General features: G+C 44.9%; 1 protein-coding gene and 1 long non-coding RNA gene across 2 annotated transcripts; one reads left to right on the forward strand and one right to left on the reverse strand.

The window, feature by feature from the left end:
• Positions 1–17,328: 17,328 nt before the first annotated feature.
• Positions 17,329–204,542, reverse strand: LOC121003986 (killer cell lectin-like receptor subfamily G member 1). The gene is made up of 9 exons (XM_040435986.1): positions 204,532–204,542; positions 204,363–204,453; positions 188,352–188,485; positions 162,790–162,858; positions 160,713–160,814; positions 153,925–154,038; positions 18,376–18,524; positions 18,145–18,257; positions 17,329–18,015 (listed from the first exon to the last, which is right to left on the reverse strand). The coding sequence occupies exons 3-9, from the start codon at positions 188,428–188,430 to the stop codon at positions 17,895–17,897; spliced, it is 747 nt and encodes a 248-aa protein (XP_040291920.1). The 5' UTR covers positions 188,431–188,485; positions 204,363–204,453; positions 204,532–204,542; the 3' UTR covers positions 17,329–17,894.
• LOC121003995 lies at positions 176,344–179,093 on the forward strand. The gene is made up of 3 exons (XR_005779638.1): positions 176,344–176,408; positions 176,538–176,547; positions 178,981–179,093. It is a non-coding gene; the product is annotated as an uncharacterized LOC121003995 (long non-coding RNA).
• Positions 204,543–288,358: the final 83,816 nt, after the last annotated feature.

The following is a 288,358-nucleotide window of genomic DNA, read 5'->3' on the forward strand; positions in this document are numbered from 1 at the left end:
TACTTCCATTCCTCCTTAATTCTGGGGTGAAATTACTACAAATCTAGGGTGTTTACGTTCTTTTATACATAAGTAAATCCGTTAATCCTTAATTGTGTAACCGGGGTGAAATTGCAGCCTATTACTACAAATTTTGGGGTGTTTACGTTCTTTGATATATAAGTACATCCATTCATCCTTTTTTCGAAGGTGAAATTGTGGCCTGACACTATTGCTCTTTTACTCTTACAGTTACAGTAAAGTATGTCAGACAGACAATTGACAGGCCCTTCTAATGGAACAGGCAGTGGCCAAAATGTTTCTGGGGCTGGCAGAAGAAGCAGCAGAAGAAGGGGGGGGAAGGGGGGTGGTAGCAGCAGTCACAGTGACAGACCACAGCTGCCAGTGTCATCCAGCGGTCGTGTTTTGACCAGCTGTTCTTTAATGGTTGACTTGGTCTCTAACATCATTTCAAGTGAGATCACACACATCCAGCCATAATTCGATGGGTTCCTCTAACACCACGCTTAGTTGGCATGGCCCAGGAACAAGCTCTGTGCCCCCACCTGCCTCTGTCATTTTCTGTTCCCTCAGCTCAAGAAGTAGTATATGCCGTTAGCTCTGCTCTGCTTTTCAACAAGGATGGGCTTATTGAGGACAGTAAGCAGCTACTGCCCAGCCAAGATGTGGAGGAGACATTCGCCGCTTCCTCTGGTAGGCAGGCGAGTAGCGATGATAAGAGTTGCATGGGAGCAGGTGTTGCAAGCAGTCAGGCACGTGGCCTGGTGAGGGTGATATCAGTGACGTGAAGACAGTAGTGGATGATGTAGCTGATCGCATGTGGGAGCTGGGTGAAGAGGGGGCTTCATCATCATCAGAAGAGGATGGTAGCTTGCACATGAGGCAACAGCTGAGCCAGCAGGGTGGTAGCGTGGCCATGAGTCAGCAGGATGGCAGCAGTGTGAGGTCTGGAGCCAAATGGCCCGGGGTAGACCGTCTGCTATGCAGGAGCCTACCTGTCTGGAAAGAACTATCGGTATACAGGTCCACGGAGGCAGCAGGCAGTCAGAAAGGAGTGGTGGGGGGAAAATAGTATACTCGAGATGTGGACTACATTCTTTGAAACAGCTAAGAAAGCTCCCACATACTTTAGTTCTTAGACAACACCATCATCCTACCGAAGAGAACATGCCTCCTTGCTACGTCATATATGCTTTTCTACTGTTAGTTAAAACTCCATTACAAGATGGAGCTTACAGCTAGATATTTACATAGTTCACATACCACAGTTAGTAAAACAATGCACAATGGGCAGATGCCAAGTGTTATCTCTTTTCAAATTTTTATATTTCAGCCAATGTAATAATGTCACATGCCTCAGGGGGAATGCCTCTCTGATGTCAGTCAGGGTTCTATATGTCTGTTCGCCATTAAATGTTATGTCTGTGTGGACCGGGAATCTGACCTTGTGTATTGCCAACTCGAAAACTAACTAGTAGAGGAAAGTTTCAAACAGTCCGATACTTTTTGAAAGTAAAAGGGGTTATCTAACACTCTTTTGTACCCTGTGAAAAAGAAAAGCGAGAAGGGCAAACCAACACGATACCAGATGGTACGTGACCTACGTGTTGTCAATGAAGCCACTGTTTTTAACACCCCATTTTGCCCAATCCCCACACCTTGTTGGCTCAGGTTCCCACTACCCCTACCCACTCTGCTGTGATTGATTTGACAAATGTTTTCTTTTCAGTACCACTTGTAACGGGGTTCCAAAGGTGCACTCGGTCCCCCATTACCCGCAGACCTGTTGCTTAGCTTTGGGAATGTGGATCTGTGTTTGACCTCATTCCCAGGGTGGCTTTACTGCTGGGTGGCTCCCTGCTCCTAAGTCTGCCTTGAGCGCCAAGCTGATCACTCGGTGCTCAACTGGTTGGTCTGTCGGTCATGTGACGCTGGCCACGTCACATGACCCTCACTCCCCACTATAAATACAGGCAGCCTGCTAGTCACAGGTTGCCTGTTAATTTCTAGGTTCCTGTCTATTTGTTGGACTACTGAATACTTACCTGATTCCGTTCCCTGACGATCCTTTGCCTGCTCCTCCTGTACTGCGCATCCGTCCTGGTATTGTGATCTCGGCTCCCACCTGACTACTCTCTTAGGACTCCTCTGGTACTTCTCTGCTCTCCTGGTATTTGACCCCGGCTTCTCCTGACCATTCTTTGCTTAACCCTTTTGTACTGCGTAGCTCTCTTGGTTCTGACCCGGTCCGTTCATGTTCCGTATTTTGTCTTGTCTGTCTTCCCTGCACGTATCCTAAGTTAGGGACTGTCGTCCAGTTGTCCCCTGTCATCAGGACTCATGAGGCAAGTAGGCAGGGCCAGGGGTGAGGGTGGAGCGCAGTGGTCACTATCCCTCCCCCTGTGTGTGGACGTGACCGTTACAGATTAACAGGCCCTATAACCACTGTATCATGAATCCTCTTACTACCCTGACTGACCATGTCTCTAACTTGACACAGATGGTGCAGGAGCTAGGAGAGAAACTCCGTTCTTTTGAGTTAGGGCAAGGTTCTTCCACTCCTCTGCCCTCCAGTCCACATTTTGAACCCCAGATCAAGCTCCCAGAACCCTTTTCTGGAGACCGGAAGAGCTTTCTCTCCTTTAAGGAGAGTTGCAAACTCTACTTCCGTTTGCGCCCCGTGTCCTCCGGTCCCAAGAGCCAACGCGTGGGGATTATCATTTCTCTACTACAGGGTGATCCCCAGGACTGGGCATTTTTGTTACCTCCTGGGGCCAGTTGTCTAACTTCGGTGGAGGTTTTTTTTCAGGCCCTGGGTACCCTCTATGACGAACCAGACAGGGCCCTGGTAGCCGAGGCGGCTCTTAGGGCACTGGTTCAGGGCCATCTCCCTGCGGAGGAGTATTGCACCCAATTCAGACGGTGGTGTGTCCCCTCCAGATGGAATGAACCAGCCCTGAAGAGTCAGTTTAGGTCTGGTCTATCTGATAATTTAAAAGATCTATTAGTCAATTATCAAATTCCTGAGACCTTAGAGGAGATGATGACCCTAGTTGTCCGACTTGACAGACGAGTTAGAGAGAGACGACAAGAACGACAGTTCTGTTCTCAGATGGTGGTCCAGCCAGAGGCCTTGTCCAGGGACAACACTGAGGTCTCCACCGAGAAACCCATGCAGGTTGGCATGACCCGGGGTAATCTCCATCGCAGACGCGGAGAGTGCTTCTACTGTGGAGATCCTGGCCATTGGATCAACAAGTGTCCTAAGAGGGTCCTCTCTGACAAGTCTCCTAAGGCAAGACAACCTAAAGACCAGGTACACCCTGATTTTTCTAAATGTAAGCTTTTGGTACCCATAACAATTTCTCTGGGGGTTAATAAGTGGCCGGGTAAGGCCTTTATTGATTCCGGTTCAGCGGCCAGCTTTATTGACTTTGAGTTTGCTAGTAAATTGGGTATTCCAATGTTTGCTTTACCTACACCTATCCATGTCATGGCTATTGATGCTACTCCCCTGATTGGTGGTACGGTGAGGTCATGTACCTCTGAAATTTCTCTGACCGTGGGTGTGTGCCACTCTGAGAGATGTTCTCTTCTAGTCCTGGAAAACCTACCGGTTGAGGTGGTACTAGGGTTGCCTTGGCTCCGTTTACATAACCCCACAATTGATTGGTCCAAAGGAGAGTTGGTGAAATGGGGACCTAAGTGTGACTCATGCTTGTCCGTGGTCCAGGCTGGGGTTTCAGTAAGGTCTAATACATTACCCTCTGTTATTAAAGAATATTCTGATGTGTTCTCGTCCCCCACTCCAGAGGTTCTACCCCTCCATAAACCTTATGATTGCGCCATAGAGCTAATAGAGGGTGCCGAATTTCCTAAAGGGCGAATTTATAATCTTTCAGGGCCCGAACGCAAGGCTATGGAAGATTATATTAAGGAGAGCCTTGCTAAAGACCTTCAGTCTCTCCTATGGGAGCAGGGTTTTTCTTTGTTAAAAAGAAGGATGGTGGTCTTAGGCCTTGTATTGATTACCGGAGATTAAATAAAATCACTGTCCAAAATAGATACTCTCTCCCATTGATTCCGGATTTATTTAACCAGGTTTTGGGGGCAACCTGGTTTTCCAAGATTGACCTGAAAGGGGCATACAATCTAATCCGAATCAAGGAGGGAGATGAATGGAAGACAGCGTTCAATACTCCGATAGGACACTTTGAATATCAGGTGATGCCTTTTGGACTCAGCAATGCCCCAGCTGTGTTCCAAAACTTAATGAACAATATTCTTAGGAAGTTCTTAGGGAAATGTATTATTGTCTATCTTGACGACATTTTGATATTCTCTCCTGATTTCGAATCTCATGTGTCTCATGTCAAACAAGTATTAGAGGTGTTGAGGGAGAACCAGCTATCCGCTAAGCAAGAGAACTGTCTTTGGTGTACAGGAGATACTGTTTCTAGGGCACGTTTTGACTCCCCACGCCTTTAAGATGGATCCTGGTAAGGTTTTAGCAATTAAGGAATGGGTAAGGCCTTCATCCTTAAAGGCGTTACAACGTTTTTTGGGTTTCGCTAATTACTACCGTAAATTTATCATGAATTTTTCTGTAATTGCTAAGCCATTGACCGACCTTACTAAGAAAGGGGCGGATTTGGAGAATTGGTCTACCAAGGCCATTTCCTCATTTGAAACATTAAAAAAGGCATTTAGTAGCGCTCCCATTCTGATCCAGCCTGATCAGGAGAGACCCTTTATTGTGGAGGTGGATGCGTCCGAGGACGGCGCAGGAGCAGTCCTTTCACAAGGTCCTGCTAGCTTCACTAACCTGAGACCGTGTGCCTTCTTCTCTAGGAAATTCTCTCCCACGGAGAGAAACTACGACATAGGGAATAGGGAGCTGTTGGCTATTAAATGGGCATTTGAGGAGTGGAGGCATTTTTTGGAGGGGGCAAGGCATCGAGTAACTGTTGTCACTGATCATAAAAACCTAATGTTTCTCGAGTCTGCTAAGAGGTTGAATCCCCGACAAGCCCGATGGGCTCTGTTTTTTACCCGTTTTGATTTCTCCATTACGTTCAGGCAGGGAAGTAAAAATGTGAAGGCAGACTCATTATCTCGGAGCTTCCATGCTTTTCAACCCACTGAGATGCTACCTGAATCCATCCTACCAGCAAACATCTTCTTAGCGGCTCTAACCCAGGATTTCTCGGCTCGCATTAAGGCTGAACAACATCTGGCACCGGCATCCACCCCAACAGATAAGTTATTTGTCCCCGTACAATTTAGTCTCCAGCTGTTGGGTGAGTGTCACGATTCTGCCTTTTGTGGACATCCAGGTGTTGAGGGCACTAAGGATCTGGTTTCTAGATCCTATTGGTGGCCCACTCTGACCAGGGATGTCAAGTCCTACGTGTCAGCCTGTGAGGTTTGTGCCAGGTCTAAGACACCTAGGACTCGCCCTGCTGGTAACCTACGACCCCTACCCATTCCCAGTAGACCCTGGTCCCATATCTCGATGGACTTTATAACTGACCTACCGCTGGCGGAGGGTAAGACTGTGGTTTGGGTAGTGGTCGATAGGTTTAGCAAGATGGTTCATTTCATTCCCCTGTCTAAACTTCCGAATGCTAAAACCCTGGCGTCTATTTTTGTGAGAGAGATTGTTCGTTTACATGGCATCCCGGAAAATATTGTTTCTGACAGGGGTGTGCAGTTTGTGTCCAAATTCTGGAGGGCCTTCTGTCAAAGATGTAAAATTTCGTTGTCTTTTTCTTCCGCCTACCACCCTGAGAGTAATGGGCAGACTGAACGCCTTAATCAGTCTGTGGAACAATTCCTGAGGTTGTATGTTGCTGATGACCAGCAATTATGGGTCAAATTCCTTCCGTTGGCTGAATTTGCTTTGAATAACCGTGTCAATTCTTCTGCTGGGGTCTCCCCTTTCTTTTGTAACCATGGTTTTCATCCCCGTTTTCATTCTGGGTCATCCGTCTCCTCCTCTAACCCTGAAGCTGATAAACTCTCTGTCTTCCCTGCACGTATCCTAAGTTAGGGACTGTCGTCCAGTTGTCCCCTGTCATCAGGACTTGTGAGGCAAGTAGGCAGGGCCAAAGGTGAGGGTGGAGCGCAGTGGTCACTATCCCTCCCCCTGTGTGTGTGTGGACGTGACCGTTACACCACTACATTCAGACAGTTGGTAGTTGTTTCCCTTCATACATGAGGGTAAACAGGATACCTGGGTGGTACTGTCGCAGGGGGCCCAGAACTCGTCCAGTATGTATACTGTAGCCATGTCGCTCCTGTCCTTTTTTAACTGATCATGGCTGCAAGGTGTCAAAAATAAAACTTCAGTTTTTCTGCATTACTGTTACCTTCCTGGGGTGAAACATCTCACCTGTTTGCCCAGAAACATGAATGCACTGAGGACATCATTTTTAGGCTCTCTTTCTTATTGCAGACTGTGGATATGCAAATTTGATGCAGTTTTCTTTATAATTGTTTGTCTTCTAGTCCCTTTCACCTTACAGATGAGGTGGTAGATTCCTTTTATGCCTAAGGATGACAAGTTGGTGCTCCCCTGCACTGGGCCTATCAGATTATTATATTTAGATTGTATTGTACAGAAGTGAGTGGCCATGCCTCAGCTGTCCTCACCCAACTGCATGGCCAGTGACCACGCCCTGTGCCATATTATTCAGCCAGACTTGACCCCATGGCCAGAGGTGCCCCTTTCTGCATCAGAGCTGTAGTAGTTGTACTAGCTATGCTTGATAAAGGCTCTAAGATAGTCCTGAACCACAAAGTGACAGTGATATTATGTCTATCCTTCTGAAAGTACAACCCAAGAACCTTTTTATTACCCGCAGAGTTAGATGAGATAACTTACGAAGTATGTGGTTTAACTCTGCTAAATCCTTATGTGTCGGAAGAAGGCCACAGTCCGGGTAGGACTGAACCTCGGTATATCTCTGTTTGCTGATTTGAATGGTCATATTCATCCTGACTAAGGATAAGTGAATTGGTTCTCACATACTTTTATAGGGCTGAGAAAAGACATCTGCCCATCCAGATCATCTCAGGAATTCAGTCCAAATTTCTCAAAAAGGCAAGAGTGAGACAACAACTAGTACACAAATGTGTGTTTCTCAATGATATATATGTGTTTTAATACACCACAAAGTTACTAAATTAACAGTTAATAACTGATCCCGACCATATGTTTATTGTGTAAATTTTTTAACCTACTACTGACACATAGCATCATGTCATGAACTTTTATTCTAGATTGTATTACCTTTCTTGGCTTATCACAATTGACACTGTTACAGACGATCATGATGTATCACAAACTTATTTCCTGAAGCTTAGAGATCAAGTGTTTTATGTATTATCATGGATTAATCGTGTTGATTATTTGTCCCAATTACTAATATAGTATATGGGACCATTCTAGATAATATTATCTTTATAGAATTGTTTCTCTATCACAGAATTCCAGCTATCGTTAACAAAGACTATTCATATGACGCCTGAAATGTTCAAAGATGTAATATTTTGGATCCAGCCACCCTGTTGCCATTGGAGCAAGGGAGGAGGGAAGAGTTAGGGCACTTGGAAAAGCAGCCAACATTTACGTTGATTCCAGGTACAGCCCATGACTATGGGCCCATTTGGAAAGCCAAAGACTTCCTGACCTCTTCAGGTAAACTCATCAAAATGGGGAAGCAGTGAGGTCTCTTATAGAAGCCCTCATGTCGCCAACTTCAGTGGCGGTGATAAAAACAAAGGTCACTGTAAAACAGACTCAGAGGAGGCAAAGGAAAAAGCCAAGGCAGATCAGACGGCAAAAATGGCTAAATGGCTGCCAAATTGCCTAGGCAGATCCCTGCCTTAAGTGGCCACAGCTCAGGTCCCTGAAATAACTCTTCCTGTCTCACTGGAAGTTCTTAAGACCTTACAGAACCAGGTGGGGAAGGAGGAAAGGGACTGGTGGATGGAAAAGGGGGGACTACAAATTAGGAAGACCTAACATAGTTCTAAGGGAAACTCTGCCTTCCCAGGTCCCTCTAATCCACAATGGCACAGGCAACCCATGGAGTGACGCACCAGTCAGAAACTGCTGTGTGTGATTTAGCACATAGCTCATGGTACGCCCCAGGGTTTAGCACTGTAGCAGTTAGATATACTCAAGGATGTATGATTTTTGCCCAGAACAATGTGAGACAAGGTGGTTAAGGTACTCCAGAAACACATGTCTTGCCCTTTGTATCTGTTTCAACGCTTGCAGACTACCTTCAACTACCCAAGGTGGGCATGTGTGTGTGGTGTGTGATGACTTGCTTTCAGGATGGCCAGAAGCATACCCGGTAGAAGATAATGGCTGAAGTTGTATGCAGGTATGGGGTACCTGAGACCATTGAAAGTGACACAGGTGTTCTCTTCACAGGTGAAGTGATGCCGAAGATAATGAAGGTTTTGGGTGTAGAACCGGCCTTACATGCTTCGTACCATCCACAAAGCAGCGGTAGAGTAGGGAAAAAAGGAACTGAACAGGACACTAAAGGTAAAGATTAAAAAAGCCATGACAGAGATTGGTAAGCCATGAACAGTGTGCCTGCTGGTAGCCGTCTTTTCAGTAAGGTATACCCCTAACCGGCCTTAGTCCCTATAAGGTCATTTGTGGGTCAAGCCCTAGGACAGGATTTTATTTCCCACAGTGGCTCCAGATGCAACATGGTTGTCTGACAGATTATGTGATCAGTTTGCACAAGCATTTGACTAAAATACATTCTCGAGTTTTTGCTTCACTTCCAGATCTTGATAAAGTACCAGGAACCCACCCACTTGTGTCTGGAGATTGGGTGCTGGTAAAAAGACACGTTAGAAAAGTCCTTAAAACCCTGTTTTGATGGTCCATTCCGAGTATTGTTGACCACAAGCACATCATTGAAGCTTGAAGGAAAGCCTAATTCGAGTAATTTCAAGAAAGTGTTGAGTCAGGAGACTTGAAAGGATGTTTCTTGTTCCCCCTTGTGAGACTGCTGATCCTGACTAAAAGAATATGGATTCTTATTGAGATAGTAAAAATAGGTTTCTGGACTGGGGAAGAGTTGTGCAAAAGGCAGAACAAAGTTGTTACAGTCCAATACTTCTAGTCCAGTGACCCATTATAGTATAGCCCAAAGACTCCCAGTATTAATAGTTCTTATGTTCACACTAATCAATGACCAGGTCATGAATGCCCTAAAAGGGCTTACTTCCTATTCCTGAATTGTATCTTTAATTCTGCTATTTGCATTCATTGTTTGTTTTGTCATCCCCACTCCACCTGGAGATCATCAACCATAAGGACTAATAAAGAAAGACCGTCACTCACTGTAATCTTCAAAGGATGATGTGTTTATTGGTCACATATAATACTCTGTGACGCGTTTTGGCTCAGCCGAAACGCGTCACAGAGTATTATATGTGACCAATAAAGACATCATCCTTTGAAGATTACAGTGAGTGCCAGTCTTTCTTTATTATTCGTGTGAGATTGTTATCTTGGACACGTGCACCACGCCATTTTATGCCGGCTGATCATTTCTTCACAACCATAAGGACTGACATCTGACTTCCCCATGCTAAGTCCAATGTCATGGGAGGCTATGCACTAGGCTAGGTTGTCATGGAAGCTGGCGAAGAGGATTCGGAGCATTGGGACAGATGTGCTAGGCTTTCATTAGGGAAAGAATGAGGTCCAAGGGGAACTGATAGAGTTGTGGACTACATTCTTTGAATCAGACAACACCTTATCTTCTCCCCAGCACAAAGGTTCCATCCTACCGAAGAGAACATGCCTCCTTGCTACCTCATATATGCTTTTCTGCTGTTAGTGAAGACTCCATTACAAGATGGCGCTTACAGCTAGATATTTACATAGTTCACATACCACAGTTAGTAAAACAATGTACAATGGGCAGATACCAAGTGTTATCTCTTTTCATATTTCAGCCAATGTAACAATGCCATGAGTCTCAGGGGGAATGCCTCTCTGATGTATATATAAACTGCTGTACTTCCTGTAATAAACAAGAATTTGCTTTGACCCCAGTGTGTGTGTCATAGTTATTTTCTTTCGTGCACGTAAAACCCTTGGGTTGCTATTAATTTTGAGCAGTAGAGCAAACGTCGGCCCCGATTGAGGGCATCTTTAACACTTGCTTGTGTGGGAATTTTTCATGAAGTCGCCGGAGGACGTTAGTGTGACTGTTTGTAGAATCTGTGGGCAGAAGGTGAAAAGTGGCCAGGGTGTCAATGTTGGCAACGCGACCCTGTGTCAACAGATGCAGCGTCACCATAAAGTGGCCTGGGAAAACCATGGCGCTAATGTAGTGGTGCAGCCTGACACAGCAACTTCTGCATCACCCAGTGGCCCGTATCCCTTTTCCTGCATTCAATGCTTCACCACCTCAGCAGAACGGAGCTGTGTTTCCTTCCCATCATCTATTGGTTCTGATGATCCGGCTTCTCCTCCTCCTACTCCTCATCACGCGTTTCGCCAGCAATCAATCACCGAGGTGATTGCAAGAAGAGAACAGTATGCATGCACTCATCCAATGGCGCAGAAGCTGAACGTGCTCCTGGCCAAGTTGCTGGTACTACAGTCCTCCCCTTTTCATGTGGTGGGCTCTGCACCTTTTAGAGAAGTGATGGCTTGTGCCCACCCAAAGTGGAGAGTTCAAAGCTGTCATTACTAGTGATGAACGAACTCGGACTGTTCGGGTTCGTACTGAACATTACTGTGTCCGGGTACCTGAACCTGGACATTGGCACAAAAGTCTGTGTTCATGTATGTTGTTTGTAGTTAAAATAAAGCTTGTTGAAGGCTGCAGCACAGCCAATCAACAAGCATTTAAGCTGTGGGCACTTGGAAGCCATCACAGTCATGCCTAGTATTGGCATGGCTGTGATTGGCAGGCACACCATGTGACCCTGCATGCATAAATGACGGATCACGTGGTGCGCCGCCATTCTGCTCTGACTAGTGTAGGGACAGTGTTAGTTTTTTTAAATTGTTTAATAAGTCTGTGGGTGACCTGTAGGCATTTATGTGGGTGCAACGCCTTTGCACCAGTGACACAGAAATACCATACTTAATCGTGCTTTTCAGTCTGTGGGTGACCTGTAGTCATTTTTAGTCATTCAGTGCAACACTACTTCAATTGCCCCTGTGACACAGAAATACAATAGTTAAGCCATCTGTTAATTCTGTCGGTGACACATATAAAATTTTTTTTGGGGTAAAACCCTCCTATTGCCCCTGTGACATGGAAATCCAATTGTTAATCAGTCTGTTAATTGTGTCGGTGACACATACAGTAGCAATTTTTTGGGGTGGACAACACTTCATTTGCACCCGTGACACAGAAATACAATTGTTTGTCTGTCAGCCAATTTGGTGGGTAACCGTAAAAAAAATGAGGAGAGCATCAAATAAGAGACATGGCTGTGGACATGGTGCTGCTGGTGTTAGTGGTGTTATCGCTGCTGCTGCAGGGAGAGGACCGTTTTAGATCTGTGCCAGCTACGCATCCAACTGAAACACCTTCCTCTGGTGCACACAGGCGACAGGATGTTCTGAGTCATATTGTAGGCCTGAATACTGCTTTAAGAATAGTGAGGCCTTAACAAGTAGATTGGATGGCTGACAGTGCCTCCACATTGTCTTTCACCCAGTGCACTGCTGAAAGCACAGAGTTGGCACCACTAGCCCACAGGCATCCGTCTTCCACCTGAACCCCTTGCACATCAACCAAGCAGTCTGAGCCCCAAGTCATGCAGCAGTCACTTATGCTTTTGGATGACTCTGCTGGCGGGGTTTCTGTGGGCCATCAACCTAGCCCTGCTTCAGAAGTGGAAGAGATTGAGTGCACTGATGCCCAACCACTTCTGTTTGAGGATGAGGATGTCATGATGATGATGAAACACCGGTGTCAACTGCTTTCTGCAGTGTGCAGACCGGCAAGAAGAGCAGAGCTGAGCAGTGGGTGGAAGATGATGTAGAGGATGACAAGGTCCTAGACCTCACATGGCATCCAGGTCATCCGAGTGACATGTGCAGTTCGGAGGAAGAGGTGGGTGGGTCACACAGCGCCAAACACACAGCAAAAGAGGGAGCAGGGTGCAAAAGCAGAGCGGCCGGCCCCCAGCCAGTATGCCTGCTACTGCCCACCGTACCGAGTGACAGAGCATACCAAACCCAGCTCAAAGGAGTTCCCTGGCGTGGTAGTTCTTCAGGCAATGTGCCATTTTCCAATGTTTTGGGGTCTCCACAAACCAAAAAAAGGAAGAAGAAAAAAATGTTGCCTACATCCTCTGCCTCTTTCAATTTCACCGCCACGTCCGCCGCCTCCTCCACTCGGACCTCCGCCTCCTGGCTCAAGATGTCTTAGATTGGCAGAGTAGAGAGGTATAACGTCTGCACCCAGCCATTGTTATACTCCAGCGCACTTTGTGTGTTGTCTTAGCTATTTCCCAATTTCCCAATGTTTTGGGGCCTACACTAACAAAAAATAAAATAAAATAATAAAAATGAAAAAAAAAGAAAAGCTACCTCCTCCACCTCTTGCCACGTTCGCCTCCTCTTCCACTCGGACCTCCTGGCTCAAGGTTGTTATTTTTTATTTTTATGTATCTTATGTCATTTTAAGTTATTTCCCTATCCACATTTGTTTGCAGGGCAATTGTACTGGTCTTACCCCATTTTGTATCCTTTTGCAGTCCTCTAGCCCTTTCTATGACTATTTTACAGCCATTTTTCAGCCCCAAAGTTTGGGTCCTCATTGACTTCAATGGGGTTCGGTGTTCGGCCGATCTTGTTGAACCCAAACATCCACCGGTCTGCTCATCACTAGTCATTACTTCTCCAAAAATGCTGTACCAGCCCTGCACACGCATGTTGAACAGAAGGTGGGCCAGTCCTTGAGCCTGTCAGTGGTCTGCTAAAGACAATATATGTCCTTTACGGCCCACTGGGGAAATTTGGTTCCTGTCCAGCTACACCAGCAACTTGGCCAGGTGATGGCACTGCCCCCTCCGCGTTCTCAAGCAGTCAGTCCTGCGTCACTGTCCTCCTCTGCTTCCTCAACCTCCACTGCAGGCACAATTTGGAGTGCTCCTCCAGCATGCCACCTATGCAGAGCAGATGACTACTGGCTCTCCACCATGTTAGACCATCGCTACCGCTCCAAAATGGGGGCCATTTTTCCCCCCACCTTCTGAGAGGGAGGATAAACTCAACTACTATTAAGACATCCTATGTAGTCAGTTGGCCACTGCCTATGTGCGCCATCGCCCATCCTTACGCAGGTCTAACCGGGGGGCCCTCTGCACCAGCTCCATGAGCAGAAACTGAGCAGCAAAGTCTGGAGTCTCTAATGAGCACTTTTCTTTCCCCCTGCCTACTGAAGAAACCACCCACCAGCAGCAGGACAAGGAACATAACCTAAACCAACAGGTGGTGCCATATTTGGACTGCACCCTGCCATCCCACATCCAAGATCCCCTAGAAACTTATTATAATTGGGGGGAATTCGCCTTTCCACCTAAAATGTTGAGAGACTAAGTTTTGTAAAGAGGAATCAGGCGTGGATCAGCCAGGATTTCCACACGTCAGTGCCTGATGCATCAGACTAAATCATTCTTTGTGAAAAAAAGACCCATTTCTTCTGACCACCTGCTTCAGCCACTATTCTGATGCTACTATGCCACACACCTGCTGCCATCTTTTCCTACTGCCACCCACCATCTTGTGCTGTTCCTGCCATTGCTGTTGTCCCCCACGTCCCCACTCTGTGACTGGGCCACTATGTTGACTCCTCATGCGGTTGCCACCTCACCACTCTGTGACTGGGTCATTGTCTTGACTCCTCATGCAGTTGCCACCCTCCCCACTAGTGTCCCTGTTTGGCCTTGTTGACATCACCATTTATGTTACCATTCTTCTGATCTGTCTGAAACACGGAAAAATTAAAAACACAACGGATCCTATCTTTGGACTATTCATAAGGCCTCTATCACATGGTCTCTATTTTGCATCAGGATATGCTCATCATATGGGCAGCCAAAAGCAAGACTGGGTACAAAACACAGAAGACATGCAAATATTCCAATCAAGTGTAATCTCTGTTTTGGATCCACTCCTGTTTTGTTTTGTTTTTTGGCCTTAGCAATACTGATAGATTACTGACCAAATGCTGACCGTGTGAAGGCGGATGCTCAAAATACAGGATCCGTTTTTTTGGGTTGTTCTTGTGATTGATCAGAAGAAGGGAAAAATAAACAATGACTTACTGCTGGCCCCGTAACTGACCAAGTAAGTGAAGTGTGAAGTGATTCTAAGAGTGACGCCTGTCATAAACTCACAGTACTGTTTCACTACCACAGCGGACCAGCTATGCATGTTTCTGCAATGCACAGTGTTGTACACCGATGTGGATGGAGGGAGTTGCCAGACAAGGATAAGGAGGGTTGTAGCCTGTACACACTAAGGTCTGTCTGTCCTCTTGTTTGTTTCCCAGGATGGCTACCCTGGCTCACTCCATGGTTCAAAACTCCAAGGGAGCGATGTGTGCCATAGTCTGGCAGAACCGGCTTGCCCAAGGGTTCCAGAATGCGATGACTCAGTTTGTGTAGTTATGCCTTAAATGTGCAAGGCGTAACCCAGGCAGGCCTACCCGAGTTCCAAGGAGATGTACCCAGAAAGTAGATGACCTGTTTCAGATATTGCAGTTGGACTGCATTCAGCTAACTATGCTGGTTACTTATTAATATGTCTAGGTCTGTGTAGATTTGTTTTTAGGATGGCCCAAAGCCTAACCTGTGACCAAGGCAAACAACAAGATGAAGCCCAAGAACCTAATGAGTGAAGTGGTCTGCAGATATGGATTGCCAGAGGCCATAAAAATTAATAGGGACACCAATTTTACTCGTGAATTTATGAAGGAGACCACAGCAACCCTAGGGATAGACTAAGCCTTCCACATGCCCTACACTCCCAAAGTAATGGCAGGTTAGAATGCATAAATGGCACTCTGAAATTGAAAATTCAAAGGTGTGTGGAGGAAAATCAGCTGCAATGGGTGGAGTGTTTACCTATTGTTTTGTGTTCTGTCAGGAGGGAGACAAAACATGTCCCCATATGAGATACTCTTTGGGAGTATTTCCAAGACAGGGTTGTACTTTCCCCAGCAGCTGCAAGCCACTCATGGCTCATTGTCTCAGTATGTCCAAGAACTGCATAAGCATCTGAATGAAACTCATAACCATGTTCTTTCTTCTATCCCAGATCCTAAATGTATTCAGGGAACTCATGATTTAAAAGCTGGAGACTGGGTGGCGGTAAAGAGACCCGTCAGGAAGTCCTTAGAGCCGAGATATAGAGAGTCGGCCCAAGTGCAGCTCACTACAGCCACCTCTGTAAAGCTCCAAGGCAAAGACACTTGGATCCATGCCAGTCATTCCAAAAGTATCCTGAACCTTGAAGACCAGCTGTCACAGCCACTATCTCTGGCTGTGACCTTCCGTCCTTGCTCGTTCGGCGCTCCTCGCTGAAGTTTCGTTACTGTGTGTTATTTGTGGTTCTGTATGGGTTAACTCCCCTGTGTGCCTATTTGGAGTTAATCCTCTGTCTGCTCCATGGGTGTGGCCTCTCTGCTGCACCCATGGAACCTGTATATAAGGCTGAGGTTTCCTCAGTTCTGGGTCAGCTCTCCTGGTGTGTGTTGTCTTGTCCTGTCCTGCTCCTGGTTTGTACTCTCTCTCCCATGCTGCTGACCCATGGGATCCGTGTCTGTCTGTCTGTGCTCTGTGGGTTTCCCTACTTGTTCATTGACGTCCTCTTTCCCGTCCTCTTTCCTGTCTTTCTGTTATCTGTTCTGCCAGTTATGTTTTAGTTACTTTGTGTGTATTCATATGTCTGTGTTATTCAAGCCCTTGCTGCACCTTTCTTTGCAGCAGAGTGGTATGCGCCAGAGTGGACCCTGGCAACTTCCTGTGGCAAAGCCTAACCCTACCTTCTGGGGCCCTAGTGAATACCAGGAGTTGCTTAGTCATGCCCCTCTGGAGTATTACTAGACAGTGGCGCAGTGGGAGTTTTCTCCCACTGTGCTGACGGTACATAGAGCTCATGTTTTGTCTGTGCTGCCTTCCCTGGTTTTTGTTTGTGCAATAAACTCTTGTGTGTCTGTACCTGATTTCCGTTTGTTTATTGCTTGACGACGCGGTGGTCTCTCCTGGGACCTCCAACTCGTGACACCAGTAGGATGCACCCATTAAAAGTGTACCTGCTGGGACTGATCATGCTGCCACCATGGACTCTATCTCTAAATAATGTGTTATGTAATGTCTGGGAAAATAAGGTTGTCAACCATCATCCAGTCCTAGTAAATGTATAAATTTGGGGGGGCTGGATTTCAGGAATACTACAGGTTGTATTTTAGGTCTTACTTTGTAGCTTGTTGATATAGACATATTTGTAAAATGTTAGTGTTGACTTAGGCCTCTTGCACACAACCGTATGGCTTTTTCAGTATTTTGCAGTATAACAGCTGGCCCCTGATATAACAGTACTATCCTTGTCCGTTAAATAATAGGACATGTTCTATCTTTGAACGGAACGGAAAAACTGAAACGGAAGGCATACGGAAAACCTTCAATTTTTTTTGAGGATCCATTGAAATGAATGGTTCCGTATACGGAACGCAAAAAAACGGAACATAAACGAAAAAAAAAAAACGTTTGTATGCAAGAGGTCTTACTCCTAAACTATGCAAAAGCCTCAGTATGTAGTACAATACAATCCAGGTACGCAGAACGAGAGGCTGATGAATGGTACTACTACTCATTCCAGGTATGATGCTGTTTACATACAGAACACAGCTCAATGAATGGGTGAAGAGATGGAATAGTCCCCCTACTACCACTAGGGTAGTGAGGTACAGTAGTTGGCTGTTGATGTATGTAAATGAGAAAAAGGGGGAAAATGATAAAGATGAGTTCTGCATTTGCCATACATCTTACAAATCTTCCTTTGTCTCTCTAATTGTACGGTCATTTAGAGTCCATAAGCTGTGGGATGGTTCAAACTGGACAAGCCCAGTTCATACTGATCTAGTACTGGGGGGCCAGGAGAACTTCTGTATGGACATCTAAGTACAATGGGGGAGATTTATCAAACTGGTGTAAAGTAGAACTGGTTCAGTTGCCCATGGCAACCAATCAGATTCCACCTTTCATTTTCCAAAGGAGCTGTGAAAAATGAAAGGTGGAATCTGATTGGTTGCTATGGGCAACTGAACCAGCTCTACTTTACACCAGTTTGATAAATCTCCCCCAATGTTTCCTGTACCCTATGTAATATGCGTCATGTTTAGTCTTCACAGTAAATGTGAAGTTTTGCTTTAAACTGATTTGATTAATGTAATCCTGCCTAATTATGTCTGCTGATAATACAATTCTCTGTAGGGCACTGTTCCCCAGAGAAAAATACTTGGAAACATTGTATCTGTGTCTTTCTTGTTCTCTGACACATCGTAAGGAATCAATTTGAATCACACTGACAGACATGGAGGCCCTTTTGAAGTCTCTCCCAAATTCCAGAGAAGAGGGTTTCCGAAACAGTGCTGACAAAAAGGACACTTTTCCTTGTAACTGTATCAAAACACTGCCACAACAGAAGATACTGCCCAGGGAGTCCCTCAGACATATGGCCCAGGAGAGACCTTAGTAACATGAAAATATCACAACCCGAGGTCATTACAAGTAGTGGGATCATTGTACAGATCTAATTACATATCTAGATTTTTATTCAGTTTCATGTACATTTACTGTAACTTATGGGAACAACAAGGTCAGATCCGCACGGCTTTCTTTAGACAGATCCATCTGTATGTAGATCTGCAGTTCTCCTGAAGATAACCAGATCTAGTCATTGATACACAGCGTCCTGATGATTGTGTCTTTATCTGGATCCTGAGCAACAAGAGAATAAAACAAGGAGAAATGATGAGAAATCAGTAATTATAAGAGAAGTCCAGACCCCGGTGATTATCTATATTCCCAGTAATGACCAGTGTGTGCTAGTGTCAGGAGGTCACTTACAAGCTGCTGTTATAATGTTCTCCATCCACCCATCTCCAGCCGTCTCCATCACGGTGAAGTCCTATCCAGTATGTGTTCTCTATCCGCTGTCTGAGATCTCTCTGTATAAACCCCTGTAATAAATGAGGAACAATCCTGACATGACAGATAGAACTAGATGTGATGACACAGCGGACTGCGGCCGGTCTTCTCCTCCTATAATCTCCTTATACATGGACATAGACGCCATACCTGCTGGTCCTGGTTCTTTATGACCAGTAGATCAGCTCCCATCTTCTCACACTGATCCCGGCTCTGGTCCCATGTTCTCTCTGTTACATCTGAGTAGTAATAACAGTCGTCTCCATGTAGAATCCAACCATTAGGACACATAAGACAACCTGGAAGAGTTTGAAGCTTCTTTATAGATCCAGTAATAGTAGGAGCGCCATTACATTCATAAGACATGTGTAAGGAATAATGCGCAGCGCTGAGGTTTTACTCCAAGGTGTTAAGTATTCACCAAGCAGTAGATGTACAGACTGACTAAGGAATCATTGCAAGGCCTCATGCACACAACCGTGTTTTCGGACTGCGTCCAGTGGCGTAGCTATAGGCTGGGCCGGCGTTGGGGGGTGGACCATCATCTAAGGGGCCCCCTGCTTCGATGCTGCTGTTCAGCTGAACTTCCATAGAAGGGAGTAGGCGGATAGCTGAAAAGTCGCACTTTAAAATGCAGTGTAAGGCCCCCTCCCTGAACATATAAGACAAATCATTACCACAGTGCGGCTCTGCAAACTGACAGCTCCGGGCACCAGCAGCACTCTTCTACTGGAGCTGTAGGACCTGCCATGATGTCAAGAACAGGAGGCAGAGCTCAGCAGAGGAGAGGTGATGAAGGACCTGTGATGACCTCACTGTCATATGATCTGAAGAGGAGGCGTTAGCTCAGCAGTGCAGTAAAGTAATGAAGAAGACAAGAGATGACAGCATGGGAAGAAGTAAAGAAAGATAGCTTCAATATAAGAGCCAGGAAAATGCTGGGAGTTGTAGTCCTCTCCTCTATTACCTCCTGTTGGTATGTAATATCAGAGTACATTACAAGAGGAGGTATAAGAGGAGAGGACTACAACTCTCAGCATGCCCAGGTCATTATTATGTAATAGAGTACACTGCAACAGCCTGGACATGCTGAGAGTTGTAGTCCCGTTCTCTTATACTTCCTCTTGTAATGTGCTCTGATATTACATAATAATGGCCTAGAAATGCTGGGAGTTATGGTCCTCTCCTGTTATACCTCTTGCTGTAATGTCCTCTAAATTAAGGCCGGGACGATGGATAGGCGAGGGTAGTCATCTGCCTAGGGCGCAACCTTGCTACCGATAAAGGTGGGAGCACTCACAGCCACATGTGCGGTCATTCAACTTCACAAGCCTTGGCCCGCTAGGCCTGAAGTATGTAAGGCATTATAACAGAGCAAGAAGCCGCACAGACATTAATGCAACTTCTTGTGCTAGGTCTCGAGTGATCAGGTCATCATGTGAGACGTGGTGCAGGAGTGGTGATGTCATTGGGACCGCATGCATCGGGACGCAGCATCACAAGCCACAGATAATACTGTGGCCTGCATCACAGACAGCAGTGGGGGGAACGGGAGTGAGGCAGGTTTTCTTATTTTTGTTCATACTAAACGTCCGCACTACTGGTGGGGGCACCAGGAAAGGGGGGGGGGAGGAAGATCATTATATATACACCTGGCACTACCAGGGGGGGGGTGGAGGAGCATTATATACTGGCACTGTGGGGGAACATATATATATATATATATACATACACTGGCACTATGGGGGGGGACCATTATATATTGAAACTATAGGGAGCACTACAGGGAAGCTATAACTAAAGGGGGGCATTAGAGCTATTGGGAGCATTATGGTTATATTATTACTAGGAGGGACACTGTTGGGGCGTTATTATTATTTGACACAATATGGAGGGCATTGCTACTAATGGGGGCAATCTTGGGGAGTATTATCACTATTGGGAGCACTATTACTAATGAGGGCAGTCTGGGTGTATAGTATAGTGTTTGTGGGTATGGGGGGAGCACAACGGGCACAGTATTAGGAGTAGCTTCAGGATGACAGTGCCCTGTATAAATTTGGGGGCTGAGTTGCAAAATCTGTAACAGTTCCCCGTCTGTCATGTGCCATATAGTAATGTTGGTGTCTTCTTATGTGGCAGGGGGGGGGCTGCACACCCCTGACCAAAGACATCTGCCTGTGATGGTCTGCACCAAATGGAGAAGAAAAGGAAAGTGAAGAACTGAAGTCTGTGGAGGTGTCACCTGTGAGTCACTGGAAATGTATTTTAATTTCTATTAGGGTACAGTCACACAGTCAGGTTCCTGATGCAGTTTTGGTAGCAAAAAATAGGAGTGCATTAAAAAAAGGCCATATTTGTCCTTTATACTTTCTCTCCTTTTATGATCCACTCCTTCCAGAACTACATCCAGAAACCTGACTGTGTGGCCTAGACTGTGTGGCCTACATCCAGAAACCTGACTGTGAGTCCCAGCCCTGATATTACATAATAACTCCAAAATAGTATCAATTTATTATACAGGTATATTAAAATGTAGAAAAAAAAGGCAAGATGGAAAGCAGTATACAGAGAAGCGATGGGCAAAATATACACAGCTGGGCTCTCATGTATCTCCACAAGGCAAATCAGCACTTAGTGGATATCAGGTAAAACACTGTGACTCACGGGCACCCAAAAATTGTGTCGTGAATACCACCCCATTGGGGACTGATTACCACAACACACAATAGAATATCCCTGGATGTCCGTGCAGTACACAGCAATGTCCTAGGCATTCATAGACAAGATATAACTGGCATACTTAGTACAATATATCTGCAGTCTGGTCTATGGCACAGTGCATATATATAAATAGCCAAGAAAATAACATAGGCCTGATATGGATTAGATATATGATGAACCATGCACTGGTATTTATCTATACCTAACACAGGACGTACCTGAAGACATAATAATAGCCCAGAAGTATAAGTGACCCTAAGCGCAGGACCTCGACGCGCGTTTCGCCTTAGCGGCTTCGTCGGGAGGTATCAGAATGTGGAATGGCAGGGTATAAATAGTCGAGATAAAGGGTGGGAGGGTTTACCTGGATTGCGAGCACCTGCGGTCCAACACAGCGGGCGCCGAAGCACCATGATCCACGGAGCCATCTCTCAGCGCGTCCCCGCCAATGCACCGCGCATGCGCGGCGCATAATGACGTCACGGAGCACGTTGAGATGACGCCGTGCAGCGCATGCGTGGAACCGCGACCCAGTGTAACGCAGGTGACCCGCAAACACCAGCCAATGGATCCTATTGAGAAAAAGGTAACTGGTACAATTTGAGGAAAGTACAGGATCACCATATATAACTGTAATCCACATCAGGCCCATGGTAGCCCTATATTCGTAGGTGCTAATATTTACATATTAAAGTGTAGCGGCACCGTTCCTCCATATACACTACAATTAATGAAGAGCCCAATAATTAATACACCAATATAAGTTATACCATCAATACATGATTACAATACAATATTAATATGACATGATTGAATAACAATGAAAATAAATATATAAAAAGCCTGCACATAAAAAAACAATAAACAAGAATCCATAACAATTCATAGACATAGTGATAACCACAATAAATTATATAAGTTTTACTTCGTAACCCATATTACTCCATAATATGCTAGATCGCATTATCCCAAGTAGACTCAAAGTGCATACAATATATAAGATACTATTGCTGGCATGAAGCTCAGTCTATAGTAATAACTAGTGTGTATCATCACAATAATAAAGTGTCTGTGTCAAAGATTACTGGACGCACGTCCAATAATAAGGAGTGTATATGGCATCAAAGAATGGGACGAGAGTCTCAGAAACAATCCCATCAAGGACAATAGAAAAGGTGGCGGCCATAAAAGGACCCCACCAATTGTCCACTGGTGGGATTGGTTGTGATACTCCCGGCCCATCATTCATAAAAGCCAATTGACCAACACCCATCCAAACCATAACATGTTGGTTTATACTACATAGGCTCTCCCCAAAAATACCAGACGCACCTCTGATTATAAGAAGTGCATGTGATATCAACACGTGGGACGAGAGTGTCAGAAATAGTCCAATCGAGGACAAAGCTGAAGGTGGCGACCCGAGAAGGGACCCCACCAATTGTCCACTGATTGGATCAGTTGCGGCACTCCCGGCCCCTCATTAATAAAAGCCAATTGACCAACCCCCATCAAAATGATAGCATGTTGGTCTATACAGAGTCAATCCCCAGGTGATTCGATATTACAACATAACTAGATTACAAGTCCCCAACAAAAATATGGGAATTGGACCCAATCAGTACACATAATGCTCAATATAATACATTCTCCAGTATGTATGTTTATGTCCACTACGAGTCGTCTCTACTTCGTTTAAGGCTTTTCTTCCCCTGGTCACTTGTTGGATCCATTGCCACCACATCCCAAATAGAAAATACGATAATAATCTCAAAAGAAGAGAAAAAACAATATTATAATAAAGAATAAGGAGATATTAAACATAAAAAACGATACCCTACAGTTTAAAATTCGTGCTACTCTTATAGAAAGGAGGAGAAGCTATTAGATTCGTTGAGACCATACGGGGCTACTGTGTCAAGGACAACTATCCATCTGGTTTCTCTACGGAGCAGGGCTTGTTTGACATTCCCGCCTCTAGACCCCAGGCTGATTTTATCTATGCCCCTCACTTTCAGGCCCCGTGGGTCAGATCCATGAAGCCTACGGAAATGCCGTGGAACTGTTTGCAATGTGTCCCAGTCTTTCTCAGGTACCTCGGAGGCTGCATGAATTTTGCTGATATGTTCCAGCACCCGGACCTTAAGGGACCTGGTAGTCATCCCAATGTAGATGCATGGACATGTAATTAGGTATACCACTGCCTCTGTGTTGCATGTAATATTGTGCACGATCTTAAAATTATTTTTCCCGGAGGAGTCACAGAAGGCAGTGGAACGAACCATATACTTACATGCCACACACGATCCGCATGAGAATGATCCCCATCTAGGACCCTTACTACCAAATATGCCTCCAGCTGTTCTCGGTACATAATGACTGTTGGTCAGGAGGTCACGCAGGTTGCGCGATCTCCTCCATGTAATCTGGGGGTACGGGGTCAAACATGTTGCCAGGTCCCCATCCGTTTGGAGGACCGGCCAGTGCTTGCGCAAAACATTTTGAATGAAACGCCACTTGTTGTTAAATGGGGTAATAAACCTCACCCCTGAGTCCCTACTGTCTTTTGATCTAACTTTACTTACCAGTAGGGAATCTCTTGTGGTATTTTTGGCTCTCTCATAACCCTGCTGAATCATGTTTGATTGGTACCCCCTCTCCAGGAAACGTTGTGTCAACAGGGACGCCTGATGTTCAAAGTGCTTCACATAAGAGAAGATCCTACGTGTTCTTAAGAATTGTCCCATTGGTATTGCCTGTATGGTTTTCGGGTGATGTGAGGAGGAGGCGTGGAGAAGGGAATTGACAGCCGTACTTTTCCTGAAAAGATTGGTGGATAAATATCTATCAGGACCCTTCGTAATCATGATGTCAGGTGGACTAGGAATTCCTCCAGGGCAGGTACAGAGTCCTGCCACAGGAAGAATACATCGTCTATATACCTAGACCATAGGAGTGCGGCATCGTATCCCGGAGTGTTATGGACAATCTCTCTTTCCCACAACCCCAGGAACAAATTAGCATATGAGGGTGCACACGATGCCCCCATTGCTGTTTCCTGGAGCTGTAGGAAGAGGCGGTCCTTAAAAAGAAAATAATTATGCGTTAACATAAATTCTAGTAACGCCAAGATCAATTCTATCGTGTTGTTGTCATAATCAGTCATGGATAGAAAGGATCTAGATGCCCGCACTCCCTGGTCATGGCATATAGACGTGTATAATGACTCTACGTCACAAGTGACGAGAACTGCATCCCTGTCCACATGAATACCATTGAGACGTCTCAACATGTCCGTGGTATCTTTCACAAAATACGGGAGAATCTCCGCGCTTTTCTTAAGAAAGAAATCGATAAATCTCCCCACATTGGCACACAAACCCCAAATCCCTGAAACAATAGGGCATCCTGGGGGATTTGTTTGGTTTTTGTGGACCTTTGGGAGCAATTATAATGTTGGTTTGATAGGGAATTCAACCTTCAATCCTTCCATCATTTTTGGGCTGATGATACCCTGCTCACATGCATCCGTCAGGATATCATCCAGCTCTCTCTTATAGAGGGCAGTAGGGTCCTTGTCGATTCTCCTATAGCACTGTCTGTTGTTCAACTGACGGAAGGCCTCTTTTTCATACATCTGCACCGGCCAGATCACGACATTACCCCCCTTATCAGCTGGTTTAATTACTACTTCCTTGAGCTTCTGCAGTTCACGTAGTGCCTGTCTTTGTAACTTGTTCAGATTGTCCCCCCTAATATATGGGGATCCATCATTTAGATCTCGTTTGACCAATTTGACAAAGACATCCACTGCAGGGCACAAGGATTTTGGGGGGAACCTACGTGAGCGCCGGTGCAGATGTATGGGGAGTCTACTGTTCTTGGGTTCAAACTGTTCCTCCAAAAGGGACTCCAGATCCCTTAAAGCTTGCCTCTCCAAAGGTGACATTGGAACGGCCGTCTCATGACCCCGGCTGAAATAACCAAACAAATCCCCCAGGATGCCCTATTGTTTCAGGAATTGGGGGTTTGTGTGCCAATGTGGGGAGATTTATCGATTTCTTTCTTAAGAAAAGCGTGGAGATTCTCCCGTCTTTTGTGAAAGATACCACGGACATGTTGAGAAGTCTCAATGGTATTCATGTGGACAGGAATGAAGTTCTCGTCACTTGTGACGTAGAGTCATTATACACGTCTATATGTCATGACCAGGGAGTGCGGGCATCTAGATCCTTTCTATCCATGACTGATTATGACAACAACACGATAGAATTGATCTTGGCGTTACTAGAATTTATGTTAACGCATAATTATTTTCTTTTTAAGGACCGCCTCTTCCTACAGCTCCAGGGAACAGCAATGGGGGCATCGTGTGCACCCTCATATGCTAATTTGTTCCTGGGGTTGTGGGAAAGAGAGATTGTCCATAACACTCCGGGATACGATGCCGCACTCCTATGGTCTAGGTATATAGACGATGTATTCTTCCTGTGGCAGGACTCTGTACCTGCCCTGGAGGAATTCCTAGTCCACCTGAATACCAATGACCGCAATATTAAGCTGACTTGGAAGTATAGCCAGACCAAGGTTGAGTTCCTGGACATCATGATTACGAAGGGTCCTGATAGATATTTATCCACCAATCTTTTCAGGAAAAGTACGGCTGTCAATTCCCTTCTCCACGCCTCCTCCTCACATCACCCGAAAACCATACAGGCAATACCAATGGGACAATTCTTAAGAACACGTAGGATCTGCTCTAATGTGAAGCACTTTGAACATCAGGCGTCCCTGTTGACACAACGTTTCCTGGAGAGGGGGTACCAATCAAACATGATTCAGCAGGGTTATGAGAGAGCCAAAAATACCATGAGAGATTCCCTAGTACTGGTAAGTAAAGTTAGATCAAAAGACAGTAGGGACTCGGGTGAGGTTTATTACCCCATTTAACAACAAGTGGCGTTTCATTCAAAATGTTTTGCGCAAGCACTGGCCGGTCCTCCAAACGGATGGGGACCTGGCAACATGTTTGACCCCGTACCCCCAGATTACATGGAGGAGATCGCGCAACCTGCGTGACCTCCTGACCAACAGTCATTATGTACCGAGAACAGCTGGAGGCATATTTGGTAGTAAGGGTCCTAGATGGGGATCATTCTCATGCGGATCGCGTGTGGCATGTAAGTATATGGTTCGTTCCACTGCCTTCTGTGACTCCTCCGGGAAAAATAATTTTAAGATCGTGCACAATATTACATGCAACACAGAGGCAGTGGTATACCTAATTACATGTCCATGCAATCTAATCTACATTAGGATGACTACCAGGGCCCTTAAGGTCCGGGTGCTGGAACATATCAACAAAATTCATGCAGCCTCCGAGGTACCTGAGAAAGACTGGGACACATTGCAAGCAGTTCCACGGCATTTCCGTAGGTTTCATGGATCTGACCCACGGGGCCTGAAAGTGAGGGGCATAGATAAAATCAGCCTGGGGTCTAGAGGCGGGAATGTCAAACAAGCCCTGCTCCGTAGAGAAACCAGATGGATAGTTGTCCTTGACACAGTAGCCCCGTATGGTCTCAACGAATCTAATAGCTTCTCCTCCTTTCTATAAGAGTAGCGCGAATTTTAAACTGTAGGGTATAGTTTTTTATGGTTAGTATCTCCTTATTCTTTATTATAATATTGTTTTTTCTCTTCTCTTGAGATTATTATCGTATTTTCTATTTGGGATGTGGTGGCAATGGATCCAACAAGTGACCAGGGGAAGAAAAGCCTTAAACGAAGTAGAGACGACTCGTAGTGGACATAAACATACATACTGGAGAATGTATTATATTGAGCATTATGTGTACTGATTGGGTCCAATTCCCGTATTTTTGTTGTGGACTTGTAATCTAGTTATGTTGTAATATCGAATCACCTGGGGATTGTCTCTGTATAGACCAACATGCTATCATTTTGATGGGGGTTGGTCAATTGGCTTTTATTAATGAGGGGCTGGGAGTGCCGCAACTGATTCAATCAGTGGACAATTGGTGGGGTCCCTTCTCGGGTCGCCACCTTCAGCTTTGTCCTCGATTGGACTATTTCTGACACTCTCGTCCCACGTGTTGATATCACATGCACTTCTTATGATCAGAGGTGCGTCTGGTATTTTTGGGGAGAGCCTATGTAGTATAAACCAACATGTTATGGTTTGGATGGGTGTTGGTCAATTGGCTTTTATGAATGATGGGCCGGGAGTATCACAACTAGAGTTGTTGCGATACCAAATTTTTGATTCGGTTTCGATACCATGAAAAAGTATTGCGATACTCGATACCATTCGATACCACGCGAAAAAAATAAACAAAAAAAGCCACGTGCATTCCTCATTTTTAAAAATGGCGAATCGCGCAGTTTTTATTTTATTTTTTCTGTTCCGGCATTCACCACCTAGATTTTTTTTTTTATATTTTAATAGTTTGGACTTTTCTGACGTGGCGATGTAATATGTTTATTTATATATTTTATATGTGAAATTGGGAAAAGGGGGGTGATTTATACTTCATATTTTAGTGTTTTGTTTTTTTTTCACTTTTTATTTAATAACTATTTCCCCCCTTAGGGGCTAGAACCTGGGATCTTTCATCCCTTTTCCTATTCACCCTGATAGATCTCTATCAGGGTGAATAGGACTCCACACTGTCCCTGCTGCTCTGTGCTTTGTGCACACAGCATCAGGGATGTTACCATGGCAACCAGGGCTTCTGTAGCGTCCTGGCTGCCATGGTAACCGATCGGAGCCCCAGGCTTACACAGCTGGGGCTCCGATCAGAAGCTGCCACTGCACCACCAATGAGGGGGAGTGGAGAGGTCCCTGTGGCCACTGCCACCAATGATTTTAATACTGGAGGGTTGAGAGGGGCCGGCGCACTGTGCCACCAATGATTTTAATGGGATGGGGGGATTGAGGGGGGGGGGCACACTGCACCACCAATGATTTTACCCCTTTATACAGGAGGCGGGTACTAGCAGATCAGCGGCAGTTAACTGCCGCTGATCGCAGCTCCCTGTCAGGGGCAGGGTGCCGGCAATGCGATTCTGCTGCCGGCACCCGCCTCCTGTATGTGTTAAAGACTGACTACTGTATATGAGTCCAGACTTTCACTATTAGGCCACACAGAGCGGCGCCCAGCGATGTCTCAGCACTCACCATTTAGTCCTGGGCGCCGCTCCGTTCGCCCGCAGTGCCCCATTACTGTCTCCTCTCCTGCTCCACATGCTGCTGATTACTATCGGAGCGATGGGAGGAGACATCAGCTTCACTAGTGGGCGTTCCTTCTCCCTGGCTGTAGCGCTGTCCAATCGCAGCGCAGGGAAAAGGAACGCCCACTAGTGAAGCTGATGTCTCCTCCCATCGCTCCGATAGTAATCCTATCATTGGTGGCGCAGTGCGCCCGCCCCTCTCTTCTCATTGCCGCCCCTCCTCCACCCCCCTCTCTTCTCATTGCCGCCCCTCTCTTCTCATTGGTGGCAGCGGCAGCAGCAGCAGCACAGGGGGAGGGAGGACAGCTTCCTTCTCCCCGTGCTGCTGAGAGAGAACATGAGCGCGCCGATAGCAGCGCGCTCATGTTCAGAGATACTAGACTGCGCAGAAGCGCAGCCCAGTATCGAAAAAACGGAAATCCCGGTATCGTATCGATACCGGGACAAAAGTATCGATTGGGTATCGAAATTTCGATACCCGCAACAACCCTAATCACAACCAATCCCACCAGTGGACAATTGGTGGGATCCTTTTATGGCCGCCACCTTTTCTATTGTCCTTGATGGGATTGGTTGTTTCTGAGACTCTCGTCCCATTCTTTGATGCCATATACACTCCTTATTATTGGACGTGCGTCCAGTAATCTTTGACACAGACACTTTATTATTGTGATGATACACACTAGTTATTACTATAGACTGAGCTTCATGCCAGCAATAGTATCTTATATATTGTATGCACTTTGAGTCTACTTGGGATAATGCGATCTAGCATATTATGGAGTAATATGGGTTACGAAGTAAAACTTATATAAATTATTGTGGTTATCACTATGTCTATGAATTGTTATGGATTCTTGTTTATTGTTTTTTTTATGTGCAGGTTTTTTATATATTTATTATCATTGTTATTCAATCATGTCATATTAATATTGTATTGTAATCATGTATTGATGGTATAACTTATATTGGTGTATTAATTATTGGGCTCTTCATTAATTGTAGTGTATATGGAGGAACGGTGCCGCTACACTTTAATATGTAAATAAATATTAGCACCTACGAATATAGGGCTACCATGGGCCTGATGTGGATTACGGTTATATATGGTGATCCTGTACTTTCCTCAAATTGTACCAGTTACCCTTTTCTCAATAGGATCCATTGGCTGGTGTTTGCGGGTCACCTGCGTTCCACTGGGTCGCGGTTCCACGCATGCGCTGCACGGCGTCATCTCAAAGTGCTCCGTGACGTCATTATGCGCCGCGCATGTGCGTTGCATTGGCGGGGACGCGCTGAGAGATGGCTCCATGGATCATGGTGCTTCGGCGCCCGCTGTGTTGGACCGCAGGTGCTCGCAATCCAGGTAAACCCTCCCACCCTTTATCTTGACTATTTATACCCTGCCATTCCACATTCTGATACCTCCTGACGAAGCCGCTGAGGTGAAACACGCGTCGAGGTCCTGCGCTTAGGGTCACTTATCCTTCTGGGCTATTATCATGTCTTCAGGTACGTCCTGTGTTAGGTATAGATAAATACCAGTGCATGGTTCATCATATATCTAATCCATATCAGGCCTATGTTATTCTCTTGGCTATTTATATATACACTACGTGCAGAATTATTAGGCAAATGAGTATTTTGACCACATCATCCTCTTTATGCATGTTGTCTTACTCCAAGCTGTATAGGCTCGAAAGCCTACTACCAATTAAGCATATTAGGTGATGTGCATCTCTGTAATGAGAAGGGGTGTGGTCTAATGACATCAACACCCTATATCAGGTGTGCATAATTATTAGGCAACTTCCTTTCCTTTGGCAAAATGGGTCAAAAGAAGGACTTGACAGGCTCAGAAAAGTCAAAAATAGTGAGATATCTTGCAGAGGGATGCAGCACTCTTAAAATTGCAAAGCCTCTGAAGCGTGATCATCGAACAATCAAGCGTTTCATTCAAAATAGTCAACAGGGTCGCAAGAAGCGTGTGGAAAAACCAAGGCGCAAAATAACTGCCCATGAACTGAGAAAAGTCAAGCGTGCAGCTGCCAAGATGCCACTTGCCACCAGTTTGGCCATATTTCAGAGCTGCAACATCACTGGAGTGCCCAAAAGCACAAGGTGTGCAATACTCAGAGACATGGCCAAGGTAAGAAAGGCTGAAAGATGACCACCACTGAACAAGACACACAAGCTGAAACGTCAAGACTGGGCCAAGAAATATCTCAAGACTGATTTTTCTAAGGTTTTATGGACTGATGAAATGAGAGTGAGTCTTGATGGGCCAGATGGATGGGCCCGTGGCTGGATTGATAAAGGGCAGAGAGCTCCAGTCTGACTAAGACGCCAGCAAGGTGGAGGTGGAGTACTGGTTTGGGCTGGTATCATCAAAGATGAGCTTGTGGGGCCTTTTCGGGTTGAGGATGGAGTCAAGCTCAACTCCCAGTCCTACTGCCAGTTTCTGGAAGACACCTTCTTCAAGCAGTGGTACAGGAAGAAGTCTGCATCCTTCAAGAAAAACATGATTTTCATGCAGGACAATGCTCCATCACACGCGTCCAAGTACTCCACAGCGTGGCTGGCAAGAAAGGGTATAAAAGAAGAAAATCTAATGACATGGCCTCCTTGTTCACCTGATCTGAACCCCATTGAGAACCTGTGGTCCATCATCAAATGTGAGATTTACAAGGAGGGAAAACAGTACACCTCTCTGAACAGTGTCTGGGAGGCTGTGGTTGCTGCTGCACGCAATGTTGATGGTGAACAGATCAAAACACTGACAGAATCCATGGATGGCAGGCTTTTGAGTGTCCTTGCAAAGAAAGGTGGCTATATTGGTCACTGATTTGTTTTTGTTTTGTTTTTGAATGTCAGAAATGTATATTTGTGAATGTTGAGATGTTATATTAGTTTCACTGGTAAAAATAAATAATTGAAATGGGTATATATTTGTTTTTTGTTAAGTTGCCTAATAATTATGCACAGTAATAGTCACCTGCACACACAGATATCCCCCTAAAATAGCTAAAACTAAAAACTACTTCCAAAAATATTCAGCTTTGATATTAATGAGTTTTTTGGGTTCATTGAGAACATGGTTGTTGTTCAATAATAAAATTAATCCTCAAAAATACAACTTGCCTAATAATTCTGCACTCCCTGTATGTACTGTGCCATAGACCAGACTGCAGATATATTGTACTAAGTATGCCAGTTATATCTTGTCTATGAATGCCCAGGACATTGCTGTGTACTGCACGTACATCCAGGGATATTCTATTGTGTGTTGCGGTAATCAGTCCCCAATGGGGTGGTATTCACCATTAGCGACACAATTTTTGGGTGCCCGTGAGTCACAGTGTTTTACCTGATATCCACTAAGTGCTGATTTGCCTTGTGGAGATACATGAGAGCCCAGCTGTGTATATTTTGCCCTTCGCTTCTCTGTATACTGCTTTCCATCTTGCCTTTTTTTCTACATTTTAATATATAATAAATTGATACTATTTTGGATATATGATCTCCACTTGCTTTTTTGCTATGATATTGGATGTTTTTCCAGGTGGAATGTTGTGCTGTCAAGTATAGACAGAGAGGTTTTGTAGGTTTACAAGTATTACATAATAACTGCCTGGACATGCTGGGAGTTGTAGTTCCCTCCTTTTTATCTCCTCCTATAATGTCCTCTAATATCATGTAATAACAACCTGGATATCCTGGGACTTGTAGTTCCCTCCTCTTATATATCCTCCTCCTGTAATGTCCTCTAATATCACAAAAGACCAACCTGGACATACGGGGAATTGTAGTTCCATGTTTGGGGAGGGATGGTCTCAGTTTGATCCATGTCAATACAGTAAAATCATTTCTTTGCCCTATATCTGTACCCAGTAAGCTCGGTAATTTGCAATATGGCTGCCATTATGGCTACTACAGCTGCTATTTTCAGGTACATTTTTATCAGACCTGCCAAAGGGACCCCAGCAGTTAGCGAGGGGCCCCAACACTGTGTCCATATGAATCCATGTGCTTGTATGATCCAACCACCTAGTTCTATGGCAGTGCTGGGATTCTATAAAGGGGTATTCCGGTTACATTATGTTATTGCAGCGTCCCACTACGTGTGCGTGGGCACTGCATAAAAGTACTTTTTACCCTAAAAACTGTATTATGCTATATTATATGACTTTGTACTAATTTATCTGCAAAATCCCTGTTACCAGGCAGATTAGGTGTAATTTATACATCCCACCACTAGATGGGGATAACACTTAGGTTATATATATATCTAGGTCAGGCCTAGTGAGAGGAGTTGAGTTGAGAATGGATTAGAGATTAGAGCAGATCTGAGGAGATCAGATTAGATTAGTGGGAGAGAATGTAGAATGAAGAGTCCACAACACAGATTAGTGAGTGGAGCCAACTTCGCTATGAGGTAGTACCAAGGTGTGAGGAGCAGAAGAGCGTTTTCCTTCTGTGGCCAGACTATACACTTGCATGCCTGACCAGTAGGAGAGAGTTTGCCTCCCTGGAATAGAAACAAGCTTCCTAAGGATTCATCGGTGATAAAAGCCATTATTTAGGGCCACAGACACCTTTGCACATGGTGGAGGACTTATAGCTTCTGGCAGCCACACCATAACTCTGGGAAACAGATGAGTTACTTGTCCCAATGTTCAGCTTGTAGGGAAAGGACAAGGTATGGGACTGAGCACCTCAACAGGAATAAGGTACTAATAATAAAAGGATAAAGTCTCTATTGAAAATACTTGTCCTCTCTAGCGCTGCAAATCCAAAAGACAATGTGGGAGAAGTCCGCTATGTAGGTAAATGTAGGAGAGGATTGCGCTGCAGGAAAGAAATCTTTTTGTAGATGAAAGTTCCTTTTTAAAAGTCTTCAACCAATGGGATCACAAACCAACCTTACAGACCTTCACTGGTATGGAAATCTGTGATATAAAGAAAAACACACTATGGTGTAGCGAGTTCAGACATTTAACGCACCATGTGAATAGAATATACTCACAAGATTCCAGATAGGTAAGTGCACGTAGAGATCTTAAAGACGTTATAGATATAGGCAGCGTCCATATAATAATGCAGAGCAACATCAGCCACCCAGGTCCGGGCATGTTCCCACATACCCTACCAGGGATCAACTCAGTTTGAATAACTGTAGGAGTCCTATAAAAAATTCAAAAAATAAAAAGGTTAGTGGAGGAAATACCGCCAAACCAGACCAAGCCATTCCTCCGGAATTGGTTGGGAGGAGCACTAATGTACGGCAGAATACCTTTGAACAAATGGGGATGGAGGATGGTAAGGATAAGTCATTAGTTATAGCAGATTCATATGAGAGAGACCTGAGTCAAAATTTTCCCCATCAAAGTATGCGGGGGATACAGAGGGACCCCCCCCAGGAGAGAATAATCAAAGAGACAACCAGAACGCCCCAAAAAAGAAGCTACATCGAGGATTTAGAGGTGGGGGACGGAAATCCCATCCCAGGAGGGAAGAAAAGCAAGGGGAGCCAATAGGAATTTTCAACTTAAGCAGACATCCGTTATCCAAAGAAGAGAAATTGGTCCTACAGAAGGGATTAAAATTTGCACCCAGTAATGGCATCAATAAGTTCAGTTTATTCCTTGATATACATAGATACATTAGAAAATTGAATATAGCCAAGTACCATTTGAACTTACAACCATCCCTGCCGGCAAATATTGCGACTACTACAGGGGTCGTACATACCGATCTACGCAGTAGATCAAAATTTTGCCCAAAAAATAAAAATAATGAGTGCATTGATGCGTTTAAACGTAGCCTCCTAAACGAATTAGAGAAGATAGATTATAAACCTAAAACACAAAATCTCTCTAGGGGGGAAAAAGAGGCATTAAAACAGTTGGAAAGGAATGATATGATAGTGATTAAACCGGCTGACAAGGGGGGAGGAGTTGTCATAATGGATGTTGACCAATATACTAGGGAAATGGATAGACTGCTTTCTGATGGAGACACCTATTTAGTTTTGAAGAATAACCCACTTGTTCTGTTCAAGGGACAACTGGAGGTTATCTTAAAGAAGGGTTTGGAGAAGGAAGTGTTAAACAAGAAAGAATTTGAATATCTTTTTCTCAAATGCCCTGTTACTCCTGTCATTTATTTTTTGCCAAAAATACATAAGGATCCCATTAATCCACCGGGGAGACCTATTGTTTCAGGGATTAATTCCCTGAACAGTAGGGTGTCCGAGTATATCGATTTCTTTTTGCAAAAATACGTGACAGTGGCTCCCTCTTACCTCAAAAATTCCACGGATGTTATTGATCTTATGGATGACATTGGTGAGGTACATGGACCAGTGTGGTTGGCCACAGTTGATGTTTCATCTCTCTACACCTGCATCCCTCAGACTCTGGGTATCAGAGGGGTTCAGGAAGCATTGGATCAAGATCCAGATATGGGGTCAGATCAAAAAAGTTTTATTTTGGAGTGTGTAGTTTTTTGTCTCACTCACAATTATTTTCTTTACAAAGATAATTTTTATCTGCAGCATTCTGGCGTGGCGATGGGGGCGAAATTCGCCCCAAGCCTCGCCAACCTTTTTATGACTATGTGGGAGAGGGAGAATATTGACCAGATCCTCAAAAAAGATTCAGAAGGGGGGCACCTATTAGTGTGGCGAAGGTATATAGACGACTGCCTTCTCATCTGGTCAGGTGAGAGGGAGGGTCTAGATGCCTTCATAGCGGGCATTAACGTCAATAATTTTAATTTAAAATTCACCAGCAGTATTAGTGCTACTGCTGTAGATTTCCTTGATTTGACCATCTTTGCGGAAGATGGCAGATTTAAGACCAAGACGTTTTTCAAAAGTGTGGATGTGAACACGTATATTGAGCTAAAAAGTTGTCATCATCCGTCATGGCTCAAAAACATTCCCAAAAGCCAATTCCAGCGTATCTCAAAAAACTGTAGTAAAGTAGAGGACTACAGAGAACAGGGACAGATGGTCAAAAATAGATTTCTGGAAAAAGGATACGAAAAAGAATTTTTAGATAACTGTAAGGATGAGATAGAACAAAAACGCACCAATATTAAACCACAGATAACTAATGATAAAAAAGAATTTATTAAGGATTTTAGATATACATTTTTGACCCAATACAATAGCAAAATGGGCTGTATTAAAAATATGATTCAAAAAAATTGGCACATTCTTCAGAATGACCCTGTTCTGAAAAAAGACCTGCCAGCAAGGCCTCCTGTAGTTTTTAAAAGAGCAGACAATCTCACCAACAAATTGGTTCGTAGTGCCAGTCTTGCCACTAGTAAAAAACCTATTAGTATTAATAAAGGCAGGTTTACATGGTGCAGCTTTTGCTTACCATGCAAAAACCGCAACTTAAAAGACCGAGCAAGATCTGTAGACACCATTATAACCAAAAAAACAAAAGACACTACCCTGAAAATCAGAGGCCGTTTTTCCTGTAATAATGTTGGTGTAATCTATTTGTTGGAATGTCCTTGTGGGCTCCAATATGTCGGTAGGACCACACGGAGTCTCAAAACTCGGGTGCAGGAGCACATCCGTAACATCAAAAAGGGTCTCGAGACCCACAGTGTCTCATTACATTTTAAGATCTACCACAATAAAAATCCCAAAGGTCTGCGGTTTTTTGGATTAGAATTAGTACATACCCCCACTCGAGGAGGGGATTTTATAGCCTTAATAAATAAAAAAGAGGTGGAATGGATGTTCCTTTTGGGCACCATTCAACCGCAAGGGTTAAATATTGAGTGCGACGTTAATGCTTGCTTATTTTAATGTTTATTTTTTGCCAGTTTATTAGGTTGTGTCTCCTTGCCGCATTTTATTTGTTCAATTTTAGTCTGTCTGTGTGTGTCTGTTCCATGCCCTGTTTTTTATTTTTTTATTTTTTGGAGGGCTATGACGTGGGATGGGGGAGGTTTTTCCTGCTAATTTAAACCCAGCGGTATCTCATTACCTATCAATGCCCCAGACGAAGCATCACGCGAAACCCGGGTCGGGCTTTACATAGATATTTTAATACGGTTTTTAGCTGTAACTTTTTGTTTTTATCAAATATATTAAATACATTTTCATCTGACCCTTTGGTGTGCATTACATCTGCGATTCCTCCACTGAGATCTTCTTTGAAAGCTGTGGTTCGATGCCATCCAGGTATAGAGGTATTCAATCTGCTGATTGATTTTTGGGATCTCCTATACTGACGCCCCTGGACCTCCGCCTGTTCGATCTGCCCAGCTGTCTGTGAAGATTTTGTCAGGATCCTTTCATGCACTTTTCCAGTGAAGTTCTAGCCCTATAGGAAACGTCTTTAAGATCTCTACGTGCACTTACCTATCTGGAATCTTGTGAGTATATTCTATTCACATGGTGCGTTAAATGTCTGAACTCGCTACACCATAGTGTGTTTTTCTTTATATCACAGATTTCCATACCAGTGAAGGTCTGTAAGGTTGGTTTGTGATCCCATTGGTTGAAGACTTTTAAAAAGGAACTTTCATCTACAAAAAGATTTCTTTCCTGCAGCGCAATCCTCTCCTACATTTACCTACATAGCGGACTTCTCCCACATTGTCTTTTGGATTTGCAGCGCTAGAGAGGACAAGTATTTTCAATAGAGACTTTATCCTTTTATTATTGATTTGTTGTTGTGGGCTGTCTCTATTTTTATACTTTTATTATGGATATTTTTGACTATCGTGCGAATTTGGTTTGTGATATTGATACAGTTTTTCCTAGTGAGGGTGTCATTAATGAAAAATTCGCTTTAGAGAGTCTCTTTTTGGATCTTGAGAGGGATTTTTCCAGGGAAATTAGAACAATGTGGGATGTGGTATCTTTGGAAAAATACCTCTCACAAAAAATGATCCCGGAAGGATTAAGATGGCAATTACCTTTAAACTCTGAGGCTAAGGAAGAAAAAGAGGAGTGGGAGCTCCTAATGAATGAATGTAGCTTTAGAGCCATAACGTTCATTATATGTAAAAGGAAACAAAAACTAAAAAAGATTAATGCAAACATTGAGAGATTACAAGCTCTTTTGACACCACATAGGGAGACTACCGAATATATAAGATTTTCTAAACAATGTCAAACAAATATTATGAAAGTGGAAGCAGAAGTAAAAACAAAAAAGTGTAAAAAGTTCCTTAAAGTCTGTGAGGACTACCAGAAAAATAGAGTGTATAAATGGAAGTCGCCAACTAATGTGGAACATAAAGGATTTAATGATAGGGGTATGGATATATCTGTAACACAGGCAGTGAATAGAGAACAGATAATTACAAGTAATTTACAGCACCCACTACAATCGTATGAGAATAGGGACCCCTACAGTAATAGAAGATTTTATGAACAATATCAGGATCAAGGTTACAATTCTAATGGACGTAGAGATAATCAATATCATGCCCCCTATGGAGGTAGGGATTATCATATACCCTATTACCATCAGGGTAATTATAATAATTACAATCACAAAAGATATAGGCAGCGTCCATATAATAATGCAGAGCAACATCAGCCACCCAGGTCCGGGCATGTTCCCACATACCCTACCAGGGATCAACTCAGTTTGAATAACTGTAGGAGTCCTATAAAAAATTCAAAAAATAAAAAGGTTAGTGGAGGAAATACCGCCAAACCAGACCAAGCCATTCCTCCGGAATTGGTTGGGAGGAGCACTAATGTACGGCAGAATACCTTTGAACAAATGGGGATGGAGGATGGTAAGGATAAGTCATTAGTTATAGCAGATTCATATGAGAGAGACCTGAGTCAAAATTTTCCCCATCAAAGTATGCGGGGGATACAGAGGGACCCCCCCCAGGAGAGAATAATCAAAGAGACAACCAGAACGCCCCAAAAAAGAAGCTACATCGAGGATTTAGAGGTGGGGGACGGAAATCCCATCCCAGGAGGGAAGAAAAGCAAGGGGAGCCAATAGGAATTTTCAACTTAAGCAGACATCCGTTATCCAAAGAAGAGAAATTGGTCCTACAGAAGGGATTAAAATTTGCACCCAGTAATGGCATCAATAAGTTCAGTTTATTCCTTGATATACATAGATACATTAGAAAATTGAATATAGCCAAGTACCATTTGAACTTACAACCATCCCTGCCGGCAAATATTGCGACTACTACAGGGGTCGTACATACCGATCTACGCAGTAGATCAAAATTTTGCCCAAAAAATAAAAATAATGAGTGCATTGATGCGTTTAAACGTAGCCTCCTAAACGAATTAGAGAAGATAGATTATAAACCTAAAACACAAAATCTCTCTAGGGGGGAAAAAGAGGCATTAAAACAGTTGGAAAGGAATGATATGATAGTGATTAAACCGGCTGACAAGGGGGGAGGAGTTGTCATAATGGATGTTGACCAATATACTAGGGAAATGGATAGACTGCTTTCTGATGGAGACACCTATTTAGTTTTGAAGAATAACCCACTTGTTCTGTTCAAGGGACAACTGGAGGTTATCTTAAAGAAGGGTTTGGAGAAGGAAGTGTTAAACAAGAAAGAATTTGAATATCTTTTTCTCAAATGCCCTGTTACTCCTGTCATTTATTTTTTGCCAAAAATACATAAGGATCCCATTAATCCACCGGGGAGACCTATTGTTTCAGGGATTAATTCCCTGAACAGTAGGGTGTCCGAGTATATCGATTTCTTTTTGCAAAAATACGTGACAGTGGCTCCCTCTTACCTCAAAAATTCCACGGATGTTATTGATCTTATGGATGACATTGGTGAGGTACATGGACCAGTGTGGTTGGCCACAGTTGATGTTTCATCTCTCTACACCTGCATCCCTCAGACTCTGGGTATCAGAGGGGTTCAGGAAGCATTGGATCAAGATCCAGATATGGGGTCAGATCAAAAAAGTTTTATTTTGGAGTGTGTACAGTAGGTGTTTGTGACATTGTGTTTTCAGCACGACAGCGTCGCGCTGATACTCGGCGACGTGGTGCCGAGATCTCGCACTCACTGGGATAGCGACAGCACATCCCAGCAAGCGCGTCATAGAAGAGGCGGGAGATCCGACTTGGATTCCCGCCAATTCTACACGTGTGCGGCGTTTGTTATGAATCCTGAGGGGGAAGTCCCCGCCGGATTTTAAATAAAAATCCGGCCTGGGTCCCGCCCTCAGGAGCATACCGGGCCCTTAGGTCTGTTATGGGTTGTAAGGAGAGCCCCCCCTACGCCGAAAAAAACGGCGTAGGGGGTCCCCCTACAATCCATACCAGACCCGTATCCAAAGCACGCTACCCGGCCAGCCAGGAAGGGAGTGGGGACGAGCGAGCGCCCCCCCCCCCCCTCCTGAGCCGTACCAGGCTGCATGCCCTCAACATGGGGGGTTGGGTGCTCTGGGGCAGGGGGCGCACTGCGGCCCCCCCACCTCAGAGCACCCTGTCCCCATGTTGATGAGGACAGGGCCCCTTCCCGACAACCCTGGCCGTTGGTTGTCGGGGTATGCGGGCGGGAGGCTTAACGGAATCTGGGAGCCCCCTTTAATAAGGGGGGCCCCCAGATACCGGCCCCCCACCCTAAGTGAATGAGTATGGGGTACATCGTACCCCTACCCATTCACCTGCAAGAAAAGTGGTAAAAACACAAATAAACCACACAGTGTATTAAAATATTTTATTTTTCTGCTCCGGAGGCCGCCCCCTGTCTTCTTTATTAGCTCTTTTACCAGGGGGGGCTCTTCTTCTTCCGATATCCCGACGGGTCTTCTCCGCTATCCGGGGGGGTCTTCTCAACTCTCCGGGGTTCTCCTTCTGTCTTCTCCTTCTGTCTTGTTGTCTCCTTCTGTCTTCTGTCTCCGGGGGGGGCTCTTCTTCTTCCGATATCCCGACGGGTCTTCTCCGCTATCCGGGGGGGTCTTCTCAACTCTTCGGGGTTCTCCTTCTGTCTTCTCCTTCTGTTCTTCTTCTGTCTTCTCCTTCCTTCTTGTTGTCTCGGCGCACCCCGGTTCTTCGTCTCGCGAGACTCGGCGCACCCCGATTCTTCTCTCTGTTGTTGACTCGGCGCACCCCGGTTCTTCGTCTCGCGAGACTCGGCGCACCCCGATTCTTCTCTCTGTTGTTGACTCGGCGCACCCCGGTTCTTCGTCTCGCGAGACGAAGAATCGGGGTGCGCCGAGTCTCGCGAGACGAAGAACCGGGGTGCGCCGAGTCAACAACAGAGAGAAGAATCGGGGTGCGCCGAGTCTCGCGAGACGAAGAACCGGGGTGCTCCGAGACAACAAGAAGGAAGGAGAAGACAGAAGAAGAACAGAAGGAGAAGACAGAAGGAGAACCCCGAAGAGTTGAGAAGACCCCCCCGGATAGCGGAGAAGACCCGTCGGGATATCGGAAGAAGAAGAGCCCCCCCCGGAGACAGAAGACAGAAGGAGACAACAAGACAGAAGGAGAAGACAGAAGGAGAACCCCGGAGAGTTGAGAAGACCCCCCCGGATAGCGGAGAAGACCCGTCGGGATATCGGAAGAAGAAGAGCCCCCCCCGGAGACAGAAGACAGAAGGAGACAACAAGACAGAAGGAGAAGACAGAAGGAGAACCCCGGAGAGTTGAGAAGACCCCCCCCGGATAGCGGAGAAGACCCGTCGGGATATCGGAAGAAGAAGAGCCCCCCCTGGTAAAAGAGCTAATAAAGAAGACAGGGGGCGGCCTCCGGAGCAGAAAAATAAAATATTTTAATACACTGTGTGGTTTATTTGTGTTTTTACCACTTTTCTTGCAGGTGAATGGGTAGGGGTACGATGTACCCCATACTCATTCACTTAGGGTGGGGGGCCGGTATCTGGGGGCCCCCCTTATTAAAGGGGGCTCCCAGATTCCGTTAAGCCTCCCGCCCGCATACCCCGACAACCAACGGCCAGGGTTGTCGGGAAGGGGCCCTGTCCTCATCAACATGGGGACAGGGTGCTCTGAGGTGGGGGGGCCGCAGTGCGCCCCCTGCCCCAGAGCACCCAACCCCCCATGTTGAGGGCATGCAGCCTGGTACGGCTCAGGAGGGGGGGGGGCGCTCGCTCGTCCCCACTCCCTTCCTGGCTGGCCGGGTAGCGTGCTTTGGATACGGGTCTGGTATGGATTGTAGGGGGACCCCCTACGCCGTTTTTTTCGGCGTAGGGGGGGCTCTCCTTACAACCCATAACAGACCTAAGGGCCCGGTATGCTCCTGAGGGCGGGACCCAGGCCGGATTTTTATTTAAAATCCGGCGGGGACTTCCCCCTCAGGATTCATAACAAACGCCGCACACGTGTAGAATTGGCGGGAATCCAAGTCGGATCTCCTGCCTCTTCTATGACGCGCTTGCTCTCCATCGCGGCAAGCCAGCTCGGCGCTGGCTCCCGCGATGGGGCTCGTATGTGCTCAATCTCGCCGAGAAATACGGCGAGATTGACACAAAATCGGGTTCACCTACTGTAGTTTTTTGTCTCACTCACAATTATTTTCTTTACAAAGATAATTTTTATCTGCAGCATTCTGGCGTGGCGATGGGGGCGAAATTCGCCCCAAGCCTCGCCAACCTTTTTATGACTATGTGGGAGAGGGAGAATATTGACCAGATCCTCAAAAAAGATTCAGAAGGGGGGCACCTATTAGTGTGGCGAAGGTATATAGACGACTGCCTTCTCATCTGGTCAGGTGAGAGGGAGGGTCTAGATGCCTTCATAGCGGGCATTAACGTCAATAATTTTAATTTAAAATTCACCAGCAGTATTAGTGCTACTGCTGTAGATTTCCTTGATTTGACCATCTTTGCGGAAGATGGCAGATTTAAGACCAAGACGTTTTTCAAAAGTGTGGATGTGAACACGTATATTGAGCTAAAAAGTTGTCATCATCCGTCATGGCTCAAAAACATTCCCAAAAGCCAATTCCAGCGTATCTCAAAAAACTGTAGTAAAGTAGAGGACTACAGAGAACAGGGACAGATGGTCAAAAATAGATTTCTGGAAAAAGGATACGAAAAAGAATTTTTAGATAACTGTAAGGATGAGATAGAACAAAAACGCACCAATATTAAACCACAGATAACTAATGATAAAAAAGAATTTATTAAGGATTTTAGATATACATTTTTGACCCAATACAATAGCAAAATGGGCTGTATTAAAAATATGATTCAAAAAAATTGGCACATTCTTCAGAATGACCCTGTTCTGAAAAAAGACCTGCCAGCAAGGCCTCCTGTAGTTTTTAAAAGAGCAGACAATCTCACCAACAAATTGGTTCGTAGTGCCAGTCTTGCCACTAGTAAAAAACCTATTAGTATTAATAAAGGCAGGTTTACATGGTGCGGCTTTTGCTTACCATGCAAAAACCGCAACTTAAAAGACCGAGCAAGATCTGTAGACACCATTATAACCAAAAAAACAAAAGACACTACCCTGAAAATCAGAGGCCGTTTTTCCTGTAATAATGTTGGTGTAATCTATTTGTTGGAATGTCCTTGTGGGCTCCAATATGTCGGTAGGACCACACGGAGTCTCAAAACTCGGGTGCAGGAGCACATCCGTAACATCAAAAAGGGTCTCGAGACCCACAGTGTCTCATTACATTTTAAGATCTACCACAATAAAAATCCCAAAGGTCTGCGGTTTTTTGGATTAGAATTAGTACATACCCCCACTCGAGGAGGGGATTTTATAGCCTTAATAAATAAAAAAGAGGTGGAATGGATGTTCCTTTTGGGCACCATTCAACCGCAAGGGTTAAATATTGAGTGCGACGTTAATGCTTGCTTATTTTAATGTTTATTTTTTGCCAGTTTATTAGGTTGTGTCTCCTTGCCGCATTTTATTTGTTCAATTTTAGTCTGTCTGTGTGTGTCTGTTCCATGCCCTGTTTTTTATTTTTTTATTTTTTGGAGGGCTATGACGTGGGATGGGGGAGGTTTTTCCTGCTAATTTAAACCCAGCGGTATCTCATTACCTATCAATGCCCCAGACGAAGCATCACGCGAAACCCGGGTCGGGCTTTACATAGATATTTTAATACGGTTTTTAGCTGTAACTTTTTGTTTTTATCAAATATATTAAATACATTTTCATCTGACCCTTTGGTGTGCATTACATCTGCGATTCCTCCACTGAGATCTTCTTTGAAAGCTGTGGTTCGATGCCATCCAGGTATAGAGGTATTCAATCTGCTGATTGATTTTTGGGATCTCCTATACTGACGCCCCTGGACCTCCGCCTGTTCGATCTGCCCAGCTGTCTGTGAAGATTTTGTCAGGATCCTTTCATGCACTTTTCCAGTGAAGTTCTAGCCCTATAGGAAACGTCTTTAAGATCTCTACGTGCACTTACCTATCTGGAATCTTGTGAGTATATTCTATTCACATGGTGCGTTAAATGTCTGAACTCGCTACACCATAGTGTGTTTTTCTTTATATCACAGATTTCCATACCAGTGAAGGTCTGTAAGGTTGGTTTGTGATCCCATTGGTTGAAGACTTTTAAAAAGGAACTTTCATCTACAAAAAGATTTCTTTCCTGCAGCGCAATCCTCTCCTACATTTACCAGGAATAAGGTACTCCCTAACCACAGCTCAAATCAAGCCTAAGAAAGCCTGGAAACAGTGGATCTGCAGAATTAACTCTAATACCAACAAGAGACTGTATTTTGTACTGCTGCAACCAAAGTCATCAACAGTAAAAGTTGTGAGTTGCACCTTACCAATGTCTACCTCATTATTACCACTATTGGTTGTACCACCATTAACGGTACTGGCGTCACAACAAAAACCATCAAGGGACTCAGCCGCAACAAGCACCCTAAGTTCCCCTAACATCAAGGGCACCTCAACCACCATCTTGGCTGATGCTTCCCTACCACAGAGCGTGCCCCGGAGGATTTCGTGCTGTCCACCTCAACACTGTGCTGCCAGCCCAGGGAGGCTTTCTGCTAACCGTGAGTAAACTGATGAACTGTGTGTTATTATTTGGCCCCTCATCGGTCCACCGTGCACGTGAGGTGCACGGTGGACCGATGAGGGGCCAAATAATAACACACAGTTCATCAGTTTACTCACGGTTAGCAGAAAGCCTCCCTGGGCTGGCAGCACAGTGTTGAGGTGGACAGCACGAAATCCTCCGGGGCACGCTCGGTGTGCGCTACTGGCTGGCTGCATTATCCCCTATCAGGCTCGGACTGGCCCACCGGGGAGCCGGGAAAATCCTTGGCGGGCATCCGAACCAGAAAGCAGTGGCATAGCGAAAGCAGGCCACAGGGAGATGAGCGCTTCCATTGTGGAAGCGCTCATCTCCATAGTCATCTCTGTATCGCCTTCCTCCCGACAGCGATACAGATGGATGCTGCGGCGGGGCAGGGGAGGGATAGGCACTAGGCCTGCAGCCTATCAGAAGCCGGCTCAGGCGGTGCGATGACGTCATCATGCCGCATGAGCCATACAGCGCAGGACACAGGCTGGAAGAGGCCTGCATCGCATCGCTGCCAGCCTGTTAGACGTAAGTATATGTGTTTATTTTTTTTCATATGGCACAATACAGTAGAGGAGCTCTGTGGGGGCACTTTTTACTGGCACATGATTGGGAGAGCATCTATGGGGGGGGGGCACTTCTTACTGGCACATGATTGGGAGGGCATCTATGGGGGGGCACTTCATACTGGCACATGATTGGGGGGCACTTTTTACTGGCACTGTGGCACATGATTGGGGGCGCATCTATGGGGGCACTTCTTACTGGCACATTATTGGGGGCACTTCTTACTGGCACATTATTGGGGGGCATCTATGGGGGGCACTTACTGGCACATGATTGGGGGGCATCTATGGGGGGAACTTCTTACTGGCACATTATTGGGTGGCATCTAAGGGGGCACTTCTTACTGGCACAATATTGGGGGGCACTGTGGGGCATCCATGGGGGAACTTCTTACTGGCACATTATGGGGGGCACTATGGGGGCACTTTTTACTGGCACATTATTGGGTGGCAGTATGGGGGCATCTATGAGGACACTTCTTACTGGCACATTATTGGGGGGCACTATGGGGGCATCTGAGTCTACAAAGAAGGGGTATTTTTCTATGGGGGGCACTATGGGGGAATGGAGAGAGGAACACTATGGGGGCTTCTACTGAGGCCACAAAGAAGGGATATTTTATATGGGGGGCTCTGCATTTTATACTGGGACACATTATGGTGGGTACTATGGGGAAGGGGGGAGAGGAGTACTATAGGGTCATCTACAGGGGGCACTAAGAAGAAGTATTTTATACTTGCAAATTATGGGGGACACTGAGGGCATCTACTGGGGCACTATATATGGGGCATTTTATACTGGTACATTATGGGGGCACTAGGAGGAAGGCAGGAGAGGAGCACTATGGGGGCATTTACTGGGGACACTATATAGGGGTACTTTATACTGGCACATTATTATTATTTCTGGGGCACAGTGGGGACATGTTGGGGGAACTGTAGGAGCACTATTCCTACCATGTGTACTCTAGCAGAGAATTATTCCTATTGGTGGGACTTTTAAGAGCACTATTACTGTGGGGGGCACCCTGTCACAGTATCAGCTTACCACAATTTTTTGGGGGGGACGTTATGTTTACACTATTAGTGTCAGGGGCACTATTTGCTGGGCACAGTTATTTTAGGGCACTGTGTGCCAATAATTATTGAAGGGGCATTATCTGTGTGGCACTAGTATTATCAGGGGGTTTATCTCTTTCTGCAGTATAGTATTGGGGAGCACAGTATTGGGGATGGTAGGATGATTTGTCCAGAAGATGGGAGGATGATGGAAAAGTAGTAAACTAAGATTTTCTTTTGTCAAACTGCAGAGACGAGAAATGGCTGAAAAATGGTGGTCTGGTCTGAAAGGAGAAGATGAGGAAAGAGAACGTCTACATCAAAGGAGACATCACTGGATGTAAGAGGTATGCGGCGCTGTATTACCCTGTATGTTCTGTAGTGATGGGAGGGTGGATATAGAATTTGGCCCACCCTGCCACATCCGGCCCCAGACTTCAGGTCACACTGTGCATGTTCTGAAATCTGGGGGCTCACACCCATCTACTACATTATCTGTACTCAGAGAGTTATCACTGTGTTATCTGTGGTGTTACATAGGACTGCAGGTGATATCTACTACATTATCTGTAAAAAGGGGCGTGGCCACAGGTTGGGGGGCACAATACTTGGCTTGCCCTGGGTGCTGGCAACCCACACTACGCCACTGCATTTATGGTAGCTGTTCAGTGGGCCCCCAGAATCAATTCCACTGGTGGACCCAAGGCACCCCAGTCCGACACTGTCCCCTATCCATATCTCAGGATCACTCCATTTATATCTATGGGAATTCCAGAGATAGCTGAGTGCTAAACTCCCAGAGAAATGAATGGAGCGACCACGTGCATACCCTTCTGACCACTCTGATCATTTTAGTTGACGCCAAGGATAAACGACGGCATCTTTGACTGCAGGGGTTTCCTGGGAGCCTGTCCTATGGAATACATGGTGAGCTTAATAACCCACCCTCCCCCTCCTTGTATTCCTCCCTCAGCTCTGATTGGCCTCAGATAGGTGGTTAAGGCCAGTGGTATTAAAAAGGGCAGTAGCCTTTTGCCCTGCCTCTTTCTCCGGTACCTTCTCCTCCACTCCGGTGGAGTTCCCAGCTGTAGCTTTCCTAAAGGTTTGTGTACATACTACTTCATCCGGATGGCCGCTTAACGGTTCCAAGGAGGGCTCCCACCCTGTCCAACTCCCTATCACCGTCCCTTTTCTCCTCAAGTTCAGAAGTTAGAAATAAGGGAAGTACCTGGCTAAAGTACATTGGCTTCACCAAATGTGGTGGTAGCCCATGTAAGACATGTAGTTATGTTGTCCCCAAAAATAATTTTGATAACTTTGACCACTCCCTTACCTTCAATATAAAAAGTTACATTAACTGCAATACTAGGGGCATGGTTTACGTTATTGTATGTACTGAATGTGATCTTATGTATGTGGGAAGCACCATACGAAAATTAAAAAACAGAGTTCTTGAACATCTTTACTATATTGCAATTCCTGCCGTGGTAAACATTTCGAATGCGGCCAGACACTTTGTTCAGATTCATGCCCGCTGAACCAGATCATTTTGTGCCTATGGGGTGGAAAAAGTCAGTGCACCCCTACGTGGAGGAGATTACCGTCAAAAACTTCTCCTCCGCGAAGCATATTGGATTTTTAGATTAATCCCAAAGGATTCCTGCGGGCCTGAACCTGAAAAAAGAGCTAATGTACATATACCAATGATTGTTATTTCTGCCAGTTGTCCAGTGCTAAAATATCTAGAATATCTATCCTATATGTTAATGTACAGTAGTTAAAGGGGTTATCCAAGTTATATTTATTGATGACCTATCCTCAGGATAGGTCATCAATATCAGATCGGCGGGGGTCCGACACCCGGCACCCCCTCCGATCAGCTGTTTGAAGAGAAGGCATGTGCGGTGTCAGCGCTGCCTCCTCTTCACTGTTTACCTTCTAGCCGTTGCATCTGCAGTGGTGAGCAGGTGTAATTACACCCAAGCCTTCCTATTGAAATGAATGGGACGGCTTGGGTGTAATTACACCTGCTCACCACTGCAGATGCAACGGCTAGAAGGTAAACAGTGAGGAGGAGGCAGCGCTGACACCGCACATGCCTTCTCTTCAAACAGCTGATCGGAGGGGGTGCCGGGTGTCGGACCCCCGCCGATCTGATATTGATGACCTATCCTGAGGATAGGTCATCAATAAATATAACTTGGATAACCCCTTTAAATACATCGTGAAGAAAAAGCCATAAGTGGGTTGTTACTAGTATCTATGATTTTAAATTTATGTAACATGTGCCCGTTCACACTGTGCGGTTTCCTTTCCTGGCTATGCACTGCGGTGCGTATGTCAAGCCCTGCTAGTATCACCTAGAGACATAAGGTTGGTAAGAGTTAATAGGGCGTGGGAGGATATCACAGTGTGAAGGACACATGAAATTTAATATGAAAATGGGTAACAGGTGTTATCATGATGGAGTGACAAATGAAACATGTCTTTCCCTTGCCTCCTCAGGGAGGAGGGGTAAGTTTAACATTTAAATCATGCTCCCACCGTGATACAATGTTACGAATAAGGACGTATTGTATGAAACGCGTAAACAAACACTGCATATGAAGTGACTGTATCTGCTGTTGATAATTGCTGAATAAAGGAGAAGTTTTTAAAGAGGACGAAAATTGCGTTTGGAGCCGCTTTTCTGCTATTTTCCACTTTACCATACCTGGGGACTCACCCACAGGCTTCCGAACACGGGCATAAAGGCCAGACCAAAGGTGAGCTGGAGAAAGTGTGATTTTGAAGTGTGACCAACTCTCACCCAACAAAAGAAGGTGTCCTTGTGGTTTTTTATAAGCTAGCTGCGAGAAGCAAGGTTGGGGTCAAAGGTTTACATTTCTCTGAAGTCCAGAGGCTACCCTTTTCTTGTGATCAGTAGAACCCCCACTCATCTAATAGTTATCCCCCATACTGTGAATAGGGGATAACATAATGTAACCACAATACCCCTTTAAGGCAGTCTACAGTATCCCACATAATCTGATTCTGAATGGTGCGTTATCTGCTTACAGCAGTGGTGTTTATTATCTCTGTACTGACATCATTGTGTTTATTATCCCTGCACTGTGACATCACTGTGTTTATTATCTCTGTTCTGTGACATCACTGTGTTTATTATCCCTGTACTGTGACATCACTGTGTTTATTATCCCTATACTGTGACATCACTGTGTTTATTATCCCTGCACTGTGACATCATTGTGTTTATTATCCCTGTACTGTGACATCACTGTGTTTATTATCCCTGCACTGTGACATCACTGTGTTTATTATCTCTGTACTGTGACATCACTGTGTTTATTATCTCTGTACTGTGACATCACTGTGTTTATTATCTCTGCACTGTGACATCACTGTGTTTATTATCTCTGTACTGTGACATCACTGTGTTTATTATCTCTGTACTGTGACATCACTGTGTGTATTGTCTCTGTACTGTGACATCACTGTGTTTATTATCCCTGCACTGTGACATCATTGTGTTTATTATCCCTGTACTGTGACATCACTGTGTTTATTATCTCTGTACTGTGACATCACTGTGTTTATTATCTCTGTACTGTGACATCACTGTGTTTATTATCTCTGTACTGTGACATCACTGTGTTTATTATCCCTGCACTGTGACATCACTGTGTTTATTATCTCTGTTCTGTGACATCGCTGTATGTATTATCCCTGTACTATGACATCACTGTGTTTATTATCCCTTTACTGTGACATCACTGTTCTTATTATCTCTGTGCTGTGACATCACTGTGTGTATTATCTCTGTACCGTGACATCACTGTGTATTATCCCTGTACTGTGACATCACTGTGTTTATTCTCTGTGCTGTGACATCGTTGTGTTTATTAGAGATGGCCTTGTGGTTCGCCCAGCGGTCATTTCACGGTGAATTTTGCTAGTTCGCGATTCGCCGAACATGCGAACATATGGCGATGTTCGCATGCGCCATATTCTTTTGCATTACTCTGAACTTTGACCCATGACACATCCATCAGGTGGAACAGGACAGCCAATTGAGACGTTTCAGCACATGGACACACCCCCTACCCTATCAAAAGAACCTGATCTGGCAGCCATTTTACATTCTGTCTTTTGCCAGTGTAGGGAGAGGTTGGTTTGTGGAGCAGGGACAGGCTGTTAGGGACACCAAACGCTAGCTAAAAGGGCCAAAAAAGTCCTTTTGAGGACTGGTATAGGTGTACCATCAATAGGTGTGATATACTGAGGGGTGTGATATACCTATAATATACTTTCTAACATAGAAAGTATATTATAGTGCATTTGTATTGTGCAGCAGTTGTGTGCAGATCTGCTGCGATACCGCAGGTATATAAAGGGACAAGCGTTATTGGAACAACTATTTGCAATGGGTGTGATATACCTGTTGCCCCCAAAAAAAAAAATGATTGAGGGGTGCAATATACCTGCTTCCACAAAATACTGATTATGGCTACTTTCACACTAGCGTTCGGGGCTCCGCTTGTGAGTTCCGTTTGAAGGGTCTCACAAGCGGCCCCGAACGGATCCGTCCAGCCCTAATGCATTCTGAGTGGATGCGGATCCGCTCAGAATGCATCAGTTTGGCACCGTTTGTCCTCCGCTCCGCTCAGCAGGCGGACCCCTGAACGCTTGCAGCGTTCGGGTGTCCGCCTGGCCGTGCGGAGGCAAACGGATCCGTCCAGACTTACAATGTAAGTCAATGGGGACGGATCCGTTTGAAGTTGACACAATATGGCTCAATTTTCAAACGGATCCGTCCCCTATTGACTTTCAATGTAAAGTCAAAAGGGATCCGTTTGCATTATCATGAACAAAAAAAATTTTTTTTTTTTTTTTTTTGTTCATGGTAATGCAAACGGATCCGTTCTGAACGGATCTAAGCGTTTGCATTATAGGTGCGGATCCGTCTGTGCAGATACCAGACGGATCCGCACCTAACGCAGGTGTGAAAGTAGCCTAAGGGGTTTGATATACCTGTTTCCACAAAATACTGATTGAGGGGTGCGATATACCTGCTTCCACCAAATAATGATTAAGGGGTTCTATATACCTGTCAAGACAGAAATCACTCCAATCGAGTGCTCTTGTCAAACCATGCATACGGACAAACTGGCCATCCACTAGGTTAACCCCTGCCCCACTGTCAATAAATACTTCCATTTCCACAGTTTTGGCAGGCAGGAGAAATCGGGTACTACCGGTAAAAGACAAAAGTACATTCTCAACTTCCCCATCCACACTACCAAGAGTGAGAAGAGGACTAGACACATTAGGATATTTTTTTTTCTTTTCACCTTGATGTTCAACATAAAGACATACGTTCACAAAATGTCCTCCTTTACCACAGAAAAAGCAAAGTCTTTTCGTAAGCCTAAAGTTTTTATCACCTGGTCCAGGTGTGACCTGAGCCAATCGCATTGGCTCATCACCAAACACGAACTTGAGTGTCTCTGTCCTGTTCTCACAACATGTACCCCCGGGGTCTGTATGCATTTCAACAGGCAGATATCACCATTCTACTAGTTAATAAGATGAGACTTGTTTCTGTAGTCTGTGGTTTTTATTAACCGGCAGTAGATAAGGTGAACTATAGGAAAATGAACATACAAGAACTGAGTATACAGCACAATGTACACAAAACCAATACAAAAACATAAATAAATCCCTTACCGACGATGCTTTAGCAAGAGACACACAATGTGCAGCTGCTCCTTCCATGAGGTGAGGAGAAAAGCACTGTGAGCAGGAAGTCAGGTGACCTAATGAATATGCATAACTCAAAAAGGCAGAAGATGCACTTACAGCTAAAGGTCACTAGATGGTGCTGAAGGCACACACATGAGCACACACATTAACAAACTATGCAGAGAAGACAGTACAGTCTCTTTACCCAGAGTGTCAGAAGAGACCGCTTCCCCGTATGATAATACGCCCCTGGCGAGAGGAACTTTAAATATCTCTCTCAGGCGTCTATCAATACGAACCGCCAGAGACATGGCCGCCTTCAATGACTCTGGATTTGCGTGAGATGCCAAGGTGTCCTTCAGGTGTTCAGGCAGTCCTTGACAAAACTGACTACAGAGAGCTGGGTCATTCCACTCCGTATCAGTTGCCCACTTCCTAAATTCAGAGCAATAGGACTCAGCAGAACACTCTCCCTGCCGCAAGCCAGGCAACTTAGATTCGGCCATGGAAACCCGATCTGGGTCATCGTAGATAAGTCCTAGAGCACTGAAAAATTCATCTACCAACCGGAGGGATTGTGAACCAGTCGACAAAGAGAAAGCCTACGACTGATCGTCACCTTTCAACAATGAAATAATAATCCACACTCTCTGACTTTCATCCCCAGAGGAATTCGGACAAAGTCTGAAATATAATTTGCATGATTCCCTGAACCGAACAAAGTTGTCACTTCCTCTGGAAAACCTATCCGGGAGAGCAACCTTCGGTTCAGGGCAGGCCTGGTTCTCACTATCACACTGCCAAAAACCACCGCCTGTCGTCTCTGAAACTGTGCAACGGCTGTGAGAAGGTCAGCCACCTCCAAAGAGAGCCCCTGCATACGATCAACCAGTGCAGAAACAGTATCCAAAGTTGCACTGACAAAACAAAGGATAACTTTTTTTGGGGCGGTTGATAATGTCACGGGTAATGGGGAGGGGAAAACACCAAATACACACAACAACGTAAGTGTGACGAGGGTACCCCAAGTAGAGTCCCCTTTTTAAAGGGAGTCTGTCACCACTTTTGAGCATATTAGACTGATCAAATAGCGTTATATGTGCCACCGAGAACTTAAAATCTGTACCTTTGTTGTATCTAATAGAGTTTTCTTTCAGCCAAAAAATAACTTTTAAGATTCGGTAAATGCGCCCTCTCAAGTGCCCAGGGCGGTGTCTCAATCGTCCGAGCCCCAGGCAGCACCTCCTCAACGGCTCATAACCCCGCCCTCCGTGTGCCTCTGCCCACCCGTTTACTCTCCTCCTCTCTCCTTTTCCACTGCGGCTGCGCGGTCAAATTCGTAGCGGGCGCAGTGGAAAAGGAGAGAGGAGGAGAGTAAACGGGCGGGCAGAGGCACACGGAGGGTGGGGTTATGAGCCGTTGAGGAGGTGTTGCCTGGGGCTCGGACGATTGAGACGCCGCCCTGGGCACTTGGGAGGGCGCATTTACAGAATCTTAAAAGTTCATTTTTGGCTGAAAGAAAACTCCATTAGATACAACAAAGGTACCGTTGTTAAGTTCTCGGTAGCACATATAAAGCTATTTGATCAGTCTAATATGCTCAAATGTGGTGACAGACTCTCTTTAAATACACACACACTCACAGGCCTAGAGGCCCCCTTTATTCTGCTTTAAAAGAGAAATATTCCCTTGCTTGGAGCTGTGTCGTAGTAATTTAAAATGACACTTCCCCGTCATAAAGATAAGGATGGGAGCTTCAAAAGCACCCCTGCCGAGGCTCATCGTAAAATACTGGATCCTGGGATAACATTAGCCAGACATTTTGACTACAATCACAGCAGGGAACCAGAGAGAGCTGGGAAAGCAACCTATTGAACCGTTGAGGGACTCAAAGGTAGTCATTTTTCATATCTCCGGATTCAACCTCCGAGGACCAGTGCGATCACGGAGATATCAAACAGTATGTTCTTGTGCCCTTGGAAGTCTGAAAAGCCAGCTTTAAAGGGATTCTGTCACCTGCTTTTAGCATTTTAAGCTGGCACCATCGCTATGTTGACTAAAGTACCTTATTTCCAGGACTCTTCTTGTTACTTATTTTCGTTTGGTAGTTTTTTTATAAAAGCGATTTTAATGTTATGCTAATTAGGGTCCAAGGTGCCCAGGGGGGCGTTTTTTTCAGTCTCCGGTGCCCAGTGACGCCCCCCTGCAGTGCCCAGTGACGCCTCCTGATCATCAAAACACCTCCCACAGCCCGGCAAACGGTTCCGCCCCCTCCCCACGTCATAATCTACCTTATAGATATGCCCCGTCCTCCTTCCTGTCTGCGGCCAGAAAACTCGCGCAGGCGCAGTACCACTTGCGGCCTGCGCGATCATCAACCTCCTGAGGGCATGTCACGACTGTGACTGATCCAGACAGGTCTGGGAGGAGAAGGTCGCAGCGACTTGCTACTCGCGATAGCTTGTGAGTTTGCTCCGTGGTTCAGGGTATGTCATCTGGGTTTTGCCTTGTGAACCTTTTTGTCCTGACTGGGAGTTTGTAGGCATCCTTCTCAGGTGAGTCCTGTCTGCCACTCCCAGCTACTATATTAGTTTCACTTTCACTTGCAGTCATTGCCAGATATAGTCCTTACTTCCAGTTCTATTCTGACCTTTGAAGGAGATCGTTTGATGGTGTTGCTGTGGAGCTCTTGTCCGGCGTGGACTGTCGTGATTGGGATCGCCTTCTCTGCTCGTGACTGGATAAGTCTATCTCTGTTATAGTTTGTTTGTTGCTGTCTTCCCCTGCTGTTCTCCTAGACATGAGTGATGGTGACTAGTGCTCCCATCGGCCTTTCCCCACTCTAGGCTTTAGGGTGACTGAGGGTTTAGGCATCCTGCTCGCCGCACGGGTTCACACCCCGTCTAGGGTATCAGGGAAGACAGGTGCCAGCTTAGGGTTAGTCAGGGGTGGCCATTCTATTTCCCATCCGTAGATAAGGGTCCCCCTTCCCCTCCGTCTGGTGCGACACGACTGCTGCTGGGGTAGCGGTCGTGACAGGGAAACAGCGCTCAGGTCACATCACTGGGCTCGGCGCATGCCCAGTGAGACTTTTGAGGCTGTTGCCCTCAGGAGGTTGATGATCGCGCAGGCGCAGGCCGCAAGCGGTACTGCGCCTGCGCGAGTTTTCTGGCCGCAGACAGGAAGGAGGACGGGGCATATCTATAAGGTAGATTATGACGTGGGGAGGTGGCGGAACCGTTTGCCGGGCTGTGGGAGGTGTTTTGATGATCAGGAGGCGTCACTGGGCACTGCAGGGGGGCGTCACTGGGCACCGGAGAGTGAAAAAAACGCCCCTCTGGGCACCTTGGACCCTAATTAGCATAACATAAAAATCGCTTTTATAACAAAACTACCAAACGAAAATAAGTAACAAGAAGAGTCCTGGAAATAAGGTACTTTAGTCAACATAGCGATGGTGCCAGCTTAAAATGCTAAAAGCAGGTGACAGAATCTCTTTAAGCAGTCCTGAAGAACCAGAAGCCCCACCACAGTCAAGTTTGGTCTTGTTAGACTTGTAAAATCATAAGGGTCATTAATACCTAAATGTCATAGCTGTATTTAGTGGCTCCACAGAACTGTGGGCTCAGACAGAATAAGGACATTCTGAGCTGACCATAGCTGGGTCATAAACCTTGCTGACACCTTCGCGATCCTGCCCACACGTTCGTACCATTGGTGGGCAGAATTGCTGGCACCTCCTGTTTTAGAACTGTTATAAGATGCTGTCAGGGCATTGTATGGCAACCCTGCCTTGCCTTAACACCGGGATTTGTATCGCATTCTGAATGTCAGTGCTCAGGGTCCACTGATATTATACCAATCGGATTGCACAACGGCTTCAAGGACTGAAACAGAGGAACCTAAGTATACCTTTCATCCATTATCCCTTTTATTTTAACTGTCGTGAATTACTATCACCTTGAATTATTATCTAGAATAGCCCCTTTTTCTGTAAATGTATATATGCACTGTTTTCCGTTTAACTTTTATTAAAAGATTGAAAAATCTTATTTGCTAAGTCTTCCGTGTTCTAAGCAAAGGAATTAATAAATCTTGTCTGTGAAGAGAGTAACGTTACCATTTTGTGTGAGAAAGGTCATTTTGATTGTTGCTTGACTGAACGATTGCGATCGGTCAGCAAGCGGTACCTGGTTCATTCCCTGCTCTGCATGAGGGTGAGTGACCGGTAGTCGGTTTGTGTGCCGTTAAAACACGTGGTGGCAGTATACCGAATTGTATCTTTAAAGGGTTAACCGGAAGTTAACCACCCCTTGTCACGTGCAGTATCCGTCGGCGTACAGGTACGTTCGTGACAGTAAGTACAACAATCTAGGCCTCTAAAGCTAAGGAAGAGAGATGGTGACCTCCTAGCAATCCCTAGGCCTCTCCCTAACTCCTGCCAGTATGAGTAGATCCTGAATGTGGAAATGCTCATACGCCGGATACCTAAACCTCTGCTAAAGCTGACGAGCCCTAGAATAGGGAGCTGGAGACGAGACTGCTGGTTCCTCCCCAGATGAAGGAACCCGCGTCTCTCTGAGGCCTAGAAATAACACATAGCAAGGAAAAACAAACAGAGAAGTAAACAAGTACTTAGCTGGGAGGAGTATGGAGAAGCAGGAGATCCAACACAACCAAGCTCAAGGAACTCCAAACAGAAAGTATTAACCGCATGGTTAGGAGTGTGAGGCGGACCTAAATAGAGCCTCATCACTGATAACGAGCGGCACCTGAGGTGAGGTGAGATCCTGCCAAACAACATGCTGAGAAGAACACAGAGAGACCTGTCAGATAGCCTCACATGCAGCAAGTCTATCCTCCTCACCCACTGGAGGGACCGTAACATCCATTTATGCAAGCAGTGGGGGTCGTGAAATGCACTCTTACAGTGTTGGATCTTAACCCAAACTGGAAACCTTCCTGTAAAAAATGTAAGACTTCAGACCGATCAGGGTTCTGCAAAGTTTCATCCACCACATCTTACAAGCCACAGCATGACACAGCTGTAATCAAGCTCCCACATAATATTTCCTGTCTGGCTGGAGCCACACTCCTGCATACTCTCCTCCCCCCCATTTTGGGCTTATCCCCCTCTGGGTGCAACCATTTCAAGGTGAGCTAGCACAGCTTTTAATAATGAAGGTAAATGAAGGTACGCCATCAAACAAAGATCTTGCAAATCCTCCTGATCACAGAGACAGAGTCCACATCCGGGTGAGTTGAGGCAGGAGATAAGAATGAGTTGTAGATAAGCGAGGTCTTATAGATATATGAGCAGAAAGGACCAGAGAGTGAAAGCTTCTGACCGCTAAGAAGTAAACCATTCCACAATCTCTGCACCATGTCTGCACTGGAGGCCTTCAGCTGGGAGGCAATGGTGCAGACATGTCCTACATTGTCCACAGTTGGTGCACATACTAATATTTATGGCTTTATGGGATTCTTTGCAGAGTTCTATAATCGTAACATAATAATTCTCTCACACATACATAAAAGCTACATATGAGCCATTCCAAGACCCAGGATGCTTAGAGCAGCTGTGATTCCGTTGCTGCAGTAATATCTCACACTGTGCGGAGCCACAGATGTAGCTGAGCTAAAAACGACTCTGATAACACGTGGCACAGAGTTATTTCATACCATTTTGACAAACTATTGAAATACATTGAAAGAGTTAGTTAACCTCTTCTGCCATTTTTTACTTAACATGTTACCCATCAAGTTTAGCTCAGTGGCACCTATATACTTCTACTCCAAAATGTCTCCTGAGATGGAGACACTGCTGCAAACCTGAAGGCAATAACAGTGCTTGTAACAGCCAAACCAGCACTTCTCACATTGACACACCCTGAAACATACACCCGATGCATATGAGAAAGTCACCAGGAACCGCCAAGATAAATCTCAGCTGAATCCTCCTATGGAACACCCGATGGGAAAAATAAACCCTGGAAACCACTTTCAGATCAGTAATGTTATACAGTTAATTATGGGGCAACCCTCCAGCTCTATAACATGCATATAACATCTACCTAGTGGGTGTGCACCCCTTTATAGGGGGGTTAATTAGCTGGTTTACTAATGATTTATCTTCTGTCCTAGACAGGAGGAGCAAGACATTAACCCTTTGTGTTGTTCTGCCTGTAGGACAATAAGGAAAGAGTGATCCCTAGTACATTTATATGCCTGAAATAATTGATTATAATGAAACCTAAACATTATATCAGTTGCTCGTCCCAACCCAATATCCGTCGGTGCCCTAATTTCCCCCTCGCAGAAAAGATGTGTCACTAAGTAAATACCCCTATCTACCCAATATTTATGATCCAAAATGTTCATATACTCTACTAAGTGTCTATTATGACGTAATTGAGAAAAAGCAAAGGAGTATTTAAGACTGAAAAATGATCTCACCCCTTTCCATAACTGCTGCAACATAACACAAATCGGAGATTTTTTATAAATTCCAATTTGAAAAACTGCTGCGTCTAACATTTGAAAAATATTTAAAAATCTCCCTTCGGTTTTAGTTAATAAATCCTTAAAAAAGCCTGTATGGGCCTTGGCCACTATCTATTGCAATCGAGCCACTACAAAATATTCTTTGAAAAAAGTTAATGATAAGCCTCGATTCTCTTCTGAGGCCCACAAATATTTTTGTTTGATCTGGACTCTCTTCCTTCCCCAAACCAACCTTTTAATAATAACTTAAATTGCTGTGAAGAAGAAGTCCTTTATCCATGTAATACAAGGAGTAAGAGCATATAATATTTGTGGTAGCAGTACCATTTTAACTAATCCGATTATATCCACTTTTGTAAGTGGTAATTTATATTATACATTTATTTTAGATGTAAATTGGAGAGAGTTTTAATACTACCTAATCTTGAATGCTTGCAGATATATTTACACCTAAATATTCAAAACTATCTGTTTTTTTAAGAACCTGCAATCCTTCAAACTGAGTTATAATGTCAAAATCAATGGGTAAAAGAATAGATTTATTTAGATTAATTTCAAACCCTGACAAAGATCCGAAATGATCAAGTATCCTCATGGTTCTAGGAAGGGAGTATTTTAAATCTGTCAAAAATAATAAAATATCATCGACATATAAACTGATCTTGTCCCGGTCACCTTCTACCCCAAAACCCCTAATTCCATGTTCCCCTCTTATCTGACTTGCTAGGGGTTCCAGGAATATGGCAAACAGCACTGGTGACGGTGGACATCGTTGTCTAGAACCACAAAGCAATTTAAAACGTTAATTTTAATGCAAGATTTCGGTTCATCATAATTTAAGTTTCCCCTAAATTCATTCTCTTCATTATTTTCCAGAGGAATGGCCAGTCCACCTGACCAAATGCTTTAGCCGCATCTAATGGATGGATCTAATCCCTCATCTAATACAATATTCAATGGGGCTCTGAGAATATTCATCTTAGAGCACCTTTTAGGGATAAATCCACATTGATCACAAATTATCTTTTTTAGTCTATTTGCTAATAGTTTAGCAAAGATCTTACAATCTGTGTTTAATAGTGATATAGGTCTATATGAATCCACTAATTGTAAATCTTTTTCTGTATTAATGTAAAAACTGCTTCCGTCATAGATAAGACAACGACCCAGACCTATTTGCTTCCACAAGAGTTTTATGAAGTAGTGGAAGAAGAGATTTTCTATACCGCCTATATACTTCAAAATCTAAACTATGTTATAGGAGCTTTCAATTCTGTTTTTTTAAAATCAGCAACCATTAAAATATATATTTCTTCGAGGAAATGATCTATCTCCTCTTCTTTATTCATTATATTTGATTTATATAAATTGGTATAGTAATCAATGAACTCATCCTCTATTATCAGCTGGTCTTGGAATAGTGCTCCTGTTTTTGTTTTCACTGCCATAATTTCACTGGAAGATGCTTGATTTCGAATAACTCCTGCTAAATATTTACTGGTTTTACCAGATTCCACAAACTTCCTTTGTCCGTTAAAGAAAATTATTTGTTGGGCTTTATTACTAATATCCTACTATATTCTTCCCTTGTATGTTCCAACCAAACTCGTCCTTCTTCTGCATTATGACTTTCTAATTCATTTTCTAATTTAATGATATTTTCTTTACTCACTTTTTCTTTTTTCCTCAACTCCACACACCGCTCCTGTATTTTCTACACAAAATCGCCCCTTAAATGTGCTTTCTTGGCGCCCCAAACAACCTGCACCTATGCTGTACCTATTTTTCTGGACCAAAATTCATAGATAACCTCCTCACAAAAATCCTTATCATTGATCAGCCTCAGCCAGTGCAGATTCAGCCAAAACATTCTACTTTAATTTCTGTTATTTTGACTATGCAAAGATATCAGTATTGGCAAGTGATCCGAGATACCATGTACCTCATATTTTATCTTTTGAATCCATCTCATAAATTCCCTATTGGCCAGCGCTAGATCAATTCTGGATCTTGCATTGGAGGAGCCAACCCGGAAGGAGGCCATTTTAGATTTAGTATTCACAAATGGGAATTTGGTATCTTTGGTAGGTATTTGGTATATTACTGTAGGGGAAAGCTTGGGATCTAGTGATCACCAGTCAGTGTGGTTTACTATAAGTACAGTGACTGAGTCACACCACACAAAAACAAAAGTTTTAGATTTTAGAAAAACTGACTTTTCTAAAATTAGATTAGTGGTATACGAGTCCCTATCAGACTGGAACAGTTTCATTGGAGTCCAAGAGAAATGGGACTACTTAAAAGTGGCACTATTGAAGGCAACAGAAAATTGCTTTAGGCTTGTCAGTAAAAGCAAAAAAAGGAAGAGACCACTGTGGTACTCAGCAGAAGTGGCCAAAATCATTAAAAACAAAAAGAAAGCATTTAGGAATTATAAAAAAAAAAAAACGAGGATGACAGGCAAATTTATAAGATTAGGCAGAGAGAGGCCAAACAAGTTATAAGAGCTTCTAAAGCACAGGCAGAAGAGAAATTAGCTCAGTCAGGGAAAAAAGGCGATAAGGCATTCTTCAGATACATAAATGAAAAAAGGAAACTAAAACAAGGAATTACCAAATTAAAAACAAAAGAAGGAAGGTATATGGAAGAAGATAAAGAACTAGCTGACTGCCTCAATGAATACTTCTGTTCAGTTTTTACAAAGGAAAATGAAGGAGAAGGACCTCAGTTAGGAAAGAAGACTAATGAATCTTTTGATGCATGTGTCTTTACAGAGGAAGAGGTACTAAGTCAACTGTCTAAAATTAATACAAATAAGTCACAGCGGCCTGATGGGATACACCCAAAGCTATTAAAAGAGCTCAGCGGTGAACTAGCAAAACCATTAACAGATTTATTTAACCAATCACTGGCAACAGGAGTCGTCCCAGAAGATTGGAAATTAGCAAATGTTGTGCCCATTCACAAGAAAGGTAGTAGGGAGGAATCGGGCAACTATAGGCCAGTAAGCCTGACATCAATAGTGGGGAAATTAATGGAAACCATACTTAAGGAGAGGATTGTGGAACATCTAAAATCCCATGGATTGAAAGATAAAAATCAGCATGGGTTTACTTCAGGGAGATCATGTCAAACTAATCTTATTGATTTTTTTGATTTGGTGACTAAAATAATAGATGGAGGAGGTGCAGTAGACGTCGCTTATCTAGACTTTAGTAAGGCTTTTGATACTGTCCCACATAGAAGGCTTATCAATAAAGTGCAGTCTTTGGGCTTGGACTCCCATATTGTTGAATGGATTAGGCAGTGGCTGAGGGACAGGCAACAGAGGGTTGTAGTCAATGGAGTATATTCAGACCAAGGTCTTGTTACCAGTGGGGTACCTCAGGGATCTGTTCTGGGACCCATATTGTTTAATATCTTTATCAGCGAAATTGCAGAAGGCCTCAATGGTAAGGTGTGTCTTTTTGCTGATGACACAAAGATTTGTAACAAGGTTGATGTTCCTGGAGGGATACACCAAATGGAAAAGGACTTAGGAAAACTAGAGGAATGGTCAAAAATCTGGCAACTAAAATTTAATGTTGATAAGTGCAAGATAATGCACCTGGGACGCAAAAACCCAAGAGCAGAATATAAAATCAGTGATACAGTCCTAACCTCAGTATCTGAGGAAAGGGATTTAGGGATCATTATTTCAGAAGACTTAAAGGTAGGCAGACAATGTCATAGAGCAGCAGGAAATGCTAGCAGAATGCTTGGGTGTATAGGGAGAGGCATTACCAGTAGAAAGAGGGAGGTGCTCATGCCGCTCTACAGAGCACTAGTGAGACCTCATTTGGAGTATTGTGCTCAGTACTGGAGACCATATCTCCAGAAGGATATTGATACTTTGGAGAGAGTTCAGAGAAGAGCTACTAAACTGGTACATGGATTGCAGGATAAAACTTACCAGGAAAGATTAAAGGACCTTAACATGTATAGCTTGGAAGAAAGACGAGACAGAGGGGATATGATAGAAACTTTTAAATACATAAAGGGAATCAACAAGGTAAAAGAGGAGAGAATATTTAAAAGAAGAAAAACTGCTACAAGAGGACATAGTTTTAAATTAGCGGGGCAAAGGTTTAAAAGTAATATCAGGAAGTATTACTTTATTGAGAGAGTAGTGGATGCATGGAATAGCCTTCCTGCAGAAGTGGTAGCTGCAAATACAGTGGAGGAGTTTAAGCATGCATGGGATAGGCATAAGGCCATCCTTCATATAAGATAGGGCCAGGGGCTATCCATAGTATTTAGTATATTGGGCAGACTAGATGGGCCAAATGGTTCTTATCTGCCGACACATTCTAGGTTTCTATGAACAGCTAAAACACGAAAATACCTTTTTCTCCCCATACAAACACCGCCAAATATCCATTAATCCTAGTTCTTGTGTTATTTTAAACTATGGCGTAATTGCTATTTTAACACTGTCAGGCTTCTTCACTAAACTAACTTAATCTAATCCCTCATCCAAAACACCATTAAAATCCCCTATGCATATGGTTGGACATCGTTGTAGGGTTTCCATAAATTTAAATAACAAAACTAACACTGGTGAGGAATAAGGGGGAGGGTTGTGGACAAAAGTATACATACCATCTCTCTCCATTTACCATATAGAAAAATATATCTTCCTTCTGTATCTGACTATTCATAATTTCCATTTCCACTTTATTATGTATATAAACAATTTCTCCACGAGAATATGATGAGCAACACAAATTAAATTCATATCTTGCCCATTTTTTTTCATCATAGTTAGGCCTCATGCACACGACAGTTGTTTGTCTCGGCCTCTGTTCTGTTTTTTTTTGCGGATAGGATGGGGACCTATTCATTTCAATGGGTCAGCAAAAAAATGCTGATAGTTCATCCTTTTGTGTTTCGAGTCCATTGTCCGTGTTTCCCTTCAGCAAAATAAATAGTGCATGTCCTACTTTTTTCACATTTGCGGACAAGGATAGGCATTTATAACAAGGGATCTGTGGGGAAAAACGGATCCTCCAAAAAAAAACGGATGCCGCATCCGTTTTTTTAGCAGACGCACAATTTGCGGACGCAAAAATCAACTGTCATGTGCATGGGGCCTTACTCTGTTATTTATCACATGCGTCTCCAAAAGACATATGACCGTGGGGCAAGTGCAGAGACAGCTCCAGGTTCATGTGGGCCCTTGGCCGATAAATCTCAGTAGACCCCCCACACAGGATAATGACCCCACAGTGGTTCTCCATTAAGAATAATGACCCCCAGTGGCACACACACTGGGGGTTATACTGTATGGGGGTCACTGCGGGTCATTATACTGAGTAAGGGCCCCTCACTAGCTAGAACTGACGGCCCCACAACAAATTTTTGTACGAATCCCCCTCCCCCCCCGTGGGTTCACATCACGTTTTTCTATCCGTTTGATGTATACAAAAAAGGTACTGTGTACAAATGTGCAGCAAACCACGTTTTTGGATACTGCAGAGTCCAGTAAAAAAATACATACGTTAACATATATGTTTTTTTTACTATGGAACTGTATGGTGAATGGACGCCACTGTATGGCATCAGTCTAAGGCATCTGTTAATGTATATGTTTTTGGTATACATTAAACGGATGGCAAAAATGTGATGTGAACCCAGCCTTAGTGTCAGAATAAGCAATAGTACAAAGCGGGGCAGAGAGGGAAGGCCGCCATGTACTGACAACCTGTGCCTGGTGGTCAACAATCTGCAACTTTTCCCCACTCATGCCACGTCTAAAAAAGGTGGTGTGGGCAGGGAAGGGGATACAGTTATTGCCATACAGTTATTGGATAACACCATCATACAGTGACCGGATAAAAGGGTATAAGAGGGCACAGTACAGGGAATGACTAGGGGCACTGTACAGGGTATGGTAAGAGGGCACAATGCAGGATATAAGTGGGCACAGTACAGGGTGGGGGGCACGTGACCCTGTGAGGTTAGAAGGCTCTTATGGTGCATGCGGTTTAGACACCACCATAATGAGAGGCAGAGGAGTGAGACAGCAGCCCGGGGCCCTGGATGGACAGGAGGGGTGAAGGGCTCTGAGGGACATTCATACAAGAAGTGGCAGGAGGTCTGTGCAGGGCAGCAATAGGAGATATAAGGGTGGAACAGGAGCTCTGGATACATGAGGGATCCATATGGATGAGATAGGACAGGATATGGGTGGCAGGGGCAGGTGTCATGGAGGCAAAATGCTTAATGAGGCAGTAAAACAACTAAATAGCATGGAGCTGCTGGTCTACTACAGCATCTGGCAGAAGCTTGAAGAGTTCCCTGCCCCCCCCCCTCCTGTCCCACAGAGAAGAGACAGTCACAGTGCAGACTCGCTCACAGACTTTTCTGCCTCTCTTCACACTTCTGCTTTGCTGGTGTCTCTCTCATCCTCAGGCAGCATGTCCTGTGTAGAGGGGGCGTGTCTGCTCTCCTGGAGTGAAGAGGGGGCGTGTCTGCTCTGCTGGAGTGAAGAGGGGGCGTGTCAGCTCTGCTGGAGTGAAGAGGGGGCGTGTCAGCTCTGCTGGAGTGAAGAGGGGGCGTGTCTGCTCTGCTGGAGTGTAGAGGGGGCGTGTCTGAAGCTCCACAGCACAGAAGCTTGTAAGGGGGATAGCGGCAGCCGGATTCTGCATGCTGCTGAAAAAGACTTTCATGTGACTAAACTCCCTGTGCTCCAGCAATGAGCGCTTCCATCTGTATTGTTGGAAGCGCTGATAGCAGCACAGTGGGCTCCCCCAGGAGCAGTGGGCCCCGGAACTTGCCCGGGTATGACGGGTACTGACGCCGGCTCTGGGCAAATGCCTATTCACCTGATCACTAACCATTACCCTTTTCAGTCTATCACCAAACATTCCATACAAAAAAATTTAAGAATAGGACATGTTATATTTTTTTGTGGAGCTGCGGACCGGAAGATCGGGGCCGTGCTCCGGAAATGCACACATAGTGTGTTCTCCACATCAATTCTGACCCCATAGAGAATGAATGGGTCCACACCCGTTCCGCACAATTGCTTAACGGGTGCGGACAACACTTGTGGATGTGTGAATGGAGCCTTAGGCGAGGTCATACCGGTGGATGTTCTGCTTTGGGTTTTTGCTGGCATTTTTCAAAAACTGAAAAAAAATTGCATAAACAGTCATATAAAAGTGATATAAAATCAATCCATTTAAATAGTTCATCCAGTGATTTCATCAATTATTCCTTGATAATGCAAATTAACCTGTTTGCTACCAGCGGGCTTCATGGCCACCAGGTCTCTGTTGTTTCAAACAGCAGAGACCTGCCACTAATTACCGTGATCGGCAATAATGTTGATTGCGGTAATTAAAGGCTTTAGATGCCTTTATCAAGTGAGATCACAGCATCTAAATGGTCAAAGACCCGAAAGTACGCTCTTCTGGGCTTTCTACCGACACCCCCTGCGGCCAATGGGGATGTCGGTAGTTGCTTGTTTATTGCTGTGAGTCTTGCTGACGAGACTCACAGCATTCATGCTACAATTCTTATTTTGGCCACCAGATGGCAGGCCAACATAAGAAACTAGCAATTCACAGTAATAAACTCATTTTAAAAATACATAATGGTTCAAAATGAAAAATTAAAAAAAAGATTTTATAGGCTCATATATGAGCTTCAAAATCATTACAATTTTTTTTTTATGTAAAAAAAAATGTATAATAATAAAATAAATACCTAAATAAAAATATGAACATCATGGATATCACTGTGAGCAAAAACTCTCGCACTATTCAAATAAGAAAAAATGGTCAAAATGGCCAATTTGCCATTTTTTCATTACTTCTCATACCCCCAAAAAATGATGTGATCAAAAAGTGACACACACTCCTAAATGGCATCAATAAAAAGTACAGATTGCCCCACCAAAAATTAGTCAATTTTATTAGTCATTAGTTATTTTAATTTTTTAAAGTTTACATTTATTTTTATACTATTTAGACATAAAAAAACTATACATATGGGGCATTGTTGTAATCTTACTGACCCAGAGACTAAAGGGTATGAATCAGTTTTGCTACAAATGAAACGCAATGGGAACAAAACCCATAAAACGGTGGAGAATAGCGTGAAAAATACTAGTCCAATCCTGAAGTTGACTACCAAGTTATAATAGCAGCAAAATGGGATCATTCATCCCATATCCACATATCATCATGATTCATATTTTATCATAATTCATAAGAGTGTTAATTCATAGAGCAAAGTCATCCAATAATTACCACCAATAATACACTGTAAATAGTATAAGGTGGGAGAAAAAAAGGAAAAAACAGCAAAGAGGTGACACAGCAGAGTTTACATAGAAAAAAGCGTGCGCAGTAAAGTGCCTTGTGCAGATAGTCACGTCTCAAAGTCCGAGTGCATCATTAATATGGAAAGCAACTCTTAGTTCCATGGAGTACAATCGTCTTGGGGTGGAATAAAGACACAGGAGATGTACTTCTTTTCTCACCCCACTGCTGCGCGTCACCAGTATACCCCTCATTGTTTGAATTTTCTTCAATGCTGTATTCTTCTTTCAGGCCAAGTCTGCCTGCACGCTGTAATATTTTCTGACCTGGCACCCATACCCTTACAATTATTCCTGCCACTTCACATGTGAGTCTCAAACGGGAAGATTATCTCTGAGTTACATACTCCTTCTGCTGGGCACGCTCACTTCACTGCACACCTACTGCGCCCTCGGCCAGGTATTGTTTGCCCAGTCTCGGTCGACATTTTCATTTACTGCGCTTACCACAACTTCAGAGACTTCCACAAAAGTTGAACAGGAAGGCTAGACGAGGGAGGGTAGGAGGCGCGGCACATGCTGCGTCCTACCGCTTTGTGAATGAGCCCCCAAGGATCAATATTAAAAAAGTGGACAACCCCTTTAACCCTTTCAGGACCGGACAATTTTCAATTTTTTCCCTTAAGTTTTATTACCCCCAGATTTCACAAAGCCATAATTTTTTTATTTTTTCATTCACATAGACATATGGAGTTTTTTTTTCTTGGGACAAGTTGTACTTTCTAATGGCACCATTTAATATTGCATAGAATATAGTGGTATTCCAATTCCAAATGGTGTGGAATTATAAAAGATACAAAACACAATTCTGCCACAGTTTTATGGGTTTTGTTTTTAGCGCCCCCTATTGAGGGAAACACCACATCACATCAAGCATAAGAGGGAAGGGGGGACAGGGAATCAGGCCTGAGAACTAGGGAAGGAAGATGGACACCTCCTAGTAAAACCCTAACCAAAATCCTGACTGACTACCAGTATGAACAGACCCCAGAGGTAGGTGTGTTCATATGCAGGAATACCTAGAGTCCTATCTAGCCCTATAGTACGTTGGTACTAATGGCAGGGACGAGACTACCTGTTCCTCCAAAAGGAAGGACGATTAGGAGTCTCCTTTAGGCCTAATACAAACAATAGGGAAATGAAACGCACAGAACCTAAACAAAATACAAAAAGGGAAAGGAAAGACTTAACTTCAAAGGGGCTATGGAAGCACCAGTAACTCTGCCGAGATCCACACACCAGCTAGCCACAACTTAAACTGAAGCTATAGACCGCACAGCATTGTGGGAGAAACAACAATAAGAAGGTTAAATGACCACATTAGCAACACCTGAGGCAAGGGGTGTAGCCATTACCAGAAACAGCACAGATGCCTATTGATCCACAAGGAAAAGCTGTCAGATCAAACCATGTGTTGCCAGTCTCACAGATCTCCTGCCACCTGTCACGGGAACGTCCAGGTCACCTATGTGGTAAAACTTACCTGTTACTTTCATTCTCTGGGTCAGTACGATTACAACTATTCCACACACAAGCGGATGAAATAAGTATTGAACATGTCAACAATTTTCAAAGTAAATATATTTCTAAAATTTTGACCAGATCTCGGTAACAACCCATCCAATCCACGCAGGCAAAGTAATCAAACCATAGATATCCATAAATTAAGTTATGTTTAATAATAAGAAATCCACACTGGGAAAAAGTATTAAACATGAAGAAAGAGAGATGCAAAAAAACATGGAATTTCATGACACCAGCTGAAATCTATCCATAATTAGAAAACAATCCTGCCACTGATTGAAAAATAATATTAGCTTTTTCAACTGATGGCCTATAAAAAGGTGTCTAATTACCAAGGTGCTTGTCACGGTGCGGATCACCGTGACGTGCAGGGCCGGTTCTAGGTGAAATGGGCCTCCCAAGGCGAAAAACAATAAGCCCCCCCCATGACACTTGATGACTTTAACGTCCCGTATTGATTGTGGAGATTTAATTTGTGGACGTTCATACAGAAGAAACTGTACATTGTGTAGCACAGTTATGTTATATGTGTATAACAAATATATTTCACTTCAACACTTGGCCGGGGGCTCGGCAGAGTTGATGTTGTGGAGGATTTGGAGAAGGGGCAGAGGGATAGCAGAGCAGGGAGAGGCTGGTGCTGCTACTAGGGGGTCATACCATGGGGGAGTAATAAAGCCCACCATAATGCCCCCTCAGTAGGAATAATTCTCCTTATAATATACAGTGCAAAAATACCCCCTTGTAATGCCCCAGTTGAGCTAATGTCCCTATAGTGCCCCCATAATGTGCCAGTATAAAATACCCCATATATAGTGCCCCAGTAGATGCCCTCAGTGTCTCCCATAATTTGTAAGTATAAAATACTCCTTCTCAGTGCCCCCGTAGATGACACCAGAGTACTCCTCTTCCCCTTCCCCACAGTACCCACCATAATGTGTCCCAGTATAAAATGCTCCTATACAGATCCCCCCATATAAAATACCCCTTCTTTGTGGCCTCAGTAGATGCCCCAATAGTGCCCACCAATAATGTGCCAGTAATAAGTGCCCCCTATCAGAGGAAGGGGAAGGGACACACCTCTCCCTTCCCTGCCCCACAGCACTGCCATCTGTATCGCTGTCCTGAGGACGGCGATACAGATGACTATGGAGATGAGCGCTTCCACAATGTAAGCGCTCATCTCCATGTGTGACTGTGCTGCCACCACGAAAATATCGTTAGTTGCGGGCCGGCGCCGGGGGGCCCCAAGGACTCGGGGGCCCGGGGGCAATTGCCCCCTTGCCTAGATGGAAGCGCCGGCCCTGGTGACATGGATTGCCGTGCAGGCTGGGTGCACGCCTTTTGCGTACTGGCTGTGGTGTCCCGTGTAGGCTGGATGCTTTTGGCTGTGTGCTGGCTGCGGTATCTTGTGTGTTTCTGCCTGTGTGTGTGTACCCCCCTTTGGCTGTATTGTCTGCCTGTGGGTATCCAGGTCTGTTGCGCTATTGTGTACTGGCTGCAGTGTTCCGTGCATGCTGGTCGCTAGGAGCAACATCCTGCATTGCAGCTAGGTATGCTGTGGTTTCTATTTACCCCTTATCTGTTTTGGTACCTCGATGTTTGGTTCTGCTGAAGTTAACCTCCCCTGTTAAGTTCCTGGGTGTGTCCTTTCAGGTGCGTTCGTTAGGCTGCTTTTTCTGCTTTTGAGCGTGGAGCGTTTGGGTCAGTCGGTCTTTGTCTTGTCTTGTGGGTGTTCCCCCCATTCTGCTCTGTCATGTCTGTCTTTGTTTGCTTTGCCAGGGTTTGCCCTTTGCTACTGACCCAAGGGATCCGGCCATCTACGTCTTGGTAGGTTCCGCCTGGTTCTTGTAACGGTCGTGTACACACACACACAGGAGGGAGGGAAGTGACCACTGCGCTCCACCCTTACCCCTGGCCCTGCCTACTTGCCTCGCGAGTCCTAATGACAGGGGACAACTGGACGGCAATCCCTAGCTTGAACTAAGTGCAGGGATGACAGACAGACAAACAACAGAACATGAACGGACCGAGTCAATACCAGGAAAGCTACAAAGTACAAATGGAGCAAGCAGAGAATAGTCAGGAGAAGCCGGGGTCATAAATACCAGGAGAGTCGTGAAGTACCAAAGGAGTAAGCGAGGATCGTCAGGAGGAGGCCGGGGTCAGAATACCAGGAGAGCAGCAAAGTACACAAGGAGCAGGCAGAGAATCATCAGGAAACAGCAGGAGGTAAGTACGCCAGGAAATACAACATCACAGGTGGAACCTAAATTAACAGGCAACCTGTGGCCAGCAGGCTGCCTGTATTTATAGTGGGGAGTGAGGGTCATGTGACGTGGCCAGCGTCACATGACCGACAGACCAACCAGTCGAGCACCGAGTGATCAGCTCAGCGCTCAAGGCAGACTTAGGAGCAGGGAAACTCCCAGCTAGCAAAGCCGCCCTGGGAACGAGGTCAAGAACAGATCCTCGCTCCTGAAGCTAAGCAGCAGGTCTGCGGCTAATGGGAGATCGAGTGCACCTTCGGAACCCCATTACAGTTCTGCATTGTTGTCTTTTGGCCCTCTACCTTGCCTTGTACTGTTCCTTTATCTGTATGGCCAAGCAGAGCATATCTGCGTCTGATCCCTGTATCTGTATAGCTTAGCAGAGCTTATCTGCGTATGATCTTTGTTCCTGTTTTTGTCTGTCTGGCAGTCCTTACTGCTTCTGGTGTTCTGTTTATGTCTGTTCATGTGGCAGTTCCTACTGCTTCTGTTCATGTCTGTCCATGTTTTCCTTCGGAAGAGGGTTCCTGTGTTCCCTGGAGAGGGAATGCCCATTCTCTGTCTGTGTGCAGCTCTGCCTGGGGCCGTTTAGCTTCTATTGCTGGCGGCGCAGGTAATTGCTTCTGCCTATGCTACTGTCGGTACCTTGTCTGGTATCTCCTTGCCGCCTGTCCCTGCTGCCACTGACCCGGTTTATGCTCTGAAGTAGCCCCTGGCAACTACTGTGGCTTGAGCCTATCCTCACCATCAGAGGCTCTAGTGAAGACCAGGTAGCTGCTTAGTTACGCCCCTCCAGAGTATTGCTAGTCAGTGGTGCAGGGGGTTCACACCCACTGATCTGGTTCAGTACATTGAGGTCTTCTGTTATTATCATGGTCACGTGTTTTGTTTCTCTTTAATAAAGTTTTATGTTCTATGGTCCTTGGCCTTCTTGCCTTGTCCAGCTCACAAGACCTCCGGGAGGTTCCCTCGGGACCTCCGGCATGTGACAGTGACACACAAGAAACATCTTACGATGGGTAAAACCAGTGAGCTCTCTCAAGAACTTTGCAACCTTATTGTTGCAAAACATAATGATGACATTAGTTACAAAAAAAATTCTAAACCACTGAAGGTTCCAGTGAGCACTGTTGGGGCCATAATCCAGAAGTGGAAAGAACATAATTTCACCATAAACCGGCCATGACCAGGTGCTCCCCACAAGATTTCAGACAGAGACGTAAAAATAATCAGAACAGTTGTCCAAGGGCCAAGGGCCAAGGACCTCCTGTGGAGAGCTACACAAAAACCTGGAATAAGCAGGTCAACTATAAAAAAAAAAAAAAGTTATTAAGTAAGTAAGTAATGCGCTCAAACTCCATGGCCTGTATGCATGCTCACTATGCAAGATTGCTGAACAAAAAGCAAGTTCAAGCGTGTTTAAAGTTTGGTCAACAACATTTATACAAGCCTGTAAAATACTGGGAGAATATAATCTGGTCAGATGAGACCAAAATTCGATTTTTGGGATGCCATAATACACCCCATGTTTAGAGGTCAAAAGGCACTGCATATTACCCCAAAGACACCATACCAACAGTGAAGTTTGGAGATGAGAACATCCTGGTGTGGGGCTCTTTTTCAGCGTATGCCATTTGGACACTATATAATTTAAAGTTCTTGATAAAAAAAATCTGATGCCATCTACCAGGATGATGAAGATGAAACAAGGGTGGACATTTCAGCAAGACAATGATCCCAAACACACATCCAAGGAAGCTCTCAGTTGGTTTCAGAGAAAGAAAATAAATCTGCTAGAATGGCCCAGCTAATCACCTGACCTGAATCCAAAAGAAAATCTATGGAAGGAACTAAAGCTCAGACTTCATAGAAGGAGCCCACAGAACTCTCAGGATTTGAAGAGTTTGTGTGGAAGAATGGGCCAAAAAAAAAAAATCACACCTGAGCAATGCATGCGGCTAGTTTCTCCATACAGGAGGCGTCTTGAAGCTGTCATCACCAACAAAGGCTTTGGTACGAAGTATTAAATAAGTTTCAGTAAGCGTGTTCAATACTTTTTCCCCTGTGTCATCTCTCACAATTACACATAATTTAAGGACATCTGTGTTTTGATTTCTTTCACTGTGTGGATTGGATGGGTTGTTACTAGTGTTGAGCGAGCATGCTCGGCCGAATACCTGCTCGGCTCGAGCATCGCTATGCTCGGCACATGGTGGTACTCAGCCGAGTACCGCATGTGCTAGATTTCCATACTCGAGTCTCCTCTCTGCACGTTTCGTGGCTGCTAAGCAGCCAATAAACGTGCAGGTAAGTACTACCATCACTGTAATGCCAGTAGCCATGTTGGCTACTGGCATCACAGTGATTGGCTAGCCGAAACGCTTAATCGGGTGCTATATAGCACCTGATGACGCGGGTTTGGCTCATTTTGAGTCAGGGAGAGCTTCGCTTAGGAAGGGACAGATAGTTTCAGGAGTGCGATTGCAATATATTCGATAGAAAAACGTTTCAAAGACCTAAAAGTCCTTTTAAGGACTATTGTGAGTGGTGGCAGGCTGGCAGCAATATAATTTAGCCAGCAAATTTTTTTCTCGATAATTAACAATACTTTTTCGATAGAGGGTGTCTGCAGTGACTTGTGACATCTGTGCGGCAATATCTTCTGTGTCTCAGGGCCAGATATTGGGAAAAATATTACTGACAACAAATATATATATATTTTTTCCATAATTTATCCACACTTTGCCTATAAACGGTGTCTGCAGTGAATTGTCACATCTGCGCTGCAAGCACGTGTGTGTCAGGGCCAGATATTGGGAAAAATATTACTGACAAATATATTTTTCCCATAATTTATCCACATTTTTCCTATAAACGGTCCCTTATAACATATAACATTTAATATGAAGAAGGCGAGCATTAAGGGACAGGGAAGTGGCCGTGATGCTGATGGTGCATGCAGAGGCCCTGGGTGCGGTGAAACTGTGCCTGCTGCCAGAGCACAAGAAAAACAATCATCCAAGATACCTAGCTTCATGTCCCAGTTTGCAGGGCGGCACAGGACACCACTCTTAAAGTCAGCCCAGTGCGAGCAGGTGGTCGGTTGGATTGTAGCAGATAGTGCTTCCAGTCGGTTAAGCACCACCCTGTCTTCCACCAAGTCCAGTCTGGTCCACACAATCCTCACCCTGATCCTCCTTCCTCCCACCATTTAGAGTCTGGCCAAACAAGTGATCCCACACTCTGATATTCCGAGGACCTCTTTGCATCGGCATTAATTGATTTGGCCCTCTCGCAAAGCACGCTTTAAGAGGGACCTAAGATCTTGTGCCCCGATTCCCAACCTCTTGAGCATCCAGAGTAACAAGAACATGACACTGGGGAACGGGAATTAGTATGTAATGAGGTGGATGATGATGAAACACAGTTGCTAATGACTCAACCGCAATTACTGTCTCAAGAGGTTGAGGAAGAGGATGACACACAGTTGTCAATCACTGAGGTTGTGGTTAGGTCAACAAATCAGGAGGATGATCAGAGTGAGGAAGTGGAAGAGGATGTGCTGGACGACGAGGTCACTGACTTAACCTGGGAAGGTGGCAACAAGCTGAGTGAAGAGCAGTACAGAGGGTGAGGGATCTGCAGCACTGCAGCAGGCTGGAAGAGGAAGTAAGGTGGTAAAAGGCGGGCACCACTGAACAGGCCCGCAACTGTTCCAAGGAGCACCCCCTGTACGTAAATCTCCCTTGGCAAGGGGTAGGTGTTCGGCAGTATGGCACTTTTTTGAGGAAAGTGCGGATGACAAAAGAATAGTAGTTTGCAACCTGTTTCACACCAAAATGAGCCGGGGCGTGAACACTAGCAACCTCACCACCACCAGCATGATCTGCCACATGGCATCAATGCACCCTAATAGGTGGGCCGAACGCCTGGGTCCACAATCTGGGTCTGCGGGTCACACCACTAGTGATGAGCGGCAGGGGTCATATTCGAATTTGCGATATTTCGCGAATAATTTTTAGAATATTCGTCGAATATTCGAAAATTCGAAAATTCACGATTTTTAAAAAAAAAAATCGGCAAGGTAAGGATTGTGTAATATGCGAATTTTCATAATTTGAATTCGGATTAGAATTTTTATTGCAAATTTTTAAACTTACAACTATTAGACAAAGAAGATTATAGCACTATATTAGCTAAATTGCTTTATATTCGATTTTTTTCGAATATTCGCTATATTGCTATAACTTAGTTTTTTCGAATATTCGCAATATTCTAAAACAAGAATATATAGCAATATAGCGAATATTCGAAAAAAACGAATATAGAGCAATTTAGCTAATATAGTGCTATAATCTTTTTTTTATAGTTGTAATTTTTTTCCAATCTGAACTTCAGATGAGAAAAAAATTACAACTATTAGATAAAGAAGATTATAGAGCTATATTAGCTAAATTGCTCTATATTCATTTTTTTTCGAATATTCGCTATATTGCTTCGTTATATAAATATATTCGCTATAATATTCGCTATATAAAACTTAGTTTTTTCTAATATTCGTAATATTCTAAAACAAGAATATATAGCAATATAGCGAATATTCAAAAAAACGAATATCGAGCAAAATTCGCAAACACTACTTCTCCTAAAGTCAAGTATATTGCAGCCTTCTTATTGGCCCACAAGCTAGAAGCAGGGAGGGATCATGTGTACTGATTAAAAAAAAAAAAATCAAATAAAAAAAAAAAAAAAGGAAAAAAATATTCGAATATTCGAAATTACGAATATATACACTGCGTGCAGAATTATTAGGCAAATGAGTATTTTGACCACATCATCCTCTTTATGCATGTTGTCTTACTCCAAGCTGTATAGGCTCGAAAGCCTACTACCAATTAAGCATATTAGGTGATGTGCATCTCTGTAATGAGAAGGGGTGTGGTCTAATGACATCAACACCCTATATTAGGTGTACATAATTATTAGGCAACTTCCTTTCCTTTGGCAAAATGGGTCAAAAGAAGGACTTGACAGGCTCAGAAAAGTCAAAAATAGTGAGATATCTTGCAGAGGGATGCAGCACTCTTAAAATTGCAAAGCTTCTGAAGTGTGATCATCGAACAATCAAGCGTTTCATTCAAAATAGTCAACAGGGTCGCAAGAAGCGTGTGGAAAAACCAAGGCGCAAAATAACTGCCCATGAACTGAGAAAAGTCAAGCGTGCAGCTGCCAAGATGCCACTCGCCACCAGTTTGGCCATATTTCAGAGCTGCAACATCACTGGAGTGCCCAAAAGCACAAGGTGTGCAATACTCAGAGACATGGCCATGATAAGAAAGGCTGAAAGACGACCACCACTGAACAAGACACACAAGCTGAAACGTCAAGACTGGGCCAAGAAATATCTCAAGACTGATTTTTCTAAGGTTTTATGGACTGATGAAATGAGAGTGAGTCTTGATGGGCCAGATGGATGGGCCTGTGGCTGGATTGGTAAAGGGCAGAGAGCTCCAGTCCGACTCAGACGCCAGCAAGGTGGAGGTGGAGTACTGGTTTGGGATGGTATCATCAAAGATGAGCTTGTGGGGCCTTTTCGGGTTGAGGATGGAGTCAAGCTCAACTCCCAGTCCTACTGCCAGTTTCTGGAAGACACCTTCTTCAAGCAGTGGTACAGGAAGAAGTCTGCATCCTTCAAGAAAAACATGATTTTCATGCAGGACAATGCTCCATCACACGCGTCCAAGTACTCCACAGCGTGGCTGGCAAGAAAGGGTATAAAAGAAGAAAATCTAATGACATGGCCTCCTTGTTCACCTGATCTGAACCCCATTGAGAACCTGTGGTCCATCATCAAATGTGAGATTTACAAGGAGGGAAAACAGTACAACTCTCTGAACAGTGTCTGGGAGGCTGTGGTTGCTGCTGCACGCAATGTTGATGGTGAACAGATCAAAACACTGACAGAATCCATGGATGGCAAGCTTTTGAGTGTCCTTGCAAAGAAAGGTGGCTATATTGGTCACTGATTTGTTTTTGTTTTGTTTTTGAATGTCAGAAATGTATATTTGTGAATGTTGAAATGTTATATTGGTTTCACTGGTAAAAATAAATAATTGAAATGGGTATATATTTGTTTTTTGTTAAGTTGCCAATAATTATGCACAGTAATAATCACCTGCACACACAGATATCCCCCTAAAATAGCTAAAACTAAAAACAAACTAAAAACTACTTCCAAAAATATTCAGCTTTGATATTAATGAGTTTTTTCGGTTCATTGAGAACATGGTTGTTGTTCAATAATAAAATTAATCCTCAAAAATACAACTTGCCTAATAATGCTGCACTCCCTGTAGATCTATATTCAAAATATTCGCGAATTTTCGAAGTACCTATATTTGCGATAAAAATTTGAAATTCGAATATTCGTGATCAACACTACACACCACTGCCTCCTCTTCCCCTGTGTTACGTGCTGGCTAATCCCCTGTCCAAGATGCAGGCCCAGATGCCTCTTGCCCTGCACCTGGTCCTTTGCAAGCACCATCAGCGACCTCATCCACATCCCTGTCCTAGTGCAGCATCCAAATGTCATTACCCTAGGCATTTGAACGCAAGCGCAAATACCCAGCCACCCACCCACAGGCCATAGCACTAAATGTGCCACTTTCCAAATTACTGGCCCTGGAAATGTTGCCAATTAGGCTTGTGGACACTGAGGCCTTCCGCAGCCTGATGTCGGTGGCCGTCCCTCGTTACGCAGTCCCCAGCCGCCACTATATTTCAAGGTGTGCCATGCCAGCCTTACACCAACATGTGTCCCTTAACATCACACGTGCCCTGACCAACGCAGTTACTGGAAAGGTCCATTTAACGACGGACACATGGACAAATGCTTTCAGCCAGGGACGCTACATTTCCCTGACAGCACACTGGGTGAAAGTTGTGGAGGCCGGGAGCGACTCGTACCCTAGGATGGCACAGGTGCTACCAACGCCAAGGATTTCCACCAGCACCTACATTAGTGGTTACAACCCCCACTTCTCCTCTTCCGCCTCCTCCTCCACTTCCACCTCCAAATTATCCACATGCAGCACCAGTCAGCCATCAGCCGGTAGCTGGAAGCAGTGTAACACTGCAGTGGAGAAGCGGCAACAGGCCGTGCTGAAGCTGATCTGCCTAGGTGACAAACAGCACTCCGCCGCAGTGCTATGGCAGGGGATAAGGGACCAGACTGATCTGAGGCTCTCGCCACTCAACCTAGAACCAGGCATGGTTGTGTTTGATAATGGCTGTAACTTGGTGGCGGCTTTGGAGCTGGGCAACCTTAGACACATCCCATGCCTTGCCCACGTATTCAACCTTGTGGTTCAGTGGTTTCTCAAAACCTACCCCAATTTGCCTGAGCTACTGGTGAAGGTGCACCGCGTGTGTGCACATTTCTGCAAGTCACCGACAGCTTCAGCTGCTCTGTCAATGCTGCAGCAGCACTTGAAATCGCCAGCTCACCGGCTGTTGTGCGACGTGAGCACGCGCTGGAACTCCAAGTTCCATATGTTGGCCAGGATTTGTGAGCAGCAGAGGGCAGTTGTGGAATACAAGCTGCAACATGGTTGTCGCCTTTCCAGTCAGCTTCCGCTATTCACAAGAGAGGAGTGGGCATGGATGTCTGATCTCTGTGAGGTTTTTACGCAACTTTGAGGAATCAACACAGATGGTGAGCGGCGATAAAGCTATTATCAGCGTCACCATCCCACTTCTGTGTCTTCTCAAACGCTTGCTGCTGACAATTAAGGAAGATGCTGTGCATGTGGAAGACATTACGCAGGTTGATGATAGCCAGACTGCCCTCAGTTCGCCTTCTCAGCGCGAATTGGAGGCTGAAGAGGAGGAGGAGCAGGAGACTGTTGCCTCAGCTACAGAGGGTAGTACTCATGGAAGTCTAATTCCATCTGTTCTGCATGGGTGGGTAGAAGAGGAGGAAGAGGATGAGGAGCTTGGGAGTGATCCTCCTGATGACAACAGCAACATCTTGCCTGTTGGTACTCTGGCACACATGGCTGACTTCATGTTAGGCTGCCTTTCCGGCGATCCGCGCGTTATATGCATTTTAAACAACACGGATTACTGATTGTTCACTCTTCTCGACCCCCGCTACAAATAGAACTTCTCATCTCTCATTTCTCTGGTGGAGAGGACAAGCAAAATAGTGCAATACCAGAAGATCCTTGTTGGAAAATTGCTCCAAAATTTTCCATCTGACAACGTTGGCGGCAGAGTCCGTACTTCCTTGGCCAACTGAGGAGGGGAGAAAAGGGGAACACACAGCAGTTCCAACAAAGGCAGGGCAACACTCTCCAAAGCCTGGGACAGTTTCATGACACCCCACCAGCATCCTCACCCTGATGTGCGGCCTACTGCCACAAGGAGAGAAAATTTTTGGAAGATGGTGAAGGAGTACACAGCAGACCATGTCCTCAATGATCCCTCAGTGCCTTACAACTACTGGGTGTCCAAGCTGGACACGTGGCACGAACTTTCGCTCTACGCTTTGGAGGTGCTGGCCTGCCCTGCCACCAGCGTTTTGTCTGAGCGTGTATTTAGTGCTGCTGGTGGCATTATAACAGATAAGCATAGCCGCCTGTCAACTTAAACTGCTGACTCATATAAAAATGAACAAGGCCTGGATTGACCATGACTTCTCGACTCCACCATAGGAATGCTTATTAACATAAAGGCACTTTACATGTGTTGTTTTTAATGTAGTTAATAGAGTTGGTCGAGCACCCGAATATCACGATGTGTTCGGCCAGAGCCCCCGAGCACCTGAGCACTACGCTGCTACCAACATCTGCTGAGAATTTCATGTCAATAGCTCCTTTACAAATATATAAATAAAATTGGTGACATGTTCAATACTTATTTAATCCCCTGGGCATGTGTAGATTTTGTTGCATTTCAATACTGAAAAAAAAAAAAAAAAACTATGGATTTTTCTTTTTTTCTTTGTATCATCATATTCTGACCCCATAACTTTAATTTTTATTTATACAGAGCTGTTTGAGGGCTCATTTTTTGTGGGGTGATCTATACTTTTTATTAATACCATTTTGGGGTGTGTATGACTTTTTTTAGCACTTTTTATGGCATTTTTTGTGGGAGGTGAAGAGACCAAAAAACAGCGAATCGACCATTTTGACAATTTTTTCCCCCAGTTTTGCCATTTACCACATGGGCTATACTATGCATATCTATTTTAATAGTATGGGCGTTTTCGCTCACAGCGATGCCCATAATGTTTATTTTTTTTAAATTGATTATGTATTTTAATTTTAATTTTGGGAAAGAGGGTAGGGTGATTAAAATTTTTACATATTTTATATTTTAAATATCTTTAAAAACTTTTTTTTTCCCACTAGGAACTTTAATAAGCAATTATCAGATTGCTTCTCTCATAGACTCCAATGCATAAGGATTGGAGTCTATGGGAATTACACTATGTTCCTATGGAGTCCTGCCACAGGCTATAGGTCCGGCAGCCTCAGATCATTCAAGAGGACCGAGGCTGTTGCACACACATCCGACTCCCCGATCCTCGCTAGGCTGAGCCGGTAGACATCTGGAAGCATGCGCTCCGGGTTTTTGACCTTCCAGAGGTCACCACGGCTTCTGAGGGGTTAAATTTGTGCAATCAACATTATCATCAATCGCATAAATTAGTCCCGGGTTAAAGTGGTGTCTCACTTCAGCAAATGGCATTTATCATGTAGAGAAAGTTAATAGAAGGCACTTACTAATGTATTGTGATTGTCAATATTGCCTCCTTTGCTGGCTAGATTAATTTTTCCATTACATTATACACTGCTCGTTTCCATGGTTACAACCACCCTGCAATCCAAGAGCGGTGACCGTGCTTGCGCACTTGTACAGCATGTAGTATGGGGGGCTGTACACTTTATTATAGTGCTGATAAGCGAGTTAGATCAAAGCATAGCATTGTGGATGTGCGATCCAGTTCTGTTCTCCCCCCCATGAATACTAATGTCTATTTTTTTCTTTACTGGTATCAGCACTCCTCCCATTCGGCACAGGTGGTTTTAATCACACAGGTCTGCATATAGTGGTCATTGACCTGTAGCTCCTGATAGCAATGGACATGTTGTGTTAGACAATTGTTCACATGGTGCAGTACTGTGTGGTGGCCTTTGTTTTTGTGGTGCTGTTCTGGTGGGTTGGTGGGACCCAGTGCCATGAGTGGCATTGTCAGACAGCAGGGTTGCTGCTTTGACTCCTGGGTCCCGCCGCCTACCAGGGCATTACCGCTTTGTCACCGCACTGCGCTGCGCCTTTTTGTCAGAGTAGGTCCCACTCAAAAGAGGCGTCCTTGTCGTGGTGAGTGGGCTTATACCTTTTGATCAAAATGTACACTAATGCCTCTTGTACAGCATGTAGTATGGGGGGCTGTACACTTTATTATATCGCTGATAAGCGAGTTAGATCAAAGCATAGCATTGTGGATGTGCGATCCAGTTCTGTTCTCCCCCCCATGAATATCATGTAGAGAAAGTTAATAGAAGGCACTTACTAATGTATTGTGATTGTCAATATTGCCTCCTTTGCTGGCTAGATTAATTTTTCCATTACATTATACACTGCTCGTTTCCATGGTTACAACCACCCTGCAATCCAAGAGCGGTGACCATGCTTGCGCACTATTGGAAACTGTAGGAGTTCAGAAAACCCAGGGCCACTTCTGTACTGTACTTCAGGCTTTCAAACATCCTGGTATTAGGAGAAGTATGATCATTGATTAATGGGTTAATTGAGGTAATTGATACAAAGTAACTCTCTCCTGCTATTTTAGTCTTATAGGCAGAAAAATACGGTATTTAAGACTAAGACACACCCCTTTTTATATTAACCCTTCCAATTTAAGCTTCTCTTATTACATATTTAAACTAAATTACTAACCCTATCCAAAACCACATTTTAAAACTTATCCAATCAAACCCATACACATTATGATCTTCCTTATGTTTGTAACCTACGTATCATTAAAAATCAATCACTCCCTTTAAGGGCTCTTGCACATGATCGTATGCCCTCCGAGACATATGGTCCATGAGCAGGCCATATGTCCCAAAGCTGCATTGGTCGGGCCACCCGCGGGGCTATTGTCCCGCACTCATAAGAGTGCGGGAAAATAGCCCAGCGGGCAGCCCGACATGCACAGCATCATTGTAATCTATGATGCTGTGTACTCCCGTGCTCACGATCAATGCCGCTCCAGGACCATATGTGTCACGACAGGTAGGTAAGCGGGGAAATAACCAAACACAGGAAAACCAACAGAACAGATGACTAGGCCCAAAAGCTAGGGAGAAAAGAGTCACCTCCTAGCGATCCCTAAAAGCTTTCCCTAAACTGCTGTGCCCATGTGCATACCCTAAGGGTGGATATGCACATGCCCTCGTGCCTAAAACCTAAACACCCTGTGCAAACCCTGAGCAGCAGGGAAAAGGGAAGAGGCTACCTGCTTCTTCAAACCAGGAGGAAGCAAGCGTCCTTCTAGAGGCTTAGATAAAAACACACAAAGGGAAATGAAGGAGAGGACTTATCTTGAGCAGAGCTGGAGCAGACGATCCACGACAAATCAAGAGCTCCCAGGAAAGAACTATAACCCGCACAGGCCACTGGGGGAAGGAGGGATAAATAGCCTCACTAACAATGAAACCCAGTACACCTGAGGGAAGGTGGATCCAGCTCAAACCCAAATCAAAACAAACCAAGAAGTCTGACATGTGCAGCCAGTCTGACAGATCTCCGAACATTCACAGGGCAAGGCCTGACAGTATGTCTCTGAGGGCATACAGTCGTGTGCAAGAGCCCTAACCCTGTTTTTTTTGGGGGGGGGGGGGGGGAAGAACACTAACTTAAATATGTTTCCCAGAAACCCAAGTGTATGCAAATTAGCTTATATGGCAAAACAGAAAAGAACGGATTTTGTGTATAATGCTATCACAATATACTCTATAAATGCAAATTTGCATATAAACTTGTAGTACATTTTCCTGGCATACTAAATTAGTTTCTAATTTTTCGTCTCCCTAATGATAAGCAGTATGTCAAACAATATCTCCCATTCACGCACACTAGGCAAAGTTCTTTAGAGACTTATTAGTTCTCAGGTTCCTTGAGGTTCTATGTGCTACAGGGAGATCATTAAGGATGTGAAGCTGTATTCTCCTTTCAGCCACTGTATGGGTAATTGCCCAGTCCAATAAAAGGAAAGCAGAGTGACTGTTTTTCTGTGCAATTTACACATGCTGGGAAAAGACACTCTTATGGCAGGTTCTCATCAGCGTTAGGAATTCTGTTATTGTCTTCCGTTCTAATGGAATACATTCCGTTTTGCTCCGTCCTAATATATTTCTATGAGCACATATAACGGTTCTGTTGGTTTCCGTCTGTTATAACGGAATTCCTTACGCTGATGATAACCCGCCCTTACCTGTCTGAAGTGTTTTTCGACCATAGTGTGATCTCACCCACATCTTCAATGGAAATGGTTACGGAACCGGCAAGTAGTCTGTCATCACCTGCCGTAGTCATTTTCCTTCAGGGCTCATCTTTTATCCCAACATGTCGCAGATTTGAAGTAAATGCAGCAAGAAGGGTCACATTATGAAGGACTGCACGGAGGCTGTCTACAGGAATTGTTATGTGGCGGGGAAGAAGTCCAAGGACTGTCCCAGGAAGACTGCCTGTAATCTCTGTGAACAGGCCCACATCTACAAGATTTGACCTCTCTGAGGTCAGACATCTCTGGGGTCAAACAAGGCTACCCTCTTTCACCTCTTCTTTTTGTTTGTGTTAAGGAGCTCTTCACAGAGTCTATCTATCAAAATCCAGAGGTAAGAGAGATCACTGCACCAGAACCACACCGACAAATAATCAGGTGTTCTCTGAACATGCATGGAGTGACCGTCTTCTGCGCAGATCGGAGTGCGATGACGACACTCGTCTAGACGTCCGAGGAATTCATTCTGTTTTCAGGAACCAAGGTTAAGGCCTCTTTCACACGGGCGTCATGGTTATGGGCCGGATAAGATGCGGGTGCGTCGTGGGAAAAAGCGTGATTTTTCCGCATGAGTGCAAAACATTTTAATGCGTTTTGCACACGTGTGAGAAAAATCGGCATGTTTGGTACCCAAACCTGAACTTCTTCACAGATGTTTGTAATATTTTCCCTTATAACATGGTTATAAGGGAAAATAATAGCATTCTTAATACAGAATGCTTAGTAAAATAGGGCTGGAGGGGTTAAAAAAATAATAATAATTTAACTGACCTTAATCCACTTGTTCGCGCAGCCCGGCTTCTCTTCTGTCTTCTTTCTTCAGGACCTGGTAAAGGAGCTTTGATGACATCACTGCGCTCATCACATAGTCCATCACATGATAAATCACCATAGTGATGGATCATGTGACGGACCATGTGATGAGCGCAGTGACGTCACCACAGGTCCTTTTCCTACTGCACAGCAAAGATGAAGACAGAAGAGAAGCTGGGCTGCGTAAACAAGTGGATGAGGTGAGTTAAATTATTTTTATTAATTTTTTAACCCCTCCAGCCCTATTGTACTAAGCATTATGTATTCAGAATGCTATTATTTCCCCTTATAACCATGTTATAAGGGAAAATAATAATGATCGGGACCCCATCCCGATCGTCTCCTAGCAACCGTGCGTGAAAATCGCACCGCATCCGCACTTGCTTGCGGATGCTTGCGATTTTCACGCAGCCACATTCATTTATATGGGGCCTGCGTTGCGTGAAAAACACACAAAGTAGAGCATGCTGCGATTTTCACGCAACGCACAAGTGATGCGTAAAAATCACCGCTCATGTGCCATAGAAATTAATGGGTCCGGATTCAGTGCGGGTGCAATGCGTTGACCTCACGCATTGCACCCACGCGGAAAACTCGCCCATGTGAAAGGGGCCTTACTGCGGGAAGTTGGAGGCCACTAGAGATATGCCCCCATTGTCTGAGATGGGAAAACCCTTTTGAGTCCATTGCACAAATTAGTTTGTGGATAGTCTTTGGTTTCTACGGGCTTGAGTCCATCTAGCTGGTGTTCCTTTACAGACTGGTGTGGTGAACTCCCACTTATTGTGATAGGGACGACGGAAAAAGCAGAGCCAGTGCCTGAGGTGGGACCTGCACCTATCAGACAATGGGGGCATATCCTAGAGATATACCCCCACTGTCCAAGATGGGAATACCACTTTAATCGAGTCTATTTCAGGGACCCTTGCCGCTACCACTAAGATTGTTTGGAAGAATGTGGTTTCTAGCACGTTAAACAATGGGCACAAAGACCTGGCATGGATGGCCATTCAGGGGTACCTGCCCCTGAGAACTTTCATGCATGCCTGTGGACTATGCAACACCAGGTACTGTCCTAGGTGACCATTCGAGGAAGAAACAACCTTGCTCCTCTTTTGGGAGTGCCTGCTTGTGCATTGCTAGACACCTTGGTAAATGAACTCCGAGACTATATACCCAGAGGCAGCCTAAAGTACACCACTGTGCTTTGAGGACTCCTCCATGGGAGCTTCATTGTTTGGCTATCCAGGAGGCTTTTTGTCTTAAGAACTGTTTTAAGGATGCTGTGTGGCTTGCCAGAAAACACCTGGTGATGAACTGGGAGAGGATGTCTGTCCAGGACTGCCACAGGCTGGTTTTCAGCCTGCTCAGGGACTAGTTCATGATGGATAGTCGACCATGAAAATGATTAAAACCCCTCTCCTTCCCTCCTCTCCCCTCGATGTGTCTGTCTTTCAATAAAGCTTTGGGCCTGTGACTCCCGTCCCTCTGCCCACTTCCCTGTCACCCCTTCCCACTTAACTGACCCTTGCTGATTGATGTGTGATACTGTGCATAGTGTATAGTACATGATCTGGGCCTGTGCTGTACATTGCGGCCATGTACTAGAAGTCTATGTGTAGTATTTATTGTATAGTGTTTCAGAATGCACTGTGTTGCATTATACTGTTTGTTAGTACTTTGACGACTGATTGAGAAATAAAATATATTTTTAATCAACCTTCTGGATAGAGAACTTGTATGTCTCATTGTAAAAAACATTACCCTTGTAGGGTATGCTGATTCTTACATCCTTATTGATAGAGTTGGCCTGCACACCTCACTTGTGCGCAATGTTTTTGTTCTGTGTTTTTGTGTACAAATTTGTTTGGTATATATGGTAGGGCTTCAGTTATGAGCAGTATAGTGGAACGGGGGCACTTGAACTAGTTTTTATATGTTTAGGGAACAGCGATGAGCATGGATGAAAATAGAACAGATATGGTAGGTGTATTTAAGAATGAGATGAATCGTTTTATTTTTCTGTTCACAATGTGATCAGGCAAAGTTATCTATATTTTATACTAAAAGGGTTAATAAGAAGGGGGAATGGTTTAATTGATGTATTGAGAGTGTTAGGATAATTTGTCTATTACTTTTGGATGGAGTACTACATTGAATACGAGGACTTGATAATTAAAAAATTGGAATAATTTATACAAATTATTTTTTTTACTTTATTTATAAACAAAGCTGCGTCTTATAGGCGGAAAAATATAGTATATATCCGGACTTAAAGGAGGTCGCTCAAGCCAGGAGAGGAGCAGAATTGCATGACTATTCACATGAACCGCACTAACTACGAGAAAGCAGGCAGTTTTAAATATCACTGTGCAACAATACTTAATATGCGAATTTAGAACAATGAAATCTGGTTAACTGCCTGAATAAATGTCGCTAAAATACACTTTATTAAATGGTCAACTTAAAAAATAAATGTGGAAGTTCACAAAGTCCTTATCAGGCTGGGCATCAAAGACATGAGGGTGCAAAATGAAAATATATCTCGCGTTCCCCCACTGCCTTTCTACCACTAGAGTAGTATATGCTATAATCTCATTCAACGCATTCAAATATGCAGACTTAAAGCCCTGCACTGTGCCCCCATGCTTTGGGAATAATTCCTTTGCTCAGTGGCGTAGCTATCAGGGAAGCGACTGCTTCGGGGCCCGAGCTCAGAAGGGGCCCCAGAGCAGTAGTGGATGTTTTCATTAGATCTAGGGCTGCCCCTGCTCACAGCTCCTGCACTTTATAGAAGCAGATGCCACTTACAGCAGCAGCGCTGGAGCTCCTCCCACTGAAGGTCCGCACTCAGTGAGGAGCAGACACAGTATCATGGCGTCTCCTCCTCCTCCTATGGCCGCTCTCAGGCTGGGATCCGCAGTACTGCACACCACTTGCCAGCACTGCTTTCTGTTTTCTATTGGCTGGCAGATTACTATGACATCAGCTGCCAGCCAATAGCAGAACTTTATGGGATCAAGCCCCACCCACCAGTGTGAAGCTACTGTAGAGCAGGCTGGCTGCTCCAGCACTCAGAGCTCTAGAATGCCCCCCCCCCCATGTGTTCTGTTCTCTGACCCCCATAGTAGGTTACTGATTAACCCCTCCACTGCTGTCCCTGGATGGCACAGAGGGGTGATGGCACCTACTTCTCCAGGCTGCCTGTGAGGACCAGACATCAGCTGTCTACAGGAAAGGTAAGTGTCTGTGTGTACAAATAGGTGTATAACTACTTGTATGTACATGTGTGTGTGTGTATATAGTATATATATATATATATATATATGTTCATATACAGTATGTGGTGAGTGCGTGTATGAGCGCGTCTATGTATGTGGTGAGTGCGTGTATGAGTGCGTCCATGTATGTGGTGAGTGCGTGTATGAGTGCTTCCATGTATGTGGTGAGTGCGTGTATGAGTGCTTCCATGTATGTGGTGAGTGCGTGTATGAGTGCGTCCATTAAGTTGGGGAGGGGCCCTGCACAAAAATTTGCTGTGGGGCCCAGTCAGTTCCTGCTTATCAATATTGTTTATATATATAGAATTCTTCCGACTCACGCATATAAACATATAGCATAAATAGCTGCCGATCTGTATCATTGATCATGCAGAAAGATATGCTGGGACAGTAGTAGCAGGTGATTGGTGTTCCTGACAGATATTACAAAAGGAGATATGCTGTGAGAGTGGTCACAAGCAAATCATACTTCTCACAGATAATCCCATCACCCCTATCATTGATACACAATACGATATCATGACTTTGAGTTGGGGTATCTAAATGAAACAAGTGTAGGAAATTAAAGGGAACCTGTCACCTGGAAAAGACAATTTACACTAATCACAGTACCTTAAAGTATCTCTCATAGTGTGCCCAAAGATGTATTCATATCTTCTTTCTGCGTTGTGCTGTCTCATAAAATCGACTTATAAAACTGTGTTTGGCACCTTTTTGAAGTCGTGCTGAAGTCACGGGGGCAGCGGCCTCCTTGACTCAACTGTCGGATAAGCCCGCCCCTATGCCGCTCCTGATGGACATTTTTCCCTGTAGCCGTGACCGCGCTCTTCTCGCGCATGCGTCGTGCGTGTCCTGCCACAGCATGATCCCGGCTACGGCTCCCTCCCTCCCTGGCATCTGCATGTTCACTGCGCCTGCGCTGCAGTGCAAGCAGACAGTGATCACGCTCACGCCGCAGGGGAGAAGCGATGGGCGCGAGCGCGCTGTATAGGAACGGCGCAGGCGCAGTGAACAAGAAGATGCCAGGGAGGGAGGGAGCCGTAGCCGGGATCATGCTGTGGCAGGACACGCACGACGCATGCGCGAGAAGAGCGCGATCCCGGCTACAGGGAAAAATGTCCATCAGGAGCGGCATAGGGGCGGGCTTATCCGATGGTTGAGTCAAGGAGGCCGCTGCCCCCGTGACTTCAGCACGACTTCAAAAAGGTGCCAGACACAGTTTTATAAGTCGATTTTATGAGACAGCACAACGCAGAAAGAAGATATGAATACATCTTTGGGCACGCTATGAGAGATACTTTAAGGTACTGTGATTAGTGTAAATTGTCTTTTCCAGGTGACAGGTTCCCTTTAAGTCATTGAGCCGCAGCAGTTTGACTCTTTGTAATATAAATGTCCACTGGGCCTCCTTGCATAACAATAGATTATTGATATCTCCCCCCCTTGGAGGAGTTCTAATGTGTTTCATCCCTTGGAATTGTATACAGTTGCTCATGCCAGGGTGGTGCATCAATATATGTTGCGCAATTGGAGTATCCGCCTGCTTGGCAATATCCAGGAGATGTTTCCCTATTCGCCTCCTGAACTCTCTCTTTGTTTTTCCTACAAATTGTTTATTACAGACGCAAGTAGCCACATACACCACAGTCTTACAGTTGATAAACAATCTAATATCATAGCTCCTTCCGGTAGTTGCACTTACCGCTTTATTGCCTTTTTGAATTGCTTTACAAGCAACGAACCCTCCACACTTAAAGGTGCCGTTCAGTTTCCTTGCTAGCCATGTTTCACTCGTGGGAGTAGTGAAGGCACTATGTACTAATTTATAGTGATGAGCGAGAGGTACCATATTCGATTTCGCGATATTTCGCGAATATTCGAATGAATATTCGCATTATTTTCGTCGAAATCGAATATTCGTAATTATTTTATTTTTCGCAAATAATATGCGAAAAAAAATTTCGTACGATTTTTTTTCCTGTATAAGGCAACTTTCCTATGACTATGGCTAGGCTAATATGTGTATTTTACGAAATTTCTTAATACTGCTCTAACTTCGTCTTTTAGAATATTCGTAATATTCTAAAAGACGGAGTTAGAGCAATATTACGAATATTCTAAAAGACGAAGTTACAGCAATATTAAGAAATTTTGTATAATACACATAGATTGTAATTTAGCTAATATAGTGCTATAATCCTTTTTTTTTTTCTTATCTAATTTTTTTGCCTCTTCTGAACTTCAGTTTTTGGAAAATATGTACACTATTAAAAAAATTACTTTAGCAGTATATTAGCTAAATTACAATCTATATGTGTATTTTACGAAATTTCTTAATACTGCTCTAACTTCGTCTTTTAGAATATTCGTAATATTGCTCTAACTCCGTCTTTTAGAATATTACGAATATGCCGTATTTTTAGTATTTTTCGAATATAGTGCTATATTCTTGATTTTCGTATATAGCACTATTTTTGAAAAATTTCGAGTCATTTCATCAGTCAAGTATTACTATGCTTATTGCTAATGCTTAAAGCTTGTGTGCGGATCGCATGTTGTAAAGACGTTTTTTTTTCACAAAGGCAAAGGCTAGGTTATGTTCCATGACTAGCAACCGTGCCGAGAATTCACTTGACATGTAAAAAGTGTTCAGTTACTCATATAATTTTGACTCTTTCTTATATTGTATGCGAAAATTCGCTACCATTAAATTCCTAAAAAAATTCTGTTCGTGTAATGGTTAGCTGGCTCTTCCCAATACTCATATAATTTTGACTCTTTCTTATATTGTATGCGAAAATTCGCTACCATTAAATTCCTAAAAAAATTCTGTTCGTGTAATGGTTAGCTGGCTCTTCCCAATACTCATATAATTTTCACTCTTTCTTATATTGTATGCGAAAATTCGCTACCATTAAATTCGCAAAAAAATTCTGTTCGTGTAATGGTTAGCTGGCTCATCCAAACTACTGTTAGCTGCTTTTGCTTACAGCTTGTGTGTGATTTATAATATGTGAGTTGTTCTAAATGCATTGGGCCTAATAAATTATATTTCTATTATTTTATTAGCTTAAAAGAAAACGAAATTTCGTTTTAACGAATATAGAGGCAAATATTCTTATTCTTTGCGAATTCTCGAAGTTGCGATATTCGCAAAAAAAAATCGCAATTCGAATATTCGCGCTCAACACTACTAATTTATCCATAATGTTACATCTTCGACGATATATAATTGACGGATAATCACCAACTAGATGTCCAATGTCTGGATCAGACTTCAGAATCCTCCAATGGTCACTCAAGATTTCCTGCACCTCTTTGTGTGCCCAGTCGTAAGTGCTGATGATCTGCACTTTAGTATCATAATTGTCTTAAGGTCTTGGGGTGCAACAAACTCTATCACATGCAGCCGCATGCTGGTACGCTTTTCTTAGGGTCGATTGTGGGTACCCTCTCTGTAAACCTCCTTTGGAGGTCATTGGCTGCCATCTTCAAATCGATCCACTTGGAACTGTTGCACCGGGCCCTAAGGTATTGACCTTTGGGGATATCTTGCTTTAGTGTACTAGGGTGACCACTTTCCCATCTAAGCAAGGTATTTGTCGCTTCCGGCTTCCTGAACATCCTAGTTGTTATTTTGCAGGACTGGTCAATGCTCACAGAGATATCCAGAAAGGTCTCATTGATCTCACTGGTAAAGTATAGAACCAGATTGTTACCATTAAGCGAGGAGACAAATTCCTTGAATCCGGTCTTAGTGCCCTTTCAGAGGATGAAGATATCATCAATGAACCTCATCCACAATATGATGGATGAGGTCCATTGTTCCATCTTCTCACTGAAGACCACCTCTCTTTCCCACCAGCCCAGGTAGAGATTGGCAAAGGTAGGGGCACAGGGGCTCCCCATTGCCACCCCCCTGAGCTGGTGGTAAATCCTACGGTCAAAAAAGAATATATTGTGGCTCAAAATGAACCACAAAAGTCTCACCACAAGTCCATTATGTAGGGAGATGTGTGATCCACTCTCAGCCAGGAAGGCTCCGACAGCCTCACATGCCCTATCATGGGGGATATAGCTGTACAAAGCCTCCACATCCAAACTGGCTAGGAGGGTCCCCTCATCATAATAGACATCATTGAGGCATCTCAGGATGTCCATATAATCTCTAACAAAGGACGGCAGACTGGTTACAAACTGACGTATTTTATCTACCTACATACATGCTAATTTTCTCGGTAAGACTTCCAACCCCCGATACTATAGGCCTCCCTTTCAAGGGATTTACCCCCTTGTGAATCTTCGGCAGGCTATAGAAAGCTGGTAATACAGGATATTCAGGCAACAAAAATGCATGTTCTGCTTTACTAACAAGCTGTTGCCTTTAAGCCTCCTCGAGGATCCCATCCAGTTCGTGTTTAAACCTCTGTGGGATTGGAATCTAATCTTTCATAGCATGCTTTGTCATTTAAAATGCGCATACACATTTCAATATACATCTTATTGTCTAGGACCACCACATTGCCCCCTTTATCAGAGGGTTTTATTACTATTGTCTTGTCCCTTTGTAACATCTCTAAAGCATCCACTTCCTCTGTAGCAAGGTTTGGTAGTGTAGCGGAGGGGTAGCACGATCCACAAGGTCTCTGCTGGTAGACAGGAAAAGCAGGCAATGATCCAAATAGGCCAGTACAGCATACAATCCTTCCCTCCCAAGAACTGTACCGGAACGCCTAGCACCCCGACCGGGTACCTCCGTCGATAGTGCTCCTAGTGCTTCCAGAGGACTCCAAGCACTCCACTTGACCCCGTCAGCACTGCAGACCCCACGAACCGCCGAAGCTTGGTGAAGGTCTCGCCGTCTCCTACCCACCCTGGACCTATGACAAGGCTCCAGTGGGTGAACCTCTCCTAAATCCAGAGACAGGAACCAGGAGCAAGCTCTTACAAGAGCTAGGAGTTATAGCCAGGGGAGTATACAGCGTATAGCAATCCCCACACACATGAGACGAGGCTCTATGTTGAGTGTAAAACAGGAACTGACTGTACTTCACGTACAGCCTCTTTTATTCACAAACCAAAAACATAGTACTGCCCACAGGGGTTTGAAATACAACCAATCAATATATTACAACACATCCCCACAAAATCCTCCCCTCTGTCCGTGATAGAATTACCTCACACTGGGTTGATGCAATCATCACAGACAGACGAATACACAATATCCTCTGTCCTGGAGACAAGCGAGAAGTAATTCAATTATCTCTCAGGACAAAGGACATCGCCAATACACACAGAGAGACAACAAGACAGGAATCCCCACCCAAACACACAATGTCACACCCTCCCAGCAAACACAGACATTAACATATCCCAGATAGCTCAAGTCTGAGGGCATATCATTAGGTGAATGCCGCTCAGAATACACAAATACAATACAATTAGCTATCTGGGTCCCCTCACATAACAACATACAATTGCATGAATGCTGGCGGTTTTCATGCAGCCAGCATAGGAACATTACAGCCCACCTGAACCATATTACACAAAACATATATATGCTTGGTTCTTTAAAGTGGCATACACATATGCAATAACATCGTACATACAGGAATGACAATATACAGTGGCTGGGTTTGCCACAATGCTCCCCCAGAACCAAGCCGGCATACCCAGTTTGATCCTAACGGATCGGCTTGGGGATGTCCGGAGGAGTACTCAGAGTGGTTAGGTGGTGCTGTGGTGCGAGCCTGTTGCCGTGTCTCAACCGGATAAGCTTCATGGCTGATGGACTGGGGAACAAAAGCTGAAGTCAGCTCCCCCAGGTCGTTGCCCAAAATAACGTCTGCGGGTAAGTCCTGCATCAGACCCACCTCCACATTCCCATTCCCCGCTCCCCAATTCAGGTGGACTTTGGCCGTGGGGATCTTGTAGATCGCTCCCCCTGCTACACGCACTGCTACACCCTCCCCCGTGAGGTTGCCTTTGGGTACTAGGTGGTTGCGGACCAGCGTTATAGTAGCCCCAGAGTCTCGTAACCCCTGTACCTTTCTCCCCTCCACCTGTACCTCTTGTCGGTGCCCTTGGCGGTTGTCAGAGGCGGCTTGGATAGGGTTCACCTCATGTAGTGTGCCCAGGGGCTCCTCGGTGGAAGCTAGGACCTCGGGTACTCTGTAGGGTTCCGCTTGGGCACAATGAACCGCTGCCCGGTTGTTGGGTACCGGGGGGTTCCAGCTGGGCCGTGGTCGGTTGCGGGGACAGTCCCGCTGCATATGTCCCTGTTGGTTACAGGTGTGGCATCGTATCGGGGGGCGAGCTTGATACCTGGGGGTGTAGGTGTTATTGCTTACCCCCGGGCGTGCTGGAACGGCTGTGTTTACGGTTGGTACTGGTGTGGTAGATCCATAGGTTGGTTTTGATTGAGTGCGCTGTTCCCTCCTGGTATCCTGGAACTCATCTGCTAGCTTGGCTGCGTCTTGTAGGGTGCGTGGCTTCCGATCCCGCACCCAATTCTGCAGGTGCGCGGGTATCCCGTCAAAGAACTGCTCCATTACCATGAGTTGGAACAGGTCTTCCAGGGTGTTAACTTGGGTGGCCTCCAACCACCCCTTTGCCGCTCGTTGTAGGCGGTGTGCCCATTCTGTGTGAGTGTCTCTGGCGAGCTTTTTAATGTCTCTGAACTTTAGTCGGTAGGCCTCGGAGGTAATCGCATACCTAGCTAAAATGGCCTGTTTTACCTTGGCATAGTTTGTACTGTCCTCGTCAGGTACGGCACGATATGCCTCTGCGGCGCGACCAGATAGTCTCCCTGCCAGTAGGGGTACCCGATCCTCCGCACTGATATTGTGCAACTGGCATAACCGTTCAAAATCCTGCAGGTAGTCATCTACCTCACCTTCCGCTTCCGAATAGCTCTTAAAAGCTTGGTAGGGAATTTTAGCTTTCCCTGGCAGGATGTTAACAGGCTTCGTGGCTCTTTCTCCAGTCTGCTGGTTCATCTGCGACCTCCGAAGCATGATGTATTCCTGCACATCTCCAAAAACTCGGTCAGCCATCTGGTCATATAGCGCTGGTGGAAGTAGAGCCATCCTGCTCCTGTATTCCTTCTCAAATTCTGTTGGCTCCTCCTCCCTTGGAGGTGCTGCAGCAGCCGCGGCTCTGTCTCCTTCCATTAGCTCTGCGATTAATATAACCTTTGTCTTGTTGCTGGCTACTGTTCCCCTTGCCTCCAGTAACTCTTTCAAAGTACTTCGTTTCAAAAGTGCATAATTCGTGCTCATTCACCGGCCGTTCGTGAGTTTCTACGTGTTCCCGGGTTCCGTTTTCAACCGAATGAGTAAACTCACGAATTGCTGCTTCCTTTCTTCTATTCGCTAGAATTCTGCCGAAAAGTTGCTTTGCTGGGTAGTTGAAATCCCGTTGCTTGCCACCAATGTAACGGACCGTTTCAGCAGACAAGGGGTTAAAATCCGTTTAGGCGATAAGCCCCTTTCTGAGAGACAGGCACAGCTACTGCAGGATACACCAAACTCTCGAACTGGATACAAAGTAGCACTCCAAACTGGAACCTCACGAATAGCTGCTAGCAGACGAACAGGAATCAGCTTACACTTCTGGCAATCGGTCTTCTAACAGCATACAGTGAATCCCCCCCAATAACGAGACAAGGCTCCGTGTTGAGGGTCAAGCAGTGGACTGACTGTACTTCACGTACAGCCTCTTTTATTCACAAACCAAAAACATAGTACTGCCCACAGGGGTTTGAAATACAACCAATCAATATATTACAACACATCCCCACAAAATCCTCCCCTCTGTCCGTGATAGAATTACCTCACACTGGGTTGATGCAATCATCACAGACAGACGAATACACAATATCCTCTGTCCTGGAGACAAGCGAGAAGTAATTCAATTATCTCTCAGGACAAAGGACATCGCCAATACACACAGAGAGACAACAAGACAGGAATCCCCACCCAAACACACAATGTCACACCCTCCCAGCAAACACAGACATTAACATATCCCAGATAGCTCAAGTCTGAGGGCATATCATTAGGTGAATGCCGCTCAGAATACACAAATACAATACAATTAGCTATCTGGGTCCCCTCACATAACAACATACAATTGCATGAATGCTGGCGGTTTTCATGCAGCCAGCATAGGAACGTTACAGCCCACCTGAACCATATTACACAAAACATATATATGCTTGGTTCTTTAAAGTGGCATACACATATGCAATAACATCGTACATACAGGAATGACAATATACAGTGGCTGGGTTTGCCACAGTGAGAGGGTACCAAATCGATTTTTGCTACATACCAAGTCAAACTCAAATACCCCTCCCGATGATATTTTCACAAACAGATCAGGGTCTGATACAATTGGAAATCAAGGAACTATGTTCCAAGGGCGCTATAATAGAGATACCCGTACAATCTCTGGGTTTTTTGAGCAACCTCATAGTGAAAAAGAGGGATGTTGGTCACAGACCGGTAATCAACCTAAAAACCCTCAACAATTATGTCAGTTACAGACAAGATGGAGGGTATCCATTTACTGAGAGATCTACTTTTACTAAAAGATTGGCTAGCAAAAATAGATCTGAAAGACGCATATCTCATGGTGCCTATGCACCCAATATCTCAATCTTACCTCCAATTTCTATGGAAGGGTCACAAATATCAATTCACCAGCCAAACCATTCAGCCTGTCCTCCGCTCTGTGGTGTTTCACAAAATTATTAAAACCTGTAGTAGCAACCCTTCGAACACAAGGTGTACGTCTCATCATTTATTTAGACGATATCCTCATCATGGCTCAATCTGTTTTATTAATTCACCTACATATTCACTGGATGTTAACTCTTTTGACCAACATGGGGTTTTTAATCAACCACAAAAAATCGATATTAACCCCTTCGAGACAGATGGAATTTTTGGGTTTTTTGGTGGATACTTAATCCGCTACCCTGAGTCTTCCATCCAGGAAATTGAAAACTATCAGAAAAGAAATTCGATCTGTCCTCAATAAAAATTTGGTGTCTCTACGGACCATCGCTCGGATTGTAGGCCTACTCTCAGCCTCAATCCAGGCGATTTGTCCTGCTCCCTTACACTACAGAGCACTACAACGTTTAAAAGCTCAACATTTAAGGGAAGGGTTAGGCTATTCAGATGAGGTAACCCTAACCACGGAGACCAAGGAAGAACTCCTTTGGTGGCTACAACATATCCAAGACTGGAATGGAAAAACTATATTCAATTCCGTCCCAAATATAATTATCGAGTCGGATGCCAGTCGGCTGGGTTGGGGTGCTCTGTGTGGCTCCCTTTCCACAGGAGGGAAATGGTCCGAAGAAGAATCTTCCCTTCATATCAATTGTTTAGAACTTTTGGCAGGCTCTTTTGCCCTCAAGAGCTTCACGAAATACAAGTCCCATTGTTGTGTCCTCCTTCGGATAGACAATATAGCGGCGGTACAACATATCAACCGCTTGGGAGGAACCAGATCAGAGATTTTAGCCAACATCGCCAAGGATTTTTGGCATTTTTGCCTAAACAAACATATCATTCTGAAAGCGGAATATCTTCCGGGTTTATCCAATACCATCGCAGATTGGAATTCACGATTTCTCTCAGATTCCAGCGACTGGAGACTAGACCCCAATATTTTCCATCAGATTGATTCGCTTTAGGGTCCAATGTACTTAGACCTCTTTGCCTCTCGACTCAATCGTCAAATCCCCCGTTTTTTCAGTTGGCGTCCCGATCCAGAATCTCTAGGTACCGACGTTCTATCTCAGTCGTCGCCCGCGGAAATTTTGTATGCTTTCCCTCCTTTCAACCTCATTCCGAAAACTCTCCTCCTAACCATGTCACAACAATCAACCCCACTCTGGACAACTCAAACCTGGTTTCCCCAGATACTGGCATTGACGATAGATTATCCGCGGATCCTTCCGATTCATCCGTCAATCCTTCTAAATCCGACAGGTCAACAACACCCGCTTATTCTTTAGAGCCTTATTTAGAACATAAGCTTTGAACTTGCATAATGGAAGTCTCCTGTCTTGACTTAAAATTGAAGATTTTCCTAGTTTCAATGAAGGAAAATATAGATTTTATGAAAGACAGGAGATGCACATTATCCCACCCTATTGACCCAACCCTTGTGGTTTTATGTTTCTCTTCTCCTTTTAGTTTAAAACTCCTATTATATTCAAGATTGTTTGATTCAACGGTTCATCGGATCCAAGACTAATCCCCGACGACTGTGTTTACGATGGATGTTATTTTTCCCAATCTTCCTGCCTTCCGTCGCAATCATCAAGAAAGAAGGACGTTACTATGTGGTGTCAAGCCTTATATAACCTATGCTGCCTGTCCATTGGCTACTCCTAAAGGCTGAGTAAAAAAGAAAGATTTAAAGCATAATGTTCGTCTCCTGTCTTTCATAAAATCTATATTTTCCTTCATTGAAACTAGGAAAATCTATAATTACTCCATGAGAATATGATGAGCAACACAAATTAAATTAATATCTTGTCCATTTTTTTTTCATCATAGTTACTCTGTTATTAATCACATGCGTCTCCAAAAGACATATGACCATGGGGCAAGTGCAGGGCCGGCTCCAGGTTCATGTCGGCCCTTTGCCGATAAAGCTCAGTAGGTCCCCCACACAGGTTAATGACCCCACAGTGGCCCAGAGGAAAAAAGAGACAATGCAGCAGCACCCTGCAAATCAGATAAAGTACAACAATGCCATAGTCATTAATATTATAGTGCTAATGCTACGCTTATTTATAAAGTGAGATGCTTGGTCATATGTCTTTTGGTGCATGCGGTTTAGACACCACCATAATGAGAGGTAGAGGAGTGAGGCAGCGGCCCAGGGCCCTGGATGGACAGGAGGGGTGAAGGGCTCTGAGGGACATTCATACAAGAAGTAGTAGCAGGAGGTCTGTGCAGGGCAGCAATAGGAGATATAAGGGTGGAACAGGAGCTATGGATACATGAGGGATCCATATGGATGAGATACGACAGGATATGGGGGGCAGGGGCAGGTGTCATGGAGGCAAACTGCTTAATGAGGCAGTAAAACAACTAAATAGCATGAAGCTGCTGGTCTACTACAGCATCCAGCAGCAGCTTGAAGAGTTCCATGACCCCCCCCCCCCTCCTGTCCCACAGAGAAGAGACAGTCACAGTGCAGACTCGCTCACAGACTTTTCTGCCTCTCTTCACACTTCTGCTCCGCTGGGGTCTCTCTCCTCCTCAGGTAGCACGTCCGTGTGTAGAGGGGGTGTGTCTGCTCTGCTGGAGTGTAGAGGGGGCGTGTCTGAAGCTCCACTGCACAGAAGCTTGTAAGGGGGATAGCGGCAGCCGGATTCTGCATGCTGCTGAAAAAGACTTTCATGTGACTAAGCTCCCTGCGCTCCAGCAATGAGCACTTTCATCTGTATTGATGGAAACGCTCATAGCAGCACAGTGTGCCCCCCCCCAGGAGCACTGGGCCCCGGAACTTGCCCGGGTATGCCGGATGCTGACACCGGCCCTGGGCAAATGCATATTCACCTGATCACTAAACATTACCCTTTTCAGTCTATCTCCCAACATTCCATACAAAAAAATTGTGGACAAGAATAGGACATGTTTTATTTTTTTCCGGAGCTGCGAACCAGAAGATTGGGGCTGCGCTCTGGAAATGCGGATGCGGAGAGCACATAGTGTGCTCTCCGCATCCATTCCATCCCCATAGAGAATGAATGGGTCCACACCCGTTCCGCACAATTGCGTAAGGCGTGCGGACAACACTTGCGGATGTGTGAATGGAGCCTTAGGCGAGGTCATACCGGTCGATGTTCTGCCTTTGCTGTCATTTTTCAAAAAGGGAAAAAAAAATGCATAAACATATAAGTGATATAAAATCAATTCATTTAAATAGCTCATCCACTGATTTCATCAATTATTCCTTGATAATGCAAATTAACCTGTTCGCTACCAGCGGGCTTCATGGCCAGCAGGTCGCTGCTGTTTCAAACAGCAGAGACCTGCCGCTAATTACCGTGATCGTAAATAATGTCGATCGCGGTAATTAAATGCTTTAGATGCCTTGATCAAGTGAATTCACAGCATATAATTGGTCAAAGACCCAAAAGCTCGCTCTTCTGGGCTTTCTACCGACACCCCCTGCAGCCAATGGCAGGGTAGTTGCTTGTTTAATGCTGTGAGTCTTGCTGACGAGACTCACAGCATTCATGCTACAATTCTTATTTTTGCCAGATGGCAGGCCAACATAAGAAACTAGCAATTCACAGTAATGAACTCACTTTAAAAATACATGGTTCAAAATGAAAAATTAAAAAACAGATTTTATAGGCTCATATATGAGCTTCAAAATCATTACAATTTTTTTTTACTAATCTAAAAAAATAAATAAAAAATAAAAAAAAGTTTAAATGACGCCCCTTTCTGTATAATAATAAAATAAATACCTAAGTAACAAAAAATATAAACACCATGGATATCACCGTGACCAAAAACTCTCCTACTATTCAAATATAAAAATATTTTTCCAATACGGTGAATGGTGTAACAGAAAAAAGGGTCAAAATGGCCAATTTGCCATTACTTCTCATAACCCAAAAAAATTTAAGAAAGTGTGATCAAAAAGTGACACACACTCCTAAATGGTATCAATAAAAAGTACAGATAGTCCCGCAAAAAATGAGTCCCTATACAGCTCAGTAGACATAAGTATAAAAAAGTTATGGGGGTCAGAATATAGTGATGCAAAAAAACTTTTTTTTTTTAAGTTTAAATTAATTTTTACACTATTTAGACATAAAAAACCTATACATATGGGGTATCGTTGGAATCATACTGACCCGGAGAATGAAGGGCATGGGTCGGTTGTCCCACAAACAAAACGCAGTGGGAACAAAACCCATAAAACAGTGGAGGATAGCGTGAAAAATACCAGTCCAATCTTGAAGTTGAGTACTAAGTTATAATAGCAGCAAAATGGGATCATTCAGAGTCCATATCCACATATCATCATGATTCATATTTTATCATAATTCATAAGAGTGTTGATTCATAGATCAAAGTCATCCAATAATTACCACTAGGGATGAGCGAACCCGAACTGTATAGTTCGGGTTCGTACCGAATTTTGGGGTGTTCGTGACACGGACCCGAACCCGAACATTTACGTAAAAGTTCGGGTTCGGTGTTCGGCGCTTTCTTGGCGCTTTTTGAAAGGCTGCAAAGCAGCCAATCAACAAGCGTCATACTACTTGACCCAAGAGGCCATCACAGCCATGCCTACTATTGGCATGGCTGTGATTGGCCAGTGCAGCATGTGACCCAGCCTCTATTTAAGCTGGAGTCACATAGCGCCGCACGTCACTCTGCTCTGAACAGTGTAGGGAGAGGATGCAGCTGCTGTTAGGGTGAGATTAGGCAGGGATTTACTCAGCAAAAACACTTAATGAAGTGATCGATCTACAGCTGTGAATCATTCAACTTCTGCTAGTTAATTGCTCACTGTTTTTAGGCTGCCCAGAGCGTTTTTCTGTCACTTTTTTCTGGGGTGATCGGCGGCCACTTTGTGTCTTGTGGTGCGCCAGCACAAGCTGCCACCAAGTCCATTTAACCATCAATAGTAGTTTTTTTTTTTTTTGCTATATCCTACATCAGGGGCTTGGCTGTGCTTATTGTCACCCCTAGAAACTCAGGATAGAATTTTCTATATTTTATTGAGGGGTGAAATTCACTTGCAAAAATAGCAATCCCCTAAATCTGGTGTTTCAGCTGTGGCTAGCCAAGTGCAATACTGTCTGCTGTCTGGCAAAGCATAGTTTTTGTTCTGGGTTGAAATTCAATTCCCAAAATAGCAATACTCTAAATCAGTGGTTTCTGCTGTTGCAGGCCAAGTTTAAAACTGTCCGTAAAAGGGTATATTACACTCAGCGTGCATCTCCAAGTCAATTTTTTTCCGTAAAAGGGTATATTACACAAACTGTTAAATTACAATTGCTGAAAGCATAAGCCTTTAAATTTGCACGCACTATTGTGCATCTCACATAGTGTATTTCTGTCCGTAAAAGGGTACATTACATTCAAGGTGCAAATTCAAGTGCTGATAGGGTCATCCTCAATAACTTCACACGCTACCGTGCATCTCCAAGTGTAATTCTGTCCGTAAAGATACCTTTCATCCAGGGCCTAAATACTAGGCCTACAATTTATAGTCCCCTAAATCTGTGGTTACTGCTGTGCCTGTATTAGTGTAATACGGTACTTAAATAGATAGCCAGATAGTGTTGGGTGCCTGTAAAAAAAGGCCTGAATTTGAATTCAATACATTGGGCCAAATAATTTTTTTCTTATTGTGGTGAACGGTAACAATGAGGAAAACATCTAGTAAGGGACGCTCACATGGTCGTGGTGGTGTTAGTGGACCCTCTGGTGCTGGGAGAGGACGTGGCCGTTCTGCCACAGCCACACGTCCTAGTGAACCAACTACCTCAGGTCCCAGTAGCCTCCAGAATTTACAGCGATATTTGGTGGGGCCCAATGCCGTCCTAAGGATGGTAAGGCCTGAGCAGGTACAGGCATTAGTCAATTGGGTGGCCGACAGTGGATCCAGCACGTTCACATTATCTCCCACCCAGTCTTCTGCAGAAAGCGCACAGATTGCGCCTGAAAACCAAGCCCATCAGTCTGTCACATCACCCCCATGCATATCAGGGAAACTGTCTGAGCCTCAAGTTATGTAGCAGTCTCTTATGCTGTTTGAAGACTCTGCTGGCAGGGTTTTCCAAGGGCATCCACCTAGCCCTTCCCCAGCGGTGGAAGACATAGAATGCACTGACGCACAACCACTTATGTTTCCTGATGATGAGGACATGGGAATACCACCTCAGCACGTCTATGATGATGACGAAACACAGGTGCCAACTGCTGCGTCTTTCTGCAGTGTGCAGACTGAACAGGAGGTCAGGGAGGAAGACTGGGTGGAAGACGATTCCACATGGAATGAAGGTCGTGCCACTGACTTTCAGAGTTCAGAGGAAGAGGCAGTGGTGAGACCGAGCCAACAGCGTAGCAAAAGAGGGAGCAGGGGGCAAAAGCAGAACACCCGCCACCAAGAGAGTTCGCCTGCTACTGGCCACTGCCACCTGGGACCGAGCACCCCAAAGGCAGCTTCAAGGAGTTCCCTGGCGTGGCAGTTCTTCAAACAATGTGCTGACGACAAGACCCGAGTGGTTTGCACGCTGTGCCATCAGAGCCTGAAGCGAGGCATTAACGTTCTGAACCTTAGCACAACCTGCATGACCAGGCATCTGCATGCAAAGCATGAACTGCAGTGGAGTAAACACCTTAAAAACAAGGAACTCACTCAGGCTCCCCCTGCTACCTCTTCTGCTGCTGCCTCGGCCTCTTCCTCCGCCTCTGGAGGAACGTTGGCACCTGCCGCCCAGCAAACAGAGGATGCACCACCAACACCACCACCTCCGTCACCAAGCATCTCCACCATGTCACACGGCAGCGTTCAGCTCTCCATCTCACAAACATTTGAGAGAAAGCGTAAATTCCCACCTAGCCACCCTCGATCCCTGGCCCTAAATGCCAGCATTTCTAAACTACTGGCCCAGGGGCGGACTGAGAACCCTCAGGGCCCCCGGGAAAAATAAATCAAGGGCCCCCTTACAGGCCCCACCCATGTTCTGCTGCAAGCCCCACTCTTGTCCCGCCTCCATGCCCGCCTCCAGCCACACCCTACACAATCTTTAATAAGATTTCAAAGTTAAAGTGACACAAAAGGCACCCAGACCACTTCAGCTCATTAATGTGGTCTGGGGACAGTGTCCCTTTTGCAAATCGAGCTGCAATGTTCTAGAGAAACTGCATTGTTTACGTTCCAGCAATAAGTCAGCCTCTAGTGGCTGGCAGCCACCTGAGGGCTTCCTGGAGTAAAACAGACCTTTGGTCCGGTATCTGACGCTGGACGTCCTCACACTCTGCATGATGACCTCCAGGGTCAGATTTTTCCCCATAGGAAAGCATTGATTCAATGCTTTCGTATGGGGTGATCTAATCTCAGCGTCCATTAGTGAGCCTCTGTTAGAAACAGTCCCCTCCACCTTGCACTTGTTCCACTGATCTGCTACTTGCGGGCTACATGGGCATGAGTTCAGTCACTTCGGCACGTGATCCCGCGAGACCCGTGACCTACATCGGCGGGTCTCGCGGGATCACGCGCTGCAGGACGGGATTGCGCACCGAAGTTACTGAACTCTTGCCCGCGCAGCCCACAAGTAGTGGAACAATTACAAGAGGGGTGGGGAATAGCCAAATTAAAAAATATTTTGAACCAAAAGGTGTGCTTTTGGTGGGTTTTGAACTAATGGTGGTCTGTGGATGACACTGTTGTGGGGGCTCTGTGGATGGCACTGTTGTGGGGGCTCTGTGGGTGGCACTGTTGTGGGGGCTCTGTGGATGGCACTGTTGTGGGGGCTCTGTGGGTGGCACTGTTGTGGGGGCTCTGTGGGTGGCACTGTTGTGGGGGCTCTGTGGGTGGCACTGTTGTGGGGGCTCTGTGGATGGCACTGTTGTGGGGGCTCTGTGGGTGGCACTGTTGTGGGGGCTCTGTGGGTGGCACTGTTGTGGGGGCTCTGTGGGTGGCACTGTTGTGGGGGATCTGTGGGTGGCACTGTGGGTGACACATATATAGCACCTTATGCTATATATGTGTCATCCACAGATCCCCCCATAACAGTGTCCCTGTGAGTGAATGACCCCCAATACAGTGTCTGGGGGCCGGCATCTGGTGTTGTAATGGCAGCGGGGCCCGTTGCAGTCACTGTATTCTATCGCACCGGGCCCCGCTCACTGTAATACTAATTTTCATATGTGAACAAGAAGAGAAATCCTCTGCGATCCTCTCCCTCTCTGTACTCACAAACTCAGTAGCAGGCAGTCCGGGCGGCAGCGCAACTCACTGACGTCACGCGCCTGCTCCTCCCACTTTATGAATGAAGCAGGCGGAGCAGGCGCGTGACGTCAGTGAGTTACGCTGCCGCCCGGACTGCCTGCTACTGAGTTTGTGAGTACAGAGAGGGAGAGGATCGCAGAGGATTTCTCTTCTTGTTCACATATGAAAATTAGTATTACAGTGAGCGGGGCCCGGTGCGAGAGAATACAGTGACTGCACCGGGCCCCGCTGCCATTACAACCATTACCAGGCCAGCATAACACATGCGGCGGGCCCCCATCCCGGCCGGGCCCTCGGACCATGCCCGAAGTGCCCGACCGGTCAGTCCGCCCCTGTACTGGCCTATGAAATGCTGTCATTCAGGCTGGTGGACACAGACAGCTTCAAACAGCTCATGTCGCTTACTGTCCCACAGTATGTTGTTCCCAGCCGCCACTACTTCTCCAAGAGAGTCGTGCCTTCCCTGCACAACCAAGTATCCGATAAAATCAAGTGTGCACTGCGCAACGCCATCTGTGGCAAGGTCCACCTAACCACAAATACGTTGACCACTAAGCACGGCCAGGGACGCTATATCTCCCTAACTGCACACTGGGTAAATGTAGTGGCGGCTGGGCCCCAGGCGGAGAGTTCTTTGGCGCATGTCCTTCTGCCGCCAAGGATCGCAGGGCAACATTCTTTGCCTCCTGTAGCCTCCTCCTCCTACTCGGCTTCCTCCTCCTCTTCTTCCACCTGCTCATCCAGTCAGCCACACACCTTCACCACCAACTTCAGCACAGCCCGGGGTAAACGTCAGCAGGCCATTCTGAAATTCATATGTTTGGGGGACAGGCCCCACACCACGCAGGAGTTGTGGCGGGGTATTGAACAACAGACCGACGAGTGGTTGCTGCCGGTGAGCCTCAATCCCCGCCTGGTGGTGTGTGATAATGGGCGAAATCTCGTCTCAGCTCTGGGACTAGCCGGTTTGACGCACATCCCTTGCCTGGCGCATGTGCTGAATTTGGTGGTGCAGAAGTTCATTCACAACTACCCCGACATGTCAGAGCTGCTGCATAAAGTGCGGGCCGTCTGTGCGCGCTTCCGGCGTTCACATCCTGCCGCTGTTCGCCTGCCTGCGCTACAGCGTAACTTCGGCCTTCCCGCTCACCGCCTCATATGCGACGTGCCCACCAGGTGGAACTCCACCTTGCACATGCTGGACAGACTGTGCGAGCAGCAGCAGGCCATAGTGAAGTTTCAGCTGCATGTGTGCCCTGTTGCGCTGTTTCGAGTACTCCACCAACATGGCCAGTGGCGATGACGCCGTTATCAGCGTTACAATACCACTTCTATGTCTCCTTGAGAAAACACTTAGGGCGATGATGGAAGAGGAGGTGGCCCAGGAGGAGGAGGAGGAGGAAGAGGGGTCATTTTTAGCACTTTCAGGCCAGTCTCTTAGAAGAGGCCAGGTACAAATGTGGCCAGCCAGGGCCCACTACTGGACGAGGAGGAGGATGAGGATGAAGCATGTTCACAGCGGGGTGGCATCCAACACAGCTCGGGCCCATCACTGGTGCGTGGCTGGGGGGAAACGGAGGACGATGACGATACGCCTCCCACAGAAGACAGCTTGTCCTTACCTCTGCGCAGCCTGGCACACATGAGCGACTACATGCTGCAGTGCCTGCGCAACGACAGCAGAGTTGCCCGCATTTTAACATGTGCGGACTACTGGGTTGCCACCCTGCTGGATCCCCGGTACAAAGACAATGTGCCCACCTTACTTCCTGCACTGGAGCGTGATAGGAAGATGCGCGAGTACAAGCGCACGTTGGTAGATGCGCTACTGAGAGCATTCCCAAATGTCACAGGGGAACAAGTGGAAACCCAAGGCGAAGGCAGAGGAGGAGCAAGAGGTCGCCAAAGCAGCTGTGTCACGGCCAGCTCCTCTGAGGGCAGGGTTAGCATGGCAGAGATGTGGAAAAGTTTTGTCACCACGCCACAGCTAACTGCACCACCACCTGATACGGAACGTGTTAGCAGGAGGCAGCATTTCACTAACATGGTAGAACAGTATGTGTGCACACCCCTCCACGTACTGACTGATGGTTCGGCCCCATTCAACTTCTGGGTCTCCAAATTGTCCACGTGGCCAGAGCTAGCCTTTTATGCCTTGGAGGTGCCAGCCTGCCCGGCGGCCAGCGTTTTGTCTGAACGTGTATTCAGCGCGGCAGGGGGCGTCATTACAGACAAACGCAGCCGCCTGTCCACGGCCAATGTGGACAAGCTGACGTTCATAAAAATGAAACAGGCATGGATCCCACAGGACCTGTCCATCCCTTGTGCAGATTAGACATTTATAACTACCTCCCCTTAACAATATATTCTTGTACTCCAGGGCACTTCCTCATTCAATCCTCTTTTTTTAATTTTACCATTATATTGCGGGGCAACCCAAAGTTGAATGAACCTCTCCTCCGTCTGTGTGCCAGGGGCCTAAATATCGTAAACTGGCCTGTTCCAATGATGGGTGAAATTAAGCCTTATTCTCTGCTATGGGACCTCTCTCCTCTGTCTGGGTGCCGGGGCCTAAATATCTGACAGTGGCCTGCTCCAGTGGTGGGTGACATGAAGCCTGATTCTCTGCTATGACATGAAGCCTGATTCTCTGCTATGGGACCTCTCTCCTCTGTCTGGGTGCCGGGGCCTAAATATCTGACAGTCGCCTGTTCCAGTGGTGGGTGACATGAAGCCTGATTCTCTGCTATGACATGAAGCCTGATTCTCTGCTATGGGACCTCTCTCCTCTGTCTGGGTGCCAGGGCCTAAATATCTGAAAGTGGTCTGTTCCAGTGGTGGGTGACATGAAGCCTGATTCTCTGCTATGGGACCTCTCTCCAATTGATATTGGTTAATTTTTATTTATTTTAATTTTTTTAAATTCATTTCCCTATCCACATTTGTTTGCAGGGGATTTACCTACATGTTGCTGCCTTTTGCAGCCCTCTAGCCCTTTCCTGGGCTATTTTGCAGCCTTTTTAGTGCCGAAAAGTTCGGGTCTCCATTGACTTCAATGGGGTTCGGGTTCGGGGCGAAGTTCGGGTGGAGTTCGGATCCCGAACCCGAACATTTCCGGGAAGTTCGGCCGAACTTCTCGAACCCGAACATCCAGGTGTTCGCTCAACTCTAATTACCACCAATAATACTCTGTAAATAGTATAAGGTGGGAGGAAATAAAAGGAAAAAACAGCAAAGAGGTGACACAGAAGGGTTCACATAGAAAAAAGTGTGCGTAGTAAAGTGCCTTGTGCAGATAGTCACGTCTCAAAGTCAGAGTGCATCATTAATATGGAAAGCAACTCTTAGTTCCATGGAATGCAGAGTACAAACATCTTGGGGCAGAATAAAGACACAGGAGATATACCTCTATTTTCACCCCGCTGCTGCGGGTCACCTGTATACCCCTCATTGTTAGAATTTTCTTAAAAGCTGTATTCTTCTTTGAGGCCAAGTCATCCTGCACGCTGTAATATTTTCTGACCTGGCACCCATACCCGTTCATTTATTCCCGCCACTTCACATGCTTGTCTCAAACGGGAAGCTTATCTCTGAGTTACGTACTCCTTCTGCTGGGCACGCTCACTTCACCGCACACCTACTGCGCCCTCAGCCGGGTATTGTTTGCCCAGTCTCGGTCGACATTTTCATTTACTGCGCTCACCACAACTTCAGAGACTTCCATAAAAGTTGAACACGGAGGCTGGAGGAGGAGGGGAGGGTAGGAGGCGCGGCACGTCTTGCATCCTAACGCTTTGTGAATGAGCTACCAAGGATCAATATTTAAAAAAAAGTGGACAATCCCTTTAAACCTTTCAGGACCGGGCAATTTTCCATTTTTTCACTTAAGTTTTATTACCCCCAGATTTCACAAAGCCATAACTTTTTTATTTTTTCATTCACATAGACATATGGAGTTTGTTTTTCTTGGGACAAGTTGTACTATCTAATGGCACCATTTAATATTGCATACAATATAGTGGGATTCCAATTCCAAATGGTGTGGAATTATAAAAAAAAAAAAAAAATTCTGCCACAGTTTTATGGGTTTTGGTTTTAGCGTCTCCTATTGTAATGCTTCGGTGTGGGAGGGAAACACCACACCGAGCATAAGAGGGAAGGGGGGGACAGGGAATCAGGCCTGAGAACTAGGTAAGGAAGATGGACACCTCCTAGTAAAACCCTAACCAAAATTCTGACTGACTACCAGTATGAACAGACCCCAGAGGTAGGTGAGTTCATATGCAGGAATACCTAGAGTCCTATCTAGCCCTATAGGACCCTGGTACTTATGGCAGGGACGAGACTACCTGTGCCTCCAAAAGGAAGGACGAACAGGAGACTAGGCCTAATACAAACAATAGGGAAATGCAATGGACAGAACCCAAGCAAAATACAAAAAGGGAAAGGAAAGACTTAACTTCAAAGGGGCTATGGAAGCACCAGGAACTTCGCCGAGATCCACACACCAGCTGACCACATTAGCAACACCTGAGGCATGGGGTGTGGCCATTACCAGAAACAACACAGATGCCTATTGATCCACAAGGAAAAGCTGTCAGATCAAACTATGTGTTGCCAGTCTCACCGATCTCCTGCCACCTGTTGCGGGAACGTCCGTGACACCTATGTGGTATAACTGACCTGTTACTTTCATTCTCTGGGTCAGTACGATTACAACTATTCCACACACAAGCAGATGAAATAAGTATTGAACATGTCAACAATTTTCTAAGTAAATATATTTCTAAAGGCTCTATTGACACTGAATTTTCACCAGATCTCGGTAACAACCCATCCAATCCACACAGGCAAAGAAATCAAACCTTAGATGTCCATAAATTAAGTTATGTTTAATAATAAGAAATCCACACTAGGAAAAAGTATTGAACATTTGAAGAAAGAGAGGAGCAAAAAAAACATGGAAAGTCATGACACCAGCTGAAATCTATCCATAATTAGAAAGCAATCCTGCCACAGATTGAAAAATATTATTAGCTGGTTCAACTGATGGCCTATAAAAAGGTGTCTCATTACCAAGGTGCTTGTCACGGTGCGGTTCACCGTGACGTGGATTGCCGTGCAGGCTGGCTGCACATCTTTTGCGTACTGGCTGCGATGTCCCGAGTAGGCTGGTTGCTTTTGGCTGCATGCTGGCTGCGGTATCTTGTGTGTTTCTGCCCGTGTGTGTGTGTACCCCCCTTTGGCTGTATTGTCTCCCTGTGGGTATTCAGGTCTGTTGCGCTCTTGCGTACTGGCTGCGGTGTTCCGTGCATGCTGGTTGCTAGGGGCAACATCCTGTATCGCAGCTAAGTATGCTGTGGTTTCTGGTTACCCCTGACCTGTTTTGGTACCTCCATGTTTGGTTCTGCTGGGGTTAACCTCCCCTGTTAATTTCCTGGGTGTGTCCTTTCAAGTGCGCTCGTTAGGCTGCTTTTTCTGCCTTTGAGCGTGGAGCGTTTGGGTCAGTCTGTCTTTGTCTTGTCTTGTGGGTGTTCCACCCTTCTGGTCTGTCATGTCTGTCTTTGTTTGCTTTGCCAGGGTTTGCCCTTTGCTACTGACCCAAGGGGTCTGGCCATCTACGTATCGGTAGATTCCGCCTGGTTTTGCATTGTTGTCTTCTGGCCCTCTACCTTGCCTTGTACTGTTCCTGTATCTGTATAGCCTAGCAGAGCTTATCTGCGTCTGATCTTTGTTCCTGTTTTTGTCTGTCTGGTAGTCCTTACTGCTTCTGGTGTTCTGTTTATGTCTGTTCATGTGGCAGTTCCTACTGCTTCTGTTCATGTCTGTCCATGTCTGCCTTCGGAAGAGGGTTCCTGTGTTCCCCGGAGAGGGAATGCCCATTCTCTGTCTGTGTGCAGCTCTGCCTGGGGCCGCTTAGCTTCTATTGCAACTGCTTGCAGGTAACTGCTTCTGACTATGCCATGCCCCGCCTGTCTATGGACTTAATGTACTGTCGGTACCTTGTCTGGTATCTCCTTGCCGCCTGTCCCTGCTGCTACTGACTCAGTTTATGCTCTGGAGTATCCCCTGGCAACTACCGTGGCTCAAGCCTATCCTCACCATCAGAGGCTCTAGTGAAGACCAGGTAGCTGCTTAGTTACGCCCCTCCAGAGTTTTGCTAGTCAGTGGTGCAGTGGGTTCACACCCACTGATTTGGTTCAGTACATGGAGGTCTTCTGTTATTTTCATGGTCACGTGTCTTGTTTCTTTGTAATAAAGTTTTGTGTTCTGTGGTCCTTGGCCTTCTTGCCATGTCCAGCTCGCAAGACGTCCGGGAGGTTCCCCCGGGACCTCCAGCATGTGACTGTGCCACGCAAGAAACATCTCCCGATGGGTAAAACCAGTGAGCTCTCTCAAGAACTTTGCAACCTTATTGTTGCATAACATAATGATGGTATTAGTTACAGAATAATTTCTAAACCACTGAAGGTTCCAGTGAGCACTGTTGGGGCCATAATCCAGAAGTGGAAAGAACATCATTTTACCATAAACCCACCATGACTAGGTGCTCCCCACAAGATTTCAGACAGAGACGTGAAAAGCATTATCAGAACAGTTGTCCAAGAGCCAAGGACCTCCTGTGGAGAGCTACACAAAAACCTGGAATCAGCAGGTCAACTGTTTAAAAAAAAAAACTAGTAATTAAGTAAGTAATGCACTCAACCTCCATGGCCTGTATGCATGCTCACTATGCAAGATTGCTGAACAAAAAGCATGTTCAAGCGTGTTTAAAGTTTGGTCAACAACATTTAGACAAGCCTGTGAAATACTGGGAGAATATAATCTGGTCAGATGAGACCAAAATTTGATTTTTTGGATGCCATAATACACACCATGTTTTGAGGTCAAAAGGCACTGCATATTACCCTAAATACACCATACCAACAGTGAAGTTTGGAGATGAGAACATCCTGGTGTGGGGCTCTTTCAGCATATGCCACTTGGACACTTTATATAATTGAAAGTTCTTGATAAAAAAAATCTGCTGTCATCTACCAGGATGATGAAGATGAAACAAGGGTGGACATTTCAGCAATACAATGATCCCAAACACACATCCAAGGAAGCTCTCAGTTGGTTTCAGAGAAAGAAAATAAATCTGCTACTATGGCCCAGCTAATAACCTGACCTGAATCCAAAAGAAAATCTATGGAAGGAACTAAAGCTCAGACTTCATAGAAGGAGCCCACAGAACCTTCAGGATTTGAAGAGTGTTTGTGTGGAAGAATGGGCCAAAATCACACCTGAGCAATGCATGCGGCTAGTTTCTCCATACAGGAGGCGTCTTGAAGCTGTCATCACCAACAAAGGCTTTGGTACGAAGTATAAAATAAATTTCCGTTAGTGTGTTCAATACTTTTTTCCCTGTGTCATCTCTCATTATTACGCATAATTTATGGACATCTGTGTTTTGATTTATTTCCCTGTGTGGATTGGATGGGTTGTTACTAGGGTTGAGCGAGCATGCTCAGCCGAATACCTGTTCGGCTCGAGTATCGCTATGCTCGGCACATGGTGGTACTCGAGAGCCATACTTGAGTCTCCTCCCCGCACGTTTCGCTGCTGCTAAGCAGCCAATAAACATGCAGGTAAGTACTGTCATCACTGTAATGCCAGCAGCCATGTTGGCTACTGGCATTACAGTGATTGGCTGGCCTGAACGCGTCATCGGGTGCTATATAGCACCCGATGACGCGGGTTCGGCTCATTGTGATTTAGGGAGAGATGCGCTTAGGAAGGGACAGATAATTTAGGGAGTGTGATAGAAAAACGTTTCAAAGATCCAAAAGTCCTTTTAAGGACTATTGTGCGTGGTGGCAGGCTGGCAGCAATATAATTTAGGCTGCAATTTTTTTTTTTTATACTTTACAATACTTTTTTGATAGAGGGTGTCTGCAGTGACTTGTGACATTTGTGCTGCAATATCTTCTGTGTCTCAGGGCCAGATATTGGGAAAAATATTACTGACAACGAATATATATATATATATATTTTTCCATAATTTATCCACACTTTGCCTATAAACGGTGTCTGCAGTGATTTGTCACATCTGCGCTGCAAGCACGTGTGTCAGGCCCAGATATTGGGAAAAATATTACTGACAACCAATATACACTCACCTAAAGAATTATTAGGAACACCTGTTCTATTTCTCATAAATGTATTCAATTGGTTATTGTGGATAGCTCACCACCTTCCTCAGTATGGCAAGGGTGCTCTAGTCAGAAAACTGATCACCCGATCAGTCAAGGAAAAATAGAAGTAAATAAAAAGTGACTGGCACTCGCTATATGGTTCACATCAACAGCATTTAATAGCTACCCACTCAACAATGGAGTGTGGACAGCAGAAATAATAATAAAACAGCATATAATCAACACAATATTAAAACAATGTTAAAAATATAAATAGTGCGGTGCACTGATAGTAGGAACCTATATGGAGTAGTCCTTTCAATATAGCGCAATCTGATTTATAATTTATCACTTAAATATTGTACCAAAAGTTCACTGTTAGTAGCAAATAATGAAAGTATCCTTTGGATGCAAAAAATGTAAATCCGAGTCCTCTACTGGGAATACTGTCCCTTTAAATGACGCTGGATGTTATCATTAGGTCCGCAATATGTTGGAAATAGCGGTGGACTTTTTGTCTAATATTAGAAAGCCTCCGGCCCCTCCGGTGTTCAGTGCTGTGGGGAAGAAATTGTCTTACCGGTGTATGCAAGTCCCCGGCGTTCCCGTTATCCAGCTCACTGCACCGCTCGAGGTTCCTTCCGGCGTCCTCGCTCCTTGGTATCTGTCACATGTTGTCCAAAGGTATCGCGGGACTTGATGACCTAGTTCCGGGTTCCTGTGAGAGGTACTCACACTAAATAGAAAAAGTGGAGCGCTCCAAATTTGAAATTGCTTAAGAAGTCTTGATCATATCCAATTTCTTATATTAAGCAGAGATATAACGCCAGACGCGTTTCGGGGACTTCTCTCCCCTTCCTCAGTGGCCATATCTCTGCTAGTACATCCTCTCCTTTTATATCTCCGTAGGTACTCTGCAAAATCTGGGCTGGAGTAACTTTTCATGTGTTGCGGTTTCAATGCGTTTTACATGCGGTTTTTACGCAATACATGCGTTTTTACTAAATTTTGCTTCATAATGCCATAATTGACACTAATGGTGAAGGACAGGTCTCTACTTTATTGCATTCCATTATAAAATGCATAAAAAGTATAAAACCATAAAAAAATACAGCTGTTATAAAAGAATATTAAAAAGGAAGTAAAATTCATAGATTCACAGCATCATAGTCACATATTCTAGTTGGTCTTCTATCTATTCAGAGCAATTCAGTATAATATGAGCAGAAGCGGGGAAGTGTGCCTTTCACCAAGAGAGGGTCACAGCGCCGATAAACGGCCAAGCATGTGATCCCCTGTTGGATGAGAGGCACACCACCCTGAAATCATAAAAAGCCAAAGATCTCTAATTCTGCATTCAAACCAGCTGGCATCATACTTCCAAAATCATAGATTTTTTTAGATTCTGCTCTTGACATCCGTTCAATATGATTTCCCCCTCTCCAATGTTTGTCAATCTTTTCCAGGGCTACAAAAATCAATCCTGCAGGGTCTTGTCCGTGAGCCTCCTTAAAGTGTCTTGAGAGTGAGTGTTTTAAATAACCTTTCTTGATGTTTGAAATATGTTCGGATATCCTCACTCTCAAGGCCCTTTTTGTCCGTCCAATATATTGTCTTGAACACGGACATTGTATGAGATAAATCACGCTGACTGAATTGCATGTCAGAAAGTGCTCTATCTCCCATGTGAATGAATTTTGGGTAGAGAGCACCTTCTTAGTATTTCTTGGAATTTTGACTGTTTTACAACAAATGCACTGTCCTCATTTGTAGAAACCTTTTAAATTAGTCAATCTACCAGCTCCTGGTGTTTTGATCTGTTTCATCTTAATAGAGGGAGCCACTTTTATGCCTAGATTAGATGCCCTCGTGTATGTTATTTGTGGTTTAGGAGGCATTAGTCTGCCTATGACTTTATCCTGCAGTAAATGGTGCCAATGGCGTTTAATTATCTCCTCCACTTTTCTTCTTTGTGCTATGTAAGGAAGAATAATCCTAAATTGAGCATCTGTTTCATTCTTCTGCACTATTTTTGCTGAAAATAACGAATTCCTAGGTAGTTTTCTTACTTTCTCTAATGATCCCTCTAATAATTTACTAGGGTACTGTTTTGCCAGGAATTTGTCTCTTAAATGCATTGCTTCTACCTCAAACTGTGACTCCTCGGTACAGTTTCGTTTGAGTCTACGAAACTGTCCGAAGGACACATTCAGCAGCCAGTTAGCAGCCAGTTACCCTAGTAAATTATTAGAGGGATCATTAGAGAAAGTAAGAAAACTACCTAGGAATTCGTTATTTTCAGCAAAAATAGTGCAGAAGAATGAAACAGATGCTCAATTTAGGATTATTCTTCCTTACATAGCACAAAGAAGAAAAGTGGAGGAGATAATTAAACGCCATTGGCACCATTTACTGCAGGATAAAGTCATAGGCAGACTAATGCCTCCTAAACCACAAATAACATACACGAGGGCATCTAATCTAGGCATAAAAGTGGCTCCCTCTATTAAGACGAAACAGATCAAAACACCAGGAGCTGGTAGATTGACTAATTTAAAAGGTTTCTACAAATGCGGACAGTGCATTTGTTGTAAAACAGTCAAAATTCCAAGAAATACTAAGAAGGTGCTCTCTACCCAAAATTCATTCACATGGGAGATAGAGCACTTTCTGACATGCAATTCAGTCAGATTTACCTCATACAATGTCCGTGTTCAAGACAATATATTGGACGGACAAAAAGGGCCTTGAGAGTGAGGATATCCGAACATATTTCAAACATCAAGAAAGGTTATTTAAAACACTCACTCTCAAGACACTTAAAGGAGGCTCACGGACAAGACCCTGCAGGATTGATTTTTGTAGCCCTGGAAAAGATTGACAAACATTGGAGAGGGGGAAATCATATTGAACGGATGTCAAGAGCAGAATCTAAAAAAATCTATGATTTTGGAAGTATGATGCCAGCTGGTTTGAATGCAGAATTAGAGATCTTTGGCTTTTTATGATTTCAGGGTGGTGTGCCTCTCATCCAACAGGGAATCACATGCTTGGCCGTTTATCGGCGCTGTGACCCTCTCTTGGTGAAAGGCACACTTCCCCGCTTCTGCTCATATTATACTGAATTGCTCTGAATAGATAGAAGACCAACTAGAATATGTGACTATGATGCTGTGAATCTATGAATTTTACTTCCTTTTTAATATTCTTTTATAACAGCTGTATTTTTTTATGGTTTTATACTTTTTATGCATTTTATAATGGAATGCAATGAAGTAGAGACCTGTCCTTCACCATTAGTGTCAATTATGGCATTATGAAGCAAAAATTAGTAAAAACGCATGTATTGCATAAAAACCGCATGTAAAACGCATTGAAACCGCAACACATGAAAAGTTACTCCAGCCCAGATTTTGCAGAGTACCTACGGAGATATAAAAGGAGAGGATGTACTAGCAGAGATATGGCCACTGAGGAAGGGGAGAGAAGTCCCCGAAACGCGTCTGGCATTATATCTCTGCTTAATATAAGAAATTGGATATGATCAAGACTTCTTAAGCAATTTCAAATTTGGAGCGCTCCACTTTTTCTATTTAGTGTGTGTACCTCTCACAGGAACCCGGAACTAGGTCATCAAGTCCCGCGATACCTTTGGACAACACGTGACAGATACCAAGGAGCGAGGACGCCGGAAGGAACCTCGAGCGGTGCAGTGAGCTGGATAACGGGAACGCCGGGGACTTGCATACACTGGTAAGACAATTTCTTCCCCACAGCACTGAACACCGGAGGGGCCGGAGGCTTTCTAATATTAGACAAAAAGTCCACCGCTATTTCCAACATATTGCGGACCTAATGATAACATCCAGCGTCATTTAAAGGGACAGTATTCCCAGTAGAGGACTCGGATTTACATTTTTTGCATCCAAAGGACACTTTCATTATTTGCTACTATCAACAGTGAACTTTTGGTACAATATTTAAGTGATAGATTATAAATCAGATTGCGCTATATTGAAAGGACTACTCCATATAGGTTCCTACTATCAGTGCACCGCACTATTTATATTTTTAACATTGTTTTAATATTGTGTTGATTATATGCTGTTTTATTATTATTTCTGCTGTCCACACTCCATTGTTGAGTGGGTAGCTATTAAATGCTGTTGATGTGAACCATATAGCGAGTGCCAGTCACTTTTTATTTACTTCTATTTCTCATTAATGCAATTATCTAGTCAACCAATCACATGGCAGTTGCTTCAATGCATTTAGGGGTGTGGTCCTGGTCAAGACAATCTCTTGAACTCCAAACTGAATGTCAGAATGGGAAAGAAAGGTGATTTAAGCAATTTTGAGCATGGCATGGTTGTTGGTGCCAGACGGGCCGGTCTGAGTATTTCACAATCTGCTCAGTTACTGGGATTTTCACGCACAACCATTTCTAGGGTTTACAAAGAATGGTGTGAAAAGGGAAAAACATCCAGTATGCGGCAGTCCTGTGGGCGGAAATGCCTTGTTGATGCTAGAGGTCAGAGGAGAATGGGCCGACTGATTCAAGCTGATAGAAGAGCAACGTTGACTGAAATAACCACTCGTTACAACCGAGGTATGCAGCAAAGCATTTTTTGAAGCCACAACACGCACAACCTTGAGGCGGATGGGCTACAGCAGCAGAAGACCCCACCGGGTACCACTCATCTCCACTACAAATAGGAAAAAGAGGCTACAATTTGCACGAGCTCACTAAAATTGGACTGTTGAAGACTGGAAAAATGTTGCCTGGTCTGATGAGTCTCGAGTTCTGTTGAGACATTCAAATGGTAGATTCCGAATTTGGCGTAAACAGAATTAGAACATGTATCCATCATGCCTTGTTACCACTGTGCAGGCTGGTGGTGGTGGTGTAATAGTGTGGGGGATGTTTTCTGGGCACACTTTAGGTTCCTTAGTGCCAATTGGGCATCGTTTAAATGCCACGGGCTACCTGAGCATTGTTTCTGACCATGTCCATCCCTTCATGACCACCATGTACCCATCCTCTGATGGCTAAATCCAGCAGGATAATGCACCATGTCACAAAGCTCGAATCATTTCAAATTGGTTTCTTGAACATGACAATGAGTTCACTGTACTAAAATGGCCCCCACAGTCACCAGATCTCAACCCAATAGAGCATCTTTGGGATGTGGTGGAACGAGAGCTTCGTGCCCTGGATGTGCATCCCTCAAATCTCCATCAACTGCAAGATGCTATCCTATCAATATGGGCCAACATTTCTAACGAATGCTATCAGCACCTTGTTGAATCAATGCCACGTAGAATTAAGGCAGTTCTGAAGGCAAAAGGGGGTCCAACACCGTATTAGTATGGTGTTCCTAATAATTCTTTAGGTGAGTGTATATTTTCCATAATTTATCCTCACTTTGCCTATAAACAGTGTCTGCAGTGAATTGTCACATCTGCGCTGCAATATCGTGTGTGAGGGCCAGATATTGGGAACATATTACTGACAACAAGTTTTAAGGCCGATTCATTGGCCTGTATTTGTGGGAGGGGCACTGCTGCCTATATCAGGGCAGCATGCCCCCTCCCTCAATGAACTTCGTTTCAACACTGGCCTCGTTCTGTGTGGGGGAGCGCTATAGCTTTTTTCGTCTAGCCTGCAAATTTCATGTCTCACAAACTACACCGACAAACTCGCGCCTAGAACAGGTAAGTGGCTGCCTCGTATCGCAGCTTCGATGTCGAAAGTCCGATAAGGGGGAGCTACACCGCACCGGAGCGTTCTGCCAGGCAGCTTCGGCTCCCACACGGCATGAATCGTAGGGAGCAGGGGTCAGCGTGATCCCAAATCAACAACTCGCATCTCACATCCTTAATGTATGGCACGGGCCGCCGTGCGGCTACCCAGGTAGGGTTGCAACCGCAGCGCAAGTTTTTTCGTAGTCATGCCCGCTCCCGCACTCACTCACCCCTGCCTCGCACCGATCTGCTGTTCAGTTTCCACAGACGATCCTTGCAGTGTCTCTGGTGCCCTCTAGTGGTCTGTCAGGTACTGCGGGCAGGAGGGGAGTCACAGTTCTCATGTTTGCTCCCTCTAGTGGTCTGTCATGTACTGCGGGCAGCAGGGGAGTCACAGTTCTCATGCTTGCTCCCTCTAGTGGCCACTTCAGTTACTACATGTAATTGTTGTGGCAAAGAAAAAAAAAAAAGAGAGATAGGAAAATAAGGAAAAAACAAAAAAGAAAAGAAAGTATTTATATGTATATATACTAACATATACAGTACAGACCAAAAGTTTGGACACACCTTGTTATTCAAAGAGTTTTCTTTATTTTTATGACTATGAAGGCATCAAAACTATGAATTAACACATGTGGAATTATATACCTAACAAACAAGTGTGAAACAACTGAAAATATGTCATATTCTAGGTTCTTCAAAGTAGCCACCTTTTGCTTTGATTACTGCTTTGCACACTCTTGGCATTCTCTTGATGAGCTTCAAGAGGTAGTCCCCTGAAATGGTCTTCCAACAGTCTTGAAGGAGTTCCCAGAGATGCTTAGCACTTGTTGGCCCTTTTGCCTTCACTCTGCGGTCCAGCTCACCCCAAACCATTTCGATTGGGTTCAGGTCCGGTGACTGTGGAGGCCAGGTCATCTGGCGCAGCACCCCATCACTCTCCTTCATGGTCAAATAGCCCTTACTTTCAAAGTTTTCCCAATTTTTCGGCTAACTGACTGACCTTCATTTCTTAAAGTAATGATGGCCACTCGTTTTTCTTTACTTAGCTGCTTTTTTCTTGCCATAATACAAATTCTAACAGTCTATTCAGTAGGACTATCAGCTGTGTATCCACCTGACTTCTCCTCAATGCAACTGATGGTCCCAACCCCATTTATAAGGCAAGAAATCCTACTTATTAAACCTGACAGGGCCCACCTGTGAAGTGAAAACCATTTCAGGTGACTACCTCTTGAAGCTCATCAAGAGAATGCCAAGAGTGTGCAAAGCAGTAATCAAAGCAAAAGGTGGCTACTTTGAAGAACCTAGAATATGACATATTTTCAGTTGTTTCACACTTGTTTGTTATGTATATAATTCCACATGTGTTAATTCATAGTTTTGATGCCTTCAGTGTGAATCTACAATTTTCATAGTCATGAAAATAAAGAAAACTCTTTGAATGAGAAGGTGTGTCCAAACTTTTGGTCTGTACTCTATATGAAAAAAGTGTATAAATATATATATATATATATATAATGAAAAAAAAAAGGGGGGAATGATTCGCATTTTCGCACATACTCGTCTACTCGTTATTTTCATCCATGTGCCAACACGCATTGGCCGTAGCGCGTATGCTATGTTCTCACGTCTCCTTTTGTTTCAGGATCCGTGTTGTGGTTCTTCGTGATTTACGTTCCTTCCTACGACTAGCAGGGTGCAGTACGGTAGACGTCAGTCTTTACTTGCTATTTCTATCCTAACGTTCTTGTCAGGTGGTAGCGTTAGCTCCATATCACCGTCTGACATACCCGTCACCGTGGGTAAGTCAGTTTCCAGCTTTCACTTCAGGTTGCTTCACAGGCTCACCGTGTCACTCATCCCTCATATATATCCAACACAGTTTTCATGGTTCCGGGCCTTCTAACGTCTTGCACGAGTGTTGTTTGCCACGTGGTTTCTGGTGACGGGTTGGTTACCGGCATTCATTGCAGCATACTGTACCCTCAGGAAAATGTCACACGCGTCAGACATAGTGGAGGCTTCGGTCGACGAAAAACGCCGCCAGGATGTCAGAACGGGGCAGTATTCTGTCTCTGCGCAGCTGGACCATCCCCAGGTTAATTTCGGAACTATCAAAAAGGGGTGTCTCGTTTCCCGCTACTGCCAGAAAAGCCGAACTATATCGTCTGCTCACCGCTAGCTCATGCCCTCAACGTCAAGAAGAGGTCTCCATGACCACAGTACAGACTTCCCTCGCACAAATTCATGTCATGCTGTACAACCTGACTTCGTCCGTCTCGGATATCCAAGCCAGACTGGAAGCGGTTGAGTCCCGTGGTACCACTAATACTCCACTTACTACTGATGTAGCCATCCCTTCCACATCTGTAGCAGCGGGCTCAGGTGTCACAGTAGCAGTGCCCAATATCACCCCGGCGCACTTCATTCCTGCCAATTTAAAGAAAGATATCCTGGAAGGTAGGGATGTTAATCTTGCATCCTTGCTTATCTCTACCCGGGATCTTTCAGATAGTAAGGTCATTGCTTGTGGTGATGTGTCCGTGGTCCTAAGAGGCCGGGACCACAGGCTGAATCGCAAGCTCACCATACCAGAGTTTGTTCTTGCCTTCAGTTTGTACAGAGACGTGATCTGCTAAGTGCGTCCTGACCGAAGGGAAGAGCTAGATTTGTATTTGTTTATAGTAACCGGACTGGGGCATAGGTACGGGGGTAGTTCCTTCTATGACTACCACTGTTCATTCTCAGCTAAGGCAGCAGCTGCTCTCAGTCAATTCCAGTTCTTTACGAACTGGGCCAACATCGACACCAAGATATTTTGCAGGCATTTCTCTGGGCTGAGGGCCCCATCATGCTCCCTGTGCCAGTCCATATATCATTCCACAGTATGGTGTCATAAGGCCGCTCCCAGTGCTGAGTTCAGTTCCACAGTTCCAGTTGCCGGGCCCTCTGAACCGCAGAGATCCTCTGGCATGGTAGACAAGTTAGGTTGACCTATCAAACTTCTCGGCAGGTCACAGATACGCAACAATTTCAATGACTCATCCTGTAACTATAGTCAGTGTCGTTTGCTGCATATTTGTTCTAACTGCTTCAGAGCCCATCCTAAGTCAGTCTGTTCATTAAAATCGGATAAAAGTTACATGTGTGTCGTTAACATAGGTTGCTTGCAACGGTTCTTGCGCTACCATCACGACCCAGGTTTTGTGGAATTTCTAGTCACAGGTCTCACGTTCGGTTTCCACACTGGGATGGTTGCCCTACCAGAATCTACACACAAGTGCAAAAATTTACAATCCGCTGACCGTAACCCAAATGTCTCCGATAAATTGATCACAGCAGAGCTAGTTAAAGGTTTCCTGATAGGCCCTTTTTCATCCTCACCCTTCGAACGGTGGAGGATCAGTCCTGTAGGCGTGGTCACCGGTAAATTCAGCAAGAAAGATAGATTGATTATCGACCTGTCTACCCCGCATGGTTCCTCCATTCCCAGCATCAATTCTCTCATTCCGTCAGAAAAGTCAGCATGAGATATTCGTCCATAGACCAGGCCATCGCCATCGTATTGCAGTTAGGCCCCGGCTCCATCCTGTCAAAAGCTGACATTTCAGATGCCTTCAAATTACTGCCTATCAAGCCGTCTCTGTGGCAGTGGCATGGTATCAAGTGGAGGGGTCTTTATTATTTTGCATCCAAACTCACCTTCGGCTCCAAGAGTAGCCCATGGTTATTCGACCAGTTAGCCCAAGCTCTCCACTGGATATTAGTTCATAAATTCCACTGCAGTAATGTCATTCACTACCTAGATGATTTTCTAATTATTGAACACCCTGACGCCACCACAAAAGACCTTCATTCACTTCTAAACTGTTTCAGTCAACTCGCCGTTCCTGTGTCTCCCAAGAAGGTTGAGGGCCCATCCACAGTCCTCACCTTCCTCGGCATCATTTTGGACACCCACAATATGCTAGCCAGATTGCCGGAAGAGAAATTACACAGGATCAGCGAAGTTATCCACAATTTCAAAATAGCCAGGGTGGTCAAAAAAGTGGAGCTACAGTCTCTCTTAGGCATGCTGAACTTTGCCATGTGCATCATTCCACAAGGTAGGGCATTCATTTCTCGTTTGCTCACACTCCTCCCTACAGCCCCTTCCCAGGATAGCCTCATATGCCTGGACGAGCTGGTCATTGCCGACTTAAACATGTGGGACCACTTTCTTAGGCAGTGGAATGGCATTTCGCTTTTCATTCCTGAATATCCAACAACTCTCCCGTAATTTTTTCTGATGCTGCCGCAAATACAGGCTTTGCAGCTATTTTTGGCACCCACTGGCTAGCAGACAAATGGCCGAATGAAGTCAGCTCTATACCAGGTTTCTTTCACACTTCGGCAATTTTTGAACTTTATCCCATAGTAGTAGCTGCCCATGTTTGGGGTCAAGATTGGCCTGGCCAAACTGTATCATTTGTTTCAGATAATGCCGCAGTCGTTGACATTCTGAATAGCGGGTCGTCCAAGTCCCGTTATGTTATTTGTAAGACGTCTGGTTCTTCTTTCCCTACAACACCAATTCCGCTATATATGTTCGCACATCCCCGGGACCAACAATACAGCTGCCGATGCCTTATCTCGATTTAACTTTTCCCTTTTCTCGCAGGTTTGTCCAGAAGCAGACGTCATCGGTGCCACAGTCCCTCCGTACGCCTCTCTGACCCTAATCTAGACACTAATCTGGCCACAGCTCGTTCGTTGTTAGCCAAATCCCTCTCGCCTAATACTGCTATGGCCTATCAGACAGGTTGGGGGTCTTTTCGATAATTCCAGGACAAATTCCTTCAAGGCAACACCGAGTTTGTTGAGTACATTCTAGCATTCATTGGTTACTGTCACACCGATTTGAAACTGTCACGCTCCACGGTCAAGTCCTACCTCGCGGGAGTCCAAAGCCATGAGTCACCCGGGGGAGGGTTCCTTGTTTTCTATCCATGCCATTAAAGCCACTCTGAAGGGTCTGAACAAATGTAACAGTGAGAGACGCACTTGCCGGCAACCCATTACTGGCCAGGTTTTCCGTGATCTGTCCGACATACTGGACAGAGAACCTTTCGGTGCCCAGCAGAGTTTAGTAGTGAAAGCGGCCATGTACTTGGCCTTTTACGGTTTCTTGAGACCGGGAGAGTTCACTTCCCCTCCTAACAGTGATAGGTTTGTCACCGTCAGACAGCTCAACGCTACCAGAGACGGTTTAATACTCTCGCTAATTACCACTAAGATGTCTCAGGTAGGCCCCCCGACTCAGGTGTCATATTTTCCTACCACACATCGTTGGTGCCCCGTTCGCGTTCTCCAACACCTATTGACCGTGTTAAATGACAAACTGCCCGATAGCCCGTTGCTGCCCTTCAACGATACTCACCTCACCTGTCCCAAATTCATAACCCACATTCGTGTATTGTTGGCTAACCTTGGAATAGACCCGACCTCAGTATCCGGGCATTCTTTTCGAATAGGAGTGGCATTCGCCGAGTCAAAAAATCAAGTGCCAGCACATATCATCAAGAGACTAGGTCGCTGGTGTTCCTCTTGTTTTAACGGATATATACCTCACCCGAATTCCAAAATGTCTCATGCTTTTCAAAGTTTGGTGTTGTAGTTTGGAGTTATAAAGTTGTCTTAAAAGAAATTTGTTGTTTATTTTTGGCCTCCTTTAGGTATCCAAACAACGACGCGGTTTTGGCACAAATCTAACCGCATTAGTTATACAGTCAGGTCCATAAATATTGGGACATCGACACAATTCTAACATTTTTGGCTCTATACACCACCACAATGGATTTGAAATAAAACGAAGAAGATGTGCTTTAACTGCAGACTGTCAGCTTTAATTTGAGGGTATTTACATCCAAATCAGGTAAACGGTGTAGGAATTACAAAAGTTTGCATATGTGCCTCCCCCTTGTTAAGGAACCAAAAGTAATGGGACAAACTAATAATCATAAATCAAACTTTCACTTTTTAATACTTGGGTGCAAATCCTTTGCAGTCAATTACAACCTGAAGTCTGGAACGCATAGACATCACCAGACGCTGGGTTTCATCCCTGGGGATGCTCTGCCAGGCCTCTACTGCAACTGTCTTCAGTTCCTGCTTGTTCTTGAGGCATTTTCCCTTTAGTTTTGTCTTCAGGAAGTGAAATGCATGCTCAATCGGATTCAGGTCAGGTGATTGACTTGGCCATTGCATAACATTCCACTTCTTTCCCTTAAAAAACCCTTTGGTTGCTTTTGCAGTATGCTTTAGGTCATTGTCCATCTGCACTGTGAAGCGCTTTCCAATGAGTTCTGAAGCATTTGGCTGAATATGAGCAGATAATAGTGCCCGAAACACTTCAGAATTCATCCTGCTGCTTTTGTCAGCAGTCACATCATCAATAAATACAAGAGAACCAGTTCCATTGGCAGCCATACATGCCCATGCCATGACACTACCACCACCATGCTTCACTGATGAGGTGGTATGCTTAGGATCATGAGCAGTTCCTTTCCTTCTCCATACTCTTCTCTTCCCATCACTCTGGTAGAAGTTGATCTTGGTCTCATCTGTCCATAGGATTTTGTTCCAGAACTGTGAAGGCTTTTTTGATGTCGTTTGGCAAACTCTAATCTGGCCTTCCTGTTTTTGAGGCTCACCAATGGTTTACATCTTGTGGTGATCCCTCTGTATTCACTCTGGTGAAGTCTTCTCTTGATTGTTGACTTTGACACACATACACCTACCTCTTGGAGAGTGTTCTTGATCTGGCCAACTGTTGTGAAGGGTGTTTTCTTCAACAGGGAAAGAATTCTTCGGTCATCCACCACAGTTGTTTTCCGTGGTCTTCCGGGTCTTTTGGAGTTGCTGAGCTCACCGGTGCGTTTCTTCTTTTTAAGAATGTTCCAAACAGTTGTTTTGGCCAAGCCTGTTTTTGCTATCTCTCTGAGGGGTTTGTTTTGTTTTTTCAGCCTAATGATGGCTTGCTTCACTGATAGAGACAGCTCTTTGGATCTCATCTTGAGAGTAGACAGCAACAGAATCCAAATGCAAATAGCACACTTGAAATGAACTCTGGACCTTTTATCTGCTCATTGTAATTGGGATAATGAGAGAATAACACACAACTGGCCATGGAACAGCTGATAAGCCAATTGTCCCATTACTTTTGGTTCCTTAACAAGTGGGAGGCACATATGCAAATTGTTGTAATTCCTACACCGTTCACCTGATTTGGATGTAATACCCTCAAATTAAAGCTGACAGTCTGCAGTTAAAGCACATCTTGTTCGTTTCATTTCAAATCCATTGTGGTGGTGTATAGAGCCAAAAATGTTAGAATTGTGTCCATGTCCCAATATTTATGGACCTGACTGTACATCAACAGGTAGGAGTTACGTTCTCCCGTCAGTGCCCTGACCACAAGTTTTAAGGCCAATTCATTGGCCTGTATTTGTGGGAGGGGCACTGCTGCCCCCTCCCTCAATGAACGTCGTTTCAACACTCCCACCCTACCCACCCTCAGCCTCAGTTTCTCACACCAAGGGGATGCCCTCCTTCAGGTATCCCCACAATGGCGCGGTTTCGGCACAAGTCTAACAGTCCAGTCTCAGTAGCCAGGAGTCTGGTCCACACAATCCTCACCCTGATCCTCCTACCATTTACAGTCTGGCCAAACAAGTGATCTCACACTCGGATATTCCGAGGACCTCTTTGCATTGCCATTAATTGATTTGGCCCTCTCGCCAAGCACTCTTGAAGAGGGACCTGAGATCTTGTGCCCCGATTCCCAACCTCTTGAGCATCCAGAGTCACAAGAACATGACGCTGGGGAATGGCAATTAGTGTGTAATGAGGTGGATGATGATGAGACACAGTTGCCAATGTCTCAACCGCAATTACTGTCTCATGAGGTTGAGGAAGAGGATGATACACATTTGTCAATCACTGAGGTTGTGGTTAGGTCAAGCTGAGCGAGGAAAGCAGTACAGAGGGGGAGGTATCTGCAGCACTGCAACAGGCTGGAAGAGGCAGGCCTGCAACTGTTCCACGGAGCACCCCCTTGCGTAAATCTCCCTTGGCAAGGGGTTAGGTGTTCGGCAGTATGGCGCTTTTTTGAGGAAAGTGCAGACGACAAAAGAATAGTAGTTTGCAACCGGTGCCACACCAAAATGAGCCGGGGCGTGAACACTAGCAATCTCACCACCACCAGCATGATCCGCCACATGGCATCAAAGCACCCTAATAGGTGGGCCGAACGCCTGGGACCACAATCTGGGTCTGCGGGTCACACCACTGCCTCCTCTTCCCCTGTGTTACGTGTTGGCCAATCCCCTGTCCAAGACGCAGGCCCGGATGCCTCCCGCCCTGCACCTGGACCTTTGCAAGCACCATCAGCGACCACAACCACTTCCGTGTCCCAGCACAAATACCCAGCCACCCACGCACAGGCCATATCACTAAATGCACAGATTTCCAAATTACTGGCCCTGGAAATGTTGCCAATTAGGCTTGTGGACACTGAGGCTTTCCGCAGCCTGATGTCGTGGCCTTCCCTCGTTATGCAGTCCCCAGCCGCCACTATTTTTCAAGGTGTGCCGTACCAGCCTTACACCAACATGTGTCTCTTAACATCACACGTGCTCTGACCAACGCAGTTACTGGGAAGGTCCACTTAACCATGGACACATGGACAAGTGCTTTCGGCCAGGGACGCTACATTTTCTTGACAGCACACTGGGTGAATGTTGTGTAGGTGCTACCGACGCCAAGGTTTGCGGGCCCTACTTCCATCAGGGTTTCCACCAGCACCTACATTAGTGGCTCCAACCCCCACTTCTCCTCCTCCGCCTCCTCCTCCACTTCCACCTCCGAATTATCTGCGTGCAGCACCAGTCAGTAGCTGGAAGCAGAGTAGCACTGTTGTGGGGAAGCGGTAACAGGCCCTGCTGAAGCTAATCTGCCTAGGTGACAAACAGCACACCGCTGCAAAGCTGTGGCTCTCGCCACTCAACCTAGAATCAGGCATGGTTGTGTCTGATAATGGCCATAACTTGGTGGCGGCTTTGGAGCTGGGCAACCTTAGACACATCCCATGCCTTGCCAACGTATGCAACCTTGTGGTTCAGCGGTTTCTCAAAACCTACCCCAATTTGCCTGAGCTACTGGTGAAGGTGCGCCATGTGTGTGCACATTTCCGCAAGTCACCGACAGCTTCAGCTGGTCTGTAAATGCTGCAGCAGCGCTTGAAATTGCCAGCTCACCGGCTGTTGTGCGACGTGAGCACACGCTGGAACTCCACGTTCCACATGTTGGCCAGGATTTGTGAGCAGCAGAGGGCAGTTGTGGAATACCAGCTGCAACATGGTCGTCGCCTTTCCAGTCAGCTTCCGCTATTCACAAGCGAGGAGTGGGCATGGATGTCTGACCTCTGTGAGGTTTTACGCAACTTTGAGGAATCAACACAGATGGTGAGCGGCGATAACGCTATTATCAGGGTCACCATCCCACTTCTGTGTCTTCTCAAATGCTTGCTGTTCACAATTAAGGACGACGCTTTGCATGTGGAAGAGGTGGAAATGGGGAAAGACATTACACAGATTGATGATAGCCAGACCACCCTCAGGTCGTCTTCTCAGCGCGAATTGGACCATGAAGAGGAGGAGCAGGAGACGGTTGCCTCAGCTACAGAGGGTAGTACCCATGGAAGTTTAATTCCATCTGTTCTGCGTGTGTGGGCAGAAGAGGAGGAAGAGGATGAGGAGATTGGGAGTGATCCTCCTGATAACGACAGCGAAGTCTCGCCTGTTGGTACTCTGGCACACATAGCTGACTTCATGTTAGGCTGCCTTTCCCGCGACCTGCGCGTTATACGCATTTTAAACAACACGGAATACTGGTTGTTCACCCTTCTCAACCCCCGCTACAAAGAGAACTTCTCATCTCTCATTCCTCTGGTGGAGAGGACGAGCAAAATGGTGCAATACCAGAAGCTCCTTGTTGGAAAATTGCTCCACAATTTTCCATCTGACAACGCTGGCGGCAGAGTCCGCACTTCCTTGGTCAACCGAGGAGGGGAGACAAGGGAAAACACAGCAGTACTAACAGAGGCAGGGCAACACTCTCCAAAGCCTTGGACAGTTTTATGACATCTTGCCAGCACCCTCACCCTGATGAGCGGCCTACTGCCACAAGGAGAGAAACATTTTGGAAGATGGTGAAGGAGTACATCGCAGACCGTGTCAGCGTCCTCAATGATCCCTCAGTGCCCTACAACTACTGGACCCGTGGCACGAACTTGCGCTCTATGCTTTGGAGGTGCTGGCCTGCCCTGCTGCCAGTGTTTTGTCTGAGCGTGTATTTAGTGCTGCTGGTGGCATAATAACTGATAAGCGCATCCGCCTGTCAACTGAAAATACTGACAGGTTGACTCATATAAAAATGAACAAGGACTGAATTGACCATGACTTTTTGACTCTGCAAGAGGAATGCTGATGTGTTGTTTTTAGTTATACAGTCAGGTCCATAAATATTGGGACATCGACACAATTCTAACATTTTTGGCTCTATACACCACCACAATGGATTTGAAATAAAACGAAGAAGATGTGCTTTAACTGCAGACTGTCAGCTTTAATTTGAGGGTATTTACATCCAAATCAGGTAAACGGTGTAGGAATTACAAAAGTTTGCATATGTGCCTCCCACTTGTTAAGGAACCAAAAGTAATGGGACAAACTAATAATCATAAATCAAACTTTCACTTTTTAATACTTGGGTGCAAATCCTTTGCAGTCAATTACAACCTGAAGTCTGGAACGCATAGACATCACCAGACGCTGGGTTTCATCCCTGGTGATGCTCTGCCAGGCCTCTACTGCAACTGTCTTCAGTTCCTGCTTGTTCTTGAGGCATTTTCCCTTTCGTTTTGTCTTCAGGAAGTGAAATGCATGCTCAATCGGATTCAGGTCAGGTGATTGACTTGGCCATTGCATAACATTCCACTTCTTTCCCTTAAAAAACTCTTTGGTTGCTTTTGCAGTATGCTTTAGGTCATTGTCCATCTGCACTGTGAAGCGCTTTCCAATGAGTTCTGAAGCATTTGGCTGAATATGAGCAGATAATAGTGCCCGAAACACTTCAGAATTCATCCTGCTGCTTTTGTCAGCAGTCACATCATCAATAAATACAAGAGAACCAGTTCCATTGGCAGCCATACATGCCCATGCCATGACACTACCACCACCATGCTTCACTGATGAGGTGGTATGCTTAGGATCATGAGCAGTTCCTTTCCTTCTCCATACTCTTCTCTTCCTATCACTCTGGTAGAAGTTGATCTTGGTCTCATCTGTCCATAGGATTTTGTTCCAGAACTGTGAAGGCTTTTTTGATGTCGTTTGGCAAACTCTAATCTGGCCTTCCTGTTTTTGAGGCTCACCAATGGTTTACATCTTGTGGTGATCCCTCTGTATTCACTCTGGTGAAGTCTTCTCTTGATTGTTGACTTTGACACACATACACCTACCTCTTGGAGAGTGTTCTTGATCTGGCCAACTGTTGTGAAGGGTGTTTTCTTCAACAGGGAAAGAATTCTTCGGTCATCCACCACAGTTGTTTTCCGTGGTCTTCCGGGTCTTTTGGAGTTGCTGAGCTCACCAGTGCGTTCCTTCTTTTTAAGAATGTTCCAAACAGTTGTTTTGGCCAAGCCTGTTTTTGCTATCTCTCTGAGGGGTTTGTTTTGTTTTTTCAGCCTAATGATGGCTTGCTTCACTGATAGAGACAGCTCTTTGGATCTCATCTTGAGAGTAGACAGCAACAGAATCCAAATGCAAATAGCACACTTGAAATGAACTCTGGACCTTTTATCTGCTCATTGTAATTGGGATAATGAGAGAATAACACACAACTGGCCATGGAACAGCTGATAAGCCAATTGTCCCATTACTTTTGGTTCCTTAACAAGTGGGAGGCACATATGCAAACTGTTGTAATTCCTACACCGTTCACCTGATTTGGATGTAATACCCTCAAATTAAAGCTGACAGTCTGCAGTTAAAGCACATCTTGTTCGTTTCATTTCAAATCCATTGTGGTGGTGTATAGAGCCAAAAATGTTAGAATTGTGTCCATGTCCCAATATTTATGGACCTGACTGTAGTTAATAGACTGTATTCCCATGCACCCCTTCCACCACAAACAAGGGTATATGGTTGAATCTTCCTTTTCTCATCCTCCTCTTCCGTCATATCAACATGCATTGCTTATTCGTCACATATAATGCCCTCGCATATATGGCCTTTGAATATAATTTTTTAGAGGGTCCGCTCACCAGCAGACCCTCACATTTAATTTTTTAGAGGGTCCGCTCACCAGCAGGCCCTCACATCTAATTTTTTACAGGGTCCGCTCACCTGCAGGACTGCAACTCAATGTGAATGAGGCCCTCTTTTATGTGATATACAGGTTGTATCGGAGAGCCTCTTCCTTGTAATTTTTGGCAGCACTTGCACTTTATATACAAGTAAATATTCAGGAAAGAATGTTTTCTATCAATTATTCCTCTAAAATCGATTTTTTTCCCCCTTGCTTTTGTGTGTATTATTGTTATTATGTAAAAGTGGCGTACTATTTGGACAACATAGTTCCCAGCAGCAACCAGCGAGTCTAAGATACATCCATACATCCTCCCCATGCTGTTACAGAACCAATTCGGTGGTGTTATCAACAATTTCTGACATTTTCTTATGAACCAGGCACCCTCCCCTCTTCAGAGCAGGGGGTACCTGGTTTAATGCTCAGGTTCTCTCATTGACTTCCATTATAATCAGGTGCTCGGTCGAGCACTCGAATATCACGATGTGTTTGGCCAAAGCCCCCGAGCACCTGAGCACTACGGTGCTCGAACAACACTAAATGCTACCAACATCTGCTGAGAATTTCATGTCAATAGCTCCTTTACAAATATATAAATAAAATTGGTGACATGTTCAATACTTATTTAATCCCCTGGGCATGTGTAGATTTTGTTGCATTTCAATACTAAAAAAAAAAAATAAAAATTAAAAAAAAATCGGAAAAAAAAGATTTTTTCTTTGTATCATCATATTCTTACCCCATAACTTTTATTTTTATTTATACAGAGCGGTTTGAGGGCTAATTATTTGCGGGGTGATCTATACTTTTCATTAATTCAATTTTGGGGTGTGTATGTCTTTTTTTACCACTTTTTATAAAAAAAATTGTGGGAGGTGAAGAGACCAAAAAACTGCGAATCGACCACTTTGTATATGCCATATGGAAAAACGGAACGTAAAAACGGACCAGAAACGGAAACACAATGGAAACAAGAAATGGAACAACGCATCAGTGAAAAACGGACTGCAAAACACTGAAAAAGCCATTCGGTCGTGTGATAGAGTCCTATAGGAAACACTAGGAGTTCAGAAAACCCAGGGCCACTTCTGTAATGTACTTCAGGCTTCCAAAAATCCTGGTATTAGGAGAAGTATGATCATTGATTAATGGGTTAATTGAGATAATTGATACAAAGTAACTCTTCCTGTTATTTTAGTAAACAGAGGTGTGTCTTACAGGTAGAAAAATATGGTATTTAAGACTAAGACACACCCCTTTTTATATTAACCCTTCCAATTTAAGCTTCTCTTATTACATATTTAAACTAAATTACTAACCCTATCCAAAACCACATTTTAAAACTTATCCAATCAAACCCATTCACATTATCATCTTCCTTATGTTTGTAACCTACGTATCATTAAAAATCAATCACTCCCTTTAAGGGCTCTTGCACACGACCGTATGCCCTCCGAGACATACGGTCCGTGAGCGGGCCATATGTCCCGGAGCGGCATTGAACATGCGCACGGGAGCACACAGCATAATAGATTACAATGATGCTGTGCACGTCAGGCTGCCCGCAGGGCTATTGTCCCGCACTCATAAGATCATATGAGTGCGGGACAATAGCCCTGCGGGCAGCCCGACGTGCACAGCGTCATTGTAATCTATGATTCTGTGTACTCCCGTGCGCACGATCAATGCCGCTCCGGGACCGTATGTCTCGGAGGGCATACGGTCGTGTGCAAGAGCCCTAACCCTGTTTTTTTTTTTTTTGTTGAAAGAACACTAACTTAAATATCTTTCCCAGAAACCCAAGTGTATGCAAATGAGCTTATATGGCAAGACAGAAAAGAACGGATTTTGTGTATAATGCTATCACAATATACTCTAGAAATGCAAATTTGCATATAAACTTCCTAGAAAATGTAGTACATTTTCCTGGCATACTAAATTCATTTCAAATTTTTCGTCTCCCTAATGATAAACAGCATGCCAAACAATAGCTCCCATCCGCCCAAACTAGGCCAAGTTCTTTAGAGACTTATTAGTTCTCAGGTTCCTTGAGGTTCTATGTGCTACAGGGAGATCGTTAAGGCCTCTTTCACACAACCGTTTTTTTTTTCCGTTTACGGGCCGTTTTTTGAGTTCCATATATGGAACCATTTATTTCAATGGTTCCGCAAAAGAAACTGAATGTAGTCTGTATGCATTCCGTTTCCGTATTTCCATTTTTTCTGTTCCGTTGAAATATAGAACATGTCCTAATATTGTTTTTTGAAAATGTTTTTTGAAGTCAACCAAAAGAAGGTTGACAAACCCACTGACGATAATAAATTCCGCATAATACTGCCCTATAATGCACAACATAAGAAAATTGAGCAAAGTATTAAAAACAATTGGCACCTTATCCAGAAGGATAAAATCATAGGTCCTTTGATCCCACCAATACCGGAGATAGTGTATACAAAGGCCCCCAATTTGGGTCTGAAGATAGCACCATCTATTAAAAGTCAGATAAGAGAAACCGGATCCATTAATAAATGGTTAAAAAGGAGTGGGTTCCACAGATGTGGATGCTGCATTAATTGTAGGAATACGTCTTTTGCAAAAAAGACTATACGAGTGAGCTCAACAAAATAACTTTTCAATTGAGATAAAGAATCTTCTCACATGTAACAGCTCAAATGTAATCTATGTTATTGAATGTCCATGCGCTAAACAATATATTGGCAGGACCAAAAGACCTTTAAAAATTAGGATAGCGGAACACATAAATAATATTAAGAAGGGATATGAAAAACATGTGCTATCCAAACATTTTAAATTGATACACAACCAAGATCCTAAGACTCTAACATTTGCGGCATTCGAACAGATAGAGCGCCATTGGAGGGGAGGCAACCACATTGCCCGAATGTCTAGGGCCGAGTCTAGGAGGATTTCCGAATTCGGCAGTTTGGCTCCAGCAGAGCTAAATGCCGAGTTGGAAATATTTGGGTTTTTGTGATGGGTTGGATGCCTTCGGCCCATGGGGGGTACTAGTCGGTTTAGCAGCACTATGTTTAGCATAGATTAGCACTATGTTTAGCAGCACTATGACCCCCCCTGGACTGGAGGTCTCCACCCCTAGTTCATCTATACCAGGGATCAGCAACCTCCGGCACTCCAGCTGTGGTGAAACTACGACTCCCAGCATGCTCCATTCACTTCTCTGGGAGTTCTGAGAACAGCCAAGGAGGTGTGCATGCTGGGAGTTGTAGTTTCGCCACAGCTGGAGTGCCGAAGGTTGCTGATCCCTGATCTATACCATCCTTCTATTTACCCTGCCCGAAACACTTTAGGGGATGAGCCCCACTGGCTTCAGAATGCCGCTTATTAAGAGAATCAGGCCAGCTGGTCTCCTGGTTAGAACTATCTCTGTGTCATTCTCAAACTATAATATGTATATTTATATATGGGTATATACCCTACAGTTGATATAATACCTCAAAATATTTTATATTTTATTCTATATATTTTATGAACTTTTTAAACCTAATACAGATGTCCCCTACTATTTAATATATTTATAATATATTTTTAATCCATTATCAAATAAAGGAAGTTTAAAGTTAATATAATACCACCATATATACTAGTTAATATAGAAAACAAACAAGGAATAAAATGTCTAGGGACCCTATAATATCATATAACATTTTCTTATAGATTGTGTTAGATTTTATACTATATGCAGAAATGTGTTCTTGAGAAAGTGTAATATCAAGTAAGTGATTATGACATCTGATCTAATTATTTATATAAGATCAAAATGCAACCAGCCACAACAAAAACTAGATATGAGTAATGTTTCTGGTGGACTCAAGATCACATAACACAAAAAAACGCATGAATGTTTAAAAAAACGCAGATGTATCGCAAGAATACCGCAACATATGAAAGCTGTATCTGTGAAATCCAGATCTTTTAGATCCATCTCGGGGTTAACATAGAGTCTCCTGGATGTAAAAATGAATAAATAGCCGGCAAGTTAGTCAGATCCAACAGAGCCACTGAGGAAGAAGGAGGATAACCTTCGAAACGCGTCTGGCGTGGAGGAATTGGACCTGACAAAATACCGGCTAACTTTCAACTATAATAGCTTGTTTTTTATTTGCTGGACTGAGAAAGCGCTTTCCAAGGAGAAATGAACTGCGGCTTTCTTTGGACTCAGTGCAGCGATTGACGGGTGAGATTCAACCACCTGTGCTGATCCAGACAGGTGGAACACCTACTCTAATCAAGGAAACCTAATGTGGATTTGTAGCGTGACACAGCAAGCGCTCCCGTTCACAGCCGGACTTACAAAATTATAATACTAGTCTGCATAACACTTTTATACAGCAGTAAGGCAGCTTTTGATTGCGCTGCCCAAAGGCAAGTCCATCCTGAATCTACACCACGTGGGACGCCACGGTGGGAATAGCAGGACTGTACGTGAGTAACAAACTTAACACTGCTGCATCTATATGTACCGCTGCATAACTACCTTACCATATCTACTGCACCGTTGCCGTTGAATCCAAAGCTCGCTTAAGCAGATATCTGCAGGACTGCAACTGTGTGAAACTTAGTGTATCCCCAGGAACTGTGTGGACTCACTATTGAAATATAAAGCCGGTTCCCAGGAGACTTGCTCTAACACTACAGAAAGATTGAGCTTTAGGAATAGAATACTAGTGGGACGAAGTGTCCATCAAACATTGCCGATTCTCCAGAGACACTTTATATTTAATTTTATTTTATTTATTTAACACCCTAATGATTTGAGCACTGTTATATATATATATATATATATATATCGATTTATTTATTTTACAGATATTATCACGCAATGCACTATCATGTTACTGCTTTATCATATTATCACTCTTGATTCAATGTTTTGCTAGCACTTGGTATCTATATTCACTTGTTGGTTTATTATCACTTTGCATTGCATTTTATTTGTGGAGATTTATTCGGTATTAGCCACTGTCTTAACTAACAGAGGACAACTAGCCCGCTAGTTCATATACTGTCTGGACAGACCTTGTTCCATTCAAGCTTGCTGGACCGTATTCCCGGTTTTCTACTTTCTACTTACTAGTTATATCAGTGGACTGATATTTGATATTTTATTTCATATTTATTTTTTAATACCTAATTTGGGGTTACAGCTCTGTTTAGGTTATACATCATTATTTGCGCATGGTGACAATTTGTATATATTTGTATACTGTCATCTCTTTGTATATATATACTGTTATTAATAAATCACTGTCGCTTTGCTAACTCTGTGGATCAGGTATATGAGTGCCCATCCTTTTTATTTTTATTTTACAATTGTTCTTTGGTGATCAGGGTACGACATCTGGTTGGTGCACCTTGCCATCTAGAGCCAGAGGTGAGCCGTCCTTTACCTTTCTTTTACATGTCCTAATATTGCCCGCAAATCACGTTCCGTGGCTCCATTCAAGTCAATGGGTCCGCAAAAAAAACGGAACACATACGGAAATGCATCCTTATGTCTTCCGTATCCGTTTCGTTTTTGCGGAACCATCTATTGAAAATTTAATGTCCAGCCCATTTTTTCTATGTAATTACTGTAAACTGTATATGCCATATGGAAAAACGGAACGTAAAAACGGACCAGAAACGGAATCACAATGGAAACAAAAAATGGAACAACGGATCCGTGAAAAACGGACCGCAAAACACTGAAAAAGCCATTCGGTCGTGTGATAGAGTCCTAAGGATGTGAAGCTGTATTCTCCTTTCAGCAACTTTATGGGTAATGGCCCAGTCCAATAAAAGGAAAGCAGAGTGACTGTTTTTGTGTGCAATTTACACATGCTGGGAAAAGACACTCTTATGGCAGGTTCTCATCAGCTTTAGGAATTCTGTTATAGTCTTCCGTTCTAACGGAATACATTCCGTTTTGCTCCGTCCATATTATATGGGCACATATAACGGTTCTGTTGTTTTCCATCTGTTATAACGGAATTCCTTATTCTGATGATAACCCGCCCTTACCTGTCTGAAGTGTTTTTCCACCATAGTGTGATCTCACCCACATCTTCAATGGAAATGGTTACGGAAGTGGTAAGTGGTCTGTCATCACTCATCTTTTATCCCAACATGCCGCAGATCTGAAGTAAATGCAGCAAGAAGGGTCACATTATGAAGGACTGCACAGAGGCTGTCTACAGTCCAAGGACTGTCCCAGGAAGACTGCCTGTAATCTCTGTGAACAGGCCCACATCTACAAGGTTTGACCTCTCTGGGGTCAGACATCTCTGGGGTCAAACAAGGCTACCCTCTTTCACCTCTTATTTTTGTTTGTGTTAAGGAGCTCTTCACAGAGTCTATCTAGAAAAATCCAGAGGTCAGAGAGATCACTGCACCAGAACCACACCGACAAATGATCAGGTGTTCTCTGAACATGGACGGCGTGACCGTCTTCTGCGCAGATCGGAGTTCGATGATGACACTCGTCTAGACATGCAAGGAATTCCTTCTGGTTTCAGGAACTAAGCTTAACTGCGGGAAGTTGGAGGCCACTAGAGATATGTCCCCATTGTCAGAGATGGGAATACCCTTTTGAGTCCTTTGCACAAATTAGTTTGTGGATAGTCTTTGGTTTCTACGGGCTTGAGTCCATCTAGCTGGTGTTCCTTTACAGACTGGTGTGGTGAACTCCCACTTATTGTGATAGGACCGACGGAAAAAGCAGAGCCAGTGCCTGAGGTGGGACCTGCACCTATCAGACAATGGGGGCATATCCTAGAGATATACCACCACTGTCCGAGATGGGAATACCACTTTAATCGAGTCTATTCCAGGGACCCTTGCCGCTACCACTAAGACTGTTTGGAAGAATGTGGCTTCTAGCATGTTAAACAACGGGCACAAATACCTGGCATGGATGGCTGTAACGGTCCGTTTCAGCAGACAAGGGGTTAAAATCCGTTTAGGCGATAAGCCCCTTTCTGAGAGACAGGCACAGCTACTGCAGGACACCAACCTCCCGAACTGGATACAAAATAGCACTCCAAACTGGAACCTCACGAATAGCTGCTAGCAGACGAACAGGAATCAGCTTACACTTCTGGCAATCGGTCTTCTAACAGCATACAGTGAATCCCCCCAATAACGAGACAAGGCTCCGTGTTGAGGGTCAAACAGTGGTCTGACTGTACTTCACGTACAGCCTCTTTTATTCATAAACCACAAACATAGTACTGCCCACAGGGGTTTGAAATATAACCAATCAGTAATTTACAACACATACAATGTAACTACAGCAACCAATCGTTCACGCCCCCAGAGGACCAGAATGAAGACTGTGACATAGGACAGATACAACATATCCCCACAATGCATCATGGTTTCCTCCTCTCTGTCCCGGAGACAACCGAGGCGTAATCCAATTATCTCTCAAGACAAAGAGAAGTCACCAATACACATGCGCAGACAACAGGACAGACATCACCCTTTAAACACACAATGGGACAATGGCACAATAGAAACACACCCAGCATTTTCTCCCAAGCTGACAAGTTACACTTATTATAAATTGTTACAACTTTGTGAGTTTACATTGGCCATACATATAACTAACATCAATTTAAACAGTATAACTTGGGGACAAACCTATCCAAAATTCACTTGAATAGGTTCAGGGGTTTAAAAGTTAGTATATGGCCCATAATCCAGGGGCAAGAGGCCAGCAGCCAGTCCTCTCCAAAACCCAGTGGCGAGGTTGGTTTCGCCACAATGGCCATTCAGGGGGACCTGCCCCTGAGAACTTTCATGCATGCCTGTGGACTATGCAACACCAGGTACTGTCCTAGGTGACCATTCGAGGAAGAAACAACCTTGCTCCTCTTTGGGGAGTGCCTGCTTGTGCATTGCTAAACACCCTGGTAAATGAACTCAGAGACTATATACCCAGGGGCAGCCTAAAGTACACCACTGTGCTTTGAGGACTCCTCCATGGGAGGTACACTGTTTGGCTATCCAGGAGGCCTTTTGCCTTAAGAAATGTTTTATGGATGCTGTGTGGCTTGCCAGGAAACATTTGGTGATGAACTGGGAGAGGATGTCTGTCCAGGACTGCCGCAGGCTGGTTTTCAGCCTGCTAAGGGACTAGTTCATGATGGATAGTCGACCATGAAAATGATTAAGACCCCTCTTCTTCCCTCCTCTCCCCTCAATGTGTCTGTCTTTCAATAAAGCTTCGGGCCTGTGACTCCCATCCCTCTGCCCACTTCCCTGTCACCCCTTCCCACTTAACTGACCCTTGCTTATTGATGTGTGATACTGTGCATAGTGTATAGTACATGATCTGGGTCTGTGCTGTACATTGCAGCCATGTACTAGAAGTCTATGTGTAGTATTTACTGTATAGTGTTTCAGAATGCACTGTGTCACATTATACTGTTTGTTAGAACTGTGACGACTGATTGTGAATAAAATATATTTTCAATGAACCTTCTGGATAGAGAACTTGTATGTCTCATTGTAAAAAACATTACCCTTGTAGGGTATGCTGATTCTTACATCCTTATTGATAGAGTTGGCCTGCACACCTCACTTGTGTGCAATGTTTTTGTTCTATGTTTTTGTGTACATATTTGTTTGGTATATATGGTAGGGCTTCAGTTATGAGCAGTATAGTGGAACGGGGGCACTTGAACTAGTTTTTATATGTTTAGGGAACAGTGATGAGCATGGATGAAAATAGAACAGATATGGTAGATGTATTTAAGAATGAGATGAATCGTTTTATTTTTCTGTTCACAATGTGATCAGGCAAGGTTATCTATATTTTATACTAAAAGGGTTAATAAGAAGGGGGAATGGTTTAATTGATGTATTGAGAGTGTTAGGATAATTTGTCTATTACTTTTGGATGGAGTACTACATTGAATACGAGGACTTGATAATTAAAAAATTGGAATAATTTATACAAATTATTTTTTTAACTTTATTTATAAACAAAGCTGCGTCTTATAGGCGGAAAAATATAGTATATATCCGGACTTAAAGGAGGTCGCTCAAGCCAGAAGAGGAGCAGAACTGCATGACTATTCACATGAACCGCACTAACTACGAGAAAGCAGGCAGTTTTAAATATCACTGTGCAACAATACTTAATATGCGAATTTAGAACAATGAAATCTGGTTAACCGCCTGAATAAATGTCGCTAAAATACACTTTATTAAACCGTCAACTTAAAAAATAAATGTGGAAGTTCACAAAGTCCTTATCAGGCTGGGCATCAAAGACATGAGGGTGCAAAATGAAAATATACCTCGCGTTCCCCCACTGCCTTTCTACCACTAGAGTAGTATATGCTATAATCTCATTCAACGCATTCATATATGCAGACTTAAAGCCCTGCACTGTGCCCCCATGCTATGGGAATAATTCCTTTGCTCAGTGTCGTAGCTATCAGGGAAGCAGGGGAAGCGACTGCTTTGGGGCCCGAGCTCAGAAGGGGCCCCAGAGCAGTAGTGGATGTTTTCATTAGATCTAGGGCTGCCCCTGCTCACAGCTCCTGCACTTTATAGAAGCAGATGCCACTTACAGCAGCAGTGCTGGAGCTCCTCCCACTGAAGGTCCGCACTCAGTGAGGAGCAGACACAGTATCATGGCGTCTCCTCCTCCTCCTATGGCCGCTCTCAGGCTGGGATCCGCAGTACTGGCACACCACTTGCCAGTACCGCTTTCTGTTTTCTATTGGCTGGCAGCTTACTATGACATCAGCTGCCAGCCAATAGCAGAACTTTATGGGATCAAGCCCCACCCACCAGTGTGAAGCTACTGTAGAGCAGGCTGGCTGCTCCAGCACTCAGAGCTCTAGAATGCCCTCCCCCCCATGTGTTCTGTTCTCTGACCCCCCATAGTAGGTTACTGATTAACCCCTCCACTGCTGTCCCTGGATGGCACAGAGGGGTGATGGCACCTACTTCTCCAGGCTGCCTGTGAGGACCAGACATCAGCTGTCTACAGGAAAGGTAAGTGTTTGTGTGTAGAAATATGTGTATAACTACTTGTATGTTCATGTGTGTTTAATGTGTGTGTATATGTATATGTATATATATATATATATATATATATATATATTTGTGGTCGTGGCTAATATACGAACCCGGGCAGCGTGTCCGCCTTGAACCTAACCGGCTGAGGTGTGCCTGGAGCCGGGTACGAGAGCAGCCTATAAGGGGGCTGCCCTATGGAGGACCCTTGAAATAAGGGGAATTGGTGGGTGGGTCCAAGACCGGAACGCCTACCAGGTGAGGGAAAGAGGGGGTTTATAAAGGCTCAAGCCCCTCCCACAAATGCAGGCTGAACTTCAGCCTTACCAACTTGTGGTCGTGGCTAATATACGAACCCGGGCAGCATGCCCGCCTTGAACCTAACCGGCTGAGGTGTGCCTGGAGCCGGGTACGAGAGCAGCCTATAAGGGGGCAAAAAGGAAACCAAGATAGTTAAATTCAAGACTTTATTACCTCATAATACTAGAGACTGAAACGCCTGCGAAATCTCCACCTGGGGGTTAGGTATATATCTGGCGAAGCAAGACGAGCGCCACCTTCCCATCTTTCGGATGACACGAGCGGGGACCCCATGTCGGGAAGCCGCGGAGGCGGCTCCAATGCGGAAAGAATGGCCGGATATAGAGCCGGGGTCAAACCCTAAGCCAGCAGCAACAGTACGTATGTGGCTGATGAACTGCGCTGCGGTGAGAGCGCCATTAAGATGCGGTAGTAGAGGGCTGTGAGGGGGAGCATCATGGATGGCGTGCATTAGCTGGCCAAGCACCTTTACCGGGCACCATTCATTGCCAGACGGGAAAATCTTAACCTCCACCGGGGGACCTGTTTGGCTTGTTTTGGTGGAATTTAATTTCAACGTGTAATGGTCCTGGTTCCGCACCAGCTGTTCTTTGTGCAGACTGCAACGCCCTGCCGCACTGCAAGTGAATTCTACTGTCCTAAGGAACCCGTAGAAACCCAAATACATAGCAGCTTTAAAGACCAAGCTGGAGAAGGGCCCAAAAGGAGCACCATCCAGGGCTGAAGACAACCTCCGGAACATCTCCCCAGTGACGCCCTGTCTACGAGATGGGGGATTGGCCCTACCCTTCTGGACCCCTCGCAAGGTGGCCCTGACCGCGTGCGCAGAAAAAATGGAGCCCCCCCTGGGTTGCGGAGCATGGCGTGGTGTTGGACGCCCACCAGGTATAATTTAATGGTGTTGTACGAGAGATGCAAATGGTGATGACAATGGGCAATGAAGGCCATGATGTATGGAATGTCCGCCAGGCCACCCTGCGGGTGCAGATTTGAAAGTTCCTGGTAGGTTCTTAGGCCTGAAAGATAGTTCCTGGCTGTATTGGGGACGAGGGACTGCTGCGCCAGGTCTCTTGCCGAAGAGACGAGCATACTTACCTCATTGTCAGGGAACTGAATGCCGGGGTGGGACATCTGAGTGGATCGGCTTCCGGCATGACCTGAAAAAAGAGGGTGAAATTAAACCGGGATAGCGTGTCCGCCGCCACGTTTTGCTGACCCGGAATGTGGCTACAATGTACATGGAAGTTGTGTGACAGGGCCAGCCATACCAGCTGGCGCAATAGAGCCATGATTTTGGGGGACTTGGCCCTGCCCTTGGCTAAGATGTCGACTAGGGCCTGATTGTCCATGACGAACATCACCGGCAAGTTAGCCCAGAGATGACCCCATGCCTGAGCAGCTGCGACAATGGGGTACAATTCCAACAGGGAGGAGGTGCGGATGGACTCGGCATCCTCTAGGACGGACGTGGGCCAACGGTCAACCAGCCAACGGGGACCCCAAATGGCCGCGTAACCACAGGATGCAGCGGTATCTAAAAAGATAGTCGGGCAGGAGGGTGACCATGGAGAGACGAAGAAGGAGACGCCGTTCCACCGGGATAGGAACAACTCCCACATGGCCAGGTCTGCCACCGCCTGGCCGTCCAAATGGATGACGCTGTCCTGCTCGGGTGCTGAGGGAAGAAGCTGAAGCAGCCTCGACACGAATGTCCTTCCTTAGGGCATGATCCTAGAGGCGAAATTGAGCCTGCCCAGAAGAGATTGTAACTCGACTCTAGTGAGGTACCCAGAGGAGGCCGCCTGGGAAATGACCAATGTAGCGATTTGGCCAGCTGGTCGAATAACCAGGGGCTACTTTTGGATCCGAACGTAAGTCTGTTGGCAAAATAATACTGGCCGGCCCACTCGATGCCATAGAACTGCCACAACTGAGGTTGGATGGGAAGGAGCTTGAACGCATCGGCGATGTCCACCTTTGCCAACCAAGCGCCCCTGCCATGCAACATGATGGCTTGTATTGCGTCGTCTACGGAGGAGTACCGCATAGCAAATTCCTCCGATGGAATCAGGGAATTGAGGCTGGGAATTGCAGAAATGAGAGGGGCGGACAGGTCATAAATCAACCTTTTTTCATTGGTGTTTTTTTGGGACCCTAGGCCGATAGGGTTGATACGCCATGATGCAAAGGGGATAAGTGGGAAAGGGCCTATGAGGAAACCTTTCTCCACCTCAGACTGGAGCAAATCGCTAGTCGCTGGAGGGTCCAGGGTGGCTGACAGCAGATTCCTGCCTTCCCAGGGTACCTGTGGCAGTGTAATGAGCCCTGTGTGGAACCCCTGCCGGAAGCCTGCCAACAGAAACGCCACAAAGTCCCGATCGTGGTGATCCTGAAGGAGAGCCGCCAAGAGGTCCACGTTGATGTCGGCTAGTCAGGATTCCTTAGCTGCTTTTTTGGGACAGGCGGACCGTGGATGGGCTCTGAAGCACAGGGAGCACACGTGGAGGGATCTGCAGCTGCCATAGGAGCAGCCTCCTGAGTTAAAATTATTGCAGACCTGACTTCTTCCCAAGTAGACAATGGGTCTGCCCAGCTTGTCAGTGGAGGGGTTGGATGGTAGAGACCCGGAGGTTCCCGGGAGGGCCCTGTCCTGAGACGGGTGCACGCTATTTGGGCACCATTCAGATAAGTGGAAAATGGACTGGCACGTTGCGCAGTTGGGTGCCCTGAGGCCAGCGAAGTGACGACAGAAGAGCTCTGTGTCAATTAAGGACCAGCTGGTAACATATTGAAACTGCGCCAAAGCTGCAGCCGCCTTAGCCGAGAAGGAACGATGGTAGTCGGAAAAAGCTGGACCACCATACTTGTGACCCAGGTCAGTGACCAGGTACAAGTAGCTGTCCAGCTCTTCCCTCCTTTGCGGCTGTGCGGTGCAGATAATGTCTCTGAAGAGGCTAAACGCCAATACGAACTTGGGAATAGTCAATTTGCGATTAAGCCGCGAGCCCTTGGCCCTGAGGACCACAGACACATCCCCACAATTGATAACCCTGTTCTCGGGCACATCTTGAGCGGCAATGAGGATCGACGCCAGATTAACGTCCTTCTCTGCCAGAATGTCCCTCTTGAGGTTGTCAGGAATGAAGTGTGAGGGGGACACCTGGGGAATGGGCCTGGGCGTACCTGGTGCCAGCCAGCCCGATGTGGACGGTGCGATCAGCGGGACGGGTGCCGGGGGTGCCATGGGTGGCCAGGATTCCAGCTCTGATACCCTCGCCCGGACATCAGCTACTGAGTCGACCAACGAGTTTAGGGTAGACTGCAGCTGCACCAGTGATAACTGGATGGAAGACGTGTCTGGCTGCACCGCCAAAGTGCTGGAGTTGGTCATGAGCAGTTTGTACAGCTCTGCCTTCCTGGCGGTGGCAGGGTGCGGCATGCCTCTCCGGTTTAGCTCTGCTAACAACTTTGGTATGGTCCAACTCCTAAGGGATGATGGACCCGCCTGGCCTGACATGACCGACCCGGAGACAGATAGGCTGTCATCCATATCCGAAGCTCGAGACATAGTAGAGCTGTTGAAACAAAAAAGGTGTGACAGATAAAGAAAAAAAAAGCGAGAAAGTGATGAAGGAACGGGATTGAAGAGGTGCAAGATGGAGAAAACACGTACCAGAATGAGAACCCGTAACACGGACTAGCAAAACCTGACCTAGCCGGACAGACGAAGAGACCAATTAAAACGTGAACATAGACCCGATGGGTACACTGACGGAGTCAGTGCGAACTTACCTGTATAGGACCGATAGGAACAGGAAATAGGGAAAACCCTGAAAATAAAAGTAACAGGCGAATTTGAGAGTGCAGAATAACGGATGACCCCATCCCTGTTAGAACCAGGCAAACTGGCCAGGATGGGGTGCACCCCTAGGTCAAGTAAACAATCTGAGCGATTCTGACCGGTTACTTGACAGGAGAAGGCCCCCTGAGCGTACCAGGCGGGTGACAGAAGAGATGGCGCGTTGCCATGAGATAGAGGCTGCACGTAGCAGCGGCCCGCGAAGGGCGGCAGACTGACATGGGGTACCTGTGAGACAGGGAAAAATAGCGAAGAACGACCAGGGGAGCAGCCGGAGAATGGCCCCTTAGAAAAACAACCCATATAAGCCAGCGGACAGGTGCGTCAAGACCCACGTATCAGAGAAGGAAAAGTATGAAGACCTGGGCGTACCAGGGATGTACAGTACCCTGGGCGAACCAGGGGAGACACTGTGACAAGACAAGACCACCGACTGTGCCCTGGTGAAAAAACTAAGTGTCTATGACACGGCGACAACAATGGCCTGGGCGTACCAGGAAGATGAGACATGCCTGGGCGTGACCAGGTACGAGAAAGTGCGAACGAAGCAGGGCGAATCCTGCACAGGATGGCCACCTTGGCGGTTATGATGGTACATATATAAAAAGAATTTTTTATTTTTTTTTACATGCTGGGCCCATACGCCAGTGTAGGCGAAACTTGGACCTGAGCATCGCCCCAAGAACGCTATGTTGTATGTTTTGACAGTAGGTTAAAAGGACCTCTGGAAGCGAAATTGCCAGGTTGCGGTGATACGTATGAACGGAATGATGGGCACTGCTGTGTGTCCCTGTAGCCTATGCGTGCCAGCCTGGAACGCATCTCGGCTCCGCGCGCATGCCCAGCCACTTTGGGTGTAGCGCTGCTCACAGGAGCGACTCGACGGCCTGCGTGCAGGGCCGGAAGTTGGATTACAGAGCTGGTGCGTTCCAAGCTGGAACGCAAGTTGTTTTTGGCTTAACCAATTCCCCAGGCCGTTATGCCTAAATTTATTGTGCTAAGCCAAGATGATGGTGCTAGAATTTGTGATGGCAGGGTTTTTGCAGGCAGGGGGAGGAGCCGCCTGCACCCCACAGTGGAACGCACGCTGCTCCCCCAGACCGCTGCCCGACCACTGTCTTCTAGGTAGCGCAATATGATCTATGATCCAGCACCTTAGATTCCGTTCTGTGTGATGAAGGGATCCAAAATGTCTGGAAACAGGTAGATCAATGCGCTTTTTCCTTATGGAATTTCTATGATTATTTAACCTTAGTTTCAGTTCCTTTGATGTTTCACCAACATATATTAAGTTGCAGGGACATGATAACACATAAATCACATATGATGAAGAACATGTGAGATGAAATCTAATAGGATACTCTTTCCCTGTATATGGATGTACAAAGGATCTAGATTTACATATATAGCGACAATTGACGCAGCTGAGGCACGGAAGGTAAATTTAAAGAACGTGGTTACCCCCGTAAGCTGTTAAATGAACAAAAAAGTAAAGTCCTTCATATAAACACGGAAAGCACACCACCTATTCCTCAAAAAAATTCAAAGGATACCGTTTAAGTCGACATACTCTGACTGTAGTTTGGAGATAGGACAGATTTTGAAAAATAATTGGAGTATTCTCAGTAGATGTTATAAAGATGTCCCTGAGTTTAAAATTCCTCCTCTTTTATCATACCGGAAGAACAGGAATATTAGAGACCAATTGGTCACAGCAGATATAGGTCCTAAAAAAAGTATTATACAGCGAACATTGACGCAGTCGGGGCTGGGATGTTTCCCGTGCCTCAGCTGTGTCAATTGTCGCTATATATGTAAATCTAGATCCTTTGTACATTCATATACAGGGAAAGAGTATTCTATTAGATTTCATCTCACATGTTCTTCATCATATGTGATTTATGTGTTATCATGTCCCTGCAACTTAATATATGTTGGTGAAACATCAACGGAACTGAAACTAAGGTTAAATAATGTGGGGGATTGAGTTAGCACAACCTGTATGTAGGTGCACATCACTATGGCGAAATACATATACAAACGGAAAATACAAATGTGATAGCACTCTGCATCCAGCATTCTGCCCTGCCTCCATGCTGGATGAGGCATTGGTGTACATTTTGGCCAAAGCGTAATAAGCCACTCACCACGTCAAGGTCGCCTCTATTGAGTGGTCCCTAACACTAGTTCCTACCTGTTCATGGGCCACGACAGCGACACAAAGTCCAGGGAAGGCAGAGTGTGCTTGGCGTGCATGCTGACCTGCATTCCCTGGACTTTGTGTGGCTGTCGTGGCCCATGAACAGGTAGGAACTAGTGTTAGGGACCACTCAATAGAGGCGACCTTGACGTGGTGAGTGGCTTATTACGCTTTGGCCAAAATGTACACCAATGCCTCATCCAGCATGGAGGCAGGGCAGAATGCTGGATGCAGAGTGCTATCACATTTGTATTTTCCGTTTGTATTTTCCGTTTGTATATGTATTTCGCCATAGTGATGTGCACCTACATACAGGTTGTGCTGACTCAATCCCCCACATTTTTTCTAAGGTTAAATAATCATAGAAATTACATAAGGAAAAAGCGCATTGATCTACCTGTTTCCAGACATTTTGGATCCCTTCATCACACAGAACGGGATCTAAGGTGCTGGATCATAGATCATATTGCGTTACCTAGAAGAGGCGGTGACCGTTTAGCAATTTTAAAAAGAAGAGAACTACAATGGATATATACTCTGAATAGCTTACACCCTAGAGGTCTTAATGCGGAATTTAGGTGAAGGACCATTGATTTGGGGTTGATCCTGATTTTCCTTGTGTCTGCGGTTCTCCTGTTTCAATTGTGTATGATAGTGCCAAGGAATAGTGAAAGTACAATTTGTAATTCACATCAAATATATTATCCTATTTGAAACTATTTAAAAAAAAAAAATTCTTGCCTTTTAGAAATTTTAACTTCCTCATGACCGGATGGGGATCCTTGGACCATGTCTCTTTGAAAGTGATGACGCCCAGCAATAGTACCTGTCTGTATTTTTAATTGTTGCGCAACTCCAGATATTTAATTTATGTGTAATGCTTTCCTTAAAAATCTGAGGGAGAATCCCCCTTATGGCTGCGCTATTATCGGCAGTTAGGTTGACAGTGCCAGCGGGGTACATTGAGGTGTCCCCTTCTGACATATGCGACCTATTGGGTTGGGGTCCATGTCGGCAGATTTGGAGCTCTCCCCACTTGCTGGATAACGTAGGAGTTACCTACTGCGGCTGGATAAATCATCGAGGAGGCACTTTGCACAATAAATACATTCATAACAAATACTAATGGAACCGTAGGGCCGCTTGCCTTCAAGCAATATGGCGGTTTCAGTACAATTCGAGGAGCGCATACGTCACATTGAAGCACTATGTCACACATGATGACACTAGTCCGGACATGCGCAATGAGTTATCGGAGACGCTCAATGGAGCGCGATGGTCTCTGTGGGCGCCATGACTTATAGAGGTATGATCTCTATGATCTTCATCCGGCATATTAAGTCACTTTATTCACCATAGTTTTATAAAAGATGTTATTTATATGTACCTGTTGTATTGTACATTATATGGTTAATGGATCTACACACAAGTATATAGTTCATGTATTGATGATCTTATGCACATGCACTTTGTTTATTTTCTGCACATGCATCAGATGTATTTAATTTAACTATGATTGGAACCACATTGTGATTGGTTGGTCACTTATGATATGTCTTTATATGCTCTCATTTTCACTGTTTCCATGCTTGAGGAAGGCTCTTGTGAGCCGAAACGTCGCAAGTTTGCCATATTATGGGTGAATAAAAGTTTTATCTATTTCACTACAACTCAGGAGTGCAGTCCTACTTTTTCGTCTTTATATATATATATATACAGTACAGACCAAAAGTTTGGACACACCTTCTCATTCAAAGAGTTTTCTTTATTTTCATGACTATGAAAATTGTAGATTCACACTGAAGGCATCAAAACTATGAATTAACACGTGGAATTATATACATAACAAACAAGTGTGAAACAACTGAAAATATGTCATATTCTAGGTTCTTCAAAGTAGCCACTTTTTGCTTTGATTACTGCTTTGCACACTCTTGGCATTCTCTTGATGAGCTTCAAGAGGTAGTCCCCTGAAATGGTTTTCACTTCACAGGTGTGCCCTGACAGGTTTAATAAGTGGGATTTTTTGCCTTATAAATGGGGTTGGGACCATCAGTTGCATTGAGGAGAAGTCAGGTGGATACACAGCTGATAGTCCTACTGAATAGACTGTTAGAATTTGTATTATGGCAAGAAAAAAGCAGCTAAGTAAAGAAAAACGAGTGGCCATCATTACTTTAAGAAATGAAGGTCAGTCAGTCAGCCGAAAAATTGGGAAAACTTTGAAAGTAAGGGCTATTTGACCATGAAGGAGAATGATGGGGTGCTGCGCCAGATGACCTGGCCTCCACAGTCACCGGACCTGAACCCAATCGAGATGGTTTGGGGTGAGCTGGACCGCAGAGTGAAGGCAAAAGGGCCAACAAGTGCTAAGCATCTCTGGGAACTCCTTCAAGACTGTTGGAAGACCATTTCAGGGGACTACCTCTTGAAGCTCATCAAGAGAATGCCAAGAGTGTGCAAAGCAGTAATCAAAGCAAAAGGTGGCTACTTTGAAGAACCTAGAATATGACATATTTTTAGTTGTTTCACACTTGTTTGTTATGTATATAATTCCACATGTGTTAATTCATAGTTTTGATGCCTTCATAGTCATGAAAATAAAGAAAACGCTTTGAATGAGAAGGTGTGTCCAAACTTTTGGTCTGTACTGTATATATATATATATATATATATACAGTATATAAGTCCATATATCAGGTGAGTGCATATGTGAGTCTGTCCATGTATGTGGTGAGTGCCTGTATGAGTGCGTCCATGTATGTGGTGAGTGCCTGTATGAGTGTGTCCATGTATGTGGTGAGTGCCTGTATGAGTGTGTCCATGTATGTGGTGAGTGCCTATATGAGTGCGTCCATGTATGTGGTGAGTGCCTGTATGAGTGCGTCCATGTATGTGGTGAGTGCGTGTATGAGTGCTTCCATGTATGTGATGAATGCGTGTATGAGTGCGTCCATGTATGTGGTGAGTGCCTGTATGAGTGCTTCCATGTATGTGGTGAATGCGTTTATGAGTGCGTCCATGTATGTGGTAAGTTAATGGACGCACTCCTCAAGCGCATCATCAGAATGGCTGGCAGAATCACTGGTACTCAGCTACCATCACTGGAGGACATCTTTACTGCTCGCTGCAGCAACAGGGCAAAAATCATCTGCGGGGATCCAACTCACCCCGGCCACAGCCTTTTCATTCCCCTACCCTCTGGTAGGCGTCTTAGAGCCCTACACGCCCGCACCACTAGGCTGAAGAACAGCTTTTACCCCAAAGCAATCAGTCTCCTAAATGCTCAGAGACTATTGCCCCTTCCTAGGATAGAAACTACCACAGACTGAAAGTGACTGCTGCATTCATGACCCCATGATGATCTCTTGTCTGCAGTGGTGTCTGAATCAGTGTATATATACTCATCAGCACTTCCTACTTTGCTCTTGCTATATATATATATATATATATATATATATGCTGTGAACTGTGAATAGTAATGATTTCTAGTGTAATGCTTTAGTTTAAATGTTCTTGTTCCTCTGTCCATGGCATCTAGGATTGCTCCAAACAACATTTCATTGTATTGTACATTGTATTACATTGTATTGTACAGTGACAATAAAGGCATCTTATCTTATCTTATCTTATCTTATCTTATCTTAAGTGCGTGTATGAGTGCGTCCATTAAGTTGGGGAGGGGCCCTGCACAAAAATTTGCTGTGGGGCCCAGTCAGTTCCTGCTTATCAATATTGTTTATATACATAGAATTCTTCCGACTCACGCATATAAACATATAGCATAAATAGCTGCCGATCTGTATCATTGATCATGCAGAAAGATATGCTGTGACAGTAGAAGCCAATGATTGGTGTTCCTAACAGATATTATAAAAGGAGATATGCTGTGACAGTGGTCACAAGCAAATCATACTTCTCACAGATAATCCCATCACCCCTATCATTGATACACAATACGATGGTCATGACTTTGAGTTGGGGTATCTAAATGAAACAAGTGTAGGAAATTAAGTCATTGAGCCCCAGCGGTTTGACTCCTTGTAATATAAATGTCCACTGGGCCTCCTTGCGTAACAATAGATTATTGATATCTCCCCGCCTTGGAGGAGTTCTAATGTGTTTCATCCCTTGGAATTTTATACAGTTGCTCATGCCAGGGTGGTGCATCAATATATGTTGCGCAATTGGAGTATCCGCCTGCTTGGCAATATCCAGGAGATGTTTCCCTATTCGCCTCCTGAATTCCCTCTTTGTTTTTCCTACAAATTGTTTATTACAGATGCAAGTAGCCACATACACCACCCCCACAGTCTTACAGTGTATAAATGATCTAATACAATAGCTACTTCCGGTAGTTGCACTTACCGCTTTATTGCCTTTTTGAATTGCTTTACAAGCAACGCACCCTCCACACTTAAAGGTGCCATTCCGTTTCCTTGCTAGCCATGTTTCACTCGTGGGAGCGGTGAAGGCACTATGTGCCAATTTATCCCTAATGTTACATCTTCGACGATATGTAATTGACGGATAATCACCAACTAGATGTCCAATGTCTGGATCAGACTTCAGAATCCCCCAATGGTCCCTCAAGATTTCCCGCACCTCTTTGTGTGCCCTGTCATAAGTGCTGATGATCCGCACTTTAGTATCATAATTGTCTTAAGGTCTTGGGGTGCAACAAACTCTCTCTATCACATGCAGCCGCATGCTGGTATGCTTTTCTTAGGGTCGATTGTGGGTACCCTCTCTGTGTAATCCTCCTTTGGAGGTCATTGGCTGCCATCTTCAAATCGATCCACTTGGAACAGTTGCGCCGGGCCCTAAGGTATTGACCTTTGGGGATACCTTGCTTTAGTGTACTAGGGTGACCACTTTCCCATCTAAGCAAGGTATTCGTCGCTTCCGGCTTCCTGAACATCCTAGTTGTTATTTTGCAGAACTGGTCAATGCTCACAGAGAGATCCAGAAAGGTCTCATTGATCTCACTGGTAAAGTATAGAACCAGATTGTTACCATTAAGCGAGGAAACAAAATCCTCGAATCCGGTCTTAGTGCCCTTTCAGAGGATGAAGGTATCATCAATGAACCTCATCCATAATATGATGGATGAGGTCCATTGTTCCATCTTCTCACTGAAGACCACCTCTCTTTCCCACCAGCCCAGGTAGAAATCGGCAAAGGTAGGGGCACAGGGGCTCCCCATTGCCACCCCCCTGAGCTGGTGGTAAATCCTACGGTCAAAAAAGAATATATTGTGGCTCAAAATGAACCACAAAAGTCTCATCACAAATCCATTATGTAGGGAGAGGTGTGATCCACGCTCAGCCAGGAAGGCTCCGACAGCCTCACATGCCCTATCATGGGGGATAGAGCTGTACAAAGCCTCCACATCCAAACTGGCTAGGAGGGTCCCCTCATCATAATAGACATCATTGAGGCATCTCAGGATGTCCATAGAATCTCTAACAAAGGACGGCAGACTGGTTACAAACGGACTTAGTATTTTATCTACCTACATACATGCTAATTTTCTCTGTAAGTCTTTCAACCCCCGATACTATAGGCCTTCCTTTCAAGCGATTTACCCCCTTGTGAATCTTCGGCAGGCTATAGAAAGCTGGTAATACAGGATATTCAGGCAACAAAAATGCATGTTCTGCTTTACTAACAAGCTGTTGCCTTTAAGCCTCCTCGAGGATCCCATCCAGTTCGTGTTTAAACCTCTGTGGGATTGGAGTCTAATCTTTCATAGCATGCTTTGTCATTTAAAATGCGCATACACATTTAAATATACATCTTATTGTCTAGGACCACCACATTGCCCCCTTTATCAGAGGGTTTTATTACTATTGTCTTGTCCCTTTGTAACATCTCTAAAGCATCCACTTCCTCTGTAGCAAGGTTTGGTGTATTGTAGTTATGTACCTGCAGTGATCTGAGTCTGTCTGTTGTAACCGTCAAAAAAGCGTTGAGAGGCGAGTATTCACTATGGGGGGAGAATCCTTCATGAGGGTATTTTGAGGTCCATAACGGGTCCTGTATCTCTTTCCCTTTGTACCTCTTCCAAAAGATCGGCCAACAGCCTAACATCCTGCATTTCATCTTGCTCGATGCCCAACTTCTGACATTGTTCTTTGTCATGTGTTAGGAAAAATTTGCGCAATTTTATTTTCTAATGAACAAATTAATGTCTTTGACCCAAGTAAATGGGGTTGAAATTACATTCTGGGATCTAGTGAAATAAAAAATCTTCCCTTCCTTAATCTCTAGTATACCTTACAAATTGGTAATGTTTCTTTAACCGGAGGCTACTCAAGCTGCACGCACGCCCTCAGTGGCATGCAGCTACTACAATCTATGTGTGTGTGTCTTAAACTATAGCTCCTGATGAAAGGCTGATGTTTATCAGCATAAGAAGCGTGTCAAGCTAATATACAGTAGAACGATTTATGTAGCCGACTGGGCATCGCTGAATTGACTAGGGCACTTGAGTGTACTGCATACAGCTTTAGATTGTTGAATGATGGCATATGCAGACACCAATATATTACTAAGATACTGATTGAGGTTACCAGATGTAGGCAACTTGGTATATTAGTCGCCCTTTAGAACATAGCTCTGCAACAAAGGAATTATTCCCATAGCATGGGGGCACAGTGCAGGGCTTTAAGTCTATATATATGAGTATGACTATCAATTGTGCGTTGAATGAGATTATAGCACATTGTCATACTCCTCTAGTGGTAGAAAGGCAGTGGGGGAACGCGAGGTATATTTTCATATTGTGCCCTCATGTCTTTGATGCTCAGCCTGATAAGGACTTTGTGAACTTCCACATTTATTTTTTAAGTTGACCATTTAATAAAGTGTATTTTAGCGACATTTATTCAGGCAGTTAACCAGTTTTAAATATGACTAAAATAGACAGCCTATATAAAGACATGCTGATAAAGCTGTTGCACAGCCGTATAAAGTTATAGTGGTGCTAAATGGGAGGACAAATGGGACTTCACTGTAATAGCCCTGCACTACTGTCACTTTGTAGATGGCATGCAGGGAAACAATGAAGAGGATCCAATATGCCGCATGAGTGCTATGGCCCCAGCCGATCAGCAAGAGTGTCGGGAGTCGAATTCCCAGTCTCCAGCATTTCTGATGCCCGATTACCCTTCAAAGTGAATATTTATGAACACTCACAGTTATTTACCTACCTGAGGCACTGTCAGTGTTGGACACACAGAGCTCCCGACGTAGTCTCATAATATTAGTATCTACAGTTGTCTGATTAAATTTGTTTTCCTTTGTACTCTGGTTATAAAAGAAAACTGAAAGACACAAAGTGAACCTGAGTATGAAAGTGAATAAACACTGACACCTTCAAGTGTCACATTTAGAATTTTCATTTTTTTTGCATTTTCAGTGAGTCCCTGATAAGCTGGTGCAGAGGATGAGGGTGGTAGTTGCCCTGATGTGTCACAGTGTACTCCCTCAGGCTGTCACTCCTTGGGGATTGATGCAGTGGAAATGTAGTTAGAAGAGTCAGGCCAGAAGTGAACGCATATAACAGTCTCTCTTTACAAAATATAACTTATGGCACATCCATCAGCATTAAAGGGGTTTATATTGATGACCTATTGTCAGGATAGGTCATCAGTACCCGATCAGCGGGGGTCAGACACCCAGCACCTGCACCAATCACCTATTAGAAGAGGAGGTGATGATCCATGTGAGTGCTGCTTCCTCTCCATGCAGCGGACATGGTGGCGTAGTGTAATTGCATGTAATTGATCCATTAAAGTGAATGGAGAGTACTCATTAATACACTGCACCGCTGTAACTTCCGACACGACGGGCAGTATAATGAAAGCAGCACTTGCCTCCTCTTCAAACTGCTGATCAGTGGGGGTGGTGGGTAGTCGACCCCCACCAATCAGATCCTGATGACCTATCCTGACGATAGGTCATCAATATAAATAGTGGGAGAACCCTTTTAAATACAAAGTGCAGTTTCTGGGACCAGATGAGGAGGTATGGTGGAAGGTTGGATGGCAATTTAATGACACTACCAGGCAGTTGTTGATATAGGTGTACACTGTCATACTGGCTTAATGTTAGTCTGGCCTAGTGGTGGCTTAGGTACAGTGCCTTAAAAAGGTATTCATACTCCTTGAACGTTACACATCTTTCACGTTACAACCACAAACTTAAATGCATTTTATTGGGATTTTATGTCATAGACTAAGACAAAGTAGCAAGCATGTGTGAAGTGAAAAGAAAATGATGCACAGTTTTTTAATTTTCTAAATAAAATAAAAATCAGAAAAGTGAGTACATTTGTATTCAGCCCCCTGTACTCCGATACCCCTAAATAAAATCCAGGGTGACCAACGATCTTCAGAAGTCACCTCATTAGTAAATAGTCTATCTGTATGTAATGTATTCTCGGTTTAACTACAGCTGTTCTGAGAAGGCCTCAGAGGTTTGTTAGAGAACATTAGTGATCAAACAGCATCATGAAAACCAAGGAACACATCAGACACACCAATGCAGTAATAGTGCAAATTAACAGGATATGTCATATAAAATGCAAATCCAACAACTCTCACCCTGGGTTCAGACCTGAGCGTTCGCGATGGAGCGCTCTGTATGCGCGTTTGTACCGGCGTTTACAAGCGCGCATACAGAGACTAGCGAACGCCCATTGTCGCGCGTTCCCGAAAGTCTATGTACGGGAACGCGCGACAAAACGCCCCAAAGAAGCTCAAGTACTTGTTTGAGCGTCGGGCGTTTTACAGCGCGATCGTACGCGCTGTAAAACGCCCAGGTGAGAACCATTCCCATAGGGAAGCATTGGTTTCACCTTGTTGTGCGTTTTACAGCGCGTAGGAACGCGCTGTAAAACGCTCAGGTGTGAACCCAGGGTAAAACAGTAGGTGCAAATAATGGCATATAGTGGCATCTAAGGCCCCTTTCACACGGGCGAGTATTCCGCGCAGATGCGATGCGTGAGGTGAACGCATTGCACCCGCACTGAATACCGACCCATTCATTTCTATAGGGCTGTTCACATGAGCGGTGATTTTCACGCATCACTTGTGCGTTGCGTGAAAATTGCAGCATGCGCTATATTGTGCGTTTTCCACGCAATGCAGGCCCCATAGAAGTGAATGGGGCTGCGTGAAAATCGCAAGCATCCGCAAGCAAGTGCGGATGCGGTGCGATTTTCACGCACGGTTGCTAGGAGACGATCGGGATGGAGACCCGATCATTATTATTTTCCCTTATAACATGGTTATAAGGGAAAATAATAGCATTCTGAATACAGAATGCATAGTACAATAGGGCTGGAGGGGTTAAAAATTATCAAAAATAATTTAACTCACCTTAATCCACTTGCTCGCGCAGCCGGCATGGCATCTCTTCTGTCTGTCTTCTGTGCTGTGTGCAGGAAAAGGACCTGTGGTGACATCACTCCGGTCATCACATGATCCATCACCATGGTAAAAGATCATGTGATGGACCATGTGATGACCAGAGTGACGTAACCACAGGTCCTTTTCCTGCACACAGCACAGAAGACAGACAGAAGAGATGCCGGCTGCGCGAGCAAGTGGATTAAGGTGAGTTAAATTATTTTTTATTATTTTTAACCCCTCCAGCCCTATTGTACTATGCATTCTGTATTCAGAATGCTATTATTTTCCCTTATAACCATGTTATAAGGGAAAATAATACCATCTACAGAACACCGATCCCAAGCCCGAACTTCTGTGAAGAAGTTTGGGTCTGGGTACCAAACATGCTGATTTTTCTCACGCGCGTGCAAAACGCATTACAATGTTTTGCAATCGCGCGGAAAAATCGTGCATGTCCCCGCAACGCACCCGCACATTACAGTAATCTTGATACAGATTTTGCTCAGGAGCTTCATCTTACACTGAATATTGCATATTGTGTAACAGCAATGTCACCCTAAGGGCTCATGCACATGAATGTATTTTGTTTCCATGTCCGTACCGTTTTTTTGGCGGATAAGATGCAGACCTATTGAAATGAATGGGTCCACATCCTATCCTCAAAAAGAAATGCGAACAGCATTCTGTCTGCATCCGTATGTCCGTTCCATAGCCCTGCAAAAAAGATAGAACATGTCCTATTCTTGCCCGTTTTGCAGACAAGGATAGGCATTGTTACAATGGATCCGCCCCAAAAAAAACAGATGCAACACGGATATCACACGGACATCATCCGTATTTTTTGCAGATCTGCTTTTTGGGGACTGCAAAATACATATGGTCATGTGCATGCACCCTTACATGGAACGCTCAAGATGTCACTGGTTAGAAAAAAATTATCCAGATACTGCAAATATCCCCAGTTTTACACATATTTATTTCATGTTGCAAAAAGGCTTCATTACTTTTAGGTTAAAGTAGATTTTAAAATATCAATGCATTCAAACACTGAGACAACCTTTGCCCTAAACTGTGAAGAATGGGAAAAATATGTCACATCCTAGGTCTTAACAGAGTTTTCCTATCTCAAGAGTTTGTGGCATATCACTCCACAAATGGAGACAGGTGCAAGTCCTACCTCTGGGAACTGTTCCTGTCTTCAGAATAGGGTCCTCAAAGTAAGGCCGAATGCACACGGCCGAGAGCGGTCCGTGGTATGCCGGGCTGGATTCCTGTTCAGAGCAGGAGCGCACGGCGTCATTGGTTGCTATGACGCCGTGCGCTTCATGCCGCTGCTGCACTACAGTAATACACTGGTATGATCTATACGAGTGTATTACTGCACAGCAGCGGCGGCATGAAGCGCACGGCGTCATAGCCACCAATGACGCCGTGCGCTCCTGCTCTGAACAGGAATCCAGCCCGACATACCACGGACCGCTCTCGGCCGCGGAACACGGCCGTGTGCATTTGGCCTAAAGGAGAGCACACCGCTTAGGCTACTTTCACACCTGCGTTAGATGCAGATCCGTCTGGTATCTGCACAGACGGATCCGCACCTATAATGCAAACGCTTGCATCCGTTCAGAACGGATCCATATGCATTACCATTTGACTTACACTAAAAGTCAATGGGAGGCGGATCCGTTTTCAATTGCACCATATTGTGTCAGTGAAAACGGATCCGTCCCCATTGACTTACATTGTAATTCAGGACGGATCCGTTTGGCGCCGCATCGTCAGGCGGACATCAAAACGCTGCAAGTGCAGATAGTGCACTTCAATAACTACTGGCACACAGTGTCCTAAAATAACTGCGCACAGCACATAGTGACCCTGACACTAATAGTGTAAACATAACGTCCCCCAAAAATAATTGTGGTAAGCGGATACTGTGCCAAGGTGCCCCCACAGTAATAGTGCTCCCAAAAGTCCCACCGCTAGGAATAATTCTCTGCTAGAGCACACATGGTAGTAATAGTGTTCCTACAGTGCCCCCAACATGTCTCCACTGTGCCCCAGAAGTAATAATGCTCCCATAGTGCCCATACTAGTAATCATGTTCCCCATAGACCCCAGTAGTAATAAAGCCCATAATAATGCCCCCCAGTAGTAATAAAGCCCATAATAATGCCCCCCCAGTAGTAATAATTCTCCTTATAATGTGCCAGTGCAAAAAATACTCCCCTTTAATACCCCCCAGTTAGCTAATGTCGCCATAGTGCCCCCATAATGTGCCAGTATAAAATACCCCTATATAGGGCCCCCAGTAAATGCCCCCATAGTGCTCCTCTACCCCCTTCTTCCAAGTGCCCCCATAATGTACCAGTATAAAATGCCCCATATATAGTGCCCCAGTAGATGCCCTCAGTGTCCCCCATAATTTGCAAGTATAAAATGCCCTTTCTTAGTGCTCCCATAGATGGCCCCATAGTACTCCTCTCTCCCCTTCCCCATAGTACCCACCATAATGTGCCCCAGTATAAAATGCCCCTATACAGAGCCCCCCATATAAAATACCCCTTCTATGTGGCCTCAGTAGAAGCGCCCATAATGTTCCTCTCCCCCTTCCCCCATATAAAATACCCCTTCTTTGTGGCCTCAGAAGATGCCCCCATAGTGCCCCAGTGTCATGCCCCACTCTGACGATGTGCGGAGGTCGGCCAGGATTGCAGCACGAGTTTAGTGTTTGTTTTGGAGTCGTGCTGGATCCGCCCCTCATCAGGTGCACTGGGTGGAGTCATTAGTTTAAATAGCTCCTCTGCCCAGTGCCCTGAGCGGATTATATTCATTATTGTGATCTTGGAAGCTAGGAAGGAAGGTTGGCTGTCTGTCTGCTCCAGCTCAGGAAGATAAGTGTTGTTTCTAGTTGGTTGTTTTGTGTCATCTTTCCCATCCAGGTTCTGTGCGAGCAGGCTGCTCCTATTTCCCACTTCACCATCTCAGGGAATTCAGGGTTTTGTCAGCCCAGGCACGGGGACATCTCAGATCTACCTTCAAGATCTGTAGATGGGCTGAGCAGTGCAGAGAAAGAGGTCAGGGATTAGCTAGGAGGTGACCCTTCCCTGTCTCTCGCCCAGAGCCTGGTTGGTTCGTTATCTGTCATACTGAGTGCACGCCCGCCGTGACACCCAGTAAGAAGTGTCCCCATAGTGCCACCCAATAATGTGCCAGTAAAAAGTGCCACCAATAATGTGTCAGTAAGAAGTGTCCCCATAGATGCCCCCACAGTGCCCCACAATAATGTGCCATTAAGATGTGCCCCCATAGATGCCCCCCAATAATGTGCCAGTAACAAGTGCCCCCATAAATGCCCCCAATCATGTGCCAGTAACAAGTACCCCCATAGATGCCCCCCCAATCATGTGCCAGTAACAATTACCCCATAGATGCCCCCAATCATGTGCCAGTAACAATTGCCCCATAGATGTCCCCCAATCATGTGCCAGTAAAAAGTACTCCCGTAGATGCCCCCCAATCATGTGCCAGTAACAAGTGCCCCCATAGCTGCCCCCCAATCATGTGCCAGTAAGTAGTACCATATAAAAAAATAAACACTTATACTTACCTCCATCAGGCTAGCAGTGATGCGATGCAGGCCTCTTCCGGCCTGTGTCTCGCGCTGTACGGCTCAGGCGGCGGAATGACGTCATTGCGCTGCCTGCACTGGCCTCTGATAGGCTGCAGGCTTAGTGCCTGCAGCCTATCAGAGGAACGGGGAATTGAGTCGCCTCCCTCCTCTGCCCCGCTGCAGCACATCTACCTATATCGTGTCCTGAAGACGGCGATACTGATAACTATGGAGATGAGCGCTTCCACAATGGAAGCGCTAATCTCCCTGTGACCTGCCGCCGCCCCCATTTGTCACCAGGGCTGCGCCTCCTGGGGCCATCTCTACATTTTGCCTAATTGGCAGTGCAGCCCTGCTAGCGCCCCCTGGAATTTTGCTCCCGGGGCAAAGTTCCCCCAACGCTACGCCACTGGCCAGCGGGGCTCAAGAGGCAGCTGCCTTGGGCCCCCCAGAAGCAACTGGGCCCGGGGCAGCTGCCCCTTTCGCCCCACGCTAAAGATGGCCCTGCTTTCAAAAGCTCTCAGCTGAACAGCTAATCCTCTTAACCTCCCCATACACATGCATGCACAGTTTGACCAATCATACAATGTTCTTAATGGTCACTGTGAAATATGCTACTGCCTGACGCCTCTGACAACAGTTTATCTCCCTTGTGCCGTGTTAAAATTTAATATGCTTGATTTTTTTTCTCCAAACATAAGTCGAATGAATGTCGGCCAAACAACTTCTACACATTAGAGAGTTGGTCGCTTCCCACTAAATTGGCAGGTTTGACTGATATTTGTGTAATGTGTATGGCCAGCTTCATAGTGTTTAATCATTAAAACGACAAGCCCTGATAATGAGCACTTTGAAACATGGCTTCTTGGGGAAGAGGACGGAGAATGGCCGCTCCAGGGTCAGGAAACAGCCCTCTAGACATTCATATGCAGCAATAGTACGGGTCATAAGAATTAGTAATAACATGACCTACCCAAAAATCCACAAAGGAGAGCAATAATGATGATGATGAGGACCGCAATAAGAATTTTGAGAATTCTGTATCTGCACCTTGTCAAGACTTTTTCTTGAACCTCTGTCAATAAATATAGAATGTGTTAAGATTCTGCACATAAAGTAACATAAAGGATGCTAAGACTGTAGGAAGAAATGAACTGGCAGGCAGTTAATGTACATTGAAGGATTATTAAGTAACACCCTAACCACCAGATAACTGATAGATTGGTGGTGGTTCAATTACTGAGAACTGAAGAATTGGGGGCCCTGTGCCCCAAAAATGAATGGATTGGATGATTAAGATTTGCGCTGCCACTTCATTAATCTCAATGGGTCAAATGAAGATGGACAAGCACAATGCTCGACTGCCTCCAACAGTCTAATAGAAGAATGGAGCAGTAGTGCACATGCTTGTCCAGGCCTCTATCACCATGATCAGTGGGGCCCCAGTGATCTAACAGCCCTTAACCCATGGATAGGGAATAACTTCTCACTGAAATGACCCTTTAAATGTACAAAGCCATTTGTAAAGCAGGCGTGAGGCTGCACTACTGAGGGATTCTGACGACATGTTTACCTCTGATTTCTGTCAGGTACAACAGTGTTTTCCTGGAGGCCTTGTGTGCTTCCATCTCCATCTGCATCAATATTGATGTGTGTACACATGATAATAATGATGTGCATGCTAATTTAAATAAGCACAATGGGGGAGGGAATTTATTAAGATTGGCGTTTCATCCTCTGGTCTTAATCTAAAGTGCACAAGTCCCTGGCGTTCTGATCACCGGAGGTAGCAGCTGGAGAATTCCTGCAATGTTGTAGCTTTACACTGCTCCTGATAGACCAGATGTCCTCTCTGGTTGAGGGCTCCTGCACACGACTGTATCCAGATGCCGGCCGAGTACTTGCCGCCATGTTTTTTTCTCTCCTGCAGACTGGTGTGCTGTCCGCATCATTTGCGGCTCCATTTAAATGAGCAGGTCTGCATCCGATCCACAAAAATATCATATATGGACCAAAACTGAGCCCTGATAGAGGTGGGTGCTGAGAGGTGGGAGGTCCACTTTATTTGCATGCTTTAGACCTGGGATATTTTGGCTTCACATTTATTATTGTGTTAGTAATTACTAGTCAGGATTCCCAGTCCTTAAAGGGGTATTGCAGTTCAGTCTCATTCATGTTAATGGAGCTGAGCTGCCATAGCAAAAATAACCCATAGATGCTGTATTTGGAGGAAAGCATCTATGTTTTAAGTTCTGAACAAGCTGTTTTAACTGCCTTGTGCAGGTCCTATGTCTTCAGACTAGATGGGTCAAATGGCTCTTATCTGCCGACACATTCTATGTTTCTATGTTTCAACAACAGTAAAGTTATCTAGGATTTACTGCCAGGCTTGGACTGGTCCACAGGGGTACAGGTGAATACCCCGGTGGGCCCCTGAGCAAGGTGGGTTCCTAGTCTTCCACCCCCTGCACAAGTGGCACATAACACATTAAACTTACTGCACTACATACAGATATTCCATGTACAGCACCTCAACGAGCCGATATTCATATAAAAAACTGATAGATTATTAAAGAAATTTCCCAGCTTATTATTATAGACACGATCAGAGCTGAGAAGACTTCTAGGTATAGAGGAAAGCTGTAAGTGTCCTCTTCTCCCCAGGACCTATCTTCTCAAAGCTTCTGCAGGAACCCCCATATTCAATCATCTGGTAGCATCTTGCTGCTGTGTGAGTAGGTAATATTTGAATGTATCCGTACGGTGGGCCCCCAAAATAGATTTTACTGGTGATCCCTAGGCACCCCAGTCCGACACTGATTACTGCCGTGTCCCAGTGTCTAATGACTGCTTACATGTTTCACGCCTCCTGCTGTTACAGAACTTTTATAATTCTACAGCAAGTGATCAGATAAATCTCCTTGTTCCTGCACAGACGTCGGCTACCAGAAATCAGTGGAGGACCATGTACAGTATTTTCAATCATGCTTGTAAACCAACTTACTAAAGAGAGTGTTTTATCTGAACTGACACTGAGTATATGAACCTACCTGGTGCTGCGGGTAAATGACTCTGGGATGCAGCTGTCCTTATGTCGGCATAAATAATAGTCGCTGCACCTATGGAAAAACAATAGATGATGAATAGTGAACCATTGCCACTAGGCTTCACGCACCCAATAGTTGAGGGCCATAGGGTTCCAGGTGGGTTGCTTTTGGGAAAACTGAGTATCCTATACTCCACACAATGGAACATGCTGTGAAATTTACTCCAAATTTAATGCGAATTCCAAATACAATTGTATGCATGAGGTCTTACCTCAACAGTGTAGGTCAGTGATGGAATGGTTGGATGATTTAGCTTTTAGATTCAAGTAAAGCTGGCCATAAATGTGATGGTTAAGGTTAAAGGAACACTAAAACCTAGAAATAAATGATACAAGTACACAGGAAATAATCTAACCCCCACAGCTTATCAGTCTAAAGCATTTTCTGCATGCTCCTGAAGGAGTCTCGTAGAAAACAGAGAACACAGGGGTCAATCTCCTGCTGATCAGTTCCATCTTTTTATTTTTTTACCAAATCTGTTTTTATTCAATTTGTAAATAACAATCAGGTACAAACAAATCAGAACATGTACATTATTACAGTCAAAATTGTCTCAGGTGCAAAAGTCAGCGGCGGTACATATGCTGAGAAGGAACTCTAACAGCTCCTGAAACATCACTGAGCTATTACTCATGCAGAGTTGTTTTTAGAGACAATAAGCAGGCAGAATTACAAAGCATTACCCATTATAATGGAATACAATACACTATAATAGAATGTGATAGAATGTAATACATATCCAGGCCCAACATAACGAAGTGGAAAATTAGGTGGGGAAAGAAGTAAGGAAGGGGGGGGGGGGGCAGCCTCTATGGGTGATCTAGGGGATCTCTGTGGGAACTTAACCAGAGTTCCATATACCCACAACATCCACACAATCTAACATCTAGATATGGCCTTAGGTAGTGTATAAAAACAGAAATGACATAAGAAAACTTGAGAAGAGCTAATTCTAACACCCCAGAGTGGTGTTACCACTCCTGCACCCTGCTACTGTCTCTAATGGGCTAACACAATGTCATCTTATGTATTTTGTTCCAGGTCCTCCACAATGTGCATTCCTAATCTTGTTATTCAGTTGTTGATATGCAATGTGCCTGGTTTACCAGCAGGTGGCAGCAAACCCGGCAGAGCTATAGTAAGAGAGAATGAAACTTGTCATTCCATTCTAACCCCCCTCTGGAGAGAAGTGGGCTAGCCCTACTTCCTGAAGGAAGGGTGGGGACCAGTTAGAGTCTAGTTGAGTTTACCCCCATCAAGGGGAAGGGTGTGCAGGGGCACGTCTCTTCTGGACGTGCCCATGCCAGCCAGAGCACCCGAAGATCTGCTGGCCATGGAGGCAGAAGCTTGAAGCCTCAGAAGCCAAGAGCATAGTACTCTGGCTGAAACTAAGTCAGACTAAAGTGTGGCGTGCAGCATAAAGAAGGATCAAAGTTACTAAGCTAGCCTGTAAGTACAGCAGAGAGAAGGAGATAAAGCAGAGTTGAGTTTGCCTGCCAGTTCATGCTAAAGCCTGCTAGAACCAAGACAAAGCCTGAAAACTGTTTGGAGAAACGTTTATTCAAGTAAATCTGCCATTGAACTTCATCTCAAGGTCTGGACTCAAGTTATTCTTTCAAATCCCTCAATTATTCCCCCTATTTATTGCTTCGGAGCCAAAGCCTGGGGTCCAGCAGTGTCCAGGTAGGAGTACCGTGACACACAATAAGAGACATTTAGGCTGCACTACACCACTCGGCATTCCGACTAAACCTGGGCCTTGATATAGAGGGCCCTGGGGAGAGGTGCACGTTGCATAATCATCTTTAGTCTCTAAGCTAAAGTGTTCTCACATATTGCAACCAAAGGTCCCAGACACACAAAGAGATCATGCTTATGGGTCTGCCAACTAGTCAGCTCCTCCATTCGACACAATTGGCTCACCTTCTCCAACCATTGCAATTCTGTAGGAGGGCTGGACTGCAGCCACAAACGGGGTATCAAGCATTTGGCTGCAGCTAGGAGGTGTGTGATCAAAGAATGCTTTGATGGTCACAACTGCGGTGCAGGTTGTACAACAGTGAGCAACAAATCAAGTGGGCCTACAGCACTCATATGTGTTTGAAAGGCTGTCCAAAAGAAGCTAACCAATGGGCAATACCACCATATACAGTATGTCTGAGAGTCCCCTCGTGTGACTGACACCTCCAGCATAACTTGGTAGTTGACAATCCCTGCTTAAATAGAAGGTCAGGAGTTTTATACCATGGAGATAATATTTTATAGTGATTTTCTTGTACCTTTACACACAGAGAGAAACCATTTGAGATAAAATAAGTCGTTTCTGCTTCCAACAGAGTGATACTGAATTCAGTTTCCCAGGACTTCAGAAACAGTGCAAAATCTGTTGATAAAAGCTGAGAATATATGGATGAGAGCCTCTGTCTCAAACCACGACTTCTCTCTACAAGCCGAGTGAGCTGTCAAGAAAAGAGAACATGTTGCTCGAAAATGTTCGTACTGTAGGAAGTTAAGTTTAACAGATGGAAATCTATCTTGCAATGAGTTGTGGTCCGGGACCAAATTTGAAGACAGACACATGGCTATCGAGAGATCTCTAAGTTTTGACCACATAGAATGCATGGAGATGTCCAGGGTTGCCAACCGTCCAGAAATTTCTGGACAGTCCGTAAAAATAGGCAACTTTTTTCCTCTGTCCGTGAAGAAATAGAGGTGTACGTGATTTTTTTTTTAGGCTGATTGTGCATGACTAGGTTATTTTGGTGGTAATTATCATCTTTTTACAGCTCACAGTAAATACTGATAATGAGTTCTTATCAGTATATTGAGCTATAGACATGTATCACTTATAATATTTATCCTTCATTATGGTTTTCCAATTTGTCCATAAAAAAATCTTGGCCGTCCGTGATTTTGGGATAAGTTGTCCAGAAAAAAATAAAAATTCTGGTTGGCAACCCTGGAGATGTCATCCATCCCAGCCATTTTCAGGAACAGGCATGCCAGCTTTATTGAAGAATAGCCTTGGAAGAGAGCTTCACTTTAGAATAGTGAGTGTCAAACTGATAGAGTTTCATATACTAATGTGTTAATGTCTGAGGAAGCTGACGCGAAACACGTGTTGGGGTCTCTAGGAGGTGCCACTAGCCGGGTCTGTATTGTGTATATGTTGTGAATCATGGTTTTTTATCTAGGTGGAGGAGCCACATGGTTTGATTTTGTATTTATTTATAGTTGTTTTTCCATCCCACCTATTCCACTACTTGCAATGCTATAACTTGATGTCCCAATGTATTTTGTGGTTGTGTCTGTCTTTGCCAATTTATGCATCTATTTATTTGTTTTATCGATTTCAATAAAGATACATTTTTGGATATACATTTTTGTATTATATCTGTGTATATGCTGAGTGTCTGGGTTTGTCCCATCTAGGAGTTGTATTGTGTTAGTAAGCGCCTGAAGATTTGTATTTCTAGGCAGCTACAACTTTTCTGTGGGACAGGAATCAAGAATGACAAAATCTAACTCTTGAATGGAGTCTGAGGTGTTGGAGGTGGATAGATCTAGCCATCTTTGGAGGTTAATGGCAGTGTAATACTGTCGGACAGCTGGAAGCCCAAGACCACTGTGACATTTTTTTTCCCTTGAAAGTAGTTTATAGGATAAGCGGGGCATGCTACCCTTCCACAGGAAAAAAAGAGAACATCTTCCTAAGAGTATTGAAGAACAGTTTGGGGAAATGCATGGGTAGCATCTGGAAGTAATAAAGTACTAATGGGAAAAAATACGGTAACTCTTTCCTCTTGTTTTAAGTTCTTGCGTCCGATCCATGATAGGAAAGGGAAATTATTATTTCTTCAAGAGGCAGGAAATTTTTTGTAAAAGTGGTTTGAAGTTTAAGGGGTAATGGTCATCTAGCTGCCAAGGAATCTATATTCCCAGGTAATAATAGATTTGTCTGCCCAATAGAAGGGAGAGGAAGTGCACAGTAAGGTGTGAGAGGGCAGGAGTGATATATCCAATAGGTCTGATTTAGAGTAATTAACTTTAATGTTTGAGATGGACCCATACTGCTGAAAAATGTCTAAGAGTCTGGGTAAAGCTTTAATTGGTTAGAGAGTGATCAGTTTCATCTTAAAGGGACACTGACAGGCCCGATAAACATATTTAGTTATTCCTATGCAGTCATAGGTCTAATAAAGTATATTACAATCATATAAGTGTACCTCCTGTCCGCATTTTAAACGATGTAAAAAAAACTTTACAATCATCTGTCAATCACCTTCTTTTATGCCCAAGGGGCGGTTTTACCACATCTCTTTATGCCCAAGGGGCGTTTTTACTCCTACCTTTGTGCCCAGCCGCGCCTCAACTGTCGCTTCCTAGCGCCGCCCAGCTCAGTATTATTCACTGGCTGGGCGGCTTTTACAGTCCCCGATCCTCCCGAGCCGACGCAGGCGCAGCAGGAGACGCAGGCATTGAATAAGGGACGCAGGCGCACTGTGAGTGAGGGTGCCGGGCAAGTTATCCGGCGCACGCGTGCGTTGAACTCACTTGTACCTTCTGCGCGTGCGCCGGATAACTTGCCCGGCACCCTCACTCACAGTGCGCCTGCGTCCCTTATTCAATGCCTGCGTCTCCTGCTGCGCCTGCGTCGGCTCGGGAAAAACCGCCCCTTGGACATAAAGGAAGGTGATTGACAGATGATTATAAAGTTGTTTTTACATCGTTTAAAATGCGGACAGGGGGTACACTTATGTGATTGTAATACACTTTATTAGACCTATGACTGCATAGGAATAACTAAATATGTATATCGGGCCTGTCAGTGTCCCTTTAATTGGAGAGTGGCTGAGGGCTGAGGCTTCCTTTATCCCCTAATACAGCCAGTTGTCTTATAGACAGACACAGGACAGTGCAGAGGATGTACTATTACATCATGAGCGGAGGGGGTTGTGCCATAAACTACTTTTCACTCTAAAGTGTATTTATCTAGGTGGAGGAGCCACATTTTATATTTATGCACTTATATAGCGCTTTACAGACATTAGCATCCAACTGTCGCCATTGGGGCTCACATTCTAAGGTCCCTATCAGTATGTCTTTGGAGTGTGGGACAAAACCGGAGTACCCGAAGGAAACCCGCGCAAACACGGGGAGAACAGACAAACTCCATGCAGATGTTGTCCTTGGTTGGATTCGAATCTAGGACCCCAATGCTGCAAGGCACCAGTGCTAACCACTGAGCCACCGTGATGCCCATAAATCACTCTAGCTCGCATTTCTTATTGGATTTTTATTTTTTTCCAGATTTACCTAATTTGCAGTTCTTTCTTGAATGATGCTTGAATCCTACTTCCTGGTTTGTCATGTGTCTGCTGTCCCATCATGCCTTAGGGCAGTGAGATGTGTCAGCAGATCATGTGACAATAACCACGCCCCACATCCTTACCAATGACACTTGGGTGTTCTACATTACAAGGCTGCAATGCAGGACATAACCTACAACAATTGAATATCAAAAAAGATGTGACACAGGGTGCAGTGGAGGGCTCATAACTTTAGAATAAGGCAGTTTTGATAAATAGATTAAGGCTGACAAGTCAGCCTGCATTTGTGGGAGGGGCGCAGGCACCCATAAAACAGAGGCACGCCCTCATCTTACTTGCGTGCGTTTCCGGTGCCATATTCCCGCCACGGATGTCACGCCCTTTGCAGCAGCGCAGCTCGTCAGGTAAGTAGGGCCCGTCGGGTCCCTCTGGTCCACCGTCTTCTTCATCCTACCTGCCGGGTAAGTAACACCAACCTCCGCCTCCTTCGTTCCCCCACCACAGCACAGTGTAACCTCAGTCACTCACCTACTCCCGGCTGGGCTCCACCATGGTTCTCGCTTCCAGCGCAGGGGGGTCACGTGGGACGTCAGGCCTGAGGATCAACCGCGTGGCGTCCCAGTTGGCATCCCGCCCTGCTGTCACGTGGCCCGCTCCCTCTCTCAGCTCCGGTCCGCGCTTCCTTCCAGCTCCCGTCGCGTCGCTGGTCATCTCTTGCCCTGCACACTCCAGTGGGGGGGGCGGAGCCAGTGATGCGGCGGGCTGCTTTCACGGGGCTGGTCGGGCACGCCAGCGTGGAAGGATGCCACTTGAAAAAAAAAAAAGGATAAAAAAAAGATAAATAAAAAATAATAAACCCCTAACAACACACTGTAGCAGTCACATGATACCACTCCGCATCGTGTCCTATCAGCTGCCCCTTGCTGGTTCAGCCTGGTGTCTGAATTACAATAACTCCATAGATATCACACCACGTCCCGCTGGCACTTGGCCATACATCAGTCCTTTAGTTGGTAGATACGGGTTACTGATAGCATGACAGGACAATTTCCATAAGATTACAGGGATACAGCAGGATCCCTAGGTCATGGGTGGGAAATAAATGGCGCGGTCTCTGGACATTTACGTGCCCCCCTCATTATATTGATTATTTTGCAGACCCTGGGTGCTCTACTGTTCTAGCTACATATCGTCAGCCAAGGTTCTCTCAAACAGTTCCGTCTGAGCCGACCGCCGCCTATTCCACTCTGCTACATCTGAGGACATTTTTCGGTAAATACATCAGTTTTCCAACCACACACTCATTCCGTCTCTTAGTCCAACGTAGTAATGTCACTGCCAGTCACGGTTGACCTCCCCAGGGTTGGCAACTTCCATTAATATTGTCGCCCGCTTCAGGCTCCCTTTGTAGTCACCATGTCTGTCACCTGTCACGTTGCAGGTTCACTTCATTGTCGTACCACAATGTTCGTTGCCTGTTCGCTTCACGCTCACGTCTGTCAATACCATGTTGTTGCCTGTTACGTTTCAGGCTTACGTTTCAAATGCCATCTGTTGCCTGTTACGCTTCAGGCTTACGTTATAACATACCATGTCTGTTGCCTGTTACGTTTCAGGCTTACGTATTATTTACCATCTGTTGCCTGTTACACTGCGGGCTTACGTTTCAACATACCTTGTCTACTGCCTGTTACGGTTCAGGCTTACGTATCATTTGCCATCTGTTGCCTGTTATGTTTCAGGCTTACGTTATAACATACCATGTCTGTTGCCTGTTACGTTTCAGTCTTACGTATTATTTGCCATCTGTTGCCTGTTATGTTTCAGGCTTACGTTTATAAAATACCATGACTGTTGCCTGTTATGTTTCAGGCTTACGTTTTTAAAATTATCATCTGTTGCCCGTTACGCTTTGGGCTTACGTTTATAACATACCATGTCTTTTGCCTGTTACGTATTAGGCTTACGTTTTTTAATTTGTCATCTGTTGCCCGTTACGCCTCAGGCTTACATTTATAACATTCCATGTCTATTGCCTATTACGTTCGGGCTTATGTTTGTCATTTGCCTTATCTGGTGCCTGTTACGCTTCAGGCTCACATTCTTCGCTGTTGCCTGTCACGCTCAAGGTTTCACGTTTTATAATTTTTCATCTCTGTTGCCCGTTACGTGTCAGGTTCACGTTGTTAATTACTATTTCTGTCGCCTGTCATGTTTTCAGACTCCAATCCATATTCTCTTTCTTCGGTACGAATTCAGGTTTGATGTTCATTTTCTTCTGTTTTCCAACTCCCTGTCTGGGGCCACGTCTTTGTAGCTTCCTTACGTCATTTCACGCTCTAGTCTGGCCAGGTTCTCCACAGTAGCGCCCGTTTTAGAGTACTAGGCACTTGCCCACTCACTAGTTCTCCTTCAACCACCATTCATGGCTCGGGTGTCTCTGTCGAAATACAGGGCCTCCAGCTCAGCTATTAATTTTCTGTTTGTCACCTCGCAGCTGCAGTATGTTGCATACTTCCAACATCGAGGAAGCCCTATCGATTCCTGAAACACCAGCATCCGAGCGGCCCAGCTCCTCATCTCTAAGGAGTTGGACAATTCCTAAGTTAATTGCGGAACTAAACAGGAGAGGGATCAACACCCTGCTTCCGCCCGAAAGGCAGAATCATATAGACTGCTGATGGCTGAACCAGCAGCCCCAGACTTGGAGAAAGTCTCCATGTCCACTCTTCAACTATCTCTGACACAGCTGCATTCTATGATGAACAACATTGCCTCCTCAGTTTCGGATGTGCAGTCCAGACTCCTGGCTGTCGAGTCCTACCAGGTCATCTGGCCGGTCCGCTTCACCCTTTCCTGTAGCCTCCACTTCAGGGCCCGTTCCCCCAGGTAGGGTCCTAAGCGCGCCTGAAGTAGCTCCCTCGCATTTCATCCCCAGCAACATCAAAAAAGATATCTTAGAGGGTAAAGACGTCAATCCAGCGTCCATTCTAATAGCTACTCACAACACAATAGATAGCAAAACAATCGCTTGCGGCGACGTGTCCATCGTCCTTAAGGCCAGGGATCCCCGCCTAAACAAGAAGCTGTCCATTACTGAGTTCGTCCTCGCGTTCAGTTTATTCAGGGATGTCATTTGCTCTGTCCATCCTGAGAGGCGGGAGGAGTTGGACACTTACCTTTACAGAGTCACGGACTTGGGCCATAAGTACGGTGGGCAAGCGTTCCATGACTACCATCGCTCTTTTTCAGCCAAAGCTGCCGCCGCGCTGGTCCAATTCCAACACATCACAAACTGGGCTGCCATGGACATGGCGCTTATTTGCCGGCACTTCGCGGGGCTCAAGGCCCCGGCGTGTGCCTCTTGCCAATCTATTGCCCACTCCGCAGATTGGTGCCCCAATGCAGGACCCTCAACGTCCCAGGGCAGAACCCTTCCCAGTAGTTCCGGGTCTCTACAACGGTCTGGCCCAACCACGGATAAGCTGGGGTGGCCCATAGTTTTCCTGGGTAACAGCCAGGTGTGTAACAATTTTAACCAGAACGCCTGTTACTATAATAAATGTAGGGCCCTTCACGTATGTGCTATATGTTTCAGGGCTCACCCCCCAAATGGCTTGTCCTCAAGGGTCCTCCAGGCCATCCTGACTAACCGGGGTCAACTTGGATTTACTAGCATCCCTTCTGCAGAACCATCACAACCCGCAGTTTGTTCAATTTCTGGTCTCCGGGTTCGCTACCGGCTTTCACACAGGTCTGGTAGCTCTTCCACAATCCACTTGGAAGGGTCCCAACCTCCAGTCAGCAACCAGGGATCCTGAGCCGGTGGGGACTCTAATAAAGTTAGAATTAGAGAAGGGGTTCCTCATCGGTCCATTTTCCGTTGTTCCGTTTGACCTCTGGAGAATCAACCCCATAGACATTGTGTCAAAACAATTCACTAATAAAAAACGTTTAATCTATGACCTGTCTGCACCTCATGGCTCCAGCATACCCAGCTTAAACTCCTTAGTCCCCTCTGAGGAGTTTTCCATGCGCTATTCTTCCATAGACGAGGTCATTCAACTCATCCTTCAGGTAGGCAGGGGGGCATGGTTGGCCAAAGCGGACATTGCAGACGCTTTCAAATTGCTGCCCATCCAGCCGCAGCTTTATGGCATCAAGTGGCAAGACCAGTACTTCTTTGCAAATCGCCTGACTTTCAGTTCCAAAAGCAGTCCCTGGCTGTTTGACCAGTTTGCGCAGGCTTTGCACTGGATCTTGGTCAACCACTGCGACTGTCCGCTGGTCATCCATTACCTGGATGATTTTCTTTTAATAGAAAGGCCAGATTGCAAGCCAAGCAAGCTCCAGGCTCTTCTCCAGCTGTTTTCAAACCTCAATGTGCCGGTGGCACCCTCAAAAATAGAAGGCCCCGCGACGGTAATCACCTTCCTGGGCATAATCTTGGACACAGAGAAAATGGAGGCCAGGTTACCAGATGAGAAGCTCACAAAGATCAAGGATGCTATCTCAAAGGCGGAGGGCAGTAGGACGTGTGTCAAGGTAGAGTTGCAGTCCCTACTAGGAATGCTAAATTTCGCCACCAGAGTCATGCCCCCAAGGTAGAGCCTTCAAGTCCAGGCTCCTGCAGCTACTTCCCTCAGCTCCCGAGCAAGACAGCCTCATTACCTTAGATGCCCAAGCCATGGCCGACCTGGCCATGTGGAGGGATATTCTGGCCGAATGGAACGGAGTCTCCATGTTCGTTCCGCAACTGGGGCCAGCATCTACCTTGATTTTCTCGGACGCCGCCACCTCCGGGGGTTTCGCGGCAATCTATGGAAATCAATGGTTTGCGGGCGCCTGGCCATCAGAGGTTTCATCGGCCAGAGCCGCATTGAAATCATCCCCCTTGTTGGAGTTCTACCCAATTGTGGCGGCGGCCCAGGTCTGGGGTAGACAATGGGCCAATTCTTCCGTGGCGTTCATCACCGACAACCAGACAGTGGTTGATATCATCGCTAAGGGCAGATCACAGTCACCCCAGATCATGTCTTTTGTCCGCAGGCTGGTTTGTCTCTCGCTGCAATTTAATTTCCATGTGTCATGCAGGCACATTCAGGGAATACGTAATGTCGCCACAGATGCTTTGTCTCGTTTTAATTTCAATACTTTTTTCCAGATCATGCCGGAGGCAGACTGAGTGGGGCTACCTCCTCCGATGTATCAAACTCTAGTAATGGATTAAAATCATTCATTTCTTCAGCAAAGTCTTTGATGCAGAAGTCTCTGTCTGTTAACACGGCCAGGAATTATAGAACCGCTTGGAACACTTTCAACAGTTTCACACTTCTACATCCAAGAAAGGACACTGACAGGACCACTTACATCACAGCTTTCATAGATTACTGTCATACTGACCTCAAACTGTCCTTCAACACTATCAAGTTATACTTGGCCGGAGTCCAGCATTTTTTCATGTTGGAGGATCCAGAGAGTAGGTCGGTTTTCCTGTCCCATGCAGTTAGGGCGACACTCAGGGGTGTTCAGAAGAGTAGCGGAGGGGCCATCCCCAGCAGGCAGCCTGTGTCAGGGGAATTTTTTAGGAAGCTTTCCACCTTCCTAGATGGTCTTCCTTTTGGGCTCTACTCCAGCACAGTCATCAAGGCTGCCATGTACCTTAGTTTCTACGGGTTCTTAAGACCCGGCGAATTTACCAGCGTTTCGGCCAGGACCAAGGGTTTAACCAGGGGTCAGCTGGTATGGCGCGGCGACCATTTCTCCCTATACCTCCTTACTTCCAAAACTTCTCAGGTGGGGCCACCAGTAGAGGTAAAGTATTTTCAGGCTTTCAATGCATGGTGCCCAGTTCAAGACCTCAGGAGTTTGCTGGCAGTTTTGGAGGACTCCGCCCCGGACAGTCCTTTGCTCCCTTTTAAAGTCAGGGCCATCACGGCTTCCCAGTTCATTTCACACATTCGTATCCTAGCTTCTGGTTTGGGCTTCAACCCCAAGGTAATTTCAGGGCACTCCTTCCGTATTAGGGTGGCATCCGCTGCTTCAAAGCATAAGGTCCCCGGCCATGTTATCCATAAAATGCTTTGCGCGTTATATACCAAACCCCCAGGCCGAGATATCCAAGGCTTTTCGCAGTTTGGTGTTGTAAGTTGTTCAGCTACAATAAAGGTACTCTCTACTCTACTTGGTTGTTTTTTGCCCCCTTATAGGCCTACCCACGGCATGGCTAAGAGCACCCCTCCAGCCATTTAGTTAGGGCAAGCAGACCATCATTCAGTTAGGTCCCGGTCCTTCAGGGTACTAGCTCTCTTCCGTAGCCATGACCACAAATAGATTAAGGCTGACAAGTCAGCCTGCATTTGTGGGAGGGGCGCAGGCACCCATAAAACAGAGGCACACCCTCATCTTACTTGCGTGCGTTTCCGGTGCCCCACCCTCCCTCCCCTTTTCTTTCCCTATTCCTCAGGGTATGCCCCCTTATAGTCCTACCCACGGCATTGCTAAGGGCACCCCTCCAGCCATTTAGTTAGGGCAAGCAGACCATCATTCAGTTAGGTCCCGGTCCTTCAGGGTACTAGCTCTCTTCCGTAGCCATGACCACAAATGGTGGTATTTAGGAAAGGGATATAACAGCGATATCTGTTGGGGAAGATACATTTACATTAGTGGCACAACCCCTTTCAATGCAACATTCTATACTGAGCCCATCAGCTGACATCCTGCTACAATGGCCAGCACTGGAGATAACTCCAACCCCATTTGTGTAAATCCTTAGATGCCTTGGTCAATAAAACTTGTTTGTTCATCTAGTGATCCTGTCGTTCATGCAGGCACACCAATTATCGTTTCTGGTCAGCAGATCGTACTGTCTAAACAGTGATCTGCTGACCAGAAACAATGATTCTATATGGGGACGAGCAATTGCAATAGCGATCCCTCGTCCTCATACTATGAAGGAGATCACTGCATGCAAATGAGTCTGGAAGCAATGCTTCCTTCCTGACAATCGGCTGTTATATCGAGACATGTAAACCTGCCTTAAGGGGTTTGACATAGACACTGTCCCCAACACCCTGCAATGCAATTCTGGGGTTACGATATGTTGTCATGACTGCAGGGGGCCTTAAGAACCCTTTGTACACTCTGGCAGGGTCTTAGAGGATTTGTGTTAGCCTTAGGCTGGGTTCACATTACCGTTTCTATTTCCGTTTTGACAAAAAAAGAAAAAAGGATCCTGTGCATCTGTTATGCACATTTTGCTCCCGTTTTAGCGATTTCTGTCTGAGAACCATTTTTTTAGATGGAAAAAAACAGTCCTACATGCAGTAGAGTTTTTTTTATACAGGATAATTTTTTTCAGTTTTTCTGACGGATCTAAAAAACGGAAAATAAGGCGATGATGTGACTCCAGCCTTAGGCTGATTGACATACTGTAATACACTTTAATGCAGAAGTATTGCAGTGTATTATAGTATTAGACTGGTCAAGCCCCCAAGTGTTAAAGTCCCTTAGTGAGGCTGAAAAAGTGTGAAAAAATATTACAATAAAATGTGCAAAAATATTAAAATATAAAAAATAAAAAATCAGGAACAAAAACACATTTTGAAAAAAAACTTTAGTAACAATAATGAAAAATATATATTTGTAATCATGGTGTTCTTCATTACCTGCACTATAAAACTAATACTTTATTTACCCCACAAAGTTAACTCTTAACTGTTAACAAAAGCAAAATGGAATTAAAATTGTCAAACAGTCATATACTGTATATCCCAATAAAAACTTTATTTTTTATTTTTTTTATTGCTGGTTCTATCGCACTGTACTGCCAGAAAAATCTTGCACAGCACCAAAACATTACAAGCCCCTTCAAAGTCACTTTTTATGTCGTATTCATCTTACAGAAATTTTGACATTTTAAGGGTTTGTTTTTTTTTTTTTTTACATCTTTTTGCAAATTAAAAATATAGGTTTGTAAATTTCACGCAGAAAAAAGACATGTGTATGTTTTACACACACAAATTCCACTATACTATTGCTAAAACTAATAAATATATATATATATATATATATATATATATATATATATAAATATTATATATATATATATATATATATATATTTTTTTTTTTTTATGAACAAAAAAAGGGCAGGATGTTTGTATTGGTGTGTACGTAGTCGGCTGTACTATTGCTAATACTAGTAACTATTGCTATAACTTTTGAATTTTTAGTTTTGCTCTTTTTATACATTTTTTTTATAAATTATTTTTCTTTTTACTTTGTATTTTTTTTTAAGCGAATTATCCCTTATGTGCCCAGTGGCGGATACAGAGCCTGGTCTAGGGAGGGGCACTTTCAGATTTTTTTCTGTCCGCCGCCACAAAACAATGGTGTTTATAGAACAGACTACACAGTGTATGCTATATGTGTATAACAAACATATTTCACATGAAAACTTACAATTACTTGGCTTGGCCCTTGGGGATCTCGGACGCCACTTCAACACTTTGGCCGGGGGCTCGGTGGAGCTGATGTTGTGTTTTATCCTAATGAGAAAAATTTCATAATAAGGATTTGGAGAAGGGGCAGAGGGATAGCAGAGCAGGGAGAGGCTGGTGCTGCTACTAGGGGGTCATTCCATGGGGGAGTAATAAAGCCCCCCCAGTAGAAATAATTCTCCTTATAATGTGACAGTGCAAAAAATACCCCCTTGTACTGCCCCCAGTTGAGCTAATGTCCCCATAGTGCCCCCATAATGTCCCAGTATAAAATACCCCTATATAGTGCCCCTAGTAAATGCCCCCATAGTGCTCCACACCCTCCTTCCTCCTAGTGTCCCCCATAATGTACCAGTATAAAATGCTCCAGTAGATGCCCTCAGTGTCCCCCATAATTTGCAAGTATAAAATACCCCTTCTTAGTGCCCCCTGTAGATGATCCCATAGTACTTCTCTCCCCCCTTCCCCATAGTACCCACCATAATGTGTCCCAGTATAAAATTGTACTGTACAGAGCGCCCATATAAAATACACCTTCTTTGTGGCCTCAGTAGATGCCCCTATAGTGCCCCCAATCATGTGCCAGTATTAGTAACAGCCCCCCATGTGTCAGTATTAATAACAGCCCCCCATGTGCCAGTATTAATAACAGCCCCCCATGCACCAGTATTAATAACAGCCCCCCATGTGCCAGCATTAATAACAGCCCCCCCGTGCCAGTAATATCAGCCCCCCCTGTGCCAGTAATAACAGCCCCCCATGTGCCAGCAATAACAGCCCCCATGTGCCAGCAATAACAGCCCAGCCCTCCTGTGCCAGTAATAACAGCCCCCCCCTGTGCCAGTAATAACAGCCCCCCCCTGTGCCAGCAATAACAGCCCCCCTGTGCCAGTAATAACAGCCCCCCTGTGCCAGTAATAACAGCCCCCCTGTGTCAGCAATAACAGCCCCCCTGTGTCAGCAATAACAGCCCCCCTGTGCCAGCAATAACAGCCCCCCTGTGCCAGCAATAACAGCCCCCCTGTGCCAGCAATAACAGCCCCCCCTGTGCCAGCAATAACAGCCCCCCCCCTGTGCCAGCAATAACAGCTCCCCCCTGTGCCAGTAATAACAGCCCCCCGTGCCAGTAATAACAGCCCCCCTGTGCCAGTAATAACAGACCCCCTGTGCCAGCAATAACAGCCCCCCTGTGCCAACAATAACAGCCCCCCTGTGCCAGTAATAACAGCCCCCCTGTGCCAGTAATAACAGCCCCCCTGTGCCAGTAATAACAGCCCCCCTGTGCCAGTAATAACAGCCCCCCTGTGCCAGCAATAACAGCCCCCCTGTGCCAGCAATAACACCCCTCCCCTGTGCCAGAAATAACAGCCCCCCCCTGTGCCAGCAATAACAGCTCCCCCCCTGTGCCAGTAATAACAGCCCCCCGTGCCAGTAATAACAGCCCCCCTGTGCCAGTAATAACAGCCCCCCTGTGCAAGTAATAACAGCCCCCCTGTGCCAGTAATAACAGCCCCCCTGTGCCAGTAATAACAGCCCCCCTGTGCCAGTAATAACAGCCCCCCTGTGCCAGTAATAACAGCCCCCCTGTGCCAGTAATAACAGCCCCCCTGCCAGTAATAACAGCCCCCCGCCAGTAATAACAGCCCCTCTGTGCCAGTAATAACAGCCCCTCTGTGCCAGTAATAACATTAATAATATTGTATATATAAAAAAATAACACATACTTACCTCCATGTCAGCGATGCGATGCAGGCCTCTTCCGGACTGTGTCCTGCGCTATATGGCTCAGGCGGCGCGATGACGTCATCGTGCCGCCTGCGCCGGCCTCTGATAGGCTGCCGGCCTAGTGCCAGCAGCCTATCAGAGGAAGGGAAAGGGACACGCCTCTCCCTCCCCTGCCGCAGCACAGGCATCTGTATCAATGTCCTGAGGACGGCGATACAGATGACTGGAGATGAGCGTTTCCACAATGGAAGCGCTCATCTCCCTGTGCCCCGTTGCCCCCCCCCCTGGATCTGCCACTGTAAAGGCAGTTGAAGGTTAATTCACTGTCTTCAGACTGAGAGTTCATTTTATAGCCAGCAGGTGGCGCTCTTACATAAGAAAGAATGCTCCCTGCTGGCTTTTACATTTTACACTGAGTTAGATGCTTTCTGCAAGGATCTATCACTGCCTGATCGCTCCCAATAGTCTTGGTCATTCTCCCTGTGATTGCAGCTGTCTAGTGACAGCATGGTCACAGTGATCTGCAGCAGCACGGGCCGCCGGCAGATTGCGATGTAACCCGACGATTTTATACGCCAGGTTACAGATAGGAGCCTACCGCCTTGACGTATAAAGTTATGCTGCGGTAGGGAAGTGTTTAAAAAAACAAACTAACTGAAAATCTGAATTTGGAATTGTACCGCTCAGCAGAAAAAAAAAGTAAGTAGCTCGTTATTTATGTCGCATGATGAATGGATCAAAATTTTAAATGTAAAACAACATTGCAAAATTAGTTTTTTTCATACCCCATAAAGAGTTAATAAAAGTTTTATGCAACAGAAATGTTGAAAAAAAAGTCTTCAGCAAAAAAAGACCCTTTTACAGCTATACCAACGAGAAAACAAAAAAATTATGACTTTTAAATTGCATCTTTGAAAACGGGGAAAAAAATTGTTCTCTCTTTAAAGTGTAATTGTTATTCTTTTTTATTTTTGTAATGTATCGGGGCAGTGATACTGACCATTTTTGTAATATACTTTGATCACTGAAATCGTACATTTCTATTAGAAAAATAGCTCTAGTATCCCATTTTGAGCCTAGCAACGCTCCTCTGTCTTCTGTTTACATAACACGGGCAATGTTAGCAAGTCTCCACTGTTATGTAAACAGAAGACAGAGGAGCGTTGCTAAGGCTCAAAATGGGACACTAGAGCTATTTTTCTAATAGAAATGTACGATTTCAGTGATCAAAGTATATTACAAAAATGGTCAGTATCACTGCCCCGATACATTACAAAAAAAAAAAAGTTTAACTTTAAGGCCAAAATAGGCTGTGCTAATAGGCTAAAAGTCTATAACTAAAAGCTGCAATATGAGGAGCTGTTTAGTAGGGCTGTTTAACTGGAAACTGGTGGTCATTGGGGATTTTCATTTTCTCATCTGAAAAGTGGCTCTAAAAGGCCCCGTTTATGTGAGGGTTATGACTAGAGAGTTATCAAAAATTATTTTATCATGAATCACATTCCATTGTATGTAGCGGACATAATGATGGATCGCGCCCCCCCCCCCCCGTCATTGACTGTCTCAGATGCCACGTTCATCCCTGATCGCCCCATTTGACATTAAAATTGAGGCCTTTTAAAAAAAATACTTACCTTATACATTTGCTCGCAGACAGGCCGTCGTGGCCATCTTGATTGAAGAAACCACGACATCATTGTGTGGTTTCTTCAATCAAAATAACCACTTCAGCCGAGAGCATATGGATGAGGTAAAAAGGTTTGTTTTTTACCTCCATTTCAGGAAAAATAGATTTGTTACCACGAAGCGCGAGGAAATTCAACTTTGTGGCGAATCAACTTTTCCTGAAATTTCGATCAATTCACTCAACACTATTTATGACATCTGCTTCCCACGCTTTCCAATTCATTCAGAGCACAGTGAGAATGCACTAGTGTTGCAAGAGCTCAGTAGCTGACCCCATGACATTTGCAGTTAGAGCTGGTTGTATTATGAAGAAGTGCATCTGCGGCAACAACAGGATTTGGGCTATCACAGCTGTTGAATCTCTTAGGCCCCTTTCACACGAACGATCCGGAATAGGTCTGGATGCGTTCAGGGTGCGTTCAGGAAAACCCGCACCATTTCGCAAGCAATTTCAGTCGGTTTCGTCTGCCATTGCGTTCAGTGGTTCAGTTTTTTTTTGCACGGGTGAAATGTGCATTGATGTGTTTTTTACTCGCGTGATAAAAAACTGAAGGTTTACAAACAACATCTCTTAGCAACCATCAGTGAAAAACGCATTGCATCCGCACTTGCTTGCGGATGCAATGCTTTTTTCACACAGCCCCATTCACTTCTATGGGGCCAGCGTTGTGTGAAAAATGCAGAATATAGAGCATGCTGCGATTTTCACGCAACACGCAAGTGATGCATGAAAAACAACGCTCATGTACACAGCCCCATTGAAATGAATGGGTCTGGATTCAGTGCGGGCACATTGCGTTCGCATCACGCATTGCACCCGCGCGGAAAACTCGCTCGAGTGAAAGGGGCTTTAGATGCCATGGTCAATAGTGACTTTAGCATCTAAGTGGTTGACAAAGGGAAGGGGCTTCCTGTGTACCGATTGGTCCACACTACAAAGGGATCGTGTTGTATCAATGGTTGCCATTGCAGCCAGGGGCCTAACAATATCCTGCGGGTCTGCCATTTACAGAAGCAGGCATTTTTTTTTTCTTATTTTTTTTTTATATATAAATTCTTTATTGTTTTTCTGAACCAAAAAGTGTGAATTCCATTACACCTAGTTTAAAAATAACAGATGATCATATATCAATCCACATAGTTGACCCCGTTATTCCCACCCCCCCACCCCTTGATTCACTGCTGCGGGATCCAACCGTCTCCCATTATCTCTCATGATCAATACCACAAACGGTCAGGCTATTTGGAGCAAAGAGAAAGTAAAGAAGAGGTGTCAAAGACCTGCCCCTTCCAGGACTACTCTGTTTTTCTTACCATTCTTCTATAAACATCAATGGTTTCTATCCAAGCCCTCCACTCGGAGTAAGTAGGGGTATTTTTTGTGCCCCAATATTTAAGAATCAAGGCCTTTGCGGCCACAAAGCTCTCCAAGGAGATTTTAATCTGATAGGGCGTTAAATCCACATGGGAGATAAGACCTAATATTGCTTGCTCAAAGCAGCGGTTCAGTTTAATCTTATATCTACTATATAGTTCTTCATATATTCTGGTCCAAAATCCATTTATTTCTGGGCAATCCCATAGCAAGTGAGCTAAGCCTGCGTTTTCAGCCAAACACTTCCAACACGTATCCCTTCTTCCTCTATATATTTTGGCGAGGAAGGCGGGGGAGTAATACAGGCGATGTACAATCCTAAACTGGATTAATCAGTATTTTTGGGATATTGATGCTTTTTTTATATTTCGATATTCTATATCCCAATCAACAACACTTCCTACGCCTAATTCAGCTTCCCATCCTCCCTCGCTTTTAAATGATATTGTTTCTCCTAAGCAGTCCCGGAATCTACGATATATTTGTGACAGAGTGAGTTGTGTATCCCTAAATTTAAAACAATAATCCAGAATGGAATTTGCCCTGGTGATCAAAGAGTCTTTATCCTGGGTGTTCGTGTATGCATGTCTAATTTGTGCATATCTGTATCTATCTAAAGAGGTAACATTTATACCCTTTATTACCGTAATTCATCAAAAGGGATAATACTTCCATGTAATATTATATGAGTTAAGCGGTTAATACCGCGTGAATTCCAATACTTATAATCTTCAATTAACCTGTACTCTTTTAAATTATAATTATGCCAAAGTGGAGTAAAAAGTGTGGGGCTGCTTACACCCAATATCTTTTTAGTTTCATTCCAGACCCTATCTAACGTGTCGCTGATTAAACAGAGTTTTTTCCTCTTTTCTGGATGCCCAGTCTCCAAAATAGAGACAAGGGGCCAGATTTATCATTAGCTCAAGTCAGAATAATGGAGTGAAAAAGTCGCAAAAAAATGCGCAAACGCTAAAACTGCGCACAAATTTGCAACTTTTTACTGCTCTGCACTATGCTCGCCAGTTTTCTGAAAGTGGGCATGTTTACTTATGCAAATGAATCTCTAGACAGATTTACTATAAGGACTATTTTAAAAGTCGCAAAAAAGTCGCAAAAAAATGCGCAATTTCACTCCAGTGAGGACCATGCTTATCTTATGAGACTTTTTAATAGAACATGCAACTTTTTTGTAAAGATGTGCGACTTTTGTAAAGCTGCTTACTGACGGATAAACTGCTACCGTCAAACCACATTTATTACAGTCTTAAAGGGCCGATCATAAATCTGACTTGGCTAAAACTGACTTTAGCCATATGTGAAAGTGGAGTGAGCTGTCAGAGTCATGATAAATCTGGCCCAATGTCTCCATATGGCCCCTGAAAATCCCTTGACAGGATATTCAGCAGCGTCACAGATTGGTGATCCCCCCCCCCCCCCCCCCGCCCCACCCACCCACCACCTTATCTGAGCTGCGATGTAGTATCCCTGCAGGAATGGGAGGGAAAGGCCACCATCCCTCTCAGAGAGACAGAGATATTTTTGCTTGATCCTATCCCTTCCCCTCCCCCAAATTAGTTCATTTAGCAATTTATCCAGCAGCCCGAAAAAGGAATCATCAATCCATATCGAACATGCTATCAAGGGGTATAGGGCAATAGGGAGGACCACCATCCTAACCAATGCTATCCTTTCTGCCTGTGACAGAGGCAACTTCTGCCAAGTTCGGATCTTTTCCTTCACCTTATTAATCATGGGGGTTATATTCAGGAGGTTATAGCTAGTCAGATCTGCACTAATACTAATACCCAGATAACGAATAGAATCGGTAGGGCCAGGTGGTCTAATAGCTGATACTCCATCAGGGGGAGTTCGAACTAAGGGGAGGAGTTCAGACTTATCCCAGTTCACTTTATAGCCTGATAGGGCCCCATATTCTTCCAAAATATTGATCAAAGGTTGGACACCCTTCCATCCCTGCCTCAAAAAGACAAGGATGTCGTCCGCATACAGACTAATTTTATCTTCTTCTCCTTTCCCTCCAAAGCCTATGATCTCTTTAGACTGTCTGATTCTGCATGCAAGAGGCTCTAAGACCAGGGCAAATATCAAAGGTGAAAGGGGACATCCCTGCCGGGTACCTCGCTGTAGAGGGAACTGTTCCGAGTCAATCCCATTTATTTTAACACTAGCCGTGGACCCAGAGTAGAGCAGCTGTATCCATTTAATGAGATGTTCACCCAAGTTCATTCTGGTCAGGGTTCCCCATAGGAAGGGCCACTCCACCCTGTCAAAGGCTTTCTCGGCATCCAGAGACAGGATGGAGCGGTCCTCCCCCTCCCCGACGTATATGTTAAGAAAATCTCTACGGATATTGGATTGTATATTTCGTTGTGGGATAAACCCCGTCTGATCCGGGTGGATCAGACAGTGTATAACCCCCCTCAACCTATTAGCAAGGAGTTTGGCAAGTATTTTGTAATCGGTATTGAGTAATGAAATTGGACGATACGAACCAACTTCGGTCTTATCTTTATCCTTTTTCAGGATTAAAGAGATGGAGGCCTCCCTCAAAGAGGGGGGGAGTGAACCGTCCCTCCAAGACTCATTAAACATTTGAAGGAGAAGAGGCAGTACCATTTTGCGATGTACTCTATATATTTCAAAAGGCAGGCCATCTCGGCCCGGGGCTGTATTATTTTTTATTCTATCTAACGCAACTTCCAACTCTTTAAGTGTTATTAGCAAATTCACTTTAGCACAGTCTTGATCGGAGAGGCAAGGAAGTTCCACCCTGTCCAAAAAATGAACCGGGGCTCCTCCCTCCACCCGAGATCCGACTGGTATAGTTTAGTGAAATATTCTATAAAGGCAGATTTAATATTAAGGTGGTCATTAGTTAAGGCGCCAGAAGGTAGCTTAATTTGTTTTATCGGGGTTTGGGTCTTTTGATTTGCAACTACAGATGCCAGCAATCTGCCTGTTTTCCCTTTTTCAAAAAAGGCACGCTGTCCTGCAAAAAAGGCCTTGTGTTGCGCTTTTTCATATTAAAAAATCTGATGTTCCCTCTTAGCCTCTATTAATAATATACGAGCCCTTTCCCTGTTCTGTCTGACCAAATCTGCCTCCAAAGCCCCAACCCTCTCTGCCAATTCTTTTTCCGTCTTGGCGTATTCCGCCCTTTTTCTTTTAATCCTCTTACAATATATCCCTCTTATCATGGCCTTCAGGGAATCCCATACAAAGTGTATATGTGTGGAACCATAGTTTAATCCCCAGAATTCTGAAATATCCTCCCCAATACTTTCTTGGTCCCCAACCAGATGTATCCAATGTGGATTTAACCTAAAAGGTTTTCTGCCCTTTTGCGCAGAATCAAACATTGATAACAGCATTAGAGTATGGTCGGATATACCATGTGGCTCGTACTTCATTTTTTGTATCCGTTCCAAAAATCCTGGGGTCGCCAGGGATATATCTATCCTAGACATGACCCTGCAGGATCTGCTAAAACAGGAGAAGGCTCTTTTTTTTTCCATACAGAGACTGCCACACATCTATAAGGCCTAACTCCTGGCAGATCCTGCTTAGGGCCGTAGACTGATCATCTAGACTCCCCCCTCCACTAATCATGGATACCCTGTCCCTATTATCCATAACGGCGTTGAAATCTCCCGAGACTAATATGGGACACGGGTCCCATTTCCCAATATATTCTGCAAGTTTCCTCAAGACCTCAGAAGAAAAGGGGGAGGGATATATACAAACGCGAGCATGCACACCAGTCCCATCCATCGGCCATACAGAAATACAAATCTGCCTTCTTTGTCAATCCATTGATCATATGGGTCATAGTCCACATTTCTGTGGATGTAGACACTTACTCCCCGCGAATAGGCCGAATAGTGGGAGTGGTACTCGTACTGCGTCCAAGACTTTCGCATATAGTACAATCTTTCAGCAGTTAAATGGGTCTCTAACAGCCCCACGATGGCAGGTAAATGTCTAAAGATGGTATCATAGACCACCCTCCGTTTGAGTTTGTCCGCCAATCCGCGGACATTCCATGTCAAAATACGTGCCATTTACCCCGATTTGGAGGCTGGTCCATACCCTCCGCTCCCCTCCTGACTCTATATTGAATCCCGCAGCAGTGAAGCAATCCTTCCCACCCCAATCCCCCCTTCCCATGGTGCACGGGACAATTAAGACCCATGCTCCTCTTACACATCGCCTAGGCCTCCTTCCCCCCCTCTCCCCTCCAAACCCCCCCTCCCCTCCCCTCGTCCCTCACCTTTCTTACCCACCATATAAACAGTGAAAGACAGCAACTTAAACCCCAAAACAAAATAGCGGCTTTTAAATAGATGCTTCATGTTTAGCTATAAAGGGAAAGAGAGGTAAGAGAAAGAAAGACAGACACCTCAGAGCGAGTATTCATATCTCTCATCTCATATCCCCCGTCCAACCAAGCAGAGGCCTCCTCAGAGCTTGCGAAAAAGGAAACAGAATCATTGTATACTATTCTTAATTTGGCCGGAAATAACATTGAATATTTAATATTAGCGTTTATAAGGCGTTTCTTGACCTCCCCAAATTGCCTTCTTTTAAGCTGGGTAGAGAAGGATTAATCAGGGTAAATCGAGATTTTATTCCCATTATACACCAAATCGCCTAGCTCTCTTTTTCAACTTAATATTTTGTCTCGGTCGCTAGCGCACAAAATTTTAGCAAGAAGGCCGCGTGGCGGGGCGCCAGGGGGCGGTCTTTTGTTGGGGGCTCTGTGTGCTCGTTCAACCATAAATAATGATGAAAAGGAGTCTCGGCGCAGGGAGTCCCCCAACCATTTCTGTATAAATGTATAAGGAAGCAGGCATTAATACACTGCCAGCTTAATGGTGATGGATCATGTGACGGACCATGTGATGAGCGCAGTGACGTCACCACGGGTCCTTTTCCTCCTGGACAGCAAAGAACAAGACAGAAGAGAAGCCGGGCTGCGCGAACAAGTGGATGAGCTGTAAATATAAAAAATTTTAACCCCTCCATCCCTATTTTACTAAGCATTCTGTATTAAGAATGCTATTATTTTCCCTTATAACCATGTTATAAGGGAAAATAATAAAGATCGGGTCCCCATCCCGATCGTCTCCTAGCAACCGTGCGTGAAAATCGCACCGCATCCGCACTTGCTTGCGGATGCTTGCGATTTTCACGCAGCCCCATTCACTTCTATGGGGCCTGCGTTGCGTGGAAAAAGCACAATATAGAGCTTGCTGCGATTTTCATACAACGCACAAGTGATGCGGATGCAATGCGTGAGGTGAACGCATTGCACCCGCACTGAATACCGACCCATTCATTTCTATGGGGCTGTTCAGATGAGCGGTGATTTTCATGCATCACTTATGCTTTGCGTGAAAATCGCAGCATGCTCTATATTCAGCATTTTTCACGCAACGCAGGCCCCATAGAAGTGAATGGGGTTGCGTGAAAATCGCAAGCATCCGCAAGCAAGTCCGGATGCGATGCGATTTTCACGCACGGTTGCTAGGAGACGATCGGGATGGAGACCCGATCATTATTATTTTCCCTTATAACATGGTTATAAGGGAAAATAATAGCATTCTGAATACAGAATGCAAAGTAAAATAGGGCTGCAGGGGTTAAAAAAAAATAAAAAATTATTTAACTCACCTTAATCCACTTGATCGCGTAGCCCGGCATCTCCTTGTTTCTCCTTTGTTGAATAGGACCTGTGGTGAGCATTAAATACAGTTACAGGACCTTTGATGACGTCACTCCGGTCATCACATGGTACGTCACATGATCTTTTACCATGGTGATGGATCATGTAATGACCGGAGTGACGTCATCAAAGGTCCTGTAACTGTATTTAATGCTCACCACAGGTCCTATTCAACAAAGGAGACAGAAGTAGATGCCGGGCCGCGATCAAGTGGACTAAGGTGAGTTAAATAATTTTTTTTTATTTTTTTAACCTCTCCAGTGCTGTTTTACTTTGCATTCTGTATTCAGAATGCTATTATTTTCCCTTATAACCATGTTATAAGGGAAAATAATACAATCTACAGAACACCGATCCCAAGCCCGAACTTCTGTGAAGAAGTTCGGGTTTGGGTACCAAACATGCGCGATTTTTCTCACCCGCGTGCAAAACGCATTACAATGTTTTGCACTCGCGCAGAAAAATCCACGCACCCGCACATTTTCCCGCAACGCCCGTGTGAAACCAGCCTTAAAGTAGCTATCTCCTGCTCCTTCTGAAGGCATATATTGAACATTAGCTAGGATCACTTTCTTTGTTTTACTTTGGTCAAGGTTAGAGAAGACAGTTCTATCATTTGTCATATGACTAGTTGCTCCAGAGTCTATGCACCAAGCATGTTTTGATGGACTTAAATTAATAATAAATGCAGCTTCAGGACTTGGAGTGTTACTTTCTTCACTGACAGCACATTTATCAGTCTGTCCTTTTAGCTGTTTCATTGTAGCTTTCAGATGACCTGGCTCATGCAAACAACCGTGATCGGCCCAGGAATCCATGTCCCGGTCCATGTTTTGCAGAGCTGACATACGGACATGGAAAGCACACTGTGCTATTCACATCTATGTGTCAGTTACACAATAGATAGAACAAGTCCTATTCTGGTACTCAAAATGCGGACCTCAAATTCATAGAACCTTATAGGACTGCAAAAAAAATGTAAATGAGACACAATGATATCCTTACTTAGCTGATCCGCGACTTGCATACCACAAAATGGATATGGTAGTGTGCATAAGGTTTTGGGCTCAAAAAGGTGTGACAGGGGAGTTGTATGATATTGGGGTGTCATTGACATTCATTATATTTATTACATCTTACCCTCTTCAGCAGAACGTGCCTTGGGTGAATGTCCATGATTTTTCTTGAAGTTTACTTTAGCATAAGTCATCTTCTCCATACTATTCACAAGTATCAATGTGCAGTTGTTAAAAACAGAGTGAAATAGTGATTTCCTAAAAAACAAAGAAGATATTTATTCTTCAGAACATGGATCCAAACAAATATATGAAGCAAGATACTGTATATGAATTACAGTGGATATAAAAAGTCTACACACCCCTATTAAAATGTCAGGTTTCTGTGATGTAAAACAATGAGACAAAGATAAATCATTTCAGAACTTTTTCCACCTTTAATGTGACCTATAAACTGTACCACTCAATTGAAAAACAAACTGAAATATTTTAGGTGGAGGGAAGAAAACAAAAAAAGAGAAGGGTACAAAAGAATTTCCAAGGCATTAGATATATCATGGAACACAGTGAAGTCATCACCAAGCGGAGAAAATATGGCACAACAGTGACATTACCAAGAACTGGACGTCCCTCCAAAATTGATGAAAAGACGAGAAGAAAACTGGTCTGGGAGGCAACCAAGAGGCCTACAGCAACATCAAAGGAGCTACAGGAATATCTGGCAAGTACTGGCTGTGTGGTACATGTGACAACAATCTCCCGTATTCTTCATATGTCTGGGCTATGGGGTAGAGTGGCAAGACGAAAGCCTTTTCTTACGAAGAAAAACATCCAAGCCAGGCTACATTTTGCAAAAACACATCTGAAGTCTCCCAAAAGCATGTGGGAAAATGTGTTATGGTCTGATGAAACCAAGGTTGAACTTTTTGTCCATAATTCCAAAAGATACACTGCACATCACCAAAAGAACACCATCCCCACAGTGAAGCATGGTGGGGGCAGCATCATGCCAAGGGGCTGTTTTTCTTCAGCTGGAACTGGGGCCTTAGTTAAGCTAGAGGGAATACAGTCAATATTGGCACAAAACCTTCAGGCTTCTGCTAGAAAGCTGAACATGAAGAGGAACTTCATCTTTCAGCATGACAACGACCCAAAGCATACATCCAAATCAACAAAGGAATGGCTTCACCAGAAAAAGATTAAAAGTTTTGGAATGGGAGCAACGGAGCTAGGCGCAGACTTAGCATAGTGCTGTGTGACTTGGGGGGAAGTTAGGCAGTTGAGGGTTAAGGTTTAGGTGAGGGGAGGGGTCATGGTCATGGTTTCCCGGGCTTTGGAGGAGTTATTGGGGTCAGTGAGGACGGCGGATGAGAGACATGGGGCCGACTGGTTACAGCAGAGTCTGCAGGCTGTTTTGGCGGGTCCAGTTCCCACACCGGCCGCCCCTGTTGCGAGGCCCAGGGCTAGGAGGTTTGTACCCCCTGAGAGACTGAGCCCGGAGGCTACCCCACGGGTGCGGCGGCGCTTAAGGAGCCCCAGCAGGAACCCTCCGGTGCGGGCGGTGAGGGCAGTGAGTCTGGTGCCTTGCCGCCGCAGCGGGAGGAATCCTGGTCGGCGCCGGGCATCAGCGGGAGAGGACCGGGTTGCGCCCGTTGCCTTGTCCTATTCGCGGCGTGGGGGGAGGTATGGCGGAGCGGCGCCTCCCCTGGAGGCCTCGTCTGAGGGGGAGCAAACCAGACGTCGTCCCTTACCTGTGGAGCGGGCGGAGAGTCGGCCGAGGTTGGTGGATGTGCGTGCGGCCCCACAGTCTGGCGGTGGGGGCCTGGATCTTGGACTGTCGCCAGCGGTGGAGCGGGTAGCGCCGCGGCCCCTGTCGCGGGGTCGGCGGCATTCTTCTGTGAGAAGGCGGGGGAGCGGGCGGAGCACAGCAGCGACACCGGTGGCTGTTCCTGGTACTGCAGGCGGGTCGGTGCAGGAGGATGCTCTGGCTGTGGGAGATGGATCCGGAGGCGTTGCAATACAGGACGACGCCAGGGAAGGAGCTATTTGTGTGGCGGCTGCCGGTTCTCCTGCCGGTGAGCCGGGTGGCGTCAGTTGCCGGGGGCGACGAGGGGCAGCGGCCGCCTAGCGGTGGGCCTGGACGGCTGGCGGATGTGGAGGTGGAGGACGGCGAAGTGAGTCAGGACGACTGGGAAGCGAACGACGGGCGGATGGACGAGGATGGAGCCGGTCCGGCGGCGGCGCCGCTGAGCGGACCATCGATGACAGGAGCATCTGGGCGGAACGCGGCTGCTGGGCGGATACCTCAGGGCCGGTCAGGTGAGGGACCTTCGGGTCAGCAATGGGCTCCTGTTGAGCAAGTGGTGAGGGGTGGTGTTTTGCAGGGCCAGGGGTTGGCGCAGGAGTTGCTGGAGGGGATGGTGTCGCTTTTATCTAGATTGGGGTCGGGTGTTCGGGAGTCGCCGACGGCGGTGTGGGCTCCGGTAGCGTCCGGCGGTGTGTGGGGTGTCAGTCTGGCGGGGCCGGCTCGAGTAGCGTTGGGGCGGATTTGGTGGTTCCGGTGGCTGGGGAAGTGTCGGTCAGTGTTGGTGGGAAAGGTAAGGTTGTGGACGAGGTGCGGTTGGCAGACGCGGCTAGGGGTGAGGTTTACGTCTGCTTTGAGGGGCCGCTGGGGGCTCATTTGAAGGCGGAGGTTAAGGAGAAGATTTGGAGGGACGAGTACGTGGAGATATTCTCGTTGCTCCAGTTGGAAAAGTTTAATTTGGATAGGGTTAAGCCTGATGAGTCCAAAAAAGAAGAGGAAGAGAAGCGTCGGTATCGGTTGATACCGCGGACGTATTTGAATTGGCTGCAGACTTTTGCCATTCTGGCGAGTGTGGTGGTTGAGAAAGCGCCGGAACACTGTTCCATTCTTTTCTGTTACATGGATGCCATTGGTGAGGCCTACAGGACTTATGGGGGTGTGGCATGGCTGAGGTACCATGAACAATTTCGTCAGCGAAAGGTGGTCCGGGTGAGTATTCGTTGGGATCATAAGGATATCGGTCTTTGGATGCGGCTTATGGCCGCTCCAAAGATGGGTCATCAGTCCTTTCGTGGGGCGGCCGGGGCGGCCTCGGCGTCCGAGCCTGGTAGCGGGCAGAAAAAGGGTTGCTGCTGGCAGTTCAATGAAGGTTATTGCAGATACCTTGCTGACTGCCGTTTCAAGCATGAATGTTCCGGATGTGGTGGGGCTCACAGTCTGTCACGGTGTTTCAAGCGTGGGAGAGGTAAAGGAGTTGATGGGGCGCAGAAGAGGGGTGACACCGGTGAAGGTGGAAGAGATGGTGCCGTGGTTAGAGAGGTACCCAGATAGGGCTGCAGCGGCATTGTTGTTCGTTGGTTTCAGGGATGGTTTTCGGATCCCGTGTTTTTCGGTTAGTCCGGTGGTGGCTCCCCGTAACTTGGCGTCGGCTTTGCGTAGGCCGGACGTGGTAGCGGAGAAGATTGGTAAGGAGGTCGCGGCGGGGCGGGTCGCTGGCCCGTTTGCGGAATCCCCGTTGTCGGGTTTGTGGGAGTCACCTTTGGGTTTGGTTCCTAAAAAGGAGGCGGGCAAGTTTAGGCTCATACACCACTTGTCGTTTCCTGAGGGTAGTTCTGTTAATGATGGTATTGCTGAGGAGCTTTGTTCGGTTTCGTATACTTCGTTTGATGAGGCGGTTCAGTGGGTGCGTCATTTTGGAAAGGGGGCTTTGTTGGCGAAAACGGATATAGAGGCTGCCTTTCGTTTGTTACCCATTCATCCGGATAGTTGTCATTTGTTGGGGTTTAAGTGGGAGGGCAGTTTTTATGTTGATTGTTGTCTGCCGATGGGTTGTGCAATTTCATGTTCTTTGTTTGAGAAGTTTGCTTCTTTCTTGGAGTGGGTGGTGAAGCAGGAGGCGGGTTGGACTTCCGTTTTACATTATCTTGACGATTTTTTGTTTATGGGACCTGCTGGGTCGCGAGTTTGCTCGGTGTTATTGCACACAATGGAGAGCATAGCTGGTCGTTTGGGGGTCCCTTTGGCGCCGGAAAAGACGGAGGGTCCAGCGACTTCTGTAAAATTTTGGGGTATAGTGATTGATAGTGTGGCCATGGAGTGTCGGTTGCCGGATGAAAAGGTGGCGGATTTGCGCGCTGATATTACTTTCTTGAGGAAGGCGAGAAAGGTGCAGTTGCGACGGGTGCAGTCTGTTTTAGGGAAGTTTAATTTTGCGTGTAGAATTCTGCCAATGGGCCGGGTTTTCAGCAGGCGCTTGGCCATGGCGACGGCAGGGGTGCAGAGGCCTTTCCATTTTTTGAGATTATCGTCTGAGGTTCGGGATGACTTGCTGGTGTGGGAGCGTTTTTTGGGGGAATTTAATGGGCATTCGGTGTGGATGGGGGCACCTGTTGCCAGTGTTGATTTGGAGCTGTGTACGGATGCATCGGGGTCTTGTGGTTACAGGGCCTTTTGTGGGGGGCAGTGGAGTGCAGGTGCCTGGCCGGATGTTTGGGTGGAAGCGGGGTTTTTGAGGAATTTAGTTTTGTTGGAATTGTTTCCGATTGTTTTGTCTGTTGAGTTGTGGGGGGATGTGCTCAGGAATAAAAGAGTGAGATTTTGCTGTGACAACATGGGGGTGGTTCAGGCGATTAACAGTCAGTCTGCTAATTCGCCCCCGGTGTTGCGCTTGCTTCGCCATTTAGTTCTTAGCGGTTTGCGGTTGAATGCTTGTTTTGTGGCTGTGCATGTCCCGGGTGTTGATACTGACATTGCTGATTCACTCTCTCGTTTTCAGTGGGATCGTTTTCGCGGGCTGGTTCCGGATGCGGACGAGTTGGGTCTACCATGTCCTCAGTGGCTCTGGAACGTGGCCTTGGGGTCTCCTCTGAGTTGATTCGCCGGTCCGTGAGTAGGAGTACGTGGTTGGCGTATTGGCGTTGGCGTACGTGGTCCCAGTGGGAGCAGTTGCTGGATCAGGTGGGGGGTTGTGAGGTAGTGGAGGATTTTCAGATGTTGTTAGTATATTTTATCGGTTTGTCTTATAGTCCGGGGGTGTCTGTTTCGGTGGTTTCCAAGCGGGTGGCAGCTGTCACCTTTTGGTTACAGTTGCGGGGGCTTGTGGATGTGTCTAAATGTTTTCTGGTACGGCAGGCTTTGAAGGGTTATAGGCGAAGTGCCGCTCGGCCAGACACTCGTAGGCCAGTTTCGTGGGAAGTGTTGCAGTCGTTGTGGGAGACGGTTTGTGTGGTGTGTTTGACGCCTTATGAGGTTTGTTTGTTTAGGGCTGCTTTTTCCCTGGGCTTTTTTGGGGCCTTCAGGGTGTCTGAATTGGTGTCGGGAAGTCGGTCGTGTGGGGGCGGTTTGTTGCGGCAGGATGTGTGTTTTTCTGGGGGAGGTTTGCGTTGTGTATTGCGCAGGTCTAAAACGGATCAGGAGGGCAAAGGGGTGGTTATTATACTGCGCCCGTTGCTTGGGTCGGTTTTGTGTCCGGTCAGGTGTGTGGAGGAGTTGTTGGCGGTTAGGCCGGATGTGGTGGGTTCGTTGTTGATGCATGTGGATGGGTCGGCATTGTCGCGGTATCAATTTGTTGCGGTTTTTCGGAAGTGTTTGGTAGCAGCGGGTTATCCGGCGCAGGACTTTGCGTCTTATTCCTTTAGGATTGGGGCGGCAACGGAGGCGGCCAGATGGAGCCTGGGGGAGGAGGCCATTAAGCGGATTGGCCGGTGGGAATCTAGATGTTATCAATCGTATGTTCGTCCCCATATGTTGTGAGTGCCAGGGGGAACAAAGTTCAGTTGTTTATACGGAATTTTTGTTAAGCTGACTGGTGAGTTTGGTTTTTGATTTTATGTGTTTACAGGGTCGGCTTGTATGGCATGGATCTTCGGACATTCCTACGTGTACTGGGGAGCATTGCGGGCGGACGTGCGGAGGAACGGACGGCAATTGGGGTTCGACCCGGCTGACATGCAAGTGCGCTGGATTGGCATATGGGGCCTTTTGTGGGGTAGGGTGCTTCCGGAATTTTATTCTTCAGTCTCGTTGGATAGGTCACCTGATATTGTTGTATTGCATGTTGGGGGAAATGATCTGGGTGTTCGCAGTACTAGGGAGGTGATTCTGGATATGAAGTTGGACCTACTGCGTTTGTGGTCTGATGTTCTGGGTATGTTGGTGGTTTGGTCCGAGGTGGTGGATCGGAGGGTGTGGCGTTTTGCGAGGTCGGTGGACCGTCTTAACAGGGCCCGGGCTAAGCTTAATAGGGGGGTTGGGCGTTTTGTGAGACGCCATGGTGGAATTGTGATGCGGCACCGGGAGCTGGAGGCGGCATCGCCTCAGTTCCTTAGGTCTGATGGTGTTCACCTGAACGAGGTGGGAATTGATATGTGGGCGTTAGGGATTCAGGAGGGTCTGGAGACGGCTCTTCGGGTGTGGCGGGACTCCCATAGGTGAGGTGTCTCCTATGGTCGTTCGTGGCGTGGTAATGGAGGGTCCTGGAAGGCAATGATAAGTTTAAGAGGTGCATGCCAAGGTGGAGTGTGCATCTCAGGAGGTTCGGTAAGCTTGTGCATGGGGCTCCTGTTTGGCAGATCGGCCTACAGGGAGATCAATTACAGTATGGAGTATTCGGTGCTCTTGGGTCGGTGACCGCGGCCGAGGGTAAGGCGGTATGACAAGTGGAGGTGAATGGTGGAGAGCACAGCTTACCTGTTGCCTTCTAGGATCCTATGCAATGGTTCATATGTTATGGTAATTGATATGTTAATGCGTGTTATTATGTATTTCTGTTAAGTGATAATTAATGTTGTTTAATAAAATGGCCGAGAAGGCTCTTTTCCCAAGAAGATGTCTCTGTTTGTTAATTGTGGGATAGGTGGGTGCAGTAAGGTAAGGGGCAGGTTTATGATGCTGTGCTCTCCCATGCGCACGATGTATGCTGCTCCGGGACACATAGCCGGCTCACAGACCATATGTCTCGGAGGGCATACGGTCGTGTGCATGAGCCCTAAGGGTGTGCACACTTATGCAACCATATTATTTTATTTTTATATTTTTTCTTCCCTCTACCTAAAAGATTTCAGTTTGTGTTTCAATTGAGTTGTACAGTTTATAGGTCACATTAAAGGTGGAAAAAGTTCTGAAATGATTTATCTTTGTCTCATTTTTTTACATCACAGAAACCTGACATTTTAACAGGGGTGTGTAGACTTTTTATATCCACTGTAGATACAAAAAATATTTCCAAGAGTGGATAAACCTTGTCCATTCTGATGCTATCTTCTAATGGTTATCAAGTCTCTTTGACTTTTACATATTTTGTGTGTTTAAATTCATCATTACCATTTTCAATATCTTGCTTACTGTCAGATAATGTTTTTTTTTGTTTGCGGTCCGGAGGCAAGGAAAGAGAAACCCCACAGAAGCAATCCTTCCGGATTGCGGACCCATTCAAGTGAATGGGTCCGCATCTTTGATACCGTGGGCACATGGCCGATGCCCGTATATTTTTTTCGGACCCGTATGTGTCACGGCTGAGGATGGGGAAAACCCTCAGCCGTGCGGTATCAGGAGATGGCAGGTCGCTACTTGGCCAGTAACACAGAATTAGGGAGCAGGTCACCTCCTAGAGCTTCCCTAATCTGACCCTAACTCCTAGCTGCATGAGCCGCCCTTGAAGGTAGGAGGGCGCATGCTCCGGAACCTCGGATCCCTACTCACCCTCCGCCGATCCCTGAACTAGGAGCTGGGTAGACAGCCCGTTCCTCCTGGACACGGAGTAACAGGAGTCTAAAATGGCCAAGCAACAAGGGGAACATAAACAGACATATGGCAATGGCAGGTAAGTGCAACTAGAACCACACTTACCTGCCACAGACTCACAACCTGGAACCCACGTGCAAGTGCTGCTGTCCACAAACAACACAAAGGACACCGCACGGGAACCCAGGAAACCATATTCTGCAATAAATAAAAAACCAAACAAACATCTTCTAAACACCATACATAAACCTATGACCACAAGGGTGGCCCCCACTGGCAGATGGAATACACAGGCGGCTGCTCCAGCTAACCATGGCTGAAGTACCCCTCAGACAAGTGATATTCACTGAGGCTTTATAGGGCCAAGTAGCCACACCCACACAGACACACCTAGTGTTCACACACACACAGAAGGAATTTAACCCTTCCAACACCAGGCAAGGGAAGACAGACTCTTAAAGGGGAATACACACATTAACAAACACACTTCACCTGTTGCCGCGGGCAATGGCATGCGTGGCAATCATGTCCTGGGGATCAGCCATAGGGCTGAGACACTGCCACCAAATGCACACAACACAACACGTTGCCACGGGTAACCAAGTGAAGGAAAGTGTCACAAAACAAACCACTGGCCGTGACAGTATGTTTGCGGGCCACAATAAAGGCATGGCCGGGCAGCGGCCGTGTGCATGAGCCCTTAAGAGGTTGTGTAGGGGGTAGATATTGATGACCTATCCTCAGGATAGGTCATCAGTATCAGATTGATGGGGGTCTCAAACGCGGCACCCCCTCTGACCCGCTGTTTGAAGAGGAGACGGTGCTAGTTCAATTGCTACTTTTGCTACCTGTGCGTCTTCCTGCTTGCACCAATATTGCAGTGTAATTACAAGTCTACATCCCATTCAAGTAAATGGAAAGACAAATAAGGACTACAAATAGCAGCACGCTGCTTTATGCACAAATGCAAACATTGAAAACATAATGAATGTAAACTGCATTACTGCTATATTGACTATATAAAAATTAAAAGCTATGTCGGGCCACTGTGACTTTTTGTAGTCCTTGTATGTCTTTGCATTGCAGTCATGGTAGCGTGCATCCATAGGCATCGTGCTGCCTTTCATGGAAACCTGTGAGATCCAGCAGGCTGAAGTGTATTACAGTGTGTAATACACTTACAGACAATGCATTACAATACAGATGTATTGTAATACTTTGTAGAGGGGATCAGACCCCCCAAAAGCTGAAGTCCCATAGTGAGACAAAAAATAAAGTAAAAAAAAAGTTTAATAAAAAGGGTTTTACATAATAAAAAAGACCATAAACGTTTTAAGTAAAAAAAAAAAAGCACCAATTTCCCATAATTAAGTTATAAAAAAAATTGGAAAAAATTGGAAAAAAATGAAAAGTAGACATACATATTAGGTATCGCCGTGTCCGTATTGACTGGCTCTATAACAATATCACATGATACAGACCCGTCAAGTGAACCCCATAAAAAAATAAAAACAGTGCCAACACAGCCATTTTCTAGTTACCGTTCCTCACAAAAAGTGTAATACCAAAATGGTACCAATCAAACCATCATCTCATCCAACAAAAATTAAGACCAAAACTAAGACAATCGCTCCAAAAATTAAAAAAATAGAAAAATATATTTTATTATGTTAAAAAATTATTTGACTGTGTAAAACTTAACAAAAATAAAAATAATAGACACATTAGGTATCGCTGCATCCGTAACTACCTGCTCCATAAAAATATCACATCATATACCCTGTCAGGTGAACGCTGTAAAAAATGTAAGATAAAAACAGTGCCAAAACAGACATTTTCTGGTTACATTTCCTCACAAAACGTGTAATACCAAGTGATCAAAAAGTCGCATGTACCCTAAAATGGTACCAATCAAACAGTCATCTCATCCCGCAAAAAATGAGACCCTACCTAAGACAATCGCTCAAAAAATTTAAAAAAATATGGCTCTCAGAAAATGGCAACACAAAAACTAAATAGTTTTCTTGTCAAAAATGCTTTTACTGTGTAAAACTTAACAAAAATAATAGACATATTAGGTATCGCCATGTCTGTAACAACCTGCCCTATAAAAATATCACATGATATTCCCCATAGGGTGAATGCTGTAAAAAAATAAAAAATAAAAACTGTGCCAAAACAGCCATTTTTTGTCACCTTGCCTCACAAAAAGTGTAATACCAAGTGATCAAAAAGTCATATATATACCCCAAAATGGTAGCAATCAAACCATCACCTTATCCCGCAAAAAATGAACCCCCACATAAGACAATCACTCAAAAAATAAAAAACAATGGTGCCCATAAACCAATCTATCAAAATCAGTGCTGCAAAAGCCATATGGCGCTCCTTCCATTCTGAGTCCTGCCATGTCCCCCTACAGCAGTTTACCACCACATATAGGGTGTTGCTGTATTCAGGAGAAAATGGATAGCAAATTATGGGGTGCTTTTTCTCCTGTTACCCCTTATGAAAATGAAAAATTTGGGGCTAAAGCGACATTTTATTGGAAGAAATTAAACTTCCTTTTTTCATAGCCAAGTGTGTATAAATTCCGTAAAATGCTTATGGGGTTGAAATGCTCAGTACACCCTTTAATAAATTATTTTAGGGGTATAGTTTCCAAAATGGGGTAACTTTTTGAGGGTTTCCACTATAAGTCAGGGTCTCTTCAGATACAGAATGGTGCCCAAAAACCATTCTAGCAAAATCTGACTCCAAAAACTATATGGCGTTCCTTTCCTTCTGACCACTACCCTGTGCCTCTACAGCAGTTTCCTACCACATATAGGGTATTTCTGTAAACTGTAGAATCGAAGCAATGCATATTGAGGTTTATTTTGATGTTAACCCTTGCTGTGTTGCAAGAAAACATTGATTAACATGAGAAATCTCCCAAAAAATTTAAATTTGAAATTTCGCCTCCATTTTTCTTGAATTCTTGTGGAATGCCTCTCTAGGTTAACAAAGGTTGTAACATCAGTTTTGAATAATTTGAGGGGTCTAGTTTCTAAAATGAGGTCATTTATGGGTGGTTTCCATTACAAAAGCCCCTCAAAATCACTTTATGACTGAATTAGTGATAAAAAAAATGGTTTTGGAAATTCTGTTGGAAATTTGAAAAATTGCTTCTAAACTCTAAGCCTTCTAATGTCCTAAAAAAATATAATGACATTTAAAAAATGATGCCAACATAAAGTAGACATATGAGGAATGATGACTGATAACTATTTTATGAGGCATTACTATCTGTCTTAAAAGTAGAGAAATTCTAATTTAGAAAATGTTTTGTTTTTCCCAATTTTTGGTAAATTTGGGTTTTTGTTTTTTAATAAATAAAGGTGAAATATATCAACTCAAATTTACCACTGTCATGAAGTACAATGTGTCACGAGAAAACAATTTCTGAATGGCTTGGATAAGTAAAAGCATTCCAATGTTATTACCACGTAAAATGACACGTCAGATTAGCAAAAAATGGCCTGGGCAGGAGGGTGAAAACTGGCCCAGGGTAGAAAGGGTTAAAGCCACCTGCACACGAGTGCACCCACATAAGATCCACATGAATTTCTGTATAGATTTCTGTGCGTTTCTGCAGCATATCTGCACCAAAATCTGCAATGTCTAACAGCGGTTTTTGGTGTGGATTTGATGTGGTTTTGCCACAGATCTCACCCTTCCATTGACAAGGGTGAAATCTGGAGCTAAAACCCATAATATAATTGACATGCTGCAAATTTTCAAATCCGCACGGCAGGTCAATTTCTACATGAAAAAAATCTGCAAAGTGTAGATGAGATTTGTGTAATCTAATACACTTTACTGGTACTGTAATATGCAGCTTTTTTTCTGCACTTGAATCCTGTGGAAACACTGCATGTATCCCGCAATGTGTGAAGGTGGCCTTAGACCTTGCCCATCTGCCTGGTGCTTTTAATCAGAGTATCCCATAGTTGGATTCTACATTGTCTTAAAATTTGTAGGTCAAAAGCCCAGGAGTTGCAAGTTTGACAGCGTAGGTCCTCTCTGAGAGTAGCCACCTTGTCACTGGTACATGGGCTGGACAAATTCTTGATAAAAAATTTGCTGAAAAAGCTTCTAATTTTCATATAGTCAGTACAGCAGTAATGCAGTTTACATTTATTCATGTTTTAAATGTTTGTATGCGTCTGTGCATAAAGCGGTGTGCTGCTATTTGTAGTCCTTGTTTGTCTTTGCATTGCAGCCATGGCAGCATACACCCAAATTTAATTAATACAATTTGTTACTAAACATATATATGTTAGTAGCAGATACTACAATTTGTCCTCCAAAAAATTGAAGGCCACATACTGTAGTTGATGAAAAAAAAGTTTTTAGTTGTGGATTACAGAGATAAAGGACAAAAGGCTAAAAAATATTGTAATGGTCAGTTAAAAAAAGAAGCTCACAACATGAACACAACTACCAGGGTAGCAGGCACAGCAGCTGCTATGGGGCCCAATAAATTAGGGGGAGCTATCTCCATATATACTTATTTGCAGTTAGAGATATATTTGGACAATGAACCAGTGCATTTCTTTTGGAATTATTTCTGCACTGTGACATCACTGATTTTCTGTGCGGAAAAGCCACAGCATTTTATAGCAGCCACAAAGTAGATAAGATTTCAACAAATCTCATCCAGACACTGCGTAGAAAATTTACATTTGAAAGTTGGGCCCCATATAAATTTCCTTGTGGATTTTACATGGAGTCCTTTTTACAATCTGGAGCAAAATCCACATTAAATTTGCATGCAGGCGTCCCTCTGCATTTTATGTCAGTGTGGGTGCACCTTAAAAGTAAAAGTGAGCTTACTCATTGATGAGATTTTATATAGGGGCCATAGTTATTTTCCTAATGGAGAAGGTCTGAAGTGTCAGGACCCCTTTATAAATCTACCACTGTATCAGAGTCACAAGGGGGTTTCCTGGAGTTTAATACCAGAAAGTACTTGTCTCATTCAGCTTGTAGGACTCGCTCCTTAGTCCTTGTATTGCAGATCTGCTTCATGTAGATAAGTAGTGATGGTGCTAGGAAAGGGATATTCACTAATTTGTAATATTGCGTGGGCATATGCAATTTTTTCTTTTTCATCTTAGGTCAGTTTCACACGAGTGCAAATCCAGGTCTAATGACCCAAAGTAACAGCGTCCTAGATCTCTATAATGCTGTTAGTTGGGATCGATACAGTCTCAGATTGGTCAGGATTTGCAAGCATATTCTCAATAATCATGGGAAACTGGCTGTAGGGTATGGTCACGTTATCCTGCGTTGCCTAAATCAAGTAGACGGAGAAGAGGTTGATGGACCCTGAAGTGGCAAAGCCCCTTCAAACAGCTAATCAGAAGGGATATCAGTAGTTGGATTCCTACCGATGTGATATACAGTGCCTTGTAAAAGTATTCACCCCCCTTGACTTTTTTCGTGTTATGTTACATTACAGCCTTATGTTCAATGTTTCGTTAATCTGAATTTTATGTGATGGATCAGAACACAATAGTCTAAGTTGGTGAAGTGAAATGAGAAAAATATATAAATAAAACTATTGTTTAGAAGTAGAAAACAGATAATTGCCAAGAGCGTATGTATTCACCCCCTTTGTTAGGAAGCCCATAAAAAGCTCTGGTGCAACCAATTACCTTCAGAAGTCACATAATTAGTGAAATGATGTCCACCTGTGTGGAATCTAAGTGTCACATGATCTGTCATTACATATACGCACCTTTTTTGAAAGGCCCCAGAGGCTGCAACACCTAAGCAAGAGGCATCACTAACCAAACACTGCCATGAAGACCAAGGAGCTCTCCAAACAAGGGACAATGTTGTTGAGAAGTACAAGTCAGGGTTAGGTTATGAAAAAATATCCAAATCTTTGATGATCCCCAGGAGCACCATCAAATGTATCAGAACCAAATGGAAAGAACATGGCACAACAGCAAATCTGCCAAGAGACGGCCGCCCACCAAAACTCATGGACCTGGAAAGGAGGGCATTAATCAGAGAGGCAGCACAGAGACCTAAGGTGACCCTGGAGGAGCTGCAGAGTTCCACAGCAGAGACCGGAGGATCTGTACATAGGACGACAATAAGCCGTACGCTCCATAAAGGTGGGCTTCATGGCAGAGTGGCCAGAAGAAAGCCATTACTTTCAGCTAAAAACAAAAAGTGTTTACCAAAAGTCATGTGGGAGACTCCCAAAATGTATAGAGGAAGGTGCTCTGGTCCGATGAGACTAAAATGTAACTTTTTGGCCATCAAACAAAACGCTATGTCTGGTGCAAACCCAACACGTCACATCACCCAAAGAACACCATCCCCACAGTGAAACATGGTGGTGGCAGCAGCATCATGCTGGGGGGATGAGAAACTGGTCAGAGTGGAGGGAAAGATGGATGGTGCTAAATACAGGGATATTCTTGAGCAAAACCTGTCCCACTCTGTGCGTGATTTGAGGCTCGGACGGAGGTTCACCTTCCAGCAGGACAATGACCCCAAACACACGGCTACAGCAACACTTGAGTGGTTTAAGAGGAAACATATAAATGTGTTGGAATGGCCGAGTCACAGCCCAGATCTCAATCCAATAGAAAATCTGTGGTCAGACTTAAAGATTGCTGTTGACAAGCACAAACCATCCAACCTGAAGGAACTGGAGCAGTTTTGCAAGGAGGAATGGGCAAAAATCCCAGTGGTAAGATGTGGCAACTGCTCATAGAGACTTATCCAAAGCGACTTGGAGCTGTGATTGCTGCAAAAGGTGGCTCTACAAAGTATTGACTTTAGGGGGGTGAATAGTTATGCACATTGACTTTTTCTGTAATTTTGTCGTTTTGTTGTTTGCTTCACAATAAAAAAAAAAAACATCTTCAAAGTTGTGGGCATGTTCTGTAAATTACATTATGCAAATCCTCACACAATCCATGTTAATTCCAGGTTGTGAGGCACCAAAACACAAAAAAAAAAGTAAAGGGGGTGAACACTTTTGCAAGGCACTGTAAATGACCTATCTTGAGGATAGACCATCAGTTTCCTGAAAATTGAAAAATTCTTGACCGTAAGACCACACTGGATGTAATTTTGGCAGAAAAATCATCAAAAAATGTGTCACATCAATGGTGAAATCTGCAGCATAAATTGAGGTGCTGGTAAAGTGTTGAAAATTAGCCCCTCTGCACTTCTGTATTATGTGGATGTACCCTCAAAAAGAAACTGAGCATATATGAAGAAATGTTCACTTATTGGAAAGCAGGTACAACATAAAAGATATTTTCATGATACAGTTTCCATTTAATTACTTGTTCATATGTATGGAATTGTTGCACAACATGAATTGTGAAGTTAACAGTAAGGAGGAGTTCACCTCTGTGTTGGAGGCTCCATTCGGGGACTGTTAAAAAGGCTGGATGAAAAAGTTCTGCATACAGGACTTTTTTGTTCCAGTAAAAAGAAGAAAAAACTGTATTCTGAATGGAAACTGAATGGATTCTATTATAATCAATGAAGTCTGTTTGGCTCCATTCCGGTCATCTACTACTGTAAGTGCCCATCCAGCACTTCAGTTTTTTCCCTTGTTCTGCTCCTCTAAAGGAGCAGAACCAACAGAAAATAAAACTATGATGTGAACCGTGCCTAAGACGTTCATTGGTGATCGCGACATCTGAGATCCATATTGAAGCATTTTACTGTATGCAAATAAAAAATAATAATTTAATCATACTTACCTCATCCATTTGATCACGAAGAGGCCACTGCGACTATCTTGCTTGAAAATTCTGCGCGAAATCTCATGCAGTGCGCGATGACGTCATCATGTGAGACGGCGTGGGGATTTCATATGTCACAGCGCAGGATATTTAACGCAGGATTTTCAAGAAAGATAAGTAGGAATTTGTTTTACTTTTACTGCCATTTCAGGCCAAATTAATTTGTTACCACGAAGCACGAGGAAATTCGCTTTGTGGCGAATCAAATTGTTCCTGCAATTTGGATTGAATTCCTCTTTGTCAGCTTCGATTCGTTCAACACTACTTCAACATACACTAGTTTCTGGGCTGATGAAAGCAATTTGCTCAGGAAAATACATATACAGTTTAGATCATCCAATATCCAATAATCGAATACCCAATATCCAAAAAGTGCTTAACTTTTCCTGTTTTCTCAGTATTTACTACAGTATAGATCTTTACCAAAGTAAAACACTACAGTACAATACAATTGAATACAATACAATTCAATATAATTCAACACAGTGCAAAACAATACAATAGAATATAAAACAATGCTTTCTATGACAAATGCACAGAGTACCTTGATATGATCTTGGCTGTTGTAATACTTCTTATAGCAGGGTATCCGTATTGTCAGCTATAATGCAATTATAACAGATACCCAAGCACACCTGCAAAATAAAAAATAAAAAACTCAAATTAGTCCATCAGAGTAGATGAAGATTACAGAGAGGCTGTTCCATATGTACCTGCCTTGTGCGCAAATTGTATTGTTATGATTTTGTAACCCTACTTCCTCCGTGGTTTTAAGAATTAGAAAAGAGGTCGGACTTGACAAGAACAGACATTATTGACGTTGTCTTTAGAACAGAAAGCAATTGTAGCAGAAATACTTACAGGGTATCATACAGAACATGGGAAAAAAAAAACTAAAAGTAAATGGCCCCTCTGGAATGTGAAATAGGGCAAAAATTCTGTGCTGCATAATTTCTTACTATATCTTTATAGCCCTCAGTATTCCTGCATAGACATGGATTTAAAATACTGTCCGTCTGCAGTTACCTCTAGGTGGAGTTTAGCAGCTTAAAGGTGGGATAAAGGTTTTAGAGGCACATTTGGCCAGGTTGTGGTTAAGTATGATGAGCGTCTTAAATGTAATCCCTCACAAGCAGCAAAGTCTGGTTAGCTGTAGCCACAGGTTATCTTGCTGACACCTATATAGGCCATGCAAATTCTAAGTTCTTTCTTCCTGTCTTTCCTCCCTGCTGTAGCAGAAGCAGTAACTTTCCCAGAGAAGGTTAGTCTTTGGACAGTCTTTGGATAAGTAGGCCTGAGGAGAACAAGCACATGGACCTGCCCCCTCCCTCACTAGACAAGACTTCCCCTCTAGACTGAAAGTAGGACTAACCCACACCTACCAAAAGAGAAGGAACAGGGTGGTTAACCCTGTCCCTGCCAACCATGCCAGGTCATTCTGGGGGTACATAATATTATATAACAATAGAAACAAACCAAATGCACAGAAACGTCTTAAATAAAACCAGTTGAAAATAATTTTTAGCTCAAAATGAGTAGAATGCAATAACTTAAAAAAATGCTCCTAAACATGTACATAGCCTTTAAATTCTGATTATAGGTCAACTTCTGCTGCTGATTTTTTCCACAGTGTGTAGGTGAGGTCTGGTGAAATCTCATCCACCCGTAATTCCTCTGAGAAAAATCTGTTACGTGTGAGCATTCCATTATGCTGTAGTAAATACCCCAGATTGGGTATCTGCAAATTGTTTGGTTTGTGATGCTACTGTTTGTAATGCTTTTCTATATTATACAGATGGCTAACCCCTCGATCACCCCCCCTCCCTGTTGGGACTGGTCCGACCTCCTGTCAAGAGGGAGAGCTAGGCTAGTGAGGAGACAGTGATTTTTCTTTTATAAATATAGCTATGCACAGCCCATATTTATTTATCATATCGTACAGGATTTTGTTTTTTTTTCCTTTTTCAGTGATTTTTGTTTAGTCTGTAGTATACACTTGAAGGAGTGGCACCTTCAAGTCTGATTGTGCTCCTATTTCACCTTGGGAATATTAGATTTTGTCCACTTTTCCCCTGCCTCTCCCACACACGACCTTGATTAGGTGGTACATACGTATAGCTGTGCATGCTCTTCCTCTCCTCGATTGCTTGATGCACACAGAGGTAACAAGCAGCAGTAAACTATATGTGCAGGGTCTGCTCTCCTGAATGTAGATGTCCATGTAGTTGAACTTTCGCATATTTATTTATCACATCGCGCAGGATGTTTTTTTCATCTTTTTCAGCGATTTTTGTTTTTGACAGGAACCACATCAATCAGCTCCTGCTCCATAGGGCCTTATGACTCGAATTGGCTTGTCTGTGCGGAACACCACTCCAGTGTAACAGAAAGTTCCAGGGCCACAGAATCTATCAAAGCTATAGCTTTACAGACAGCAGAGTGACCAGCTACCACAGCGTCACAGACTCAGCAGAAAGGTGAGGGAGTAAGAGTTAAGACACCCGTCACCACAGTTCAGGACAGGCAAACCTGAAAATCTGTATTATGTAGTGGACACCGACAACTATAGGTGCTAGTTTTATAGCCGTAGTTTGGGGGAATAAATGCCATCAATTGCCATCTAACTGCAGTGTCCCACTATGTGCTATATGTGGGCACTTTAAACTTTTGCTGCTAACTGTCATATTTAATGTATTTTATTTCCTAATATCAGGCTAGCATTGTCATTGTATCTATTCGCCCCTAGATGGTGCTGGTGCCACATACTATATATAGCTGGGGTGTGCTAGCTTAGAGGAGAGAGAACAGGAAGTGGTAGTAAGTAAGAGGAGAGAGGAGAAGGAAGTGTATGGAGGAGCAAAGCAGGCTCAGTCCAGGATGTAGCTGTCTTTCTTTCCTCTGGGCCCTGATCAAGCCTAGAGAAGACAAACAAAGTATTTACAGCAGCACAGCACAAACAAGTAAGTCTATGTCTGAATATAAAGCAAGTCTAATGAAGATTAGAGCTGAGTCTAGCCAAGGGACTTCACAAGCACCAGTGACCAGGAGGAACTTAATGGTACCTGGACACAACTGGATGATTAGTGTGCAGAATTATCCTTTTTCACTAAATGCCTTCTGGGACATAGTGAACCTGAATATTATAGGAGACCATCCTACATCAAATAATGTAGCAGAGAGTTTGCCTGCCACGAGGGAGAACTCCCTTATTGGATTGCTCAACTTAAAGTAAGGAAACCATTATATTCAGTATCTGAGTGCTAGAGATTGAACTATTTATGCAAGAAGTGTCATTCTGCCTGTTAAAACTAAAGTCTTGAGAAAACTCCTCAACTGACAATTGCCAGACCTGTTATAAGTAATTCCAGTTAACAATAACATGGATTATTGCTTTTGCTTTTGATGAACTGTAACAACTGCCCTGAGACGATTGATTCAGTAAATGTTCAACTATTTTCTACTACAACTGACTTCTCATCCTTTCTACTAGTCTCAACATTTGCACCTAACAGTGCTGGCATCACGAAAACAGGGGCCCAGCCACCAAAGCACCCCAAGCATACCAATTACCATAAAGGGCACCTCAACTTCCATCTGGCTGGTGTTCCCTGCAATAGAGAGTGCCCCGGAGGACATAGTGATGTCTTCCCATCCACTGCACTACTGGCCCAAGGAGGCTCTGCTAACCGCGAGTACAAGCAACTACTACCCCCATCGGCCCACTGTAGCCCTCACGTGTTGCCCCTGCGGCCCGGTGGCTGCATAACCAACCACCATACCTCATCATCTGGTGACATAAACTGCATTAGTAGAATTGCTGGATGTGCCACAAATTATCCTTTGCACTCAGTAAAGAGACATATGATGTTCTCTTATGTCTCCCTGATTCCTTCACAACACCTTTTCACTGCACTGAACCCCAGGGAGCGACAGTCTGAGGGAGCACACTATGACAATATCATCATCTTGGCCACTACCACTCCCATTATCTGCATAGGCGTCTCAGGGGCTCACTGCAGTAGATTTCCACAGCAGCAGACATCTGCAGTGTTTGACAAGGCATTGATGCAGATTTTCTCATAGAGCAACGGCAAAATATAAGATGTAAATTCCACTGCAGGAATTTGCTCCATTTGGCCATACCCTAAGAAATCAATGGATTGAATTTGATTGTCTTGGCTTTTTCCCAGAACCAAATAATGGGCTTTACTTGTAAATCAGTAGCAAAAGCGTGACAAGCAATATGATGGCAGAACCAGTAGCAGTCACTCTGGAGAAGAACAGGCAAGTTACATATAAGGATGTGTTAGTACAAAAATACTAGGTGTAACATGTGATTTCTACCACTGACCAAATACTCTCTGCTCCAAATTGCTACTTCCCTCTAGAACTACGCCTGATCTATTCAATCATTGGCACCTTCACCAGAAGAAGGTTTCATTATGTATATGTCATGAGCTAGAAATGTCACAGGAAAACACACTTCAAATGAAGTGTTATCTTTAGGAAACCACAGAGACATTTCTTTAGACTTCTGTTCTCACCCCTCCTAGTCCATGTCTGCGTCTATTTACTGCCAAGGAATGCATTGTAAGATCCTTACACTCTTTTCCCCCTAAATTCTGATTCTGTACAATGGCTTTGGTAGATATCTGGACAGGGGAGTACAGAGATCTCAGAGCAAAAGATACTATGGACCTTCCTTTGCCCCACACAGTTTCCCAGTATTCATGCTTCAAAAACTCCCACAGAATGGAGAATGAAAAGCGTCACTCCCCAGATTTTTGGACGCACGTACTTTGTGCTCCTCCAGAACACAGGGCCTATCAATATAACGTAACACACGCCCGTCTTGATAATTGCCTATCCTTGAGGCAATTAGCCTCTGTATCACTATGGACATCTAGGCCTGCTTGACGCGTTTCTTAGTTGATATGTTCACAACTTAGTCATCAGGAGCGCTGAGTGAGTTTATAGAAGCAAAACAAACAGATAGTGCTGCGCACTCTCATGATCAGCGCAGTGCAGAGACTTAGCCTGCGGAACTGGGACGTCGAGCAGGCCTAGATGCCCATAGTGATACAGAGGCTAATTGCCTCAAGGATAGGAAGCCAAACTTTATTGTAGCCAACAGTATCTTTATATGCAACAAGGGCAGCAATCAAGGGTTTAGTGATAGTGTCTTTCTTTTCATACATCTATACCCCTTGTAACTGATTAGTGCTGGGGGACTGTGGTTGGGGGCCAGTTTAAGCGCTCACCCCTGCCACATCTCTCTTCTACTGATTCTCCTGGCACTTGCTTGCTGCCCTAATGTGTACAAAGTCCTAGGATCAGGTCTTAATAGATGATATAAGTGTCACTGTGATCCAGGACAGCAAATAATTAATTTACAGTATTTTTCGCCCTATAAGACTCACCGTCCCATAAGACGCACCTAGGTTTTTTTTTGAGGAGGAAAATAAGAAAAAAAAAATTTTTGAACAAAAAGGTGTGCTTTTGGTGGGTTTTGACCTAATGGTGGTCTGTGGATGACACTATTATGGGGGATCTGTGGATGACGCACTGTTATGGGGGTCTGTGGATGGCACTGTTATGGGGGCATCTGTGGATGACACTTTTATGGGGGCATCTGGGGATGGCACTGTTATGGAGGCATCTGGAGATGGCACTGTTATGGGGGCATCTGGGGATGGTACTGTTATGGGGGCATCTGGGGATGGTACTGTTATGGGGGCATCTGGGGATGGCATGACACTGCTATGGGGGAGATCTGTGGATGACACATAGCATCTTATGCTATATGTCATCCACAGTTCCCCCCCATAACAGTGTCCCTGTGTAGTGAATGACCCCCAATACAGGGGATGGGGGTCGGCATCTTGCTTTGTAATGGCAGCGGGGCCTGGTGCAGTCACTGTATTCTACTACACCGGGCCCCGCTCTCTGTAGTAATCATATAGGCAATGTTAAACTGTAAATTCATTCATCCAGGCTGTAGTACGGTACTTACTACTAAGTTCCATAGCAGGCAGGAGGCCGGGCGAGTGGGCGAGAGCCGGCAGCGTAACTCACTACGTCACATGCCTGCGCCGCCTGCTTCATTCATAAAGTGGGCGGAGCAGGCGCGTGACGTATTGAGTTACGCTGCCGGCTCCCGCCTGCTCGTCCAGCCTCCTGCCTGCTATGGAACTTAGTAGTAAGTACCGTACTACAGCCTGGATGAATGACTTTACAGTTTAACATTGCCTATATGATTACTACAGTGAGCGGGCCCAGTGTAGTAGAATACAGTTACTGCACCGGGCCCCGCTGCTATTACAAAATAAGATGCCGGTGTTCTGCCAGATTCCTATACCTTGCCTGAACGCTGTACCGGAAGTGACGCGGCCGCACCGGAAGTGACGTGACCACACAGGAATCAGCTGGAGGAGGGTGTGTGCGGCGCTGCGCAAGCGCACATCCACTGGATTAGCAAAAAATCATTGTAGGGCCGCGGGAGAAGGACTTCATGCGCATGCGAGAAATCATACACCGCGCGATATTACCCCAATATCCCGCACTCAGCTCTGCTATGTGGTGACCTCGATATTCTGCACTCAGCTCTACGGTAAGGATGAACTGCTCCTGATGATTTGTGCGCGCGTGCGCATTCAGGGGTAGGGAGATCTGATGGAACATTTTGCGCTGGAAAATCTACCTACCCCTAAGTGCGCACACGCGGTGTATGGCTTCGCGCATGTGCATGAAGTCCTTCTACCGCGCACACCCTCCTCCAGCTGCTTTTTGTGCGGACGCGTCACTTTCGGTGCGGCCACGTCACTTCCGGTATAGCGTTCTGGCAAGGTATAGGAATTTGGCAGAACACCGGCGCCCAGTCCCTCCTCCCTCCCGCTGATACACACGCCGGCCACGCTGGTGGGAGTGTAGCTGGCCAGCTAAGACCTGTACTAGGTTGCTAATATGGCTTATATGTTTATACAGCTAGACCTGCCAATAACCTTAATACAGTTATTTACTGTGATGTCATGTTTCAGGTGTCATGTAACAGTTATATATTGTGTTCACAGAAGCAGAAAAGATAATATGCCTTTAAGATTCATTATATGAATGTAAGGTAAGCTCAATGACACAGCAGAAACAACAGAAAGCATAGAGTTAAACCGTTGTTACTGTCCAGGAGTCTTGACCAATCACAGCCAACCTTGCACTGAGCAGGAGTCTTGACCAATCACAGCCAGCCTCACACACAGCCTGTGTGGGAAATTTCCTAGCAGAAGCTGCTAGAATCATTACACCAGAGAGAGGAGCTGAACAGACACACAGTTCCAGTCAGAGCTGAGTTTTATGGAAGCAAAGAGGCCAAAATAGGTATTTAGAACAGTTATATAATGTTCCTATTGTTAGTATTGTGGTTAGAACTGTATACTGAACTAGTTATATGTATGTTTACTTACAGTTCCACCAAATTTTAAACTGCTCATACCAGATCATACTGAGCCATAGAAAGCAAACTAAGCAACCAATCTGCAAATAGTTACTGCTAACTGCATACTGCAAACTGCAAACCAAGTAGAGCAAGTAGAACAATTGGTTAAATCTCAGATATACCTCTCAGAGAGATCATAAAGTGCCTAAATAACTTAAAGTGAGAGTACAGATACTGAAGAGAGAAATATATCCACCATTTTATGTTGAATAACAAGATTGAACAGTTGAACCACCATCTTATGCATACCTCCATTTTGTGATACTTAATTCAACACGTGTTATGTACATGAACTATCTTCTGCGGAAGCGGCGGTGTTATATATGAAGAAAAGTTGAAGTTAATAAAGAAGTTATATCAAGCATTTGGTGTGCTCTTTAAACCTACTGTTTCCATAGAACGGCTCTAGAAGAATTACAGAGTAAGGCCTCATGCACACGACCGTTGTGTGCATCCGTTCCGTTTTCCGTGATTTTCTGCGGACCCATTGACTTTCAATGTGTCCGTTGAAAACTCAGAAAATGCACCGTTGTTCATCCACGGCCGTGATCCGTGTTTCCTGTACGTCAAAAAAATATGACCTGTCCTATTTTTTTGACGGACAACGGTTCACGGACCCATTCAAGTCAATAGTTCCATGAAAAAACACGGATGCACACAAGATTGGCATCCGCGTCCGTGATCCGTGACCGTAGGCTACTTTTACACAGACGGATCGCAGATAAAAGCTTTTTCAGCTTTTTCAGTGCTGAGTTTTCACTTCGTGAAAACTCAAATCCGACAGTGTATTCTAACACAGAGGCGTTCCCATGGTGATGGGGACGCTTCAAGTTAGAATATACTAAGAACTTTGTACATGACTGCCCCCTTCTGCCTGGCAGCACCCGATCTCTTACAGGGGGCTGTGATCCGCACAATTAACCCTTCAGGTGCCGCACCTGAGAGGTTAATTGTGCGTATCATAGCTCCCTGTAAGAGATCAGGTGCTGCCAGGCAGGAGGGGCCAGGGCGCTACTGCAAACGGATCCGTCCCCATTGACTTGCATTGTAAGTCAGGACGGATCCGTTTGGCTCCGCACGGCCAGGCGGATACCAAAACAAATTTTTTTTTCATGTCCGTGGATCCTCCAAAAATCAAGGAAGACCCACGGACGAAAAAACGGTCACGGATCACGGAACAACGGAAATCCGTTTTGCGGACCGCAAAAAAAAACGTCCGTGTGCATGAGGCCTTACAGACAGTCTGGTTAGACTAAAAGGTTAGAGATATCAAAAATCTTCTAATGCCACAGCGCAAAAGGCACTTCATAGTGCTGCACCTGCCACAGAGACTTTCATTCTTTTACTTCTGACCTGATTCCTTAGACCACCTTCTTACTCCCATCCTCTGCACCGGATCCTCAGAGGAGTGCTGCAGGAATAGCAAAAATTCCACTCTGCTATGTATGCCATGACAATCTTGTCCTGAGAGTCGTCCAGCTGTGCATCCACATTTCCTGTTTACAAGTGTTTATTTGCTGGGGGAAAGAGTGATGGGAACTCCAAGCATCAGGAGAATGGGGATCTGAAAGTGCCACTGAACCTCCCCATTCACATGGGGTGGTGGTGCACAGCAGTTTCATTGAAATGAATGAAGCATTAAACACATGTGCGCACCACCACTCCATTCTCTTGGGGCAGTTTGGTGACACTTTCAGCTGAGGTTCCTAGTACTTTGATCTACCAGTGATCAAAAACATCCTGTGGATAGGTGATAAGTGTTATTATTGGCACAGCCCTTTGGCATAGGGAACTAAGAGTGGAGCACATCTCAAGTCACGTTGTATGACCGAAGCCAGGTCTACATACAGACATAAGACAACAAACCTAAATACTAAAGCTTGTACTAGACCTACACATTTTGTCATGGGACCCTTGGATTGTGTGACAATCACTAGATTTTTTTTTTAAATGCTGCACGGAGTTACCAAGGGGGCCCATGCTTAATGAGCCAATTTCCTGATTGTCTCATTGTTTCTGACTTAATCTGGCTTGTTTATTACTTTAACCCTTTAAAGGCCTATTTTCATTTTCGATCCCCCTAACCCCCCCCCCCCCCCCCCAGGTTCTAATAGCCATAACTTTTTTATTTTTCCGTTCACGCCGGCATGCGTCTTCTCTTCCGGGTGTATGCGATGACGTCATCGACGCAGGCGCATTGAGGATGGAGCGGTCGAGCAGAGCGGCCGCCTCTCAGTGCGCCTGCGCCGATTGAAGCCAGGTACGGCGCAGGCGCGCGATTTCAAATTCTAACAGCGCCAGCAGAGAAGGATTACCTTCCCTGGCCCTGTCAATCAGCATGCCGAGGGGGCGTCATTACCATCGGAGGATGCGGCTGCTACCAGCAAGTAGCCGCCCTACTTGCTGGTAGCAAGCTAATTAGCATATTTTAAAAATAGTTTTTTAGCAAAATCTACTGAACCAAAATTATTAATTTGATTATGTATCATGAGATCGCACTATAGGGATTATTATTAAAGAAAAAAAAAAAAAACGGTTTAATGGGGTGACAGAAACCCTTTAAGGGATTATTTTTTGGGTTGCTGAGGCCTGTGGTTACAAAACTTTCAATGACTTGTTAATTTTTTATTACACTATCTGCCTTTGGACTGTAAACACCTGTGAGTGTAATATAATTGTATTATGGTTATGTCCAGTGGTTGGGTCATGCTGGTAGTTGTAGTGTATTTTGTATAGATTTTAATAGAATTGTATTATGGTCATGTACAGAGGTCGGTCTCGTACAGGGGTTGGTATGGCCTGTTGTGAGAGTTACTGATACCCATGAGTCAGGGGTAAACCCAGGAGATTGGCCTTGTTCAGGAGGAAGGCCAGAACCCTGGGAACCAGAGGCTGAAGGGCCAGCAGTAGGGGGACCGCCACTTCGGTGGAAGAGGGGGAGACAACCCTGCTGAGCGAATGGTGGGAGACGTGGAGGACTTGCCACCGGGCCATGAGTTGGCAGACCTCAGTATCTCCGGGGAAAATTTCGGTACAGCACAACACCGGGACCCAACCCTATCCCGAGCCTGGGAGAATGTGGTAATAATTGATGGTGAACCACAACAAACTGGGGCAGAGTCGATGTTTCCCCATTGTGTGGTTCATCAGAATATGCTGTATTGGGTAAACCAGCTGCGGGGTGAACATATAGAACAGTTGGGTGGTGCCCCAGGCTTATCGCAAACTCGTGTTAGAGTTAGCCCACCAACATGTTCTCGGGGGTCATCTAGGAATGCAGAAAACACAGGACCGGATATTACAACGGTTTTCCTGGCCCAGTTTGTTTAGAGAGGTGGACAAATTTTGTAAGTCTTGCACGACTTGCCAAACAACTAGCCCCCAGCACGTTTTCCGCAGTCCCTTAGTACATCTCCCGATCCTTGAGGTACAGTTTGAGCGAATCGCTATGGACCTCATAGGCCCAGTACCGAAGTCCGCTAGAAGACACCAACACAACTTGGTCGTCCTAGATTAGGCCACTCGGTATCCAGAGGCGGTGCCACTGCAGACTAAATACCTGGGGTATGTCATTGAGTGCAGAGTCATCAAACGCCAAGTGAACAAAATAGAGGCGATACGGAATTGGCCTTGACCTGTCACTACTAGGTGTAACGGGGTGTCGAAGGCACACTCGGTCTCCCATCAGCCGCAGACCTGCTGCTTAGCTTCGGGAGCGAGGATCTGTGTTTGACCTCGTTCCCAGGGCGGCTTTCCTAGCTGGGAGGCTCCCTGCTCCTAGATCTGCCTTGAGCGCCGAGCTGATCACTCGGTGCTTGACTGGTCGGTCTGTCGGTCATGTGATGCTGGCCACGTCACATGACCCTCACTCCCCACTATAAATACAGGCAGCCTGCTGGCCACAGGTTGACTGTTAATTTAGGTTCCTGGCGTTTGTTGGATATTTGTATACTTACCTGATCCTGTTCCCTGATGATCCTTTGGCTGCTCCTCCTGTACTGCGCATCCCTCCTGGTATTTTGACCTCGGCTTCCACCTGACTATTCTTTGCGGACTCCTTTGGTACTTCTCGACTCTCCTGGTATTTATGACCCCGGCTTCTCCTGACCATTCTTTGCTTATCCCTCTGTACTGCGTTGTCCTCTTGGTTTTGACCCGGTCCGTTTACTATCCGTTATTTGTCTTGTCTGTCCTCCCCGCACGTATCCTAAGTTAGGGACTGCCGTCCAGTTGTCCCCTGTCATCAGGACTCGTGAGGCAAGTAGGCAGGGGCGAGGGTGGAGCGCAGTGGTCACTATCCTCCCCCCTGTGTGTGTACGTGACCATTACAGATTAACAGGCCCAATAACCACTATATAATGAATCCTCTGACAATGAATCGACTAATGAATTGACTGACCATGTCTCTAATCTGACGCAGATGGTGCAGGAGCTAGGGGAAAAATTCCGTTTTTTTGAGTTAAGGCAAGGTTCTTCCACTCCTCAGGCCTCCAGTCCGGATTTTGAGCCCCAGATTAAGCTCCCAGAACCCTTTTCTGGAGACCGGAAGAAGTTTCTCTCTTTTTTTAGTTGCAGACTTGTCCTCTGGCCCCGAGAGTCAACGCGTGGGCATTATCATTTCCCGACTACAGGGTGATCCCCAGGACTGGGCGTTCTCTTTACCTGCTGGCGCCAGTTGTTTAACTTCTGTGGAGGGGTTCTTTCAGGCCCTGGGTACCCTCTATGATGAACCAGACAGGGATCTGGTAGCCGATACGGCTCTAAAGGCACTGGTTCAGGGCTTCTACCTGCGGAGGATTATTGCACCCAATTCAGAAGGTGGTGTGTCCCCTCAGGATGGAACGAACCAGCCCTGAAGAGTCAGTTCAGGTCAGGTCTGTCTAATAATTTAAAGGATCTTCTGTCAGTTATCAACTTCCAGAGACCTTAGAGGAGATGATGACCCTTGTTGTCCAACTTGACCGACGGGTTAGAGAGAGATGACAGGAACGACAGTTCTCTTCCCAGATGGTGGTCCAGCCAGAGGCCTATCCCAGAGACAACGCTGAGGTCTCCACCGAGGAACCCATGCAGGTTGGCATGACCCGAGGGAATATTCGCCGCAGACATGGAGAATGCTTTTACTGTGGAGATCCTGACCATTGGATCAATCAGTGTCCTAAGAAGGTCCTCTCTGTCAAGTCTCCTAAGGCAAGGCAACCTAAAGACCAGGTATACCCTGATTTTTCTAAATGTAAGCTTTTGGTACCCATTACGATTTCTCTGGGGGTAGATAAATGGCCGGGTAAGGCCTTTATTGATTCTGGCTCAGCGGCCAGCTTTATTGACTCTGAGTACGCTGTAAGATTGGGTATTCCAATGTTTGCCTTACCAACTCCTATCCATGTCATGGCTATTGATGCTACTCCTCTTATTGGTGGTACAGTGAGCTCATGTACCTCAGAGATTTCTCTAACCGTGTGTGTGTGCCACTCAGAGAGATGTTCCCTTTTAGTCCTGGAGAACCTACCGGTTCAGGTGGTACTAGGGTTGCCTTGGCTCCGACTACATAACCCCACTATAGATTGGTCCAAGGGGGAGTTGGTGAGATGGGGGACTAAGTGTGAGTCGTGCTTGTCCGTGGTACAGGCTGGGGTCTCAGTAAAGTCTGATACTTTACCCACTGTTGTTAGGGAATATTCTGATGTATTCTCATCACCAACCCCGGAGATTCTACCCCCCCCCCCATAGACCTTATAATTGTACTATAGAGCTAGTAGAGGGGGCCAAGTTTCCTAAGGGGCGAATTTATAATCTTTCTCAGCCCGAATGCAAGGCCATGGAAGATTATATTAAGGAGAGCCTTGGTAAAGGGCATATTAGACCTTCTGTCTCTCCTATGGGGGCGGGGGTTTTCTTCGTTAAGAAAAAAGATGGTGGTCTTAGGCCATGTATCGATTACCGGAGATTAAATAAAATCACTGTCCAGAATAGATACTCCCTCCCATTGATTCAGGATTTCTTTAACCAGGTTCTGGGGGCAACCTGGTTTTCGAAGATTGACCTGAAAGGAGCATACAATCTAATCCGAATCAAGGAGGGAGACGAATGGAAGACGGTGTTCAATACTCCGGCAGGACACTTTGAATATCAGGTGATGCCTTTTGGACTCAGCAATGCCCCAGCTGTGTTCCAAAACTTTATGAATGACATTCTTAGGGAGTTCTTGGGTAAATTTGTTATTGTCTATCTTGACGACATTTTGATATTCTCTCCTGACTTCGAATCCCATGTGTCTCATGTTAAACTAGTATTAGAGGTGTTGAGGGAGAATCAGCTATCCGCTAAGCAAGAGAAATGTGTATTTGGTGTACAGGAGATTCTGTTTCTAGGGCATGTTCTGACTCATCACGCCTTCAAGATGGATCCTGATAAGGTACTAGCAATAAAGGAATGGGTAAGACCTTCATCCTTAAAGGCCATACAACGGTTCTTAGGTTTTGCCAATTACTATCGTAAATTTATTATGAATTTTTCTGTAATTGCTAAACCGTTGACCGACCTTACTAAGAAAGGGGCGGATTTGGAGAATTGGTCTACTGAGGCCATTTCTTCATTTGAAAAATAAAAAAAGGCATTCAGTAGCGCTCCCATTCTGATCCAGCCTGATCAGGAGAGACCTTTTATTGTGGAGGTGGATGCGTCCGAGGACGGTGCAGGAACAGTCCTTTCACAAGGTCCTGCTAGCCTCACTAACCTGAGACCGTGTGCCTTCTTCTCCAGGAAATTCTCTCTCGCGGAGAGAAACTACGACATAGGGAATAGGGAGCTGCTGGCAATTAAATGGGCATTTGAGGAGTGGAGGCATTTTCTGGAGGGGGCAAGGCATTGTGTAACTGTTGTCACTGACCATAAAAACCTTATGTTTCTTGAGTCTGCTAAGAGGTTGAATCCCCGTCAAGACAGATGGGCTTTGTTTTTTACTCGTTTTGATTTTTCCATTACGTTCAGGCAGGGAAGTAAAAATGTGAAGGCGGACGCATTATCTCGGTGCTTCCATGCTTTTCAACCTACTGGGGTACCACCTGAATCCATCCTACAAGCAAAAATCTTCATAGCAGCTCTAACCCAGGATACCTCGGCTCGCATTAGGTCTGAACAACATCTGGCACCGGTATCCAACCCCAACAGATAAGTTGTTTGTTCCCGTACAATTTCGTCTCCAGCTGTTGGGTGAGTTTCACGATTCTGCCTTTTGTGGACATCCGGGTGTTGAGGGCACTAAGGATCTGGTTTCTAGATCTTATTGGTGGCCCACTAACTAGGGATGTCAAGTCCTATGTGTCAGCCTGTGAGGTTTGTGCCAGGTCCAAGACACCTAGGACTCGCCCTGCTGGTAACCTACGACCCCTACCCAATCCCAGTAGACCCTGGTCCCATATCTCGATGGACTTTATAACTGACCTACTGCCGGCGGAGGGTAGCCTCATGCACACGACCGTATGGCTTTTTCAGTGTTTTGCGGTCCGTTTTTCACGGATCCGTTGTTCCGTTTTTTGTTTCCGTTGTGTTTCCGTTTCTGTTCCGTTTTTCCGTTCCGTTTTTCCGTATGGCATATACAGTATACAGTAATTACATAGATGAAATTGGGCTGGGCATAACATTTTCAATAGATGGTTCAGCAAAAAACGGAACGGAAACGGAAGACATACGGATGCATTTCCGTATGTGTTCCGTTTTTTTTGCGGACCCATTGACTTGAATGGAGCCAAGCACCGTGATTTGCGGACAAGAATAGGACATGTTCTATCTTTTCACGGCACGGAAATACTGAAATACTGAAACGGAATGCACACGGAGACACTTCAGTATTTTTTGCTGAACCATTGAAATGAATGGTTCAGTATATGTTCCGTATACTGAACTCAAAAAACGGCCAGTATACTGAACGCAAAATACTGTCGTGTGCATGAGCCCTTAGACTGTGGTTTGGGTAGTGGTCGATAGGTTTAGCAAGATGGTCCATTTCATTCCCCTGTCTAAACTCCCGAATGCCAAAACCCTGGCATCTATTTTTGTAAAAGAAATTGTTCGATTGCATGGTATCCCGGAAAATATTGTTTCTGACAGGGGTGTGCAGTTTGTGTCCAAATTCTGGAGGGCCTTCTGTCAAAAATATAAAATTTCATTGTCTTTTTCCTCTGCCTACCACCCTGAGAGTAATGGGCAGACTGAACGCCTTAATCAGTCTGTGGAACAATTCTTGAGGTTGTATGTTGCTGATGACCAGCAATTATGGGTTAACTCTAACCCTGAGGCGGATAGGCTCTCCTCTGAACTGTGCACAGTTTGGGCCCGGGTTCAATCGAACTTAGAAAAGGCTCAAAGTTCTCAGAAACTCAAGGCCGATAGGAGATGTTCAAGGGGGGTGAATTTTCAGGTTGGGGATAAGGTAAAGTTGTCCTCCAAGAATCTCTCTCTTAAGGTAGATTCTAAAAAGTTTGCTCCTCGTTTTATTGGACCATATAAGATCACGGAGGTGATTAACCCGGTATCATTTAGGTTGGAGCTGCCCGAGTCATTCCACATTCATAATGTGTTCCATAAATCTCTACTTAAAAAATATGTTGAACCGATAGTACTATCGAAAGCCTCGCCTCTGCCGGTTCTTGTTAATGATGCTGTCAAGTATGTGGTGTCTAAAATAGTGGATGTCAGGAAGGTGCGTAATTCCTTGCAGTACCTGATTCACTGGAAGGGGTATGGACCTGAAGAGAGATCTTGGGTACCTGCCAGGGAGGTTCATGCTCCTAAACTTGTTCGAAAATTTCATTTAGAACACCCTGAAAGGCCATCGCCTGAAGTCTTGGGTCCGGTGGCCCCTCGTAAAAGGGGGGGTACTGTAACGGGGGGCCGAAGGCACATTTAGTCTCCCATCAGCCGCAGACCTGCTGCTTAGCTTCGGGAGCGAGGATCTGTGTGTGACCTCGTTCCCAGGGAGGCTTTCCTAGCTGGGAGGCTCCCTGCTCCTAGGTCTGCCTTGAGCGCCGAGCTGATCACTCGGTGCTCGACTGGTCGGTCTGTCGGTCATGTGACGCTGGCCACGTCACATGACCCTCACTCCCACTATAAATACAGGCAGCATGCTGGCCACAGGTTGCCTGTTAATTTAGGTTCCTGGCGTTTGTTGGATACCTGTATACTTACCTGATCCTGTTCCCTGATGATCCTTTACCTGCTCCTCCTGTACTGCGCATCCCTCCTGGTATTTTGACCTCGGCTTCCACCTGACTATTCTTTGCGGACTCCTTTGGTACTTCTCGACTCTCCTGGTATTTATGACCCCGGCTTCTCCTGGCCATTCTTTGCTTATCCCTCTGTACTGGGTTGTCCTCTTGGTTTTGACTCGGTCCGTTCACTATCCGTTATTTGTCTTGTCTGTCTTCCCCGCACGTATCCTAAGTTAGGGACTGCCATCCAGTTGTCCCCTGTCATCAGGACTTGTGAGGCAAGTAGGCAGGGCCAGGGGTGAGGGTGGAGCGCAGTGGTCACTATCCTCCCCCCTGTGTGTGTGTACGTGACCGTTACACTAGGCAAATAAAGTCGTTCTTGGGAATGGTGGGCTATTACATGAGGTTTGTCCCCCACTTTGCTACGGTGGCCACGCCATTGACAGGGCTCTTGAAGGGATGCAAGTCAGTGATGGTTCGCTGGGATGATCAGGCGGAAGAGGCTCGATACAAAAGAAGCGGCTCCGATACAAACTGCTCCCGCTACAGTCGACAGGGCGGTAATGTAGCTACATAGTAGCAATATCAATTTGTTATGTTTTAACTCTCAAGCTTGAATGAACATTTGACTTGAATAAGAAGTACAATCACCAGGCAAAGATTCAGCACATATTATTATTTACTGGCATGGTTTATAATTTATTGTGATTACACAATCAAGGACACATATATAGAATTGATCACTATATGAAATTATATGAAATAGATACAACTGAACAGATGAATTGAAATTACCACTTTTTAAAATGTATTTTAATTTTTTTACGATTTATCACCAACACAATTTTTTATCATATTTTTTGGACTTTCTGGACTATCTTGGGACACTTTTTTTGGCTTTGACAATCATCAATGGGCTAATTTTGTGATTTATGAACTTCTGTTTGAGGTAAAATCATGGGACAATAGAAAAAATATCAATTAGGGAACCGCACTGTTGTTCATATTTTCTTTTTATACTGTACATATCAGTTTTATATGAAAGGATGTATTTATTGGAAGTGATGCTGCCTTAATGAATTATTAGAGGTGATTTATTGATGGTATATACATTTCTAGCTTTAAAATGTTGGATCCAAGTTCATATTTAATTAAAATACTGGTTTCTAATGCAGCTCCGAATGTTATGAGTGCATGTTAATATATTCTTAAGTGCCTTAATGTGTAGAAGCAAAGTCTGTAATACTTTATTCTGGTTACCTTGCAAAATTCAGCAAAATTATCTCTCTCTTGATATATATATATATATATATATATATATATATATATATATATATATATAGAAACCAAAAAAGAATCACAGCAGCACAAGACCAAAAAATGCGGGTGCAAGTCCTCCCAGCCGCAGGCTCAGACGGCTATAAATGAGTATAGTATCCAAAGATGAGCCAGCACTCCAAGTAAAGTAAAAAAGTGGATCCTTTATTCCCCTCTGTGCACAGAGGGGAATAAAACTTTGGATACTATATATATATATACACACACACCGGTATATAGGACACACAGGGAATGGAACGGTTAGTCTCTGGAAGCTACAAGTTGAATGCCTGGGGAAAAGGGCGCATATAGTCTGCTCCCTTTCTACTCAAGGCCCACTCCATACATTTTCTGGTCACTCCTGTAAGATGATTGTCTTTTTTTAAACACAAGTGTGTTTTATATCATGTGTCTAGAATATAATCAAATTGTATTATAATTATCTTCAGTGGTTGGGCTATGTTGGGAGGTGTAGTGATTTGTGTACAGAGTATAATAGAATTGTAGGTCATGTTGGTTGATTGTAATGATTTGTATATGCTGTAGAGTTTTAAAGAATTGTAGGTTATGTTAAGAATTGTAGTGATTTGTAAATATAAAGTACAGTATAATAGAATTGTAACCCTTGTTGAGAGTCGTAGTATGGCCATGTTTTTCAGGTCATGTTGGGAGATGTAGTATTCTATATGTAAACGATATTATATTATAGCCATGTCCAGTGTTTGGGTCATGTTTAAGGTTTAGTGTTTTAGGTTTCATTTCTTCAGAAAATGGAAACTTGTGGCTGGTATGCAGGATGTCAACTAGCCTTACTTCAGAAAACACTGAGGTAAGAAAACCACTTCTAAAATGTGTGGCCTGAAAAAAATACAAGCTTAAATGCATTTAATAAATATGCATTACAAACAGTGATTGTCATTTATGAAGAGGAAGAGTTTAATGTTTCAGTGGTGAAGCCAATGTCATGATCCAGAGTTTGATGTTTTACATTAAAATGCCCTGACTGCTCAGATGGAAACTGTCAATAAGCTGCTGTTACTCGAAAAGAGACTGATTGGTTTACTATCACTGTGCACCCTAAATGGGGCTTATTATTTCCTTAGGACACACCACCTATAATAAGGCGGGTTCGCATTCACGTTATAAATTCCGTTATAGGGTCCCGTTATAACAGGACTAGAACTGAATATAACAGAATTTTAGGATGGAATGCAAACTGGAAGCCTTTAAGGGACATTCCTTTTTACTTTGTCCTAATACATGTCTATGGCCATAAATAACGGTTCCGTTTTGTTCCGTTATAAATGACGTAAAAAAAAAGGCTTTCGATAGGACTTGAATGTGAACCCTCCCTTAGAGATGCCAGTTGATCAGTAGTTTAAAGGGGCCACGCTCTTGTAAGTGCTGCAGCCTCTTCTGAGTTTACTTCATTCTTTACAATGTTTGTACGCCGCATGCCGTATTTTTAAATGGTTCTGTTTTTAGTCTCATAGGCTTAAAAGACGCAATATTCGGAAGTAGAGAGGATTGAATCAATTCTAAATGGATCTTATTTATCACAAATTTCCCAGAATTCTTCTTTCAAGTCAGTAAATTTGCAAGAGAAACAGGGCAAGGGGGATAAAGATGGAGGATCACATGACCCTGGGCTAGGCCCCGGCCGGCTGGTATATCAAGATCTATGCTAGCTGCGAAGCACACATGCCATTGCGACCTCAGCCAGTGATGTGATAGGATGGGGGAAATTTATCAAAACTGGTGTAAAGGAAAAATAGGTTAGTTGCCCATAGCAGCCAATCAGATTCCGCCTTTCACTTTTCAGAGGTCCTTTTCAAAATGAAAGGTGAAATCTTATTGGTTGCTATGGGCAAATAAGCCAGTTTCCTTTACACCAGTGTTAATAAATCTACCCTGATGTGTCTGCCGTGTCTCTAACAGACACCAATTACAGACACAAAACAGCCACCCAAGGGTTTTGCAAGGATTGTGAAGAGGATATATTTATTTAGGTAGATTGAATTTGGAGGGGTCAGGGGTCAGCATGAGCCAATAGCACCATCTGTGCCAAAGCGCCATATTGCCTAAGTGCCTGGCAGTTAATCATGGCAGTTGTATAACGTGCTTCTCTCCTCTCTTCACACAGGTATGTCTGCATTGCACTTGGACAATCAGGGCCGGTGCAAGGATTTTTGCCAACACAAGCGAAGCTACATTTTGGCGCCCCCCACCAGAACTCGGTGGGGGTAATGTAAAAAGGCGGGGGTGATGTAACATGGAGGGGGTAATGTGACATGGAGGGGGAGAAAAGTGACATGAAGGGGAGAAATGTGACATTTCTCCCCCATGTCACATTTCTCCCCCATGTCACATTTCTCCTCCTCCGTGTCACATTTCTCCCCCGTGTCACATTTCTCCCACTCCGTCACATTTCTCCCCCTCCATGTCACATTTCTCCCCCTCCATGTCACATTTCACCCCCCATGTCACATCACCCCACCCCATGTCATCCCCACCCTCTATTAATGTTGTGTAAAAAACATTATGCTCACCTGGCCCTGGTCGTCTGCAGCAGCTCCCCTTCTCCTCTGTGTGGTCCTTCCTTGTATCTTCTCTCTGTGCTCATGACAAGTTTAAGGACCTTTTCCACTCAGCCAATCAGTGGCCGCAGCTGTGTCACGTGTCAGGCCAGTGATTGGCTCAGCAGGAAATCACTGGCCTGACACGTGACACAGCTGCGGCCACTGATTGGCTGGGTGGGAAAGGCGGGGGTGATGTAACATGGAGGGGTAATGTGACATGGAGGGGGAGAAAAGTGACATGAAGGGGAGAAATGTGACATTTCTCCCCCATGTCACATTTCTCCCCCATGTCACATTTCTCCTCCGTTGTGTGACATTTCTCCCCGTGTCACATTTCTCCCACTCCGTCACATTTCTCCCCCTCCATGTCCCATTTCTCCCCCTCCATGTCCCATTTCTCCCCCTCCATGTCACATTTCTCCCACTCCATGTCACATTTCTCCCACTCCATGTCACATTTCACCCCCTCAATGTCACATTTCTCCCCCTCCATGTCACATTTCTCCCCCTCCATGTCACATTTCTCCCCCTCCATGTCACATTTCTCCCCCATGTCACATTTCTCCTCCTCCGTGTCACATTTCTCCCCATGTGACATTTCTCCCACTCCATGTCACATTTCACCCCCTCCATGTCACATTTCTCCCCCTCCATGTCACATTTCTCCCCCTCCATGTCACATTTCACCCCCCATGTCACATCACCCCACCCCATGTCATCCCCACCCTCTATTAATGTTGTGTAAAAAACATTATGCTCACCTGGCCCTGGTCGTCTGCAGCAGCTCCCCTTCTCCTCTGTGTGGTCCTGGTATCTTCTCTCTGGGCTCATGAAAAGTTTAAGGACCTTTTCCACTCAGCCAATCAGTGGCCGCAGCTGTGTCACGTGTCAGGCCAGTGATTGGCTCAGCAGGAAATCACTGGCCTGACACGTGACACAGCTGCGGCCACTGATTGGCTGAGTGGGAAAGGTTCTCAAACTTTTCGGGAGCCCAGAAAGAAGCTACCAGGACCACGCAGAGAAGAACAGCCTCAGGCGAGCAGCCGGCGGCCCACGGGCCTGTGGATAATACTGCTCCACCCAGCTTTCCCCAAGTATATATTGCCTAAGTGCCTAGCAGTTAATCATGGCAGTTAGACAGGGCAGGAGATGGAGATGCTGTGAGCTACTCAAACAAATTTATACACATAATAGGTTTGTTACTGCATTGTTTCACCCAGTTTTTTTGCTTCGGTTCTAATTTTTACAGCTGTCTACTTTTAAAATTAACCACAACTTCCACCCTCTGTCCCTTCTCTCCACATCAGTTCCTCACCCATGTTCAGTTCACATACACTTTTTACCCTCATACATCACCCTGACCCATCTTCCTCCATGGTGGAGCATAAAAAACACCCATACAAATCATTCAAACATTTGCTGTCTCTTTCTGTTCTGCTGCTAGCTGCAGGCGATATTTCACAAAACCCTGGCCCTCCCTCTATTGTGAACGTCAGCTTCTCATCTGCCACACATAGAAACCCCAAAAATCTTATTAATATTCACTTTACATCTTCTATATCTTTATATCTTTACATCTTCTCTAGTCTTGTTTAACCGTGCACTCTGGAGCGCACAGTCGGTTTGTAACAAACTCCCCACAATCCTTGATTTCTTCCTCTCACAGTCTCTGAACTTGCTGGCCCTTACAGAAAGCTGGCTTCAACATTCTGACACTGCTTACCCTTCCGCCTTATCTTATGGTGGACTTCATTTCTCCCAGACCTGATGACAGGCATGGTGGAGGAGTAGGCATACTACTTTCTCCACAGTGCACGTTTCAGGTCATTCCCCTTGTAACCTCTCTCACATTCCACTCTTTTGAAATCTATACTTTCAGACTCTTCTGCCCATTCCCCCTGCAAGTTGCAATTGTCCATCGTTCCCCAGGCCTCCCCCCCCCCCACCAATTCCTGGATCAGTTTGCTGCTTGGTTTCCTCGGTTCCTATCTTCTGAATCACCAACTCTAATTATGGGTGATTTTAATATCCCCGTTGATGATCCTTTCTCCCCATCAGCCTCTCACTTACTTTCTATACCTTCCTCTTTTTGCCTATCACAAATTACTTCCTCTGTCACGCACAAACAGGGCAATACACTTGATCTTGTCTTCTTCCGTCACTGCTCAGTCTCAAACTTTATTAACTCATCCTTCCCACTTTCTGACCACAATCTCTTTTGAATTTATTATTAAGACCTCCAATCTTTTCACCACAATTCTACTTTTCACACTCATATAAACCTACACACCACTAAATGCCAGCAACTTATTGACCCCAATCTCTTCCCTCTCCTGCCCCCAATCCTACCCCAATCTCTTCCCTCTCTTCCCTCCTGGCTGCCAATCATTACAACCATTTCCCTAAAAACCACCCTAGATGAAGCAGCTCCAATATCAATCCGACCCTCCCGACACAGAACACGGCAACCCTGGCACACACCTGAAACACATTTTCTCCAGTGGTGCTCAAGATGTGCAGAACGCTTATGGAGAAAATGGTGAATATCAGCAGACTTCCTCCATTATAAATTTATGCTTAAAACATAGAATTCGGCCCTCAACATTACTTCGCCACTCTCGTCTTCTCACTCTCATATAACCCAAAACTACTCTTTGACACTTTTCATTCTCTTCTAAGCCCTAAAGTTCAAGAACCTGTCACTGACCTCTGTGCTGATGACATGGCTACTTACTCCAGAGACAAGATTGGCAATATTCGGAAGTCCCCAACCAATTTCAATCCTCCACATGCTCTCTCTCCTCTTTTAACCCTATAACAGATGAAGTCTCCAGGCTTCTCTCTTCTTCTTGACCCACGAACTGCAGCAGTGATTCTATTCCCCCACACCTTTCTCAGTCCCACTGCCCAGCTATCACCACTCACCTTACTATAATATTTAATCTCTCACTCTCTTCTGGTGTCTTTCCGTCCTCTTTCAAACATTCTGTTATAACCCCACTGCAAAAAAAAAAATCTCTTGACCTGACCTGTTCTGCTAACTACCGACCTGTTTCTAACCTCCCATTTATCTCTAAACTCCTTGAATGTCTAGTCTACTCTCTCTTAAAAAGCTATCTTTCTGCAAACTCTCTTTTTGACCCCTTATAATCTGCCTTTCGCCCTCTCCACTCTACAGAAACTGCCCTTACTAAAGTGTCTAACGATCTGACAGCAAAAAGGAATGGCGACTATTCTCTACTAATTTTTTTACATTATTCATAGGATAAAGAGGCAGTATTCTTTTTCTGTGCAGACGCCAGCCTTTTTTTGATCAAAAACAAGTTCTAAAGCTAGTTCATAATTGATTTATAGGCATATTTCCCAGCAAATCAGAAGCATATATGTTACGGCATACACTGAGCTTCTGCACTTTTTTCTTCCAAAAATCTATTGCAATTTTTTTTACCGTTTTTAGGTAAGCAAATATTATTTTAGTGAATCAATGCCAGTTTATATTTTGGTCGCAGTCAGGGAGAGTCAAATTAGGCCTGTATTTTTTTTCCAAAACAACTGTAGCTCATATACAGTCGTGGCCAAAAGTTTTGAGAATGACACAAATATTAGTTTTCACAAAGTTTGCTGCTAAACTGCTTTTAGATCTTTGTTTCAGTTGTTTCTGTGATGTAGTGAAATATAATTACACGCACTTCATACGTTTCAAAGGCTTTTATCGACAATTACGTGACATTTATGCAAAGAGTCAGTATTTGCAGTGTTGGCCCTTCTTTTTCAGGACCTCTGCAATTCGACTGGGCATGCTCTCAATCAACTTCTGGGCCAATTCCTGACTGATAGCAACCCATTCTTTCATAGTCACTTCTTGGAGTTTGTCAGAATTAGTGGGGTTTTGTTTGTCCACCCGCCTCTTGAGGATTGACCACAAGTTCTCAATGGGATTAAGATCTGGGGAGTTTCCAGGCCATGGACCCAAAATGTCAACGTTTTGGTCCCCGAGCCACTTAGTTATCACTTTTGCCTTATGGCACGGTGCTCCATCGTGCTGGAAAATGCATTGTTCTTCACCAAACTGTTGTTAGATTGTTGGAAGAAGTTGCTGTTGGAGGGTGTTTTGGTACCATTCTTTATTCATGGCTGTGTTTTTGGGCAAAATTGTGAGTGAGCCCACTCCCTTGAATGAGAAGCAACCCCACACATGAATGGTCTCAGGATGCTTTACTGTTGGCATGACACAGGACTGATGGTAGCACTCACCTTTTCTTCTCCAGACAAGCCTTTTTCCTGATGCCCCAAACAATCGGAAAGAGGCTTCATCGGAGAATATGACTTTGCCCCAGTCCTCAGCAGTCCATTCACCATATTTTCTGCAGAAGATCAATCTGTCCCTGATGTTTTTTTTGGAGAGAAGTGGCTTCTTTGCTGCCCTTCTTGACACCAGGCCATCTTCCAAAAGTCTTCGCCTCACTGTGCGTGCAGATGCGCTCACACCTGCCTGCTGCCATTCCTGAGCAAGCTCTGCACTGGTGGCACTCCGATCCTGCAGCTGAATCCTCTTTAGGAGACAATCCTGGCGCTTGCTGGACTTTCTTGGACGCCCTGAAGCCTTCTTAACAAGAATTTAACCTCTTTCCTTGAAGTTCTTGATGATCCTATAAATTGTTGATTGAGGTGAAATCTTAGTAGCCACAATATCCTTGCCTGTGAAGCCATTTTTATGCAACGCAATGATGGCTGTACGCGTTTCTTTGCAGGTCACCATGGTTAACAATGGAAGAACAATGATTTCAAGCATCACCCTCCTTTTAACAGGTCAAGACTGCCATTTTAACCCAATCAGCCTGACATAATGATCTCCAGCCTTGTGCTCGTCAACATTCTCACCTGAGTTAACAAGACGATTACTGAAATGATCTCAGCAGGTCCTTTAATGACAGCAATGAAATGCAGTGGAAAGTTTTTTTTGGGATTAAGTTAATTTTCATGGCAAAGAAGGACTATGCAATTGATCACTCTTCATAACATTCTGGAGTATATGCAAATTGCTATTATAAAAATTTAAGCAGCAACTTTTCCAATTTCCAATATTTATGTAATTCTCAAAACTTTTGGCCACGACTGTACAGTACATGCAAAAATAAATGTACTGCTTCTTCTGATACTACAATGTCTGTTTATAAATATGGCCCCTGCCATTGTGTTAACAAACAGGCTTAAAAAGAGAGGAGGAAATAAGGAAAGAAAAAAATAAATAAATAATAAACATAAAAAAAGAAAACTATGAGTCCTGGGAGACCTCATACACCAATTTTCAGGCACTTTTGATTTGGGTAGAATCAATTTGGACCCAAATCAATTTTTTTTACTGATTTGTTAGAAATGGATTTCAAGAAATACACTCATCTCTACTCAGAAGGGCGCTATGAAAAATAAAAACAAAGAAAAACCTAAGAAAATAATGCACAATAAATGCAAACATCAGATATGGACTCTACTCTATTGGGCTTGCTGCACTAAGTGGGCTTCTGAATAAGTGGAGTTTAAAAAACCGGGGTGCTGGTGCTGAGTGTGATTTTGTGGGAGTGATTGCAAATACCGTAGCTGCATATACCGTATTTTTCGCCCCACAATACGCAATTTTTTCCCCCTAAAGTGGGGGAAAAATGCCCCTGCGTCTTATGGGGCAAATGCTAATGAGCCGCTTCCATTATGGAAGCACTCATTTGTGCCAGAGGACCAGAAAGCGGTGAAGGCTCTGTACTCACCGCTTCCTGGTCCTCGGCTGTCAGCTGTGCAGGGCTGCGCACAGCGTGAGGGCGCTCTGTGACCTCACACTGTGCGCGCCGGTTCACAGAGCACAGCCGACAGCAGGATGAAGAGGATGACAATGGTGAGGAGAAGTGGAGTCCAGGTGCAGGAGAGGTAAGTGTTTTTTTTTTTTTTGCGCTGATGGCTCGGGGCTGACATATGGCTGGGGGCTGACATGAGGGCTGATGGCTGAAATAAGGGCTGATGGCTGACATAAGGGCTAATGGCTGACATAAGGGGGCAAAAAATACGGTAGTTTATAGCAAAGGCTGAGTTAAGTGCTTGCATTTTGGTACTGACATTGTTTAACCCCTTAAGGACCCTGCCATATTTCACCTTAAGGACCAGGCCATTTTTTGGAAATCTGACATGTGTCACTTTATGCGGTGGTAACTTTAAAACGCTTTTACTTATCCAGGCCATTCTGCGATTGTTTTCTCGTCACATATTATACTTCATGACAGTGGTATACTTGAGTCAAAAAATGTAATTTTTTTAAATAAAAAAATACCAAATTTACCAACAATTTTGACAAATTGCAGATTTCCAAATTTGAATTTCTCTACTTTTATAATAGATAGTAATACCTCCAAAAATAGTTATTACTTTACATTCCCCATATGTCTACTTCATGTTTGGATCATTTTGTGAATGCCATATTATTTTTTGGGGACGTTAGAAGACTTAGAAGTTTAGAAGCAAATCCTGAAATTTTTAAGAAAATTTCCAAAACCCACTTTTTAAGGACCAGCTCAGGTCTGAAGTCACTTTGTGAGGCTTACATAATAGAAACCACCCAAAAATTACCCCATTCTAGAAACTACACCCCTCAAGGTATTCAAAACTGATTTTACAAACTTTGTTAACCCTTTAGGTGTTCCACAAGAATTAATGGAAAATGGAGATGAAATTTCAGAATTTCACTTTTTTAAAAGATTTTCCATTTTAATCCACTTTTTGCAGTAACAAAGCACGGGTTAACAGCCAAACAAAATGCAATATTTATTGCCCTGATTCTGTAGTTTACAGAAACACAACATATGTGGTTTTAAACTGCTGTACAGGCACACGGCAGGGTGCAGAAGGAAAGGAACGCCATATGGTTTTTGGAAGTCAGATTTTGCTGTTTTTTTGACACCATGTCCCATTTGATGCCCCCATGATACACCCCTAGAGTAGAAACTCCAAAAAAGTGACCCCATTTTGTAAACTATGGGATAAGGTGGCAGTTTTGTTGGTACTATTTTAGGGTACATATGATTTTTGGTTGCTCTATATTACACTTTTTGTGAGGAAAGATAACAAAAAATTGCTGTTTTTGCACCATTTTTATTTTTGATTATTTACAACGTTCAAAAATGATTTTTTTAGTGTCTCTGCATTCTAAAAGCATTTTTTTTTTTTTTGGGGGGGCAACTGTTTTATGTAGGGACGATATTTTTCGGTATGAGAAGATGGTTTGATTGGTATTATTTTAGGCTGCATATGACTTTTTGATCTCTTGGTATTTCACTTCTTGTGATGTAAGGTGAAAAAAAAATTATTTTGGACACCCTTTTGCATTTTTTTTACTGTGTTTACCTGAGGGGTTAGGTCATGTGATATTTTTATACCGCAGGTTCTTATGGACACAGCGATACCTAATATGTCTACACAATAATATAATTTTGAAACAGAAAAATCATGTTTTAGTGTCTCCATAGTCTTAGAGCCATAGTTTTTTTTTATGTTTTTGGCGATTGTCTTAGGTAGGGTATAATTTTTTGCGGGATGAGATGACTGTTTGATTAGTACTATTTTGGGGTGCATATGACTTTTTGATTGCTTGCTATTACACTTTTGTGATATAAGGTGACAAAAAATGGCGTTTGACACCAATTATTTTTTTATTTTTTACAATGCTAACCTGAGGGGTTAGTTCATGGGATATTTTTATAGACCAGGTCGTTACAGACGTAGCAATAGCAAAAATGTATACTTTTTTTATTTATTTTAGTTTTACACAATAATATCATTTTTGGAACAAAAAAAATCATGTTTTAGTGTCTTCATATTTTGAGAGCCATATTTTTTTTTTGTTTTAGGCGATAGTCTTAGTTAGGGTATAATTTTTTGTGGGATAAAGTGACGGTTAGATTGGTTCTATTTTGGGTGCCTATGAATTTTTGGTTGCTTGCTATTACACTTTTAGCTTTTTTTGACACCGTTTTAATTTTTTTACGGTGTTCACCTGAGGGGTTAGTTCATGTGATATTTTTATATAGCAGGTTGGTACAGATGTGGCGATAGCTAATATGTATACTTTTTTATTTACTTAAGTTTTACACAAAAACATCATTTTTTAAACAAAAAAAATGATGTTTCAGTGTCTCCATATTTTGAGAGCCATAGTTTTTTATTTTCTGGGCGATTGTCTTAGCTAGGGGCTCATTTTTTGCGGGATGAGGTGACGGTTAGATTGGTACTATTTCGAGGGGTATACACCTTTTTGATCGCTGGGTGTTGCACTTTTAGTGATGTAAGGTGACAAGAAAAATGTTTGGTTTTTTAGCACAGTTTTTATTAGATTTTTTTGACAGTGTTCATCTGAGGGGTTAGGTCTTGTGATATTTTTATTGAGCCAGTCGATACAGACACGGGGATACCTAATATGCACCCGCGCGGAAAACTCGCCCGTGTGCCTAAGGCTACTTTCACACTAGCATTTTTCCAAGATCCAGCAGGGTTCAGCAAAAACGCTTCTGTTCAGATAATACAACCGTCTGCATCCGTTATGAACGGATCCGGTTGTATTATCTTTAACATTGGCAAGACGGATCCATCATTAACTCCATTGAAAGTCAATGGGGGGACGGATCCGTTTTCTATTGTGTCGTCCTCATTGACTTGCATTGTGGGTCATGACGGATCCATTTTGCTCCACATCCCAGGATGGAAATCAAACCGCAGCATGCTGCGGTTTGCTCTCTGGTATGAGAATAGAACGGAATGCATTTTGGAGCATTCCATTCTGTTCAGTTCAGTTTTATCCCCATTAACAATGAATGGGGACAAAACGTAAGCATTTTTTCCCGGTATTGAGACCCTATGACAGATCTCAATACTGGAAGTAGCCTAAGACAAGGAGCAAAAAACTAAGGTTTGATAGATTTTCCTTGTGTATTGTTGGCTTGTTTTTTTTTTTTAGAAAGTTCTTCAACTACAGCAGACAGGGTCGAAATCAAACTCATATTTACTGTTTTCCTTCTTTACTGTACATCCCCATTTAAACATGTGCTCCATTGACAATGCTACTAAGTGTGCGTCCTCAGTGCCATCTTAAGAGCATTATAGGCCCCCGGGCAATACAGTGCACTGGGGCCCTGTCTACACAATCACGCACTAGAATAAAAATGCAAATTATCAATAAGGCGATATTTATTGGTACTTTCAACAAAATCAGTGTTTAATATAGGAATAATATATAGGGGGGGCACAAAGATACCACAGTCAAAAATGGGGGGGCAAAAACAAAATAAGTATATATAAATAAGATTACAAAATATGAGAGAATTGCGGTCTGCAGGGATACATTTATAATAAAACTATTTACTTACAAAAGAAGCTGTTCAATCGTCTGCTGTGCCGTCCTCTGCTTGCTTCCGCGGATTCTTTCCCCTTCTTTCTGTCTCTCGTCAGTGCGCAGGCGCACTGTTATGGTGGATCTGTGGAAGACACACTGTTATGGGGGCATCTGTGGATGACAGTGTTATTATGCCTCTCATTAGCCCCCATATGCTGCCTCTCATCATTAGCCCCCATATGCTGCCTCTCATCATTAGCCCCCATATGCCTCATCATTAGCCCCCATATGCCTCATCATTAGCCCCCATATGCCTCATCATTAGCCCCCATATGCCTCACATCATTAGCCCCCATATGCCTCTCATCATTAGCCCCCATATGCCTCTCATCATTAGCCCCCATATGCCTCTCATCATTAGCCCCCATATGCCTCTCATCATTAGCCCCCATATGCCTCATCATTAGCCCCCATATGCTGCCTCTCATCATTAGCCCCCATATGCCTCATCATTAGCCCCCATATGCCTCATCATTAGCCCCCATATGCCTCACATCATTAGCCCCCATATGCCTCTCATCATTAGCCCCCATATGCCTCTCATCATTAGCCCCCATATGCCTCTCATCATTAGCCCCCATATGCCTCTCATCATTAGCCCCCATATGCCTCATCATTAGCCCCCATATGCTGCCTCTCATCATTAGCCCCCATATGCTGCCTCTCATCATTAGCCCACATATGCCTCTCATCATTAGCCCACATATGCCTCTCATCATTAGCCCCCATATGCCTCATCATTAGCCCCCATATGCCTCATCATTAGCCCCCATATGCCTCTCCATTAGCCCCCATATGCCTCTCCATTAGCCCCCATATGCCTCTCCATTAGCCCCCATATGCCTCTCCATTAGCCCCCATATGCCTCTCCATTAGCCCCCATATGCCTCTCCATTAGCCCCCATATGCCTCTCCATTAGCCCCCATATGCCTCATTAGCCCCCATATGCCTCTCCATTAGCCCCCATATGCCTCTCCATTAGCCCCCATATGCCTCTCCATTAGCCCCCATATGCCTCTCCATTAGCCCCCATATGCCTCATTAGCCCCCATATGCCTCTCCATTAGCCCCCATATGCCTCTCCATTAGCCCCCATATGCCTCTCCATTAGCCCCCATATGCCTCATTAGCCCCCATATGCCTCTCCATTAGCCCCCATATGCCTCTCCATTAGCCCCCATATGCCTCATTAGCCCCCATATGCCTCTCCATTAGCCCCCATATGCCTCTCCATTAGCCCCCATATGCCTCTCCATTAGCCCCCATATGCCTCTCCATTAGCCCCCATATGCCTCTCCATTAGCCCCCATATGCCTCATTAGCCCCCATATGCCTCTCCATTAGCCCCCATATGCCTCTCCATTAGCCCCCCATATGCCTCTCTCCATTAGCCCCCCATATGCCTCTCTCCATTAGCCCCCCATATGCCTCTCCATTAGCCCCCCATATGCCTCTCCATTAGCCCCCATATGCCTCTCCATTAGCCCCCATATGCCTCTCCATTAGCCCCCATATGCCTCATTAGCCCCCATATGCCTCTCCATTAGCCCCCATATGCCTCTCCATTAGCCCCCATATGCCTCATTAGCCCCCATATGCCTCTCCATTAGCCCCCATATGCCTCTCCATTAGCCCCCCATATGCCTCTCTCCATTAGCCCCCCATATGCCTCTCTCCATTAGCCCCCATATGCCTCTCCATTAGCCCCCCATATGCCTCTCCATTAGCCCCCATATGCCTCTCCATTAGCCCCCTTATGCCCCCAGCAGCCACATTTTCTTATAAAATAAAAAATCACTTACCTCTCCTGCTCCTGGACGCTGCCTGCCTCTCCTCAGTCGACTCTGTGCTCTGAACTGGCGCGCACAGCGTGAGGTCACAGAGCGCCCTCACGCTGTGCGCAGCCCTGCACAGCCGACAGCCGAGGACCAGGAAGTGGTGAGTACAGAGCGTTCACCACTTCCTGGTCTCTCGGTTCTAATGAGCGCTTCCATAATGGAAGCGCTCATTAGTATTCAACTGGGGGATGACGGTTGGGAAGTTGGCTGGTGGGTTCACTGGGCAGGCGGGCCCCCAGGCAAGTGGGGCCCCCGGGCAACTGCCCAGCGTGCCCATTCGAAAAGACGGCCCTGTGTGTCCTGTGCAATGTATGCGCGCCTTGAAGAGCCATTCGAGGGTGAATACAATTGCACTAGATGCAAGCATGCTGCACATTTGGAAGCCCAGATCTTGGATCTAAATAGGCAGCTTGAAATACTTAGGGGCATTGCAAACCTTAGACCTCACTGTGCAGGCACTGACTGGGGTCAGTGAAATGGAGGTGGGAGGAGGAGGGCAAGATCAGGACTATCAGGTCAGCAGTTGGGTTAATGTTACAAGAAGGGGGAAAAGTGCCAGGGAGGAGCTGCTGGTAACAAGAACCTGTTACATACAAACATCAACCAATGTAACCAAGAAATCATGGATATTCACTTTACTGGTAATAGTAATTTAACCCCTTAATGACCAATGACGCACTGTGTATGTCATAATGTGTTGTTAGGCCCCTTTCGCATGAGCGAGTATCACTCGCGTGCAAAATGCATCAAAACGCATTGCACCCGCGTGATAAAAACTGAACAACTGAATGCGATCGCAGGCAAAACTGAATGACTTTGCCTGCGAAATCGCGCAGTTTTCTCTGAACGCATCCGCAACGCATTCGGACCTAATCCGAACGCTCTCGTCTGCAAGGGGCCTTAGTTATGGCATCTTGACGTACACAGTAGGTCATGAGATTAAAATGTCACTGCAAGTACACTTGCGGGGACATTGGTATCTAAACGGGTGTCACGGACAGCAGAGCTGACCAATCAGAGAGGTCCCTGCCTTTCAATCACTGCGATTGGTCAGTCACATTTGATTAGCCAATCGCAGCATTCAGTAGACGCAGCTCCGATCTCCTCAGCAAGTGTTGAGGAGTTCGGGTGCTGTTAAGTTTATTCTGCCCCAATCACCCCGCCCCCCATTCAGGATGGCCAAGCGGACCCCCCATAATTATCAGGCAGGAGCCTGATCAGGCTAAGTGTTGTCACAATACACTACAATGTACAGTGTACTGCAGTGTATTGTAGAGCCATCAGACCCACTGGATCTTTATGAACCAAGTGGGCCTGGGTACAAAAAGTGTTAAAAAAAAAAGTGTAACGAAAAATAAGCAAAATCGTACATTTTCCCATATACGCACATTTATAATTGGAGAAAAATGGAGAAAATAAAATACCATAAACATGTTTGGTATCGCTGTGTCCGAAAAAACAGCTCTATAAAAATATCACATGACCTAATCCCTCAGGTTAACACAGTTAAAAAATAAAAACAGTGCCAAAAAATACATTTTTTGTCATCTACCATCACAAAAAGTGCAACACCAAGCGATCAGAAGGTCGTATTCCCCCCAAAATAGTACCAAACAGTCACATCATCCCGCAAAAAATTAGACCCTACCTAAGACAATCGGCCAAAAAATTTAAAAAAAGCTATGGCTCTCAGACTATGTCACATGACCCTAACCCTTAGGTGAACACCATAAAAATAAATAAATAAAAACTGTGCCAAAATTACCAATTTTTGGGTCACCTTGCCCCAAAAAGTGTAATAATGAATGATCAAAAAATCAAATGTACCCAAAAATGATACTAATAAAAACACCAACTCTTTCTACATAAAACGAGCCTCTGCACAAGACGATTGTCAATAATAATAATAATATGGCATTCAGAAAATGGAGACACAAAAACAATAAAAATAAAAAAAATGCTTTATTATGTAAAACTGAAACAAAGAAAGTAGACATATTTTATATCATCGCATCCGTAACAACCTGCTCTATAAAAATAGCACATGATCTACCCTGTCAGATAAACGTTGTAAAAAACTAAAAATTAAAAACTGTGCCAAAAGATCCATTCTTTGGTTACCTTGCCTCACAAAAAACATAATATAGAGCGATTAATAATCATATGTACTCCAAAATAGTACCAATAAAACTGTCACCTTATCCCGTAGTTTCCAAAATGGCATCACTTTTTAATTGTTTCTACTGTAAGGTGCATCTAAGGGGCTTCAAATGGGACATGGTGTCTAAAAACCAGTCCAGCAAAATCTGCCTTCCAAAAACCATATGGCGCTCCTTTTCTTCTGCGCCTTGCCGTGTGCCCTTACATCAGTTTACCACCACATGTGGGGTGTTTCTGTAAACTGCAGAATCAGGGTAATAGATATCTTGTTTAACTGTTAACCCTTGCTTTGTTAATGCAAAAAATTTATTAAAATGGAAAATCTGCCCAAAAAGTGAAATTTCATCTCCATTTTCCTTTAATTTTTGTGGAATACCTAAAGGGTTAACAAAGTTTGTAAAATCAGTTTTGAGTAACTTGAGGGGTGTAGTTTCTACAATGGGTCATTTATGGGGGGGTTTCTACTATGTAAGCCCCACAAAGTGACTTCAGACCTGAACTGGTCCTTAAAAAAGGGGTTTTGGAAATTTTCTTAGAACTTTTAAGAATTGCTTCTAAAAGTCTAAGCCTTCTAACATCCTAAAAAAATGTAATGACATTTACAAAATGATGCCAACATAAAGTGGACATATGGGGAATGTTAAGTAATAAATATTTTATAAGGTATCACTTTCTGTTTTAAAAGCAGAGAAATTAAAATTTTTAAAATTGGTAATTTTTCTACATTTTTGGTAAATTTTGAATTTTTTCATAAATAAAGGTGAAATCATGAAGTACAATGTGTCACGAGAAAACTATCTCAGAATGGCTTGGATAAGTAAAAGTGTTCCAAAGTTATTACCACATAAAGTGATACATGTCAGATTTTCTAAAATAAGCCTGGTCACAAAGGTGCAAAATGGCTCAGTCATTAAGGGGTTAAAATGTATTTTCACAAATGCCAGAAGTCTAGCTAGCAAAATGGGGGAGCTGGAGGCTATGGTACTAGAAGAACACATAGATGTAGTTGGTGTGGCTGAGACATGGTTGGACTCTTCGCATGACTGGGCTGTAAATATTGAGGGTTTTTCACTATTTAGGAAAGACAGGGTCAATAGAAAAGGTGGAGGCATGTGCCTGTATGTGAGGAGTGATCTGAAGACAAGTGTGAAAAAGGCAATTGTGGGTGCGGATGGTGAGGATGTGGAAACCTTATGGGTGGAAGTTCAAAGGGATATAAACACTGAAAAAATATTACTTGGTGTAATCTATAGACCCCCTAATATCACAGAGGAGAAAGAAGCTCAACTGTATAACCAAATAGAGCGGTGGCACAGGCTGGTACAGTGGTCATAATGGGAGATTTTAACTTCCCAGACATTTGGGAACTTGCTGAAGGACCACTTTATAGGCCAGTTTGTAGAAGCTCCAACTAGGGGCAATGCTCTGTTGGATTTGGTAATTTCTAAGGATGCAGAGCTTGTTGGAAATGTTACTGTTTGAGAAACACTGGGTAATAGTGACCACAATATAATTATAAGCAAATTCTGTAAGGCCTCATGCACACGACCGTTGTGTGCATCCGTGGCCGTTGTTCCGTTTTCCGTGATTTTCTGCGGACCCATTGACTTTCAATGGGTCAGTTGAAAACTCGGAAAATGCATGTTGTTCATCCGCGTCCGTAATCCGTGTTTCCTGTCCGTCAAAAAAAAATGACCTGTCCTATTTTTTTGACGGACAACGATTCACGGACCCATTCAAGTCCATGGGTCCGTGAAAAAACACGGATGCACACAAGATTGGCATCCGCGTCCGTGATCCGTGGACGTAGGCTACTTTCACACAGACGGATCGCAGATCAAATCCGACAGTATATTCTAACACAGAGGCGTTCCCATGGTGATGGGGACGCTTCAAGTTAGAATATACTAAGAACTTTGTACATGACTGCCCCCTGCTGCCTGGCAGCACCCGATCTCTTACAGGGGGCTGTAATCCGCACAATTAACCCCTCAGGTGCCACACCTGAGAGGTTAATTGTGCATATCATAGCCCCCTGTAAGAGATCAGGTGCTGCCAGGCAGAAGGGGGCAGACCCCCCTCCCCTGTATTTAACTCATTGGTGGCCAGTGCGGCCCCCCTCCCTCCCTCCCCTGTATTTAACTCATTGGTGGCCAGTGCGGCCCCCCTCCCTCCCCTGTATGTAACTCATTGGTGGCCAGTGCGGCCCCCATCCCTCCCCAGTATTATATTCATTGGTGGCCAGTGCGGCCTACCCTCTCCCCCCCTAATTAAAATCACCTTCCCGCATTATTGGTTGCAGCGGAGAGTTCAGATCGGAGTCCCAGTTTAATTGCTGGGGCTCCGATCGGTAACCATGGCAACCAGGACGCTACTGCAGTCCTGGTTGCCATGGTTACTTAGCAATTTTTAGAAGCATTATACTTACCTGCGATGTCTGTGACCGGCTGGGCGCTCCTCCTCCTGGTAAGTGACAAGTCTGTGCTATAGGCAATGCGCCGCACAGACCTTTCACTTACCAGTAGGAGGAGCGCCCGGCCGGTCACAGACAGCGCAGGTAAGTATAATGCTTCTGAAATTGCTAAGTAACCATGGCAACCAGGACTGCAGTAGCGTCCTGGTTGCCATGGTTACCGATCGGAGCCCCAGCGAATAAACTGGGACCCCGATCGGAACTCTCCGCTGCCACCAATGATGGGGGAAGGTTATTTTAATTAGAGGGGGGAGAGGGGAGGCCGCACTGGCCACCAATGATTGGGGAAGGTGATTTTAATTAGGTGGGGGGGGAGAGGGTAGGCCGCACTGGACTGCAATGAATATAATACTAGGGAGGGAGGGGGGTCGCACTGGCCACCAATGAGTTAAATACAGGGGAGGGAGGGGGGTCGCACTGGCCACCAATGAGTTAAATACAGGGGAGGGGGGTCTACCCCCTCCTGCCTGGCAGCACCTGATCTCTTACAGGGGGCTATGATACGCACAATTAACCCCTCAGATGCGGCACCTGAGGGGTTAATTGTGCTGATCACAGCCCCCTGTAAGAGATCGGGTGCTGCCAGGCAGCAGAGGGCAGTCATGTACACAGTTCTTAGTATATTCTAACTTGAAGCGTCCCCATCACTATGGGAACGCCTCTGTGTTAGAATATACTGTCGGATCTGAGTTTTGACGATCTAACTTAAATCCGATTGGTATATTCTAACATAGAGGCGTTCTCATGGTGATGGGGACGCTTCAAGTTTAAATATACCATCGGATTGGAGAAAACTCCGATCCTATGGTATATTAACTCCTGACTTTACATTGAAAGTCAATGGGGGACGGATCCGTTTGCAATTGCACCATATTGTGTCAACGTCAAACGGATCCGTCCCCATTGACTTGCATTGTAAGTCAGGACGGATCCGTTTGGCTCCGCACGGCCAGGCGGACACCAAAACGACTTTTTCTTCATGTCCGTGGATCCTCCAAAAATCAAGGAAGACCCACGGAAGAAAAAACGGACACGGATCACGGACCTACGGAACCCGTTTTTGCGGACCTTAAAAAAAAAACGGTTGTGTGCATGAGGCCTAAGGCAGAGCAAAAACACTGAATTTTAAAAAGGGTAATTTTCCTGGGTTGAGGGCAGCATATCAGAGCATAGACTGGGAGTAGCAACTGTCACATAATAAGGGCTCATGCCCACGAACGTAAGGGCTCCGTGCCGGTGCTGTGGACCCCAAATTGCTGTTCCGCAAATGCACGGGCACCGACCGTTGTGCATCCGCAGTGGATCGCGGACCCATTCACTTGAATGGGGTCCACGATCCACACCGCAAAAAGTAGTGTATGCACTACTTTTTTGCAGTGCGGAGGCATGCCCAAAAACACCACGGAAGCACTCCATAATGCTTCCGTGGGCTTCCGATCTGTGCTTCCGCACCGCATCTCCCGGATTGCGGACCCATTCAAGTGAATGGGTCCGTGATCCATGATGCGGCTGCACACAGCCGGTGCCCCGTCTATTGCGGACCCGCAATAAATGACAAAAAAGGGCATTTATAAAATACAAATCTTAGTGGTCAGCTGTAGCGTTTGAAAAATACCAAACGACTAGCAGGTGGCAAAAGAGAGCAAAACAAATCCCCAAAAATTATTTAACCCTTTCACCCCCGGAGGTTTTGAACATTGCATTGATATCATTCTGGGGTGTGTATGACTTTTGATTACTTTTTATAAAATTTGGTTGTAGAAAATGAAGCGACAAAAACGGTGAATCGGTCATTTGGACGCTTTTTTCTGTTTTGCTGTTTGCCGTATGGGGAATATATTTTAGTATGTTTATACTATGGGCGTTTTCGCAATATCACAACACCCATGGTGTGTATTTTTTTTTCTTTTTTTTAGTTCTTTTATTTTTATTTTGGGAAAAGGGGGGGTTCGATTTGAATAAAAAAAAAAGTAAAACTTTTTTTTTTTACACTTTTTTATAGTTCCCATAGGAACTTGAGCGTTGTATGAAAATCGCAGCATGCTCCTCTAAGTGCGTTTTTCACGTAACGCAGGCCCCATAGAAATGAATGGGGTTGCGTGAAAATCGCAAGCATCCGCAAGCAAGTGCGGATGCGGTGCGATTTTCACGCACGGTTGCTAGGAGACGATCGGGGTGGAGACCCGATCATTATTATTTTCCCTTATAACATGGTTATAAGGGAAAATAATAGCATTCTGAATACAGAATGCATAGTACAATAGGGCTGGAGGGGTTAAAATAAATAAATAAATAATTAAACTCACCTTAGTCCACTTGATCGCGCAGCCCGGATTCTCTTCTGTCTCCTTCTTTGCTGATTGCAGGAAAAGGACCTGTGGTGACGTCACTCCGGTCATCACATGATCCATCACATGATCTTTTACCATGGTGATGGATCATGTGATGAACCATGTGATGACTGGAGTGACGTCACCACAGGTCCTTTTCCTGCAATCAGCAAAGAAGGAGACAGAAGAGAAGTCGGGCTGCGCGATCAAGTGGACTAAGGTGAATTTAATATTTTTTTATATTTTTTTAACCCCTCCAGCCCTATTTTACTATGCATTCTGTATTCAGAATGCTATTATTTTCCCTTTTAACCATGTTATTGTCACAACCAGACAGTTGAGAAGCTCTGACAGGAGCTTTCCAGATCCTCCTCCTTGAGTTTCTTTGTTTTGGTTAAGTTCCTAATCTCGTTAGTCTATCTCAGCTGTCATGCAGTTGGACTGATTGCTTCCCTTTAAGTTCCTCCCCATGATGCATTAGCTTGCGGCTTATACAACTTCCTGGAGTGTGTGTGCATGCATGCTGTTTCTATTCCTCAGTCCTCTGCAAGATAAGTGCTGTTCCTTTATTTGTGATTTTCTGTCTGCTGGATTTTCAGGTGACCCTGACTCCCTCCGTGTCTTGTGTAGGGAGCCGGTGGTCGTGTCCCCTCACTATTGTAGGGTCTTCAGGTATTAGATAGCCGAGGTACGTGGATATGCGCCCATCCACCTTTGGGGTGTTCGCATAGGCTGAGCAATTAGGGAGAGTGGCAGGACTCATGTAGGGGTCTCCCTTTTGTTCCTTAGTTGTGGATCCAGTGAGTCATTTATTGTATTGCATTGTCTTGTTTCCTGTACACCATCCGTGACATTATAAGCCGCCAAAACCGTCTCAAGCATGGATCCGGTTTCACTTTTGGCTGAGCGCTTCCAGGGTCTTTCATTGGAGGTAGCTGATCTCCGTAAGACTTTTTCTCAGTTTCAAGTGACCGGTTCAGCTTGCGTTCATGGAGTTTGTTCTGAGCCTAAGATCTCGCTCCCGGATACGTTCTCCGGGGGTAGTGAGTATTTTGTGCGTTTTAGAGAGGCTTGCAAACTCCATTTTCACCTTCTTCCCCATTCCTCTGGTGATGAAGAACGGAGGGTGGGGATCATTATATCGCTGCTCAGGGGTAACGCTCAATCCTGGGCCTTTTCGCTGCCGGAGGGGGCACGGCCCCTCCGTTCAGTGGATGAATTCTTTTTAGCCCTGGGTCAGATATATGATGATCCGGATCGTATTGCTCTGGCTGAGTCTAGACTACGTCTGTTATGCCAGGGTAAACAATCCGCAGAGATATACTGCTCAGAATTTCGGAGATGGGCAGCTGATACTGGTTGGAATGATGCTGCACTCCGAAGTCAATTTTGCCATGGTCTTTCTGAGGGATTGAAAGATGCATTTGCCTTTCATGAGAGACCTACCTCCTTGGATTCTGCTATGTCTCAGGCCGTTCGTATTGACAGGCGTCTTAGAGAGAGAGGAGAGATCTCTCCTTCCTGTCATACTCGGTCCCGGGACAGTGCAGCGGTCTCTTTCTGTGCGCAGGGGTCTCAGGCGCTGTCAGCCCTTTCTGAGCAGGAGCCCATGCAGCTGGGGTTGATTGCCTCTGACAATAGAAGATTCAGCCCGCATGGGAGGGTTTGTTATTGTTGTGGAGGTATAAATCATTTGGCAAATGTTTGTCCCTCTAGGAGATTCAGGCAGTTTTCTGGGAGTAATAAAGAAACAAAAAGGAAAAAATCTTTTAAAAATGTTCCGTCTGTTACTATTGGCAGGGTTGAGGCGGAAATTGAAGGTTTTCCGTTTGCTTGTAGTTCCCGTTTTGTCCTGCCTGCTAGGGTGGCGCTAGAGAGCAAAAGCATTTTTTGTGAGATTTTTGTGGATAGTGGAGCAGCTGTCAATCTCATTGATAATCAATTTGCAATAACTCATGGTTTCCAGGTATGCACTTTGGGAAAGGATATTCCTGTTTTTGCTATTGATTCCGCTCCACTTTCTCAGAAATCATTAAAGGGCATAGATCACAATATCCGTTTAATTGTGAGTGATGCTCATGTTGAGGATGTGTCATGTTTCGTCCTTAGCGGTTTGCCTACTCCTCTAGTGTTGGGGCTACCCTGGCTCACTAAACATAACCCCACCATTGATTGGCAAGCGAGGCAAATAAATGGTTGGAGTGACTTTTGCAGAGAGAATTGCCTCATGACATCTGTTTCTGAGGTTTCTACTAAGACTGTACCACCTTTCCTCTCTGAATTTTCGGATGTCTTCTCTGAGAGTGGAGTTCAGGATTTGCCCCCGCACAGGGAGTACGATTGCCCTATTAATCTCATCCCAGGCGCCAAGCTGCCTTAATCTCGTTTATACAATCTTTCCCAACCTGAGAGGGTCGCTATGCGTGCTTATATCTCTGAGAGTCTGAGAAAAGGACACATACGACCCTCGAAGTCACCTGTTGCCGCTGGTTTTTTCTTTGTTAAGAAAAAAGATGGTTCTTTAAGACCTTGTCTGGATTTCAGGGAGCTGAACAGTATCACTATTCGTGACCCTTATCCGCTTCCTCTGATCCCGGACCTGTTCAACCAGGTTGTTGGGGCTAAAGTCTTTTCCAAATTAGACCTAAGAGGGGCATACAACCTAGTCAGGGTCAGAGAAGGAGACGAATGGAAGACGGCTTTCAATACCCCTGAGGGCCATTTTGAGAATTTGGTTATGCCTTTTGGTTTGATGAATGCTCCAGCCGTTTTTCAGCATTTCGAGAACAGCATTTTTTATCATTTAATGGGAAAATTTGTATTAGTGTATTTGGATGACATTTTGATTTTTTCTCCTGATTTCAAGACTCATAAGGAACATTTACGTCAGGTCTTGCTCATCCTGCGGGAGAATAAATTATATGCGAAACTGGAAAAATGTGTGTTTGCGGTTCCAGAAATTCAATTTCTGGGGTTTCTTCTCTCCGCTTCTGGTTTTCGCATGGACCCCGAGAAGGTCCGCGCTGTGCTTGAGTGGGAGCTTCCTGAGAATCAGAAGGCGCTGATGCGTTTTTTGGGCTTTGCCAATTATTACAGGAAATTTATTTTGAATTATTCCTCTGTTGTTAAACCACTCACTGATATGACCAGAAAGGGGGCAAGAGCCACACTGGATCTCATCGCTCGGAGATTCTGGTGGCCTGCGCTTCGTAAGTCGGTTGAGAGTTTTGTGGCAGCTTGCGAGACTTGCGCTCGTGCCAAAGTCCCTCATTCACGGCCATCAGGTCCTCTCCTTCCCTTACCCATTCCTTCCCGTCCTTGGACACATCTGTCCATGGACTTCATAACGGACTTGCCTCGTTCCTCGGGGAAGACTGTGATTCTGGTGGTGGAGGACCGTTTTAGCAAAATGGTGCATTTCATCCCTTTTCCTGGTTTGCCCAATGCTAAGACGCTGGCGCAGGCATTTATTGACCACATTGTCAAATTGCATGGTATTCCTTCAGACATAGTCTCTGATAGGGGCACGCAGTTTGTTTCCAGATTCTGGAAGGCTTTCTGTTCTCGCTTGGGGGTTCGGTTGTCATTCTCTTCTGCTTTCCACCCGCAGTCGAATGGCCAGACAGAGCGCGTCAATCAGAATCTGGAGACATATCTGCGCTGTTTTGTGGCGGAGAATCAGGAGGATTGGTGTTCTTTTTTGTCCCTTGCTGAGTTTGCTTTAAATAACCGTCGTCAGGAGTCCTCTGATAAGTCACCATTTTTTGGTGCATATGGGTTTCATCCGCAGTTTGGGACTTTCTCGGGAGAGGGGTCTTCTGGTTTACCTGATGAGGACAGATTCTCCTCGTCTTTGTCATCTATTTGGCAAAAGATTCAGGATAATCTAAAGAGCATGAGTGAGAGATATAAGCGTGTGGCAGATAAGAGACGTGTGCCTGGTCCGGACCTGAATGTTGGTGATCTGGTGTGGTTGTCTACCAAGAATATCAAATTGAAGGTTCCCTCCTGGAAGTTGGGTCCTAGGTTTATTGGGCCTTACAAGATCCTGTCTGTCATCAATCCTGTTGCCTACCGTCTTGATCTTCCTCAGACTTGGAAGATCCATAATGTTTTTCATAAGTCCTTATTGAAACCTTATGTTCAACCTATTGTACCCTCGCCTTTGCCTCCTCCTCCGATTATGGTTGATGGAAATCTTGAATTTCAGGTCTCTAGGATTGTGGATTCTCGTCTTGTCCGCGGTTCCCTCCAGTACCTCGTTCATTGGGAGGGTTATGGTCCTGAGGAGAGGATGTGGGTCCCAGTGACGGACATTAAGGCCACTCGTCTCATCAGGGCTTTCCATAGGTCCCATCCTGAGAAGGTGGGCCCTGAGTGTCCGGAGTCCACTTGTAGAGGGAGGGGTACTGTCACAACCAGACAGTTGAGAAGCTCTGACAGGAGCTTTCCAGATCCTCCTCCTTGAGTTTCTTTGTTTTGGTTAAGTTCCTCATCTCGTTAGTCTATCTCAGCTGTCATGCAGTTGGACTGATTGCTTCCCTTTAAGTTCCTCCCCATGATGCATTAGCTTGCGGCTTATACAACTTCCTGGAGTGTGTGTGCATGCATGCTGTTTCTATTCCTCAGTCCTCTGCCAGATAAGTGCTGTTCCTTTATTTGTGATTTTCTGTCTGCTGGATTTTCAGGTGACCCTGACTCCCTCCGTGTCTTGTGTAGGGAGCCGGTGGTCGTGTCCCCTCACTATTGTAGGGTCTTCAGGTATTAGATAGCCGAGGTACGTGGATATGCGCCCATCCACCTTTGGGGTGTTCGCATAGGCTGAGCAATTAGGGAGAGTGGCAGGACTCATGTAGGGGTCTCCCTTTTGTTCCTTAGTTGTGGATCCAGTGAGTCATTTATTGTATTGCATTGTCTTGTTTCCTGTACACCATCCGTGACAGTTATAAGGCAAAATAATACAATCTACCAAACATGCGCGAGTTTTCTCACGTGAGTGCAAAACGCATTACAATGTTTTGCACTCGCGCGGAAAAATCGTGCATGTTCCCGCAACGTACCCGCACTTTTTCCCGCAACGCCCGTCTGAAAGAGGCCTGAGTCTCACTTACTTCTGGGATTCGCGTCCCCACCTATCCCTTGGTTTAACTGATAGACTTATGTTTTTTTTCGTATTAACTATGTAGCTACTATGTAACTGATAGAGATGTGGATATCATTCTTGATTAACTAAGATGGTACAAAAGTCCAGCAAGAAACGATATCGATATTATATAGAATACGGGTAAAAATAGAGAAAAAAGTCCAGCAGCAGTACCCTAGTACATGATACAATAATTAAATTTAATGAGAAAACTAAACCTATATAGTCAAAAAGGGGTGGGCCACAGCCAGATATGGCATACTGGGTGAGTGGTAGGGAAGGTGTCCCTGCCACTACTGCCCTAAACTAGTCCTAAGCCCAGGGACGTCTCCTGGTGGTGGGGACTCCCTGTCCTCGTACCTAGCCTCAATCTCCTGTCTGACCCTAATAAGGTGACAGGTAGAATGATACTGGTACCAAAAATGGCCCCCCGATAGGTGACTAGCACAAAAACAAAAATAGAGACATAGAGGTGTCCACTGTATACATCCCTCGTGACCGATTGCCAGGAGGTACAGGGTCCACCTAGAGATTAAAAATACGCAGACGGAACATACGCACAGAGAACACTGATAAGATGCTTATATGATATACAAAAGATACAGAAACGATCCCGACGCGTTTCACCCACAGAGTGGGATCATCAGGGGGTAATGCAAGATAGATATACGGAGATATAGCAAAGTAGATATAAGCAAAGTAAATATAAGGAGCCCAACAATTAGATACGTTGGGCCCCGTACTGCATCTAGGAAGCCCAATAGATATATAATAGGCCCCGTAGAAATGCGTAATTAATAATTGCGTTAGGAAGATTCCATAAAGACACCAGACCCAGGAATAATGTAAATAAAGATAAACATCGAAAAAATGGAACTAAAAGGCTGAATACATACAGTCACTTGGTAGTGAGGTAGGCGATCGAGTAAGTTCAGTAAGTGCAAGATACACGTCTTCTACAAAGAATAGGACATAGATGAAACGATACATACATCTAAGAAATAAGTCATAGAAATACAAGTCCAGTTCTGAGTTTGACAAATAAATACATAAATAAATGATCGAATACCTGGAGTCACAGAGAGCGCCAAAAGCACAGCATGATGAATTGTGAAGATGCTCATAAAACGACATCAGAGATAGTGACCCCAAGCCATATTGGGTATAACTGTAAGAGATGGGATAGTCACCATAGTAATGATGTTAAGGTAGCCCCTCAAGGCTATGAAGAAAAAAGAGGAGACCAAGTACGATACCTGACATGCACTCCCGGTGTAGGACGAACTTGCAGGGTATAGCTCCTAAGATGCAGAGCTACCAACCCAGCCAGAACCTGGGGATACAATAGGGCTATAATGATAAGCCTGTGGACGGGCTGTCCAGAAAGCAAGAAGGCAAAGGAGTGAGTACTTACATGATGCCATCTCTGGTGTAGGAAGAGGGTCTGGGGCAGCGATAGTGGACAACCCCACCCTATAAATAGCCAACCCACCGCAAGATGCGGGGGAACGGGGGGAGAAGGGAGGGGGCAGAGGCCAACTAACTAACGCTAGGTGAGAAAGGCTCCATCCACAGCCGCTGCTGCAAGATCGCCATCATGGGTGCGTTCCACAGTGGAACGCACGCCTGAAGAACACAGTCAGAGCGCTGCCGGACCGATATCCGTTATGTGAGCCGCAGATCCCATGTGACCGGGGGTAAACATGCGTCCCAGCGTGGAACGCAAACCGGAAGGGTCACTTCCGGGTTAGAACCAGACAGGGTATCCAGCGCTAACAGAGGTGATATCCACCACTGTGTGAATATATAGCGACAAGCCACATTTTGGTGATAAATGTTAGGGCTAAAAGAATGGAGAATCGGACGAGGGAAAGGGGGAGGGGAAGAGAGAAAAGAATATGTGCAAGGGATGGAATATATAGAGAAAAGGGAAAAAATACTCAAAAATAAATAAAGAACTGACAACCCCACTGATGACAAGGTGCCAGATAAATGGTGTGCACAATTACAGGGCTACACCATAATAAATATTACATTCGGGTACTTTACGTACCCAGGCTAAGAGGCGGGGAATACTTAATATCTTTACGGATGGCCACAATGGCGAACGGGACATCACAGGGAGTATCCCCGTGCGAGGCCAGAGCTGAAGCAAACACAGAGTAAATGCAATGGAAATTGTAATGTGAAGGTAAGAAACATATGAATGATTTTTGAGTAAACAGAAATCAGCATATGAATGATGGATTAGCACCAGGGAGGTGAAAATATAACTCATAAAAAGCATGAAAAGGTGAGACGTTCGTTTAAACCACGAGGAGATTGTGAACGGAACCTATGTATCCATTCGCTCTCCTTCTGTAAAATACGCCTGTCCCAATCACCTCCGCGTGGAGAGGGGGGCACCAATTCAAGGACGGTGAACCGGAGAACGAAGGGGTCTCCCCCGTGACAATCATTAACGTGTATGGCCAGGGGTGTTGGCTCCTTCTTGTTTACATCGTTAATGTGTTCCAGGATTCTCCTCTTGAACTCGCGGATGGTCTTGCCCACGTAGTCCAAGGGACAAGGGCACTGGCAAAAATACACCAGGCCCTTCGACACGCAGTTGGTAAAGTCACGAACCTGGTAGGGATGACCTGTGGCCGAGCAGGTGATGGTTTTTGCAGTCGAGATGTATTTACAGGCCTTACATCTCCCGCATTTGAAGACGCCGATAGGTTTGCGATCCAACCAGCAGCCACCCTTGGTTGGTGATGAAAAGTGGCTGCGGACAAGGCGGTCCCTCAGGCTCCTACCCCGTCTGTAGGAAACCGAGGGATATTTACTCACAATGTCCGATAGGACGGAATACATATGTAATATAGGCCAATATTTAGTCAGGACTTCCCTAATTGCACGATTGGCAGCGTCAAAATTGGCAATGATCCGTGCTGGTTGGGGATCATCAGCGGTTCTAGATCTCGGAACCAAGAGTTCGGTTCGAGGTTTGGCTACTGCGCATTGAAATGCCTCCCGTAGTACTCCTCTGGGATAGCCTCTTGCGAGGAGTCTCTGCTGCAAACCCCCCGCCTCATTAAAGAATGATGTGTTATTGGAGCAGTTCCTCCTTACCCTGAGGTATTGGCCTCTGGGTATGCCCCGTTTCAGAGCAGTAGGATGGTAACTGCTCCAATGAAGCAGGGAGTTTGTGGCAGTGTTCTTGCGGTAAATATTGGTGGTTAGAGAGTCCCCTACCTTGGTTACCCTCACATCGAGGAAGACAATGGACACAGGATCCATCTCATAGGTGAACCTAAGGCCCACCTGATTCTGATTGAGATCCAGAACAAACTGTTTAAAGTTACGAGGATCACCCTTCCAGACAACGAACACGTTGTCTATATAGCGTGTCCAGAATTGGATCTTATCCGTCCACCAGACGACGTGGTCCGGAAACACGTGAGTGTCCTCCCACCAGCCCAGGAGGAGATTGGCGTAAGATGGGGCACAAGGGCTGCCCATAGCCGTCCCCCTGAGCTGGTGGTAGAACCATGCATCGAAAAGAAAGAAATTATAATTAAGGGTGAACCTCAATAGCTCCAGAATGAACGCATTATGCGGAAAACAATGGATACCCCTGGTTTTAAGGTAGTGGTCAACAGCCTTGAGACCCTGATCATGTGGTATGGAACTATACAGAGCCTCGACGTCAATGCTGCCCAGTAAAACGTCTGGATCCAGATTCAAAGTGTTAATTTTATTGAGGAAGTCCATCGTGTCCCTCGTGTAGGCCGGGAGGGACACGACGAACTCCCTCAAAATCTGATCCAGATAGATACCACAATTCTGGGTTAGGCAATTGACGCCTGAGACTATCGGGCGACCTTTAAGGGGCGATGTCCCCTTATGTACCTTCGGAAGGCCATAGAATGTGGCTATCAATGGATTAGCCGGCAGCAGAAAGTCATATTCAGCTGAACTTATGACCTTGTCCAACGCGCCCTTACTCAAGATGTTCTTGAGTTCCAACAGATAGATTTGAGTCGGGTTAGTGGATAGAATCTCGTAACAACCTCGGTCCTTCAAAAGGTCCAGACACATGTTTTTATACCTATCACAGTCAAGGATGACCAGGTTACCACCCTTGTCGGATGGTTTAATGACAATGGTGTCATCCGTCTCGAGTGACCTGAGTGCCTGCATTTCTGTGATAGATAAGTTAAAGGTCCTGGGTCTCACCTGTTCCAATTGATCTAGATCCTGTGTAACCAGCTGGAGAAATATGTCAATATGCTCAGAGCTCGAAGGAGGAGGCATTCGTCTACTTCTAGGTCGTAATGAAGTGAATGGACCCTGTCCGGGGATTCTCTGCTCCTCACTACTAAGATCAATGAGATTTTGGAGATCACCGTAATCACCCTCTTCAAGCCCCAATCTATGGCAGGTATCACTATTGGTGTTCTTGAAGAACTTGTGCCATTTGAGCCTTCGGCAGAAGAGGTGGAGGTCCTTAGTCCAGGCAAAGAGACTGAAGTCCGTAGTGGGTACAAACGACAATCCCCGCCTAAGGACCCCCACCTCCTCCGGGCGAAGGATCCGGGCTGAGAGGTTAATAATTTGAAGGTCGTCCGGTGACCCCTGTCCTAGCGATTCCGATCCCGAAGCTGATTAACTAAGATGGCCCCCATATCCTCCAGCTCTCAGCTAACGCCATAGTCACTCAAGTTCAAAAAGGACCCTCCTCCCTGATGTGTCATATTTGACGTATGCTGTACTGCTGTTAGTCTGAAGCCATTACAAGATGGCGCTTACACCTACATATTTACATAGTTTGCATACCAAAGTTAGTAAAACAATGCACAATGCGCAGATGGCAAGTGTAATCTCTTTTCTTATTTTTGTATTCTATCCAATGGAACAATGCCACGAGCCTCAGGCGGGATGCCCCCTCTGATGTACTTATAAACTGCTTAAAGAGGACCTTTCAACAGGATACATGTATTGAAAGAGATATATACCTTACAGTGCGGCCCCCAGTGATGTTTTTCCGCTTTTTTTTTTTTTTCCAAAGAACCCCCCCTTTTGTCCACTGTGGTCCCCGTTTGTTTTGGCGCCTCATATGCTAATGAGGCGATTTGGTTCAACTAGGCGGGGACTTGAATTTGTCCTGGGCGTGGTTATCTTCTCCCTGGCTGCGAGCGCATCCAATCAGAGCACCCCGCTCTTAGCCAGGGAGAAGGAGCTCAAGTTCTCGCGAGATTCACGAGAACTTGTGCTTTTACACATCCCAAGCCGTGCGCCATCTTGGAGTCCCTTAGGGGGTGGTGGGAGGCAAATTTGAAAAACTAACATCACGCTCGTTTGCCTAGGGGGAGTATTAGTAAAGGTTGAACAAGCTGCTCATTTTCATACTTACCCACAGGATGCTGCTGCTGCTGCCGCCTATGCCGCCGCCGCTGCGATGCTCTCCGCCGGGGACTCCAAGATGGCGCACGGCTCAGGATGTGTAAAAGCTCAAGTTCTCGCGAATCTTGCTAGAACTTGAGCTCCTTCTCCCTGGCTAAGAGCGGGGTGGTCTGACTGGATACGCTTGCAGCCAGGGAGAAGATAACCGCGCCCAGGACAAATTCAAGTCCCCACCTAGTTGAACCGAATCCCTTCATTAGCATATAAGGCGCCAAAACAAACGAGGACCACAGCGGACGAAAGGGGGGGTCCTTTGAAAAAAAAAAAAAGCGGAAAGACATCACTGGGGGCCGCACTGTAAGGTAATATAACTATTTCAATACATGTATCCTGGTGAAAGGTCCCCTTTAACTTCATTGAATAAATGAGAACTGCTTTGACCCTTGCCTGGTGTCAGTGCTGTTTCTTCCATGCATGTAAAATCCTAGGATTAAGATAATTTGGAACAGTAGAGCAAACGTATTTGGCTTTAACATAACTATGACTAAGCTCTCACTCTGATATGATAAAATCTGAGACCCTCAACTAGGGATGAGCAAATCGAAGATGAAATATCCGAAGTCGATTTGCATAAAACTTTGTTCTAATACTGTATGGAGCAGGAGCTTCATACACTATTAGAATGTATTGGCTTCGATGAGCCGAAGTTATTGCTTCACGAAGTCTCGTGAGACTTCAGGCAATAACTTCATAAATTTATTTGTACTGTAAAAAACCATTTCCCGAACTCTATATATAAAGCTTCTGTATACTCCAGCTCGATTTTGACTTGAAGGGGAGCTGAGCTGCAGTAGCCTGGCATGGCCACTACACAGTGTACGTAACCCTGTGCTTTTCCCTCTTTCCATGGTAGGTTCTGGGGATTTGCTGAAAAAGCTGATTAATGGGGGTGACAAAATATCTCCACTGATCTGATATTGATGACCTATCCTGAGGATAGGCCATCAATATCTAAGTCCTGGAAAACTCTTACCTAAAACTTTAAGTACACGTTATTAAAACGTATAATTAGCTGTTCAGTGTAAGTGCAGGGCAGCAGCTGACATAAGACATCGCTCCTCTGCATGTGCCTGCTTTGCTAAAGCCTGACATAGCACTTGTATTCCAGGCTTCAGCCAGCAGGGTTGGTACAGACAGAACTTGCCTGTACAGCGCTTAGACTACGGGCAGAGAGAGAGTCCATACTCCCCGACACAGTTCTGTACGGGAGTACGATGTCTAAAGTGCGAATAGGCACCTGAACTTCAGGTGCCTATTTCACATGAAAAAATACAAAATAAGTAATAAAAGTACAATGCAAATACTAGTTTAGCCTGTTTCCTAAAGATTTTAATAAAGTGCTCTTATTGGTTTAGGTGCACTTTAAAGACTAGACATTTTTTTTTCTTCTTCTTGGCATTCCAGTTCTTAAAAGGTTTTCATTTTTGCATTCATGTGACTAGACCGGTATTTGTTATAGAACACTTTGTTCTTTCTATTTTTACCATTCTGGATGTGCAAACATTAGCACATAAAGAGAGTCTGTGAATATGTACTTCATTTTTCAGGCAGCATGTTATAGAGCAGAAGGAGCTGATCTGAGGGGTCCTGATCCCAAGGATAGAGGTCCTGTTCCCCCATCCTGATGCAGTGACAGGCTGCACATGTGGCCTTTTGCTCCATTCACTCGCTATTGGATTACTGGAGATAGCCAAGTACAGCCTCTGCTACCTGGTGGACCCATAGAGGATGAATGGAACAGCAGGGTGCATGTTCCGTCTGGTGCTACATCATTTTCGGGACCTGTGGGGGGGTCTGTGGATAGAGGATAACTTAAAAACTTGGAGCAACCCCTTTAATTCACCGTTCATATTTGAAGCACCCAATCGTCTTCTCAATGTTATCTTTCGGGGAGATTTGGAAGCTCCCTATACACATTAGATTGTTAGCCAACTTCACTGAATACGGTTTGGCCAACAGTAGCCTAATGTATAATGGGGCCTTAAGAATGACCGCTAGATGCCCTTACAAGTCCCTGTGCATTATATATTATAATATTAATAAAAAACATTAAAATAAACATGTATGTGATAGATGGGATGCCCAACCTGCGGCCCTCCAACTGTTGAAAAACTACAACTCCCAGCATGCCCGGACAGCCTACACCTATGAGCTTACAGCAGGGCATGCTGGCAGTTGTAGTTTTACAACAGCTGGAGGGCCGCAGGTTGATCATCCCATATGATAAATATGATGAATAATATGTGTTATTAAATAATTGTTACAAAGCAATGTAATTATTAGCGAATGGCAACCAACGTGCAAAATAGCAAAATTGTTTCTTGTACCCAAAAATAATCCTTATTTTTTTAAAATATCAGATACATAAAAAGAGCATGCAGTGAAATCATACTGAAATTGTAAAACTCAGAATGGGCCCAGTACTAAACCTATGTAAATGTAAGCAGTGAGCGCCTCCTAGTGGCAGTTACAAGTATGCACGGAACGTCACCGGTGCACAGATATATGCTCATACTGCGCTTCTCTTACCTTCCGTATCCCAGTACTGGATATCAGAGGACGGTCTCAGTGACTGGTAATTGATGCTCACTTTAACAGGGGTTTTTTCAATACTTAGAATATCGAATATGGACTCATTCCAGAAACGGTCACCCATCCACTCTCTAGACAGACTGATTCCTGCTAAGCAAACATTTTTAAAAGTGAATATGAGGTTTTTAGAACTTGCATATTTTGATCAAATTGAACCTCTTCCAATATTAGGTGCAGGACCACACAGGGACTCTAACCATCATGTGAGTACATTGCTATAGACCCTTGGTCAGATAGGAGCTCATTGCACTGTAGAGCACTATGATGCTGTGAGTTCAGGTCAGATGAGCCGTTTTTGGTCCGGGAGCTACAGCCGACACACGGGCCATGTTTCCCAGGCTTCACACAGGGTATTTACCATGAGTTTGTGCTTACAGCCATACATTCCAGGTTCATATTTGAATAAAGTTAGACCTTAATTGCAGCGACCATGAAATATGAACAGTGTCTGCCAGAATGAACAACCCTATTAAATCAAACATACTGCCTGTTAGGGTTGATTATTCTGAGTGAAATGGCCCCTCTCTCATTTAAATCCATGGCCCTATTGAGGTGTTCAGTGCACTAGTGTATGGGCCTAGCCCCTTGGAGCACTGATTTGCCCCTTAGACACTAGCCCCTTAATAGTGACTGAGCCAGGCATGCTCGCTGTCTTCCTCACTTGCCCTCTAATTCCACTCATGCACCAGTGAAATTTTAATCAGCATATGTGCAGTGCTGACCATCTCATTCCACTTTCCTTGAAAGATCTGAAAACTTTGGGATCTCAGTATTGCGGAAAGCCAACTGAGATGTACTTCACATGCACCAATTGAACATTCAAAGGCTCAAGAGTGGGATTACAGGCCCAGGTGGGAAGACAGTGAGGATGCCAAGCCCTGCCACTTAAGGGGATAGGAGGAGGGGCTAAGAGCTCAGTGAACTGGTGCTCCGAGGAGCCAGGCCAACTCCTCAGTAAACTAAACACCTCATATGAAAAAAAAAAACTGTTGATTTCTCAAAAATGGGGCCACAGATTTCAACAATAAAGGGGTCTTTTAACTCAGCCAGATCAACCCTAACAACAGCAAGCAAAAAACGTAGTCTTCTTAAAACAAACTTAATGTGTAACTTTCATTCTTTTGTTCTTTTGTAAACTGTAGGGGCAGTGACACCGACCATTTTTGTTACATACTTTAATTACTGAAATTGTACATTTCTATTCGAAAATTACGGTAGCTCTAAAGTGATCCACACTGACAGCTGCTCTCCCCCATCTATATACACTCACCTAAAGAATTATTAGGAACACCATACTAATACGGTGTTAGACCCCCTTTTGCCTTCAGAACTGCCTTAATTCTACGTGGCATTGATTCAACAAGTGCTGATAGCATTCTTTAGAAATGTTGGCCCATATTGATAGGATAGCATCTTACAGTTGATGGAGATTTGAGGGATGCACATCCAGGGCACGAAGCTCCCGTTCCACCACATCCCAAAGATGCTCTATTGGGTTGAGATCTGGTGACTGTGGGGGCCATTTTAGTACAGTGAACTCATTGTCATGTTCAAGAAACCAATTTGAAATGATTCGAGCTTTGTGACATGGTGCATTATCCTGCTGGAAGTAGCCATCAGAGGATGGATACATGTTCTCATTCTGTTTACGCCAAATTCGGACTCTACCATTTGAATGTCTCAACAGAAATCGAGACTCATCAGACCAGGCAACATTTTTCCAGTCTTCAACAGTCCAATTTTGGTGAGCTCGTGCAAATTGTAGCCTTTTTTTCCTATTTGTAATGGAGATGAGTGGTACCCGGTGGGGTCTTCTGCTGTTGTAGCCCATCCGCCTCAAGGTTGTGCGTGTTGTGGCTTCACAAATGCTTTGCTGCATACCTCGGTTGTAACGAGTGGTTATTTCAGTCAACGTTGCTCTTCTATCAGCTTGAATCAGTCGGCCCATTCTCCTCTGACCTCTAGCATCCACAAGGCATTTTTGCCCACAGGACTGCCGCATACTGGATGTTTTTCCCTTTTCACACCATTCTTTGTAAACCCTAGAAATGGTTGTGCGTGAAAATCCCAGTAACTGAGCAGATTGTGAAATACTCAGACAGGCCCGTCTGGCACCAACAACCATGCCACGCTCAAAATTGCTTAAATCACCTTTCTTTCCCATTCTGACATTCAGTTTGGAGTTCAGGAGATTGTCTTGACCAGGACCATACCCCTAAATGCATTGAAGCAACTGCCATGTGATTGGTTGACTAGATAATTGCATTAATGAGAAATAGAACAGGTGTTCCTAATAATTCTTTAGGTGAGTGCAGAGAGAGACAGTGAGGGCAGCAGCAGTCAGTGTGACATATTGCTAGGACCTGCACCTAAACTAACGAAATACACAAAGTGCAGGAGGGCGCACCGGGCAGGCGCTGTCACTCTCCATTCATTTCTATGAGAGTATGGGGGAGGTATGTCCCGCTTTGTGGCAGCTGTCTTCTAAAGGAAGCAGAGACAGCTGCCTCTAATGATGAAGCAACACCCTGCTTCATCATTCTTCCTCCTGTCTGCGCTCCACACTGCAGGTCTGGGTAGGGGGGCGGGACAGGGGCTGGGCCATCCGGGAGCTCTGTGTATCATACTGCTGCTACTGGGGAATGAGGTAAGTATGTGGAGTTTTTTTTTTACTGTCTGTGAAGAGAGCACAGCTTGGCATATTTCTATCAGAGGGCACTTTACCTGGCCTATTACTATCAGGGGGCACTTTACTGGGCATATTACTATCAGGGGGCACTTTACTGGGCATATTACTAGGAGCACTTTACTGGGCATATTACTATCAGGGAGCACTTTACTGGGCATATTACTATCAGGGGGCACTTTACTGGGCATATTACTATCAGGGGGCACTTTACTGGGCATATTACTATCAGGGAGCACTTTACTGGGCATATTACTGTCAGGGGCACATTACTGAGCATATTACTATCAGGGGACACATAACTGGGCATAACTACTGTGAGGGGGTAATTATCTGGCCATAACTACTGTGAAGGGGCATAAATCTGGGCATCGTTACTGTGAAGGGGCACATGTCAGGGCATTGCTACTGTGAGGAGGCACATATCTGAGTATAACTACTGTGAGGGGGCACATATCTGGCCATAACTACTGTGAGGGGGAACATATCTGGCCATAACTACTGTGTGTGGGGGGGGGCACATATCTAGCCATAACTACTGTGAGGGGGGCACATATCTGGCCATAACTAATTTGAGGGGCACATATCTGGCCATAACTACTGTGAGGGGCACATATCTGAGTGAGGGCAGCAGCAGTTAGTGTGGAGGGTGTCTCCACAGTTAAAGGGTTATTCCCATCTTTGACACTGGGGACATATCGCTAGGACCTGCACCTAAACTAACGAAATACACAAAGTGCAGGAGGGTGCACCGCGCAGGCGCGGTCACTCTCCATTCATTTCTATGAGAGTATGGGGGAGGTATGTCCCGCTTTGTGGCAGCTGTCTTCTAAAGGAAGCAGAGACAGCTGCCTCTAATGATGAAGCAACACCCTGCTTCATCATTCTTCCTCCTGTCTGCGCTCCACACTGCAGGTCTGGATAGGGGGGCGGGACAGGGGCTGGGCCATCCGGGAGCTCTGTGTATCATACTGCTGCTACTGGGGAATGAGGTAAGTATGTGGAGTTTTTTTTTTTACTGTCTGTGAAGAGAGCACAGCTTGGCATATTTCTATCAGAGGGCACTTTACCTGGCCTATTACTATCAGGGGGCACTTTACTGGGCATATTACTATCAGGGGGCACTTTACTGGGCATATTACTAGGAGCACTTTACTGGGCATATTACTATCAGAGAGCACTTTACTGGGCATATTACTATCAGGGGGCACTTTACTGGGCAAATTACTATCAGGGGGCACTTTACTGGGCATATTACTATCAGGGAGCACTTTACTGGGCATATTACTGTCAGGGGCACATTACTGAGCATATTACTATCAGGGGACACATAACTGGGCATAACTACTGTGAGGGGGTAATTATCTGGCCATAACTACTGTGAAGGGGCATAAATCTGGGCATCGTTACTGTGAAGGGGCACATGTCAGGGCATTGCTACTGTGAGGAGGCACATATCTGAGTATAACTACTGTGAGGGGGCACATATCTGGCCATAACTACTGTGAGGGGGAACATATCTGGCCATAACTACTGTGTGGGGGGGGGGGGCACATATCTAGCCATAACTACTGTGAGGGGGGCACATATCTGGCCATAACTAATTTGAGGGGCACATATCTGGCCATAACTACTGTGAGGGGCACATATCTGAGTGAGGGCAGCAGCAGTTAGTGTGGAGGGTGTCTCCACAGTTAAAGGGTTATTCCCATCTTTGACACTGGGGACATATCGCTAGGACCTGCACCTAAACTAACGAAATACACAAAGTGCAGGAGGGCGCACCGCGCAGGCGCGGTCACTCTCCATTCATTTCTATGAGAGTATGGGGGAGGTATGTCCCGCTTTGTGGCAGCTGTCCTCTATAGGAAGCAGAGACAGCTGCCTCTAATGATGAAGCAAGAGCATCAGCTCCCTGCTCCATCATTCTTCCTCCTGTCTGCGCTCCACACTACAGGTCTGGGTAGGGGGGCGGGGTAGGGGCTGGGCCATCCGGGAGCTCCGTGTATCATGCTGCTGCTGCTGCTGCCGGGGAACGAGGTAAGTATGTGGAGTTTATTTTTTTATTTTCTGCCTGTGAAGGGGGCACAGCTGGGCATATTTCTATCAGGGGCCCTTTACTGGGCATATTACTGGCAGGTGGCACTTTACTGAGCATATTACTGTCAGGGGGCATTTTACTTGGCTTATTACTATCAGGGGACACATAACTGGGCATAATTACTGTGAGGGGCACATATCTGGCCATAACTACTGTGAGGTGGCATAAATCTGGGCATCGCTACTGTGAGGGGCACATATCTGACCATAACTACTGAGAGGGGGCACATATCTGAGCATCGCTACTGTGAGGAGGTATATATCTGGCCATAACTACTTTGGGGGGCAAATATCTGGCCATAACTACTGTGAGGGGCACATATATGGGCATCTCTACTGTGAGGGGCAAATATCTGGGCATCGCTACTGTGAGGGGGCACATATCTGTACATAACTACTGGGAGGAGCACATATCTGGCCATAACTACTGTGAGGAGGCACATATCTCAGCATTACTACTGTGAGGGGCACATATCTGGGCATCGCTACTGTGAGGGGCACATATCTGGGCATAACTACTGGGAGGGGCACATATCTGGCATAACTACTGTGAGGGGGCACATATTTGGCATAACTACTGTGAGGGGGCACATATCAGGGTATTGCTACTGTGTGGGGGCACATATCAGGGCATCGCTACTGTGAGGAGGCACATATCTGGCCATAACTACTTTGAGGGAGCACATATCTGGGCATCGCTACTGTGAGGTGGCACATATCTGGCCATAACTACATTGAGGGGGCACATATCTGGCTATAACTACTGTGAGGGGGCACATATCTGGGCATTGCTACTGTGAGGAGGGACATATCTGGCCATAACTACTTTGAGGGAGCACATATCTGGGCATCGCTACTGTGAGGTGGCACATATCTGGTCATAACTACTTTGAGGGAGCACATATCTGGGCATCGCTACTGTGAGGTGGCACATATCTGGCCATAACTACATTGAGGGGGCACATATCTGGCTATAACTACTGTGAGGGGGCACATATCTGGGCATCGCTACTGTGAGGAGGCACATATCTGGCCATAACTACTTTGAGGGGGCATATATCTGGCCATAACTACATTGAGGGGGCACATATCTGGCTATAACTACTGTGAGGGGGCACATATCTGGGCATCGCTACTGTGAGGGGGCACATATCTTGCCATAACTACATTGAGGGGGCACATATCTGGCCATAACTACTTTGAGGGAGCACATATCTGGGCATCGCTACTGTGAGGTGGCACATATCTGGACATAACTACATTGAGGGGGCACATATCTGGCTATAACTACTGTGAGGGGGCACATATCAGGGCATAACTACTGTGAGGGGCACATATCTGGCATAACTACTGTGAGGGGCACATATCTGGCCATAACTGCTGCGATGCGTCACAAATCTGGCCATAACTACTGTGAGGGAGCACATATCTGGGCATAACTACTGTGAGGGGGCACATATCTGGCCATAACTACTGTGAGGGAGCACATATCTGGCCATAATTACTGTAAGGGGGCACATATCTGGCCATAACTACTGTGGGGGGCACATATCTGGACATTACTACTGTGAGGGGAACATATCTGGGCATCGCTACTGTGAGGGGGCACATGTCAGAGCATTGCTACTGTGAGGGGCACATATCAGTGCATAACTACTGTGAGGGGCACATATCAGTGCATAACTACTGTGAGGGGCACATATCAGTGCATAACTACTGTGAGGGGCACATATCAGTGCATAACTACTGTGAGGGGCACATATCTGGCATAACTTATGTGAGGGGCACATATCAGGGCATAACTACTGAGAGGGGAGCACATATCAGGGCATAACCTGTGAAGGGGGCACAATGCAGGAATAATTACTGTGTGGTGGGATAAAGGGGGGATAATTACTATGTGGGAGCATTTAGGGGACTTGGTGGGACTAGGTGTTTAGTTATGTTTTGGGCGGAGTTACAGGTGTGATCTAGTGCGGTAAAAAATTGCCGCCGCCGCGCGCTTCATGTCCCTTTTCCTTCTTTTGAAAAGTTGAGAAGTATGTAATATCAGTCTGTGCAGATCTCCACAGACCTCAGTGATAAGAGTCCCAGCCACTCTCAGCCGCTCTCCTGTGTTGTATTTAACCCTGGCCTCAGTTGTCTCATCTCTCTCTAGATGCCGCTCTCCTTGATGACTCTCCCTCAGGGGTCTCTCTACAATCCTTGCAGACTCTCCTCTCATCCTTCTCCATTACACTTCCTCACAGCCCTAAATCCTGTCAGCACCAAGCTCCGCCCCCTCCTCTCAGCCATTTCTACAATGTCTGACTCTGTGGCTGTCTGAGCATGCTCAGTGCACTCCCTCACATCTAATAATATATTCATTCTGCATACAGTAGATAGATGCATAACTTAAAACCAACCGCTGTTACATATCAAACATAGTAAACAGTGGAACACATCTGCCCAATTTATCAAACTGGTGTAAAGGAGAACTGGCTTAGTTGCCCATAGCAACAAATCAAATTCCACCTTTCATTTTCTAAAGGAGCTCTGAAAAATGTAAGGTGGAATCTGATTGGTTGCTATGGGCCACTAAGCCAGTTCTCCTTTACACCAGTTTGATAAATCTCCCCCAGGTTATACAAATAATAGGACAGACTGCAGTATATACCACAGACATGTCTAACTCTCTCACATGTGGTGGGCCCGCCACTAGTCTGCGGGGGCTCCGTTATAAGTATAGGTACGAGTCCCAGAGGTGGGACCTGCACCTTTCAGACATTAGGGGCATATCCTAGTGATATGCCCTTCAATGTTCAAGATGGGAATACCCCTTTAAGTGAACAGAAGACAGGGAGCCTTGTTAATGCACAAAATGGGACACTTTAGAGCTATTTTTGTAATTTACGATTTCAGTAATTAAAGTATATTACAAAAGTGGTCAGTATCACTGCCTCTATACAGTACAAAAAAAAAAGAATGACAGCTACAGTTTAAATTGACGGTATCTGGAAGTATCCCAGCCAAAGTACATAGATACGCTTTTGGCATATGATTAAAGGGGTCGTCTCTCACTTCAGTAATTGGCATTTATCATGTAGAGAAAGTTAATACAAGGCACTTACTAATTTACTGTGATTGTCCATATTGCTTCCTTTGCTGGCTGGATTCATTTTTCTATCACATTATACACTGCTTGTTTCCATGGTTACGACCACCCTGCAATCCATCAACATGGTCGTGCTTGCACACTATAAAAAAAAAGCACCAGCCTATATGAGCTCCCACAGTCTCAGAGAGGTCAACAATTTTTCCTATAGTGTGCAATCACGACCACCGATGCTGGATTGCAGGGTGGTTGTAACCATGGAAACGAGCAGTGTATAATGTGATGGAAAAATGAACCCAGCCAGCAAAGGAGGCAATATGGAGAATCACAGTACATTAGTAAGTGCCTTGTATTCACTTTCTCTACATGATAAATGGCACTTGCTGAAGTGAGACAACTCCTTTGGCTACATGCACACGGCCGTTGTTTTGGTCCGCATCCCAGCCGCCGCTTTGGCGGCTCGGATGTGGACCCATTCACTTCAATGGGGCCGCAAAAGATGCGGACAGCACTCCGTGTGCTGTCCGCATCCGTTACTCCGTTCCGTGGCCCCGCTAAAAAAATATAACATGTCCTATTCTTGTCTGCGCTTTGCGGACAAGAATAGGCATTTATATTAAAGGCTGTCCGTGCCGTTCCGCAAATTGCACCACGGTCGTGTGCATGAGGCCTTTAAGGATTGAAATTCTCTGGGCCTCCTATATCCCAGCTTTTCTAGATTATAGGCTCAACATGGAAGTGTAAACCTAGTCTAAGGCCGAATACACACGTCCGTGTGATCCCGGCCTGTCATCCTGCTGACAGCAGGAGCGCACGGCGTCATTGGTTGCTATGACGCCGTGCGCTTCGTGCCGCCGCTGCAGTACAGTAATACACTGGTGTGATCTATACGAGTGTATTACTGTACTGCAGAGGCAGCACGAAGCACATGGCGTCATAGCAACCAATGACGCCGTGCGCTCCTGCTCTCAGCAGGATGCCAGCCCGTTATCACACGGACAGTGTTCCACGGATGTGTGCATACGGCCTAATAAAGACAGAGGGAGGTATTTATCAACCCCCCTCTGCCAGAATAGAGAACCAAAAAGTTGCATATTTTTGAATGACCCCCACAAGCCCAAAATTTGTGACTTTTTGCAGTTTCTCTTTTAAGAGGGTGGGAGGGGTGTGGTCTACATAGCCCAATAGATTTAATGACATTTGCATGAGAAACCTACGCCTCTTAACCCCTTAATGCAAAATGATTTAACTGTGCTTCATTTTGGTGTAAGGGATGTAGCTTAGCCCGCTCCATACGCGGTGGGTACTAGCTGTGTAATACAGTTGACGCCTATACACAAATTCATTTCCGATTCTGATCAAGCAACCTTGACATCTGAGGGGTTAGTGTCCATTCACACATCTGTAAGTGTTTGGCTGAACGCACACGGCCAGCATTATGATAGAAATGCCTATTCTTGTCCGTGATTGCAGACAAAAATAGGACTTGCTCTATCTTTTTTGTGGGGCCGCAGAACGGAACTACTGTCCCATTGAAATGAATGGGTCCACACCCATTCTACAAAATTGCGGAACTGATGCGTACCCATAAATACGGTTGTGTAAATGGACCCTTAGGTCATTTTCAATGGGGCCGGAAGAGATGCAGACAGCACACAGTGTGCTGTCCGCATCCGCATTTCCGGTGCGCAGCCCCGATCTTCCGGTCCACGGCTCCCGAAAAAAATAGGACATGTCCTATTCTTATCTGTAAAGAATAAATCAAGGCAACTGGACTTACTTTAGATTTCTTAAAAAAATCTACTGTAAGTCCAGTTGCCTTGAATTATTCTTATACCATGACCTGGATAAATGAGAACCTTCACAGACATGTCCTATTCTTGTCCGCAATAGCGGACAAGAATAGGCATTTCTATAGGGGTGCTGGCCCGGTGTATTTCGGATCCGCAATTTGCAGATCTGCAACTCACAACGGACGTGTGAATGGACCCTTAGACAGATGGAAGCAGCTGCCTCTACCCTCCGATTGGAGCCCCCACACTGAAATTGCTGGGTTCTGATCAATTACTATGGTAACCTGAGGTCTAATAAATGTTTCTAGGCCTGTCATCGTAAACTCTTTACTAAGCCCTGCCACCATCAGGGCTGAATAGGAGGCCTGTAAAACTCCTATAGACTGCAGAAGTATTCTATTGCAGTCTATGGTACAAACAATCACAATGTCATATGTTCAAGTCTCCTAAGGTGACAAAAAATGACATTAAAATAAAGTTTAGAAAAATACTAAAAAAAAATACTAAAAACACCCTTTCCCAATTGTACATAAATAGCCAAAAATAATAATAAACACAATTGGTATTGCCATATCTGAAAATATTCAAACTATTAAAATGCAAAAAATATTTATGATGTGCAGTGAACACCATAACAGAAAAAATGGCCAATTTGTTGTTTTTCATCATCTAAAAAAAAATCTATAAAAAGTGACCCAAACATTATTTTATGTACCATAAATAACACCAGTAAAAACTACAGCTCACCATGCAAAAAATAAATCTGCACACAACTCTGTAGACGGAAAGGTCTTTATTTTTTAAAAGCAGTAAAACATTAAAATTATCGAAATTTGGTATCACTGTAATCATATTGACCCTGTGACACATTAAAAGGTCTGGTGTGGAGGGGAAGGTATTTTCCTCCCAGTATGTGCTGCTAGACTGATTGACAGCCAGGTGAGGTCAAGCACTGGACTGGATCTCAGGTACCGGTCCGGGCTTTGCCGACACCTAACTGTCTTAAAAAAGCCAGCTGGATGGCAGTAGGGGTTTGTATGAGGCCTGTGCCTGGATAAATGCTTGCAAGTGCAACCTGTTTGGAGAAGACAGGTCGACGAAATCCTGGACTTAAACTTTGGTGTGGACCTGTTTTCAAAGTGTGAACACACACCTGGACTTGGACTCTTTATACGGGACCTGCAGCATGGTGTGAACTGTACACCAGGACTTTCAACGAAGGTGAAGTTGTTTGCTAAGCTAGAGTCTGATTAGGAACTTTTTTTTGGTGACTCTGTTCTGCATCCGCTCACCCTACCTACCAGAGTAAATCCCCACAACCCACAGAATAAGGTTGCCGTGTTATTTTTAGAGCATAGTGAGGGGCAAAAATATAAAGCCCAAAAAATCTTATACAGTTGCGCCCCTTTTGAAAAAGCTGAGCGAAACGTGCGTCAGGGGTGCGATCACCAAGGTCCCAAGGTTGGTTCCCCTATATTACATTTTATACATGTGTTTTATATGCTGGTTGTGACCCTTTATGTGCTGGATGCATGTGGCATTTAATTATGTCCGCTGTTGTGGATATGCTATCCATACACTGCGTCTATTTACACTTATGATTCGGCTGGCGTGCTAACACCAGCATTATTACTTAAGCCCACGTTTCCCTCTGGCCTGTGGATGAGATAATTTATCTCGATTTAGCCACTTAGCTAACTCAGGCTAGCGGGTGACGTGCACTTAGGGGATATATCCATTTTGTGTAACCTTGGTGGGGCGCTGATCCGCAGTGCCGCCACATTACTGCTGTTATTTATTACATTTACTATTGTCTATTTTTTGTCCTTTATGTGACTAATTAATAAAATATTTTGTTATTTATGTACATGTGTGTTCTTGTTTATCGGATCTATTGAGTTGGCGCTCACATATGATTTTCTCATTGATATTGAGGAGTATTTCGGTTATAATAGAATCTACGATACGTAAAACACTAAACAAGAATGAATTTCATGGGAGGATACCACAGAGGAAGCCACTGTTGTCCAAAAAAACATTGCTGCACGTTTACAGTTTGCACAAGAGCACCTCCTCCACAGCAGTACTGGCAAAATATTCTGTGGACAGATGAAACCAGTTGAGTTGTTTGGAAGAAACACACAACACTATGTGTGGAGAAAAAGAGGCACAGCACACCAACATCAAAACCTCATCCCAACTGTGAAGTATGGTGGTGGGGGCATCATGGTTTGGGGCTGCTTTGCTCCGTCAGGGCCTGGACGGATTGCTATCATTGAAGGAAAAATGAATTCCCAAGTTTATCAAGACATTTTGCAAGAGAACTTAAAGTGGTTCTGCAGTTTTTTTAAACTCCTCTGGATAGATCAGCATCTGATCGGCGGGGGTCCGACACCCGGGACCCCCGCCGATCAGCTGTTTGAGAAGGCAGCGGCGTTCCAGCAGCGCCGCGGCCTTCACACTGTTTACCGCAGGCCCAGTGACGTCACGACTAGTATCACTGGCCTGGGCGCGTCTAAGCTCCGTTCCCTTGAATTGAGCTTAGCCCCGCCCAGGCCAGTAGATAAAAGTCGTGACGTTAGTCGGCCAGCGGTAAACAGTGAGAAGGCCGCGGCGCTGCTGGAGCGCCGCTGCCTTCTCAAACAGCTGATCGGCGGCGGGTCCCGGGTGTCGGACTCCCGCCGATCAGATGCTGATGATCTATCCAGAGGATAGATCATCAGTTTAAACAAAGTGCAGAACCCTTTTAAGGCCATCTGTCCACCAGCTGAAGCTCAACAGAAGATGGGTGTTGCAAAAGGACAACAACCCAAAGCATAGAAGTAAATCAACAACAGAATGGCTTAAACAGAAGAAAATACGCCTTCTGGAGTGGCCCAGTCAGAGTCCTGACCTCAACCCGATTGAGATGCTGTGGCATGACCTCAAGAAAGCGATTCACACCAGACATCCCAAGAATATTGCTGAACTTAGACAGTTCTGTGAAGAGGATTGGTCAAGAATTACTCCTGACCGTTGTGCACGTCTGATCTGCAACTACCGGAAACGTTTGGTTGAAGTTATTGCTGCCAAAGGAGGTTCAACCAGTTATTAAATCCAAGGGTTCACATACTTTTTCCACCTGCACTGTGAATGTTTACATGGTGTGTTCAATAAAACATGGTATAATTTAATTCTTTGTGTGTTATTAGTTTAAGCAGACTGTGATTGTCTATTGTTGTGACTTAGATGAAGATCAGATCACATTTTATGACCAATTTGCGAAGAAATCCATATCATTCCAAAGGGTTCACATACTTTTTCTTGCAACTGTATATTATTATTTTTTATTTCATCCCACACACAATTCCCCCCCCCCCCCATATTTTCTAATACAAGACAATGCAAATTACGGTACCTGGCATCCAAAAATGAGTTTACAATTTTTTTCACCCTAATGATAATCAGCATGGTGAACAGGTCTCCCCAAGGACATTCACCCCGTCTAGTATTACCATGCCACTATTAGAGGATGCAAAGATAGATAGATTACAAGTTGAAGAGCAAGGGAACCTGTCTGAGGTAGAAGAGTCTGATGCAGCATTAGTCTTGCCTCAAACAAATCTAGTCCAAACAAATGAACTAAGACGTTCATCATGTGCCAGAAAACTGACCCCAAAGATGCTAGAAAATTTGGAGCAAGAAGCAGCATTAAAAGGAAAAAAGTTCGCCAGAATGTATGAGAAGTGGAAATTATACATAAAAGGCATTCGTGGAAAGTTAAAACAAGAAAGTATAAAAGGGAACTTGAGTAATATGTTAGAGACGGTAGAAGAATCTGAATCAGAGCTTATGGCAACATATGTCAACCTGCGGTCGCTTATTACAACTTCCCAGGACATTGTAAGGAACATGGACACATGTACTGCGGTCACTAAAGATTTAGTAAAGCTGATGAGAGAACTATCATCTGCAGAAGACTATGATGAAGTTAAAGCAAGAAGTAGAATGAATGAGCTTTTTATGAGAGACTATGCTAGGGCCTTAGGTGGAACCACAATTACAAGTGGGACTTCCTTCGCTAGCAGAAGTGTCACCCCCATATCAGAGTCCTCAAATACTTCAGCCAAAAGAAAGGAATTAGCTAAACAACTTGCTGTCAAGAAAGCAGAAATTGAAATGGAAGCTGCCATCGAGGTGCAGCGCCAACTGATGGCTGAAAAGGAAGCTGAAAATGATGCACAACGCCATCAGATAGAAGCTGAAATGGATGCACAGCGCCATGAGATGGAAGCTGAAATGGATGCACAGCGCCATCAGATGGAAGCTGAAATGGAGGCACAGCGCCATCAAATGGCAGCTGAAATGGAAGCACAGCGCCAACAGATTAAAAGTCTGGAAAGGAATAAAGAAGTTAAGATCATAGAAGCCAGACTAAGAGCACACGAAGAGGACATGAATAGTAATCATAGGTCCAAAGCTGTACTAAGTGAAGAAGCAGACTCCTACTTTCCTCTATACACCCAGGAGAATGGAAGGAAATCTCCACCATGTAGTGAAGAAATAGGTCATTGTCCTTCCATCCCTGCTCAGAAAGACGAAAGAGACTCACCTATTCAGAAGTGAGAAAATAAAACCAGATGATTCTATTCCTAGATGTCACAGCAACGGTCATGAGAATGTTACAACTATTGTCCCAGCAAGACAACAGAGAAACGTCTAGACTTCCTGTTCCGGAACCCACTGCATTTTGAGGAGATGTACTGAAGTTCATAGAGTAAAAGGCAAGTTTTGAGATTATCATTGAGCGTCATTGCTTCAGTCCAGTTGACAAGTTATTCTACCTTCAGAGATATGTTGGTGGAGAAGCCAAGGGAGTTCTTGAAGGTAACTTCTATAGAAAAGACAAAGAAGCCTACAAGCAAGCTTGGGAAAAATTGAATGCAAGATATGGTCATCCTTTCTTAGTACAAAGAGCCTTTATAGAGAAACTGAATAACTGGCCTAAAATAGGTCGAAAAGAACACTTCAGACTCCAAAAGTATGGTGACTTCCTGCAAGCATGCAGCAATATCATACCACATGTTCAAGGACTGCAAGGACTGAACGACTATCTAGAAAACCACAGGATGCTGACTAAGCTACCTGAAGAAGTGGCTTCTAGATGGAATCGCTATGTGACTAAACATTTAGATCCAGGTAAGAACTTCACGAGTTCGTCAATGAGGAAGCACGGATAGCATGTAATCCAGTAACATCATCTTACATCTTAAAATCCTTAGAAGAAAGGCCTGCAAGAGAGATAAGACGCGCAAGAGCAACTAGATTTGCAACCAATGCAGCAGCTAAAGGTCTAGACACCTACGAGAGCAAGTTTAAAGTCAGTACTGGAATCAGTAGAGAGACAGAACCGGCAAATCTTCAGACTACCTTCAAGTGTATGTTCTGTGGAGATAACCACTCCATACACAAGTGCCAACAATTGAAGGAGAATTCCCCAGAAGAAAAGAAAAAAGTTGTACTTGATAACCAACTGTGTTTTGGATGTCTAAGAAAAGGCCATGTTACTAAGGAGTATAAGAAAAAGGCCACATGCAGCGTTTGCAAAGGACGCCATCCTACACCACTACATGAAGAACGTCCAAAGAAAAATAAATCCTCAATACCTAAAGATACTGAGGAAGGAAAGAAAGTATCGGTATTCTCTTGCAGAGTGAAGGAAGGAGAAAGTAATGGCACATCAATTGTTGTACCAGTGTGCATTTCAAATCCTAAAAGGAGGAACAAGAAGGTATAGACCTATGTGCTACTGGATGCCCAGAGTGATGTCACCTTCATTGATCAAGAAATCTGCAAGAAATTACAAGTGGCTACAGAACCAGTGAAGCTCAAACTCACCACAATGACGGGGAGAGACACGTTAGTGAACAGTCAAATGGTCAAAGGACTGAGAGTAAGAGGACTTCATTCAAACTTCACATTAGATCTACCTCCAGCTTATACAAATACTATATACCTCTAGATCGAGATCGCATACCTACCTGTGAAACAGCCAATGAATGGGAGCACCTATCTGTCATATCTCATGAAATGTCCCCGCTGAAGGAGTTTGATGTTGGACTGTTGATAGGTTACGATTGTCCCGAAGCCTTGGTACCATGAAAAGTAATCACAGGAGGAAAGGGTGAACCCTACGCTGTTCAAACTGTTCTAGGATGGAGTGTTGTTGGAGGAAAACAGCAGATCGCAAACTCAAGACAGGTGACAGGATTGTCTCATCGAATATCTGTCCAAGAGTTACCTGTAACTGTAAGTCCAGCAAAAGTAATCAAGATCCTTGAATACGACTTTGCAGATATAAATTCTAAAGAATAGAGTGTATCCCAAGAAGACATAAAGTTCGTAGACACTCTAGAAGAAAGTATTTAGCAGAATCAACAAGGTCCTCTTGAAATGCCCTTACCCTTTAGAGAACGACCTAGTCTGCCAAGTAACAGAAATCTTGCCCTAGCAAGATTGAAATGTTTGAAGAAAAGGATGGGAAGAGATCCCAAACTCAAGAATGATTATTTGAAATTCATGGAAGGCATCCTCGAAGAAGGACATGCAGAGAAAGTTAATAACCAACCTAAAGAAGGAGAAGTGTGGTACATCCCACATCAAGGTGTTTACCACTCAAAGAAACCAGATAAGATTAGAGTAGTGTTCGATTGCTCAGCAAAGTATGATGGTGTTACATTGAACGATCATCTACTAAGAGGACCAGATCTTACAAACACTCTGCCTGGACTACTCTGTAGATTCAGAAAGTATCCCGTAGCAGTCATGTGTGACGTTGAAAAGATGTTCCACCAGTTTCATGTGAAGAATGAAGATAGAGACTTCCTGATGTTTCTATGGTGGGAGGACGAAGATACAGATACAGAGCCAGCAGAATACAGAATGAAAGTACACTTGTTTGGAGCAGCATCGTCTCCAGGTTACGTCAGTTATGGTATGAAGTACCTGGCCAATCAGAATAAAAAGGATTTCCCATCAGCAGCAAATTTTCAGAAGAAAAACTTTTATGTAGATGATGGTCTCATAAGTCTAGAGTTCACAGAATCTGCAATCAAACTAGTGAAAGAAAGTCGAGAGTTATGTGTAAGAGGAGATCTGTGCCCTCATAAATTCATCTCAAACAACAGAGAGGTACTGGAATCCATCAGTGACTCTGAACGTGCAGCAACAATGAAGAATGTAGATCTCAATTATGATCATCTTCCAGTCCAGAACGTACTTGGATTGGGATGGAATGTAGAGAACGACAAGTTCTTCTTTGAAGTATCTATTAAAGAGAAAGTTGCAACTAGACGTACCATTCTTTCCACAGTGGCTTCTATATATGCTCCATTCGGATTCTTGACCCCAGTGATTCTCAGAGCAAGAGAAATATTACAAGAATTACAGAAGTTGGGATGGGACGAGCCCATATCTAAAAATTTGAGGCCAAGGTGGGAGAGTTGGATAGGAGACTCAAAACTTGACAAAAAAGGAAAACGATTAACTACTCCACTCAAGTTGGAACGTCCTATATAAAAGTTAGTTGTTCTACTTGAGAGTGATAAAATACACTTGGAAGTTGAGAACCTGATGGAAAATTCCTCAAATTCATCTTCTACCACTGAAAAATAGAATTATAGGTAATATTGGTGGGAGTGTAGCTGGCCAGCTAAGACTTGTCCGAGGTTGCTAATATAGCTTATATGTTTATATAGCTAAACCTGCCAATAACCTTAATACAGTTCCTATGTTTATGTGTTAAAGACAAAAACAGTTATTTACTGTGACTTTATGTTTTTAGATGTCATGTAACAGTTATATACATTGTGTTCACAGAAGCAGAAAAGATAATATGTCTTTAAGATTCATTATATGAATGTGAGGTAAGCTCAATGACACAGCAGAAACAACAGAAAGCATAGAGTTAAACTGTTGCTGCTGGGCAGGAATCTTGACCAATCACAGCCAGCCTCACACATAGCAGGAGTTTTGACCAATCACAGCCAGCCTCACACACAGCCTGTGTGGGAAATTCCCCTAGCAGGAGCTGCTAGAATCATTACACCAAAGGAGAGGAGTTGAAGAGACATTCACTCCACTAAAAACTGTGTTTTATGGAAGCAGAGAGGCCAAAATAGGTATTTAGAACAGTTATATATAATGTTCCTATTGTTAGTATTGTGATTATAACTGTATACTGAACCAGTTATATGTGTGTTTACTTACAGTTCCACCAAATTCCAAATCATACAATCCAAATTGCAACCAAATTCCATACAAATTGCATACAAACTGCGAACAGATCAAAAGAAATTGTATAGAGCAAACCAGGGGCGTAGCTAGAAATGCATGGGCCCCATAGCAAAAAAAATTTATGGGCCCCCCCCCATAACAGTGTCCCTGACAGTGACTGACCCCCAACAGGGGGTGGAGGCCGACAACTATTGTAAGACGGACCCCGCGTTCCTTATGTAAGTGAGCTTAAAGGGAACCTGTCACCAAAAAATCACTTATTAAGCTGTTAATAGTACCTTATAGTGCTGCATAGTAGTTTCCTAATGCACTTTTTCTTCATTTAGCCTCCTTCAGAAATCGATGTTTTATTCAGCCGCTGCCCCGTGCTTCAAGTCAGGTTTGAAGTCAAGGGGGCAGCGGCCTAGGCGTCTCCAATCCTGCTCTCCCCGCCTCCCGCCGCCTTTATTGACACGCCGGATCTCAGTGCCGGGACCGCGCTCCCAGCCCGCATGCGCAGTAAAGGGCTGCTGTATCCTGTAGCGCGATCCCGGCTCCGGCTCGTACACTCAGCCGGCTTCAGTTTCGCTACTGCGCATGCGCCCGCCAGCCTTACATACTAGCGCAGTTACAGAAGATGCTGGGCGCATGCGCAGTAGCGAACTGAAGCCGGCTGAGTGTACGAGCCGGAGCCGGGATCGCGCTACAGGCTACAGCAGCCCTTTACTGCGCATGCGGGCTGGGAGCTCGGTCCCGGCACTGAGATCCGGCGTGTAAATAAAGGCGGCGGGGAGAGCATGATTGGAGACGCCTAGGCCGCTGCCCCCTTGACTTCAAACCTGACTTGAAGCAGGGGGCAGCGACTGAATAAAACATTGATTTCTCAAGGAGGCTAGATGCGGCTAAATGAAGAAAAAGTGCATTAGGAAACTACTATGCAGCACTATAAGGTACTACATACTAGTACATACTTTGCACAAGTTTATTATTTACAACTTAAAGGGAACCTGTCACCAAAAAAATCGCTTATTAAGCTGTTAATAGTATTTTTTGGTGACAGGTTCCCTTTAAGTTGTAAATAATAAACTTGTGCAAAGTATGTACTAGTATGTATACTACTATCTAATAATCCTTATCTATCACTTGACACTTCACTAACTTACTGGGGACAGTCAGGACTCCTCTACACGCCAGACTTTTTCTTTTTACTGTGGCAGACTGCTGGCAGTGCACAAAAGATCAGAATCCATTCACTTCTGTATTGATGACACATCCTGAAGATCAATTAGGCACACTGGGCGCGGGGGGGCGGGCAGGCAGGCTCCCGCTCTTCACATTTAAAATAGGCAGCCGGCGGCAGCGTAACGTGACGTCACTTCACTCCGTCACGCCGCACGTGCATGGGTACGCCCCTGTTCCGGCCTCCTCCACCACCTACCTCATCTTCTGCCCCGGGCCCGCCTGCTCCAGTCCTGAGTCCTGACTTGACGCGGCTTCCCCCCAGCCAGGCCTGAGCCGCGGACCGCCCACGCCCCACCCACTACACTGGGCGGGCGGTCGGGCCTGGCTGCCAGTGCCTGTGTGTGTGTTAATAAAAAAAATAATAAAATGAATGTGATCCGGACGGGCCCCCAGTGGCGTAGGGCCCCATAGCCACTGCTATGGTTGCTATGGCGATCCCTAGGCCACTGGAGCAAACTGCAAACCAAGTTGAGCAAGTAGAACTATTGGTTAGGGTCCATTCACACGTCCGTTTTTTCTTTCCTGATCTGTTCCGTTTTATGCGGAACAGATCTGGACCAGTTCTGTACCCATTCATTTTCAATGGGTCCTGGAAAAAATCGGACAGCACAATGTGTGCTGTCCGTTTCCGTTGTTCCGTTCCGCATGTCCGAAAAAATATAAAACTTGTCCTATTCTTTTCCGCAAAAATCGGATCCTGTTACAATACAAAGTCAATGGATCCGCAAAAAACGGAAGACATTCGTATGTCATTACGTATGTCATCCGTTTTATGCGGATTCCGTTCCTGGAAATTAAATTTTTATTTTGTAAACTTTTATTCACTTTTTTTTTTCAATTTTTTTTCAAAGAAATCCAAAAACTTTATTTGCTTATTCAAATTTATACATGTTTCTGTTTTTGGCAGATCCGCAAAAAACGGATGACATACGGATGACATACGGAAACATTTTCAGGAACAACGGATCCGCAAAAAACGGACCGAAAATCGGGATATAGAAAAATACTGAAGTGTGAATGTAGCCTTAACCTCAGATATACCTCTCAGAGAGATCATAAAATGCTTAAATAACTTACAGTGAGAGTACAGATACTGACATTTTATGTTGAATAACAAGATTGAATGGTTGAACCACCATCTTATGCATATCTCCATTTCCTTTTCAACACGTGTTTTGTATATGGACTATCTGGTGCGGAGGAGGCAGTGTTATTTATGAAGAAAAGTTGAAGTTAATAAAGAAGATATTTCAAGCATTTGGTATGCTCTTTAAACCTATTGTTTCCATAGAACGGCGCTAGAGGAATTACAGAGTAACAAACAGTCTGGTTGGACTAAAAAGTTTAAAAATCTTCTAATGCCACAGCGCAAAAGGCACGTCATAGTGATGGGCCTGCCACAAGTGACAGTGGTGAGGTGGCATCAATATGAGGAGACCAGAGTGGTGAGGTGGCATCAGCATGAGGAGACCACAGAGTGGTGAGGTGGCATCAGCATGAGTAGACCACAGAGTGGCCCAGTGACAGAGTAGGGAGGTGGGGGGCAATACCAGTACCAGCTGAACATGGTGGGTGGCAGTAGAAGCACCTGGCAGCAGCTGTAGCAGCATCAGAATAGTAGCTGAAGTAGGTAGCCAGAAGAAACAGGTCTCTATTGACAAAGTTTAGGTGTCACCATGGATGATCTAGTCTGATGCATCAGGCATTGGTGGGTGGAAATCCTGGCTGATCCATGCCTGATTCATCTTCACAAAGGTCAGTTTCTCCACATTTTGGGTGGACAGGAGAGTTCTATGGCCCCCGCCACACTAAACACCCACTCTGATGCCACACTGCAGGCCGGGCAGCAAAACTTGTCCAGGGCAAACTCGATGAGCTTGGCTGCCCAGCACTCCAAGTATGCCACAACCTGCTGGTTCACGTTGTGCTCTATGTCTAGCTGCTGGTGAGTAGTTTCTTCAGTAGGTGGATGAAGAAAACTGCTCATCAGCGACTCTAGACTTAAGTTGCTGATGATGGAGCTGGTACTGCCCCCCCCTTCCCCAGCAGCCATGGCAGTGGAACGTGAGCACAGAGGGCCAGCGGGTGTAAACCCCCCCATTTTGGACCGGTAGTGAGGGTCTAACATGGTGGAGAGCCAGTAGTCATCCCTCTGCTGAATTGTGACAATTCGGCTGACACTACGCAAGCAACTGAGCATGCATCGGGCCATTTGCGAAAGTGACTCGGAGGGACTTTCTGCCTCAATCTCCACTGCATACTGCCATGTTATGTCTGGGTCATCTGCTTCGTCTTCCTCATCGCCCTGTAGCTCCTCCGGCTGCTCCTCCTCTCCTGTCACCTGTGTAGAAAAACCACCCATTTCTCTAAGCATTGCTTGTGCTTGAATGTCCTCCTCCTCTAGTCCAGCCCCCACAGGGCTCATGTGTCCATGAGATGTAGTTGCCACGTCTCCTGTCCCCTGGCCAGCCAGATTTAGCAGCATCTGTTCCAGGACATGAATCAGTGGAATGACGTTGTTCATCCAATAGTCCTGGTAACTGACAAAGTGGCCTCCTCAAAGGGCCCGGGCAAACGACAGGTGTCACACACATGAGCTGCCACTGGCTAATATCAAAGTTACACAGGTGCAATATATGGAGGGTGGAAACGTCTCATATCAGCCTATGTTGGGGGATGCCATTCTGCTGCTACAGCTCAAGGAGGGTATGCTTTGCGGTGTACAAGTGGCTGAAGTGCATGCAAAGTTTCCTGGCCATTTTCAGGATGTCTTGCAGATGGGGTGAAGACTTCAGGAACCGCTTTACAACCAGATTAAACACATGCGCCATGCAGGGTGCATGGCTCAGCCCTCCTTGATGCAGCACTGATACCATGTTCTTCCCGTTGTCGGTCACCATGGTTGTTAATTTGAGTTGTCAAAGAGAAAGCCAGGATTCAATTTCTTGATGAAGTACGCGGAGCAGTTGCTCCCCTGTGTGACTCCGCTCGCCCAGGCAAACTAGGTACAGAACAGCGTGACACCGCCGTGCCCTGTACATGTGGTATGCTGCAAGAGCACTGTGGATTGTCCCTGCAGTGCTGGCTGAGGACACGGATGATGAGGAGGCAGAGGCGGACATTGTCGCAGGACCAACGGCGTGAGAACGTGGAGGTGGAAGCAGCATCACCTGGCCAAGTTGCTGGTGTTGCTGGGCAGGAGCCAAATTTACCCAGTGGGCCATAAAGGACATATATTGTCCTTGACCATAGTTATAGCTCCACACAATGGCGCTGCCATGCACTTTGGCAGAAAGAGAGGAACTGCAGCACCAGCAACTGTTGGATGAGTGCACCCATACTGTTGTCTCTTGGCAATCGCTTCGGTGATCGATTGCTGACGAAATGACTGACGAGGAGGAGGAGCAGGAGCTTCAGGACCAGCAGATGATGGGAAGGACAGACAGCTCCCTTCGGCTGAGGTGGTGGAGCCTTGACTGCATGAAATTGGGTGCGTACCACTGGGTGATGCGGCAGTTGATGCAGCAGGCTGGACCACCACATCAGAGCCACGGTTCTCCTAGGCCACTTTATGGTGATGTTGCACGTGTTGACGCAGGGCCGTGGTACCAACATTGGTACCCTGGCCACGATTCACCTTCTGCCCATAAATTTGTTAAATGGCCATGTTCACCTCCTCCGGTGGCCTAACAAAAAATTGCCATACTGCCGAGTATGGCATTTTCCCTGCAACACTCCGCACTAAATGCCTGCTACTGCTGCCTCTGTCAACCCATGCACCGCTACTTTCCGGGCAGGTAGGCTCCTGCGAAGTCGGTGGTCTACCCTGGGCTCGTTTGGCTCCCAACCTCCCACTGCTGCCACCCTGCTGACTCGCGCCCGTGCTACCACCCTGCTGGCTCAGCCTCTGCAATGCGCAAGTTGCCCCCTGTTAGCGGTTTTTCTCAGGCAGGTTTATGCTGGTATAAGATGAGGCATCAGTCCTCCAACCCATGAATATTTCCCTGTGCAATGAATATCCGGTTTGCTTCTGATCAGGAGATAAATAACCAGCCCAGACTGAACTTAGGTTGTTAAATATCTGACATCTTTATTTTTCAGCACATACTTATAGGGCTTTTTGGGGGTGGGCGCATATTGTCTCTCAAGATCCAATTGGAACAATCCTGGTATTTCTTAAGAGGCCTTGGGAAACATGTGTTGTCAAAATACAGTTGAAACTTTGTTAAACAATGCTGGTATCTGCTATATACAATACTTGCAAAAGAGCTATTTTACATTGAACAGGTTTTCCTCTATATGCTAATAAGTTGAATAGGTTATCTCAGTTCGTTTCATTGTATGTGAGGTGAGATGTTAAATAGCTCCTTTGTTCAGGGATGCTGCTATTGTGTCCAGCACTGGCAGGGTGTGATATGTGCTAATTCGATGTGCTGCATGCCACAAGAGATGAGGCTTGTATAATATATGTTTAATCTGTGATGTATCAAAAGTAAGATTATGAAAATCCCTTTCAATCCAACCATTGATCCCAACTTTTATATATATATATAAAAACTGGATCACTGTACGTTTTCCTCCATCTAAGGCTGTGTGTGTGTGTGTATGTGTGTATGTGTGCATGTATATATATATATATATATATATATAACATGTGTGTGTGTTTGTGTGTGTGTGACACATGAAGACACTAAAGACTATAAAAAAAAACTTCTGTGTAATTTGGCGCACAGTAGGAAAAAATCTCCTGCATAGTGAAGAGAGAGAAGAAAGAAAAGTAAGAAAGAAGATAAGGCATGCAAGCTCTACACATAGATAGGATATTCGGGTTAGACCGTTTACTGGGCTAACCCCGCCCTCCATGGCACATGACTGCCCAGTAATGTTACAGATAGGCAGGTACATTCCACCTCATGCCTTGACCAATAGAAATACTTTTTAGACCTGGAAGGTACACATTCGCACATTTCCCGAGAGTGGCGCTGGGTGGCGTTCAAACACTCACCATCCACTACCACACCCAGAACATGCGCAAATGCTCCCAAATGAATCAGCCTTCTTTTAAACAAATGTGGCCCTAATCGGACAACATCTATTTAATCTGGTACAAATATGCTACTGACCCACAGTGAATCTCTGTTAGAAAGGGGGGATCAGTCCCTGAGGAAGGTCTTTTAAAACAGAGTCGACCAATAAAGGTGATATAGCATTCACATGGACACCAGTCCCACCAACCAATGTTCCAATGTCGGGGCGCCCATGGTTCAATGAGACCGGCATCAGTGTGCCATACCCCACCGTTGCTGATGTGGACCCGCTGGTAGCTTTCACTAAGAACATTGCTCTCAGAGCCAGCAGCCATTAGATCCCTCTCAAACCAACGGTGGCGGCTTTCACATGGGGAGTAGGGACCAGAGTGCTGATCTATAGAATTTCCCCTGCAATGACCTGACCCGATCACGCTCTCATAACCGTAATCAGGTCAGATCTTACACAGGGAGGCATATAGAAAATAAACCTACATACCATTCCTAAGCCAAAAAGAAAGTCTACTATAGTCATCCTATGCTTAATAAAACTTTCCACGACAGTTCCCTCCTCTCTGTAATATGTCCCCTGTGTTCTTTGAGTCTCTTGCTGAATCTTCGGTTTCCTCAGCTTGCCCTTGTCGATTGTGGTGCTCCTTGGGTGTTATTGCCTCCATGATGATGCTCCATCCTTCGGTTCGATTCTTTGGGGAGTTGACTCTGAGGCAGGTCCTGATGTGGTAAGGTGTGGCGTGGTGATGGATGTTTAGTTGGACATCCTTTCCATCAAAGACATAGGTTGATCCGTGGTGTATCTGGGAGCTGCGATTAGGATGTGATTATCTGCACGTGACTGGGTGATCCGATCGATCAAACAGCAGGAGCATCTCACCAGGATATACAGTGGGATGCGAAAGTTTGGGCAACCTTGTTAATCGTCATGATTTTCCTGTATAAATCGTTGGTTGTTACGATAAAAAATGTCAGTTAAATATATCATATAGGAGACACACACAGTGATATTTGAGAAGTGAAATTAAGTTTATTAGATTTACAGAAAGTGTGCTATAAGTGGTAGGCAATTAAGAGTGCCGCATTTGTGTGAGGGGAGGCGGGGCGTTCACTATTTAAACCTGGCCCTCCTCCCCCCACTTGTCGGTTCGAACGATTTCAACCCACCCAGGAGCCCTCCCTTCTTTCAGGTCTCATCATTGGGGTAGCCCCCTTTAGGCTACCCTTCGATAAGCAGTTCCGGCATAACTCTGCTGCTTCTAGGTTGGGGGGGTGGAGTATAGGCTTAGGTAGGGTACCCTCTCAGCATGAGCCGATCCGAGCACAATTGTTTAAACAAAATTGGGCAGGTGCATAAATTTGGGCACTGTTGTCATTTTATTGATTCCAAAACCTTTAGAACTAATTATTGGAAATCAAATTGGCTTGGTAAGCTCAGTGACCCCTGACCTACATACACAGGTGAATCCAATTATGAGAAAGAGTATTTAAGGGGGTCAATTGTAAGTTTCCCTCTTTTAATTTTCTCTGAAGAGTAGCAACATGGGGTCTCAAAACAACTCTCAAATGACCTGAAGACAAAGAGTGTTCACCATCATGGTTTAGGGGAAGGATATAGAAAGCTGTCTCAGAGATTTCAGCTGTCTGTTTCCACAGTTAGGAACATATTGAGGAAATGGAAGACCACAGGCTCGGTTCAAGTTAAGGCTCGAAGTGGCAGACCAAGAAAAATCTCGGCTAGACAGAAGCAACGAATGGTGAGAACAGTCAGAGTCAACCCACAGACCAGCACCAAAGACCTACAACATCATCTTGCTGCAGATGGAGTCACTGTGCATCGTTCAACCATTTGGCGCACTTTACACAAGGAGATGCTGTATGCGAGAGTGATGCAGAGGAAGCCTTTTCTCCACCCACAGCACAAAAAGTGCCGCTTGAGGTGGGCTAAAGCACATTTGGACAAGCCAGCTTAATTTTGGAATAAGGTGCTGTGGACTGATGAAACTAAAATTGAGTTATTTGGCCATAACAAGGGGCGTTATGCATGGAGGAAAAAGAACACAGCATTCCAAGAAAAACACCTGCTACCTACAGTAAAACATGATGGTGGTTCCATCATGCTGTGGGGCTGAGTGGCCAGTGCAGGGACTGGGAATCTTGTCAAAGTTGAGGGACGCATGGATTCCACTCAGTATCAGCAGATTCTGGATACCAATGTCCAGGAATCAGTGACAAAGCTGAAGCTGCGCCGGGGCTGGATCTTTCAACAGGACAACGACCCTAAACACTGCTCAAAATCCACTAAGGCATTTATGCAGAGGAACAAGTACAACGTTCTGGAATGGCCATCTCAGTCCCCAGACCTGAATATTATTGAAAATCTGTGGTGTGACTTAAAGAGAGCTGTCCATGCTCAGAAGCCATCAAACCTGAATGAACTAAAGAGGTTTTGTAAAGAGGAATGGTCCAAAATACCTTCAACCAGAATCCAGACTCTCATTGGAACCTACAGGAAGCGTTTAGAGGCTGTAATTTCTGCAAAAGGAGGATCTACTAAATATTGATTTCTTTTCTTTTTTGTGGTGCCCAAATTTATGCACCTGCCTAATTTTGTTTAAACAATTATAGCACACTTTCTGTAAATCCAATAAACTTCATTTCACTTCTCAAATATCACTGTGTGTGTCTCCTATATGATATATTTAACTGACATTTTTTATCGTAACAACCAACGATTTATATAGGAAAATCATGACGATTAACAAGGTTGCCCAAACTTTCGCATCCCACTGTATATCATAAAGAGAAAAAAACAACAACATGAGTATATATATATTCCTATTTCCTTCAACCAGTTACCTATGGAAAACAGGAACTCTCCAAAACCACCCAAAGCTGCGAAAGGATTCTATCCCTCAGTAATAGCCCTATCTCTGTCCTGAATTACAGTGACCTTATCCATATGGGCCTGGACTTTATCCCTGGTATCTGCAGTCCTCTTCTATAAACTCACAGAAACCCCCCCTAAGAAGCTAAAAGAAAATCCAGCGCCATCTATTCCTGTAAGACGAGGGTTGGATTGGTGCACCTGTTGGCAAGGGAAACAAGAGCGAAATATCATTATAGTCAATGTTTAATTTCTTAATCAGTTTTGTCACATATTCCTCTTGTATCTGCTGCAAGTCTCTAGGCATCAGAATTAATGGACTCATTGTTCCTGGGGTTGGGTCATTGTCCATGGGGTTGGGAAGGGTCTTCCCATCCAGATACTACTCCTCCCTTTGACCATAGACCGCTAGAGTCTTTGGTCAGCCCTTGAATCTTCCAATAAGCAATGTCTTCTGATGTTGCAAATGTTTGGAGCTGGGACAACATTATGTTATTTTCAGGTGTGAGTGGTACTAGCGGGAAATTTACCAAAACCTCGGTCGCGCAATTTTGTGTGACATGGGAGGCTGCTTTTGCGTGCCTGTCTGCTAACCTGTTCCCCTGGGCAACTAGTGTCATTGAGGTTGTGTGCGCCTGACATTTAATGATGGCAATGGCCTCTGGGGATTGAATTGCTGCAAGGAGATTTGAGATGAGTTGTGCATGCGCTACTTCTTCTGCAGTGCAGGTTAGATCACACATGGCGATGGAGTTTGGGCACCTTCATTGTGGGTTTGCTGTATTCATTCCCCACTGAATGGGATATTTAATCTGTGTTTGTTGATTCTGAATGGGCATTTGCTGAGTCTGGTCTGGGGGAGGGTAAGGGCAGTCTCTAACAAAATGCCCTGGTTGTTCACACCTAAAACATACATATTGGGTTTGTCTAGGTCCTGTGTGCTGCTGGAAACCGCGCTTGTCTGTATATCTACCCCTATTGTCATGGTGAGGGGGGGGGGGGGGGGCTGGGAGAAATGTATATCATGAGCTGATGATTTGATGGTCTGCCTTTGGACCTCAAAACATCCCGCTGAGTCTTTTGCTATGGCTTGTCTCGTGGTTTGTGTTGGGGTCAATGCGGGCCAACTATCAACAATCATTTTATAAGTTTTAGCGACTTCTGGCAGCAAATTTGCAACAAATGTCTGTGTATACACTAAACCCATATCATCTGCAGTTGCCAAACCTGCCTCCTCTATCCAAATTTGTCTAAATCTCTTTGAAAAATCTGACACACTTTCCCCAGGTTTCTGTTTACACGCTGTGGCTATTCCAATATCTTTCCTATCGCCATGCATCTTTTTTAATTGCGCCAATACTTGAGTCCACATTGACTCTATCTGGACAGAAGTCCGTAAAGGATAATTGGCAGGCGTGATATCTGCACTGGGTATTGAAAGTGTGTCACATGTTTCAAAATTAAAACCAACTTCTGCTGGATCCTGATATCCTGTGACCCCCTCTAAAATCAATCTGTAATCCTCAACAGTGTACTGTTGTCCCTTACACATCCTTTTCAAGTATGATACAGTGGCTGCGGGGGTTTTTCTGGGGTCTGGTGAATTCTTAATAATATCATTTAAGACAGTGGATGGTAATGGCTTCATTATCATTTGATTTCCCATTATTACAAAAGGGAATGCTTCAGCTGCTATGGGAGGGGTATCTTCTGGTTCAAACCCCTTAATCTTTGCAGCCCTTGCATATATTGTTCTACTGGGCTGTGCAGACTGTACAATAGGCTGATTAGCACGCTCAGAGAAAACCTGTACTTCAGGTTCTGTAAGGCCAGGAACTTGTGGTACAGTCAAGTGTGCGCATATCTCATCATCTGATTCTGTTGTTAATTTTGTTTCTACAGGGTACAATGGCAGATATGGGGGTGGACCAGGAGTTGGAGTCACAATGGGGGTTTTACTTTGTTGTCTTGTGTTTGAACTGCAAGTCAGTCCAAAACTTTTGCACAGATAGCCATGCTTGGCCACAAGTTTTCATATACATTTTATTCCAATGAGGGTCTCCTTTGTACCATGGAAAAGTGTCTATGTAATTCAGACATAGGCCCTTGATCATGGCCATATGAAAGTCTGAAAAAGACCCTTCTTTTGGGAACGGGTCAGTACATTTCATTCTTTCTGTCCATTTACACATAATATCAACCCAAGGAACAGTATAAAATTGACCTAAACACCTCTGGACAAACATTTTTGGACTTTCCCCCAATTCATTTTTAGGAGACAGTTTTACCATAGAGTGATTCGCAGCAGACTTAGGAACATGATTTTCAGTTCTAAATTTAAAATTCAGTTTCTTTTTGGGATCCTCCTTACCATAAGAATTGCCCATTTTTACTTAGCTAAAATATACAGTGAGATCAGCTGAATTTGGAGGTTTATCAAAGGATGATTATGTTTGTGTTCAGTGCAAAAATACTTACTGATAAACCTTATGCTTATCAGTTTATGTGGGTTTTTATCCTATTTCTTCTAATTCAGGTTCATAACTACTCCTGAATTTATGGCAGATTTTTAAACTATTCTGGATGGTATTACTTCTAATTCAGGCTCATATTACTCCGGAATTTATGGCAGATTTTAAACTATTGATGGCCAATTTTATACCTTCAATTTCAGCATGAACTCACATACAATCTATACATAATCTATACACAGTCTATACAGTAAAATTCAACCTTATCTATATATAACGACTAAATATGCTTTTCACCCCCTCTTCTCCTGATGATGATGATGATGATGATAAAGCCCCTTCTTCACCCAGCTCCCTAGTGCAATCGACTACATTATTATCATCATCCGCTACTGTCTGCACGTCACTGATGTCCCCCTCAACGGTCTCAGGGCCAGGAGCTTGACCGCTTGCAACACTTGCCCCCATGCGACAATCATCCTCACTACTTGCCCGTCTACCGGAGGAAGCAGCGGATCTCTCCTCCAGATCTTGGCTGGGCAGTAGTTGCTGACTGTCCTCTAGTAGCTCGTCCTCACTAAAAAGTGGAGCGGAGCCTACGGCATATAATACCTCTCTAGCAGAGGTAACAGAAAAGGACAAAGGCAGGTTAAGGACAGGTGAGGACACAGGGCCTGCTCCCGGGCCATGCCAACTAAGCATCGTGTCAGAGGAACCCACCGACTCTTGGCTGGGGGTGTCTGATGTCACTTGCGACGAAGTCAAAGACCGAATCAACCATTCAAGGACCGCTGGGTTGTGGTCAAGACATGACCGCTAGATGACACTGGGAGCTCAGGCCTCTAGCTTCGAATTCTGCTGCCCCCCCCCCCCCCCCCCCGTCTTCTGCTGCTACTTCTATCCTGTGACAGAAACATTTTGGCCACTGCCAGTTTCCTTTGAAGGGCCTGTCACCTGTTCGACATGCTGTTTAATAAAATAATAAATTGTAAAATTAAAATAATACACCCTGTAAATGGCTGTAGTACAATGTAACCACCACTGAACGGCAATCATGACATATATTTTTCTTTTTTTTCCTATTAATACACCCCCCCCCAAAAAAAAAAGTGAAACATTGTAAAATCAACGCAGAACGACTATTAGGATGTACGTATCCGTTCTATTAATACACCCCGTAAATGGCTGTATCACACAGAACTTGCACCCCAATCACAATCAAGGTTTGCTGGAATTAGTGATGTATCATATAGTGCAAACAACCTAAAAGCTGCAGTATAACTGCAATTTGGATCCCCAATTAGTGCAGCAAGGTGTAATAGAATCACTCCTATTACCCAGGCTGTACACTCTACTATTGCACCCTGTTCTCCTTTTATAATGTAGATGATGCCTCCCTATCCTTTCCCTACACCTTTTAATAATCTTTCCCTGAACTTGTAAATCGTTTTTTAGCACAATGAAGTCTTTCCTAGCACTGTCCCTAGCGCCTGTCACGTCTCTCCCTGCACTAATTACACTGGAAAATGGCTGAATCCAAGATGGCTGAGGCTATTTATAGGGGCTGTGACATCACAGGGCTGGCTGGCTGCTGATTGGCTGCATGCATGGCATTGTGGATGATCCCTCGTTCCCAGAGTTCTTTGCTCCATTTTAGGAAAACATGCGATTCATTAACACAAAGCTTGAGGAAATTCGGCTTCGGTGCGAATCAAATTTTTCCTAAAATTTTTCCTAAAATTTGGATCGAATTCCACTTCGTCAACTTTGATTCGCTCATCTCTGGTTATGGCCACCCTGCAGTCCAGCAGCTCTGGTTGTGCTTGCACATTATAGGAAAAAGCTCCATATAGGACCCCGCGAGTACACATAGGCTGGTGCTTTTTTTCCTACAGTGTGCAAGCACGGTCACCGATGCTGTATTGCTGGGTGGTCGTAACTAGAGATGAGCGAAGTTTTAAAAAAATCGATTCAGACGCTTTGCTGAATTTTTCCCAAAAATTTGCTTCGTTACGAATAATTTGTCATGAAGCTTGTTAAATTAACTATATCCCGGCCTGCAGGGAGAGTGTATCGGTGTACATCACTGTGCATTGCAGCAACATGCATAGCTAGTCCGCTGTGGTAGTGAAATAGTTACTATGTGTCAGTATGACAGGCAGGTGGACACCCCAATAACAGTAAAATTAGACAGCTTATTCACCCCAATTTGAGAATTCAGGCCTAATGGAATTTCCCCCAAGTAATATTAATGCCTCCATTAGGGCCCCCCAGAATTAAGAATGCCCCCATTAGCACCCTCCAGTAATATTAATGCCCCTATTAGCGCCCCCCAAAATCATTAATGCCTCCTTCTCTGCTTGAGCAAAAAAATAAAAAATAATCTCATCCGTTTGATTGCGTTGTGGTGAACAGTTGCTGCTCGCAGGAAGCTCCAGACAGGACCTGCTCTCCAGTGTGATGCCGTTTGACAGGTCCTGCTGCTTCCAGTGAGCAGCGAGTGTTCACAGCGGTGTGATCAAATGGAGGAGGTGAGATTTTATAATTTTATTTTTATTCTTCACACAAGTGGCGGTGGTGGTGGGGGAGTTAAAGGCTGTACTAATGAGCACCCAACAATGGACACACTCAATAGTAACAGTCCTTATAGGAAAATAATAATAATAATTGCCGGTAGAAAGCAATTACTGGCAGTTACTGGCCGGGGGGCAACTCTACTACACGCCTGCATGTCTCACCAGCACTCTGCAGTGTGTGTACATGTCTGTATGTCTCACCAGCACTCTGTTAGTGTGTGCACATGTCTGTATATCTCACCAGCACTCTGCAGTATGTCTACATGTCTGTATGTCTCACCAGCACTCTGCAGTGTGTGTACATGTCTGTATGTCTCACCAGCACTCTGTTAGTGTGTGTACATGTCTGTATGTCTCACCAGCACTCTGTTAGTGTGTGTACATGTCTATTTG

Source organism: Bufo bufo, chromosome 6 (genome assembly GCF_905171765.1).
Source record: "Bufo bufo chromosome 6, aBufBuf1.1, whole genome shotgun sequence".
NCBI lineage: Eukaryota > Metazoa > Chordata > Amphibia > Anura > Bufonidae > Bufo > Bufo bufo.

Excerpts from the sequence above, each read along its gene's own strand:
- LOC121003986 (XM_040435986.1), bottom strand. The coding sequence starts at position 188,430 with ATGGAGAAGATGACTTATGCTAAAGTAAACTTCAAGAAAAATCATGGA. Across the intron at positions 160,815-162,789 it reads TCATTTACCCGCAGCACCAG|AGGTTCAAGAAAAAGTCTTG; the intron begins GTAGGTTCATAT and ends ATTTATTGACAG. Across the intron at positions 18,016-18,144 it reads GAACATTATAACAGCAGCTT|GATCCAGATAAAGACACAAT; the intron begins GTAAGTGACCTC and ends CTTGTTGCTCAG.